This window comes from Crocodylus siamensis, chromosome 1 (genome assembly GCF_052110815.1).
Source record: "Crocodylus siamensis isolate JL-2025a chromosome 1, ASM5211081v1, whole genome shotgun sequence".
NCBI lineage: Eukaryota > Metazoa > Chordata > Crocodylia > Crocodylidae > Crocodylus > Crocodylus siamensis.
In genome coordinates, this window is record NC_143395.1 from 174,479,077 (window position 1) to 174,727,321 (window position 248,245).

The 248,245-nt window shown below is 43.5% G+C and overlaps 5 protein-coding genes across 9 annotated transcripts; 3 read left to right on the plus strand and 2 right to left on the minus strand.

The window, feature by feature from the left end:
- Window positions 1-45,942: 45,942 nt before the first annotated feature.
- On the minus strand, window positions 45,943-164,163 carry ASB3 (ankyrin repeat and SOCS box containing 3). Of its 4 annotated transcripts, XM_090049340.1 has the most exons (12): window positions 164,084-164,142; window positions 149,145-149,314; window positions 115,475-115,557; window positions 112,882-113,095; window positions 109,305-109,463; window positions 77,506-77,618; window positions 76,529-76,664; window positions 72,523-72,700; window positions 69,686-69,883; window positions 63,299-63,550; window positions 60,750-60,883; window positions 45,943-47,351 (listed from the first exon to the last, which is right to left on the minus strand). In XM_090049340.1, the coding sequence occupies exons 4-12, from the start codon at window positions 113,075-113,077 to the stop codon at window positions 47,071-47,073; spliced, it is 1,647 nt and encodes a 548-aa protein (XP_089905466.1). In that variant the 5' UTR covers window positions 113,078-113,095; window positions 115,475-115,557; window positions 149,145-149,314; window positions 164,084-164,142; the 3' UTR covers window positions 45,943-47,070. The 4 variants fall into 4 exon arrangements, with proteins under 4 accessions (XP_089905466.1, XP_089905457.1, XP_089905483.1 ...); XM_090049331.1 differs by lacking the exon at window positions 149,145-149,314 and having other exon boundaries at window positions 164,084-164,163; XM_090049357.1 differs by lacking the exons at window positions 115,475-115,557; window positions 149,145-149,314; window positions 164,084-164,142 and adding an exon at window positions 114,607-114,747.
- Window positions 114,842-147,522, plus strand: CHAC2 (ChaC glutathione specific gamma-glutamylcyclotransferase 2). Its single transcript, XM_090049386.1, has 3 exons — window positions 114,842-115,102; window positions 130,983-131,018; window positions 143,659-147,522. Exons 1-3 carry the CDS (start codon window positions 114,968-114,970, stop codon window positions 144,040-144,042), a joined length of 555 nt encoding a protein of 184 aa, XP_089905512.1. The 5' UTR covers window positions 114,842-114,967; the 3' UTR covers window positions 144,043-147,522.
- Window positions 164,164-164,178: 15 nt separating the features above from the next.
- ERLEC1 (endoplasmic reticulum lectin 1) lies at window positions 164,179-188,814 on the plus strand. Of its 2 annotated transcripts, XM_090049369.1 has the most exons (14): window positions 164,179-164,422; window positions 165,115-165,219; window positions 168,861-168,941; window positions 170,136-170,213; window positions 170,382-170,445; window positions 173,956-173,996; window positions 176,698-176,921; window positions 179,604-179,733; window positions 180,210-180,371; window positions 181,599-181,658; window positions 182,438-182,562; window positions 183,560-183,637; window positions 184,160-184,235; window positions 188,524-188,814. In XM_090049369.1, exons 1-14 carry the CDS (start codon window positions 164,270-164,272, stop codon window positions 188,593-188,595), a joined length of 1,449 nt encoding a protein of 482 aa, XP_089905495.1. In that variant the 5' UTR covers window positions 164,179-164,269; the 3' UTR covers window positions 188,596-188,814. The 2 variants fall into 2 exon arrangements, with proteins under 2 accessions (XP_089905495.1, XP_089905503.1); XM_090049377.1 differs by lacking the exon at window positions 165,115-165,219.
- Window positions 188,815-211,631: 22,817 nt separating this feature from the next.
- LOC149873681 (toll-like receptor 2) lies at window positions 211,632-217,180 on the plus strand. Its single transcript, XM_090049395.1, has one exon. The coding sequence runs from the start codon at window positions 211,632-211,634 to the stop codon at window positions 214,263-214,265; it is 2,634 nt and encodes an 877-aa protein (XP_089905521.1). The 3' UTR covers window positions 214,266-217,180.
- A 10,678-nt stretch (window positions 217,181-227,858) lies between these two features.
- On the minus strand, window positions 227,859-231,380 carry GPR75 (G protein-coupled receptor 75). Its single transcript, XM_090049406.1, has one exon. The coding sequence runs from the start codon at window positions 231,238-231,240 to the stop codon at window positions 229,633-229,635; it is 1,608 nt and encodes a 535-aa protein (XP_089905532.1). The 5' UTR covers window positions 231,241-231,380; the 3' UTR covers window positions 227,859-229,632.
- Window positions 231,381-248,245: the final 16,865 nt, after the last annotated feature.

The window sequence follows — 248,245 nt, forward strand, 5'->3', positions numbered from 1 at the left end:
TGATACACATGACGCAGGAGGCTGCTGCAGCAGGCCCCCCCCCCGCAAAAAAATGGTTTATTTATGTCAGTCATTTTAAGCAAGGCATTTTAAAGTAAATTTGTTATTGGATTGGCATTGGCCGATATGGATGGTTAATAATCAGCTAATCGGTATCGGCCAAGAAAGTTTTTATCAGCATGCCCCTCAAATTCAGGAATGCTGTTCAAAAATGTACAACCGTGTAAACTGAGACTCCTCCTGAGAATGGCTGAGCATCTACAGGGTGCATGGAAGTCTTCTCATATACGTCGCCCTCAGTAAGATGACAACTTATCTCCTGGTTGGAGAATTAAGCGATACAAACATGCAGACAGTAAAAGAAGCCTCTCACTCTTTAAAAAGATCCAAATGACTTGCATGGCATTGACTAAAAAGATAGTAGAAGGCATTAGAAACAGGATGTTTGGTTCCAATCTCAGCTCTGCCACCGATTTGGTTTGTGACCTTAGGCAATTCACTTTTTACCCCATTATCCCCTGTGTCACCATGCAGTTCAGGCACAGTGTTTTCTGCTATGCGTTGTAAGTTGTTCCATAATATCATCATTATTACATACGATTTAAGTATGTTATCATTCACATGTTAATATCTAGAGGCCTCAGCCTTCACACAGTACAGCCATATAGAGCAGTGGTCTCCAACCTTTTTAAGCATTGACATTTCAAAGCAACCCAAGATCTACTGTGTGCCGCTGCCACCCCATTTCCACACCCTCGCCCCCCCGGTCCAGCAGGTAAGGGAAGGAAGGGGAGGCAGATCAAAGCAGAGGGTGAAAAAATTATTTGGGGGCATGCCTCCCCAGCAGGTAAGTCCCACCCAGCTAGGGCCCCACTCAACTTACCCCTCCTCCTGCCTCTGCAGCACTCTCCCTCACCGCGGGGGCCTCCATCTAGTCTCCAACCCTTCTCTCCCCCATGGGCTGACCTGCTGGGCTCGGGCACAAGTGTGCATGCATGCAGGCACTCAGCCCCGACCCCAGCCTTGGATTGATTCCAAACGGCTCTGAGATCTACAGGTGGATCGAGATCCACTGGGTGGTGGCCACTGATATCGAGAATGACAGTCCTTGTTCCAAAGGGCTTATAGTCAATGAGGCAAGGAAAAAAAAGGAGGAAGGAGGGACAGGGAATAATGGGGTAAAAAGTGAATTGCCCAAGGTCACAAACCAAATCAGTGGCAGAGCTGAGATTGGAACCAAACATCCTGTTTCTAATGCCTTCTACTATCATTTTAGTCAATGACATGCAAGTCATTTGAAGCTTTTTAAAGAGCGAGAGGCTTCTTTCAATGTCTGCATGTTTGCATCAAGAATTCTCATTACATATTTTCCTATAATTCACCTGTACAGTCCTGAGTGCGGCCCTTGAAGAGTGCTGTTCTTGTTATTCATGATGATTTTTGTATCAGAGTTGAAGGACTATATTTTAAGGGTCTGATACCCAACTATCAATTACCACTTTTTTGTAGTTAACTGAATCCTTCTTCAAGCACAGCCTTGTGGTTGTAATAAATAATTTAAAGAATACTTTAGCCTGTCAGGTATCCCAAAGCACTGAGAGAAATCATTTACTGCCTGGCATGTACTCTGTCATTGCTTTCTACACTAGAAGGGAAACAGTAGGAAGGGCTGGAGGATCAAAACTGTATTTCCAATTAGTTGCACATTAAATAACATTAGCCTAATTCTTTGAACAAAAGGTAAAAATTAGTTCAGATAAAAATATCATGTCATCAGTTAGCACAATCTTATGCTGTGGTCACGTCAGCTGAAAGAATTTAAAGCCTCAAAGAATTTCTCCTTTGCATTATCCTAAGCTTTTAAATGAGTAGAAACGCACTACAAATGAGCACGCAGGCAGGGGATGTCATTTTAGCTTCCTCCTGGAGAGCAGCATTGTATTTTTCTCTTTTATATAAAAAAAGCTCAGTCAAGGGAAAAGAAAGATCTCTGTATAAAGAAACCCCCCCAAAACAACCAAATCGCATCCCTAGGGAGTTTGATGATTATGGGCCAGGCTGGAAAACCATAGAAGCTTCCACAAACAAACTTTTTAGCTGCAAAAAAAGTAGTAGACTACACCTCAGTTTAACTTTTCAATTAATGCATCTGAAAATCATGTCACAACTACTGTTCTTCCTGAGGAGTTTTTGCCAGTAAAGAATATTAAGGTTGAAAAACCAAGTCCACAAACGTTAGGAAGTGCTGGAATTCAAGTTGCTTGTGCAACCTCAGTTGGACCCCTTTGGTCATGTGCATGATGACCCACTCTGCTACTGGGCACACACTAGTACAAGACCTTTGTCTCATCATTTAGTGAGCAGCTAGTTATGCGAAGTATCTTTTTATCCTCCTCATTCAGTCACTGATTCCAAGCTTGTTCTATTATGTGTTTCAATTTCTTCACCGAGTCCAAAACTATTAACTTCTTCAGGGGCATTTCTGTGGGGCTCACAGCATAATAACCAAGTATTCCATAAACATCAATACATTTTTCATGTTCCTCTGAAAGCAGGTGGTGGCATTTATTCCTATTTTATGTCTAAAAAACTAGGGCACAGAGATTCAAGTCAAAATTGTCCACTAATTTTGCATTTTCATTCAAAGTATAGGTCCATTCAACTTTCACTGCAATTGTGATCACTCTACAAATCTAGATTTAGGAGCTGCATACTGGACATCATGAAAGTGAGGAACACCTTTAGGGACCACCTATGAAAAGCTGGATGCAAGCAACTTGCTCAGCATCATATATGAACTCCATGGCAGAAGCAGTTCTTTTTGCTGGCATTCAGTTTTCTTAACCACAGAACCATCCTCCGTTTTCCAGCAGTCCTGTACCCCATCCATTACACACCTTACAGCTTCTGTAAAATACCTTGGACTTGCTCCCCCAAGCAGGTCCAGCCTATGAACCAAGTGAGACAGGGGGTCCTATAGAAAGCAGTGTTTTATGCTGCAAGCAAGACCATCATAACACACACACACACACACACACACACACACACAGAGGCTAAATTAAGATTGTATGGGTTTATGGAATCTCCTAACTTTTCAGTGCTAGACTTTCAACCTCACAATATTTTGTTAATATAATTTTTTTATTTCAGTGCAATTTCCTAAACTTTAAAAAAAAAAAGTGGCTCTCCCCCACAGCACTTCCATCACAAGGAACCATATAGACCCTTCCCCACCCCCCCAACTTGGATCATCATCAGTGTTCATACTTGTAGGTCAGCACTTCTCAACCAGGGTGCTGAGGCAATGTCAACGCTGTTAAGAGTGTAATCCTAATTCATTAGAGATTTCAACAGGAATCTCTAATGTCAAAAACATTCTGACCTGTTATGGTTTTTCTGAGTTCTTTGCAACAAAAAAATTGCTCTATTATTTTTCCATAGTGAAAACTAAGCTGGCATTTTCCAAGGAGTGCCTTGAGTCTGACAAGGTCTAGAAACACTGGTCTACAACCACAACATAACGCTCTGCCTTTTGAGCAGCAGGTGGCAGTAATAGATGTTAGCTTACGTAGTCCAGGGATCCTCAGGCCCCAGCCTGTACAACCATGTCCTCTGGCCCCCGGGCTCCCCACAGGTTCAAAAATTTGGTGGCAGGGAGGTGGTGGTAGTGTTAATTGCTACTCTCCTGCTGCCAAATTTCCAGACTCAAGGGAAGCTGGATAGCATGGTCCCCACCTGCTAGATTGGACATGCCAGAAAGGGTAGCATGAGGCCAGATCCTGGTAGTAGGGCCCGGTCCAAGCAGTGGGGCCTGGTCCATTTTGTAGGACCCAAACCAGACATGTGGAACCTGATTCAGGCAACAACCCTATGGACTGGCACATGCCACTCATCTGGCCTGCAAGGCCCACGTTAAGCAGCACTAGTATAGTCTATCCACAAAAGACAAGCATAGAACCATAGAGAAGTTGGGCTGGAAGAGACTTCCAGAGGCCATCTAAGACCCGTCTAGATCCTGAGGCAGGATCATCCCCATCCAAACCATTCTATAATCTAACTCTCATAAGACTACTATCAACCCTGACAACACAGAAACAACAGCCTAATCTGCCACAGGTAAAAGAGGGGAACCATGGCAGCCAATTTCCTGCTTCTATAAAAGGTTGTTAATATAAGATTGAGAGATCCCAGGGAGAGGGTCATGCCCTCCCCCTGCTCCCCCTTACTATGCAAGATGGCAAACAGTGAAGAATGTTTTCCTGATATCCAATCTAAACCTACTTTGCTGCAACTTGAAGTCATTGATCCATGTCCTCCTCTCTGCAGCCAGATAGAAAAGGTGCTCTCTCTCTTCTTTGTGGCAGCCCTTCAAGTATCTACAGACTACAATCATGTCCCCTTTTAAGGGCCTTTTCTGCAAGTTGAACATGCTTAGCTCCCTCAGTCTCCTCATATGAATTGCTTTCCAAACCTTTAGTGTCTTTCTTACCTGCCTCTGGACCCTCTCTAACTTCTCCACATCCTTTTTAAAATGTGAAGCCCAGAATTGCACACAGTACTTCAGGTGAGGTCTAATCAGAGTCGAGTAGAGATGCACTATCACCTCCTGGGTCTTGCACCTAATCCTTCTTTTGATGCACCCCAAAATCACATTTGCCTTTTGTGTGGCTGCATCACATTGCAGACTTGTATCAAGTCTGTGGTCTACCAAGACTCCCAAATCCTTTTCCATAATACTGCCATCCAGCCAAGTGTCACCCATTTTATATTTGTATTTTTGATTATTCTTCTAAAGGTTTTGCACTTTGCATTTGTCTGCGCTGAATTTCATGCTGTTCGCTCTAGCCCAACTTTCCAATTTGTCAAGGTCCTTCTGAATTGTGCTCACATCCTCCAGTGTGTTCACAATCCTTCCCAGTTCCATGTCATCTGCAAATTTGCTCAAGCAGCCTTCTGTGCCAGCATCCAAATCATTAATAAACACACTGAAGAGCACTGGGCCCAGGACAGACTCCTGTGTAATTCCACTCAAAACCTCCTGCCATTCTGACATGGGCCCATTAATAATTATCCTTCACTTGTGGGTATTGAGCCAGTTATTGATCCACTTTATAGTAGTTTTGTCCAGCACACATTTCTCCAATGACACATTGCCAGAGGGATGCACAGCTATTTGCTCACACCACTCAAATGGTGACACATAAGGATTCTAAGATCAGTTCTAGGCCAGCAAGTGGAGGGAGGAGCGTGAAGTGTTCACCCAATGGTTAGACTCATACAGAGAGATCAAGCCTCTGCAACCCTTATTCCTGTTCTCTGAATTCTAGTCAGGACTTTAGCTCATACTCATGTGTTGGCTGACCTATGCAAAGGTCCTGGGCTTGTTCATTCTGCCACCTTGTGGCCCAGCCAACTGCACCTGAGCTGTCCCTTAAACTGTGCTCTGTACCATAAGTCCCAGTATCTTTTACCCTTTCCCTCTGCCTTGCCTCCAGCAACTCTTATCTCAGGAGTTGCACCATGACATTGCCAATAGCACCAGTAGTAGTTGCCAACCAAGCCAGCTGTTCAGACTCTCCAATCCTGCTGTGTTTCATAGATTCATGTCCCTTGCAGCTCTAAGGTCTCTCATGAGACCATCAGGTCCAGCCCCCTGCCCAAGAGGCAGGAAGTCAGATCAGCCCAGCAACCCTGGAGAACTTTAGCCCCAGGTGTGCCTAAAGCAGGTTGTGTGCACTACAACTTGCACTATATTCACATGCAAGTTAGCTGCATAAGGTGCATAAAATGTCTCACACCACACTTGGCAGCTACAGAGAAACTGCAATACAGTGATTAAGCACGAGGAAGAGAGTGGTTTTTTGCCCAAAGAGACTTGGGAGAGTCCAGAAAAAAAGAGAGGACACAGAATTACCTTAAAGCCTGAGTTGAAAGCCTGGAGTATGAAGGCACAGCAAATACTTCTGAAGGAATAATGATTCAAAAAGCCATTTTGCCAGGTTGTGTTGGAACTAAAACATGGTGTGTAGAAAGGTCTTTTCTACATCTTCTGGTGCGTCTCCTCAAGGGGAACAAGTAGACAAACGAAAGCACGGGTTGGTTACAGTGCTAGAGAGAAAATGAAGAAGCCCTTGAACTAAGGAAAAAGGCAGCATCAACAGCTGCAGAAGTAGTTAAGAATGAGGACTGGAGGAAAATTTGAATCCAATGAAGAGCTCCGAGCACTACTGAGCCCTAAAAGAGAAACAGTGTCCTGGCAACAAGGGAGACCTTACATTAAAGAGCCAAAGGTCACCCTCCCCCTCTACCCCCACATCAACAGGGAGATGACTTGAAGCCTAGAGGACCAGAAAAATCAAAGTTTTAACAGGGTAACAGAAGTAGTGTTCATGTCCTGTGTGGACTTTTTGCTCATTCCTCAGTGGAAATAACAGGGATGGCATCTAGGACTCATCTAGAGGGACAAGTCACCTCCGCAGTACCATGACCCAACAGACCCAGGATCATCTGCCAACATTGTCTCTATAATTTTATGAGGTATGCTTTACCACATGATATTGCCCTGATCACTAACTACCCTGTCCTCATTTTTACTTACCTGATTTTTATGGATCTCTAGCTAGAGGGTCTCCATGAGCTGTCTTTGTGGGTTTGCCTGCCTTGCATATGATGTTTTTAGATTGAGCCATCCAGATTTTACCATGTATGTAATCCCAGATGTCACTTTATTGAGTGACATTGGGATGCAGTATAAAAGTGTCCACTAGTTATATAGTATTGTATCTTTGCTTACAATTTTTGCTATTCTTCCCTATTCCTTGTGGGAATTCTGAAAATCATATAGTTGTTTTAAAAGGCCCCTTAGCCATCTTTAAAGTTCCATTTGAAACTGTTAAAAAAAAAAAAGCTCATCAGACATCATGCAAAGTCAGAATTTTAATTTCCTACATTAGGAAGCAAATCCAAATACTCTGATCCAAACCAGCATCAGTAGCTTATTTTGGGGCTGAAATAAAATGGGAAAAGGATGGTTTTCAGTTTTGATGCAGCTGGAATTTCTATTCAGTCCAAGGGACAATAGAAACTTCGGGAGATCAGCAACTCCTGTGAACTTTGTGCTAGGTGAGGTCAGAATGTAAGAAATTTTAAAGCAGACTTAGTGAAACAAGATTGATTTTAAAGTGATTTAGGTACTTTTGAAAGTTTTACCAGTCTCATGAAAACAGCTTGCAAATATTAGAGCATGCTTAAACCCAAATTCTAAAACTTTAGATGAAACCTCACTGTGTCTGAGCATCTTAAGCAATCACCTCATTTCCTGAGACTGTTCCCTTCCTATACTATGACCAACTCTAAACTTTTAAAACTGTTTTAGGGGTACTAGTAATGGTTGTATCTCTGCAGGAAGTGCAGTCATGTTTCAGGTTTCTGCTGTATCAAAGCTGTGATGAAAGAAAGAGGGGACGATTACCAGTGGGGCCAAACTACTTATCCCATTCAACCAATATGACTTTTTAGCTCAGGCTGCTGTAGACTGTTTGGGCTTCCTCCACTAGTTTCCCAAGATAATCCTAGTACAACTCAATACATATAGATCTAGATCTATATATAGATATACATCTTTTGGAGTTTAGGTGTGTTATATATGATATACAACATTTATATGTGAGAATGTATTCAGGTCCCCATATCTAACCCATTGGGGAAAGAAAGAAGATGGTTCAAATACAAGAGATTCTAATAGCATTATAGTGAACACACGAACAAAGCATAAATATATATAAAGTTTTAGGACCCTTTGATGTGAATGTAATATTTTCCATAGTTTCCTTGTATCACCTTTTATATGTCTGAGTGTCTGTTGGGAAAAATATTTTCTATGCAAAATGTCATCCTGCTGTTATTCTTATGGTTTATTAGTAACTTGCTATTATAGCAGAAATGGCTTTAACTTTCCTTTTTCATACTTGGAATTTGATTTTGAGACAGTTGTGCGGTGGTTCTGCAGGACTGTGATAACAGATGACTTAGTCAATCAGAATACAAATTGCTTTAGTCCATTTTCAGACTGCAATCCTTTTAGCTAATATTACTTTTTTCAACTTAGTAACATCATAGCTAGGAAATAAACCTTTGTTTTTCACTAGTTGATAGATTTTGGCCATAGCTGTGAAATATGTAAGCAATAATACACAGCAAGACATGCTGTTATAGATGACAGAATTTCTCAAGTCATCTGTGATCCAGATAAAGAGCACTGAATGTGTGGTGCCTAACAGGTCCCAGAGCAAGAGAGGCCAAGAAGAACAAAATATTCCCCATGCTATGTCTGGGAAATGCCATTTAACTTCCTCAGAGACCATGAGCATGCTAGTGCCATGAGTGAGGGAGATCAATTGGATCAAAGATAAATTTAACAACAGGGGACAACTAAGAGGTCCAACCAGTGCTCCCCCACCCATACCCTGCCCCTTGCTGAATTGGGCCCCAGCTCTTGCAGGCATCCCTCCCAAGACAGATCCCTGTGGATGCAGCCATTCACCTGCATAGTTCCATTGTAGATTCAGAGCCTTGGGATTTTCCTGTCCTTAGTCCAAATTGTTCTACATGAAGTTTATAGATTATTAAACAGTAACTGTTCACAGCCCCCAGCTGGTCCCATTTAACTTAAATGGCACAATTCCCATTGACCATAGTTGGAGGTCTCAAGTGATTAACAATCATATTAAATTTGAGCAGTTTAATCTTAAAGGCAAGAGCCATCTTAAATTAAGAGCACAAATCCCATGGATTTTTCCAATGGGACTAGCCCCCCTATATCACTTGGTTAATTGCAAAAGGCTTGTACAAGTGTTCCCAAAAAAAAGATTTTTCTTCCTGGAAATATCAATCACATTCAAATTTGTGCTGCATCAATTGCCTACAATGCATTTTGCATCTTTCCAAACAAACTTCAGCCCCGGATGCTTTCTAGAGTAAACAAAGGATCCAATTCTTAAAATGACCATAATGCAATGGCAGGCAGGCAATATGCCAAAGTGAGGATCTGGGCTAAATTCAACTTCCTACTAGAAGGAAGGGGTGGGTAGTTAAACTATTCGATCTGGGACTCGGGTAAGAGCAGCTTGGAACTCTGCCTTAGCCCATATAATTATAGACCCTAGAGAATGATATACTAACTCGGAGATTCCCTAATCTTTCGCCAGCTCACACCTCCTCTTCCCCTCTCCCCCATGCACGCTTTTTATGGCAGGATACAGAGACAATTAGGAGCTGCTACACCCGTTTTATCCCAGATTACCGGATTAGAGCTTCCTCACACTGAGGTGAATTCTCAACTGGCCATCTAGGATGAGAGAATTTGCCCCTTGTTTTAGTCCAGCTGAGAATCTGTGCCTGTAGCACTTGCTGGTGGTTGAAGAAAAAGCCAAAGGAAAGATTGTACAGGGATGGAGGGCTGCTGTACCACCACATGGGGAGAGCTGCTGTAATGAACCATGCGATCTGGCAGCTTCAGAGAAAAGACTGCAATAAAAGGTAGAATAAATGCCAACATTTTGAAAGCATCTGGCTGGTATTTTACTGCACACAGTAAAAACAAATTGACATCAGACCTTGTAACCCTTATGCATAACATGCATATGTGGTGACTGATCAGTGTAATTCCTCTTTAGCTATATGTCAGGTTTCACAAAACCTACAAGGCATCCATTTCTTTTTCCCAATCTTATATATTCCCCACCCCACTCCTTATGTCAGCCTAGGAGTCTGTTATTTTTCACCTTCTTTATTCTTTCATCCTTTTTATTGTTTTGTTTGGGAAGAGAAGAGAGAAGTGTTAAAAGAGATACAAATCTATATGTATATTGGATTAAATAAATACTAGGATGTATTTGACTCCATGTAAAGAAGATGTATACACATTTTGAACCTTTCTGCCCCTTTAATATGGTATCCTAGGCAACCTGCATTTTCATACTGGAGATAGAACCATCTGAGCATTTTTTAATAAAATGCTTAACCTTTGCTCATCATCTGAGAATTTCACAAAGCATGTAACCTGATTATGCCTAAACCCCATGAATTATTCATTTGGCTGCAAGTAGGAGAGATCAGATTTAATTATGTTTGAGGGGCATCTTCTATAGAATTAAATGGTAAAATCCTCATTTGTCTACCTAGCAGTTTTAAGACAATCTACAGTGAGTTTTAAATATATATATTCTTGTTGGGGAAAAAAGGTGGTGGTTCACAAGATTTATGAAGACAAATTATTAAAAATATACAAATATCTACATTCATACAAACAACAGACCCGTCTACCTGCAAGCTACTTACGCATTAAATCCAATGAAAGGTTGCCTTTATTCACACAAAATGAAAACCATAATAAATTAGTAATACCAAAGTAGTATGTGGCCATGGGTTGTATGAAATGTTTATGTATTTCGTTCTTAAGATCAATTTAAAAAAAAACCACTATGGGCTAATACTAGCCAATGAAAAATTTATACTGATAGCAAAGCAACTCTCGTTTGTTGTCACATTTGGCATGCTTGAAATTAGTTTCAAATGCAGGGCTTCTATTCAAATCAATATAAGTTCTCTGTATAGGCACTTTTTGTAAAGTGCTTTGAGATCCACCAATGAAAAGCACTAAAAGCCACAATATAAAATAAATGCTCCTGCAGTTTCAAGGTAACTCAATGCCAAAGAGCCAGACCTTAAAGGTACAGTCTTTCCCTCCCACACAAATTATTTGCATTTTAGGGGCCCATATTAACCAGAAAATTACACAGAGGTGTAACTCAGTAGATTTAATGGAGTTGTTCCCAGGTACATTTGAAATTACTCAGCGGTGAATCATTCCACATCTTTTTAGGCACTCTCCATCCAATTTCAGAGAATGGAAGGTTTGCTCTTTTAGAAGTAGGTTGTCTACTGATGCAAAGATAACATAACAGGTAAGAGAAATTTACAAAACCCGATGGCTCCTGTGTTTATAAGGGTTCAAAGTTGTTTGCGTGACGGAACAAAGCTTACATCAACATGAGTCAAAGAGTCAACTCAAGATAAATGACTGGTATCAAGAGTGCTCCAGTCTGGCACAATCTGCTTCTACTGACACTAATAATATTAGGTCAAATCCCCACGTATTCTTGCAGTGGAAATACATGATTGGACCCGAGAGAGCTCTTCACAAGTTCAAGAACTTACCTGTGCGGTTCTAGAGCAAGGTCTATGCATGGGATGGAGCCATCCTTGAAATCTTCAGTGTTCAGTAGAGAGGAAAATAAACCCCTCTCCTCCCAACATACATCGATGACAGTTATTCCATAATTATGCAGATTTTATTTATTTCCCCACCTAACATTGCCACTGTAGGAGCAGTTTAATCCAAACAAGCATTAAATGAAGCCTTAAAGTCTGATTTTCAAACACCCAGGTAAATAACTGTCCCTGCAAAAATATTAGATCAATTGAACATTTAGGACCCAATCTTGCCACTTGCAGAGATTTACAATAAAACTGGGAGCCATTTCATGAACAGAGAACTTCCAGGATCAGACCACTGACTTGCTGGCTAAGTTGCCACAACTGCACATACAGGTTCAGTATTTGAACACACCAGTTTTCCCTGTACAGCATTTCTGGCCCTTTACACGTTCAAAATTTATTGTGTGTGTAGAATTATGCAATCATTTTGCTAATTTTCACATCAGTTTCTCCATCTGCAGGATGAGGATAATGTTACTGAACTCTTTTATGAAGCTTAGGCCAGATACAGACATTACACTTCTACTGGTATAAGTGATTGGAAACTGGTCTACCCCATAACAGAACAGATGTTTGGCACACCAACTGGTTTAAAAGTGGCAGAACATGGTCTAAGATTTGTGTCTCCCTCTTCCCCCCCCACCAAAGGGCAAATACATGTTCTGTTCACTCCCGATGTAAAACTATGCCGCTTACAGAAAACCTCGTAACTTAGATCAATTCTGCCTCTGGCTTTCTGAATGTCTGTACTTAGCCATGGGGATCTACTGATGAAAAGCATTCTATAAAGGGCTTTGTTTTACTAATTGCTTGTAGAGCTGATTTTCAAAGGCACATAGGCACCTAATTCCCATTTGTTTGTCCTTGAAAATACAGCTTCTTTTTTTTTTTAAATGGCTGTACATGGGAGTTTGTAGACTAAATCCTATTAAAATTCAGACAGAACAAGACCCATGATTCCTTTAAAAACTATCACTGTATTAATCCAAAATACAATTTCACTTAATAAAATGTACCTGACCCCAAGAAATAAATTCTATTCTGAATTTGCTGATGAACATAACTCTTGGTAAAACTGCATAAAACACAGACATTTGGTGTACTGGAATGAAACAAAAATGATAGGTTTCATTTGCAGGTTTCTTCTTGCTTTTTAAGTGGCATCAGGTATTGGAAAGTAGAGCAGTTGTTTGTGTGTAAAGCTCACACAAGCATGCCTATAAATAGGACTTAACTGGTATTCCCTAATGATTTTGAGCCAGATCAATGCACAGGAAGAAAGACACACTAAAACACCTGGAAAAAAAAAAAAAGTATTTAATATTCCCCCCACCACAACTGGGGGGAAAAAAAAGGAAAAAAATGTAAGTGACATGAATTGATATTAGATTTGAGCCAAAGCTGGAACATTCAGATCTAGGTTTTGAAACTCCTGGGATTGAGGAATGGTGTCCAATGTTTAATAGATATACAATGCAAAGAGCCTTTTTCTATTTATAGAGCTGGGATTGTGCAAAACCTTCAGAAATCCTGGTCCAAGGTTTGGCTACTAACCCTTAAAAATCCAGGAGGGTGAATTTCCAAAAGTGCCAAATGCAAGAGATCCCAAACAAGGTTTGAATTTCTGTAGTCACTCTGCGTGAAAGAACTCAGCCTTTTTTTTATTCAGCAAACTAATTTTAGGCATCCAGCTTATGTTATGGCCCCTATAAAGAGACATAAAACAGTCCCCCGCAAAAAAGGAAAGAAAGAAAAAAAAATGTAAAATTCCACAGACTGGAATAGCCTAACTCTCTTCTTACTCGTCCCACTAACTCCACTGAGGTGGCTCAATTTATAGCAACATAAAATCTGCGTGGGGAGGAGAGAGGTGAAGGAATGAGATTTAGGGCAGATTGAATTAATGAAGGAAGCATGATTTGCCAAACAAACTCTTGAGTTTTGCTTTCTGACCTGCAGTCCCATTTTTAGAGCTGGTGCGGAAGCGGGGGCGTAGCGGTAGTACATTTGGCTTGTGGGACTGAGGCAAGTTCTCCCTGCTCCTGTCCATCCCCTTGCTGCATAAAACAAGGAGGATGTTTTCTCCAGAGATGCAAAAAGCTTGTGTGTGTATATGTGATGTAAGTGTGGATATACGTGCATAACATGAGCATGCATGACAAATATACTGAACATTGTTTTTAAAAGAAAGAAAAAGAAGGAAATAATAATAGGATTGTATTCTCCTCTTGCACAATTGCCTGACAATTTGTCCCCCCTTATAAAGTAGAGCATAGAAACAATTTATTTCCATCAGGAGCTGGAAGCAGTGAGGTGGTTTCGACTCAGGGGTGAGCTGGCAAGGAGGAACTCTGAAACATTTCTTTTTGCCATCAGGGCCTTGGCCTCAGTTTTTTTCTTGGCTGCTTGGAGGTTGCTGTTTCAGCCATCTGTTAACCAATGTCCCTTTTTGCCTTCCTCAGTAGCTGACTGACAGAGGTCAGGATCTGAGCTGGAGGGGGAAGTCAGTGGGTTGTAGCTGGACTTTATCTGCCCTAACTAGCTCTATCACAAAGTTTGACCTTTAATGCAGCAGAGCCTGCTCAGCCTTGAGGGTACGCTTCTCGCCATTCTCTCTTAACAAGACGCCTCTGCTCCGCAGCTGGAGCCCTGTGACAGCATCCCATGTCCCAAGCTTCTCGACCCCTTGAACGAGTTCAGCAGGGTCAAGGAAAGGTTCGTGCTGCACTGCCCTCAGTTCTGTCCTGTTCACTGAGCCTACGATGTATTTTATTATTCTGGGTATTCTTGTGGCCATTAGAGAAAGCTTCCTCTAGATTTGGTCTTGCTGTCCCTTGGAGTTTTTCCTGGCCAGTGCAAGTGATATCCCAGCTCCACACAAGTCCATGACAAAACTCCCATTAACTTCAGCAGAGCCAGAACTTCACCCCACAACTCATCTTTTGCTGTTCAAGGAGTGGGGTACTCAGGGTGATGGGCAAGAGCTGGCACCTAGCATTTATAAGTGAAGTAGTTGGTGATGCATAGGGGGTGCACGTGCACCCCCTGGGTGGCAGTGCACCCCCCATGAAATGGCACTTTTTTCCAGTGACTACACAAGGTTTGTGAAATCTGTCCATGGCCCTGATGTTCAAAATATGTTGGAGCTAGAAGGCTCTTGGTTTAGCTGAGCCTGTGAGCTACTCAAAGGGATTTCCTCGTTAGAAAGCACGTCCCCAAAAGGAGAGCAGAGAGAAAGCCAGCAGCTGAACAGGAACTGGAAGTGCCCCACAGGACAGTCCTCCTGGTGAGGGAAGCAGCAGTCCAAGGAGCCTGGGATAGTTCTCTTGTGCGCATACTTTTAAGAGTGCTATGTATAAGTTGTTACATTGGCCCCAGGCCTGCAGGAGAGAACAGCAGATCGGTAGGGTAAGAAGGCTCTCCGAATATACAAGCTTTATTGTTTTATAAAAATGTAAGTCCTTGGTCTTTTGAAAATAACACGCTCTAACTCCACTGCTCAGTTTTTTATTCACCACAGAATCCGTGTTTTTCCAGGACCTACTGAAAGCGCAGCAAGCGGCACCGTTTCTCTTATTTCTGCTATAGTATTTTCCTCTGCTGGCTGCTGACTTACCCAGAGAGGGGGGATGGAGATTGCTGCCGATTTGCCCAGGGGCAAAAGATATGGAAAGAGTGAGAGCGCGCAGAAATGGCACCGCTGGCCACAAGATGCTTTTACACTTTTGGTAGGTGGTGGAAAAAATGCAGGTGTGTGTTTAAAACAATTTTCCACTTTTTCCCCTCATGGAAAACTAGGTTCCCTATTCATTACCAAGAGCAACAGCAGAAAGGCTTTGGCTGCCTTTGACAGAGCTGAGGTAACTGCAAGGAGAGGTGGTAGGAGTTTCTCTACATACTGTTCCCCCCCCGCAAAAATCAGCAAGTGACAGCTTGACAAATATGGAGCTTTCTGCACAGACAAGCCCGGCTGATAACACTTCCCTCGGGAATGGTTTCAGCAGGAGGTGAGAAACAGACAGACCATCTCACAACTCACCCCACGACAGCCAGGTTCCAGTTCTCCTATTTCAAACCAGGGACTTGAACATCAATTGGCACATCCCAGAGGAGTGCCTTGACCTAAAAGGCCTTGGATTCATCCTAAAAGGGAATCAGAAAACTTCATGGGTCAGGAAAACCATTCCCTACCCAGAGCTAACAGCAAATACGATGAGAAGTAACTGGTGATCAGCCTTTTACCAAATCCCAGACAAAGAATAAATTCAGGAGCATGGAGTTCCTTTTCCTTGTGTTCAAGGAAATCAATGAGGCAGGCCTGAGGGAAACAGCTAATACAGTCAGAAAAAGGGAAGCATGAGGGGACCCTGAATCCAACAAGAACAGGAAAAGCAGTCAATAGCCCAGGCCCTATTAGCAGTCTGAGCAATTGGTGAAGCAGTGTGATAAAGTGATTCAGGCAGTCACCTACACCTCAAAAAAATCCAAATTCCTATTCTAGTTGTGCCACTTAGCTGCTCTGTGGCTCTGGGTATGGAATCACACCTCTTTCCCTTCCTGTTTTCAGATTGCAATTTCCCAGGTATAAGTTAATAATGATGCCTAGGCTCTCAGGTATCCCATCTTCATCACTAGGTTACAAAGCAGTTTACAAGACAGCAGTTTTACTATGCCCATTTCCTAGATGGTAAAACTGTGGGACAGAAGGGTATGCAACTTGCCTGCATGGGAACTTGGACAAGTCACCACCTATGTACTAGATCACACTTCACAAATTCTGCCCTATTGTGCAGTGCCTGATACAATAGGGAACCCAAGTTGAATGAGGTTTTACTTACAGTAAAACAATTTTTCTTGTAAGTACTTGCTTTGCTTTATCACACCTTGGCCACCTCCCCATGAGTAGGAATGTGTGCTTTGAAGCACCTCAAAGGCTTTTGAGGCACTGCAAAATACACATGGTGTATGTGAATCAGTTCACCACACAGCATATGGTTCACCACACAGCAACACAGCAGCAAAATTACATACTGGGAAACCCCAGTATCTAAAAAAAGCGGTGCAGCGCATGTGGCAGCAGCATGCGCCAACCAAAACCCGAGCCTGGCTGGCCAAAGTCACACTCCAGCTGCCAGCCAGGCTCTGCATGCCTGGATCACTGCCGCCGCAGCCCCAGGAGGCTCCCAGGTAAAACTGCTGGGACCAGCCCAGGTGCTGGCCCCAGCCTCCCCTGCCCAGGGTAATTTATCAAATGCCAGAGCACGCATGTAGAAGCATTCCCCAGGGATAACTAGCAACTGCACAAATATGAGCCAGAGACAAGGGAGCCAGTGAACTGAGGCTACAAACAGGGTAAGCACTTTGCTAACCAGTTGCTAAGCCATTTCATGCCCCCCTACCCCCTTTTGAGGGGAAAGCCTTTCAGCTTGGCATTAGGAAACAGGGGGGAGGGGAGGGGGAAAAAAAAAAAAAAAAAGGAACCCTTTGGGGCCAATGAGCAATAAACAAGCCAGCTTGCTAGGGAAGGTCTGTGTAGCCTGCGTGTACACGGGTATGTACTCCCTCCTCTAACTGAAGGGGATTGTTAGCTAGCTGGTGTGCTGTGGATGAAACTGCAGACTACTCAGTTTCCCTCTGTCCCAAAGGAGCCAAGCCAGGACAATCTGGAACTTAACCATGTACAGATGTATTGATGTACACATATATCAATGTCCAGGGTCTAGGGAAGGTGATATTCACATGTATGTGCGCATGCGCACTCACACTCTGTATATGATGCTACATTCCAAGGATCGCACCACCTCTAAAGGTACCGAGCCCTGCACAGGTAAGCAGCTGATCTGGGCCAGGTGGCCCACAGGCAAGTACAGGTGAGCAACAGGTAAATACAAGAAAGCAACCAATAAATATAAATAATCCCAAAAATATTCAACAAATAATTCAGAAACCCCCCCAAAATGGGGTTCAAGTAGACATAGGTAAAAGATAATACAGGGCTGGCAGAGTTCCAGTAAGAATCATTCTAATATTATAATAGCCTAAGTCTGTCCATCTGTAATGCTTTATTCATGCTCCGATTGGCTGACAAAAAAAAAGTTGAGAGAAGGCAGCCTACTGCCATGATGGTGGGGACACGGGGGTCAGTAGGGCCCCCCCCTGAAAAGGGTACAAGGCTGGCCTTGTGCCCCGCCCCCCCCTCCACCCCACCACATTCCTCGCAGGTCATGCGAGCAGGGAGACCCAGGCCCCAAGCAGTAAGAGTTAAGGGGACCAGGCCTGGACAGGGGGGTGGGGGGCCTGCAGCTCTGTCCCCATCCCCGTCCACTCTCCATCCTCCCCGCCGTTCTTGACAGGCTACTGGCTAGTATACTATAACTGCTAATTTACAAATATAATAAAATACACAGAATATAAAGAGGCATGCTATACCAAAATGCAAGACGCATCAACATCAGGCTAGGTTTATCTCCTTAAGCTCCCCGCAAGGCCCCTCAAGGGGCTTACTGAGACACTGGCTGCATTCCAGCAACCAGCAGGAAGATAAATCCTTAGTGCTCTCCAGGTCCCACTGTGACTTTATGGGACATGGCCCAAAGAGGGACTTTAAACCTGGGGAGCCTTCCTTTACTTGAGGCTTCCTCTGCAGCCTCACCACCCAGAGCAGCTCCCCCCTCCTGTGGTAAACCCCTTCCTGGGTAACTCACAACTCCATTGTCCCAGGTGGGAGGTCTCTGTCTCCTTGTGGATGAGCTAGCGCCCCTCCTGCGGAAGCCCAGCTCCCTCTGCTACTTCAGGCCCACCAGCCAGCATGGGGCCCTGTGCACCACTGCATGCACCGAGAGCTCTACCTTCTACTAAGGGTTGGAGGCCCGGGCTGCAGTCTCAGGGCTTGGTCTGCTCCGGGACCCTCTGTGCAGTGATGTCTGCCCCAAGCCACCGGCTCCACACCAGCAGCTGCAGACCCAAGCCACCTCGAGCAACTCCCAGGGTCTGGGCTCCGTGCACCGATCTGTGCACCAGGTCCCTCGCCGCCTGCCAGGGGTTGCAAGCCCAAGCTGCCTCAAGCAGTTTCCAAGGTCTGAGCCCTGTGAGCTGCACTGAGCACCAACTGGGGCTGGAGCATCAGACTGGCACGTGGAGTTCTTCAGGGCTTTTCTGGGTGCTGCCTCCACTCACTGGATTGGTCATTTCCAGCTCCTCTGCTGCCCCACTCTCTTCTTTGTCCCCCAACGCATCTGCTGCGTGCTGGGCATGCAGCTCCTTTTATTCTCTTTGGAGACTCTGCCCCCTGAAGTCCTGCCGGACCTGCAGAGTGCAGGCTTAAACCAGGTCTTGGGGGTAGGGGTGAGGCAAGCCCTTCCCTGTCGTTACCAGATTGGTGGACAGGCTTCACCAGTCACAGTGGAAATTCTCCAAGCCTGGATGTGCTGGGCTGTATTGGTAAGTCTGCCATATCTGCTTGGAAGAAGAGCAGTAAGAGAGAGAAGGCAGATTAAAAAGACCCAGGAAAATTGCAGGAGGATGTCACCATGCTAAAGCCACTGCCATGGCCTGTCTGCACCTGAGAGGTTTCTGTCCAGGCAGAACCACTCACCGATTGACACTTCCACCCAGGTCCAGGTTTGGGGCTGTGGCAAATGAAGCTTGCAGGTTCTTTCCATTACTGCAGGTCAGGGAGTGCCTGTGGTATGAGCAGTGCCTTCTGGTAGCATCTCTCAAGGAACAGGCAAGAGAGCTACAGGAGGAGGTGAGGCTCCAAAAGGATCCTCTACCCTAAGGACTTCATCAGTTTGTTGCTTGACGAATTCTCCAACATGGTAAGCCCCATGTGGGGCAACACTGTGGAGGAAGAAATGCCAGACAGCACTAGAGAAGAGAGGACATGGACACCCAAGAAGGTGAAAGCTGGAGGCTTGTGACTTCTGGCAGCAAGCAGAGATCTCACTGTAGCCGTTTCATCTGGAGAACAGATATGCAGCCCTAACAATAGAGAGGGAGGAGCACCTTCCATTCGTGGAAGAGGACAGGCCAGGCCTCAAAGTGGGAAGCATCAAGACAATCATCACCAAAAAGAACTGATGAGTGGTGGTGGCTGGAGACTCCCTTCTGTGCAGGGGCAGAGGGAGCCATCTGCAAACCTGGCCTGTTGTCTCAGGAGGTCTGCTGCTTGTCTGGAGCCCAGTTCTGAGATATCATAGAGGGACTATTGAGGCTCATCTAGCCCTTGGACTACTACCGCAGGTTGTTCATCCATGTGGGTACCAGTGATACTGCCAGGGGAGACCCTGAGCATAACAAAAGTGACTGCAGGGCTCTGGGTGCAAGGGTGAAGAGGGTCTGGGGTCAGGTTGTGTTCTTATTGATCCTTCTGGTCAAGGGAAATGTCCCCGGGCAGGAACAGGAGCATCCTTCAGATCAACTCCTGGCTATGCAGGTGGTGTTACCAGCAGGCCTTTGGCTTCTTTGACCATGGGATGTTGTTCCAAGAAGAAGGATTTCTGTGAAGAAATGGGATCTACCTGATGAAGAGAGAGAGAGAAGACCTCTCTTTTTGCAGACAGGCTCACTAACCTAGGGAGGAGGGCTTTAAACTAGGTTTGCCAGGGGATGGACACCAAAGCCCTGAGGTAAATGAGGAAATGGGAGACCTGGAGGAAAAGCAAGCAGGAGGGGGCAACAGGGGAGGTGCTTTCATACTTCCTGAGAAATCAGGGTAATCAACTAGTTACCTCAGGTGCCTGTACACAAATGCAAAGAGCCTGGGAAACAAGCAGGAAAAATTGGAAGTCCTTGCACAGTCACAGCACTATGACATGATTGGAATAACAGAGACTTGGTGGGATAGCTGTCATGACTGAAGCACCGTCATGGATGGGTACAAACTGTTCAAGAAGGAGAATAAGGGGAGGAGAGAAGGAAGAGTTGTACTTAATGTAAAAGCCATATGATTGCTCAGAGCTCCAGTAGGAAAGTGGACATAGGCTGTTGAGTGTCTTTGGATTAGTGTCAGAGGAGAGCAACAAGGGTGATGTTGTAGTGGGCATGTGCTATAGTCCACCAGACCAGGAGGCAGTAGTGGAAGAGGCTTTCTTCAAACGGTTAGCAGAAGTTTCCTGATCATAGGCCCTAGCTCTCATGAGGGACTTCAGTCACCCTGACATCTGCTGGGAGGGCAATACAGCAGTGCACAGGCAGCCCAGGAAGTTTGTGGAGTGTTAGGGACAGCTTCCTGGTGCAAGTGCTGGAACAGCCAACTAGAGGCCATGTTCTTCTAGACCTGCTACTCACAAACAGGGGAGAATTGGTGGGCAACTTGGGCAGCAGTGACCATGAGATGATTGAGTTCAGGATCCTGAGGACAGGAAGAAAGGAGAGCAGCAAAGTAAGGACCTTGGACTTCAAAAAAGCAGGCTTAGACTTGCCCAGGGAACTGATGGGCAAAATCTCATGGGAAGCCAGTCTGAGGGGGAAAAAGAGCCCCTGAGAACTGGCTGTATTTTAAAGAAACTTTACTGAGAGTGCAGGAACAAATCATCTCAATACACAGGAAAACTAGCAAGTGTGGCAGAAGACCAGCTTGGCTTAGCAGGAAACTCTTCAGTAAACTAAATCACAAAAAGGAAGCTTATAAGTAGAAACCTTGGACAAATAACTAAGGAAAAATATAAGAGAATTGCTCAGGCTTGCAGGGATGAAGTCAAGAAGGCCAAAGCACAACTGGAGTTGCATCTAGCAAGGGATGTGAAGGGTAACAAGAACGGTTTCTACAAGTATGTTGGTAGCAAGAGGAGGATCAGGGAAAGTGTGGGTCCCTTATTGAATGGGGGAGGCAACCTTGTGAGAGAGGATGCAGAAAAAGGTGAAGGACTCAATACCGTCTTTGTCTCAGCCTTCACAGGCAAGGTCAGCTTCCAGACTACTGCACCAGGCAGCATGGTTTGGCGAGGAGGTGAGCAGCCCTCAGCAGTAAAAGAACAGGTTAGGGGCTATTTAGAAAAGCTGGACATGTACAAGTCCATGGGGCCAGATGGGATGCACCTGATGGTGCTGAGGGATTTGGCTGAAGAGATTGCAGAGCCATTGACCATCATCTTTGAAAACTCTTGTGGATTGGGAGACATCCTAGATTATTGGAAAAGGGCAAACACCACCCATATTTAAGAAATGGGGAAATGGAGGATCCAGAGAACTATAGACCAGTCAACCTCACCTCAGTCCCTGGAAAAATCATGGAGCAGATCCTCAAGGAATCCATTTGTAAGCACTTGGAGGAGAAAAAGGTGACCAGGAACAGTCAGCATGGATTCAGCAAGCTCAAGTCATGCCTGACAACCTGACTGCCTTTTATGATGATATGACCAGCTCTGTGGATGTGGGGAGACCAGTGAATGTGGCATACCTTGATTTTAGCAAGGCTTTTGTTATGGTCTCCCACAACCTTCTCACAGGCAAGCTAAGGAAGTACAGGTTGGATGAACAGACTGTCCAGATAACTGGCTGGAGCACTGGGGTCAGAGAATAGTAATCAATGGCTGGATGTCTAGTTGGCAATCGGTATCAAGTGGAGTGCCCCAGGGGTCGGTCCTGGGGCTCGTTTTGTTCAATGACTTCATCAATGACCTGGAAGATGGCATGGAGTGCACCCTCAGCAAGTTTGCAGATTATACTAAGCTGGGGGGAGTAATAGATACACCGGGGGGTAGGGCTAGGATTCAGAGTGACCCAGACAAATTGGGAGATAGGGCCAAAAAGAATCTCATGAGGTTCAACAAGGAGAAGTGCAAAGTCCTGCACTTAGGATGGAACAATGCCATGCACCAGTACAGGCTGGGGCTGACTGGCTGGGTAGCAGCTCTGCAGAACAGGACCTGAGGGTTACAGTAGACTACAATGGATTTGAGTCAGCAGTAAGCCCTCATTGCCAAGAAAGCTGACAACATACTGGGCTGCATTGGTAGGCGTGTTGCCAGTAGGTCAAGGGAAGTGATTATTCCCCTCTGTTCAGCACTGGCCACATCTGAAGTACTGTATTCAGTTTTGGAGCCCCCCCCCCCTCCAACTACAGAAAGTATGTGGACAAATTGGAGAGAGTCTAGCAGAGGACAAGGAAAATGGTGAAGGGGCTGGGGAACATGGCTTCTGAGGAGAGGCTGAGGGAACTGGCTTGTATAGTCTAGAGAAGAGGGGACTTAATAGCAGACTTCAACTACCTGAAGGGAGGTTCAAAAGAAGATGGAGCTGGACTGTTCTCAGTGGTGGCAGATGACAGAACAAGGAGCGATGGTCTCAAGTTGCAGCAAGGGAAGTTTAGATTAGCAAGAATTTTACCACCAGGAGGGTAGTAAAACACTAAAACAGGTTACCCAAAGAGGTGGTGAAAGCTCCATCCTCGGAGATTTTCTAAACCCGGCTAGACAAAGCTTTGTCTGGGATGATCTAGATGGGGATGGTCCTGCTTTGAGCAGGGATTTGGACTAGATGACCTCCTGAGGTCCCTTCCAAATCTAACTTTCCATGATTCTGTGTGCCACTGCTAGTTGTCCCTGAGGAAACGCCCATGCACGTGTCCTACAAAATGCTAGAGACAAAATTTTCAGTCTTCAGTACCTAAAGTTACTGTGGGCACCCAAGCACATGGTGAGAGACTGACTGCAACTTTATTCTGTCTGTCTGTCTGATTGCCAAAAAGAGTCCCACTGATTTTAATTACTGATCACCAGTTAAGGCACTCCTTCCTTTCTCAGCAAGGCACTTTAATTTTCAGAGTTGCTGAGCACCAAGAAAGCCAGTTGCTCTGAAAACCTGGCTCTCTTTATTCTGGGTTTCTAATTACAGGTTTATGAGCGTGCCTGTGACGCCCAAATCTGACAATGTCAGCTGAGCGAATAGACAGAAATAAATTGTATGGCTTCATTCGACAGAATATAAAGCAGTTTGAAACACGAGTACAGCTGTTAAAACTAGGAAAAGAACCTGAAAATTGTCTTCCTTTTTTCTATTTAGTCTCTTTTTTTCACTAACAAAGACTCACATTTTATTTCAAATTAAAGCTGGCACTAATACTTTTCCATAGAATGCCTTATTACAGTTTGTTTTCCATAGCAAAGCACATTAAAAGGCTGGCATAATGCTTTAATATTTCATTGTGAAATATTAATGAGACCTTGATGCATTCTTATGGAACTGCAGTGTGTGGTTACATGGTCTGCTTACAGTTATAGCTATTTCAAAATGTTAAGTTACATGGGTTTTGTTTTTTTAAAATGAATAATTTTTTACATTGAACTACCTCACCAGCATGAACAGGAAAGATCATACAGGAGGATGTATTTTTGAGCTGAAATACAGTCTAGAAATCTGACTACAGATGTCTTTGATAGATTAAAGTAGCCTGGCCCTTTTGCATTATACTTATTATTTCATAAGGCTCAATATTCTAACATGGACTTAAATTACTGCTGGCACTTAAGCAGGTGTTTTAACTTACCCAAGTGTACATCACAAATGTAAGTCCTGTTGCAATTAGAAAGCATGTTTAAATATAAGCCTGTGGATAAGGGTTTTGCTGAATGATGGCCAGGGATCCTGGTTTTCTCTGTTTAAAAATTGCAAATTCTCTGATTAAGAACCCTAAAAATCCGTATTTTTCCATGATTAAAATGAAATACCATATATACATTTATAATCTCAAAGCAAGTTTGGAAGCCTACCAGTGCCTCAGTCACAATAATAAAATACATTCTAAACGCCTATAGATTTTGGCATTTGATTTGGGGGGGGGGGGTTATTATGGGGGAAAAAAATCATAGCTCTCCCTTCCCCCACAAGGATGTCAGTCCAGCTGTGGCTGCCCCCCACCCACTGCCTTGTGGTGCTGAGCAGCCCCGATATGCTGCTCAGCACCTACCCATGCTATTGCCCCTCATTCCCCACCCACAGGCCCCCTGTCCCTGCCAGAGGGGGCCCCAGCTACCAGGGCTACAGAGCCAGGGACCTGGGTCTGCAGCCCCCCCCAGCAGCGCCCAAGGCCCAGCTGCCACCCACAGGAGGCAGTGCCTGCTGTGGCCGAGCAGAACATGGAGCCTGGCTCCTCCTCCACCATGGATGGGCATGGAGCCCATCAGGTGACGGGTGCAGGCTGCCTGCTGCAGGCTTGGGCTCCCCATCCTGCTGCCCTCCCCCTGGGACCCAGCAGGTGGGACCCAGCATGGCAAGGCAGAGTGGGACCCAGTGAAGAAGCTTGGTGCCACTGCTGCAAGTCCTGCCCTGCCATGACAAGGCATGCTGTGCCCACCCAACAAGAGTGAGGTGCACAACTTTGTGCCACTGCCCCCAGTGCTGCCTAGTGGGCAGGGGGTGCCTTGCCATGGCAGTATGGGGCTCCCAGCAGTGGCAATGAACTTCCCCATCCTGCTCTGCCCTGCTATGCCAGGTCCCACCTGCTGGGCTGCACGGACCCCAGAGGGGAATGCAGCAGGGCAGGGAGCCCCAAGCCCATACTGGGCAGCCCACCCCTGCCCGACACAAAAATCTGGGGGACATATGTCCCCCATGTTCCCCAAGGAGAGTGCATAGTAGTGGGGAGCTCATTTCCCCACCCCACAGATGAACTGCCTGCAGCCCTATCCCACTCTCCACCCAGGCCCTATGGCCATGCATTCTGGCCCTGGGCCCCAGGCCCTACGCACTGTCCAAACTGGGCAGCCCCACACCCTACAAACTCCCTCCCCTCACTATTGGGGCCTCAATTTCCCTACCACCAGCTGCTCTCCAGGCTTCCTCGCAGCTCTGTGCATGTGTACATGCGCACATGCACATGGTGCCGCCTGCTGATCGCACTCCTCCTGCTCCCCCAGCTCCTTGCAGGCTGGAACTCTGCCAGCCTGCAAGGGGAAACCCACTGTTTCCTATTTTTCTCCTGTAAAGGAGAAAATCTGGGTTCTTCTCCTTAAAACGAGAACATCTGGATTTTACTGCATTTTTCCATGGTGAACAGAAAACCCAGATCCCTGATGATTACTTGATCGTGTCAGTAAATGCTTTTCTAAGAAGAGCCGTGGTAGCCAGAGCTGCAGGCTTTGTCCTCGTGCCTTTGTTACTCAGAAGCCCATGCTCCAGTTCATAGGGGCTTGCCTGACTGGGCCCTAGTAATAAAGAGCCCTTGTGCAGGTGATTAGATTTGAATACTTCCAAAGGAAAAAAGGCAAGTTGCCCCATATATTGCAGGTTCAGAGTTTTCAGTGTCAAATTTAAGGTAAATCTGGTAAATTTGATTTAAAATAACCTATTATGGAGAACCCACAGACAAGATCATTCCCTATAATCTGTTCAAACATCTTTTGCATCCAATATAAGACATTATTTTTATACCGCTCATTTCCATTTCTAATTAAGGCCATATTTACCTGGAAGGTAACCCACATGCCACTAAGGTGAAGCAAGTGAAATAAAATTAGAAGTACAAATAAAGATAAAAAATTCACCCTTGTGCAGAGGGGTCAGCTTGAGGCCTCTGCACCACTTCCAGAGACTTCTGGAGTAGGTGACTACTGTCTCAAAATGGAAAGGCGAAGCACATGCTTGTCTCTCCCAGCCCTCTCCACCAGTGGCATGGCTGGATCAGAGCCAAGCAGAGCACAGGTAGATGCGAGCTGCCTGCTGTGGGCCCAGGGCTTCCCATGCCGCTGCCTTTCCCCCATGAGCCCAGTGCCAGCTGCACACCCCCTGCCCACCCAGCAGCAACAGGGGGCACAACTCCATGCCACCTCTGGCCCTGCTGCTGCCAGGCAAGGAGGGGGTGCCTCATCATATTGGTATGGCTAGTGTGGGGGTCCCAGGAGGAGGGCAGCAGAGTGGGGCACCCTAAGGGCACAGTGGGCAGCCCTCCCCACACACAAATCTGGGAGGGCCACATGCTCCATTTCCCCTCCTGCGGGGTGCACACAGCAGCAGGGAGCTGCCATCCCACCCACAAAGCCACCCATGGCTCCATCCTGCACCATCCTGGCTGGACATCACCCCAGTTCTAGCTCCTACCTGGGTGTATTCCCAGCCACATGCATGTGGGTTGGCATGCACATGCCCATGGTGCCCCCTCCATCCCATTCCCAGTAGCCCCAAGCATCCCCTTGCAGGCTGGAATAATGCCATTTTCTGCACTAAATGGAAAGCCTGGATCCCTGTATAATATTGTGAACCTGGGACAAATGCTGTCCTGAAGTCATGCAGCCTGGGACTCGATGTTCCCATTCCAGGACTGTCCTGCCCAATTAGGGACAGGTGGTCACCCTATTTCAGAGCCCAAAAACATTCATCTTTACAGCAGGAGTGAAAACTCAATTCAACAGCTATAGTTAAACCTCCAACTGCCCTGCGTGGATTGGAGACCTACAGCATGCAGCCACCCTAAGCACCAGGACAAAGGTAGAAAAAAAAAGTGGGGCTTCCCCTCCCCACAGCATCTCTTTATCCCCTTTTCCTGGCAAATGCCAAGTATTTCATTCTGGCTCCCTGCACAAATTTTTGCTTATAGCTACATCTTAAAGTATGGTATAATTTGTGTGGCTGCTGCACATAGATTCCCTTCATTAGGCAGCATTTTAAGTCACCAGGTTGCCGGAAAGATTTCATTTGGATCTGTATCACAGAAGTGTAAATTGAAAAGTGACCTCCCTCTCGCATCTTAGTATGACAGTTGGTAGCTTAATAAAAGTCTGCTGACGGCACTTATAATTGACAAATTCTTCTAAACAGGACAAAAATAAATAAATAAATAAATAAGAATGTGCAGGAATTCTCCCATTTATCACACCAGAGTTGCCAAAATACACTCATGTTCTGGAATGGATTTTGTTACAGTTTTTATATACAAGAAAAAAATTAAAAGCAGGGAGCTGTACAAATGTGGAAGGTACAAAAAGATGCCATAGGGATCACACCACAGGTCCAAATGGCCACACGTCTCAGTGGCACAGACCAGATGCTAAATCAAAGAGGCCTATCCAGGCTGATCTGTTCCCTGTCCCTCTTACCTTACAGCTTCCCACATTCAGAGGCCTAGAGAGTCCAGACGTGGAAGCTGTAGACCTACTATTGTCTCTATTACCACTGACAAGCATGAAATATTCACAAGGGGCTTCTCCTGGGTGGCACAGCAGTTTGTTGCTTAAGTGTCAGCTGCACCTCCTTCAGGTCATGACCCAGACGAGTTTAAGTGCATCAGCAGTCCAAAGAAGTCAGTAGGACCAGTCCACTGCTTAATATGGAGTACGTGGCTTAAGAGGATCATTTTAAGAGTTGTAAGTAAGTCATTGTTACTCAAAAGCCTCCTGTCCTTCCCCCTTCACTTGCAAGAAGTCCTGCATGTAATGAGTGCTATGCAATTCAACTGTACGGAAAAGGAAGCAAGCTTTCAAGACTTCCAGGAGTTCTGTCCCTTGTGCGCAGCTGCTTCTTGATCTAACCTCATCAAAAACTTTACCAGCGAGTTCAATGGACCAGGGTTGAGTAGCTCAAGATCTTGGTGCACCCCATTGGGCTCTACAGAGAGAAATGTACTGCCTGAAGACAGCACAGCAAACCTGAGTACCCAGGAGTTGTTTCACAGGCAGCTCCACAGCTTGGCAGAGGGTGGGGAGGGAAGGGAAGGGGTTGAAATCTACTCTATGCTAACAGATACTATCATTCCTGCACCAAGCCTAGTTACCTGGCCTAGTGTCCTCAAATTGAGGAAGGATTATTCACAAGATTATACATCTTAAATGCCATTCTATACATCTTTTCAATGCCACTACCCTCACGTGTGTGGCAGAGTTGTAGCAGCAGAAGCTAGAAAGCTGTTCTCAGGCAAGAACCTAGTTAGTTATTTAATTTGTAAAATAACACAAAATTAAGTCCCTCAAACTCCCTTTGACAGCAACATAGACCATGTGAAATAAGCTAAGATGCATACACTTACAGGACTTCCTTAGGAAATGAAGGATAATTTTCTGCTTCCAGCAGCAAGCACTTGCTTCACTCTGCTTCATTATATATGCTTTTTGACAATTAGGTACAGCTGTCCTGCCTCCATCCTGTGAGCTCCAGGGGGGAAGGGATCTTATGGAAGTCTGAGCTTCCAAACAGCGTTGCTTCTCTTCATTAAGAACCCTGGGACATGAGGATACCATGGCTCTGAGGCTCTCCTTTGTGTTTCAAAGGTTTGGTACTGCCCAGGCCCACACCATGAAAATATCCTCTTCTTTTCTGTGTAGTAACCCATCCTATAATTAAAGTACACCACTAGTGACACAGCCCATATGGAATTCTATGTCTCATAGGGCAATGGGGGACAAACTTTCAAAAGTAAAATTAAGAGCTCTCACAAAGCAATTTATCTTTACACTCTATGCAGAGTGCATAGAAATGTTATAGATATTTAGGAAGATGAGTAGAAACACAGGTGCAGGCAGGCGCAAAGGGTTCCCTTCTGCAAGGTCCTACTAACTGCAAAAGAGCTCTACATTTGCACAGTTTTATATCAACACAGAGACTGTCTGACAAGCCCCTAAGCCCCCTTTCAAGCTTTCAGCTGTTCTAATTAATACTGTGACTTCTAGTACTGGTATTCCTGCTTCCCCACTCCTCCAGCTGGTTACAACATCTCCTCTTCTGCTTAGTTCTTGAGTAGTCTCAAATCATCAGCATTGCTCACCTCTGCACACATGACAGAACTGTGCAATGATCCCAAGCTCCTAAGAGGAGGTCTGGGTTGGCTAGCTGGTGTTTATATCTATTTTTCTGTCAGCAGGATCTCTTTCTTATTACTATGCTCTTTGAATGGCAGCAGTAAGGTAGCAGGCAATGGCAGAAGGATCCAAGAAGGAAAAATTGAGAGAGAATCTCAGAAGCTGCAAATGTCAGTCTTCTGTTGATTCATGCAACATAAGGAGGGGTTTACACAACAGACAGACAGAAAAAGAGATTGCGTGGAGGGATTTTTGCACAACCACACAATTACATTACACACAGGCCTATGTGGAGGAAGATACTTCAACTGGGGGGGAATGAAAGAAATGTGTTCAAGGTAAGTTTACCAACAGAGAGCCCTTTCTTGACTATTGCATGGAAGACAGTTCTCCCTGCTCAGGGCACAAGGCCTTAGTGATACTACCCAGAGGATGGCAAGCATTACCAATAGCCAGCCAAATAAAAAAGGTGGTTGTAGGAAGGATACATGAGCCAAGCCGTACAAATGTGAAGGGAAATGCTGTTTGTTACAGAGAGTTTGACCCTAACTCATATTCTCTCTGTTTGTGAAAGACGGAGCTGCTTGCAGTTGGTGTAAGTGAAGATCTGACTTCAGAATTACTAAAGGCTCCTAACTCTAGCAGGCCCAATTCAGAAAAGCATCCCTAGTACAGAGGACATCTCTTAAGACTGTGCTTAAATGTTGAAGGGGCTTAAGCAAGGTAAACCTGTTCTTTTTAAGTACTGCCCTGAATAGGGTTAAATTAAAATGTGATTGAATGGTTTGCTGAACAGGGCCCTAGATCTCTCTGGAAAAGGGAACACTCGGCATCTCTCAAGAGATATTCAGCATCTTGCAGTACAAAGATCTAATTGCCAACAATGCTTCACTTTAAATTCCTAATCAACTCTCCTTATTATGTCAGCTTGTAACTAATGAAAAGATATCTGGCTCCCTCTGCTGCTTAAAGCTTCTGGAGATTTGGCTGCTTTCATTCATATTTTATAAAGTTTTATTTCAGTTTAGAACATACTTTTATTAGTATTCTGCTGGTCAGATGGTACCAAATATGGCCTTGAGCAGCTTGGATACTATTGTATATTTATTGACTGAGAATTTTCTTTTCAGCAGCAATACCTGCTCCGTTAAAACAAAGAAGCAAAGGGTCCCAGAAATATAGTGCCAGCAAACTAATGCACTGTTTGACAATCACAACCTCCCCTAAATTCAGATCTTAAAGCCAGCCCAAAAAAAAGGTCAAGGTCTCAAACCTATTACAAATCTCAGTATTTTGTTTCTTAACTACTACTATGTGGCAGAAAACACCAGAGGAGAGATGTCAATTTGCAATTCTCTTCTTGAGGACCTCGAAATCTTTTGTTTGCACAAAAGCTTTGTTCCCACAACAACAGAAAATCTGCAGAATTCATTTCCTCGCTACAAATTGAGTATAACTGATTAATTGCACCATAGCCCTGGAATCAGACAGCATGTTAGAGCAGCATTCGCAGCAGCCCAGGGCATAGTGCAAGTGGCCAGTGCCACTTCACTGGGCACACAGCCGGGCAGATCCAATGTGGTAGCTGGACTCAGCTTCCTGGCAGCCCCCACAATGGCAGATCACTCTGCCCAACTGCTCCTAACAGGCCACCCACTGCTGGGGTGCCAGATGGGGCAGGCAGCCGAGCAGTGTCTCTATGGGGACCGACCCAGGACCCCCCCAGTCAGAGCATGCCTGGGAATGGGGCTGTGGGCCGGCAGGGAGCAACATCTGACAGTTGGATGGGCAGGCAGGGGCTGGGACTGCAAGGCAGTGAAGCCCAGGGCTGGGGCAGAGCCTCGATCTGCTCCCTACATGGCCCTGCCTGTGGAACAGACATGCAGAGAGTGGACCATGGCTCCAGCCCCATCTTTTCACTGCCCTGCAATCACAGTCCCACCCACCTGTCCCACTCCAGGACACTGCTCTGTGTCCACCCGCAGCTTCAGCTTTGACCTCCTGAGGTCCCTTCCAACCTTAACTTTCTAGGATTCATCCCATCTGCCTGGGATAGGCTCAGTTCTCCCCCCCCACCCACTATGCTAGATCTACCCCCATCCAGCCCACAACAGCTCACTGAAACTCCTTAAGTGGCTCTCCAGCCCAAATAATTTCCCACCCTGCTGTAGCACATGGACCAGCATGTACACCTGCAGCTCATTCAGGCACAGCCAAAATTAAAGACACCCTCAGGCATCTATTTGTACAATAAGGGCTGAGGCACTGCAGTGAGGGGTGGAAGTATCACCTCACTTTTCAGCTAAAACTGAAGTGCAGATTTTTGTAAGAAGGTATCACACACACACACAAAATTCCTCTGTTTTCATAGAATACAATACACGACAGCCCATTATTATCAGAAACATGTTCAGTAACAATCAGTTTGATATCTGGGGAACTTTTTCTGAAATTAAAACCAAATATCAATAATCTTTATTTTAAAAAAGGGAGTTCCCACAAAATACTCCATACTAAATCACCCCAAACACCTCAGCAGTGTTATTGTAAGATAGTATCTGAGCAGATTAGTGAATCCCTTATTATTAATTTGAACTGACGTTTCACTTAGATGTCGCTGAGGAGGATCTCAGCCCCATGTTTCTTAGAACTATGTGAACACACATTCAAAGGCAGCCCATACCCTGAAAAAGATTACTTACTAAATAGAGGACAGAAAATAACAACTGGATGCAAACAAGATGATGGGAATACGTGGTAACATAAACACACTATGATCAGTTTAATAAGGAGCATTGTCACCAGCTCCCTAGCCATTATACAGTGTGTTGTGGGTATTAAGGCAGAGCTGAATGTTAAGGAGATTTTTGAGTGTAATAGTTTTGCAAGCTTTCATAAGGTGCTCCTTCCTTTCATGGCTACACCATGGGAGCAAGTAAATGCAAGTGTGGGAAAACTTGACAAATGGGAACTAAGCCTGGTATCGGTGGTGGAGCAGAAGCCGAGGGCAGAAGCTCGAGGCTGCATAGCAGTTGATTGGAATAAGCTGTGGCAGGTCCTAAATGGGAAGACAAACCATTTGGGTTTGATATTGCAGGAAAGGGAATCAGGTGAGAGATGTAAATGGAGGAGGTATGTTTGGGGCAAAAAACCAAAATGATCTTTACAGCAATATTTTGAGTTAATATGGGGGGGTGGGAACTAAACATTGGTCCAACTGTGCCATTAAACTGAACTGCATGACTATTTTAGAGCCAGAACTTACCAAGAAAGCTAGGGGGCTGAGACTGTCACCAATTCTGTGTTGGAAAACATGGCATGAAGATATTAACTATATTATATAGTTGCATACCTCCTCAAAATACGTCTTAACTAGACATTGTGACAAAAGGACAATTTGTGGCCCTATTTGAAACTATGATGAATATCTGGAGGTCTTTATACAAAATTCTTCTCTATTCAAAAGATGGAGTTTTGTTTTATTAAAGACCATCCCAACATGATTAAAAGATGTATGCTAGAAAACTTTCCAAGAAGAAACAAACAAGTTCATTACAAAATATATATTTTTTTTAAATAAATTATATAGAGTTGCTTCTATTTGATTGCAAATCAAACATCCTTCCCTTCTTTATCACTCTCCAGGTTACCCATCAAAGCAAACTTTTTATATGTTTAACTTGTATGCCATTAAAACTCCCATTAGAGTTTATACAGGGTGAAGGGTGTTATGTGGGTCTTTGGACTCCGGTGGATGCCATTCAGAGACATTAGGACAAACATTTTTAAGCACAGGTACCTAAAGTCAAACTGTTCATTTTCACGGAGTATCTGATTTGGGTAACCTGAATGCAGGATGTGAAAAAAAAGTGTTTGGGCTTATGGAATTTGTCTGAGGTCACACAAAATGTAGTCATTGAGATGAGAACAGAGCCTAGGGTCCCTTGTCAAGACCTTTTTTTCTCTTAGATAACCTTGTGGGGAAAAAATAATTTTGATCTAAAGTTGTAAGTATTTAAAACCAGGGTAATGATCAAGCACAGTGGCACATTAAGTCTGCAGAAAATCACTTATGGTCCAAAGCAGATCCCAGGGATACCAATAAAGGGTCTGTCTCTTGCTTGATCAGACCCTTGCACCAGATCTTTTGCACAGCAAACAAGCACAGAAGCTGGAGGTGGGGAATATCTTCCCTCTTACTACTACCTCTCCATCCTGGCTTCAGAGATGCATAGGAAATCCTACAGCATTTAAGAGTTTTAAGATGCGGCTAGTTCTTCAGAAATGAAATGGGCTTCTTCAAAAACTATAAACTTACACAATCCTTAACATTGCTATAGATTACTTGGACCCCCTTACAGAATTTTATGGAGAAAGGATAACCACGCTAGAGTGCTCTCTATTAATTTCCATAGACGGTCCTATAGAAAAGGTGTCAGTTTCCAATACAGCCGCTTCTATAGGGTATTTCCATGAGGGGAAATCATGGCTACCATATGATTTTCTGGACATCCTTTCCCAAAGGAGTGTAGACTTCAGTAGGTGTTTTTTCCCTTTTATTTTAGTCTGATATTTATTCTATTCTGTGCATATTTAGTTCTTGAAGGCCCTGCATTACATTCACTTCTTTGTTGTCAAATCAAACCCTCAATGAGCAAGAAAATAGTGAATTATTAAAAAAAAAAAAGAAAAAGATTACAATACAATTTATTTCTTTTAAAGAAAAAGTGATTTTTAGACTAATTATATCATTCATTTTCAGTCATTTTTCCAGTGGGCTCTGAATTGTGTTATAAGTCAATAGCTGTTTTCAGCAAACAGCAGCCTTTCTTTTTCTATGATTAAATTACAAGGAGTTGCATTTTTTCCATTAGAGTACAGTAGTAGTATGGGGTTGTAGGCACAGAACAAGACATGAACTGATTTCAAATAAACAATTTATGGAGTTTATTCTCAGGCCAAGTGCAGTGAGCATCTTTTTAATATAATAACTTTGTCTGGCTGCCCCATGCTTTTCCAACTGCTGCATTTTAAGTGACCTTGTTGTCATTTAGTCAATCCTATGCACAGTTTCCATCATGAGATATAAAATACGTATTCTCCCATCAGCAAATAATTAGTCCAAATGTAATATATTTTGGGAGTGGGAGAAGGCAAGGACAGAAAGGTATTACAGCAACTTTTACGAATATGGGTTAAAACACAGTGCTCTTATGCCTTGCACCAAGTTCTAAGTAGGCAGATTCTACTGAGCGAGCAGACACAGAAGGGGAAGAAAGGTTTTATTTCACGCTCCTCCTATCTCCCTGGTTATTCTGGCAATGTTGCATTCAACTTTATTCAGTTAAAGCAATGTAAAAATTACGGAACAAGTCAGGAGAGAGAGAGAGAAAACAAGAAAGCTGCTATTCTGCACTGGTGTGATCCCGTTATGACAGGGTGCATCTACACATGCAATTAATGTTATTTGATTATACTTCACAGTAAGTTTACTGCCTGCATACTACTGCACAGTAGACTTATTTACCATGCAGTAAGAGCCTGCACGTGTACATGGTGATGCTTTAGTGCGCAGTAAATTACTCTACTGCACAGTAAAACATCTCGTGTTTTAATACAGCCACTGGGTAGGAAGAAGCAGTTTTTCTGTCTTAGATATTGACATCATCCATGTAGAATCAGCATTATCTGAGCTAACAGGGTCATCAAGAGTTGATTTTCTCTCTCTCTTTGATTATCACTGCTCATGTGACGCTATAGCAAGAGAGGAATCCTGCAACTGTATTCAAAAGACTGTAAAGGTCACATTCAATCTGATCTTCTGTAGATGGGTGCTGAACCAGCCCTTGAGAAGCCCAGGGTGGCATGCTGGCCCCAGTGAAGTCAGTGGTAAAACTTTCCTGGCCTTCTATAGGACCAGTGTCAACCTTTATATCTTTAATAGGTGCTGGCCAGAACCTTCTAAAGAATTGGGAGTCCTGGGTTCAGGTAAGACCTCATCATATCCTATTCCATTGTATTATCTCCTCCATGCTTCTCATAGTATGGATTACTCCTGGCATGTTTCCCAGTGTATTGTACTTTCTGGTATAAATGTCTCAGGGGAAGAAGCTGTTACCGCTTCTCAGTCTACAGTCATTACCAGATTTGCCTGGTATCATATTACTTTCTGCTGCCCCTTGCCCCTAAAAGTCCTTTGTACCCTTACTGTTTACTACCAACTAGTTCCCATAGACAAACACCAAGAGTGCTGCAACTCTGAAGATGCACGTGCACAAATTAAGCCTTATGAGATGGGTCACATGCCATTTCTCAGTAATATGCGACTTAGCTAGCCCTGTGAACATGGCAACATTCATAGACATGTAATAACCAGCTGCCCAGGCATTTCACATAGCACACTGGGACCAAATCTTGCACACTTTCCTGGGCACAACTCACACTGAAAGCAATGAGTAAGGATTGAAGATCAGTTCCGATGGACTGATCTGCCCGTCTGGGCCAGCTGAAGTTGATAGAAAGACTCTCATTGAATTCAGTGAAGTTGGATCAAGGCCTACGGATACAAGAAGGAATTACATATGTAACAGCCCTTGCATTCTAATAAGACCCCAACTGTGTAGCTTACGATGAATCTCATAATGTGCAATTTTAATGGCTAACAAGCCATTTCATTTTTATTACTGAAATAGTAATAGCACCTTTATTAGTTTTTAAATGCTCTGCTGACTGTCTAAGGACTTTTCCTTTTCCAAAGCAGCTCTTAAAAGAAAAGCAGATTCTCTATGATACCTAGGTCATAGATGCCTGGAGTCTGAATGGTCAGTTATGGCCTACAATGAGGCTTCAAGAAATAATGAATAAGACAATATATAGAAACCCGACCCTTTAGGACTTGATTAAGGTAATTCAGGAACCGAGGCATATTACAAAACCCTAAGTGTCCTAAGTGACTTATCCCCCAGTGGCCACACAAGAGGGAATTGCTTCTAGTTAGAGTGATGGCAGCTGGAGTCCTCCACATGAGCTACACCAGCCATCCACTTCCCTCAAGAGGGAGGCAGAGCAAAGGAGCATCCTCCATCCAAAGCAATTGGAGGGTGTGAACCCCTCCACTCTGAACCAGCACAGGTGGTAGCAAGGACCCACCTGCCCTTCAGACAGGCAGTGAGATCAGCAGGGGAACTGCACATTATTTATCTACTTGAAAGGACTTCCAAGCTTAAGGCACTCTTCTCCTTCTACAAGCAAACCTCTACTGGGGCAGTATTAATGGGTATACCCTTGAAGTAAATGCCTCCATAAACAGCTCCCCTGTTCCAGTCCCTCTGTGGACTCAGACCAACACTGATGCATTGGTTATACTCTGGTCACATCATCAAGATCTGATTTACAAAATGAGGGCTAGCAATTTTGTATGAAAAATAAAAAGTAAGTTCTGGTTCTGATGTGTTGGCAGGAGCTATGGTCTTGGGTGTGGGTATAATGCCTGCAAACCATGGACTAGTAATAATAAAAAAAAAATTCTCCACTGTTATGTAACACTTTCATCCTTAGTTTCAAAGCACTTTTCAAAGAAGATCAGTATTATTATTCCTGTTATACAGATGGAAAACCTGAGATGCAAAGAAATGAACTGATTTGCCCAGTGTTATTCACCTGGCTGGTGGCAGAACCAAGAACAGAACTCACAAGTCCCAGTTTTGCAGTTTGACCACTAGGCCTCTCTGCCTCCATTAGTCTATTACTTTGGTCCCGAACATGTTGCTGGCATATTCCCAAACTGTAGCATAAACTGAAGTTATTTTAATGTTTATATTTGGTCTTTTTTCCCCAGGCACAAATAGCAGTCAGAGCTTCAAGCTTTGCTTCAGAACATAATGCAACTGCTACACGAAACACATTCAGAGGGCAAAATTCCTTCTATATAAAGCCTCCTTTCATCCAACTCCCTCCCTGCTAAAGTCTGAATCACATATAAAATATTTATGGTTAGTCTTGTTATAATAAAACTGCTCTCATTGCAATTTCTCCCCAGAGTAAAATCTCGTTGTAAGGACTCCTCTGTAATTTGGAAGTTTCTGACCGTTTGTGATGCAAATCATATTTTGTGACTAAAGATCTATAGACTGAGAGAATAAAAGCTTAAGACATTTGTGAAGAGCATAATAATCTCAAGTGGCGCTCTTGTAGGAGAAATCAGTGGAAACAGATTTGGTTTTTGTTGGTTCCATAGTGAGTGTTTCTTGCAAGGGTGGCAGTTTGGGGCGGGGGGGGGAGGGCGTGTAGTCTAGACCAGTGGTTCTCAAACTCTTTTTTTTCCATGGACCACTTGAAAATTGCTGAGGGTCTTGGCCAACCACTTAATAAACCTTTTTTGTTCTACAAATCAAAGCATGCAACTCATCTTTTAATAGCAGCAGTCTTACAAGTACAGATATTCTTGATTGTTCTGCAACCCTTCTGTGGACCGCCCAAATGGAGCTTGCGGACCAGTCATGGTCCACGGACCAGTTTGAGAACTTCTGGTATATACAATACAGAGACTTTAACTGCCATGTTTCTGCTGCCTGTTAAGGCTTCCTTGCTCTTTTAATAATTGGGGAAGATGTCACATACAGGCATAGAGTAACTGTACAGAAAGGGAAAAGAAAATGGCTGAAAGCAGAAGAGTGTGAAGTGGAAGGGATACTCTGCCCTCTGCGGCATACATGCAAAATGAACACAGATGACATGCACAATCAGTGGTGTGATAAAAGGAGGAATGAGCTATAAAGTTATTCCACAAAATAAGTGTAATAGTTTTGAAGATACTGCCTACCCACCATTAATTCCCTGCACCCAAATTGCATCCAGAGAGGTCTCAGATAACATGGGGTTGCTGGGGGCATACGAGTACCTGGAGGAATAGACAGATTAATCACACCTGAAGTGGAAAGTGTAGATGGGACCTAATGATTTGAGATGAGACAGAGAATCCTATTGCTTAGGTGCTTCATTCCTCTTATTTACATACTCAGGATCAAAGGAACATCAGATTTGGAGTCAAAGAGGAATTTCCCCAGGATTAGATGGACAAGAGTTCAGTGAGGATTTTCATTTCCTGCTGTAGCATGGATTCTGGGGCACCTGTTGAGATTATCTGCACATAACTCACTCTCTCAGTTCCCTGCCATTGCAGGGATCTTGGACAGTTGGTGGTGTCACATCCTTTTCTGTTCTCCGCCTTTGGCGCACAACAGTTTAGTCTCCTGAGAACTGCAATGCTTCAGTGTAATGTCATAGGGCTCAATATAGGGATATCTGTGTGAAATTAAGTGGCTGATGATGGTCAGACCAGATGATCTAATAGTTTCATCTGGCCTTACACTCTTAGGAAATCTAAGACATTCCTTCTCTTTATTCTATTTTCAGTTGCCCAATACATCCAAATCATCCTAAGTTATGGTGCTATTTGTCTGAAGTATGTAAATATATTGCCCAATAATCTACCATTTCCATTCCCTTCTTCAGGCAAACTGTAATTTAATTATCATTTCTCCCCATCTATCTCCCCTGCGCACATCTCCACAGCCTGTTATTTGAATGTGGCTTAGAAGCAGATCCACATCTCACTTGTAGGAAGCAGCACAAAGCATTAAAAATGAGTGGTCTCGCACCTGTAAAAATTCCCACATGCATTAGAAGAGAGGATAAATGTAAGTCTTTGCAATAGTGCACACTAGTACTTCTCATATTAATACAAGGTTGTGAGATAGTGCTTATGCTAAGCAAGGCCTAGCATTAAGAACAATGCACTAAAACTCCCAGAATGCTTCAAGGAGGTTGAGGAGTCAGCGATTGACATTGTGGTAATCACCTTCTGACCCTTAGATAAAAATGCTGACAATGATAAAAATTGCAAGCAAGCAGCTTATATTGTTAAAACAGGAAACTACATGGCTAAACCGCAATGACGAAAAATAACCGCATATTATGTAAGCCTTGACCTTTTAACCCTGCTAAAGACAGCAAAACATATAGATGAATAATGTATTTAGATTATTAAGAATTAACATAAGAAACATAAAGGTCATTAAGAATTAACATAAGCAGCATAAAAATTATAATACAGAGCGTATCACCTGATATTATGATATAGATAAGTTAACTAATAACCAATAGAAGTAAGAATTAGAAATACATATGTATATGTGTTATCATATATAAGTAATAGTAAAGTTATGTTAGATGCCTCACTGTCAGAGTGGGGACAGTTTTGTATCTTTTGTCTAAAAAAAGATAAGGGACTCCTTTTAAATGAACTGTTGACCAGTTCTGAGACTACTGAATCAGGCAGCCGCACCTAGCCTCCGGGTTAGAAAGCAAGGGCTTGATTTGGGAACCTCGTGAACCAACAGACCTCCTTAGTTTATGACTTCGTGAAACAATAAAAGTTTTAAATTGAACTTCCAGGTCTGAGCCTGTGCTTAATTCAGTCCTTATACAATTCGGCACGAACTCACACAAAGGTGGCCTGCTGCGCAATCGGTTCAGACTTCTGTAAGCATTATCATTGTCATCCAGGGCTTTTCAGCTTCACTCTCTATTCTGTTGTTATATACCCCCTACCCCACAACTGTAACCACAGATTAAACAGAATCCGAGAGACAGCCTAGCTCTTCACACACCTATTACTTACACAATATGTCTTATACAGCAACTTGTATATCATTAGTAACACTGGCAGAAGCAACTTTAGTTTGCCCTGTTTGTCTGACACCATATCATCTTGCAAGATCTGTGGGTGAAAGAGTAGGCCTTTCTATGACAAATAAGTCTTGTACAGCATCTCAAATTTATGGTGCAAAGGCTGTCTCCAGCTTGCAGAGCTGTGCAGTCTGGCCTTCAGGGCTAGGGATTTGAGTGGGGCAAGGCCTGCTGCCAAAACCCAAGGCAAGGCCTGCTATCTATGACATGTGCTGAGGGGACAGAGGGAGGTAAGCAATGGCTATGTTAACCCCCACAGCTGCCACTGCCACCTAGGGCTGTGCAAAGCTTTGGTCCTCAATTCAGTTCAGCAAACATTCAGCCCAATTCGGTGGCCAAATCCGAATAGAATCAGATGACCCTTTAGTCTCTCCGAATTGAACTGGAATCCTCCGAATGGATTCAGAGAGATCTGGAAAGATTTGGACATACAGACAGCTTTAAATGTTTTTTCTACATACCTCTAGGTATCAGGGACTCATGAATGCTGCAATGCTGAGGCACATGGAGTGTCCCACAGAAGCGCAAGGGGCTCCCCAGCATGCTTGGCAGCAGACCTGGAAGTGGACCAGAAGGACTTCAGGGTCCGCCGGGGAGCACGCAGGGCAGGGGGGAGGGTGGGCCTGCACTCCCCCGGCTCAGCAACTGGTGTCTCCTGGGTCTGAAGGGGTACCCGGGGTCCCCCCCACAGCCAACCACTGAGCCAGGAGGCCCTCCAGTGTGCTCCTCGGCAGACCCAGAAGTGGACCAGAAATGCTTCCAGTCCACTTCTGGATTCACTGCCAAGCATGTGGAGGGCTGCCCCGCACTCCATGTGCCCCACCATCACAGCAATCATGAGCTATGCTGGTACCTCAAAGTTTGTAGAAAAACATTTTTAAAGCTGTGTCTATGTCCAAATTGCTGATTCTCCAAATCAGCATTGAATCTTCAGATTTGGGTTCAGCTAAAATCAAATCAGGAACAAGTGATCCAAATCAACAAATTGAATCACTGTCCCTGATTTAGGCCGAATCTGAATTAAATAGGGCCCATTTCGCACACCTCTACGTGCCACCTGCAACCTCTGCTCAGTCCACCACTGCATCTGGCCCAGGGGACAGGGTGAGTTTGATTCCCCCACGTCTAATTCACTGCTGTCTTGCTTGACTAGGTTGACTGGTTGCCTGGAAAAAGGAGATTCCTTCCTTTCCTCTGTTGTGAGCTAGGGCTAGCTGGCCTCCAGCTTACTCCCCTGACCAGGTCAGTCCTGAGGGTGCTCTGCCAGCACCTTGCTCTCAATAACATGTGCTGCTGCTCTGTTCAATTGGACTATACCAACTCCTGTCTCTCTGAGAAGGGAGCAACAGGAAACAGATCCTTTCATTAAACTCACCATAAAGAATCAGCAAGGGGGACAGTTTGGTTCTTGCTTTCAACTGACCTCTCCAGTTATTTAATCCAACCATGAATATTAACCTCAGAATGTTATTTACTTAAAGCTCAAATGCCAGGCCCATCTGCTCACTATCTTCAGATACACTCTCTTCCCCACTAGTTTGCCATGTCAGAAATGGCATGAGAACACTGCACTTTATAACAAGGTATGCTAGGTATTATCATCTACTTGGTGAACCAGGAAGTAAAAGGTTCTGGTCACTACTAGCTGCTAAGAGAGACAGAGTTTATTCACGAGCCTCGCTGGTCCAACTGACATGTCCACCTGTTCCACTTCAATTATTAGTGGCACTGAAGCTACAAAAGCATAAACAGGAAGATTCTAACTAGTTAAATTTGCCAAGCAAGGCATGTGTGTTAACACTGTCATACTATTTTATCAAGTGTACACAGATGCTATGCATTCTTAAAAATACACATTTTGGTATGTGGTAGATATCAATACAAGCTTCAATAAGCACACCACCTGCAAAGAATTGTACTTACAATCAGCAACTCACTTTCCATTTGGCCTCTTGAGTTTTTGATTTTTACTTCAAATTTATCGGCTTTTTGAGTATCAAACCAAAGCTGTTCTCTCTTTTGAGGCAAAGTTTTTTCTAGCTATACAGCACTGGTTGGTCCATAGAATACTGCTGGGAACTCAAGGTTGGCTGGTCACAAGAAGGCACTGATCTGCACTCTTTTCCTATTTTCAGCTGTTATATTTCATTGGAACAAAAGTAAGGATCTTTGTGAATGATATCTTTTATTGGACTAAGTGCACAGTTGGGATAAATTCAGGCAAGCTTTCAAATGCAGGGCATTCTTCATGTCTTGCATATGAAAGATTGCCTTATTTTAGTCTAACAATGCAGTTGATCCAAGGAAAGAAATCACCCACAAAAACTCTTGCTCTCACATCATTCCTGGACCATCCTGGTTACATCACTACAACACTACCACTGAAGAGCAGATGCACACATGTTAAATGCTTTATTAATATAACTTTTTCATATAAGTGGTTGCTGTAGTTGACACTTGAGCTTTTATGGGCTCTCACAGGTGGAAAACATGGTCCATGTTATCAAGAAAAGGAACTGAACTGACCCACAAAATGTTTCCAGTCAGATGTCATGCACACCAAATTTAAGAATGTCTACTTCCTAAAGAGTCGCAGGGAAACTACATGAAGCCAACCATAAAATATGAATATTGAAATTTGATGCAAACTCTCCAGCATAGGAATTTTCTTCTTAAATTTACTGGCCAAGAAAAGAAAATAGTTGCCAATACAAAGAAAATAGAGGTGACACCAAAGATAGCAATTCCTACATCCTTACAACAAACACAAGTGTTTTGGTATAGCGTAGTACGAAAGTAAAAATGGGAACAGTGTTATCAAATTCCTCTCCATTCAAACTTCATGTCAACCAGCAACAGTTCACAAGGTCAGCATTTCTTGAGCTCACATTTTTGTTTTTGATGGATGTAACATTTCTACTCCAGTAGCAATTTTTAAAAAATAAAGCTACAAGAGTCACCATTCTTGGTATTGCTCAAGGCAAGGAATTAATTAAGCTTCTCAATAATAAATATGGCAAGATCCCTACATGCTTTCATTCTAGGACAAACTTGGAACAAAAGAAACAGGCTTTGGGCATCCCTGCAGCCTGGCAATAAAGGGATATATTTATGTTGGTTTAATTTCCAAGCTCTCTCTGACATTCCCAATTCCTGATGCTGCCATGCACTTTGATATCCCAAGTATAAGCAAAAGTATTTGATCCAGTACAGAGAGAAGGTGCAGTTCTGGATTCCAATCGTATGAGTTACTCTGGCATGTTGTCCCTGCTATCCCTACATGGCTCTGGCAGGGTTAGACCTGTTAGGGTTTATTTCATGTTCTTTTGAGGGGATATGGGGGGGTGTTGACCATTAAAAACTATTTAGAGTTCTTTGATCCAATTCCATTTTATACTTGTTTAGTTTACAGTTGCCCCACACTTTATAAGATAAGACGACATTATATGGGCATGAACTATGGCTTCCAGTCTGAATAATGTAGGGACAGATTAACAAAAAAGTTACACCTAGTCCACTATTAATTACAATGTAGTCAAATGTCCCTAAAATCTATACTTTGGACTTAAAAATTTGCCAGAACCACCTTGCCCAGCTGGTAGCTATAGCAAACTGTCAAATTTGTAAAAACAAAATACTACATAATAGACAGCATGTATGATTGAATACCTTTTTTATTTTCAATGAGATTTTAGGGTGTAATTAGGAGGCCATCCTTGAGGGACTGGCCCAGGCTAACATTCTAAGGGACAGCCAGCAAGGGTTTGTTGTGGGTAGGTCTTGTTTGACCAATCTCATTTCCTTCTATGACCAGGTGACCTATCACCTGGACAAGGGAGAAGAGATTGATGTCATATATCCTGACTTCAAAAAAGCTTTTCATCTGGTATCCCATGATCACCTCTTGGCCAAACTGGCCGGTTGTGGCCTTGGCTCCACCACTATCCGCTGGCTGGGAAATTGGCTTCGTGGTCGGACCCAGAGGGTTGTGATTGATGGCAGTCACTCATCATGGTGCCCTGTAACCAGTGGGGTCCCTCAAGGCTCTGTCCTGGGACCCATCCTGTTCAACATCTTCATTAACGATGTGGACATTGGAGTCAGGAGTGGACTGGCCAAGTTCGCCGATGACACCAAACTTTGGGGCAAAGCATCCACGCCAGAAGATAGGCAGGTGATCCAGGCTGACCTGGACAAGCTCAGCAAATGGGCAGACGAGAACCTCATGGTGTTTAACACCGATAAATGCAAGGTTATCCACCTTGGGAGGAAAAACCTGCAGCACCCTTATAGGCTCGGCAATGCTACGTTGGTTAGCACTACAGAAGAAAAAGACTTGGGGGTCATCATTGACCACAAGATGAACATGAGCCTCCAATGCGATGCCGCAGCTAGTAAAGCGACCAAAATGCTGGCGTGCATCCATAGATGCTTCTCAAGCAAATCCCGGGACGTCATTCTCCCCTGTACTCTGAGGCCGCAGCTGGAGTACTGCGTCCAGTTTTGGGCTCCACAATTCAAAAAGGACGTGGAGAAGCTTGAGAGAGTCCAGAGGAGAGCCACGCGCATGATCAGAGGTCAGGAAAACAGACCTTACGATGACAGGCTGAGAGCCAGGGGACTCTTTAGCCTGGAAAAGTGCAGGCTCAGGGGTGATCTGATGGCCACCTGTAAGTTTATCAGGGGTGACCACCAGGATCTGGGGGAACGTCTGTTCACCAGAGCGCCCCAAGGGATGACGAGGTCGAACGGTCACAAACTCCTGCAAGACTGTTTCAGGCTGGACATAAGGAAGAATTTCTTTACTGTCCGAGCCCCCAAGGTCTGGAACAGTCTGCCAGCGGAGGTGGTTCAAGCACCTACATTGAACACCTTCAAGAGTAAACTGGATGCTTATCTTGCTGGGATCCTATGACCCCAGCTGACTTCCTGCCCTTTGGGCAGGGGGCTGGACTCAATGATCTCCCGAGGTCCCTTCCAGCCCTAATGTCTATGAAATCTATGAAATTCTCCCTCTCAGATACATGAATGCAAGGTACATAAGCTTCAGTTAGAGCTGTATCCATGTATAAGGGACAAAACGTATCAGATCACAATTGCAGATGGCTTCAAGAAATGAAAACATTAACGTATCAGTCAGTGATAAAGGTGGTAGTGTTAAAGCAGCGGTTTTCAAGCTTTTTAAGCTGAGCCCCCTTTGAGCTACAATTTTGTGCATGGCATGCCCCTCACCCCAGAGGAGCAGCACAGCCAGGCAAAGGGTGCCCCTCATCTTAGCAGCCACCGTGGCTTGGATCAGCTAGGTGAGGTGGGCTCCACCCGTTGCAGCCCCAGTACCTCCTGCCTTGGCCCTGCTTTGGCTCTAAGCTGCGCGACTGCCACACTGGGCTCCCAGAGAGATAGCAGCCCATTGGCAGAGCCTGCCCATGTCTCCTTACCCCCATACCCTGCTACGAGGCTGCAGCAGTGCCAGCTCCTTGCAAACTTTGTGCCTGCACCCCCACAATGTACCTTCATGCCCCTACCCCCAGGAATGTACACCCCAGTTTGAAAACCCCTGTGTTACAGTGATGTTGTAGCCGTGATGGTCCAGGAATTAAGTGAGAGGCAAGTATTTCCCCTGAAGGAGAATGTCTTGAATTAAAAAACTTGTCTAACTCTATCCCAAATATGCAGTTGCTTCAATAAAAATAAATACCACCTTAAGAAATTCTTGTCTCACTGAGAAAAAGAGACATGCTGATCACAGTCCACTTTGGGAATATATAACCATTAGCATTTTGGTGACAGAAGCTATAAAAGGTATAGAAATCAGGAGTGGGGATAGGCAGCAAGAATTCACATTCCTTTTCCAGAAGCACCCAAACAGGTTCAGTTCTCAAGGTGTTGCCAGTCAGGACAAAAACTGACTGCAAAATAATGAAAGGAAAAAAAAAATGGAAACTAAACTCCTCTGTGTAACTAGTATATATGGGATTGCTTAAAATGCAGGTACTTCAATTTGAGTGCGTCAAAAATCAGTCTAATGTTTTCTAGAGTAATTTACAGGAATCATTTCACTTGACTCTCTCTTGTACTCTGATTATTAAGAAATCAAAGCAAGTATTCCATACATTTGAACATGAAATCTGAGACTTTTCTTACATAAGTTAAAGTCCACTGCATCATCAGTCTGAATATTAATACAATATATGTATATTTGCACTTTATTTTCCACTGTATGAAGTATGTACATACAAAACTGATCCACATATCTTCTTTAGCAACAAGATTTCATTTTCATATAACTGAAGGTGTGAGACTGACATTACTGTTTCTGTGAACAAGTAATTATGCATTTTTTTACATTAAAATGAATAGCCTAAAAACATTTTTCATAGAAAGCAACAGAGAAGCAACTAATTATTGATAGATAATTATAACAATAAGTGACAAATGAATGCACTTGATCCAGTTTGTTTCCCGATACTTTTCTTGTTTTTATACTTCTGCCTCACCTACACCATCCTTCAATTTAAATACACAATACCAACACAATTTGCTTCTTGGCCATCAAGCATGTATTGCTTGGTATAAGCAAGATTTGAAGTAAGATTACTATGAACATAGTGATTAAGTGAGACAGATTGCAAAAGGGACATCTAGAAGCTATTCACTGAATATAGCGATAGTGCCCCTATGGGTCCTGGCAGATGTCATGCCATAAATTGTAACATGCCAAACATTCAGCCAACTCATGATGTGATAAAATGACAAATAAGGTATAAGTGGATCCACGTTTAATGCTTCCATTTAATGTGGAACATTTGTGTATATGGTTTGTATTCTACCTTAAACTAAACATGTGGCATGTGTCCCAGACCCCGGCTAGCCCCATGCCCCTTCCCAACCATCTGAACAGGTATGGTGCAATCCCAGGGTCTTCAATCATAGTCCTCTCCTAGGGCAGTCCCATATTTGAATCAGAGGAATTTTGTGTTCCCTTCCAAACACTGCACATCTTGCCATGCTCATTGGTATGGCGCATAACATTCCTCATGTCCCAATCATGCCATTATTTAAACATCCACTATGGGGCCTGGAAGAAGTTGAATACTTATTATCTTTATTAAAAAAAAAGGAAAAAAAAAGAGCATAATGAGCTTTCTAAAAGTTTTAAATGGGTACAAGATATAACCAGCAACACACCTTTAGCTGCAGAGTACAATGGTGCAACAGGGAAATGCCCACTACTACAGTACCACATATGCGTCAAATATTAGTTTTCCTATGGAATCTGCTGAGTAACACTTGTGAAATGTACAGTCCAAGAGGCCAGTCATGAGCAATGTGAACATCTAGCACGATTGTCTCCTTGTTTCCTTTCTGCATCTTCTGAACTGGATTGAGTTGAATAAGGCATTCCTTCAGCCATTTCACCCTGTGCATCCACTGCTTCTGGAAGGGCATTCATTCGCAGTATGTCGAAACAGAGCAGATAGTCCTGGAGACAAGTGGGCAATGGCAACTTACGGATAAATTTGTCAGATCGTAGGTGTTTGCTTTGTAAAAGGGACCGGATCTCAAGGCGACAAAGGTGGGACAGGGAAGGGATAAAGGCTGTAAAATGAAAAATAAAAAAACCAAACTGAGAAACAGAACTGCGGGACTCAGTGCCTAATGTTTTCTCCTCACTTTGACTTCTCCCCTTTGCTAAGTGAATACCAAATAAAGTCTACACTGTTAGAAGACTAATAGAATTGTAGCAATTTATAAAGAAGTCTAGAACTAGAGAACCAGCATTTTAGAATGCCTATGCATCAGCAAGAGATAAAATGTACTTAATTCTGTTCATACGTAGTTGTCAATGGAAACAAACAACTTTACTCTCTACATTTCACTACACTTGTCTAAACAGCCAGCTAGATGGAAATCAGAAAAAGTCATGGGACATGGTGACTGAAAATTTAATCCAAAGAATGCCAGGCTAATAACAGAAAAAATAATTTAGTGTGGAGGGAGGGGAAAAAAAAAGAAAAAAGAAAACATTGTCTATGTAAAAAATGGTTAATGATAATGAGATTCCATCATCTTTTCTTATTATTGTTCAGGTTATTGCTAGCCCGTTTTTCCTTTAATGAACTAAAATTCTCAATCACATCTTTGTACAGTACACCTAGGAATTGCATTAATCTGTGCTGTTAGCCTATTTATTGTACTGTGCAATGAGAAAATTATAAACCAGAGGTGTCAAATAAATGGCCCACTGGCTGAAGCCCTGCAATTCAGCCCCCAGTACTGCCTCTGGGTCTAATCAGATCCACATAGGGCACAGCACAGGGCCAGTCTGTGGGCTGGATCTGGCGTGTGAACCCCTCCTCCCCCGGCATACCCTGATCTAGTGGCTGCTCCAGCTGGTCTGGAACCCATGCTGCATGTGGCACAGATCCCAGAGCGACCGCAAAAGGTACTGTGTGGCACAGTCTGCCTGGAGTGACGTGCACTGCTTGCAGCAACTGCCCCGACCCAAATGCACTGCACACGGTACCCAGTCAGTCTAGGACCTGGGCTGCATGCAGCGCCTCAAACACCACATGCAGCACAGGTCCTGGACTGGTCATAGTGAGCGCTGTGTGCAATATGCATCCCAGAGTGGGCACTGGGTACTGCCTGTTCCAACCACTCATGGATCTGCACTGCATGCAGTACGGATCCCAGACTAGCTGAAGCAGACACCAGAGATCAGACATGCTGAGAAAGTAAAAGAGGCAAGAGGTCTGCGGGCACCCCTGCTGTAAACCATCCCTTTGGGAATTTCTCTTCTTTCTACATTTCTCTCTCTCTCATCTCAAGTCAAGGACCAAAGGTCAAGTGACTAACAACATATAACTAACAGACACAAGAGAACCTTGTGCTCTTACTGTTTAATACAAACTCTAGAATGCAACTTTAATCCTTTTATTTTTGTTCTTTTATAGCACATTCTGAAAAGGCATGTAACATTAGATTTTTGTTGCACCTAAAATATGGCTATAAAATCTGTTTAATTAAGGATGATCAGAAGATGCTGAATGGTAAATAAGAATACCAGACATTTTTCTTCAAAAATACCCTGTCATATTAAAGAACAACTCGGCTTGGTAAGAACTTTTTTTTTTTCCTTTTCAGTCTCAGACAGAAAACAGAAGAAATAACAAAATATGTCTGGGTAAATAAGAGAAAGAAGGAAATGGCAATGAAACTTAATTAGCTTAAGTCATCATAAAGGAATTGTCTTCTTTCACTCCCTTCTCTTTTTCAATCTTATGTAAAAGAAAAAAAAAATCACCTTTTAACCACACATTTCTCACCAGCAGTGCTGGTAGCATCTTTATTAAAAACCTATTACTTTATTAAACAATCAAGGTCCTGATGCTTATTTATACCATCGCAGCAGTGCAAAGCAACCAGAAGTCTGTAGATGTTCCTAGACTGAGCATTTTCAACCAGATGTAAAATATCTAAGCCAAGCTGTTTTTTTTTCCCAGTTGTCAGGAAAAAATGGTAAAAAAAAAACCCCAAGAAATTACTTCCCATCTTGCTACACCATCAAGTCTCAGATATGTCTCAAAACACATGAGAAAATTTCTGCCCTGGCTTATGAACAAAGCTTCAAAACATCTAAGCAGATTGAAGTAGTTGGGGTATGGCAAGAAGAAAGGTGAAACCTGGCCTAAAAGGCATAGCTTGCACAAATCTTAGCTATAAAGTTACTATGGCCTCATACACGCAATCAGTTTCTCCTCGGAGAGTCACTGCTTCCTCAGGAGAAACCATGAATGTACACAGATGTTCAGGCTTTTTCTCCCAGAGTAAAAATAGCAGCTGCAGGAAAAAAACAACCTGGGAACAACAAGAGGTTAAATCACTCCTAAGAGAGCTTCTCCTGGGAGAGCAAGTCTATGCAAGCTGTGGCTTGTGTCCTCCATCATCCTCCTCCTCCCACAGAGACAGCATGTTGCTCGCTGGACTCTGCTGACCCACTAGGGAACAGAATATACCCCTTTCCAATCCTCACATTGCGCTGCAGAGAAATGCAGGCTGCCCATGGGCTGCCGAACCAATTAGAACTGCCCTACACACTACTGCCATCTATCACCAGGCAGACAAAGGAAGCCTGCAGAACATGCTGAGGTGTGCGTACAGGGCCCCGCTCCCTGGCTAGAGATTGCAGCATTGCAAACTCTCTACTTTTCAGGGCCTCATCATTCAAATGTCTGTACATGTGGCTCTGGGTAAATTTTCCACCAGGAGAACAAACTTGCGTGAATTTGAGATTATTTTAATGTACATGCACAGCCAATTGACTTCTCTTAAATAACAAAAAACAAAAAATACAGCTTGAATTGAAGTTAAGACAGATTTTAAAAGCAAAAAAAGGTGTCAGTCAGCACACCAGACTTTTTTCTTTTTTTTAAACAACATTTGGGGGCTGAAGGAAGATGTGGAACAATGGAGTCAGTAAAAGGTAGCACAGCTGAATGTCAGGGAAATGGAATCATAACATGAAAGAAATTCAAATAGGAAGGGCAAAATGGAGGAAAGGAATCATAAATACAAGAGGAACGCTTCTACCAGTTGGATAAAGTGAAAGAGAGAGGGCAAGTTATGGAGAGAAGTGTAAAGGTTAATTTAATTAACTAAATATCTGAGCGCAAGCATTACTGTACATCTCCTGGCCCACAGAGAAAGAAAGGAAAAACCCTGCAGTTTCAGATTCGAATTTAATATAACCTTTTCATTATTAAAAAGGTGGTATTTCATTCCCCTGTTTGTCTATTTAGCAACTGACGATCTCATACTGTATCTTCTCTCCTGCTCCCATGAGTGGTCTGTGGCTACGTGGTTTCCATGAGTAATTGGATGACCTTTATCTCAAGAACAGGAGTGTGGCAGAGCAACAAGAACATTTATAAAATATAAGAGTGCACGTACATCACTGCTTTAATTGGAAAACTAAACTATCTGCACGGCTGTCCCCTACTCCTAAGCTATGGTCTGCCTGAAGTCCCTTTCCTCTTAGGCTATAGCCAATCTGTAACATCTTCCCTGGTGTTACAAATTGGATCTCCTGACTTTCAAATTCTCTTTTTGCTAGGAAAAATATGGAATGAAATACAGTAACATGAATAACTAAAATAAAGTCTTAACTTTGAAGACGTTTTTGTTTACTGTGCTATTTGTCCGGTCTCTTCTCTCAGGTCAGGATGAATAAAGCACATTTTTCAAGCCTTGCTGATAGCAACAATCCTTTGGTCCTTCCTACAAAACAGGAAGGAAAGGTCTCTCCCTGTTCTACTTAGTGTGGGAGGAGGGAATAACATATCCTTTTCTTCTTTCCTCGACAGTCCATTGGCCCATGTAACTGAATATACTAGTAGGAGGCATCTCTTCTGGTGTCCATGAGAAAAGTTTGGTTTTTGGGGGGTTTTTTGTTTTACATATCCCAGGCCAAACTGGCCAAACTAATTTCAAATCCAAGAGTCCAGAACCATAAAGTGGCCCTACTACTGGCAAACATCCTCCACACCCATCTGGAGCTTCAGATGTTTCCAAAACCTTTGGCAGGCATCCTACCTGCAGCCCCACGCCCCAGAGGCTTGGGGTTCAGATGCACCTGAGTTTTGCTCGTCTTTAGCCCTAAGGCCCTCAAAGCAAGCTAGGGAGAAGACTCCCAAACAGTCAAGAACTAGGTGGTCAAAGAGCAGAAGAGGAGTAGTTGCTGGAGGTTATTTAACCTAGTCTCCAAGGGAATATGCTGGCCCTACAGGGCAGGCTCCAGTACTGTTGGAGCAGCACTGGTTTGGCAATAACCTATCATGCAAGACCTAGATGACATACAATACATTAGTGTTCAAACACCTACACCTAAAATCAACAAAGACAAAGAAATTCAGAGTTAAGGTTTTGTTTCTGAAGTATTGCTGCAAGTAAAGAATAAAGAAACCAGGAGATCTTGGCAAAATTTAGCCCATTAAGGACAAAATGACAACCTTAAATAATTCTCGCAAATCAGTAGCCCAATGCAGATTCATACTTTCACAATACACAATACCTTGTCATTACATGACAGGCACAGTTTAGGAGACCAGTAATCCCAGAAGCCAGTCTTGTGCCTCTGAACAATTTGACCAAGATTGCTTAGCCTATTAGATCAAGAGATCCACAGCGCCAAATTCCCTCATTTCTTATTTTATGGAAGAGTCCTAGTTCTGGTTAATGCTTTTTTAAAAAAGGTTAAGCTATATAGGAGTTTTATCACAATCTAGTTGGCATTCCGTCAGGTTGCAAATCTCATGCAACTGAATCAACCTACAACTTCAATGGCATATTTTCATAATATACCTTGGCTTGGCATCATGAAATTGCCAGCTATGTATTACTTACTCAGTGAAGAATCATATTCACTTCAGAAGGCAATTCTGCAATTTTACTTGATTAGTTCTTCCAAGGGTTTCTTTTTGGGTGGTTACTGGAATTTTCTCCAGGACTGAGAAATACTCATCTAGGACAGTGGAGCTCAACCTCTGGCCCACAGGCTCAATCCAACCCATGGGGCTGTGTCATTTAGCCTGCAGGGCTCTCCACTGGTCCAGATATTTGGTGGAGAGGGAGTGGTGGCATGTTAATTGCTGTGGCAGAGCCCTTCAAGTAAGCATCATTCTTTACTGAATCCTAACCCTTCACAGGCCACTTGGCAAAGTAAAAGAAACCCATTTTTTAAAATTATATGAGTTTTAAAACCAATCTCGTGACTAGGGAAGAGGAGAAGGCACCAGGAATCCGAGACAGTTTTTAAATGCTTGTTTGGCAACACTTGCCCACTTGAGTACTGTTCTATCAGAGCTTTCCAAGTTCAAAATACTGTGCGCCTGCACAGGGGGTGTTGAAAAACAAACAGCTCTACACTCAAACAATTAGCAGCAAGTAACCTTTCTTTTCTTCCCTTAGCACTGAGGTTGAACTACTGCAATTAATTTTTATGTGGTACTGAATACAAGTCTCTCTCAGTCTTCCCATGCTGAGCTCAAAAGGGCTGGATGGCACTGTTACAGTTGCAAGTGGAATGCAAAACACCACTGAAACTGCATCTGGCCTGATTTCAATAGGATCATTTTGGTATTACTGTGGAGACTAACGCATCATTAAACTGACAAACTAACAGCTCAGGATCACGCTCACAAGAATTAAGGGGCTGCCTACTTTTATGAACTAACATAAAATACCTTGACCATTATATAAACATGTACTATAACATTTAAACTGACATTTTTTACTGAACAAAATTACTTTTATTCCCCTGCGAAGTAATCGTACAGATATTTGGTAGTCTCCTTTCTTGGTTAAATCAAGATAGTAATGCTGGAATTCTACAACACAAGGTCAATACAGCCCTGTAAGTAAAATGGAAAGTTCTCCGCAAGCAGCCCACCATAACATATCTTTCAGCGGGATATTATAAAATAATACTTTGGGTATTTTTAGCACATAAAAAACACTTCTCTTTGGGACAGTCTCCAATGTGCAATGATGCCTACTTTGCTTTTATATTTTTATCATGGTTTTCAAACAGAGGCAATACTTTTCCCAACAAACTTTAGCTTCACTCTATAGTGCATAGTTTAGAGTATTTAACTTTATTCCCTTCATTACCACAACCTATTTCAGGGGTTACCCACCTGTGGCACATGTATCACAAGTGGCACAGGGCAGACCGGAGAGGGACAAACAACACAGCAGCATACAGAAAGCAGAGCAACAGAGCAGACAGGAAACACAAGGCAGAAAGCAGAGCAGGAGACTGGGTAGAGAGCACAGAGCAGGGCAGCAGGGTAACAGGTCCAATAGGGGAAGGGGCTAAGAGTGGCACTCTGGGATGGTGCAGGGCTAATTTGAAGTTTGCCCCCTGCCTCCCGACCTACTCTATTTACTCATATATTCAGCCAAGTATGCAACACTTTGTGGTTCTGCAATCCAATGCTTGCTTTGGGTATTTCCAATCATATTTACCATATTCACTCAAATATAAAACAAGGTTTTTTCCCCCTCAATCAGCATGGGGGAAAAGGGAACTTATTTTACATTCCCATATAAGGAAACTTCATTAAATACACTTGTCTATCATTAAACTACTGCCAAAACCATGTGCTAAATAATGGAAATCAACTAAAGCTGATTAAATGCAGCCAACACTGAGCATGACTATGAAACACACGGCCCATTTCAGGCAAACATACTGATGGCAACCTACCACAACAATAGTTTAATGCAGCTCATCTATTTAATAAGACATTTGGTAATTCCCATTGTACTCTGTCCTCCTCAGCACCAACTCTTTTTCAAGTCATATTGAACTGCTACACTAAATACATTTCGGCTTCCCCTTTACTCCCACAGCTGAGCTGTGCCTTTCTTTCCCATTTCCAACAATTCCTGTTTCTTCGCCGGCCTTAAATGCCTAGCAAACATCACTAAACAGGGGCCCCCCAACAGTTCACCCAGAAACCTTCTGTCACCCCCTCTCTCAGCCTGTTGCAAATGATTAACATGGCCCCAACCTCCATGAGGGAGAGCCCTGTGCTTCATCTGCATATACATTTTTGGAGGATCCCAGTACTTGTGACAGCATCTGGTTCCAGTTATGAATGATGGGAGAGCTTAGTAGCACACGGATCCTTTGTGGGGGTTATCTGGACCGTACACACATACTGAGTAGTGCTAAGCTGTGGGGTCATTACAGCTTGAAATGCTGTTGATTCTGCTGAGACCCAGCCCAATGAACTGTAGGGTAAATCATGTGCCTTTAGGCTTTGGCCTAATATTATGTATAGTTTATATCATATACAAGTAGGTACAAAAGTGGTACTTAAAAATATGTCCAGGGAATACCTGTGCCGAAACTTGCAGCAGTTTCAGAAATGATAAAACACATCTATTCTGGATGAACTAAGTCGATCGGTAGCCATAGTAATTTTCCTACACGCAAATTACTATAGGCATGTTTATTTCAGTCAGTCTGTTCAGATTCATTCCTCACTTCCATATCCTTAGGGAGAGCAGGGTTTCACAGTAAGGGGAGAGGGGGGCAGAGAGCAAGGGCACCACCTGACCTCTCAGATTCCTTTTCCCTGCTGTAGCAGTGGGAAGGGGACAAATTCAAGGCAAACCTCCAATAAATAAATTATATATGTTGAGCATTATAACAAATGTATTAATTTTTCATATCCAGAATCTAATTATTAGGGGGTCGTCTTTATATTAGAGTCAATATGGTATTTCAATCACAGTGCTCACATGTTCTACAATATGTATTTAAGTTGAAAATGCAACATCTATTTTGGCATAAAGCACAGTTCTACTCCTTGGAAAGCTTTACCAGGCCATGCTTTTATACTTCATATCATACTACGAAGGTCACTATGCAAATAAGTAGGCACCAAGGACAGATTTTTCTAACAACAAGAAGTTGCAGGTTGCACAAAAGTTTTCTATGTTTTCCATCATCTATAAAGCAGATCAAAAGTTATACTGAACAGAAAGAGAAGAGCTGCATTTTACTTCTTCCTCTTTTTCATTTGATTTGAGAACATAGTGCCCACCCGCACCCCTGCTGCCTAAAAAGTTGCATTCAAGAGTAAGGTGAACTTATTCTTGTGGCCATAACAGTGGATTGAAGTTTAATAACAGCAAGAAATCAATATTTGTAAAGTAAAACCTTTTTTCTAAAATGTAACAATGTCAAAGCTGAAAAGTTTTAGGGTTTTCATTTTGGTTTTTTTTAAGTGTTAGTTATATAACCTTTAACCTACTACCACACTGAACGAACTTTGCAGCCGCTTTCCTAACATTGTCACAACACTCTGATCTAAAGGGCAACACAGAATACAGCATGCAATAAATGGTGTTTTCGAAAAATATTGGGACTAAAGGGTCACTCTCCAGCCACCTTGATGATAAGCAAAAACCAAATTAAATTTAGAAACAATACAGATTCTTTAGTAATTAGACTGTATTGCTGCATATGGATTTGGTCGCTACATATTGATTTGGCTTCCTGTAAAGAATACATTCAATGTTCAAAAACTAAAAAAAAAATGTCAAAAAGCAGCGATCATACTAAAACAGACAGCTACTGCAAAAACTCTAAATCATGCTTCTGAATAATTCACTGCGAACTGTTTTCATAACTTGAGTTAACTACTTTTGAAACAACAAATAACCATTCAGACTTTTAAATTGTACAAGATTTAGATACAACTGACAGTCCCTGTCAACAAACAGCACTGTTATTCGTCATTAACATGCTCTTAACAGGTTATATGGAATGGAATAGTAGCTATTTTCCAGGCAAAGTTATTCTTGACATGGAGGCATCCAAATTCAAGAATACCACATTTCGCTAGATAATAAGCACAAGTCTATAGAAGGAAATCAGCGCTTTGGAAGAACAAGGGAGCAATAGAAGGAAAAAAGAACCCAGAAATTGTTTTAAGACTGGTTCATCCTCCACACACACCAAGAAAGAAAGTCTCTCTCTCTGCACTATGCTGTCCTTCCCCATGCCCAATAAGAACAGTGTTGTGATCTGCTTTGAGATCCTGTCTAGAAAGGAACTGTACACATGGACAACCATGTCACTGTGCACCCTGACATAACCTAGAGGCAGCACCTAGTGGCACCAACACCAGAGTAAGTCTGGCCAATCTAGTGCCCCGTGCCCAAATCACCCATTGCCAAATGATCTCCAGTGGCAGCTGCTACACAGGCACTTTTGTCCACCACTTAAACCCAGCAATGTCAGTGGCCTGCCCTTTCTGTGAGGAAGGAGTGGAGACTTTTTCAAGCCTCCCTAGACTGCCTCCAGCTGAAGCAACTCTTTGCTGTCCCCAGCACCCTCTTTGGCATGCTGGACTTGGACTTCTCCAAGACTATGTACATCTTCTCTATCCTGCATCAAGTGACCAAAGCCAACTTCCTCCTGGGCAAGGCCAAGATGACTCCTCTGAAAAAGCTGAAAAAACCAGGTTGTAGGGACTGACGCTAATGACACCCTCCAACTCTTCCCCTTCCTGGTCTAGGTGCATGTCCCACTTAAATCTGAACACTTCACCTTGCAACAAAATGTGGACCAGTTTGTGTCATGCTGGGCCAGCAAAGGGGACCTCTGCAAAGTGGAAGCTGGACAGCTAGTTCTACATGTGGAATCCCATCAGGGGTACAGGGGAAACTGTTTCAGTCTCTAGTGACATGGTGCTTTCTGGTATTAATAACAAGTGTTTCATGCTCTGAGAGGGCCACACACCTTTTCACTTACACCATTTGTTTGTATAATAAAGTTTTAAAAAAGTTAAAAAAATATTTTTTTAAGTCTGTCCCTCACTTTCGCCTCCTCTCCCCACACACACACACACACACCATATGCAGGAGAAGAGTCAGGGATGGCCAACCTGTGGCATATTGGCATATGTGGCACGGGTAGCCTTTGTGCATGGCATACAGCAGATCAGCAAGGAGACAGGGAGCATAGTGGTGAGCAAGGTAGGAAGCAGAAAGCAGAGCAGCAGACTGGCAAGGGGAAGTGGATTCAAGTGGCACTTGGGGAGGGTGCATGGCTAGAAAGGTTAGTCCCCACTGCAGAAGAGCCCGAATTATCCAGAAGTCAATTATCTAAAACATCAATTAACCAGAAGGTTCCCTGACCTTTCCCTTCATTCTCTAACTCATGCAGAGTGGCTGGCTCCTTGACAGTGCCTGACCTATGATGCTCTGTTTTAGAGCCCTGTGGGGACCCTGCTGCCACAGCTGTTTGGGTAGCCTCTTCACATATTCCCACCAGCATCTAGGCAGCCCCGAGATTCTCCAGGGCTGCTCAAGCCATGGCACAGATTCCCAGAAAAGCTAGTATCCGAGATGATGGTACCACTAATTATTTCAGATAAGTGTATTCATTTATCCATAGTAGAATATTACTTAAGATACAGGGATATGAATTTCCACCCTTGACATGTATGCACCCAAAATCAAGCTTTCAGCCAGCAGCATCCATTGGGTCTGCACATTTGCCCTGAGTGCTCTCATGCTCCCATAACAACATAAGAACCAATACATGACTAACCACCACTGAGCACCCCTTTCTAACTAAAGGATCCAATAGCATAAGAGGACTCTAAATGAAAAGAACATCCCAAAGTACTTCAGTTACTGCATAGATAAGTATTCTGTCTTTCTTCTTTGAGTACTTATTCATATTACACACACATACACACAGTCCCAATAAGCTCAAAGAGGTACTCCTTGCTACCACCAGCGTATGTCCGTGTGTGCTTATGCCCCAGACAAACCTGAGACTGTCTTAATAAAGCAGTCAAACAAATATTAACCCCCAATTAACTATCATTTTTCCCCATAAATGATCTGCACATGGCAAATCTACTGCAAATATGAGATCCTCCAAAAGACACACACTTCACGTACCCATCATTAACTATAACTGCTGCCTCCCAAGAGGGGTAATGTTTAATTCAGTGTTGCAATTCTGAATACAATGTCCTAAAGTCTGATACTGGAAAGAATTCTCAGGAATATGTGAACAGTGAGGGGGCAGGGAATTAAATTAAATTAACAATAAAAGCTTCTTCATATATGCAAGAGGTCGTTCAGTTCAGAGCAGAGACTCCAAACTACAGGCAGCAAGAAATAGCCAAGTACCTGGTGGTCGGTCCCTAGGTATTAGAGAGCTAGGGCATTCAGAGTACATGTGGGGACACAACCAGCACTTCAGACCAAAACTTTGACTTCAAGCACATGACTTGTATATACTGACAGCGAGCTTTACACAACACATGTACTCAAAGAAGATTTTAGGTGTCATCACAGGATCCTGTTTCTAATGCACATACTTGACTTTTAATTTCTTGTGTTAAATCGCCTAGGATCTGCATCACAATTCAAGACCAAGTAACACTGAAGTGCCCAATGCAGAATACTGCACACACACACAGGATGTGCCTAACTGCAACATGCCTGCCTTTCCTCCTCTGACTACAGCTGGTTAAAAGTAAGTGTGTGTGTGTGTGTGTGTGTGCGTGCGCGCGCACACACACACACGCACGCGCACGCACACACACACACACGCACGCGCACGGGGAGGAGCAATGGGGATGACAACCTTTTTTTTGATTATTTGTACACACACTTTCTTTAGAATCTGAAAGCATACTGGCCCTGGGAAACTAACCTTATTTACCAGGGTGAGTCTGCATCCATCATCTAGAATATGCCTAAGAATCCCAAAGAAGTTTTTTTTGTTGGGTTTTTTTTTTTTTTTTGGATAAAAAGAAAGAGGAGTTACTAATTTTCTTCCACACTTAAGTTTGTTAGCTGTAGTATCACTCATGTCACTAGCTGCTAAAAGATTCCCATAAGGAAAGGAAAGGAAAACTTAAGATGGACAAAAAACACCTTTCTTTTTTTAAACGGTTTGCTAATTACCAGCAATAACTTCTCTTCCTTTTTGTTGTTCATACAATTAATTCCTAATGTTAAACTTAGAACACTAAACATTTTTCACAACAGAATGATATCCCAAGAAAAGCACAGGAATAAAACTTCACTGAAGGATTAAGCAAATGAATGAAGTGGACTCCAAAAAAAAATTAAAATAATAATAATAATAATAATAATAATAAAAAATAAATAGATAAAAAAAATCAGAACTTATTACAACATATATATTTAACAAAAACAAGTCAACCAGAAAAACTTTCAAGTTTTCCACCACCCCAAAATGATATATTGATTAGTATTAAAAAATGATATATTGATATATTAAATACAATACTCCAAAGAAAATCTTATAAAATAAACAAAAATTAAATTTACAAATATTACAGCAGCACTTTAAAGAAGAATTAGTTCTATAATCGATCAATAGAAAAGGGCTTTGCAAATATTTTTAAAATAGCAAATGTTTTTTAGATAACATAATAAATATGTCAAAATACAGAAAACTACTTCTGTTTTGACTGCCTTTTTTGGAAGGTGCATTTGGCAAGCATCAGTGTTTGTAGACATATATTTATCGATTTTTATTTTTGGCTGACTACATTTTGATTGTAGGAATGAAAATAGGCTGCTAGATTTGTAGATATTTATTATGATATTTATATGCTTTATATTTTATTTACTGTCAAGCCACTAACAGCAGTGGATGGGTACTTTTTAATTGGGTATATAAATCAATAAATGACAGAAGTCCGCAGAAAATTATCTAGGAAAAAAATGTAATCAAGACATATCCATCATCTGCCCTTATATTTTCAAAAAGGCTAAACAAATCATTTTGGTATGTCCTGGCCACATTTTACATTTGATACCTATATAGCTTATTTCATATTCACAATTCTAAGAGCAATCCTGAATTTTTAATCTCTTCAACTCTTTCCTAGAACTTTTCCATAACTGTTTTAAAGCCAACTGACTTGCAAAGATGACTAAATAAGAACAAAGTTGGATAAAATAGAAGTACCCAATTTCCTTCCCAAAAACCCTTCTAAACTTCACTTTTATTCACTGTGTATTTAATTTTCTCTTTTGTGCATCCGCGCACGCGCGCGCACACACACAGTTTTAACAATGGAATATGGCTGCCTTTTTATGTTTAAGGGCTCTTAAAAGAGTACCTAATATTTATTTTGGACACAATTAAATTGAATCCATATATCAGTAATGAAGTAGAGAGTATGCAAAATATCAGCTTGAAACCTCTAAACTATTTCACTTACTATATTGTTTAATTTATGAATTCAAGTATGATCTTAGGATAGGGTAATTACTATTTTCCCGAGGTATGAAAATACAATTACTATTCAATTTATTTTATATTCTGCAGACTTCACATACCGGCCCAAAGAGCAATTTTCCACTTCAGTCCTGGAAATTGGTATGTGCAGAGATTATCTGGCTGGTTGTTTTGCTTACCAAAATGACTGTGTGGAACCCAGGTAGAGTTTTCTTTGTAGTCAGAGAGGTTTTGTTCTATATCTGAAGGAAGCCTCTTCCAGTTAGTGAACTCCAGAGTGAAATTAAGGGCATTGTTATTCACAGAATAAATCCTACACAATACAAAATACCACATAAATTATCAACTGCTATATACAATATCATTAAAAACAATCTGGAGGAAAAATACATTGAAAGTTTTATGTCTTTGTAACAAGTTTCCAGCAATTTGCATGTTAGGCATTAAAAAACATCAAAGAGAATTCTAAAATAACCCTGACAGCATAACCCTTTACTAATGCAATTATATTGTCCTCCATTACTTTTGAAAAATCAAGCTAGACTGAAAGAAAAAATATCTGCTGTAAAATATATCTGCCTCAGTAACAGACAGTATTTTTCTTAGAACTAATTGCTTATTCTATCTCTACCTAAGTTTTAATAAGGTCTCCTGTCACCAGGGCATTATTACCCAGTCTTTCAAACACATCTGACACAGAAAATTATACTAAAATACATTTACCAACTTATTTATAGAAAAAAGTTAGAAAGCAAAATGTTTTAAAAACTCAAAAACTGTGTATTTTAGAGTTATTTATATCTGCAATATGACATGTGAAAAATGCTTAGCAAATACCCGTATTAAGATACAAAGGCTAGAGAGCAAGATTAAATGAGCTATTTTTAAAAATCTGTTTATAGTATGTACAAGGGAACTACCGCTATTTTCACGAAACAGTTTTATGGTACATACATGCAGACGTAAACACCTGTACTTTTGTTTGAATCGACAATATGAAACAAGATACTGTGAAAATCTCAAATACAACAAATTAAAAAAAAAAAGTAATGCTTTTCTATATGGCTTGTATCAAAAGGTTATTTTATGCCCTTTATATTATTTCATTAATAAGAATTAATGTACCTCAAGTTTGACTGTGACCAGCAAAGTGTCATTTTTCTGCATTTATCTAAACAATACACTTGAGAGGAAATCTGAGTGCTTAGCTGTCTTTAGTGGAATGGTGAGTTTGCCTCACCATTGCTAATACTGCCACTAACATTTATTGTTACTGAACTACATTGACCATTATATCATACAAAACAGATGTACAATGATGAGCTGGTGACAGCTGATCAGCCATAAGCCTAGATGACATTCATTTTCTATTACTCTCCTATTATTTTCTAGGAAGGGGGATGGGGTTAAAGCTAACATTGCATTTGAAGTTGCACAAATATATCAAATCTGTAGATTACATTCTGACAAGCAGTTGTTTTAAATTGTTTAAAAATAGGCTTGTTAAGTTAAGCATCATGTAAAACAATCCTTGTAGCTTACATGACAATATAAAACACTGTCAAATACAAAAGTGTTATGTATGATACAAATGGACAATATTGCTTCCACGATAAACTAGGATTTTTTCACAGTATGTTTACTCTTGAAATAATACCTTGCCTTTTTATGTACATGTGATTTAGAGAATAACAAATATCATTTGTCATGTCAGGCTTGAAATATGAGCCTTTAACTATTACCTAGAAAACTACTGAATATACAATTTCACTGAATCACTAAAATTATACTAATGGTGAAGTTAACATTGAAAACAGTATGACAGTTCAGCCATAATATTTGCCTATCATTTAACACAGAAATTAATGTTTAAAAATGAGTGGTTGTTAAAATTCAAATTTTTTCTATACAGTTAAGGAATATATGCAACTGGAATGACTAAACCAATGTGCAACTTTCCAAGGCTACCAAAGTTAATAGATTTTATTTGTATCATGAACTTCTAGAGTCTCAAATTATTTTGTTTAATGCTCATAAATACAGAAGGCTAGAGTTAAAACAGCTAACTTGCCTAACAAAGATAAAAAGGAAAAAAAGTGAACAGGATAGAAGAAAATATAAATATCTGATATATTTTAAATACCAGCATCACTTCCATAGTGCCTAATTAAACATAAACAAGCAGTCAAAAGCTAGTTATATATATTTGAAATGCATTAAATTAAACTTTGTATATAAAGTAACATTATATTCATGGTACTATAGCAAAGAATAGAGTGCCATGGGCACTTGAATTTTACCCACCCAACTTTGATTTCATGCTGGAGAGATTCAGCCTCACTGACTGTTGAACTAAGCAGTATTTGTGTATTTGAGATTTGTCTCATACATTACTTTATCACACCTTCTCATACTTTTTATTAAAACTTGAGAACCAATAAGGAAGAAAACCTTTCAATTAGACATGTAGAAACACCCTTCTCTGGAGTCACAAAAGATTGAGTCTTACTCAAGCTTTTTTTTTTTTTTTTTTTTTAAAAGGCTGCAGGGGGGAGGGGAGGGAGAGTTGTATTGTTTGACTGCACTTTTTTGTGAATCTCTTACTCCAGTCATTTGAAATCTCTGGGAGGTCATGATCTCGAACTAGGTAACTGAATTATGATGTGTTGCTATGTTAAATGATATAATACATAAAATCTAAGATACAAGATAGTATTCTCTTTCTTACCACACTCTGCACAATAAATTCAATGGACTGAATCCAGACAGCAGTAGGTATGGTAGCCACTCCTTATACTGTTCTTGTGCTTTAATGGCATAATTTATAAACTCTGGTAAGTGTTCCTCAGAAGGCAGCGGGCAGTCCAGCTTCAAGAAATGCCGAAACAAAGAAAATTTTTCATGGTGCAGGCAATATTTTAAATTAATCCCAAGTAAATGGATCCTGTGTTTCAGAAGAATAGGAATTAAACCAAAAAACCTACAACACAACACAAAAAACAAATTAGAAGAATACAAAGAACATTCAACACAAAAGCTCTGTTAAAAGGCACAAAAAAAATCAAACTAAAAAATCTATTACTGAAGGAACATATTAAATAGATGTGTAACAACTGTTTTTACAAAGCACTGCTATAAAACATCAAGTAGTCTGTAGGTTCCCCCCCAAAAAATCAGTACATGAATTTAAAAAAAAAAAAATGTTATTTTATATTCTAAAAATAACTGTAAAATAAACATTAAAAGTTATCATTGACTTATTAAGAGAAATTAAGTAAAAGTAGATTTTGTGAAAGATGCTAAAGTAATATATCATTGGGAAATGAAGACATGGAATTATGCACAGGACTTGTATAGCCAAAGTGGTACCACTACAATTTTCCAACAGGCTCTGTATAGATCATCTTGGAGCATCAAGCTGTTTCCTCAATCCCTTCTTTTTCTACTGTGACTGCCAAAAACTAAGCCAATTTATCTGCTGAGAGATAAATAAGTAGGAACAGGACAGACTACCAAGTCATTTCACAAATACAATACAACATGTTTACAGATAACATGGTAATGGGTTATATATGAATCCTTTACCATCTAATTTGCATTTTAATTGATAACTTAGAAGTAAAAGATGCTTTATTGTAATATTAGCCCACTATAATCCAGACCACTTACTTGCATTGGAAGCAGAAGACAAGATAACTTTCTTTTTAATTTTCTCCTTGATGCTGAAACAACGTTGTCCAAATCATCCGGCCCAGTGGGCCAGATGAGTGGAACAAGGTTGATGCATAGGCCAGATACAGACCACAGAGTCATGTCATTTGGCAGTGGCATAAATTGTGAAAGCTTCTGGAGCAGCACCATCAAATTTAATGCTACTTCTGCAGCTCAAGCTGCCAAATTTCCAGACCTCTACGGAGTCCCATGAGTTAGATGACATTGCTAAATGGGTCAGATCTGGGTCAGCCCTACACTAAATTGCATTTATACATATGGAAAACATACACGAAGCTTTGATCAAACTTCTATTTCTGTGAATCTCGAGAACACCCTTAAATAGATGGCAATATTATATCAGCAATTTTTCCCTTCAGAAATGGTTCTCAATACAGGTGCACCAATAGAGATTTTGGGGGCTGACACCAATATCTAATTTTTAAGGAGGCATACTGGTCGATACTGATCTGATTTCTGATACAGTATGGAGAGGTGCCACCAGCTGATAAGCTCATTGTGGTGGAAGGGGAGGGGGGAGAAAAGGGGTGTGAGGTGGGGTGGGGCAGATCAACCCCCTCCCCACCCCATGGTGAAGGAGGGGACAAAGGCGCTGCCCAGCCAGGGCAGGCTGTGGGACAGCCCACGGCTCGTCAGGAAGGGGGCGCTGCTTCCTCCGCTATGCATACTCTGGAGGGACAATGGGGGTGTGCCCCTGGATCTGCATGGGGCAGGGTGGGGTAGGCAGGATGCAGCTGCGGGCTGAAGTCAGGGCTGCACCGGGTGTTTCTCCCTGGGGACTGGACTCAGGACAGAGGCTAAGGAGGGGCTGCAGCCACCCCAAATTTCACCCTAGCTCTCTCCCAGTGCCACTGCATGCCCAACGCAGCCCTGGCTCTTCCCAGCTCAACCTCCGCCTTCCCCCACGTGCTGGGAAGAGCCGGGAATGCATCAGGCATGCAGCACTGCTATAGCTCCCTCCCAGCGAAATTTGGGGTGACTACAGCTCCCTCTGTAGCCCCCACCCCAAGCCCAGGCCCCAGCAAGAAAGCCCAGCACAGCCCCAGCCCGCCTGCCCTGCCCCACACAGATCCAGGGCCACACCCCAGGGGCTTCGGGCCCTGCCAGGGTGTATGCAGCAACAGGAGCCACCCTCCCCCAGTAAGCCCCAGGTCCGTCCTGTGCCCTGCCCCACCCACCCTGGCTGAATAGTGCCTGCCCCTGCCCCCTCCCTCACTGGGGAGATGGTTGATATGCGCCCCCCACACACCCCTTCCCCTCCCCCTTCCACCAAAATGGACTTACCAGCTGGAAGAAGCTCTCCAAGCTGCTGGGCTGTGCTCTTTGCTGCCTGAGTGCTGCACTGTGGCTGCACACACGCATGGGCATTTATTGGTTAAATTACTGGCCCCATCGGGCCAATTTTCAATACAGCCAATTTTCTTTATATAGGTGCCAATCCGATACTGAACCAATATATCACTGCATCTCTGGTTCTCAATATTTTCAACTCAAGGCACCCTTAGAAAATGCTAGCTCTTGACTTTCACTCATTTTTTGACTACAGAAAAATACTAGAACATTTGTTCTGTTGCACAGAACTCAAAAAAATTGCAACAGGTCAGAAAGTTTTCAACACTATGGATTCCTATTTGAAATCTCTAGGTTTATCTTGTGAATCACATGTAAGTTTGCAAATCTAACGATACTGATATTGCATAACACCCTTAAAAGGATCTCACAGCTCCTCAGTGTGCCACACCACCATGATCATGAATCACTGCTTTAATGAGCCTTAAATCACATTTTATGTGAGGCACTAGGAATATGGGCAATAATACATTTTAACCACTTTAAAAGAGGAAGTTGCTGCTTGGGAGCATGCTTCAGTTGCTACACTACAACTGTTATATCTGCATAATCCTGTAGAGATAAAAGTTAACTAAACCACCCCAACTTTGACCTTATTAAGGAGGGTTAAAATTGCTTTTGCTACACTTCTATCACTAGAGAATTATGCAGATGTCACAGTTGCATGGAAATAACAAATAAGTCATATCTGAAAGCTTTAGTATTGATGCAATTGTTACATCTGTCTATACCCGAAGACAGGTTGTGACTCCATTAGAGACATTTTAAAAATATCTTGCCTTTAATTTAAATATTCCCATGCAAATTAGTTTTGTAGGATGCAGTAAAAGGGGAGAGTTGGTACTAAATTACTTAAATTCTACAACCCCAAATCACATAAGAGCTACTTCTTTATATGGTAAGCTTAAATCACAGTTTTTACAAGCTAGGCGACATGTACACACATTCCAAGGTCACCTAATCTGTTTAGCTTACTTCCTCTTGCACAGCAATCTAGATTCTTTTGTCTTCATTAAAAGATAAAAAGGTACTGTCAAAATCATTTGGTTTTCTCTGCCCTTGTTGCAATTAGCAAATAAGTCACATTACCAAATCACTGTTAATTAGTGTGATTTAATGATGCTGTGATAATTGGTCATAATATTATGAATTAAGTACATGTTAGCTATATGCAGTTTTCAGTTATAAACCAAATTACAGACCTCTTTTTTGAGGCAGTTCAACAACAGTGCCAAATCTGCTACCTGCCACTTCTTTATCAACATATTTTAGTACAATTATCAGGCGTGATTCAGTTTCTAAACTGTTTTTATTACATGTTAAGGATAGGACAGAACAACATGATGCTTGTGGATTTTTAAAGGCATGTTCTATGAGTATGCAGTACAAATCAGCACAAAAACCTTAGGCATTGTTATAAACCTGCAGACCTTATACATAATTTATACAAGATATGGCAGAGCAGATTTTGGTTTTAATCCAGATGCATGATTTCACATGCACAATTCAAGAACTGGATGAGTGCCTGCCTCAAGCAATTCAAAATCATTTTCAGCCTGACCAGGGAAACATTAGGCTATAATATGCAGAGTCTTAGGGACATGCTTTCACTATTAAAAAAAAAAAAAAAAAAAAAAAAGAAGTATCTGTACTGATTCCCTCCCTTGCAATAAGCACTTTCAGCTGAAGAGGAATAAATCTAAGCCAAACATTGCTGCAGCATTTTCTCTTTAGGAAAATTACCAAATATGCAGGTTATTTATTATCATTTTGGCACTACTCCTAGATAGAGCAACTCCAGTGAAGAAGTTTCAAGAGCTTCTCTAGTCTTATTGTAAGAGATTGCTATCCTATTAACATTGTACATGCAACTCTGCAGAGTTAATGAGAGAAATGCATTCACATAACTTCCATGCATACAAAATCCACACTACTACATATGCTCAATATGCCTTTTAAAAGATTTGAAACAAACTAGTTTAAGATCAATGCTCATTCCAGTTACAGCAAAGAAAAGTTTTACTAATGCTGCTAATTCTTTCAAAAATTCCATAAGATGTCTTGAGTATAACCAACATGCTTACAACAGAATCTTCAAGGCAGTGCAGTCACCCAAATATCCCTTTTGTATTCCAAGAAAACAATTCTCTCTCTACAAAAGCTTGTGCTACATATGTGTGTGTGTGCATGTGCACACACTTTGGTTAGTTTTTAAGGTGCAAATCTACTCTGCTTTCTACTTGCCTTAGCACGAGCAAGGCTCAATTAATATTTGGAATCAGGAAATGATTACAGATAGCCATGCGCTTACTTGCTAGTAATTTACTGAGATTTGCATGCTATTGAGTAAGTTCTTACTAATGTAAGACTGTTCAAATATCTTGGTTAATTTGATTCTATCTTGCTTAAATCAAAGAAAACAGAGCAGGTCAGGATTGGGACAAGAAATGGGAATGAAGACCTAAAAAACTGGAATACACAAATCCAAACCAGCATAACAAGGCTTTTTTTAAAAAATCAACTGAGTAGGGCTGATTTTTAAATTAGAAATAAACCAAACTCTCTATTTGCATAACTTCACGTACTTTAAGGGTATCGTGTCAGCAAGTAAATTTTCTCTGTCAGTCATGCCTCTGTTAGTATGTGATCTAAATTAAAAGCCTAAACAGACAATTTCCCTTTAAAAAGCACTTTAGCTACAAGGTATTAGTATACATAACATTCTTGCGATGTACAATACACAGCGAATAGGTTAAGATGCATCCTGTCAAAATACTAAACTAAACATAACACCCAACAGAAAACCAAAATGTATCCTGCACAATGGACAAGTACTGAATATCTCTTTCGTTCTTAACACCCAATCCAGTACTAGGTCCATTACATATAACTAAGCTCATTACTCTAAATTCAATCTGATGTATATTTATCTTTTATAAAATATATGTCTCCAAATAATATGCACAGTTTTGAGCTACCCAGGAGTGTCTAGGGGCCTTATCCTATACCACTGATTTCAATAGTATCACGATTCAGTCCTTAGTGTTGATGCACTATGTACTGAATAAATTTGGAGAGAAGAGAAATGCTGACATAAAACAAAATGGTAGTAACATATAGGGGCTTTTTCCTCCTCAAAGATTCAATAAATTTATTTCTATGCAGAATTAGGTAGAAGAGATTTAACAAATTTTACCACTGAAGTTAATAACCGAAATACTGCACTGACGGGCAAGCAGGTTGACCTCCCTCATAAATCTGAAAATACAGAAATGTACTTCCAATATAAAACAAGTTAAAACACGTAACAGAATTGCTACATCTTATATATATAAAACCACCAAGAGATGATGATTGTATTATCTTTGCATGTATATGTCCACATCCTAGAGACATAAATAACCTCAAAGAATTTTTAATCCAAATGTGAACTGAAAGCTATGCTCTCAAGGCATGAGTCAGCCTTATTTTGGGAACACTCTAAGACTGGGGGAGGATGTGGTTTGCAGGGAACCACGTAACTACAGCATTCATCTCAAACTTAGATAATGCCTTTTTTTTTTTTTTTTTTTTTTTTAAATACACAAGCCTAGCATACAGAGAAAGTAAAACAGTATTTTCCAAGAACTCATCCCTATTGAAGAAGAACCCAGCTAATTAAGAATCTGTTTGACTCAATTACAGCATCATGTCAAGCTCCCAAAAGACAGAGATACATTGATAAGGCCTTTTGAAAGTGAGGAAACTAGACTGCAATTATGTTCTACAAGACTCCTCTTCAAAGAGCAGAGCTTCCCAAAGGAGATTTCAGCAAGGTTCTCAGCTCATGTATGTGACCCAGAACCAGAGCACATCATATAAGCACTTACGGTTTAACTCTCTAATCTCACAACTTGAAACAGAAGGGGAAGAAAAGTGCGGGGGGGGGGGCACAGGGGCGGTGTGTGGAATATCTCATTAATAAAAGCTAGCCAGACAAATCCCAGGAGAGGTAACCTATGGTAAATTTAAAAAGCAAAAGACGTATACCTACTCCTTTTGGAAAACCATACACATGGGTGATCTGCAGTCAAAGATCAAGCACGTCTGAGCATCTGGGCTGTAGCCTTCTTTAAGTAACATTTCCAAGCACTTGTCATTACCACCATAAACTGCTGAATAGACAGGGCTCACTTTGTCTTTTCCCGTGTCACAGATCTGACCAGTAACTGGTATCAGCAATCCCAATATGCTAAAAATATTTAAAATGATATTTTAGTGTGAAGTTTTCTCATACATATAAATAAAATAGATGTTCTTTTTTGCTGATAATTTCTCCTATGGATGTAAAAACAAAGTCAAAAGTGACATGATCACAAACCACCTTTTCAATATTTTATTTAAAAGGATAGCATTTAAAAATGATAATCTGATTATAAAAAGCTATTGAACTTTGACCTTTTGGAATTGTTAACATGTTTGGTACAAGACTAGTTAACTGTCACATTTAAACTGAAAACATTTTCAGATTTATGATTTGTTGTTCTAAATACACTTCAAATCCGTATTTGAAATTATCCCTCCAGTTTAAATTACCACATTTTCTTGAAGTTAACACACCCTAGAATATAACACACACCTTGTTTTTGAAAGGCAGAATAAAGAAAAAAATCTTTCCTTGTAATTGATGTGCTAGAGAGCTCAGCCTGCTCACTGTTCTGCTCTTTGTGGATCAAAGCAGATTCTACTTCTAGTTTCACCCAGTAGGCATCAAACCTGTTCTTGTCCTATTTCTTGCATATAACATGCACTCCAATTTGCAGCAGCTATTTGAGAAAAAGGTGTGCTGTTTGCAAGAAAATATGGTAGTTTTAGCCAACCAGCTATCTAGGCTGGAAAGTTTGGATTTAGCCTTTTACAAGGCAAGTGACAAAATGACAGTTTGATTGAGAGTAGATGTCTTCTCCGTTAGAATTCTGCTCTTGGCTCCTCATTAAGATACTGAAGTGGTGGGAGAACTTCATTTTACAACCTGTGCCTATAACTCATGTCCTTCCTGACCAGCTAAAACCAGTCCTTTACTAGCTCAGATTATTAAATACCTCTCTTAGAAAGGACAAGCAGCCTACCACTTTGGAAAATGTTAATAGTCATCTCTTGATACTGATAACATTGCCAACTGGCTTTTGGTTTTTAGGAAGGCTGAGGAGATGGCTGTGTTAAGACAAGACTCACATTATTTTCAATTTCCTTAAACCTTTTGAGTTTGAGCACAGACCTGAACTTCGCACAAAAACTTCAGTAGTAGCCATGCCTAATAATCTCCTCCTAGTAATGGTCAAAGATTAAGTGTTCATACTGGTAATATTAGAGTTGCAGCCCGTCTTTGATACCCTTGATTAGTAGGGGCCCACCTCTTTGAAAGGGGTGCCACAAGTGAATCCCATGCCCTCCCTGAGTGCCACTCTGATCTTCTTTCTCTGCCTGATTTGCTGCTGTGCTTTCTGCTCTTTATCCTGTGCCCTCTACCTGATCTGCTGCTCTGGTTTGTGCTTCCCGCCCTGTGTTTCCTGCCTGATCCACTACTCAGATTTCTGTTCTTTGCCTAATCTGCTAGTGCTGCCTATTCCCTCCCTGAACTGCTGTATGCCACACATAACAGATATCTGTGCCACTTGTGGCACACATGCCACAGGTTGGCTACTGCTGCCCTTGATCTTAAAGACTGGTTTTGCCTGGTTGCATTGGTGGGAAAGGAAAGAACAGCTCTTCAGCGGCTTTGTTTTCTACCCAGAAGAATGGAGACTACAGGCAGAAGGATCTTTGTATGGACTCTAAATTTTCTTCTTATTCTTCGACTCTTGCAGGTACCATTCACTTGATAGAGCTTTCAGGGAGGAATGAGTATATATTCCTGTAGAGGTGAAACTAGCAATTTCAGCACTGTCAATAGAGATGTTGCACATCAGAGAGCTGCAGGGGGAGGGCAGAGGGAAGGTGCTGAAGGAGAGGGGTGAGTGCTGCAGGTGCCCCATCAAAATCAGTACCTGGGGCTGGTACCTGCCTCATCCCACCCTCATTACCCAACTTTGTTCCAAAGAAGCTTCACATAGCTTTGATTTACTGGCTGGTTCAATTAGTTCACTGTTTGTGTATGATTACTTTTCCTTCCCAATCATCAAGTCTGACTGTTATTCTAATTAGAGAGACTCCTAAAGCATTCTGTACAACCATAGCTTTTTATTTTCAATGCAAATAATAATAAAGCATTCATATAGTGATATGCTTATGATACAAGTTGAAGTCTGAACCTGAAGCTCCTCTCTTTGAGAAACCCTGCTGACTGAGAAGTTAGATCAGGCCTGCATCAGACCTTACATGCTCACTTCACCGGGAACTCCACAAGGGAAACATGTCTTAAACTATGAAATGAACAGAATCAGAAATGTTAAACTGAAAACCAGAATCCACAGCTTACTGAAACACAGACTACATCATCCTTATTCAGGTAGTTTGCAACCTGCTTCATTTGGATACCTGATGCAAACTGAACTTGAGCTGTGCAGCTGTTTGTTGAGTCTTCTTCTTCAAAGGGTGCTGCTTCTACTCTCAGCTGAAGTTCATAAGTGGTCCTAAGCAGGGGATGAGAGAACCACTTCCCGTTGAAATAAAAGCCACAGCAAACAGCTGAAGCACAGCAGGAGTCCCGCACAACTGCTTGCTGAGGTTCTCTAAGCCGCCAATTATTTAGCAAACCTTCATCATTGCAGGGGGTAGTAAGGAACCTAACCCTGAGAAGTATTTGTGTAGGACTACTGTATTGTACCTTCCTTGACTGTGGAAAACTCACTTAATTACCAGAATCTTACTTCAAATTTTTATATCACCTACTTGCTATGGCCCATTTGTGCTGCTGCATGAATAGGTAATTGCCATTCCTCCTCATTGCAGTAGAGATTTGGATCAGCCCCTTTTGATAACAGTAGTTCCACACACTCAGTATGGCCTTCCTGTGCAGCAATGAATAATGGAGTGGCTTTGTCCTTGGCTTGACAATTGACATTTGCACCTGACACAAGACACCACACTTAATATGAGAGATCATAATCATAATATAGCATATAAAATGCAAAAAGAGTACAGCAGAGATTACACCGCCAACTGGACCTTGGCGTTTCCATGATTAAACAGTTTTGCCACATTATTAAAAAACTTCTTTTTAAACCAATTTCCTGGGTATCTTCTAAAATTGCCTATATTTTACCGTGTTACTTTGATAATTGAAGTGTAGTATCATTCTGAATTTTCCTTTTTAGAAAAACTTGTTGCCAAAGCTCCCCCCCCTAAAATTCCACTTGGGATCCTGAGGAGAACAATGATTTGTCGGGGTGTCAAAGATATGTTTCGTAGGCCATATTTGGCCTACAAAGCCCTGTCATATAGCCCAGTGTTCCCCCTGGGTTGTGGACCAGACCCACCCACAGCATGCAGTGCATGGGGCAAGTCCAGTGCATGTGCACACAGCACACAGGACCAGTCTAGGATGCACACTGCATGTGACACCCACCAGTGTGCAGGGCCAGTCTGTGGGCCCAATCTGGCATGGAGACCAGTCCCACACCACTCATCCAGCCCACAGATTAGCCTTACACTAGGCATCTGGTCCACAGGGCCTGGTGAATTCAACAGCACTGTTTTACATCATTCATTCTTTCTAACCGTTTAAAGATAATCAAAAAGCACAGCAAAATACAGCACTGCAAAAGTCTTCAACCTTCAGTTATCAGTTATTTATAGACTACTGAAAAAAATCAAACTAAAACAACATTGTGCGTGGCAGAATTTTAAACTGCTTTCAGTTAAAGAAGGACAGTCCTATTATTCGATAAACCAAGAATCTTACCGTAACTATAGATTGTTAAGCTAATACTCTGGTAAACTACTATTAGAGTTTTAGCCTCTGATAATAAGAGACATTCAATAAACTAAACTATAAACCATAGCTATCTCTTTCATTCACACGTTTAAACTGGTTATAGGGTTGATATGTAAATTTGGATTTTGTCATTCCCAATGTTAAACAAAAGAAAAGTTTTTGAATAAGACTGGGAACCCTCACTTGCATGCTGTGGAAGAATGAGTCAAAGTAAGATAGATGACAGCTATCCTGAAGGAAAGACAAAGGCTTCATTGACATTTTGTTTGAAGTTACTTCCTCTAAATATTACCCCACAAGTATTGACATGCTAGAGCAGTTATAGTTTCATAGCTTCTAGGGTCAGAAGGGACCTGAGTAGATCATCTAGTCCAACCCCCTGCCATGGCAGGAAAGAGTACTGGGGTCACAAGACCCCAGCAAGGTGTACATCTAACCTCCTCTTAAACACCCCCAGGGTAGGAGCCAGCACCACTTCTCTTGGAAGCTGGTTCCAGATCCTAGCCGCCCTGACCATGAAGTAGCGCCTCCTGATATCCAGCCTAAATCTACCCTCCGCCAGCTTGTGACTGTTATTCTTGGTCACTCCTGGCGGTGCTCGGGGGAACAGGGACTCCCCCAATACCTGCTGATCCCCCCTGACTAGTTTATAACAGGCCACAAGATCCCCCCTCAGCCTTCTCTTATGGAGGCTGAACAGGTTCAGGTCCCGTAGCCTCTCCTCACATGCCTGCCCTGCTGTCCCCTGATCATGCAAGTGGCCCTCCTCTGGACCCTCTCCATGCTGTCGACATCCCTCTTGAAGTGCGGCGCCCAGAACTGGACACAGTACTCTAACTGCGGCCTGACCAGTGCCGCATAGAGGGGGAGAATCACCTCCTTGGACCTGCCTGAGATGCATCTGTGGATGCATGCCAAGGTGCGGTTGGCCTTCCTGACTGCCTCCTCACGCTGCCGGTCCATGTTCATCTTGGAGTCAATGATGACTTCAAGATCCTTCTCCGCCTCTGTGCTGACAAAAGGGGAGTTCCCCAACCTGTAGGTATGGTGCTAGTTGTTCCTCCCCAGGAGGATTACTTTGCACTTGTCTGTGCTGAATCCCATCCTATTCTCGTCTGCCCACCCTTGTAGCCTGTCTAGGTCTGATTGTAGTCTGTTGCTTCCTTCTAGCGTGCCCACATCCCCCGACACCTTAGTGTCATCAGCAAATTTGAACAGGGTGCTTTTTACCCCCTCGTCCAAATCACTGATGAAGATGTTGAACAGTGCGGGCCCGAGGACCGAGCCCTGAGGAACCCCACTGCCCATGTCCTTCCAGGCTGAGAAGGACCCGTCCACTACCACCCTTTGGGTGCGGCCCTCCAGCCAGTTGGCGACCCATTTGACTGCGTGGGTGTCAACACCGCAGTCCCCCAGTTTCTTGATGAGAATGGGGTGAGAGACAGTGTTGAAAGCCTTCCGGAAGTCCAGGAAGATTATGTCCACTGCTACCCCTGCATCTAATGATTTGGTGATCTGATTGTAAAAGGCCACCAGGTTGGTCTGACAGGACCTGCCACTGATGAACCCATGTTGGTTGCCCCTAAGCATGCAGTCCCCAGCTGGTCCCTCATGGATGTGTGCCAGAATAATTTTCTCAAACAGCTTGCCCAGGATTGAGGTAAGACTAACTGGCCTATAGTTTCCCGGGTCCTCCTCCTTCCCCTTTTTGAAGATGGGAACCACATTGGCCCTCTTCCAGTCCTCCAGCACCACACCAGAGCACCACGAGTGCTCATAAACCCATGCCAGGGGTCCTGCAATGACCTCGGCCAATTCCTTTAGAACTCTAGGGTGGAGATCATCTGGACCGGCTGACTTGAATACGTCCAGTCCCTCCAGAAGTTCCCTAACTAGTTCCTCACTAACCCTTGGCCCAGGTGTGCCTCTCCTGGGGCCCACCACGAAGGTGACTGTTCTGGTCCCTACTTAGGAAAACGGAGGCAAAGAAATCATTAAACATGTTAGCTTTGTCGTCTGGTGTGACGACCAAATTTCCCAATGTGTCCTGCAGGGGCCCCACATTACCCAGAACCTTCTTTTTGCCCCCTATGTATTTAAAGAAGGACTTCTTATTGTCCTTAATCTGAGAAGCTAGCCCTAATTCCATCTCTGCCTTGGTGTTCCTGACTGCCCCCCTACATCCCCGAGCGACTGCAGTATAGTCGTCCCTGGTGATGTCCCCTTCTTTCCATTGGGTGTATGCCACCCTTTTAGCAAGGAGACATTCCTGGGTGCTTTTGGTGAGCCATGGAGGCTTGTGTGCCCTCCTGCTCCCTTTGATCCTCGTTGGGATTACCTTCCTTTGGGCTTGGAGGATCGTCTCCTTAAGGAGCGACCACTCTCCTTGGACACCTGGCTCCCCTCCCCTCTGGGACCTCAGCGCTTCCCCAACTATGTTAATCTATGTGTGCTGTTTTAACCATGCTTAGAGTACACATGAATTAAACAGTCATGATATTTAATTTTCATTTACCCACACAGGAGGGCATATACCTCAGCTGTTTCAAAGATACTAAAGGAAGCTTTTTGTAACTTTAGGGTTGGAGTGCAAAACCCTTACTCATGCTAGCAGTCTCTTATTCCAGGAGCAATGTCATAGACATCAGTGAACTAATTATGTGGTACAGGACTGTTCAGTGTGATTAAGGGCATCATACAAATCTGGCCCTTAGCCCTTCCCTAGTTGTTCTTTTCTGTTTCTTACTCTGACCTAAGGAAAGCATGGAAAGGTACCAGCCTGACGAGACTGAAGCATTCAGTGATAGTTTCGTATACTTGTTCACAAATGGCTTCACAGTAAATTTTAAAAAAATGTATTAGGCATCATAAAATTGAAAGCTAGAGTTCAAATCAATTTTCTCAGTTTGCACATAGAGTCAAGTTTAACAACAGTAATGCTAAATGAAAGATGAAAATTACCATGTGTTATAAGTATCCTTAAACTCTCCAGCTTCCCATACTGAGCCGCGATGAACAAGGGTGTGATTCCAAAGTCATCCTCACATTCTTTGTTTGCTCCTTTCTCAAGGAGCAATTTGATTATTTCAGTATATCCCTGAAATAAATATTTTGTTGTTAGAAAAAAGAAGTAGTGGAATTTGAGTAACCATAATTTTTCATTGTAACTCTATATAGTGAGCTGAAATATACAACACATTCACTTTCCTAAAGCAGGAGTTGGCAACCTATGGCTCATAGACCAGATCCAGCTTGCAGAGTCACTGGATCTGGTCCACAGAGCTGGGGCTTTGACAGCATTCTCTCATACCAGAGAGGAGAAGCAACAGCAGCAGGGAGGTTCCCTGTGCTGTGGCAGCAGCTGTGGGGGCCAGATCCTAGCACCCATCTGACTGCCTCTGACTCAACCTGGGTCTTTCTGGCCCACAGCCAAGAATGACTGCCAACTGCTATTCTAAAGGGATACTGAAAATTGTACAAAAGAATCACCAGACAGATTCATTTTCTGTATTCATTCAGCTCAATAAGTACAAACAGGAATTAAAACAGCATGTTGGAACCATAAATCTTATAAGTTGTTAAACTGATTTAAAAAAGAAAAACAAAGGCCATGCCTGTCTCACCTGTGATATAATGAGTCTTTTCCAAAAAATGAATGCATCTTACAATAGATTTACTTCCCAAATGTTACATCTGATCACCTACCTACATGCAATACTTATCATTATTTAAATAATCATTGCTGCCCAACTCCCACTGTAACTGATGTAGCATACTTTAGCATATTCAGAATAATCATTAGCATTTAGAATGCCTTTTCTGCCCAAGCCTAACAACCATAAATCACTAGGGAAGATGACAAAACTGCACAAACTATAATTTTAAAAAGGTAAAACACACTATTTACATGGAAATGAAATAATACATTAATAAGTTACCTGAAAAGAAGCTTGGTGCAAAGAATTCCACCCAGACCACGAATGGGGTCCATTAATATTTGCTCCATATTGGAGAAGCAGCTTTACTGCCTCAGAATGTCCATTTTCAACAGCTTCAAAGAGAAGAAAAATAAGAAAACTCTTTTATGAGACAGGCACACCTATAAGAGCTGGACAACCATGGCTTTATCACCATTTTTTCACATCTGTAACCATAATTCTTTAACAGGCCTTTTAAGGGCTAATCAAAACTTGTATGCGATTGTGCAGCACTGATTACAATGATTGTTGTGGCCTGATCTGAACCTGAACACAAATACCCTTCTAATAATGTGCTACATATGTGAACTTTTCTAATGTGAAACAAATTATATCCAGTGTTAATCACCTTTGAGGAAAAATATTTAAGATCCAAGCAGGAGATACAGGTCATTATGATGCAAGAGTATGATAATCAGTGTGTGGATAACAGAGTAAAAATATTATTAATCTGATAAACATGCTCTCACAAGGAATACAAGTGTAAATACAAAACAAAACTAAAATTGCTTTTTCTTAGAGCAGGGGAGGGTGTCTATAGAAAACACAGTTAAGGGAACTTTCTGCTGGAATCTCAGTCCTATTTAGCCAGAGATAAGAATTTCACAAGTCAACTATAAACAATCATTTTTTTAAACTATATTACCCTACATAGATATTCTCTCTTATACCACTGAAAAGGTTAGGCCTGAAAATTGTCATTTTGATATTTGACTGCAAAACTCTAAAACACCATATAAAGTAAGAATTTTGCCTTGGCAACATCATATCAGTCAGTTTTCTGAAATACAGTGGATCAGGTTCTAATCACTGACCAAGGTAAATTTCAGCTATTTCTACTAATGCCAATAACAGTGTTACATTCTATTAACATGGTGGATTTACTCCCAATTTACACTGTGTGATGAGCAATCAATCAGTCAGCTATACTGACCTACTTACCCTGGCATTAAACATGGAAAAAGTAATATTAAGAGTATGTAATTAAATTTAACTATGTACCAATGTAAGCTAAAATATACCAGCAAACCCTGAAAATGAAAGCCATGGAAATAAAAAGATTATTGTTTACAGCAAAAGTACCAAGTCAGACAATTTAAATATAGATACTAGAACGAACTTTCTAACCATGAGTTTAGTTAAGCATTGGAATAGATTACTTAAAACAGCTGTGGTCTTCATCACTGGAAGTTTTTAAGTACAGGTTAGACAAAATTTTGTATGGAATCATTCACCCAAGGATAATCCTGCTTTGGGTAGGAGGTTAAACTAGATGTCTGGAGGTCCCTTTCAGCCCTTCTTCCCATACTTATGGTTCTAAGAGAATCCTGATTGAATCCCTAGCTGTGCTACTGCTATGCTGCACAACTTCAGGTTACATGAAACAAAAGGTGAAATGAGCCATCCATCTATAAAACGGTATACCACCAACCTTGGTTGATAGTTTACTAGTGAATTGCAAGGCTTCGTAAGTATCTCTAAAGCATCATCAAAAATGTAAAAAACATCATCGCTTGCTGGAATGCACCATCCAGTGCAGGGTGTCAAGGGCCTGCAACAAGACAGTAGCCCTAGACTTTAGGAGGGCCAACTTCAACAAGTTGAGGAAACTAGCGAGTGAGGCGCTGGGGTCCTTGAGAGCAGGGGAACTCAGTGTCCAGGATGAGTGGTTGTTCCATAAGGAAATGACACTCGGGGCCCAAGGGGAGTCCATCCCAACAAGCAGCAAGGGGGGCAAGAGTGCCCGAAAGTCCCCCTGGCTCACCAAGGGCATCCGGGAATGTCTGCTTGCCAAAAAGGCGGCGTACACCCAGTGGAAGGGGGGGTGCTATCTCCAAAGAGGAGTATACCTCCTCTGCTCGGGCCTGTAGGGAGGCTGTCAGGAAAGCTAAGGTGCACATAGAGCTAGGACTAGCATCAAAGATCAAGGATAATAAAAAGTCCTTTTTCAAATACATAGGGAGGATGAAGAAGGCACCGGGTAATGTGGGGCCCCCGCAAAGTACGCTGGGCAATCTAGTGGTTGCGCCAGAGGAGAAAGCAGACCACTTTAACCAATTCTTCACCTCCGTTTTCTTGTGCAGGGACCGGAACTTCCCCACTGTGATGCCAGATGGACTCGAGGGGAACACCTCCACACCTCAGGCTGGGGAGGACCGGGTTAGAGAGCTTCTGGAGGGGCTGGACATGTTCAAGTCAGCAGGTCCAGATGCTCTCCACCCCAGGGTGTTGAGGGAGCTAGCTGGGGTTATTGCAGGGCCCTTGGCATGGCTTTACGAGCGCTCGTGGTGCTCAGGCCAGGTACCAGATGATTGGAAGATACTTACGTGGTCCCCATCTTCAAAAAAGGGAAGAGAGAGGACCCAGGCAACTATAGGCCCATCAGTCTTACCCCTATCCTCGGGAAACTCTTTGAGAAGATCCTCAAGGAGCACATCTGTGATGGGCTGGCTTCAGGCATGATGCTCAAGGGCAACCAGCACGGTTTCATTAGGGGCAGGTCATGTCAGACCAACCTGATTGCCTTTTATGATCAGGTCACAAAGGGAATGGATGAAGGTGTTGCCGTGGACGTAGTCTTTCTAGACTTCAGCAAGGCCTTTGACACCATCTCCCACCCCACCCTCATTAAAAAACTAGGCGATTGATGCCTACACAGTCAGATGGATTGCAGATTGGCTCAAGGGTCATACTCAGAGGGTGGTGGTGGATGGGTCATATTTGACTTGGGGGAAGTGGGCAGCAGAGTCCCCTAGGGCTCAGTCCTTGTGTCCACGCTGTTCAATTTCTTCATCAGCGATTTGGATGACAGGGTGAAAAGCAACCTGTTTAAATTTGCTGATGATACCGAAATTTGGGGTGAGGTGAGCACGCTAGTAGGGAGGGAAAGACTGCAACAAGACCTGGATAAGTTACAGGAGTGGGCTAACATAAACAGGATGGGTTTCAACACTGACAAGTGCAGGGTGCTGCACTTAGGCAGTAGAAACCAGCAGCACACTTACAAAATGGGAAACTCCCTTCTTGAGAGCATGGAGGCAGAAAGGGATCTTGGAGTCATTGCTGACTCCAAGATGAACATGGGCCAACAATGCGAGGTCACAGTTGGCAGGGCTAACTGGACCTTGTCGTGCATCCACAGGTGCATCTCAAGTAGAGCCAGGGAGGTGATCATCCCCCTTTATGCGATGCTGGTCAGGCCACAGCTGGAGTACTGCGTCCAGTTCTGTGCGCCCCCATTTCAGGAGGGATGTGGACAACATTGAAAGGGTCCAGAGGAGGACCACCCGCATGATCCAGGGACTACAGGGCAAACCCTACATTGAAAGACTGCGGGACCTGAACCCGTTCAGCCTTCACACGATAAGGCTGAGGGGGGACCTGGTGACTGTCTATAAACTCACTAGGGAGGACCAGAAGGGTTTAGGGGAAACACTGTTTCCCCTAGCATGACAAGGAACAATGGACACAAATTATTAGAGAGTAGATTTAGATTAGACATCTGCAAGAACTACGTCATGGTTAGGGCAGCTAGGAGCTGGAACCAACTTCCTAGGGAAGTGGTGCTGGCTCCCACCCTGGGGATCTTTAAGAAGAGGCTTGATGACTACCTGGCTGGACTCATTTGAATCCAGTCTTTTCTCCCGCCTGGAGTTTTTTCTCCCACCCAGGCAGGGGGTCAGACTTGAAGATCTACAAGGTCCCTTCCGACCCTACTTCTATGATTCTATGGTAAACAGTGCAAGACAATTATTTACAAAATTCCACTGAGGACTTCACAAAATCAGGCTGGAAAAAAAGAATCTGGAGAATGAATCTCAGTGTTAGGATCTGTTCCTGGTATCCAACTTGTAGCCATATTGGTCTAGAGGAAAAAGCAAACAGGGCTCATAGACAGAGGTGAAGTCTTATATCTTTGTTGATCTAACAGAAGATATCACCTCTGTCCATGAGGCCTGATTGCTAGGTTCTGTTCCCTACATTTTCAATCCAAACTAGATTTTTCTCATCTCAATCAACAGTGAATTAATTCACTTATAAAAATCAGATCCTTAGTATCTGCTTTAGACATGCATTACTGCATTTACTAACAGAAAACATTACGTGGTCAAAACCTGTATTCTAGTTCTCAGGTTGTTAGTGGTGCCTACAACTAGTATGCAGCTTGCTTCCCTGAAGTTGGGCTGACTTTAAAAGACTAAAAGTGGAAAAAAACTTGCTTCAGCTGTTAAATGTGATACAAGAATGAAGAAGACAAGAGAAATATGTTTTGTATATATAGCATGACCTCTCCAAAAACAAGGATTTGGTGATTTAAAAGAAATAAAGGTTGTGATGATAATAAGTTATAAGAAATATGTCTGGAAATGAATCCCAGGATCCATTCAGGGGAATATCCAAGATATGCATGTAAATACTGTTAACAAAATTTTCTGTTTAACCTCCTCTAATTATATTGGTTAAACAGTTAACTGATAATAATACAGCAGCTTGGACACAGCTACTGCTAGAAGCCACTCCCAGGGTTTTTGATGGAAAGGGGCGAGGGAAGAGGAGGAGGAGGAGGTAGTGAGAAACACAGCCCATGTGAAGCGAAGCCACAGGTGGCAGTAGCAGGCAAGAGGCTTTCCCAGACCACTACAACTGGGAGGGAGCACCTGTAAAACACCAGACTCATCTTAATGATGAGATGATGAGTGCTGCTTTCCTCTTTATGGGTACTAGTCCTCTCCTTGCTCCTCCCCATCCCCTCTTCCTTCCTCCCTCCCTCCTGCATGCCCTGCCACCTTCTTGTTCCTGAGGCACCACTGCTTCCCTTGCCCTTCAGACCACGCCCTGCACTGAACGTTAACTGGTAATGCCTTGCCAGTACAAATATACATATTAGCTTAAACATTTAAAATTTTAACCTTTCATGTACCTAGCCCAAGATGATTTCAAAAGGAAGACAAATTTACTGTAGAATCAATAAAGAAAAGAATTACACTAGAGCTTTTGTTATTCAGATATTTCTGTTTTGCATTAGTCGCCCAAGCAAATTTCTTTTGGTATAATATTTCCCTCTTTTCAAGTTTGTTCCAACGTGGAGCTCCTTTTCAATATAAAATGTCACTTAGAGTTCCACTTCTTAAGCTTTGTTGTTAAAGCTCTCATCATTTGCAATATCATGATACCCTACAGAAAAAAAAAAGCATCAATAAACAAGAAAAAAAAGGACACACAGATTCCTTTCTTTATAACAAAGGCTTTGGGAAAGAGACAAGTCTTACACTGTACAACAACATTTAGCAAATTTGGGCTGCAACAAAGATGTCAGAGTTTCATAACATTAATCAAAAAAATTCTAGTCCAGAATGCATATAAAAGCTAATTTAAGCCTCACCTGATCTTACCTGGTGCAGAGAAAAAAATGGCAAGCTAAAATAGATATCTAAGTGGCCAGCCTCAAAGGACATTCAGAATATGGGGCATTTTCTATATTAGTTTTATGAAAGTATGTATTTTTTCCCCATTGGCCACCTTTGTATTGCAACCTCCCAGAACTGAAGGGGTCAGTTATTTAGAACAGGAGAATGGTTTATATACAGCTGTCTGTCATGTCTGCATTAGTATGAATGAACTATCATAAATTGTCAATGTATGAATGAAATCACCTCAGACACGCTACAAAAGACCAATGAAAGGACTTGTCAAGCTGCAGGCAGTACAAACAGTGGCAGGCCAAAAAGTCTGCAGAGCAAGTGGGGCTGTGTCATACTGCCCTCACTCACCCCCCTGCCAGCAATGAGGATGCCCAGCAGGGTCCCAGACTTTGTAACAAGTTATACCCACTACTAGCCACACTCCTAATTCTCCGGTCCACTAGTAGCCCAGCAGGCCAGATGGAGCAGCTTCACAGGCTTCACAGCTTTGACATGCATGTAGACAAGCTTCTGACTGGTCAAACCCTGTCTTTGTATAAAGAAAAAAACACTTCAAATTGAAAATAACTGCTTGCTTGCTCATCCAGCCATAAACCTGTACCATTAAAAGGACCTGAACTTAGCCCTCACAATTCAGCTTCTACTGAGAAGTTAATAAATTACCTTTACATTACGATCTAATGCTCTCTGCAATCAGGAGGACACCACCTAAACCCCTTCCTAAGGCTGGTTCTAGCACCTGGAATTGACTGTTGCCAGACAAGTGAAGGACAGTGAACACTACTGTTAATGAAGATTAAAAAAAAAAAAAAAGCACACAGAGCAAGGGCCTCTCTTCTGTTTTGCTGATACTCACATCTTTCAACTCTTCATTAGCCCCTGAGAAATAATTTATCAATTTTAATCATGAAAACCTGGGATTCTGATTCCTTGAATGTACTGCACATTTCAACATTTTGCCAAGATTGTGAGGTTATACATTTCCAATTAATAGAAGTACAAAAGAGGAAAGAACCTGGCCTAAGGAACAAGCTATTGATATCATCTTGTCTAAACTGTGTTTAAATCTATGAAAAATTGAGTAGCTGTTAGAGTTAAAGCAGCCCTGTGTATAGCAACTGGCTGGCCAGGCTATCACCATAAGTACTGCTGTCTCCAGCTGCATAACAGGAGTTGCATTCAGAGAGAAGAATGGCTTTTGAACATTTTTTCCTGTACATAGTATTTCTCAGTCATTCTTTTTTTACCCTCTTGTCTACAGATTTTCTTGGACACCTCTGGGAGCTGAAAACTTTCCCTTACTCACACAAGTAATCTATTTCAAACAAAATGAGATATCTACTGTGCACCTTTGACAACCACTCCAGTATGTACAGAGAACAGACCAATATATTAGTTACCATACAGTGTCCATTTACCATATGAATCTGCTTTTCTCCACAAGCCAAAAATAGCTCCTCTGCTCTCAATTATGGGCTCTTCAGAGTTCTTTAGACCACAACAGACACTTATTATACCTCACTTGCAGAAACAAATTACAGAAACATCTTAAATTGAAAACTGAATTTCTCTCCAATAGTATTTACATGAAGAAAGTTACAAATATGGAATTAAAAGTTAAGTTTAATGCCTGGTCACCTGTATATTTGCATATGGAAATTCCCAAAAGCCTGTATAAGTGCACTCTTGCCCCAGTTAGTTCCGACACAGTTACAACAGCTGGCGTCTCTTCCATTACCAACACTACATGCATGATTGAGAATAAAAGCTTGAAGAAGTGGGCTGATGCATGGAATGGACTCAGGATAACTCAGATAAGTGGTTTTTCCCCTCATTATATAGCGTAGTTTTAGTGTCTTTCAAATTATTTGTATGTCTTTTGAAATAACACACACACAGAAAAAAAGCAAACAAGAAAAGAATTAACAAAAAACACTCTGCAAACCATGCTATATAATTAAAAAAAATCCACCTACCTGACAAGCCCCTATGGGTAGCTCCATTTACAGCAGGGCATCATAAGAGATGCAATGTAACAGTGGAGCAGGAGCTGACCAGCTTGATTTGGGGGGTGCTGAAATGAAAGGCAAAATTTGTTTGAGAGCAGTTCTAAACCAAAGGTCTGCCCTGTGGCAGAAAGCCACCTTGTTTCTCCCCAAAATCTCTGCCCTGTGACACTGTGACTAAAATCTCTGAGCAGCAACCATTTGATTAGGGTGGGTCAGCACGGAGGGGACCATACCCTGACCGGTCTCTTTAGGTAACTTGAACTGGCTGCATTCCTGAGGGAGGAGGGAAACCTGGTCCCTCTGCCTACCTGACTTGCATCAATTACCTGGGTGGGGGGTTTCTACCTGGGGAGCTGGAATCTGCCCGGTAACAGGTGATGCATTTCAAATTGGTTGGCTGACAGCCAACTGGGGCTGACCTCCACTGGACCAGGTGAATGAGGTCACAGGGGCTATATAGGTTGGGAGGGGGAGGAGGCTAGTTCTTCTCTCTTCGGCCATGAGATGAAGCAGCAGCAAAGCAGGGGAGACAGAGGAGCCTTGCCATCAGGACCTAGCTCTCTCTCTCTCACCCCAAGACTCCAGAGGGGAAACGGAAGAACTCTGGAAGATGCTTGTGAGTAAGCTACTCAATCTGATTAGATATCTAGCTGGCAGTAACGCAGATGCGTAATCAAAAGGCTACCACAGCCACACTGTTTGCTCTTTAGGATTTCTAAGATATTACTCAACCCTGTACCCTAGTTTCCCCTACCCCCTGTAATCAATAAAGTTCTCCTTTTTGACCGGTGTGGGAGACTTATTGAGGGGTGGGTCTAAATTACGCCAGAGAGACCCCTTAGGTCTGCGGACTAAGGGAGACTTTGCTTTTTGCCCCCTTGACTTGGGGAAGTGCCCCAAGTGCCTGTACCGGGTCGAGTACCCGTCGGACTATTAGGCCTGTGCTTTCTGGAGGACACAGGGCCGAGGCAGTCCCTTCTCGGGGTGGTGGCGGCACATTACCCCCAGACTAGCGAGTGTGCTCCGGGAGAGGGGTCGGCCAAGCATAAGGCGCCCCTAGGGAGGCATTCAGAGTCTGAAAGGTGGTCGGGCGCAGGGAGGTGGGCGGCTCAACGCAGGAGCGCCACCTACGGGCCCGCCACATGCCCTACCCCAGGAGGCAATCAGCACCTATAATTTTATTTAGCTCTTTTTCATTATGCGCTTGTGAAGGTAGGCATTTTAAAAATAGACTATAGCGAAGAATAAGTTTATTTTCTGCCCACCAGCATAAAGACACATAAAACATATATATAAAACATCTTCCTATCTTCTTGACCAGAGGTCCATAGGGTATTTATCACTGACTGTTGCATCATAACAGTAGCATTGCTTTTAGCCTGAGATCCAATCCATGCTTGCTGACAGTTGCTATCCACAAATGAAACTGGTGCTGATCATATTTTAAACCCAAATACAGACAAGTACAATCCATATTTAATACTAATGTCAGAAAGTTAAGCTAAGGAGATTTTAGCCATAATTCTGAGCTGCCTCTAAACTCTCTCATTGGCTCCAATCACAACTAGATCATGTTCAGCACAATAACAAGCTCTCTCACCCAAATCTGATTGTCATGGGTTTTACACTCATAAAAACTTGCTTTTGACCTTCTACTGGGCTCCTGTTCCAGAAATACATTTGCTTACCCATATACCACAACATTATCAAAAGCAGTGGAATTAGTGGTGCATGGTTTCATACAAAGCCTCCAAGCAACAATTCATTTTACAATCATGCTCATTTGGAAGTGAAGTACCCTGACTACTTATGGATCTTTATAAACATATTGCATATCCCAATTACTACATCTTTGACTACATTAAATACTTTTGGCAAAAGTAATTATAAATCAAAAATATTTCATTTCTCTACAGTATTGATATAATTTCTAACCAATGCTTGTACTAAAGTAACTGGACACAGAGCCAAACTTTTTTTTTAAAATTGCTCACCATTTTTAACCTTTCTAAAACTTGATCTTACACTAGGCTAAAACAGGGTAAAAACGCCTTAAGCAAACTTTTAGTAATAATGTATAGGAATTCCTGTAGTAACAGGAGGATGGGCTGCAGGCCACCTCTTTACAAGTAAACTTTTTTCTGCCTTGTGGAACTGTAATGGTTTCCTGAACATAAGAAGCATGTGCCCTCTGTTCCAGCTTGTACTCCAAAAGCTGCAATGCTTTTCTGGGGGAAAAGGAAGGAAAACCACGCAAAAACTTGTTTCCTATCTATTGTCCCGCTCAAAGGGGAAAAACTTGAGCTTCATGTAACGAAGGAGAACAAAGCCACTGAACTATACTGATCTCATGGATCCCTTTCTGCATGTCCCTTCTGCTTGCGCATAGGGCAAAATTCTGGCCCTATTCCATTCACTGGGAGTTTTGCCATTGTTATCAATCATGGCACCAGGATCTCATTCTTCTTCTTCACCTCCACCACTTATTTTCTTACCACTTAATTCCCCCTCCCCATCTCCCCACATAAGCTCTGTTCCTTTTTTCCTTCATAGGAAACCTCTTCTCCTTGATATCTCTGTCTTGTTTTCTATTCTTGTTCCTTCTCCCCTCATTTGGTTCTTATCCCTGTGCACATCCTCCAGCTCCTTGGCCTGCCCCTCATTGCCTGTTTTTGTCCTTCTGTGAATCTCCTTTACCCTTTCTTTCCCTTCCTTTCTCCTCCATGCTTCTTACATTTCCTCCATGTTAGTTTTTGGCATTTCTACCTTCTGATCCTCTTACTGACCTTTTTTCTGCTTCCCACTCCCACTGTTTTGTCCCAGTTATCTGCCTCTATCTTCTTACCTCCCATAGTCCCATTCTCTTTCTCCTGTTTTTGAGTACCAGCTTATATGCCTCCTCTCCATTTTTACTTCCTCCCCTTTCATTCACATCTGCCCTAACTAGTCTCATGGGGGTGCTACTCACAGCTTCACACTGATCTTCTGTAAGTTAGCTGAAATTGAAACTACCATGCGTTTCTTGTCCCCAGGGAATGCCCATGCCACATGCACTTTGGCACGCAGCAAGTACCCGAGTGGTGTAGGGGAGTCTGGGGCCAGCACTGTGCTAGCCCCAGCAGCTGTACCTGGGGTCCTGGGGGTCTCCTGGAGCTGCAGCAATGGCAATCCTACCGGGCAGATATGCAGGGGTAAAAAATAAAAATAAAAAAATATATAAAATAATTAAAAAACAACAACACAGAAAAAACCCCAGAGCAGCACCATTCCCTTGCAGTGTAGAGAACTCCAGACTGTGCGGTATGTTGTGCCACATACTGCACAACCATCTCAACTGGACACACACACTGTGTCAATGCCAGCATCTTCATACCTCAGAGAACCACAGAGAGCCTAGTTCTTCCCTCAAATATGAGTCAACTACACCAATGATCTCCTCCTCTACTGATAGGCTTTGTGACTGTCCAGACGAACAGATAGGCAATGTATTAAAAAGAAAAATAAGTGTATGTATAGAACCTAACAACTTCTTGCAAAGAAAGCAACAACAACAAAAAGAAGAAGAAAAAGATCCCTATCAGAAGGAAATCCTATTCCACGGTAATTCTTCATGACCAAGTCCTTTTAAAATAATATGTTACAGCATTTTCTAACTCCAAGGACAAAAGTAAGTTCTTACTGGGAATGTCTGAGCCCATTCTGTTACATGGAGATAAGTTCATATCTGAACTATTACTCTCTGTACATCAAATCAAGGTGATGTTCTTAACTATAAAAGAATGCAGCAATGATTTTGGGAAAAATCCTCCTTCAAGATGACAGGTTCAAAAATCCTCTTGCAGATGGTTCTAAATCAATTAATTCACCAAATGTAAGACTAGCTGTCTGCAAGCATGGGGAAGTGAAAGTAGAAATCAAAACAAATGAGCCATGTAATGAAGATAGTAAATTATGGGAATATGATTTTTTCTGTAGCTTTCACTACTGGATAAAACAAACTATTCTGTCATCCTATTCTAAGCTATGAACACCCCAATCTACAATACGCAGACTAATAAAAGTCACCAAAGGCTTTTCTACTTTTTGAGATATCAGTCAAAGATAAAATGTTGATTTAACTATGCTTGTTTTGTCTTCAGGTTGAGCATATCTGATTTTGGATTTTGTCTCTATTCTTTAGCTCCTTTAGCTAATTATTACCTGGATTAATAAAAATCTCCTGAGTAAATCATAGCTAAATTAGAGATTTGATATGCAAACATTTGGAGAAATACATAGACAATTCATACACAAAAATAAGTTTTGAATTCTATAGCATCACAAACGTGAGGAAGTCTTTGCACAAGATGAAAACATTACTGAATGTAGTATGTTTTCCTACATTTAGCAAGGGGAGAAAAATGCAATAATTATATGCTGTAAGAATGGTTTTCACCACCACTGACAGCTATTTTCGGCTATTTTGTGTATTCTTTTTGCAAATAGGGCATGTGTATAAAAGATGACCCCTATTAAGCCATTGAACAAAGGAATGCTAAAGGCCATCACTGCTAGAGTACCTGTGACCCAGTTTGCTTACTTATTAAACAGTGTAATATTGACCTGTTGTTTTTTGTTCTATATTTTAGAAAGCCTATAAAATACATAGGCACCATCAGGTAAAACCACTCCTGGAATCATAGAAAATTAGGACTGGAAAGGACCTTGGGTCATCTAGTCTAACCCCCTACTATATCATCACAGCCACGATTTTTTCTAGCTAGGTCTTAAAAACCTCCAAGGATGGAGAGTCCAACCCCTCTCTGAGTAACATGTTCCAGTGCTTTAGTAAATTAGTGAGAAAGGTTTTCCTTATATCTAACCTAAATTTTCCTTGCTGTAACTTGAGACCATCGCTCCTTGTTCTGTCATCTGCCACCACTGAGCACAGTCTAGCTCCATCCTCTTTTGAACCTCCCCTTCAGGTAATTGAGGCTGCTACTAAATCCCCCTCAGTCTTCTCTTCTTTAGACTAAATAAACCTAGTTCCCTCAGCCTCTCCTCAGAAGTCATGTGCTCTAGCCCCCAGCCATCTACATTGCCTCCACTGGCCTCTCTCCAATTTGTCCACACTCTTTCTATAGTAGGGCCAGTATTCCAGGTGTGACCTCAACAGTTCCAAATACAGGAGAATGATCATTTCCCTCGATATGCTGGCAACACTCCTAATGCAACCCAGTATCCTGTTAACCTTCTTCACAAGGTCACGCTGTTGGCTCATAATATCCACCGTAAACCCCAAGTCCTTTTCTGGAGAGCTGCTGCTTAACTAGTCAATCCACAGCCTGTACTGGTGCACGTGATTGTTCCCTCTTAAGTACAGGACTTTTTATTTCTTCTTATAGAACCTCATGATATTTCTTTTGGGCTAATCCTACAATTTCTCTAGGTCTTTCTAAATCCTAGCCCAAGCCTCCAGTGTATCTACTACTCCCCGCAGGTTGGTGTCATCCACAAACTTAGTAAGGGTGCACTCCATCCCATCTTCCAGATCACTGATGAAGGTATTAAAAAAACTGGTCCCCAGACTGACCCCTGGGGCACTCCCCTTGATACCGGCTGCCAGCTAGACATAGATTTTATAGATATTAGGGCTGGAACGGACCTCGGAAGATCGAGTCCAGGCCCACGCCCAAAGGGCAGGAAGTCAGCTGCAGTCATAGGATCCCAGCAAGATAAGCATCCAATTTAGTCTTGAAGGTGTTCAACGTAGGTGCTTGAACCACCTCCAATGGCAGGCTGTTCCAGACCTTGGGGGCTTGGACAGTAAAGAAATTCTTCCTTATGTCCAGCCTGAAGATGGTCTTGCAGTAATTTATGACCATTGGACCTCGTCATCTCTTGGGGCGCTCTGGTGAACAAGCATTCCCCCAGATCCTGGTGGTCACCCCTGATAAACTTACAGGTGGCCATCAGATCACCCCTGAGCCTGCACTTTTCCAGGCTAAAGAGTCCCCTGGCTCTCAGCCTGTCACCATAAGGTCTGTTTTCCTGACCTCTGATCATGAGCATGGCTCTTCTCTGGACTCTCACATTTCTCCACTTTTTGAATTGTGGAGCCCAAAACTGGACGCAGTACTCCAGCCATTGATTCTACCCTCTGAGCCTGATGATCCACCCAGTTTTCCATTCATCTTACAATCCCTTTATCCACCCCATACTTCCTTAGTTTGCTTGTGAGAATGTTGTGGGATACCATATCAAAAGCCTTGCTAAAGTCAAGATATATCATGCCCACTGCTCTCCCCACATCCAAAGAGCCAGTTATCTAATCACAGAAGGCAAATCAGGTTGGTCAGGCATGACTTGCTTTGATGAATCCATGTTAACCATTCTGAATAACCTTCCCCAAGTGCTTAACAACGGTTCCTTGAGGACCTGCTCCATGATTTTTCCAGGGACTAAAGTGAAGCTGACTGGTCTGTAGTTCCCTAGATCCTCCTTCTTCCTTTTCTTAAAGATGGGCACTATATTTGCCCTTTTCCAATTGTCTGGGACCTCTCCCGATTGCCACAAATTTTCAAAAGATAATGTTCAGTGGCCTGCAATGATATCAGCCAACTCCCTCAGCACCTTTGGGTGCATCCCATCCAGTTCCATGGGCTTGTACACATCCAGATTTTCTAAACAGTCCCTAACCTGTTCTTTTGCCACTGTTGGCTGCTTACCTCCTCCCCAAACTGTGCTGCCAGGTGCAGTAGTCTGGGAACTGACCTTGCCTATGAAGACTAAGGTGAAAAAGATATTGAATACTTCATCCTTTTCCTCATCATCTGTCATTAGGTTGCCTCCCCTATTTAGTAAGGGACCCATGCTTTACCTGATATTCTTATTTATAACATAAGGTTGGAGACTACTGCTCTACAAGTAAGCACCAGATCACTTTTTGAATTTAAGTGCAATTCAGGATCTCCCACATGCCACCCCACACACCCTGCCGCCCAGGTCAGTCTGTGGGGGAGGGAAGAGGTGGGGAAGGAGGACAGATCAAGGCCCCTGCAGTGAGATCGGAAGTGGTGCAGAGGCAAGTGGGGCCCCGGTGGCTCGTCCAGGAATGCAGGGGTGCTCCCGCTGCTGCATGCACCCCAGTGGAGGCCCAGGGGGCATGTGCCCCCCCCATCTGCGTGCAGGACAGAGGCAGCTGCCACTGCAGACTGGGCTTTGCACCCCAAGCCCTGCTGCAGCTGCCCTGGGAGCAGCTGCAGCTCTGTATCTCAGTCTTGGCTCAGACTTCCTGGAGCACATGACTGAGATCCCAGACTGAAATCAACTGGTGTCTAGTACCAGGCTCCTCTCCCCCTTCCTCCTCTTGCTCTCAGTGAACTGCTTGCAAATTGCTTTCCCTGTTTGCTGCCCCTGTTCATTCACAATTGTTCCATCTTAAGTGCAGGATTTTTCACTTCTTATAGAACTTCATGGGATTTCTTTTGGTACAATCCTCCAATTTCTCTAGGTCTCTCTGAATCCTAGTCATATGCACCAGCGTATCTACAACTTGGTATCATTTGCAAACTTGCTGAGTGTGCACTCCATCCCATATTCTCAGTCTTTGATGAAGATATTGAACAAAACCAACCCCTGGGGCACTCCACTTGAGAGCTGCTGCCAACTAGACATTGAGCCATTGATTACTCTTCTCTAATTTTGATGATCCACCCAGTTTTCTATCCATCTTACTGTCCATTCATGTGACACATACTTCCTTAGTTTGGTTGTTAGAATGAGAGACCACATCAAAAGCATTGCTAAGTCAAGATATATCATGTTCACTGCTCTCCCCACATGCACAGTCAGTCATCTCGTCAGAGAAGGCAATCAGGTTGCTCAGGCATCACTTCCCCTTGGTGAATCCATACTGACTGTTCCTCCTTCTCCAAGTGTTTAGAAATGGATTCCTTCACAACTTGCTCCATGCTCAAGATCCTGCTCCAGTACAGAAATACAAATTATTATAGCTAGTCCATCATCAGTTTTTTGGAATAGGTATTGAGTGGTCATTAAGAGAAGATATCATTTACAAAAATAATTTTAAAAGATCACAGAATCACAGAAAATGAGGACTGGAAGGAACCTCAGGAGGTCATCTAGTTCAACTCACTGCTCAAGACAGGATCATCCTTATCTAACATATCCTATGCAAGCCTCTATCTAACCAGGGAGTCAAACTCAACCTGAACCAAAAACCGGAACAGACCTTATTTGTTTCCTGAACTTGAACAGAACCTGAACCATTATCTGAAAGTCTCAGTTGAGCCTGAACCAGAACAGAACCACAAAAAAATGAGGTTACCGGTTCAGAATAAAGGGTTCAACCGAACAAAACACACCTGATGAGGTACACTCACTGGCTTCACCAGATCAGAAGGAGCACATAAATAAAACCAATATCTGGAAGGGTTAAGGATTTATATATTTTGGGTTTGTACAGGCTTCTATACTCTGCCCTCTTCAAGGGCTGGGCCTGGGAAGCATTAGGCAGGGATTGGACTGGAGGCCTGCTTGCTACTTTCCCTTTGTGACAGGGATTTGGGTCAAAATAGAGTTAAAACAAGGAAGGGATGAACATACAACATGTATGTGAGGTGATGCAACAATACAAGACAGAAGACAAAGGACAAATTTGTTGTCTATCAAATGGTCTTTACATGTACACTACAATGAGAACATATGTGTAAATGTAAAATGAAGTAGGAATTTGTTTAGAAAAACAGGGATTAATCTGTGAACCCAAAACTGGGGCAGGAAAACAGGAAATAAGAAGATTACAGAAAGATTGGAAAAACAGAGTGCTCATCTAGCCTCTTCTGCAACCATGTTATGGTGCTCAGCCAGCTTCTGTAGGTGGTAGGTGTTAATGCATCTGTGGTGGCTACACCTTCAAGGCCCCAGACAGACCAGGGTGCACAGTGCAGCAATCTACTAGCCCAGTCCAGGCCCTGAGAATCAGAGAGGTGAGTGAACAGGCTCTCCAAAGCCCAGGAAGGAGTCCTCAGTCCATGTAATGGACAGCATGGTGTATGTGGGGGGGAAGGTTCATTGGAGAAGGTGTTCCACTTCTGGGCTGGCTCTGGGGGTTCCTGCTTCCCAAGGGATTAAAAATGTTTGAACAGCCTTAATGTTAATGCCAGGTAGACAATCATATATATTACTCTAAGTGCACTCCCTATTCCATATGGTAATTCTCCTGATTTTATATATTTTATATATATAAAATCAGGAGAATTACCATATGGAATAGGGAGCACTTAGGGTAATGGGCAGGGAGTACCACCAGTGAGTGCTGCTAAGTCACTGGGACTTAGGCTGACAGGTAGCAGCCTCCCACAGACTAGAGATGAATGTCAGGCATGGGGATGGGTGGTGAATGCGACTGAGCAAGAGATTAGTGGGGGAGACCCTGGTCCCATGAAGTTACTAGTAACTGATGTTAGAGAGACTGTGGTGGAGTGATCTGTGTGATAGGAGAGAGCAAGGTCATGTTGGACTGGGATGGACTCATGATGATGAAGTTACATGAGACCTCTTGTAGTTTATTACAGATCAGCATCACATTCCATTTTCAACATGGGCAGGGAACAAGTCAACCCTGTAAACAGATATTTCAAGTTTGATTCCACCAAAAAATGAATCAATATGTGAAATTCAAGGCTGTTATGAAAGGCAATCATGCATCCAACTTGGAAAGGCACATACAGAGGCATCACCCAAAACAATACACTCAACTTTTGCTTTCAAAAAGGAAGAGAAGAAGAATCTGGTAGTGAATCAGAATTACAGAATTAAAAGAAAAAAACAAAAAAAAAAACCCCAACCCTCTCATTGCAAAGTACTTTATATTCAGTTTTTCATAGGAAAAGAGTTCAAGTAAATATTGATGAATCAAAACTTGTAGATGCCTGTGTGGAAAGTGTAACATGCAATGGAAAGCCATTCACCTTAATGGAAGATTCAGGATTTAGGAAGATAATTGATCCCATAATTGAAGGTCTTGGAGGGAAGATAGCAATCAATGCCCAAAACCTGAGATGCAAAGTTGCAGAAGCAGCAGCCAATATGTGCGATGTAATCAGGGATGAAATAAAATAGGCTCATTTGTTTGAAGTTGGATTGTGCAACAAGAATTGATAGATCGATACCTGGAATAAACATCCAGTTCATTGCTGGTGGCCAAATTGTTCTGAGGACTCTTGCAATGAGGGAAATTAAAAGGAGGCATACCTCTGAATACCTGAAAACTTTGGTCATGGGCACTATCACTAGTTATGGTATTAAGTCCATGCAGCTGTATTCTGTAACAACAGATAATGGATCAAATTTGGTAAAAATGGTGCAGCTTATGATTGAAGATCAGGAAGAAGATTGCTCAAGTGAGTCCAGTTCATCTACTGAAGAAGAGCAGGATGGAATGAAGGATGAGGAAGATGGATGCACAGGAGAAGAAGACAGACTCATAAAAGAGCTTGAGGACTCTGGAAATTCTTTTTCTGAAACAAGATCACCACTTCTTATTGTTAAAGGTGCTTGCTGTTCTGCACACACACTGCAACTAGCAGTTGATCTATTGAAAGAACAGTCAGCAGCTCAACTTATTGCAAAATCACTCCATGTAACCAAAAAACTAAGAAAGCAAACAATAATGGTAGTTCTAAAAAAAAGTTAAAATTGAAGTAACCCACCTTGGATTGCCCTGCAAATGGCACTCAACCTGTGACATGCTGGAAAAATTGTTGGAACTGCGGGAGTTGTGTCAAGACATGGCAATATCAAACCATGACCTTCACATCAGTGACAAGGACTGGATATCAAATTCAGGAACTGACAGCTGCTCTGAAACCTGCCAAAGTGGCAACTGAAACACTGCAATCTGAACAGCTTACCACAGGGGATTTCTATGGGACACAGCTGAAGTGTCAGCTGGAAATCTCAAAAGTAGCAACACAGTTTTCTAGCAAGTTAGTGGGCAGCATGAAAAAATGTGAAAAATCTTTTTAAAAATGAAGTGGTACTTGCAGCTATATACCTAGATCCTAGATATCAATTGCTGTTGTCTGACATGGACAGGACTAAAGCCAAGTTTCATCTCATGTCAACATGGCAGAGGATGGCAACTGTCGTTTATGGCAATGGCATGAATGTAGAATCATCAGTTGACTCTAATCTACTTACTAGACACACAGAAAAGGATGATGATGACTTGGAATCATTCCTTCGGTCAAGACACAACTTGAAGCAGCAAGAGTCATGGTCTTTTGGCACCCAGTCAAACTGGACTCAACTGTGTACTCATAAGCCATGACTGAATAAAGATGTAAATATTTTGAATTACTGGGAGATTCAGAAAATATCTAGATGTAAGCTGTGCCAATTGGCTCAGGTTGCCTTGTCAAAGCCATCAACTCAAGTAAGCGCTAAACGGGCATTTTCGAGTTTAAAATTCATATGGTCACCAGAAAGATCCAATATGAAGACGGCAATCTTGGAGGATGTTCTGTTAGTGAGACTGAATAGAAATTACAGAAAGCTGTAATACTGAGTACAAAACAATGCAAGTCAAGCATGTTGGAAATACGACAGGTCTAAGATCCATCTGTTTAAGGCTGACAATTCTTTGTTTCCCTAGTTTTATTAAATCAGTTGAAAAATACATAATCTTGAGAAATTAACTAATCACAGTGACAGTTCCGTGATTATTTACTAAGTCCTTTCCTTTCCTTCCTCTATAAATTAATTTGGTTGCTTCTTCGCCTATTATATGTCTCTGATTATACAATTAAAATTAAACAGTACAAATAAAATAACCATCTATTTAAGTACTTATAATTTGTTTTTTGTTTCATGCATGCTTCATAGTACTTATTGCTGACACTTAGTTGCAACAGTTTTAGACCTATTGGCTTGCTCCACCCCACTGTGCAAATGATCGTCATTATAAATAATGTGCCCTATTTAATTTTTCTCTTATGAACCAGAACTGAACTGGTTGCTTATATGTGCCAAACTGGTTACTGAACCTTTACTGGCCAGAACTGGAACAACTTCAGTTGCAGCTAAACCAAAACTGGAACCAAACCAAAAAATTTAATGTCTTGACACCCTGCACCTAACCTAAGAGTGGGCAAAATACAACCTGTGGCCCATACCTGGCCTGCCCGCTGCCACCAGGAGCTTGAAGGAGGGACGGCTGAGCCCTAAGCCACTCTACTCTCCTGCAGTTAGTACCGGGTTGGGCCATGCAGACAGCATCCCACTTGCCCACCTGCCATGACAACCCACTGCCAGCACTAATCTGTGTCAGCTGTGGGAAGGGAGGGGCTAGGCCCGAGGCAGCCTCCTCCAACTTTCCAGGCATTGCAGGGTGTGGCAGCAGATCATCATGGCAGGCAGGCACAACAGCTACTGGGACACTATCATACCTTGTCCTGCAAAAGCCAGGCAGCCAGCGACCACTGTGCCAGAACTACACAGCCACAGCTCCAACAGGAAGCTGAGCAGGAGGGGATGAATACAGGGCGGCAGGAGAGCAGGGTGCAGGAGTCTGTGTGCGCCACCGGCAGGGTGGAGCAGCATGGGGAGCTGCCCTCTCCTCAGGCTGCCAGGCCAAACAGGATCAATAGGCATCTCTCCCACCCCCTCCCCCCAACTCTCAACAGCTCACTAAAACTCCTGAAGTGGCCCTCCAGCCCAAATAATTGCCCACCCCTGCTGCTACAGGAACAAGCAGCAATTTATTAAAATATAGTAGAGAAATCCAAGAAAGACAACCACACCCTTGCTACAGAGGAAGGCAAAAAACACCCATCTGATCATGGGATTAAATTCTTTCCTGATCCCAAATAGGGCAATGAGTTTGACCCTGAGCAAGACCAATTAACTAGGAACTCCAGGTGTTTTAGTCCCAGCCAGAGCACCGACACACACCCCCTGCAGTTCTGTACAATGCAAAGAACACTGAAAGCTGATTGTTAAGTAACTTAACTAGCTAATCTTGACACAGACATAGGAGTTGGGAAAAATAAATCACTGGAGAATTTGCCCAGACTGGCTGAAACTTTATCCGTATCAAACTATCCACAAGAGAAGTGTCAGGTTAAGAGTTCTTTCAAAGTAAATCACTGGAGGGATGGAAACTTCCATGTGCTGAAACTTCAGGTCTTCGTGTACATACCCCTGTTTCTGGTAGGCCCTACTCGCTAGCTCTTTGGAGAGACTGAGAAAGAGCAAATCATCATGTGCTCTCAAAGCGTAGCAAGTTAGTAAGGCTACATGGCAAATCCTCCAGTGATACTCAGACTTCTAGCTTATTCAGATGTAAGCTATAAACTTGCATTCAGCTATGGAAATGAAAAACCTGACCGCAACTCAAGACTGAACTAAGTAAACCAGCACAAAAAAGACTATACACAAGAGACAGAACACCAAGCTTAATGCAGCTTTATCTACCCTTTCTTCCATAATGCAAACAGATGCAAATAAGTGCTTCACTTGATCATGTAAAGGTTTGAAACCTTCTGTCCTGGGATGTGCTGTAAGAACGAATACCAGCAGCAGCTCGGAGTGCCACACACAAGCGGCGGAAGGCAGAGCCCACGCAGCTCATCAGCCACCTGCTTATCCAGCTGCGGCCAGCCAGTGACATCAGCGCTGAACACCGGCTAGCAAAGATAAAAATGGTGGCGCATGCTGCGGAGCCAGCAGGGAGTCAGGGGATGGAGCCGCGTGTAACCCCACAGGACCAGGAGCAGCTGGGATGAAGGCAAGGAGGAAGACAAGGATCATCTCGACGGTCTCAGACGGAACGACAGAGGGACGCCAGGAACACCTCTTGAAGACGGCGGTGGAACATCCTGGGAGGATGGAGCAAAACTGCAGGTGGGAGTGCAGAGACAGCAGGACCCTGGAAGAAGTCCGCCCCAGAAGAGGAGGGCCATGGGGAAACCCCAGAAAGGTTGCCATCGGGACGAATATTGCCGCTGGACCCGGAGGTGCCCTGGAGTAGGCAGGGAACCTGACTGCCTGAGGGATAAGGCAGGCAGTGTCCCCTTTGAGACCTAGGAAGGGTAGAAGGGAAGGTAGGGGGCAGGGAGCCCAGATGTTGTGTTGGAGCATTTTCCTTTTGTTTCTTTGATTTGTTTCCCGGGCTCCAGGGGAATCTGAGGGAAGTGGGCCCATGAGGGAGGCAAATAGTGCCGGAGCTCTGGGGTGGCCCCATCTTAAGGGCTCCAAGGAGTAAGGCGTCAACCATTTTGGACACCACTCCACAGGAGGCGTGAGGCCAGGGTGTAGGGGTGGCGGAACCCTGTGAGTAATGACCGGGACGAACCGCAGGTCTACAAGCACGCCCGATGAACAGCCCCGGACACTGAGGTCCAACAAGTCATGGTATGTGAGCATGGGGTTGAAGACTTTGGTGGAAGACATCAGCTCGGGCGGAGGTGCAAGACCATGAGGCATATAACATCAATTACCCGAGCGAGAGCTGCACGTGAGCGACTGGTCGAGACCCGGCGTCTACACCTTCTTTGAAGCAGAAATCATCTGTGGCTCTTCTTATACTAGTGAAACACTTTTATTTACGAGCGAAATCATACAATGGGATTTTGAAAGAGTACTTAAGCAACTACAATATGCATTTCCCATAGACAGTTAATGAAAATTTTGCAGCTAGCTCCCCACCCAACGCTACTAAAATTTCATCTTTATTAAGGAAAGTAACAATGCAAAAAGCCTCTATGAGGATTAATTTCCAAATTACATATTCTCATGATGGACTGATTTAAATCAAGCTGAAGCCAAAAGCCTCATTTAAGTAACTAATTTTATCAGCTTTCCCATTCTATATTTTTTGTTGTTTTTTTTAAAGAAAATTGTTATATCAATCAGTGAAAATACACCTAATTAACATGTTGATTTACAGCTAAATAGTTTTTAAGGTAGTTTTGGTATCTGTTTCCTAGGTACAAACTAAACATGTATCTATATTTAAATACATCTCTGTCTCCGTCTCTCTCTATACACACACGCATACAATTTTGTTCCTTCAGTTGAAAACCACCTTTCTTAGAGAACTGATATTTATCAGGCTCAAGTAGTTTAATATGCTTAAACATTATATCAAATGCAGCACAAGAAAATTAACTAATGATACCTACAGAGATTTTGATCACCTCAGACATGAAAGATGCTCTCTCTAATTTCCATCTCACCAGTTATCTTAATATTATAACTCATTAATGTCTGCAAAGCTTCCCCTTTCTAAACCATACATATCTGTGCTGTATCTATAGTATGCTATCCCTACACAAGTCTGTCATTATGTCTAATTTTTTTCCATGACAAATGAAAAAAAAAAAATTAAAAACCTTAAGAAACTATGCCACAAAGCAAACAAAGCATGTCCTGCAGGAAAAAAATAATTATATATAAATTATATAATTTTTTTTTCCTGCAGGACATGCTTTGTTTGCTTTGCAGCCTCTCTTAAGCCTCAGATATGCACTCTCCCTTAAGTGTCACATGTAAACAGACACATCTATAGTGTTTGTTTATTTATACATATATATTTTATTTATATATATAAATAAAATTCTCAGTGAGAAAACTCCAAAGAATACAAAATGTTAATCAGATGCATCATATTCCACATTTAAACCACAGGGAACAAAGCTTTAAGTCAATATATCATAAACCTTGTTTCATCTGAGCTTTGGGTTTTGATAAAACATTGAAAAAATAAAGGGCTAGCAAAGCTATGGTATGAAATGCTATAATATTTTACAATAATATTCATAGCAGATCTATGACTTGAAAGGTATATACGACTTCTGATTTCACCTACAAACCATTTACTAGGCTCAGGTTTAATACATATATGTAACGCACACAAAAATATGTCAATACATAGAAGTCTATATATCTGTAGACTTTGAATAAAGCAAGATATCCAGAGTGCATTACATCACACACACTGACAAATACATCACTTTTCTAAAGAAAACATTACACTTCATTATCATTAAGATGCTTTATTTTGTTCTTTACAAGATCATGCCTTAACACAAGCTATTTTAATCCATTGCAGTATTTTCCTGCTGCTTTGGATACACTGACATCTGGTGGCAAATTAGAAAAAAAAAAATCTCAAAACTACAGACTGCTATACATTTTACTATTTTGTTCAACTTATACTAGATGACTATCTTCAGATGTCTTATTAAGAATCAAAATTTCTAGCATCACAAACTCTTCTACTCGAAGTCCATACCTTCTGGGAAAATCTGCTCTTAGTTGAACCATAAAATTTTAACACTTGCCTTTGAAATAGCTCTCCGTTCACAATTTTTCTTTCAAATCTTTGGCCATAGTCATATTAAGGAAAAGTAACACAACACAGACATTGGCGTCTCTGTACCAGATGTTCAACAGCCTGTAGGCAATATGTGGAAATAATAAAAAGTCTGACAGAAAAAAAACATGGCCATCACATCACATGGGCACTGGTTATCTTCCTTCTGGTAACATAAGCAGCAAAGGAGAGCACCAATTCATATGGAGTGAAGGACTCTCAACCATAAAATAGGTCCCCCTGTGTATTGCTCATTCCTGCTACATGTGCTTTACTTACTCATTACAGAAACACAGAACCTCTAGTGTCCAAAGCAAGAGATAATGGCATCTCTGCAGGTCATTGCATGCGTAGTTAAACAGTAAATAAAACCTCCAAACTGTTTAAAAATCTTTAAAGCATAATAATAAAATATAATCTTTGAAAGGTAATTGCTCTCATATGAAGTAATATATTACTTGGATATTTTGAAAAAAGGAGATAATTTTTAGTATAAAAGGTTTTAATTAACAGGCACAATAATTTAATTCAAAGAACAGTTCACAGGCATTTTGATTTGACATTTTGTTTGAACCTCAGCTGTGCAATCAATCTGGTCCACATGAACTAATAGTTGAGCCTCAATGACTATAACTGGATTTCAGCAAACCTAAATGTTTGGGAAGGACTCCTGTATCTCTCTCAAAATCTGCTCTAATTTCCAATTCACGATTTGGCTTTTTTCATACAAGTGGCATTATTAGGTGATTAACCCATGCTCCTTTGATGCTCTAATACACAGCTGTCCAAAAGAAGACAGTCAAAACATGGCCACCACAAGGTGTTAAATTGCAGCCCCTCGGCTCCTGCTCCCTGCCACTCCCCTCAAAAGCTCCCAGATGCTGCTGACAACAGCTTGCATTACAAGAGTGTCTACCCTAATTCTTTGTCATCCAGCTTTTAATGACAGAAGTTACCAAATTTGTTTGGAATGATGGCACAGCCAGCTCTGGATTCCACCTCCCTCATCCAGCTTCTGGTGCCTGTTCCTTACCCCAACAGACAGGGCAGGGCAGGGCAGGGCTGAATGGCTGGAGGAGCGGAGGTTAAGCCTGGGGCCAGACAGGTACTCAATGCAGGGGAGGGAAGTTGAAGCTGGATGGCCCTGCTCAAATACACTGAGCACTTTATAGTATTTTGAGAATATCTTTCAAGTCAGTGGTTCTCAAACTTTTCTTTTACTAGGACCCATTTGTAAACATCAATGGCCACTCCCAATCCAGTGCCTCTCATTCCCAACCTGCAGCACCCTGCTCCCAGGCCCCAGCTCCCCAGTTTGTGGGGCAGGGAGTGTGTGTGGGGCATGGAGAGGCCCCAAGCAGCCCCTTTCAGGCTGGAACTCTGCCAGCCTGCAAAGGAAAACCACAATTTCCCAAGTTTTTCTCTCTTAAAGGAGAATCAATTTTTAAAAGTTTTTTGATCCATTTTTAAAGTTTGCTTGTAACCCTTTTATATATTCTTGTGACCCACTTTTGGATTGTGACACGCTATCCAGTTAGACCAAAAAACCTGGTATAGTGAATGACTTGCGACCCACTTTTTTTAGAATGACAATGCACTAATTTCCTACACTGAGGCAGCCTCAGAATAAAATGCTTGAAGTTTCTAGCATCCTGACCATCTCTAAAACATGACCACTGCACAGTTCCACTTTGTAATTGTGCACATAAACCTTGGGACAATTTGAACCGTATACATTCTAATGTCATTTTTTTAAATCTAGCTCCTGTGTAAAACTCTAGCCCCAGCTATACACCTTGATCCAATTTGGACCTCCTAGGCATTTATATATGTGTTCATCACTGTTGTCACAGTGCCTCATTAATGATTTCTTCCACAAATTTACTTCAATTGAAAAAAAAGGATTTAGCTGTGAAAAATAAGAGTGTGTTGGTAAATAGTTACAAACTACTGATATACACCGAGTTGTGTCTTATTTTCAAAAGGAAGAATCCTGAGATGCCTGTCTGCACTGAGAACAGGCCTTTTGCATAATGTGCCCTAATGGTACATACCATTTAAGACCTCATTTTCTTTAAGATCAATTAAGTTTAATGGCAATTTTAAAACAGTGTTCCCATAATCCTTTGATTCAAGTCTGCTTCATTAGGAATTTTCCACACACAGGTGGAGCCAAATTAACACAAATAACCATTATGACTCCTCCCAGCTAAAATAGCTACTTCAAAAGCAGACTAATTATGTAATGGCATGCTCTGTAGGGTAAATGCTCATTTTCCAACCAGAACTTAATGGCTCTTTTGCAGCTATTATGCTTGGGTGGGTAAAGAGTATGCACAACAATACACATATTTAAATCAGGTAGGTAACAGTCCTTAGGAGGATTCACCATATCTAAATCTTTAACACCTTTATTTCAATAAAGGTGTTAAAGATCATTAAAGATGAATCACAATGAAATTAATTTTAAAAACAAATTTGGTAACCAGCCAATAAGTGTTGAACAATGCAAAATTAAGGCAGACATTCACACTACTGCCGACCTTTGCCCTTTGTATTTTTAAAAGCAAATGATACTGTTTTCAAGCATATCAGCACGAGACAAAGTTTACAGTTATTTCAACGTCTTCTATCACTATGTTTTCCTTAGCTAACTGTAAGCAAATACTATCTAAGCAATAACGCGTAATAAGCTAATGATGTTGCGTAACCACCTTTGAATTTGCATTTTCCTAAGAAATGTGCCAGAGAGCTATTATTCTTTCTAAGTTTCATGCTAATCAAATGTACACAAGTTGCAATAGGGACAAAAAAACCTTAGCTTCTTATAGTTTTAAAAATCTGTTAATCAAGTAACAACCAGCAATAAGCTTTTAACTTACTGAAATCTAATCACTAGCTATAACACAAATTAGGCTCTACAGGTACATAATTTTTTAAGAAGTAGGTTCTTCTCTAGTCTGTCATTTTATAGCAAAAGATTATTTTAGGATAGCAATAATTAATGATAATTTATAATGGATATAACAAATGTAAATAAAAACAATAAAACCCTTCATGCATTAATTTATGTATGACAAAACGAATATGTCAGGGGGTCAGGGCAAGATGGATGCTGCATAGTTTCCAATTGGCCCTGAATATCTGAATGGGCCTGGCTGCCAGCAGCCTAATTCCTTCCAGCTGGCCCAGTTACTTGCATGGGCATGGTTGACTGCATGGCTGTGGCAGCCCTTTCAGCTATCAGGCAGATGCTCACCAAAAATGCTTCTCTAGGTAGCTCCTCTGCACCTAGCATTCTCTAGTATGGATGACTGCTGGTTCCAGTCCTGATTTCTATTTCTTGCCTAGCATCTCCTAATTCCTGGTTCCTACCTGCTGGCTCCCAGTTCTTGGCTTATGGCTAGATCTTCATTTCTTGCTCCTGACCCCACGGCTCGTGACTCAAATTTGGACCTTTGTTACCAACTCCCTGGTTCATGGCTTCAAAGGTAAGGTACAGTCAAAAAGTCTGCGGCTGAATCAATTCACTCTTCACAAGTTAGTCTAAGCTATACAGATTGAACTGATAAACACGTGAATAGGCATTCACTTTTGATTCTGGAAACGCAGCCACATGCCTGCAGTGGCCCAAGTCTAGAAACTGGGGAGTACTAGAACATACCTCCCTGCTTGGCTGGAGCAGACAGCTTGGGCCAAAACTAGCCCGCCTACCCTGCAAGGAGGAAATGCAAAGCATCCTTGGATGCTGGGGGGGGACTGAGTTAACTTGAATCTGGAAGGGATCTTTTCAGAAGTTCAGTAAACCAATTTAACCTAAATCTGTTAAGTCTGATCCTATATGCATCTAGGTTTAACTTAAATGGTCTTTGGCCATTTTGAAAGTGATTTACGAACACTGAACTTCTGTTGTGTTACAGATTTGAACCAGTTTCCAATCTGTTATACTGGTTTGTGTGTAATTTCTGTCCCTAGCCAAAGTGTCTTGACCACCCACATCACAATAGTACTCTGTCATATGAAAAATAATCAGCCTCCCAATTAAATGAAAATTTGCTACTATATACACTGGTAATGATTGCCATAAAAGGCGACTAAAACGTCCAAGTGGTTTACAAGCTCAAAACTAATCTTTAACTTTTGAACACGGAAACTAACCCCTCATTTAACAAGAATGATCTTTATTTATTTTCTGTAGTGATGATGCTACAATCATTAGTTATGAAGTCCTAACCCACTTTAGAATATTCACCTTTCATCAAGTGCCAATTTAAAAAAATAAGAATTACTTCCCTCAACATGTCAATGACATGGTTTTTTTTTAAAAAATGGGGAGTTTATATACATGACTACTTTCAAGAGAGAATGAGACTTCTCTACAAATGTGCCACTGAAGAAAAATGAACTCCTGAATCTATACAAGCAAAAGAAACCAATGACATAGTTAATTAAATAAAAGAAGATTAAAGGACAAATATAAATAGTTAAGTCTGCTAAATGTCAAATGCAAACCAAATAATAGTTTGTTAAATGTCAGATGCAACGGTTTTTCACAATTCTGAATACCAATAAAAAGAAGCAAAAAAAAAAAAAAAAGTGTTGTTTCAGTGTAAGACCTCTTGCAGACTGATGACTGTTTAGGAACAAATGACTGAAAGAGGCCTCCTAAGCCCTCAAATCCAGTCACCTGTATCTTCCAGGACTCCTTAACCAAGAAAATCCCAAAATCACCACTCCAAACACTTGCCCACAAATATATGGAACAATTAATGAAACCCCAGGAACACTGTATTACATGCGATGGGCAAAAGCAGGGAAGATGAAGCCACTTCCAGTGTCAGGTCACAGAGAAGTAATTGGTTAATACTTGCTAATATGTGATCCACAGTTTATGCCAAATCTGAACTCAGGGAAAAATTCCTTCCTGATGCTGAATTTGGCAGTCGGTACGACCTTAAGCAGTAGACCATCTTGCTAGATTTCTAATACTGGCACGAACATCAGAACACCTCAGTCAATCGCCACAAATCCCACTAAACTTAGCTGTGGCCAACAAACACATGCCCAGGAGATGGCAAATAACCTGCAAAGGCATAAGCATTCACCGTGAGGGGGGAAGGAGAGGAGGCAGTTCCTTCCTGATTCTAACTAATGCCTAGCAAAAATCCAGGGGCATTGTTAAATTCCTTCCATACTGAAGAGTCACCTCCAACCTGGGAACTGCAAATAGCCAACTCCACATCCCACACAGGCCGATGAGCCAGAACCTCTTGTCCTATCACACTATCCCTTCCGTAAACTTATTCAGTTTGATCATAAAGATGCAGATTCCTTGAGCCTAATACACAGAAGGACTGTTCCAAAATTTCACTCATCTGATAGCTAGAAAACACCTTCAAAATTTCAAACTCCCAATTTAAAGTTAATCTACAACCATTTAGTAGCCATTTGACCATGCAGCACTCATTGTTTTTAGCCTAAGAATACCTTTACCTTCCCTGTTATACATATTTATTCCCACATACATATTTGTAGAGTAATCATATCCCCTCCAGTCTTTCTAAACCAAACAAACTTGTTTTATCTTCTTTCACAAAAAAGGTCTCCATTACCTTAACTGTCTTGATGACCATTTTTTGAATTCCTCCTATTTTAAGTTCATCTTTTTTTCTTTTTTCTTTTTTTTAATGCTGATGACCAGAAAGCACGGATATTATGAATTGTATTCCTCCTCAAAAAACTTCATTAGAAATAGCACAAGTCAATCTACCAACACAAACAAGCAAGCCAGGAAATCTGTTGTTAAAGGTTTGGTTCTGATTCCATGCAACTCAATCGCAAGACTCCCACTGATTTCAAAAGGTACAGACAGAAGTGACATTTTTTGTTCAATTTGGCCTCTGTAAGTGCTCTACAGCCGAGACCAAACAGAAGTGCATGACTGCAGATCACTTTAAAGGCCCAACCCTGCAAAAATCTGAACCCTCATTGCCTGAAGGTTCAAATTGAGATGCTCCAAAACAGAATGTATTCTGTAACTTTTGTCTGCGTGCAGGGTGGGGCTCCCTAAAGCTCAAACCTGCTCTGGCACTGTCTTCAGAACGGGAGGCAGGAAAGGGAGTGGGAGGAGCTCAGTCTTGGGTTTTTTCAGCTTGTTCTGGAGGGTGAGACAGGTGGATTGGAGCTCCCTCACCCCCCAAGGTTACAGAGCTCCAATCCACCCCACCCTCCACTGTTAGCTGGGGAACCCCTAAAACAAGCTCTCTCCGCTAGCATTCCCCCCTCCCAATCTGAAAATAGTACCAGGGCAGGGGGGAGAGCAACTGCAGGCTAGCAGCTGCTATAAACAATAGCTGGATTCCCCAAACCCTGAGACCCAACAGCTAACTTCTGTTGGGTCCAGGGGATGGTTGTAACTCATGACCCTTCCTATGAAGCACCGTAAGTTATAATGATGAGCTGCTCTTCTCTCTGCACCTTCAGTAGTGCAGCACTGTATCCTAAACTACAACCACTTGTTGTAATCTCTAGCTGTGATTTCATTTTCTTTACATTGTCTTGCTAATATCATGGCATAAATTATATTAGCAAGGACATTTCTGCTTTTAATGCCAATTTTGGTTAATGGGCTGAAATGGATATTTTATTACTGGCCAGAATGCAGAGCTGATGCTCATTAAAATAAAGTTACAGGTTATAGTATGGATTTCATGTTTTCTTAAGTTAAAAATGATGCTGAATTGTGCTAGAGGTCTGTAAGTAGAGGAAACAGTCTAGTTTTGGTAGAAACCATCTGAAATTTTGTTTATCCTCTCTGAAAGTAACTGTAGAATTTCTAATTAAGTGAAGTAGTACAATATAGATTTTTTAAATCATGTAATACCCTGATTGGAGCCAAGATGGTACAGTCCATGTGAAGATGGGGAAGTCACAAATGTAATCCACAGAAACTCAAGTCAGAGTTCTAGATCGCAAAGGATGCCCAGGGAGTTCCTGCTTGGAATGTTCCTTGTTCTAGTCTTATAAGTAAAGCAAATTAAGCTTTTTCCATTCTCTTTTTGGTGAAGGGCTCCCTGACAAATTTCAATAAGAACTTTACCAGTCTCAACTGAAGAAGTGCAGGATGTTTCACAAAAACAAATATCACTTTCCAACTGACTGTCATGTATTTGAGCTAGATGGTGTTAATAAACAAACACACTTAAATAGTCCAACTAAAAATACTAAATATTCATTCTCCTTCAGGGGCTCAGATTACTCTCTCCTTACCTGTAATGTAATCTTACTAGTACTCCAGCCATTTGGCTACATCCATGTTCCTTTTTTCTTTTCCTGTGCAAAGAATGTCCTGCTATCAGTAACTCTAAATGGAGCTCCTCCACTAATATCAACAGTTAGGCTAGATTCTGACAGCCACTGACACTTCAACACCATACTGTCCAACTCAGCTTGTGGAAGATCTATTGACAGATAGTTTAAAAAATTAACAACTACAAGGGGCTTGCCTTACGGCTGCACTGAAGCTAGCAATGTAAATAGCAGGACATTTTTGTCCAGAATCCCTATGACAGGCAACAAAAGGCCAAAGAGTCCAGGAATAAGAAAGTAGACAGACATGAAGTTTTAACACTAGCAAGAACAAAATAAAACAAAAAACTTAAATTTCTATGTTGTTTTTTCCTATATAAACCAAAGGAACCAAAAAATTCTATTTTGCTTTGCAGGTCCCCATTCAAATGCTTCATCCATACAATAAAAGAAAGAAAAAAATCAAATAAGTTTGCAGCACTGTGTCTGTCCCAGAGTCAAATGTATATCATTGTATAGAAGCTACAAAAGTACATAAAATATGCTGGAAAGTGACAGAATTGTGGGTAATGCTGTGACTTGCCACATCCTACCAAGCATCATCAGAATAAAAAAAAAAAAAAAAAAAATGTACTTCACCTAGAAAAAGTGGAGTAGTTGCTTCGTAAGTAACTTCATTAGGATCAGCTCCTGCTTCCAAGAGGGTACTGATGCTTTCCAAACACCCACGATTTGCAGAAAGATGTAATGCACAAGTACCCTCAAATGTCTTTGATTTTACGTAGTCATCAGATGGAGCTATGGATCAGAAAACGAAAAAGTAATAATTAAATATGACCTTCTAAAAAGAACCATAACTTACCATATTGCATGCTTCTTTAAGACATGTTGCATAGATTGCATTTTTGGTGTGCACGTACCCCATAAAAGTGAGATCAGATTTTTTTTTAGCTAGTGGCATCTTCTGGGGCTGCACATGTGCCCTACTGGTTCCTCCCACACACCCAAAAGGCATAAAAGGATAGAGTGGTCTCAACTGTCCCTCAACTTCTTCACCAGTCCTGAATCCAGAAAGTTTAGGATTCTATATTAGCTGGCAAGGAGGGCAAATCAAACAATCCATGTGGACAACACATTTAAGAAACAGCTGCTATAAAATAATAGCTTTTGTGTGATCAGCCACAGGTACCATGCTTTGGGAGACCAAATAGCAATGTTTTCATAGTTGAACTTGCATGACCTCACTGCTAAAATGAACATCATATAATAAAGGTACAGCCAAGGAAGACCTTAAGCTGGGTGAAAGTGTGGGCTTTCACGTACCATAGTTTGTCACACACAACACACCATTTTCCCAAAAAGCAGCTTCTGAAAATGGGACTGCGTGTTATATGCAAGAAATCCAGTAAGAGCAGGTTCTCAGCTTATGAATAGAACCAGAAGTAAAATCTGCAGCAATTCATATGGAGCGAAAAAAACATGCAGGCTCAGCTCCCTTGCTACTACTACTCACTCACTCCAAGAAAGTATTTTTTTCTTTATTCTGCTTTTTCAAAAATAAAAGTTGTGTATTATATTCCAGAGCATACTGTATGCAACAGAATATGTTATTTGCACTGCAAATATCAGAAAGAGGGATTCTTGTTAAGGCAGCAACAGAAGCTAACTCAGCCTTTGTGGAATGGCTGGCACTAATTTCCATGAGTAATAGTTGAGTGAATCTAATTTAGTTGTATCATAGTATGATTTAATACAATTACATGCTCATTTAGACAATCTATGTGAATACTGCCTAAGCACCAACTCTATTTGCAAACCTTCACCACAGCCTGGGAAAATCTTAAAAGGTTTTATTCTGTGAAGGTTGTATGAGAAGTGTCCAAGCCACATCAGAATTATATAGGTTGGCTTCCTCCTCTTTTGAATTGGAGCTAGGAAAAGAAAAGTACTAGATCAATCAGCTAAGTTAAGTTATATGAAAGTTAGAGACAGCTTCTGGTTAAAACTTAGGATGGGGCTTAAAAGTCCCATTTGTCTTTATTAACCTGCATAAAGTGGGATAACATGGCAGGGGTTTGGACTTGATGATCTGCTCAGGTCCCTTCCCACCCTACCAACTATGAAACTATGAAACGTGAGAGCCTGAGCTGATGTTATAATAAAATAGATACAAGGCATTAATAGTCCAGGGCCAAAAGGGGATCCTCTATTAACCCAGCACAAATTATATAGATGGATCACAAAGAAGAGGGATCCTGAACTGCAGGAAACCCATGGAGACTTCTTGGGAATCTAGGAACTACAGAGTGGAAGACATAGTGGTCTTAAGAACACGCTGATGAACAAACACTGCTGCTACAAGTGTATATGCTAAATGTAAAAGTGGAATAAAAAAATTGTGTTGCCACAGGATTGGAGGGAAGGTTATTCGGTGGACTGAAAGATGATTAAAAGATAAAAAGCAAATGGTAGAGCCAAATGGTGACTTTTTAGGATGGAGGGACATCAAAAGTGAAGCCCTGTAGGGATCTGTGCTGGACCCTATTTTGTTCAAGTTTCATAAAATGACCTGGAAATTGAAGTACATAGTGAAATCTCCCAGTTGGCAGATGATACCAAGTTATTCCAGGTAATCCAGTTCCAAGCTGATGGAGAGGAGCTGAAGAAAGATCTGACCAAGCTAAGTTAGCAGGCAAAAAAATAGCAGATGAACTTCAATATAAACAAGTGCAAGGTAATGCACCTGGGGAAAAGTTAACTTCAACTACTGTACACATACACATCTGGGTTCTGAACTAGCTGTGTCATCATGATTCAGGAAAGAGACCACAAAGACACTGTAGATAGTATTTTAAAAACATCAGCTCACTATGCAGTGGAAACCAAAAAAAGCCAATAAAACGTTAGGCATTATTAAGGAAGGAATTTAAAACAAAATGGAGATCATCATCATGGCATTATACAAATCCATGGTGCACCCACATTTTGAATGCTACGTATAATTCTGCTCACCACATCTCACAAAGAATGTCACCGAATTAGAAAAGATGCAGAGAAAGGCAACCAAAATGATCAGGGGCTTGGTCCAGTTGCCATACCAGGAGAGACTAAGAAGGCTAGGACTCTTCAGTTTGGAAAAGAGAAGCCAGAGAGCGGAACACAACAGAGGTCTACAAAATCATAACGGGTGTGGACAAAGTGAACAGGGAAGTGTTGTTTACCAAGTCCCAAAATATTAAAACTAGGGAGGCACCCACTGAAAATAGCAGGTCTCAGGTTTAAAACACGAGAAAGTTCTTTTTTACAGCAACACAATTAACTTGTCTGCCAGCAGGAAGTGGTAGAGGCGGGCAGTACAGTCAGGTTCAAAGAAGGACTGGATACGTTCATGGGTGACAAATCTATTAATGGCTATTGAACAGATTAGTCGGAGATCTTCCTCTAGCACCTCTAACTCGATAAATGGTGGATGCCAGGGAAAATAATGAATAGGGGACAGATCACTCTGGATATACCTGGTTCAGTGCTCTCCCTCTATAGCATCCACTCCTGTCATGGTGGGATACTGGGCTAGAGGGACCATTGGTCTGACCTAGTAAGACCCTTGTTATGTTCTCTGTAAGCTTTAAAGAGAGTAGGGCTAGGGCTTACATTATTATAACCAAGCACTACTAGCATTAACTTGATCAGTAGGCAGACATACATTATCCCTAAACTTCATCAGATAAGGAAGGAGCCCAGCAGGGAAACTGTCAGATAGACAAACATATACTGAGCAAAATGTTTGGCATGTCTTGCTTTCAGAGTCACACGAGCCTTTTGTTTCATTGGCAACCTTAGATCTGGCCATTCCTCAGAACTGAGTACTTCACTTAGCCTAAACATCCTTTTGAATAGTAAGAAAAAAAAATAGTAATTGTGTCAGCACTGCAAACCCCACCAAGAATCTCTGAATGTTCTCAGCATAGCTAACAATAAAGAATACTCCCCCCCACCCAGCAAAATAAGGAAATATATACCCAAAGCACACGAGCTATTATTCCTGAGTAGGCCAGTGCAATTTTTACAGTCGTTTTTATAACTGCAACCACATTCAAATTTACAAAAGAAATCACAAAATAAATAAGATCGTGCATCTCTTACACTATAATATTACACTACTTTATAGGGGAAATTTAAAACAAAATTGCCCCAGCCTGAATGAAGTGTTCCATACCTGAATGAATTAATAGCTTCAGGCATTCACTTGAGTTGTGGACCGCTGCTTCGTGGATTGGCATCCACCCCCTGTTATCAGCAACATCAACACTGTATCCCTGCCTAATTAGTTTCCTCAAAATCTTGATGTTTCCTTCTCTAGCTGCAAGTCCAACAGTAGAGCATCTATCCGAGTAGGCTTCTGTGAAATCCATCTTTTCGTGGAGCTCACTCTGTGAAGGGGAAGGAAAGGGGGGTTGAAATTTGCTATTAGTATAATAAATCCATGGTACATAATTGCTATACAAAATACATCCCTAAACTCTGGGCTGACATCATCAAGCCTGTTTAATTTAACCTGTTTAATTGGGACCCTATTTTTGGATTAATTTTAAGGTAGTATCTGTAAGACTTCCACCTTGCGAGGAAAGATTTTGCTTCGTATTTAAATAAAATTTAAAGTCTGACCACAAACTGTTTTGCAGCCCCCAACTCAGGCATTTTCGGCTCCCTCTTGACAACAATGTCGTATGATATTTCACAGGGTTCAGCTCCTAATCCCTTTAGGGAAATGAGAGTCTGCAAGGTATCCAGGGGTCCTCGGAGCCGTGGTGCACAGCTGCTAGGTTGGCTGGGCTGCACCAGCTGCTTGCTGCAGCTTTTAATCGCCAAGAAGGCTACTTCTCTGATCAGTGGCATAAGACTGCTGAAGAACTTCAGCTGACAGGTGTTGCACCCTTTGAAGGCAAAGCAGCAGCCAACAGCTGAGCACTGCCTTCTCCTTTCAGCACCCCACCGCCAGCGAAGTGGGCTGGGAACAGGCAGACGTGCATGACCTGCTGTATATCCTTGGCCCTGAGCCTCGAGTGAAAAGATGCTGCTGGTCAAATGCTTTGCAGCCTCCTCTTTTCCAGCACTGCGGGGAGGAGAGGAGCTTGCCCTCATGCCCTTGAGCTAGGGGCTCCCTTCAGGGTTGCCAGGTCTTAAATATGAAATTATTGCCTTGGAAGCTCAAAATTGTTGTATTTGCTGAAAAACTATTGTACACTGACAAAAATTGTAAGTATGCAAATAAGTTCTTATTTACTTTGTATTTATTGTTCATTGTAAGGCACCAGTGAGTTAGAACTGGGTCATGGAAGTTGAAGCACTTATTTCATTTTGAGGTAAGCTTTCAGAAGAAAGTGCTAATAGCAAGCCCAAAAAACAGTGAAGACTCCCTGGCAGTGACTTGGCTTTTGTATATGGTGCATCAATTAAGTGCCTCAGAAATGCTCTACCTCCTGCTCACCACCAAACAACTTTGAGGTAAACAGACTATTCCAACTTGACTCCTAGCCTAATCTGCACAGAAAATGAACTGTTCCAAACACGAGATTTTACCACACCTTCAACTCTCCTATGAAATACGAACTTTCATTTCTACCCGGGAGAACTTGTACAGTCCTTTTCCCCTATGCCTGAAGGGTGCCTGTGCCTGAAAGCTTGCAAATAGACGACAAGGGTCTTTGAGTGGATGTGGTATCTTTTATCAGACCACCCGAGCGGCTGGAAAAAAGCTCTTGGGAAGCTTTCAGGTGAAGTCACCCTTCTTCAGGCATGGGGAGTAAAAGATTTTTTTTTTTTGCAAAAAGATATCACCTCTACCACGACTTCTGATTCAGAAATGCTGGTGCATTTTGAACACTTTTACTGGTCGCACAAGGGTGGAAATGCTGGTACAAACAGGATCCTTCTCGTGCACCTGGCAGCGCTGGCTCGCCTCTACCGCAGCATGCAGCTTGTCCTGTCACTTCCCCTCCCGAGAAGGACGGCCCCGGGGCCCGCGGGGAGGAGCTGCAGTGCTACTGCAGAGGCCGGATAACTCCGAGGGCCGTCCGCCAGAGCCGCAGGCCCGCTCCTTCCCGCCCCGCCCAGCCCGGCGACACAATGCCTTCCGCGCTGCAGCCGGCTCTTCCCGCCCCTCGGCTGAAGGGCGGTGCAGGGGCAAGGGCAGGCTGGGAGTTGGAGTCCATCCCGGCGCACGCCCGCCGCAGCCGCCGGGGGCGACCGTGTGCCTCAAGGGGTCGAGCCGAGCCGAGCCGGGCGGCGGCGGCGGCGGCGACATGTGGGTGTTCGGCTACGGCTCGCTCATCTGGAAGGTGGACTTCCCCTACGAGGCCAAGCTGGTGGGCTGCATCGCGGGCTACAGCCGCCGCTTCTGGCAGGGCAGCACCGACCACCGCGGGGTGCCGGGCAAGGTGAGGGGACCTAGCGGGGCGGCCCCCAGGTGCGCACTCCGGCTCCCGCACAGCTCGCCGCTGCGCCCAGCGGGGCCTGCGCCTTGCCCCTCCCCAGCCGGCTCTCCAGGCCCGGGGCCGCCCGCCCGCCCGCGGCAGCGCAGTGACAGGGACATGGTGCCGGGCGGAGGCTTCCGTGCCGGCGGCTGGATCCAGGCCACGGCTGACGGGCTCCCTCCCCTGCTCGCCTTATTTAACCTTCCCCCCGCTGGGCTCGCTGCACGGGGCTGTGGGGTGCAGCCGGGGGGGGGGCCTGCAGGGGGACAGCGTCTGCGGTTTGGCGTGCCCCGGCAGACGGCTGCTCCCCCGCCACCTGCCCCGAGCCTTACTTACATGGCTCGAGTCACTCGGTCCAGGTTTTCATCTTCGGCCCCTTTGTCTACTACAGCCTTGCTAAGAAAGATCCGTTTAGGCATCTGAAAAGGAGAAGCAGGAAAACACATTTGTTCCTTATATACGTGTATACACACGTAGTAGGGTATTAAAAATACACACACAATAAATATATATACATAACATACATAATACGTGTGTGTGTATATATTAGTGTGTACACACACATACACACACCCATATATAGCATATATATGCGCATGTGTATATTACACACATGCACATGCCATATACCATATATTGTGCACCTACATTATGCACATACAGATATACACACACATTAAAATGTCCATTATGCATGTATATGAATACAAAAATATCCATTTATATGCATAAATACAGTTTACCATTATATGTGGATAATAATTTTTGTTTTCATATATGTATAATCTATGTTTTAATGTGTGTATATAATGTATAATTAGTATGTGTGTGTGCACACATTCCATTATAGACACAATAATGCCATGCTTTTTTTTTTTTAATAAACATCTAACATGGTATTGTTTTTAGATGGAGAGTGTGGCATTGGTCAAAAAAAGTAAAATGTCCTTTATTTAGACAGCTAGTCATTGCTAAAAACAGCTCAAGTTTTCATCTGATTAGAACTGCAATCAGTCTTCTGCTTTGCTAAATACTTTACATTGTTAGCCTCACATTTTTAAAAAAATAAGCGTTACAAAAACCTTGTGCTATAATAAGATATAATCTTGTCAATCCAAATGCCATCTCTGAGAACATAATTTACTTCCAAATAAGTCAGCACACAGAAATATCTAAAAAAAACAAGAGTATGCTACATTTTTAATACCCTACTTACATCTTGTTCCGCTAATATTGTGACCTCTCAGACTACATCCTTTCTATGACCATCTGTAATTGCTTTTAACTGGAGTCTGTGTCTCGCCTCAAGCATAGATTAAATTATCAGTGGAATTATGACTTCAAAATACTGATGCAGTTTTCCCATTTGGCACAAAATAGGTAGACTGATCCTTTTTGAACCACTTGTAAATTTTTATGCTATTAGAGAAGCTGAAGTGTTTCCCAAAAGGGAAAACAAAAGGTTTTGAAGGATGCTATCAGTGCCAAATTAGTATTTCTCTGCTGCATATGCATTCATTAAATGCATAATGGGTTGCTCTGCAAATTATCACACTGTTGTCAACACTGTCATTAATAAGGAATTTAAGTTCTACTTAATGAGAAATTTAAATTCTGCAGGAGGAAGCTAAATTCCACTTAATTCCAACAACATGCTGAAATTCAGTCCATTTGTTAAAACCTTGTTAAGTAAGTGCTAATGCCCACAGGTTTCAGTCAGGACCAGGATCTGTGTGCTAGCATTGAAGAAAAGGTGCCACAGAAGGACAGTTCCCCAGGAACCTGCAGTGCAAAAGTCCCAGTTTTGCAAATATAGTAGCACAGGTAGAGCCCTCTGCCTACACAGAACCCACCGACTTTGGGGCTCTGTACTCTGGGCTTCTATCCATTCTGCATCAATTATTCAAATTGCAGGATCAAGGTAAAAACCAGGAAAAGATGCATCAAGAACACAATAAGAAGGCAGAGAAAGACAGATAAAAAGGTGGCACTTTCCCATGTGTTACAAATAAAATCTATTTGCTCTGTTTAACTACTGAATTTGTCTTAAGCAAACACAAAAAGAATCACTGATTCTTTTTATACTGTAGTAACACTCAAAGAGAACAGAAAAGAATGGGGTCCTATTGGGCTGAGTATTTAACAACTGTGTAAAAAAATATTTTACTTTGAAGAAAACCTACCATACAGTGTGGGGGGAAACTATTAACCAGTCACTAACAGGGGATTGCCTAGTGGTGGCTGATATTACAGTTTATACTATACTTATATTGATCCTGTAACTAAGCACTTGTTCAAAAGTTAAACCATTGTATACCAGGAGCTCAAAATAAAAAGAGCATAAAAGCCAGTCATACTTTCTGCTTGAAGTTATGCTAGTTTTCCTCCACATAATACTGAGAAATGATCATTTCAGAACCGACTTCCAACCTATCTTGGGTCAACAATGTCCTGAGTCCTTACAATTCAGGAGACTAAATCTTAAGTTTCACTGTATAAAACTATCTGGTAAGCAACACACTATTCTTGCTGCTGTTGTTTCCTCTTAGACATGATGATGAGCAAATTTTAGTACATGAAACACACCAAGCTAGTATGGACAGCCAATAAAATAATTATAAGAAAAACATCACTTCTCCTTTGAGAAAACACAAAGTAAAGGCCTGTAAGCAAAACCATGAGAACTGGGAGAGCTACTTCATTTTTTTAACCAAAGCAATCCTCCACTAAATACACACACAGACAAAGTAGGCAGAAGGTCTGTGTTTTACTCCTGAAGAGCTGTGCCTAACCAGTTTGCAGTTTTGTAATACAAATAAAGACCTATAATCAGATCTGCAGGAAACCTCAAACAGAATCTTCCCCAGTCTACTGGAAGGTCTTCTAGGCTCAGCCTCTACACAATTTTTACAGAAAAACTTTTCATTACAGGAATAACTATTTACTGTAATACCTATTAATACCAGTCCACCCTGCTAATAAACTGGAATAAAGCCAATTAGCATTATTCTTCCTGATAGAAATAAGCTACATCTTACTGTACCATACCTTGTAGTATTATAGTTATGGCACCCAAATACTCTTAATACCTAAACTGAATGGGTGAGATGATCAGTTCTTAGACCAGGATGTTTTGAGCATGGGAGACTAATTAACATGTTAACAGTTTTATAAAGTAAGGATTTTTTGCTGGTATATTTTATTGGACCAACTTTATAACTTGGAGAGGTGCTGGGCAGCCTCTCAGACTGAAAGTACCCTTTTTCAGATATGAGAAATAAGCAGACACAAGTTAAACAACAGGAAAATACTGGTTTGTGTTTAACTCAGCTGGACAAAAATTTACTTCCGTTTCAGTTGCTTGATTTTTGCTTTATGTTGATGACATCATCTTAGGACTAGTCATACTGCAACCGGAAGATGCAAGTATGACACAGGTAGATGATACTTGAACCAGCTTTAATTTGGCAGGGTAGCAAGGATAGTGAACACAGGGCAGCATGGACCTCAACACATTGTACAAGCTCACTGAGAAAGGACCTTAATTACTAAAGCTACTAGCCAATACTGATAGCTGTTGCTACCTGTGTTAGATAGATTAAAGATAGCTTAGCTGCCTTGCCTGTACTGCAGTCAGACCTTCCAATTGTAACGCAGATCTACACTTTCAAGGGTATGCCAGTATTTCAATATCTGTAAAGCGGTACCAACTGTAAAGTGCTACATAGAGGACAGCTTATACAGTCAAAAGTCTTCAGTTATATAATTTAAGAGTAATGCCACAGATGGAATAAGCTGTAACAGCAAAAGTATGCTTGCCTGCATAGCTGCATTAATCTATATTTCCAACATAGGTACATTAGGGATATCATACTCTTACTACAAGCTTCATCTGCTTGAAATATAGTCTATTAAAAATAGCAGAATTGCTAAACCTGGTTCAGTCACTTTGGTATGCATAAAGCTGGAAAGTGCGATACAGATGGCTCTGCCAGTCAAGTTGTACATTTCAGAGATGCTCCTGCCAGGCTAGGCTCAGCTGAGAGAGGCAATAGTAGTGATGAGGATGGTTCCCCCTCGCTACGCCTGCTTCTGGGTAGACTGTGCAGGGTGTGGGAACCCACCTCTCACGCAACCCACTGCTACTGCTGCTGTCCTGTCACATTCAGAACTGATCCCAGACCCTGCACAGCCCAGTTGGAGCAGGCAGGAGCAGCTCTAGAGCAGGAGTTGGCAACCCCTGGCACACATGCCAGTGCACAGCACATGAAGCCATTTTGCTCAGTATACCACAGCTCTGGGTAAGGCAGCAGGGAGCCTGCAAGCCCTACAGTGAACCAAGCCAGGGCTCTGGACCCTTTGCAGCCACTTGTAGCCTTGCAAGAAGCCTGGGCCCCTGTCCCATGCCCCTGCCTCCTGCCACAAAACCAAAGCTATTTGCAGCAGGTGGCAAGCCCTGCCATCAGCAGCTCAGGCTCCATGGTGGAAGTCAGGGGCCTGCCCAGCGGATTGCTTGCAGCAGGCAGCAAAAAGGCTACAAGCCCTGCTGTGAGCAGCTTGGACTCTGTGGCAGGCAACAGAAGCCTGCCCAGAGCCTGGCCTGCTTGCAGCAGGCAGCCACAAGGCTGCAAACAGCTGCACCATGGTCCAAACCCCTAGCTCAGCTTGTTATTGGCAGTGGCTGGGTGCATGTCTCAAGGAGCACAGCAGTGCAGGAGCCAGGGCTGTGTTGCCCCAACAAGGATCAGGCCCCTCACAGCTCTCCCACAATCTGCCCCTAGCATGCCAATATCTTATAAGTGGAGGGTGCAGGGGTTTTGGCACTGAGCCCACAAACGTTGTCAACCCCTGCTTTAGAGCTTCCCCCAGCCTGGGAAACTAGTGAGGAAACAAGTAGGAGCAGATGGGCGAAGAGGGAGAAGGGATTGTGAGGGGACATGACTCAGACAATACAGACGAAAGGAGTGGGATTCTTGCCTTTAAAAAGTTCCAAGAGGCTCCCCCTGCTTCATCTGTCCACACATTGGGGGGGGGGGAAGGGGGTGGAAGCAGAGATGATGTAAAGAAGCTGGGAGCCAACCCATCAGCCTAAGTAGCTGTTCCTGCACCCCGCTTTGCCAAATACTGGCTCCACCCCTGTAAGCAGTCTATCATTAGACAGGAAGCTGCAAGAAACAAATAAACAGGTTCCATGACTTGTACTTTGGGGACACACTGTCCTGTCCTAGTAACATAATTATGGCTGTAAATAGCTTTAGCAGACCTGGTGGGAAAAAGGACTACCAAGGCCAGCTGTACCAGGCTAATAAAAAAAAAAAAAAAATATTGCCCTGCTCCAACAAAATCTGGTTTCAAATCAGTTTAACTGGCACAGCCTCCTATCTTGCAACCTGTAATGGTTTTCAGCAAACTTATTTTAGTTTAAGTGGAACTAATATAAGTAGATTTAAGCCTGACAAATTTGATTCCATAGCTTTCAGAGACAGTGTTGCAACAGTTCAATTAAACCAATTTTAGTTAAACCAGAGTAACTTTTATGTTCAGAAAAAGCCTAGCACTTCTAGCCTTGAAGATAAATAGTGCAGCACAGATAGGATCTGAATTGTTAATAGAAAAGCTACCAGAGAAAAAGCCCATTTAGACCATTTTTTTTAAGCAACGAAGCAGCAAAACCAGCACAGTCACGGATCTGGGGGGTTTTTGTTAGGCATTTTGTTTGTTTTGCTTTTTTTGCAGGTCACTATTAAAGATCTCATAACTTTAGATTCTTATGGATTAGCTCTGCTCATATATGCACACTCTTCAGTCTGTAAAGGGAGTATGCAAAGTGGATGGATACGTGTGGAGAGTCCTCCAAAAATACCGTAGCACTTCTCTCTTCCACTTGCTCTACCTGCACAAGACAGAAGCACCAGTGGAGCGGTCTCTGAGGAGTCTGATACACATAACTTCTAGGGACACTGTAGTTAGTTAATACATGGATTGCTTCCCAGTTATGCCCAGAAATACAATTTTTCTTAAAGGCTTATTGTATTTTCTTAAAAGCTAGAAAAAGCAAGTTAAGTGCAGTCAGTCCAAATATTCCATTTTAATTCTGAATTTCATTTTCATAATTGATGAAAAATGTAGCATAGTTTTTACTGTCAGTATAACTGAACTAATCAACCTTATTGAGACGTTTTAAGTAGTTTCTGAAATGTTATTGCTTACCACTAACAATCTAACATACAAATGTATCATAGCATATTATTATTGCATTATTATTACCCTTAAAGCCAAAAGGCTTTTGGCCAGTACAAGATGTTCTTACTTCCTAACTTGTGCTAAGCAAATTCCGTGCTTAGCAGTGTCAATTATACAGAGCTAAATCATCCCTAGTATAAAGCCATTAAAATCCAGGGAATTACACCAGGATATAGGCCATTGTGCATAATTTGGATGTGAAACTGGTCCTTCAGTGATACCACAGCTTAAAAAACAGGAAGATAATACTAGCCGACAAGCTGAAAAAAACCTTGGGACAAACACACCATTGCATAGTCAGTGCAAAGAAAACATAGAATCTTTGCGTATAGGGTTTTGCAGAAGACCAGGCTAAGGTAACACCTTGCGCATACTGTTAACAGTTCATTTTACACATTGTCATAACATAGTTACAAATGTGATGTCTGCCATTAGAGCTACATTTCCTAACATTTACGATAAATTAGAAAAATATTCTTTGTTGCTACTGGGCATGAAGGAAAAACTAAAAATAATAACAGCTTCTTGCAAAAACACAAGTATATTATTAGCACGATCACATTTTAATATTTGGACTGGGTTAGCCTGAATATTACATGCAACACAGCCGGTACTTAAGCAGGAAATGATATTATATTCACTGACATTTGGTAGCATACTTTTCTGGTAGGGGTGGAAAAAATAAAGTCTGTGACTTACTGCATTAATTCTCTCCACAGGAACTGCTGAATGTATAACAGAAATTCAAAAGTGGTGTCAATTTCAAAAAACAGTCAAATTTATGAAAAACTATCTGGGACCAATTTGCATAGAATTTTCCAAACAGAACAAAATAATTAAAAACATGATCCCTGTAACTGAATAATGGTTTGATAAGTCTTGTATGGGGATTGCTGATTAAGTGATTGTTTGAAAAAGTGGGTTTAGAGAAGGAAATGAGGAAAAGAGCAGGAGATAAGAACAGTAGTAGGATGAAATATTCATGGACCACACCCAAATGAGTGCAGTTTGCATCTGCAGTGCCGCATACCACATGTACAGCACAGAGAACAGCTGAACGGGGGGCGGGGGGGGCACTGACTCCTGGATATCCAGGGATCAAAAAACCTGTGCATAAAAAAAACAAAACAAAAACAACCCAGAGCGGCGCACACAGCCAGAACTGGAACCTGGAAAGCTGGAGCCATACTCCAGCTACCAGCCAGGGTCCGAGCAGGATCACTACTGCTGCAGCCCCAGGAAGCCCCCAGGGCCAACACGGTGCTGGTCCCAGCCTCCCCTACCTCACCCAGGGTGACCAGCTGCACAGCTGGCGCCAGAGGGGACAGACATTCCCTGGGGACAGCTAGCAGCCGCACAAAGTGTTCCACTGCTAGTCATCCCCAGGGAACCAGGTATCCACACTTGCGTGGACGCAGCCATGGAGTCTAAAGCTAGAAGCTGCTGCAGTCATCTAGTCTGACTTACTGTACAGGCAAACATGCATGTCATTCTCAATACTGGCTGCATTTAATCAGCTTCATAGTTGGTTTCTATTACTGAGCACACAATACTTTTAGCAGCAGTTTAAAAATAGAAAATACATTTAATGCTGTTTCCTTGTATGAGAATGCAAGATAAAGGTCCCCACTCCCATGCGGGCTGGGAGGAGCCGGGGGACTTTTTATTGTATTCAAGTAAATACAGTACTTTAAGATTTAGGAAAAATTTTCAAGTATACATGTTACTACTTGGTGCTATATTCTGTTTCTCAAAACAAATACTATATAACCATATTACAGTCACTAGTATGTAGGCATTTTTTATGTCTACAGTTAAGTCTTGGTACATTAGAAAAGGTCCAGATTCACCACCTCCTAATAAGAAAGCTTTTCCTCACATCTAACTTAATCTGAGAACAGTCTAGCTCCATCCTCTTCAGGTAGTTGATGGCTGCTATTAAGTCCCCCTTCAGTCTTTTCTTCCAACTAAATAAGCCCAGTTCTCTAGCCTTTCAAGTCATGTGCCCCAGCACCCTAACTGCTTTCATTACTTTCTGTTGGACTCTCTTCAACTGGTCTACATGCTTTAGAGTGGAGGGACAAAACTGAACACAGTACTCCAGATGTGGCCTCATCGGTGGCAAAAAGAGGGAAACAATCAGTTTCTTAGATCTGCTGGCAATGGTTTTACTAATGCAGGCCAGCATGCTGTTAGCCTTCTTGGCAACAAGGGCACAGTTGACTCATATTCAGCTAACTGTCCACTGTAACCCCCCAGGTCCTTTTCTGAAAAGCTCCTCCTTAGCCAGTCAGTCCCCAGCCTGTACAAGTCCATGCGACTGTTCCATCCAAAGTGCAGGACTTTGCACTTCTCCTTACTGAACTTCATGAGATTTCTTTTGGTCCAATCCTCCAATTTGTCAAGGTCTCTCTCAATCCTAGCCCCCCTACCTTTCAGCATATCTACTATTCTAGCATCTGATCTGACTGTCTTCACAAAAAGACAGTAGCATTACTTTACAAATATAGGAGTTCAACATGCCAAATAAGGATATGGCACTCACAGGTGTGCATTGAAAAAACTTCTATTGATCAATCAGTCTTTTGCTCTATAAATGTCACACAGCAATTATGCATTTGCATGGCACTATTGTGGAAATGCAGGAATTGCAAAAACGAAGAGATTATTTGCTATTTGTGCATTTTGGGACTAGCCCACCAACTGCTGAACAATCATTTGTTTGTCAATAGCCTGTTTCATTGTGGATTAGCAGTGACCAAGCAGCCATCTCTTGGTCTGCACGCACATACATAATGGAGGGTTGTGGCAAAATTCAGACGTAGGTTAAATGCTTTTTAAAAAGAGAGTGAAATTTGAATATGAAGTGGAGAAAAGCCTAATGCACCCTAAGAAAGTCATCTAGGTTAAATCTGGTGCCTTAACTTTCAATTGTTTTAATATGCTACCCACATCCAACTGGCTTCTGCATACCTCCATAATATTATCATATTAATACTTTAACAATACTGCTCACTATATCTGAAATGTTTTTTGCCTGCTTTGAAGACAGCTGCAGTTTTAATGTTTATTAAAAGCTAGTATATTAATGTTTTATTAACTATGGAAGTAAAAATATTCACATATTAACTATTAGGTAGTTTTTAGCCATTAACTAGGGCAGTAGTTTCAAGCCATTTAGCCTCTACACCCCCAACCCCCCTAGAAACTATGGGAATGTTTTAGAGAGCAGAACATTCCAGGGTCTAACACAGGGATGTCCAATTTATGAGCATTTGGGGGCTGAACACCCCACAGGCTGTACCACCAGGGGCCACACAACAAGCCATGTGTCCCCTGGGCTGCACATCATTTGGACACCACCCCACCTGCACTGCATGCCCAGATTGATGCTCATCCATTGCATCTTATGCCATGCCTGTACAGCCCCAGCCTCACCCTACACTTCACACACTGCACTGTGTGCAGTGGGGTGGAAATGGTGAGTGGAAGCAGGTGAGGGTGAGCCTGGGCAATGCATCTTAACCCTTCATGAGTCACACATGGCCTGCAGGCCACCAGTTGGACAGCCCTTGCCTAACAGGTTGAACAAACAGATCTAATCCAGAGCATGCATAACACAGTTGTACAGATGCACTGGCACTTGCTTCAGAAGTCAGCCAGCCAGATTGGTGCTAAGAACAGCCAGGGTAATACAATGGGATTTGGATATCGATCCATAAGAGGTAGTTGTAATGGATCTGGGGAAACTGAGCTCATAAGTTTCTTGCTGCTCTGTAATTCTTTCCCTTTCCACAAAGAATTTACAGAAACTATTGCTAGGAGAATCCATAATTATCATGGAAAAGCTACATATCATATTTCATATTGACTATTTAGAAAGACTGTCAACTTTAGTCTGTTTTAATAATGCATCTGCAGAAAAACCTTATGTTGACAGACATTAAAAAAAACTAGCCAAAAAAACACCAAAAACCCCTCAACAACCCAGCGCTTTACTGAAAAAGGAAACACATCAGTCTGACTCAGCTCTCCAATGTCTGTATAGATTGAATGCTTCACCAGGGTTTTTGATGCTTTTATCTAATAGCAGACTAAATCGCCATTAGATAAAGTGCCACAATGCCCCACTGAAGCATGCGAACTACACAGGCAAGCCAGGTCAAATCAATACAGTACCTCTTCTGGACATGCGCTGCGCTCAGCATGGGGGCGCGCCAAGCTGAAAGTAAAGTGCTGTTTTGTTTTTTCTTCTGTGTCTGTAAGCAGCCTTATACTACCCCAACTAAAATAGCTGAGAACAAATTTCTTAGTTTTTCAGTTTATTTTGAACCTGAAATACTGTCAAATATACAACACAGTACTTCCCTTGAGATATGTAGTTTCGTCTGTTTGCTTGCTGTTACAGAGAAAGAATCATGACTGTTAAGCCATAAACACGCATAAGGTAGTTACAAAAATGTAGTGCTTGGAATTATTATTTTTATGTCTGGCAACAAACAATACCTTAATTGGGTTTACTAAGTACTCTCGCTGCAACAGGAATGCTGCTAGTCCCCACATATAGCATTCTCCAGGGATCAGTCCTGTCACCTGTCCCCAACGTGCATGCAAAAATCACTATAAAAGATGAGGCAGTTGTAGGTTCCAAAGTCATCATCATGCTATTACTGCGTTCATCTCATTTTTCTTTTAACACAGGTTATACTGTCTCCTTACTCCTCAAGAACAGTATCTGAATGAAAGCAAGTGTGTGCAACTCATATAAGGCAGAAATATTTGACTACAGACAGTACTTGGTGGAATGGGCTGAGGAATAGGTACCTGTTGTCAGAATGGTTTGCAGCCCCGGGTCACATTTATCTTCTCAGGTTTTCATGCAACAGTGGTAGGCTGTAGTACCATCATCTCAGACTAGGCCATAGGTAACTCACCCTCCAGCCTGCAGGCCAGATGCAGTCCACACAGCCATCTCATTTGGCCTGTGGAGATCCCCAAGGATCCAGAAATTTGGCAGCAGGGAAGCGATGGCTAGTAATAATCCCACTCTCCCCACTGCCAAATTCCCAAGTCCGATGTATGCCTGCTTTCCCTGCGACACCAGTCCATGCCCCCTCCCCACCTCTTCTAAATTGGCCACGCCACCTTCCCCCAGATGACCTGGGCCATGACTCCTTCCCCTGTGGGGCCATGTTGGGGCTGGCCTGCTCCCTGCACCCCTCCATATGGATGGATGGTGCCCACTGCACCTGGATCAGAACCACCAATGATCCAGCCCACAGAGGGACTGCCCACCTAGCCCACCAGACAAAAAAGGTTGGGCACCACTGGACTAGGCCATTGGACTGCAGCTATATACCTCAGAGACAACAGTAATGCCTTAATGTCTCCAGGCTACAATTACTGCATGATGTTACCCTTGACGTTCACCTGGAAACTCTACCAAGCCAAGTGCCTGGTATAAAAAGAGTCAAAATTAAAATATATGTTATTTGATTTTCTGTAGGAACTTACTTTTTCACTTCCAAAAGAAATTCAAGCGATAATCTTTACACATCCAAACAGTTTAGAATAGTGGTGCCTGACCTTTTTGCCTGGTGGCCAGTGCCTGGTCCCTCTATGGGCCAGATCCAGTCAGTGGTCCCAATGTGGCACCCAGCGGTCCCAGTCTGGCAAGTAAACTAGGCACCATCGAGCCATGCAGAGGAGTGCAGCAGGGAGCCCAGTCCCAACATGGCCCTGCAGGGGAAAGGAGCTTGACCTGGCCTCACACAGGGTAAGGGGCATGGCCCAATCCCAACAAGGCCCCGTGGACTAGGGATAAGGGGATGTGGACTGGCTGCTGTCCAGGGAAGGGGCAGGGGGCATGAACCAGCCCACAGAGGAAGGAGGCGTACGTGGGGCTTGGGATTTGGGAACTTGGCAGTGGGGGAGGGTAGCTGTATTAATGGCCAAATTTCTAGACCCATGGGCCAGATGAAATGGCTTTGCAGGCTGCATTTTGCCCACAGGGCAGAGGTTGGGTACCCCTGGTTTAGAATGTGGGTGAGAGAGGTCATTTTCCAAACTATACTCTGCTGCACAGGTATAATAAGCTGCAAGGTTCTTGGTTTCTTCCTGGAGTTGATTACAGGACTTCTGCCAGAACTCTATATTTGTAACCCAACTCAAATTCAGCCTAAATTTGCCCTCTAGTAAATTCCAAGACACAATAATAAAATGACATGGTTTGTGGGGTCCCCCCCTCAATTTTCTTATTTCAGACTGACATAGTGGTTGTTTACATCACTGTATATAGCATGAGTAATTCCTTCATTTTGTTCACCAAGGTATTTCTATGTAAAACTAGAACTCTCCAGAACAATTAAAATATTTTCCTCATTTAGATAGAATATGCAACACCTTAGCAATTAGTTTATCTGAAGAATATTCATCATGTACTTTAATACTTCAGTTTCCTTTTATGCTGCTCTGAGGACTGACCAAGATGCTTCAGAAGCTTAAACTGACAGACTCAAAGCATCACTACATGGATTAAAAAGAAAATGACTAGCAAACCAGCAGCTAACAAACAACATAAGTTGAAACTGAAGTATTTAAACATACAAACTTTCAGGTATACACAAAACAAAGGAAATTGGGGTGCACTGATAGAGATTTTGGGGGGTCAATACCAATAGCCGATCTTTAAAAGAGGCATATCAGCCAATACCAATCCAATTTCCAATACAGCTGCCTCCAGCCGGTAAGTTAGGTGTAGTGGAAAGGCTATGTGGGGGGGCAAATGAACACCCCCACTGTGATGAGGGAACGGGCAGGCGCTGCCCAGGCGGGGGCAGGCAGAGCCACATCTTTTTTTGGCGGGGAGGGCGCTCTTGCCACTGCTCGCACCCCACCCCCTCAAGGAGGGCACGGAGTAGCACGCATCTCCTGGATCTGCACAAGGCAGGCTACAGCCAGGGCTCAGAGCAGGTGCCAGTGGTGCTGGGAGGATGCTGCATCCACCCCAAATTTCACTGCCACTGCACTCTCAGCGCCACTACCACCAGCCACCCAATGCAGTCCTGGCTCAATGGCCCACCTCCACCCACATACCCGGAAGATCTGGGGCTGTTAGCAGCAGTGAAATTTGGGACGGATGCAACATTCTCCCAGTGCCACTGGTGCCCGCTCCAAGCCCAGCCCCCACCAAGAAGAGCCCCATACAGATCCGGGGGGGGGGGGGGGGGCACATGACCCCCTATGTCCTCCCAGGTTGCAAGCAGCAGCAGGAGGCCTCCCCCCCACTTCCGCCCTACCTAGGCAGTGCCTGCCCCCTCCCTCACCACAGGCTGGGGGGTGATCTCCCCCACCCTTCCACCACACTGGACTTAACAGCTGGAGGCAGCTCACCACGCTGCTGGCTGTGCTCCTCTCTGCCTGAGTGCCGCACTGTGGCTGCACACAGCATGGGCTTTTATCAGGCCAATATCCGATACAGCCAATTTTCTTTATATCAGCACCCATCTAATATTGGACCGATGTATTGGTGCACCTCAAAGGAAAATAAGGGATAAACTCCTGTTTAAAAAAAAAAAAAGGATGGCATGCTAACTAGAGTTAGGAATACAGAAGAACAAATTGTTTCCTGTAGAAAAGAAAAAGGGCTTTAAAAATTGTAGGATGCCTGTTTAATACACATACAAAGAAAGCAAAAGATTCAAAAGTCCATTCATTATATGAATGAACAATCCCTTAGAAGGGTGAAACCTCATTAACCAGAACTGTATGGAAAATGGACACCCTGACCCTTAAGGATTATAAACAAAAATGTTCAGGTCCAGCAGAGATAGAGGGTGTCTTTTCCCATTTTTCAATATTGCATTTTTTTCATGTGTGCATACGTTCCTACATCGCTGCAGGGTATTGTGTGGGATGACCCCTGAGGTCCATACTATGTCCTGTGATTATGTGTTTTGCTTTTCTTTTCTAAATCTGGAAAGGAATTTGCAGCATGCAAGTCAGGCAGAAGGTTGGGCAGGGTACCTTAGACGCTAACTGGTTCAGAGAAGCATGAGTTTTCATACACTGTAACAGAGGCGGTCCAGCTGATCAACATATTCCAGAGTGCCAAGGCCCAGCACATGGCTGCCTGGACAGTGGCCCACTTGAGCAACAAGCTGGACCTGGCATGGATAGGGGCCATTCGCATCTTGTCCTCATTGTTGGTGACCTGCTGCCAGAGTAGCTGGGACAGGTGGTGGTCATTCAAACTAACAGATCAAACCTCATTCCTGTTTAGCTAAACTTTACTTCTGCAGCTTAAAACAGAGAGAGACTCTCTCACTGGCCCTTACCTCCCCACCCATGGACATGCAATTCCCAAGCGACTTCAGTATCATAAGGGAAGTATATCAGTCTAGAACTTCCACTCTCCACAGATAGTCAGATAAAACACCAGCCTTTAAGAACTATATTTTACATCAAAAAGCTCCAGTACGGACAGGGTATTATAACCATATCCTCTCTCTAGATAAGAACTGTGGCACAATTTAAACCAGAATTATGGCAAAACTGTTTTCAGATGCATTTCCAGAGCTTGCATGAAAATCAGCAAGAACTATAAACCATTTGGGTGAAGACAAGAGTTGTACCTAATAACTCGTATCTGTTGGGAATATCAGACAAATCAAATCCCTTCAGCTTCCCTTAGTACTGGAACGCTAGACGTAGCTATTTAATAAGCCAAAAAAACCAACAACAACAAAACAAACATTTCCCTATGTACCAGTTGGTAATTAGAAGGTAAATCATTCATTAGTAATAAAAAACAGTAGCTTGAAGTATTACAGAACATTAACTCTACTGCAGGTTCTTTTGTCACAAAAAGTATATGCATCTCATTGTGAACCAAGATGCCTATAATGCATCACCAAGACATACTTAATTTTTGTCCTCCCCTGAAAAACTGTCATCTATAAAATAAAGACTAGCAACAGAAAGTCAATTAATAAGTCAATTAGTTTTCTTCTTCATACTGTAAGTAAAGATATAATATACTATGCTGTCAGTTAAATAGTGGTACAAATACGTCTTGAAAGTGAAAGCAAGGAAAAGGAATTAAATTGTCTTTATATAAAATAGACATGAGCTGGAAATGTACACAAAATGTAGATTAAAAATTAAAATTTGTTTGTAGAAGTCTGAAGTTTTTTGAGAGTCATAAAGAACACAATACTGTATAGCCAAGTCATAAAACTACCACACAAAATGGCAACAGGGATGGTTCTAAACGGTATACTTGAAAATAAAGATAATTCAAACACTTTATTTTACAGACTAATCTTAGCCTCATATTTCCCTGCACTCTCCCCCTAAAAAAAATCTCAAATTTCATTTCTTAAAACATACTCCCCTATCCTCTTCCAAAACTGATTTAAAAAAAAAAAAACTCTTTACCACAAAAAATAAACTTGCTAGGCCTCAATCATTTAAAGAGCTCCTTAGTTTTAGTTCTACATCTTTAAGGGAAAAAAAAATATGCTTTTTCACTGTCCACTTTTGCTAATGATTTGACAAAGAATGCTTCTCACTGAACTACAATATTTCTTTTAATTTTTAGCCTGGAAGAGTTGTGACTCTTGTTGAAGATCCGGAGGTACAGTACACTGCCTTATAAACAGTCTTTATAGCACATAGAATATTTTACTGGTTTCCACTTGTTTGATACATCATTATGAAACAGCATGTTCTTGTCTTTAAAATGTAAATAAATAATTATTTTTTTTGCTGTCAAATCATGTTCTCAGATTCCCCATCAGTCTCAACATTGAAACTATGGATTTCAGCAGATACATTTTATGCAGTCTGTAACTAAGCAATTAGAAAGTATATTAGCTTTATTATTTCAATAAAGGAAGAGTTCTAAGCATGCTTTTGAACAGTCAACTGTAAATTAAGTAAATTTGTAGCACCTGCCAGCTATTACTAATATTGGCTGTTTTGATAAAACTTCTTCCACAAAATAAAACTTGGCATGTATCAAGACTAAATCCTAATAAAACAGGACATACCCTTGCTTAATTTTTTATACCAATCTGAAATGTAATCCCTCAACTATAATTCTTATTTTGTTTTCTACTGAACCTTGAATGTGAATGAAAATTCTTCAGAAAAAGGTGCAAGGACCTGATTCTGTTACTCTTACTCATCTCGAGTAAGAGTATTTGCAGATGGAAGTACTACTCAAGGCATGGATAGAGTGACAAAAACAGAATGAAGCCTTACATTTGTGACTATGTAAGTTAGAAAAGTTACAGGTTTTGTACATAACAATGGGGGGGTGGCAGAGGGGGAAGAGAAACACTTTTTAAAATTTTACCCTCATGTCCAGCTTTGCCAGATGGTGACAATACAGCATAGATCTCTATCACAGCCTGGTCCTACAGCTCTTTCCTACATTAATTGTTCCATTGTTAGATTCCCAGCTGAAGACCTCAAGCAAGCTAAGGCAAAGCTTTTAAAAATGTATATTGTATGTGGTCCTAAGGGATTCAGTCCATACATCAATTAGTATGCAGTTCCTACAAATAACTGATAAGGAATACTATGCTGTGTTAACCACTGTGACCCTTGGTAGAAAATGACTGCGAAGACCGCATGCTACTTGATAATGAGACGTTCTGAAATTAATCTCAAGAGTCTTGCAGACATTATGTTTTCCCCACACTTCTTTTAGAGCAGTAGCATTGCTTGATTACAAGGCAGTGTACTAGGCCAGACTTATGGAAACAAGACAAAACTAAAATTTATTACAATTAGTACAACTCTTTAGTCATGTGACTGTTTTTAAACTGTATTGTGTGTTGAATTTTGCCTTTCTTGCTGAATTTTTAACTTCTTAGTACCCAGCCTCCCACCTGACTAGTTCCCGCCACTCCAGTTCAGCAAGATCACTTTAAATTGTAGTTCTAGTCTCCTAAGCATTTGCTGCACCAACTTTAATTCAACCAGAAATTTGATTATAGTTAAATTTACACCAGAGTAGCTTGCAAATAATACTACAAGATAAAGTGGTAGATTCTGTCAATATTGCCTTAAAAACAAACCAAAAAACCCCTGAAAAACACTAGAGGTCCCATTTTCTAGTGCAGTGGTCACCAGGTGGATCCCAGAGCCTCTTCAAGTTGATCTTGGGGGGGAAGAAGCTAAATATATGCGTGCATGCACATGTGCATGTCCCACCCCCAGCCCAGCAGGTCACTCAGTGGGGGAGGAGAGGGGTGGAGGTCTGGGAAGCACATGCAGTGGGGCTCATGGTGCAAAGCCCAGCCTGCAGCTGCAGCCACCTCCACTACACAGATCAGGGGGGAATGTGCCCCCTTCCCCCAAATGCAGGGAGCCCCAGCAAGGAGTGTGGGCAAGCCCTGCACAGCCCAGGTGGGGTGGGGAACGGAACTACAAGTGGCTCAGCCAGGGGGGGCACCTGCCCCCAGATCTGCACATGGGTGCAGGGACAACCCTGGGCTCTTCCTGGCCAGGCTGCACTCAGGCCAGGTGGCTGCAGGGCCATGCCCTTCAGGAACAGTCAAGCACAACCTTCCTCTCCCCCACTGAGGACATGGGGGCTGGTGGGCTGCTGCTGTTGGCTGTAAGACTGCCTGTGGGCAGGCCTGGGTGTTCCTGCCAGACCTGGCCCGTACTGCACTGGGAGTGGGGATGCCCCATGGCCCTGCAGCCACCCACCCTGAGCGCAGCCCAGCTGGGAGGAGCCCAGCACTGCCCTGGCCCCAGATGCAGATCAAGGGGCATGCACCCCCTTGACCTCCTGGGCTGCATGCCCCTCCCTTCTCACACCCCCCAAATAAGCCACTCATCTCTCTGTCACCTGCCTCACCCCAACTGTGTGGGCCTTGTCATTCCCTCACTGCTGTTGGGGTGAGGGGGGAAAATCAAGGCCCCAGCAGTGAGGGAGTGGGGTAGGGCTGGGGCCTCGATCTGCCCCCCATGGGCCTTTCCTCTCCCTACCTTCCCTCCCCACAGACTTACCTGTGGGGGGGGGGCGGGGAAGAAGGTATAGATCTTCAGTTCCTCTTAAATTCCAAAAGTGATCTCTAACCTCAAAAGGTTGGAAACCACTGTTCTACAGGGTTCCAAAACCCTTAAAAAACAAGCAGGATCCCATGTTATAATTAGTCTGAAGGAACACTGTTTGAAGACTGACAGGTATTTCATTACCAAGGCCAAAGCCATTTTCTATAAATCATCTAGAACTGCTCCACAAATTGTCAGGGGTCTGTAGACCAGTTTTAGAGCCATTTTTAGTCTATCAAAAGATATGTGAATAATCCATGTTCTTATATTTGAGTTGAACAGGAAAGAGTTCTCCAAAAGTATTTTAAGTTTTCCCATTCACTTCAGGAGGAAAGAGAGACGATTTGAAATTAAATTAAAGAGATACTTGTTCAAATTCCACTAGACCTTTCCTCACAGTAACCAATAGGTTAGTGGTTAGGGTGCTCTCCTGGGACGCAGGAAAGCACAATTTAAGTTCCTTCTCTGTCCAATTCAGGCTAAGGTCTCAGCTCTTGCTTTCATACTTCTGGAGAATGCCCTAGCCACTGAGCCATTTGGAGGGGGGGAGGGGATGTCTGCTCTCTCCGTCTGGTTTTGATGAGAATATTTCTCTCACAAGAACTGTTGTGAACAGTTTTGATAGATCTGCATTTTATGACAAAAAGGTATCAGAAAATTCCTGACCAGCTATTGCTTAGATTTTTCTGCATCAGCTACATAAACATTCTGATTTATTTCAGCAGAAGCAGATCAGAAGACCTTCCTTAATTTAGAAGGGAGAAAAAAAAATATTTCAATATAGTTTGCAAACATTCCCCTAACCTAATAGCCTTACCCAACCTAAATTTGCTTATGGTTGTGAAACCATCAAAGATTTGTGAACCTCATAAACTGAGATTGCAAAGGAGAATGTCCCTTTTGGCTCCCAACTACCACAGTAAAAATATTAGGGTCTGCACAACTGCCACAAACCATTTGGCTCCAGGGGAGGACATACAGAATTTTCCAGATATCTGGACAGAGAGGAATAAAAACAGAAATTATTATTGACATAAAATCTGTGGTATGATCACATTTTGAATGCTGCAGTTCTGGTGCCCCAACCTCAAAAAGGATATATAGAATTAGGAAAGGTACAAAGATAAAGGCAACAAGAATGATCAGGGGCATGATGAGAATATGGGGAATATGAGGAGCGACTAAACAGGCTAAGACTTTTTAGCTTACAAAGATTACTTGGGGCAAATATGATGGAGGTATATTCAGCAGGGATTTGCTATCTCTCGCAATACTAGAGTTGGGGGACATAATTATGAAATCAGTAGGTAGCAGATTTAACAAGCAAGGACATCCTTTTTCATAGAATATATAAGTAAATTGTGACACCACTGTCACACGATGTAGGGTCAAAAGAGGACTATACAGATTTACCCAGGGATAAATCAGTTAGGCTCCGGAGCGGTGAGAGACGCGCAGGTGAAGGCCGCTGTGCCCCCGCTCCCCCGAAGCCCCCCAGACACCCCCTTATCAGCCGCAGAGCCTCCTGCCAACCCCCAGCACAGCCAGAGGTAAGCGGGCTCGTGGTGGGAAGGGGTTAACTCCTCGCTTCCTGGGACCAGGCGGCTGCCTGGTGCCAGGCCAGGTCAACCCCCACCCAGGCCCCTACTTGGCCCAGCCCCCCAGGGAGCCACGCAAACAGGCTGCGTAAACAGGTGCTTGAGTTAGCGCGGAGTTCGCGCAGGGGAGGGCGCGGGAGGGCACGAGACCCTGCCTGCGACCCCCTCCAGCCATAGCCAGCCCCAGCCGTAGCCAGCCTACCAGAGGCATGACACGGATGGGCACGTGCCGCACCCCGAGGGTCCCCTCGGGCTCTGCGGCCCCTCCACTGGGCACCTCAGAGACGGCCACCCAGACGGAGCCCATGGTTCCGGGCTCCACGCAGACGGAGCCCCTGGCTCTTGGCTGCGGGGGCTGCCTGTCCCTTTTTCAGGCTCTGGGGCCCGGGAGCATGGCCACCTCCCCTTGCGGGGTCTGCTCCCTACTGGGGTCTCTGGCGCGCCAGCTGGAGGAGCTCCAGGCCACAGTCCAGAGACTGCGTGCCATCAGGGACTGTGAGCAGGAGACAGACTCCTACTGCCAGGCCCTTCTCCCCTGGGAGCCGCAGGGTAGAGCACCGTCTCCCTCCAGGACTAAGGAGGACTCTGGGACCTCCCGCTCTGCCCAGTCAGGGGCATGGACCAAGGTGGTCAAGGGCCCCAAGGCCCGCCGCACCAAGGCCCCTCCCTCGCCAGAGCTTAGCAACAGGTTCACACCTCTTGCAGCCCCAGCAGAGCCTGCTCAGTTGCCAGCTCCTGCAGGCAACACAGGCTCAACCACAGCCACTGCCCCCACTCTCCCCAAGACAAAGCAAAAGCTGTTTGTTGTGGGAGACTCCATCCTACGGGGCACTGAGGGGGCAATCTGCCACCCCGACCCCTCAGCCCGGGAAGTCTGCTGCTTCCCGGGGGCCGCATCCGAGACTTTGCGGAGAGGATCCCGCAGCTCCTCCGGCCCACAAACCACTACCCCCCATGCTCCTTATTCACGTGGGCACCAATGACACGGCTCTGAGCACCCCAGCCAGGTCATGAGGCGCTACAGGGAGTTGGGAGCGGGGCTTAGGGATCTGGGAGCTCAAGTGGTGTTTTCGTCGATCCTCCCAGTCTCGGGGTATGGGCTGAGGAGGGAAAGGAGGATCCAAGCAGTGAACCAAAGACTGCGGAGCTGGTGTCATCGGGAAGGCTTTGGCTTCCATGACCACAGCCCGCTCATTGACGAGAGAGGCAGCGAGCTGCTGGGAAGAGATGGCCTCCACCTCTCCCCCCTGGCGAGGAGGCTCTTCTCAGCCAGGCTGACTGACCTGCTCCACCGGGCTTTAAACTAAGCCCGCTGGGGGATGGGGGGAACTACTGCCACTGCTGGCCCGCTGAGCGACCCTTGCAAAGCGAGCAGACCAAGGCACTTAAGGGAGCCCACCCCTGCCCCAGCCCTGGCACAATCTGTGGGCAAGGCAAGAGCCCCCAAGGGCACACTTGCCTGCCTGTACACTAATGCCAGGAGCCTGGGCAACAAGCAGGAGGAGCTCATCCTCCTGCTCAGTGCAAAGAATTATGACGTCATTGGGATAACGGAGACCTGGTGGGACTCCACCCACAACTGGACCACGGGTATAGAGGGCTATACCCTGTACAGGAGGGATCGTGTTGACAAAAGGGGCGGGGGTGTAGCTCTCTATGTGAAGGAAAGCTACATGTCCCTGCAAGCTGATGTTGGCGACCGGCATGGATAGCTAGAGACCCTCTGGGTAAAAATTCTTGGGGAATACAGCACAGGGGACACAACGGTGGGAGTCTGCTACAGACCTCCCACTCAAAGTCCCGAGCTTGACCAGGAGTTCGCCCGGGAACCAACTGAGGCCGCTTGCTCCAGGACCTTGGTTGTCATGGGTGACTTCAATTACCCGGACATCTCCTGGGAAGATCACTCAGCAAAATCCGAGCGGTCACAAAGCTTTCTCTCGTGCGTGGATAATCTCTACCTGACTCAAGAAGTCTGTGGGCCAACAAGAGGCAAAGCGCTGCTCGACCTGGTACTGGCTACGGGGGACGACCTAATCGGCAACCTAGTGATCGATGGGAAGCTGGGTGACAGCGACCACGAGCCGATCACCTTCACCATCTGCCGTAAAGCTGGCAAGTCAGTCAGCAACGCAGAAGTCCTTGACTTCAGAAAAGCCGACTTTGACAAGCTCAAGAGGCTTGTCAGTCAGGCCCTCAGGGACCATGACCCCAGGGAGATGGGAGTTCGAGAAGAGCAGTTGCTTCTCAAGGAAGCGATCCTCAATGCACAAGCTAAATCTATTCCAACACGGAGGAAAGGCAGCAAGAAGGCACAGCAGCCCTCCTGGCTCTCCAGGGACCTAGTGGACCTCCTGCGGCTAAAAAGGAAAGCCTACAAAGGATGGAGGACGGGATTCACCTCCAAGGAGGATTACTCCGCGCTGGTCCGGTCCTGCAGGGAGCAAACCAGGAAAGCCAAGGCTGCAACTGAACTCCAACTAGCTTCAAGCATCAAGGACAACAAAAAGTCCTTTTTCAGATATGTAGGGAGCTGGAGGAAAAGCAAAGGCAATGTTGGACCCCTGCTAAACCACATGGGGCAACTGACAACTGACGCCCAGGAAAAAGCCAACCTATTGAATAGGTACTTTGCGTCAGTCTTTCATCAGTCCCATGGGACGCCCATGCCTGCTATGGGACAGGGAGATCTGGGTGATGGGGATGCCCTACCCTCCATAAATGCTGACCTCGTGAAGGAACATCTTGAGAAGCTGGATACCTTCAAGTGAGCCGGCCCTGACAATCTGCACCCCAGGGTACTCAAGGAGCTGGTGAGTGTCATAGCCCAGCCCCTGGCACGGATCTTTGAAAACTCCTGGCACTCTGGTGTAGTGCCCAAAGACTGGAAGAAGGCCAATGTGGTGCCGATCTTCAAGAAAGGGAGGAGAGTGGATCCGGCTAACTACAGGCCCATTAGCCTGACTTCTATCCTGGGGAAGATCTTAGAAAAGTTTATTAAGGAGGCCATCCTTGAGGGACTGGCCCAGGCTAACATTCTAAGGGACAGCCAGCACGGGTTTGTTGTGGGTAGGTCTTGTTTGACCAATCTCATTTCCTTCTATGACTGGGTGACCCATCACCTGGACGAGGGAGAAGAGATTGATGTCATATATCTTGACTTCAAAAAAGCTTTTGATCTGGTATCCCACGATCACCTCTTGGCCAAACTGGCCAGTTGCGGCCTTGGCTCCACCACGATCCGCTGGCTGGGAAATTGGCTCCGTGGTCGGACCCAGAGGGTTGTAATCGATGGAAGTCACTCATCATGGTGCCCTGACCAGTGGGGTCCCTCAAGGTTCTGTCCTTGGACCCATACTGTTCAACATCTTCATTAATGATGTGGACATTGGAGTCAGGAGTGGACTGGCCAGGTTCGCTGATGACACCAAACTTTGGGGCAAAGCATCCACGCCAGGAGATAGGTGGGTGATCCAGGCTGACCTGGACAAGCTCAGCAAATGGGCGGACGAGAACTTGATGGTGTTTAACACCGAAAAATGCAAGGTTCTCCACCTTGGGAGGAAAAACCTGCAGCACCCTTATAGGCTCGGCAGTGCTACGTTGGTTAGCACTACAGAAGAAAAAGACTTGGGGGTTATCATTGACCACAAGATGAACATGAGCCTCCAATGCGATGCTGCGGCTAGTAAAGCGACCAAAATGCTGGCGTGCATCCATAGATACTTCTCGAGCAAATCCCGGGACGTCATTCTCCCCTTGTACTCGGCCTTAGTGAGGCCGCAGCTGGAGTACTGCGTCCAGTTTTGGGATCCACAATTCAAAAAGGATGTGGAGAAGCTTGAGAGAGTCCAGAGGAGAGCCATGCGCATGATCAGAGGTCAGGGAAACAGATCTTACGATGATAGGCTGAGAGACATGGGACTCTTTAGCCTGGAAAAGCGTAGGCTCAGGGGTGATCTGATGGCCACCTATAAGTTTATCAGGGGTGACCACCAGGATCTGGGGGAACGTTTGTTCACCAGAGCGCCCCAAGGGATGACTAGGTCGAATGGTCACAAACTCCTGCAAGACCGTTTCAGGCTGGACATAAGGAAGAATTTCTTTACTGTCCGAGCCCCCAAGGTCTAGAACAGTCTGCCAGCAGAGGTGGTTCAAGAACCTACACTGAACACCTTCAAGAGTAAATTGGATGCTTGTCTTGCTGGGATCCTATGACCCCAGCTGACTTCCTGCCCTTTGGGCAGGGGGCTGGACTCGATCTCCCGAGGTCCCTTCCAGCCCTGATGTCTATGAAATAAGTTCAGCAGTGAATGGTTTGGTTAGATGTGAACCCTCCAATTTGAAATTCCTAGGTTTCCTTCCTGAACAGTGTATGTAGGGGAATGGACAGAGGAAGAGAGAGAAGTCTGGAGATGCCCTACAGAAACAATCTTTCCCTTAGCATCTGCATTCCACCACTGCAAGATACAGGATCCTGGACTACATGGACCTGTTGTCTCACGCAGCATGGTGTCTCTTATCCTCACATTTGAGGGAGGAAAGATATTTAATCAAGATGTGCAATAGATTGGTTAATTGTGGGGGAAAAAAGCTATGACAAGCAAAATACCTCTGCACCAAAATCACTCTAAGTCCCAGAGCAGTGCTCAGCTCAGTGAACAGATGGGGTACATCAGACAAAATGTTTCACAAAAATTAAAGTGAGGTAACGTGCAAAGGGAGAAAAAAGTAGAATTCAGTTTTAAGTCCCATTATATCAGACAAGCAGTCTGTAATCCACTGGTGAAGGATATTGTGGGGGGGAAGGATCATTTTTAAATTTTGCACATTAGCAATTGCTACCGGCAAAAGTTAACTTTGTGTGTATTTGGGTTCAAATGTACAGAACCCTGGCACTCCAGAAACAGTTCATCAAAACAGACCCTCATGCTTGGTATAACAGTGCACAGTCACCCTAGTTTGAATGACTCTTTAATAGGCCTGTGGCAAATAGGGAAGTATTCTATTTGGATTCAGCCGATTCAGAGGACAGTGATTCAGTTCGGTGATTTGAATCACTCTCCCCACTCGATCTGGCCAAATCAGAATCGGAGATTCAGCTCCAATTTGGAGATTCAGATCGGTCAGGGGCAGCCAGGCACAGCTAGGCATCTGCAGGTTCTCCCATGGCTCCTCCAGCAATGGTTGGGGGGGAGCTGTGGGAGATCCCCATGGCCATCCTGCCCAGCCCCATCCCTTGCCCAAACCCAGCCTCCCAGCACTTGAAATAAAAAAGTCCTGCATTCACAGCTGCAGCAGCAGCTGCACAGGGCTCTGGAGTCTCCTGGCAGTGCCCCCCCCCCCACGCAGTCCCTGCTCCCCAGTCAACACAGTGTGGGGCAGTGGGAATCACCCTCCCCACCTGGTACCCATGCGGCAGCTGCCACATGGTGCAGGCACAGCTTGGCAGGGTGCCATGCACTGCCTGGGAGCTGGGGTCACTGGAGCTGGGCTCCAGCTAATACATGGAGCTGCCCCAGCTCCCAGACAGTGCGTGGTGCCCTGCAGAGCCATGCTGCAACTGCACCATGGGGCAGCTGCCGCACAGATGCCAGGTAGAGGGGAGGGCGATCCCCACTGCCCCTCCCACTGCACAGTGGGGCTCTACCATGAGCACCCAGAGGCCCCAATCCCTGCTGCCAGAGCTGATGAGTACAAGACTTTAAGTGCTGGGAGGCTGTGGCTGGGCAGGGGATGGGGCTGGGCAAGGCAGCCATGGGGGCTTCTCCCACAGCTCCCCCCACCCAGGGATAAGCAGGCACAGCCGGAGGAGCCACAGGAAAACTTGCAGCCACTCGGCTGTGCCTGCCTCTCCCTGATCAATCCGAATCTCTCCAAATCTTTCCCAAATCAATTCGGAGGCTTTGGATTCAATTTGAATCTTGTAATAGGTCTCCTGATTCAATTCGGATTCAGAGATTTGGCCCCAAATCTCCTCCTAATTGAGTCAGCTACCAAAGCTTTGCACAGCCCTACTATTTAATCAGGGCACAATACCTGTAAAGCTGATGCTTCCCTAGAATGGTAGCCACAGATAAAGGTAAATGTAACAGTAATCATAAACTTAACTGTTTTGTAGTTGGCAAAATAAGAGAACTGCAGTACAGGGACTGTCATGACTTTCTGTATCTTTCTGGTGTTTTCCACACCATAGTACTACTATTGGACACCATTATATTACAGGGAGACCCATATGAGCAAAGACTGGTTATGCATTTTCACTTTAATTGTATTGATAGACAAACTTCTTTGTTACTCCAGCAGTCTCTTTCCCCAGAGGAAATAATCAATTTATATTTTTAATTGCGACTCCAGGGCTATCCATCTTAACATATTATAGACAAACCATCAGCTGATGTAATATAATTGATCTGTTTCTATTAAAATTCTGCACAAGGTGCTTTGAAACAAGAATAAATTCATAAAAGTAACATTCATTTGAAAGTATCTTAGAATTAATTTAAGTTTCTCCTTTTTAAAATTTCCACTTCATGACAAAAGGAAGCAAGGAAAGGAAGAGAGAAATTTTTCTTTGAAACCTTGCCATTGTCAGATATAATCCTCTCTCTTTTGATGCATCTGATGCATGGCTTTCCTAGATACAAAACCAAATAAATACACTTTGGTTAAGACAGCATTAAGTGCTGTTGCAACAAGAATATATACATTATGCTTTATGCACACTCACACATTCTAATTGTGTCTACATCAGAGCATGAATAATCAGCATAGTTAGTTCAAGAGCTCTGTGAATAGCAGCAGACTTGAGCTTAGAAATGAGCAAGCTTCCTGCATCTGAACCCTTAGAGCTTATTCACATAACAAAGTTGAAGCTTGGGAAGGTAAGTTAGGTTGGGAATGTGTAATTTGGTATGCCTCATCTTGAAGGGCCAAGACAAAGTTACAATTAACTAAAAGGGAAATAAAATAGAAAAGTTTCTTTGACCCCCTAAAAAAAGGTAAGGAAATAACATAGAATTCAAGACAGGATAAGTAACTGTTACAATGCAATAGTTTCTTTTTCTAACTGAAATATAAATTGCATTTGTTTTGTTTTAACTTCTTTCATCATAAAAGATTACTTTGGCTAAAATATGGTCTGTTAGCTGTAAAATTCAAAAACTTCTACAACTGATTTCCCCAAGAGCAGCTAAAGTACAACATTAGTTGAAGACGGTCTAATGTAAAAATCACACATCTGTTTCTATCACCTTGTTGCATAAGTGCCAACAATTTGCGCACCAGTTTAGTGCCAGAGAAAATGATTATTCCTGTGCTCTTCTGCAAAGCATTATGACTTTTCTTCACCTACTGAAAAGCTGCAGGGGACCAAACAGATAGAGAATATACTGGAAAAAGGTGCAAAACAATTTAAGTCTGCATCGGGGATGGAGACAAACAGACACTGACTCCCTACAAGTGCCACAGCATAGCACTGATGTCACTGTACTCTATGCAGAACTCCCCTGATTATGTCAGTAGGGTTTGTCTATGTGAAAACAGGTAAAGGAAGGCAAGTGCCTTCCTTAAACTATAATTAAATAAAACTCTGGGAATCATGGCTTTGAAGACATCAAAATTGTTAAACTTCAAAACTGTTAATGTCAATTCTGATAACAACACTGTTGGATGCTCCATAATAGAAGGTTTAGATGGAAAATTAAGTCTGAAGTGTAATCTGGTGGTCTCATTGGGTGTTTATGCACGTGCTCCAGGAGTGGGGGGCGCTTTAATTAGAGTGGCTCTTGTAAATCCTCCATCCAATAGCCACTCTAATTAAAGTGCCCAGAGCATCTTGTGTATCAGCATCCCTGCGCTTCAAAATGGTGGTTGGGGGCACTTTAATACTCACTGAATGAGCTTTAGATAAAGCACCCCCACCATTTTGAAGCTCAGGGACACCAATAGAGACAGAGGAGGTTGCTGGAGTGTGGTAATTGCCATACTCCAGCAGACTCAGTTAACTGACTCTGCTCCAAAGCACTGGAATAGGCACCCTTCTTTTTTAATCCTATACACTTGTAGCACCTATAATACACACATCCTGTAGAATATTTATTTCAGAATAAAGTACTCTAAAGTAAGAAACACCTAAAAACTTTCAATCTACCAGTCCAAGAAACTTATCTTTAAATCTGTTATTTTGGTGCAGTTGGGAAACTTTAATTTTGTACTTGAATGAACTGTTTAGCTGCCATTCACTAAGTGGTATTAGCCTCAGTCTTTACTGCATTAAATGAGTTGCAATTCCTGGAGGACCTGTCTCTGCAAGTAGAAATAACTGTGTTAAGTTCTTCAGTTCCTAAGCTGGGTCCATCATCGGCAACAGAATGCACAAAGAATTCTGTAAAATTATTATATTTCAATTAAAAGCTGCTAAGCAAAACGCAACCATTTGATTTAGGAAAACACAGCACAAAGTAGTAACTGGTTGCAGGAAGCAACTGCAACCTAGGAGGATTTTAATTCTAAGTTTCTTAAAGAGTTTTATTGACAAAAATGGTGATTTGCTAGAGCCTTTTTAACGTTACTTCAGTTTACCCCTATGGTTATGTTCTTCAACAGGGCTGCGTATGGGGTGTTGCTTACAGACTGCCCTCAGGACAAGAATGTCAAGTAAAGGCATACCTTGACTTCAGGGAGAAAGGAGGCTACAGAACAACAGCTGTCACTTTCTATCCAAAAGATCCCTCAATAAAACCATTTAATGTATTATTATATATTGGAACTTATGATAATCCTAACTACCTTGGTCCAGCACCTCTGGAAGAAATTGCTGAACAAATTCTTAATGCAGTTGGTCCTAGTGGAAGAAACACAGAATACCTGTTTGAACTTGCCAGTTCCATGAGAAGTCTTGTACCAGAAGATGCAGATGAACATCTCTTCTCTTTAGAGAAATTAGTAAAGGAGCTTTTGAAAAAACACCAAAACTTCAATTGTACATAAAAAATAATTTCAGTGTCAAATGGCCTCTATCCATCTTCAGAACAATTGCTTCATTGCACAACGGGTATATGATTTGGGCAGGGGTGGGCAAAATTCGGCCCGCCGGCCAAATCTGGCCCACAAGGCCATTCTATCCAGCCTGCAGGGCCCCTAAAAAAATTTAGAAAATAAATATTTATCTGCCCTTGGTTCCTGTAAAAAAAAAAAAAAAATGACAGGAACCAAGGGCAGTAGGACCCAGGGAAAACCCAGCAGGATCCCACAACAGCACGGCCCACCCAGCCCCGCAGCCCCCCCAACCCAGAAGCCCCAGCAGGGGCTTCTGGCCTGGGACCACATAGCTGCCCCGCACCAGAAACTCAGGTAAGGGAGGGTGGGGGGGAAGGGTGGGGGAGGACCCCAGGCAGGGCCTTGGGAAAAGGCTGGGGGGGGGCAGGACATGCAGCCCCATGGCTGGCAGCCTGCACTGTACCCACTCGCAGCCCAACTGGGGCTGCCTGTGCCTGCTCTGGACAGCCCTACATGGGCTGCGAGCGGCTGCAGTGCGGGGTGCCAGCCACGGGGCAAGCAACAGGCTGCTTTTCCCCACGCTCAGCACCACCTTGTAACCCACCCCCACTGCCAGCCTGGGCCCCACACTGTCCCCAGCCTCACCTGTCGGGGCTGCACATGGTGACAGCAACTGCGGTCCCCCTGCTTGCCGCACGCACCAGGCAGTGTTTGCCATGGCTGCCTGTGGGCTGCCTAGCACGTGAGTTTCGGGCAGGCAGCAGCAGCCAACACTACCCAGTGCAGCAAGTGGGGTGGGGGGAGCGCAGCTGCTGCAGCTGTGCTCAACACCAATGGGCAAGCCCGGAGCTGGCAGGGCCCAGGCTGGCAACAGGGCAGGTTACAAGCTGGTGCTGAGCACAAGGAAAAGCGGCCCCTCACCCACCCTGTGGCTAGCACCCCGCACTGTAGCTGCTTGCAGCCTGCTTGGGGCTGCCTGTGCCTGCTCCCCCATGTGGGCTGCAAGCACCTGCAGCAGGGGGCACTCGCCATGGGGCGTGGGAGGGACGACTTTTCCCCACACTCAGGACCAGCTTCTTAGCTGCTGGCGAGCAGAGGGTCAGGGCTGTGCACTGACTCCCACCTGTACCGCAGAGCTGGGGGGCACTGGGAGTGAGCTGGCAGGGAGTCAGCAGGAGCACAGGGCATGCACCAGTGTCCTGGGACCAGTGCCAGCAGGGCCCAGAGCAGGGTGTCAGGAGCACAGGGTCCTGGCCAGCAGGGGCTCTATGGAGCCAGGCCAGCTCCCCCCTCTCCCTGCTGGTGAAACCCAGCCTGGCTCCACAGACCCTTGCCAGCCTGTGCTCCACTTTGGGCCCCACCAGTGCTGGTCCTGGGACATTGGTCCCAAGATGGTGCCCAGGGGGCAGGGCACTTGTCAAAGGGCGGGGCTACCCATGCAGCCCTTGACAACCTGCCAAAACCAGGTAAGCGACCCTCAACCGGAAATAATTGCCCGCCCCCGATTTGGAGGCATGCCATCTTACTCATTTTTAATGATGCATCCAGGACAACATAGGTATCAGTCACTGGAAGATTCCACTGTAAAATCACCATTTTGGGAATTTCTAAAAATGTGAAGAGGAACGTTTCAGATTTTAATTGATGTATGAGCTGTTACCTAAATAAAACTTTTTTTTTTCTTTTTTGAAATCTGAAGGAGGGCACTGGCTACTTTTTTTTTTCTTTTCTGGTTGAAGGGGGGCTTTTTGTGATTTCAGGTTTAGGTTGTTTTAAATATGAAATTTATCTTTAACAATTGTGATAGCTCTTTCCCTCATTTTCTCTTTTAAGGGTCCTGTAAAAAAGGTACCTAAAAACTACTGAAGTAATAGGAGGCCAGGACTTGAATCCTCTACATAGCAGAAAATACCCATTCTCGTTCATTCTCTCTCTTCATATGCCAGCATAACTCCTATTGAAAACTCAGTGGGAATTGTGCAAATTTCTGAAGGCAAAAGTTGGCCTTAATGGTTCTTAATTATTACAATTCACAGGTTTATGGAGTTTCCGTCCCACCTAAGACTGTCTTGTTTGTCAGAATTTATTTTCTTCAAACATCTGAAAAGCATATTTTTGTATTTTGATGTCCAAAAAGTTCCTTTCAAAATATCATATTGTATCATGTTTTCTCACACAGCAAAAATTTTGTTCAACAGTCTGTATTTTGCATCAGGAGAAGCACAAATATGATTTATGTTTGTACACACCGTTGGCCTTTTTGATTTGTATATCTGCAGTTGGCTGAAAGAGCATTATGGTCATGAAAACGACCAGCTGCTATAATATTTATTTGGCCACTTACATAAATTATTTAACCTAATGCTGCAAAATGACATTCAAGGCAAGTACCTACAGAAGTACTGTAGGTACATAAAAGTGGCTTTAAACTGATTCAAAACAGAAATCAAAAAGCTCTATTCTAAAAGCACATTTGTAATTCTAGTCACTGTATTTCTGGTATCTTTCAAATGGACACAGATCTAAGTAATGACAGAGTACCTATTAAGCTTTCAAAGCTACTGAGGATATGAGAACTCAAGTAAAGGTTAATGCTGCAATTATAGTGTTTTAGGACTACATAACAGGCCATCATACTAGATGGACTATTTTGATCTGGTGAGGAAAATCCCTTGTTCATATCAAATCAAACACTGAGGACCCATTCTCCCATTATACTCAGGTTGTTACAAACTGGTGGGAAATGGATCCTTTTTGGCTCAAAAGTCCTGTTCTCCACTTGAATTAGGGTGAAAATTAAGTCAGAATAACCAGACATATGCACCTAATGTTAGGTAACTAAATGTGTACCCTGATTTTAAGGAGCTGGGAAAAGTTTCCCAAAATATGTTAAAAAAAAAAAAAAAAAGGTCATATGGGAATGTCTATTCTATGCAGTTTTAGTTGCTCCTTTGCTGAAAGGTTTAATCTTGTTTCCCTTAAGATGGTGGGGGGAAGTTGTATAAGCCTCCACTATCAGTTCAAGAATTCCCCAGCAACAATGATGATGCTCTACCAAAATTAAGTTTATGAAAGCATTATTCCTAGGGGATTTGGCTTCTGTATGACTCCGTCTTCGGTAACTTAATTGTATCTTAAACACTGTTGATTCAGTCTCTTTTTCCAGATTCATAGAAGTTGCAATAATATCTGTAATAATACATTCCATTTTTGCATACACCATCAATAAAATGTATCAAATTTAACCATGTTGGAGGGAAATTTTTCAGGTATTTTATCTTAATATTTAGAAAAGAATCATAGAATCAATGAGTCGCCAGGGACTTAGACAGATCATCTAGTCCGACCCCCTGCCATGGGCAGGAAGGAGCACTGGGGGTGGCAAGGGTCATAAGACCCCAGCCAGGTGCCTATCCAGTCTCCTCTTGAAGATCTTCAGGGAAGGTGAAAGCACCACCTATCTAGGAAGCCTATTCCAGGCTCTGGCCACCCTTACAGTGAAGTAGTTCTTCCTACTATCCAACCTAAACCTATCCTCCCTCAGCTTGTGGCCATTGTTTCTGGCGACCCCAAGGGGGGCCCTGGTGAACAGACTTTCCCCGAGTCCCTGCTGCTGGCCCCTGATAAGGTTGTAGACAGCCACAAGATCCCCCTTCAGTCTCCTCTGGAGACTGAAGAGATTCAGGCCCCTCAGCCTCTCCTCATAGGGCTGGCCACGGAGACCCTCAACCATACAAGTGGCCCTCCTCTGGACCCTCTCCAGGTTCTCCACATCCCTCTTGAAGTGCACCGCCCAGAACCGGACACAGTACTCCAGCTGCGGCCTGACCAGTGCCGCATAGAGGGGGAGCAAAACATCTCTGGACCTGCTAGTGATGCATGACAGGGTGCGGTTGGCTCTGCCTATTGCTTTGTCGCATTGGCGACTCATATTCATCCTGGAGTCAATCATGCCTCCAAGATCCCTCTCTGCCAATCCAAAATCACAACATTTTCAATTACCTGAACTTTAGGACAATAAATCCTTTGCTATAATATCAACACCCCTTTGGGATTTACTAGTGAAAAATAGCATACAACAGCTATGTGTATTAATGACGATAATCACATACCTCCTCAGAGTAAACCGTCATATAAATATAACATACAGGTGAAGCACTGCAATTACGGCTCTGTTTCCCTTTGCTGCACAGAAGTTAAAAACCATTAAATTTAGAAAATATTGATGTCAAACATGTTATGAAAGACATCAGTGAAAGTCTATTAAATAGATCTGAATAGCCCTCCAGATCAGTTCCACAGAAGTAACTAATTGAAGTATGCCTACTCTACATTTTTTGCTTAGTATTTTCCCCCTTGTTGTTAGCACCGTACCTAATCTTAGTGGAAAAATTAGAGGGTTTCTATTCCCATCTAATCGTATCTAAATATGCTTGCATGAAAGAAATGGAAAGTAAACTACCTCCAAACTTGTTTCCTTAGACAGTATTTGGAAACAAAACAGCCATTTAACTAAATATCAATTTTCTCAGTTTTATCCCAGGAAAAAGAAGAAATGCTTGTCTGATGGGATTAAAAATTACACATTAAAAATCCAAGATGCGTTTCCAAAAGGAACTTTCTCTGCTGTTGGTAAAGATGTAACCACCGTATGATGCTGTGAGCTAGCTGTTTGTAGCTGCCTGCCCTCAAAGGAGCTATTTTCCAGCAATATGTAGCCACATGCATAGTCTGTAAACTCATCTGGGATCCTAAAGTGAAGGGTGTTTTATCAAGCTAAATTATTCCATAAAACTTCAAATTAGCACATGGACTACATTGCCAGCAGAATTTGCCTTTATTTGTCCTGCAAAGTAAATTTAAGTTATGCATTATAAGGATAAACTTTTTCTATGCCCAATGTTCTCTACTATAAATCACTTGAAATGCTCCACTGGATATAGAAACAATTACTAAAATATAATTACAGAACAAGATATTTAAGTAATAATATAAATCTTTTGCCTGAAAAGAAAGCATTATGCTGTACATTCTCTTAGACTCTTACTCTTTACTTCATGCTAACAGAAAATTGTTTTCATAACTAGTCATACCTTAAACTGAGTGTTTAGGAAGAGTTGGGGGGGGGGTGTTGTTACAGCTAGTTCAGTCCAAGGAATATGTGAGAAGCAAGGTTTCTGTGGTGGTATCCATTACTGAATCAGTTGTATATTTGGGAGAGATGTTCAACAGATTTTTAGACCTGAAGTGCCTTTCCTCAGGTCTGGGGAAAAAAAGAACAGAAACAACTGAAGCTAAATACCAGAAAAAAGGATGGCTTGTGTTTAATTTCCAGCACAGATGAAATCAGTCATTTAGAGGGACCACCCTGCACAACTTCCAGCTTTCAAACCACCACCAAACCTCATGCAACTCATCTGTCAGAAGCACACTTCAATAATAAGTGGAACCCAAAGCTCTCTAAACACGCCAATGAATACATCTCTATTGCTATCAAAATCTATAGTGCCCCACAATGAAACCATGCACCCAATGCCCTCATTGAAGTTATATAGGTGACACTAAACAACGACTACATTCCAGAATGAACTCATGGGAAAAAAAATGATAGAGGGGAGAAACACCCAATAACCTGGAGAACATTTTTCACAGAAGAAAATCACTCTATTTCTGATCTTATAGTCCCTGTCAGTTTTCCTTGACTACAAAACACCTTTCAAAGTTGGGCCTGGGAACAAAAAAAATAGTAACTTTACTAGACATTAAATCCCGTAGACTAAACTCATATCCATAGCTCATAATCTAACTGATGTCTCTTCCATCTTCTTTGTTCTCCATGGGAAATAATGACTCTTCCATTTTGGATGGTCTTATTCTTGAACTAGATTGTCTAATTCAACTGCACACCTCTTGTTTCAAAGTTATTTTTGCTAACATCTCTTTGCAGTTTACAGCATGACTGTTTTTATTTATACATGGAGGTAATACAAGCCACTGTTTTATCTAGTACTTAGTTAGGATCTTCCTACTCTATTCCCAGACCTAAAAAAAGATACTTCATGCCTGAAAGAATTTCTAATCACTCCCCCAGCTATGCAGTTGGTTCATTTAAGGTTATTACTAGAAAACCCTGCTTCTCACTATGACCAAGACAGCCGGAAAACACTTACAAGCATCACTTGTATAAAAAAAATTAAGTATGAAAAAAGTCAGAAGAATTCTACAGATATAGGATTCTTTATATTTCTTTTTATAATTCCATTTTGTCATTCATTTTTCAATTCCTTTCCTGCCTCATATTTCGAGAAATCAATAGGAAGAATGAAAAAAAAAAACCCCAACTACCCAATAAGTAGCAAAGACACAATAGCAGAATTGGAAAAACTCTGAAATCATTAGAATCTTCTATTAACTCATTTAGATTTATTTTGCCTTTACCCTACAGATACAAACATCCCTTTTAGGTCAGTGATAAAAATTTTTACCTGCATTATTTATGCTTTAAGACCATATTGCAGGATGCAATTACTGAAGTTGGGAGAATCAAACTTTTAGGCCTAGATCAAAGAAAACTTGGAAAGTAAAAGTGGCTTATTTCGTAAAACTGAAGAAGAATTGTATATGGGTTCAATACTCAACCTCAGCTACCTTTCTTTTTGTTCTCTCCGTTTTTGCATTATGATAGGCATTTATTAAAGGTCTTGCGAAGCAAAAACCAATTTTTGATTTATGCAGGGCTGACTAAAAAAAATCAGTTTGACTGGGGAAAAGAATGGTCCAGTGGTAAACTGTTCCTTTAAGAACACAGATAATGAAAAATAAGCACTTTGTATTCAAATTTATTTTCTCCACTATTAAAAGAACAAAACCATGTAGTGCTGCATCTCAAAGCACCCAGAATGCCACTAGTTTGGGATTATTGGTGAGAGTCCTAAATCTCTTACTGCTATGCCAGTCCTTGAAACATACAGTCCTTTTATATGTCAAATCTAAGCAGAATAGTCTGAAATAGGAAGGAACTAATAGGTATGAAAAGTATGCATCTTCACTTAAAACAATGCCACCAAATTTTTGATTTTCGGCAGTCTGGGATACTGGCTTAGAAACAGTATTTAAAGGCCTGGTTTTTGGGAATTGGCTTACAGATATAGAGATATACATTATAAGAGGTCAAGATGGGCAGCAGGGGTTAACTGGATTTCTAAAGAGGTTGGGAGACACACACACAGAGTTTCTGATGGCCCTGAAAGTAGACGGGCTGTCTAGCACAACAAGACAAACAAGGACAGAGTCTAGGAAACAGCCTGGGAACCAAACAAGTATGTACCATACTGTCCGATAACACAAGACAAGTAACACCAGCAACAAGACCTCAGAGAGCAGGGGGACCTAAGTCCTGGTTTGCAGGGAACAGACTAAATTAGGAGAAGGCCTGGAAGGCTACGTGAACATGTGACCACAGAGAGACAACCAACCAGAGATAGCCAAGGATGAAGAGTCATCAGGAGTCATCAAGGGGGAAAGGAGAATACAAAAGCAGAGACTTGAGAGTAACAAAGGGTCCCTCCCTTTGTCCTGTCCATCCCTCCCTGTTTTGCTGCCTGAGAGGGGTCCCCATTCCTGTCCCCCAGGTAGGGTCCCTGGGTCCACCATGAACAGAGGGCACATACTAGCAGCCCATGTCACTGAAGCAGGGCTGTGGGTCTTGGCATCCCACTTCCAGACTACTAACACCTAGGAGAGAGAGCCTCAGAGCGGAGCCTGCATCCTGACCAGATGTACTTTGACTCTGATGACAGCCCTAGAATTGGTAACTATAGAATGGTTTGTTTGTTTGTTTTGTTGCTTTTTTGTTCTTCCTCTATCAATAAATTCGCCTATTATCAACTGGCCGGTGTTGTGTTCAGTCTAAGGGTTGTACTCACCCGGAACAAAGGTATTGGTGCTGGGTCCAAATCCAGCGTCAACATGAGATACTTTAAATCATGGTTACTGGGCCTTATATCCTGGAGTATCACAGCTGTAAAACAGGCCACAGTATCTTTCAGCTGCATCTTCTTACAGTATTTGATAACACTACATCATTTGGTTGTCATCAAGTTCAATGAAATAAAGTCTGTATCCCTTCCCATTTTCTCCACCCCTTCTGAGTTTCTGGCAATGAGCTGATATGGCTAGATCCAATTATAGTTTCTACTCATAAGCAAGAGAAGGGTTGAGAAACTGTGGAAGAACTCCCTCGTGAGGCTGATTCATGTAGTGCATGTTGTATAATGTATGCAAAAACCTCACACAACTGGGCATTCCAGGCTTAAAGTAGAGCGAGCAGAGTATAAATGGACTTCACAACACTGTGTCACACATGGAAGGTTCTGCAGTTGTAGAACCACAAGACAGAACTGTCACAATTCAGCACAGCCAGATCTTGGACTCTAGGGGTGCATCCAGACAAGCACGCACATACAGTATGCAGCACTGAACACCTGTCTGTGGCACCCCAAACCACACTTGCCATACATACAGGTGTTTACCATACTGCAAATTTGCAATACAGTGGGGGGGGGGAGGTGTTACACCAAGATCCAGATCCAGAAAACCCGCAGCAGAAAAACGTGGGGCAGTGCACATGGTGGCAGCGTGCACCACCCAAAGCCAGAGCCTGGCGGGCCAGAGCCAGACTCCAATGGCCATCCAGGCTCCATGCGCCCAGATAACCACCACTGGAGCCTCAGGAGGCACCCAGAATCCCAGGTAAAGCTGCTTGGGCCAGCCCAGGTGCTGATCCCAGCCTCCCCTGCCCCACCCAGGGCAAGTTGCCGCTCAGAGTGCACATGCACAGGCGCTCCCCAGTGACAAGTAACAGCAGTGCAACTCCATGGCACTGCTATTAGTCTCTGGGGAAATGCACGTGTGTGCTTATCTGGATGGCACCCTAGGTGTCTTGAGTCCCAAAATTGTGACAGTTATTATTTCCTTGACTTATTTTTAAACTGTTGGTAAATTCTGATAATCCAAAACAGAACAGGACTTTTATTTTTGTAATGTAAATAAAAGTAAGTGAGAGACACATTTAAAAAGAGTTGTAAGTTCTAATGCAAAATGCACATAGAAATATAATTCTGTCTATATTTTGCTATTTAAGTTGCCCTATGTACCAAGCAGAGAATTTAAAGAATGCTTTACTCCACTAAATGCAACCTTTTTTAAAAAATACAGCCCTTAAAAATTAGTCACTATAAATACTTTTCAGTAAGGTTCTAGATATTATTAGACTTTATATTTAGCTTGTACCAAGCTGAAGTGAATGAGTCTCTTCCTCAAAGACTAAATTATACACCTGATTATGCTAGTAAAATTCCTTTAATGCAAATGGAGTTACTCTGGTATAGCTTATTGCCATATGTTCTACATCAGCATAACTGGGTTCATATTAGCACTTTTACTAATGCAACTACCTTCACACCTATAACCATGTTATACCAGTAAAATCTAAATTGTAGACTCAGACCTAAATAATTAAAAAGAGTTGTAAAACACTAACATTTAAGCTTGGTAACAATTTACTTCCACTTTTCACTTGTGCAAGTTATTACTCAAGGTATAAGGCAATGTAAATCAGGCACTGAGATGGTAAATGAAAAAAGAGTCGCGTCACAGGAGATGGTGCACAATGACCACTGTAAACCAGCCCCACATTTGCAGGTTCAGTTTGAGGAAAAACAGTTTTTCCCTGAAATATAAGTGGATACCTACAGATAAAGTCCTTAAACTGCTACTGCCCTTACAATATCCCATAGGAGAAGCGAATTACTTAAGGACCCAAGGACCAAAAGGTTAAATGCACTAAATATACTAAAATTAAAAAAGATACTCTCTTTACCAAAAACTTTTGCACATGGCTTACCATACTGTATTGTCTTCACCTCAAATTCTACACCAATACATATTAAAAGAAGTATTTTTAGTTACCTGAAAACTCTTCACAGGTTTAAACAAACACAGGCCTTGTTAAAAACTGAACGGCAGTTCTCAATTCAAACTTTGTGGCATATAAACCCCAAACCTCTAAACCAAACAGCCCTGCTTTTAAAAAAAAAAATAGAACCAGTAATTATTGAGGGATGCGGCAGAAGAAAGCAGGTATTTCTATAGGTATTTTCCCCGATTTTTTTTTTTTTTTTGCTCTTGTTTTTATACCCAAAAACTGTTGGTTTTGACCAGCTTCCAATAAAACATATGCAAGGGTCTTTCAGAATTTGTCATGGTTTCCTACCAGCCCACCTGTTTCCTGGCTATGAGGTACTAGTGGTGGCCTGCCATATGGGCTGCTCAATAGTCGGTGCCCCAGGGCTTCCCAACTCCCTGCAGGCCCTGGAAGCTTCAACATAACACCAGGATCTTAAGTCTTCTGCACTCCAAGTTTCAGAATGCCTGCCTAATAATGGAACAGACTAAGGTGAGCCCAGAGAATTATGGGATGATAATGATCTGGATCTCCCAGCCATTGTTACTCTCTCATGTGAGCTGAGCCCCTCACCAGGATGGAGGAGATGTCCCTGCCTGGACTTCTTAAGAGCCACCTAGTATCCTTGAAGGCAGTGGAACAGATGTCCCAGTGAAGCACCCTTAATGAGCAGCCAACTGTGTATATTATTTCTACAATACACCCATCTAATAAAGACTTTCATGCTTCTCACCACGTAAGTCTGGTCTACACTGGAACACCATGCTGGTTCAGCTACAGAGGCACAGATAAAGAGGAACTCCAGTCTCAGTACAAATACAGTTACACCAAAATGAAACTGATTTCTACTGGGTATAGCTAAGGACCTACTTAAATCACGGTTTCACAATTTTTTTGGAAACTGTGAAAAATGGTGATTGGTGCAAAAAAAATGGTGTTGGCCATGATTTCCCACAGAATCAATGCCCGCAAAAAATGCTTACTGGAATACAAAGAAAGCACAGCAATCACCACAGCCTTAGAGCACATGATCTGAATGAGAACTACTGAGAGGCTAAGCTAGTGACAGACTAAGCAAAGGTGCCAGTCAGGAAAGCAAAAAAGTGTTTCAGTGCCATCTTTTAAGAAGATGGATGCACTGCAGCAATGCTACAGTCCAAAAATAAGTACAAAAAAAAAAAAAATCAAAACACTTTCAGCTAGGACCATGTAATGCAGTTCCGTGGTGGTAAAGTGGTATTCATCTTGCAGTGTGACTCTGGATGCATCACGAAAAAACAGCATTCATTGATCAGTAGTTAGAGTCTGAATCTTATAGAAAGCAAAAGCCTTCTGCAGAGGGTGAAGGTCAGAGCAAGAAACAAGCAACAATGTCCTCAATGCTTAAAAGAACCACTGAAAGCAGTTTAACAAGAAGAGAAGCTACACTCAAGCTAGGGACATATTCACAGATACCAACGTACCTCTGGAGAAAATTAATAACCCGACACTAAAGGACTACTTGAATAAGCACACCCCAAATACTGGCAGTTTCCCCATGCACAAACAAGCTCTGCCAGGGTTATCTACAAGCTTTGCCAGATAATAGATTCACATGTTCAGTCTGCAAAATCTGAATTGTTAGAATTAGAGCCGTCAAATTATTTAAAAATTTAATTGCGATTAGTTGTATGATTAAAAAAAAATTAGTTGCCAATTAATTGCAATTTTAATTGCACAGCTAAAAACTCAAAATTATCCACAGAAAAACTCACATTTATGCAAAATTATGCAGGTATTTTGTCTGGTTGAAGGGGGGGGGGATTTGTGAAGGTGTGGGGGGCTGTGGGTTTGGAGCCTGGGGCTCCCACATACCCAGGCAGCACGTGGGGTACTATAGGCCAAGGGTGAAAGGCAGCAGCAGGGCTGGGTGGGGGGCGACTGTGGCTTTGAAGTGAGGGGCACACACACAGACAGATGCACCGCAGACAGACGGACACCACCCAGCAGGTAAATGTGTGTGCGAGGGAAGCTGGGGGGGGCGGGGATTGAGGTCCCCATGGTGTGGGAGTGGGGCAGGGGTTGGAGTAAATGGAATCTGAGGCCAGGGCAAGTAGTGAGACAGAGCCACGTCTTGTCCAGGCAGGGCATGGGCCCCCCAGATTTGTGCACAAGGCAGAAGCAAGCTGCCGCTGCGTGCTGGGTTCTGTGCTCCACTACCAAGCCATCCCCTGCCCGCCCTGCAGTGAGAGGCACATGGAATATTAAGTACTACCAGCAATTTTTGTGTAACAAGCTTTAAGTCACACCCAGAACAAAGTGTATGCTTAAACTACACAATCTCTTAAAACCGGGCAACACTGAAGATCAAGTTAAACTTGTGGCTGAAAATGTGGTCTGGTTCACGGGGTTTCTAACATGGTTTGAAAGTCAGCAGGCTTTGATTCACCAAAAACACAACAAATTGATGGATTTGATAAATTGGGTTAAAGACATGGCATCACAACAATTGTCAAACTGAAAACCAGTGGAGACAAGAACTATTCCTGACAACAGCTGCATAGTTGAATTAGTACTACAAGTACAATCAGTCACTACCACAGGCAAGTATTTCAGCTGGAAGGCTGTTTAAGCAGTTTTGGTCAGCTGTTAAGTCCTTTCACAAGCGCCCAACCCCCCAATCACCATTTTGGGACCCGAAATCCCTTAACCCCTGACCTTTGCCACCAGAAGTCCCTCCTCTTGCCCCTGAAAGTACAGCTTTTGGGAAGGAGGCTTGCCATCTTGCAACCAGAAAAAAAATAAATAAAAATAAAAAAAATATACACACACACAAAAAATCAAACATCTACAATAACATATTTTAATTTAATTAAAAATATATATTTTTGTCCCGATTTGTGTGTGTTTGCATTGTGTGTATAGAGGCGATTGCATAACAGCTCAAAATGAAATCTTACTCTTGTATATTGTGGGGGGTATAGGAGCAGTGTGGGATTGGGTAGGGGGAGAAGTGGGCAGCAGAGTCCCCCACGGCTCAGTCCTTGTGTCCGCGCTGTTCAATTTCTTTATCAGCTATTTGGACGGGGTAAAAAGCAACCTGTTTAAATTTGCTGATGATACCGAAATTTGGGGTGGGGTGAGGTTAGCATGCTAGAAGGGAGGGAAAGACCGCAGCAAAACCTGGATAGGTTACAGGGGTGGGCTAACAAAAACAGGATGCATTTCAATACTGACAAGTGCAGGGTGCTGTACTTGGGCAGTAGTAACCAGCAGCACACTTATAAGATGGGAAACTCCCTTCTTGAGAGCACGGAGGCAGAAGGGGACCTTGGAGTCATTACTGACTCCAAGATGAACATGGGCCAACAATGCAAGGTCACGGTTGGCAGGGCTAACCGGATCTTGTCATGCATCCACAGGTGCATCTCAAGCAGGGCCAAGGAGGTGATCCTTCCCCCTCTACGCAACACTGGTCAGGCCACAGCTGGAGTACTGTGTCCAGTTCTGTGCGCCCCCACTTCAGGAGGGATGTGGACAACATGGAGAGGGGCCAGAGGAGGGCTACCCGCATGATCCGGGGACAACAGGGCAGACCCTACAATGAGAGACTGCGGGACCTGAACCTGTTCAGCCTTCACAAGAGAAGGCTGAGGGGGGACCTGGTGACTGTCTACAAACTCACTAGGGGGGACCAGAAGGATTTGGGAGAGACCTTGTTTCCCCTAGCGCCCCCTGACATAACAAGGAATAATGGCCACAAGTTATTGGAGAGTAGGTTTAGATTAGACATCTGTAAGAACTACTGCACAGTCAGGGCAGCTAGGATCTGGAACCCACTTACATGAGAAGTGGTGCTGGCTCTTACCCTGGGAGTCTTTAAGAGGAGGCTTGATGCCTACTTAGCTGGGATCATTTGAGTCCAGTTTTTTCTCCTGCTCAGGCGGGGTGTCGGACTTGAAGATCTACAAGGTCCCTTCCGACCCTACTTCCATGATTCTACGATTGTGGAGAGCTATGTGCGTGGGGGGGGGGGGGGAAGGTGTTGAAGGTATGTGGGGATGTATATGGGTGGGTGGGTATGGAGGTTGTGGGGTATGTGGGGGAAATGGTTAGGGGTTGTATGTGGGTGCATGTCTGGCAAGGTGTGTGCATGCAGCAGTGAGCACCCCCCCTCCCACCAAGGTGCACAGGTGTATGTGCTGGGCTTGTGGGTGGATGTGAGAGAGGGTATAGGTGGATGCAGTGTTTGTGGGGTGTGTGATTGTGTGGGGGGTAGTTTGAAAGTATGATGGGGTGTGCATGGGAACCCCCTGCCTGGGCCCCCATGAGCTGGTCAGCACCTGCCCGTCCTGCAGCACCTCCCTGCCATCATCAACAGCGCACAGCCCCAACCTGCCCTGGATCTGCTCCGCACCACCTGGCCATGGGACGTCCTGCTGCCCCCTAGGCTTGCGGCAGGGCTGAGGAAACTCCCTCTGGCTGCCACCACGGCTGGCCTCAGCCCTGCAGTACTGACAGGGAACCTTGCACACAGCCCCAACTTACAGTGCCCTACACCTGCTCCGGACTCACCTGCCCAGGCTCAGCAGTGGCAGCAGCAGTAGTGCCGGGCAGAAACTGTTGCTCGGCGCAGGAGAAGAGGTCCCTCCCCCTCACTGCTGCCAAGCAGTTGTTTGTGCACCCACCTGGAGCCCGCATTATGCTGGGCTGCCCTACAGCTCCACTGCTATCACCACCACCCCTGGGCTGCCCAACGTGGCAGTGGTGACAGTTCAGGGCAGCCCAGTGGGACGCAGGCTCCTGGCAGCTGCACCAAGAACTACCCAGCAGCAGCAAGGGGGAAGAGTTGCTTTTCCTCCCATCCCAAGCAACAGTTTCTGCCCGGCAGCTGTCACCACTGCTAAGCCTGGACTCGAGAGTCTGGAGCAGGCACGGGGCGTGCCGGGTTAGGGCTGCGTGAGCGTGTCCCCACCAGTACTGCAGGGCTGGGGCCAGTAACGGTGGCAGCTGGAAGGAGCCACGGCTAGTTAGGTTGCCTAGAAAGGCAGTCCAGCTGCTGAGTCACCTCAGCCCCACTGGGTGCCCAGGGGGGCAGTAAGATGCTCCACAGCCTGGCAGTGCCTGGGCCAGGCAAGACCAAGAAACCTGATGCTGGCTGTGCAAAGCCCCTCTGTGGGGCAGATCTGGTCCACGGGACATATTTTGCCCACCCCTGCATTACCACCACAGTTTTAAAAAAAAACAGCTCACTCTTTAAAAAAAAAAAAAAAGAAAAAGAAAAAAGAGCTGTTTGCATTTTTTACCCAAATCAGGTATCTTTTTTGAGTTTTGACACTCAGCTTCTTAAATCAATCCCTGGATGGCAGAAAGAGCATAACAACAAATGTGCTGCTTACACAAACTTTATCACAGAATTCCAGATGCCTCTGACTATCACTGCGTTTTGGGAGTCTGTTTCTGGTTTCTGACCAGTTTCCATAACTCTACAACTTTTCTAAACACTGCCTTATAATTCCAAGCAATTCAGCAGATGCACAACATGGAATCTCAGTGTATGGATAAGCGTTCACACTGCAAAGACAGAATGTCTTCTGCAACTGCTGGTGGATGCTGCATACTAGCAGTTAACGACACGAATGGTTTCTATCAAGGTTAGCATCATTTAGTATTTCTGAACTTTTTGTAGAACACTACAAATGATATGGTACTGTTCATATTGTATATAATTTATATTCACAATATATTTAAATTTAGATGTAAATGTAATATTTACATTTATAATAATGTGGAAATTTATACGATATTTCTGCAGAATGTGCCATTTAATTATGCAGGTTTTGTGCCTCAGCCAATCAGCAGCAAGGAATGGAGCCACCAGAACTCCTCTGCCAATCTGCAGCACAGAGTGGGGGCGCTGTTAAATGCCCACAAAATCAGCTCTGCGTGCCACAAGCAGGGCGTGAAAATCCCTTTGTCATGCCACAATTTAAGTAGGTCCCTAGGTAAAACTACCGTACTCCTATCTGGAAAGAAAAATAACTGTACTGGTATAGGCCAGCATCTTCATCAGAAAGTACTTGCCAATACAACTATACCAACAAAATCAACCTAGTATAGCAGAGCTGGCAAAAGTATTGTTTTTTTTTGAATTCCAGGTAAAATGAGCTGGACACTACAGTACTGACAAGAGGACTTATTTGTAGTTGATTCTTTAACACTTCTTCTGAGAGTGCTTATCATATTTTAGGGTGTCAAATACAATGATGAACGGAATCTAGGTACAGCTTTTTTATACAATTATCCATCTAACAACAAAATCCATTTGGAATGCAGTGTTTGTTTGCCTTCTCTATTATCCTTTTGCCACCATTTCTGACAGGAATTCATAGAGCTATTAGTACAGAGATAACAAAAAGAATAACTGAAGTGCCTCCCAACTGAAACAGAACCACCCTAAATATCAGGCTCCTGCTAAGGAGAACCAGCTTATCAAGAGAAAAATTTTCCCACAACAAACTCACCTGGTAGAAATCCAACTAACCAGGCTAATCTGGAGATTTTATGACAAAGGAAACTAGAAGATTGTATAAAATAGGAGCTCAGGCAGATGGGAGTTGTAGCACAAGCCTGATCTTGGAGGCATAAAACCGGTCTACCTGGACATAGATGAGCCTTAAAAAAAAGTAAATTTTAGGCCAAAACTTTCACTCCACTGCATCAGCCCCTCCCCATGCGGCAGCATGACAGGGCTCATGGACACGGCTAGAGCTGGCAACAGCAATGGTCAGGCCCAACTCCAGCCAAATCAAGATACCAACAGCTTCTATTCCCTCTCAGGGCAATTCCTGAGAATATGCAAAAGGTGTTGATGAATCTTTGTAAAAATTATGCTAGTTTTAGCACCTGGGCATTTGGACCAGGATAACAAAGGGGTTTTGGACATCAAGTATTTATACAAAGAAGCCCATAATTCAGGACTAGGGTTACCATATTTCCAGGATCAAAAAAAAAAGGACACGCACACACACACACTTGCCAGGGCTCACACAAAGTGTACGAGACTCCCAACAGCCAATCGGCTTACTGCTCCCAGATCCAAGCTGTTCATACCTGGGAAAAGTGGAGGCAAAGCTAAAACCTGGACATTTGCTCACATTTTAAAAACTCACCAGGACATAAGAACAGGCGGTCAGAAAAAAAAAAAAAAAAAAAAGAACATGTCTGGGAAAACTGGGACGTGTGGTAACCCTAATGTTACCTTAATTCTGCACAGCTCCAGTAAGCCCTGGACCTAGAATTAATGTTTCAATTCCCCCCCAGCAGTCTGGCAAGTTTCAGGTACAGCAAGCTCAATCAAGTCTGCAGCAACAAATAAATATCATACCAATCATTTTAAAAGGAATACATTCTGCTGAACACATCTGTAAAAAGTCACCTGGGGCCACAATTTCATTAAAACAGCAAAACTCTCAAGACATTCCCTTTATTGTTTACATCTAAAAATATCAATCAGTAATTAATTTTACTATGCAAGAGCTATACACTAAAAATAACCTAAGAAGAATTTTTTAAACATTGCAATCCTGAAAACTTACCTCCCCCTGTAAAACAAGGATATTTATGTATTTGTCCATCATCCAAACATTTGGCTTTGTTTTTTGATCCCAGATCAGCATACTTGACCCAAATTCAGTATTATAACAACACTGGCATGTGAACAGAGTAAGTCCCACTAACAGGGCATCAAACAGGTGTCATTAATGTAATAATTATCACTAAGCATTACAGGGGTGAACAACCTATGGCCTGTGGGCCGGACCCAGCCTATGAAGCAGTCTGATTCAGCCCACAGATGTGGGGCTCCAGCAGTAGGTGCTCTCTCTCTCTGCACTGCTGCTGGGACAAGCAGCTGTGGCAGCTGGGTCCTAGACACCTCTGACCTGCCCACCTCTGACCCGAAGTGGTTCAGTAAAGCCCACAAACAAAAAGGTTGCACTACTTTTGAGTATTCAAATAAGGAAGAATACTGAACTAAATGCATTATTCAGTGTTGGTGACCCAGTTCTCACTCACTCACCGGGATATATAGTGAGCAACAGAAAGTAAATAACACTTATTTGCATGTTTTTCACTGTATGATAGTTTTTAAGCAAATACAATAACTTTGAGCTTCCAATATGATAATTTCATATTTAAGACCTGGCAGTGCGGTCCATTTGAAGCTCCTGCACTGGGCTGAGCCTAGGCCTCGAAAGTGACTCCCCTAGGCATGGCCATTCCCTGCATTTCACCGTCTGCTTGCTAGTCATTATGGAACATGATTAATAGGAACTCTGCCATTAAAACTTCCAGCCTGAAAAAGGCATTTAGAAAAACTAATACAAAAAAAACCCAAAACAATAACACCACACACAACTGGTCCCATTCACTGCATCTTGTACAGTCATCGACATGCAAGCCAAGCTGGTATAAAATACTACTAGTCTGTTTGGTAGACTGCTATTCTAAATGACTGGACAGGGCAGAATAACACTGATTCAATTCAAACGAATAGAAGAAGTGTTAAATCAGGACTCCCAATTCAAGGGGAAGGAAGGCAAGCGAAGCTGGAAATAAACTGACTAGATGTCTATTTGATGGCATTACTACAAGTACACTTCAAATAAGCATATGAGAAGCAACAAAGCCACACAAGCACAAAGCTCCAGGCAGGCATTTAATTAACCTGCTTCCCAGTTTTTGTTTAGACCAGGAGTGGGCAATTATTTCGGGCGGTGAGCTGCATACTGAGTTTTGGCAAGCCAACAAGGCAGGCTGCCAGGGGCAGCTAAATATTAATTTTCTAAATATTTTAGGGGCCCTGCGGGCCGGATAGAATGGCCTGGTGGACCGCATCTGGCCTATGGGCTGCATTTTGTCTACCCCTGGTTTAGACAGAAATTTGTAGCACAGATAGCTCTTAAGTTAGCATTAATTTGGACACAAAGCACATGGCATATATGGTACACATGGCAAATTATAATACATAAGATTAAAATGAAGGAAAAAAAATACACGCCTAGGCATCCTGACTGAATTAAGAGCACAGGAGCAACTTAACTTTGGGGGCCTATCTTTCAAACTCCTGATTTCACTCTCAAACCTGGCTCTTAATCACTCTGGTGTAACCTGGGAATAACTCAGCTGATGTCCCGAGAACCCAAGTACCCGCCTATGTAAAGTTACAATGGCTTCACTAGTTCTTAAAACAAATCTATTTAAACGGCATGTTTCCCTGTGTCACCGCTTATACACTCGCTCTCAACTAACCTTGAACTGGTTACATTTATTTCAAACAGCTCCCATAAAGACTGGTTTCTTTCTCTCTCCCTCTCCCACACACAGGGTTGGTTTCACACACACACACATGCATGAACACACACACACGCACGAGTGGCCATTACTGTCTGGGACAGGAACAGCTAAAGGCAACCAACTCCATTTCAGAGCCCAGCCTTGGCCCTGAAGAGTGCTTCTTAAAGGTTCAGTGCCACAGTACAGGTACTCCTCACTTAATGTCAACCCGGTTAGCATAGTTTTGCTATTGCGCTGCCAATCTAGTTGAGAACATACCCAAGCCGCACAATGTTCTGTTAGCTACCACATACTAGTAGGCAACTACTATGACGCAACTGGAATTGCTTAAAGTCACATTTTTCAAGAACGTAACTATGACGTTAAGGGAGGGACAGCTGCATTAGCAGCCCACTGAACTTGGTCTTGTACAACCCTTCCCCAGGGAAGTTTTAGGGCCAGTACGATATAGGAGAAAACAAGCAGGACCAGGGCCTCGCACCTGTCCCTTGGGGAATGTGGGAAAGGAGCCAGCACCAGTCAGTTCCAGGCCCGAGTTTCCATACGCCCCGCCCCGCTACGCATGCGCCGCCCGTCGCGCCAGGCTGCAACGGCCGCGGCCTGTTCCTCGCCCCACCCCCCCCCCCAGCTTTCGGGCACTAGGGCGGACAGGTCAAGCCGCCGGCCAGCACGGCAGAGCCAACCCCAACCTCTCCACCCCGCAATCAACTGCTCCCCTTCCCCACCCCTTACCAGGCTCAACCAGCATCCCTCGAAGAAGCCGCTAACAGCCTGCGTGACCCGGATGTTGATGCCCCCCCCATTATCACCACAGGCCCGGAAGTGACGTGGCGGTGCCGCCGGAAGCAGACGTGGCTGGCCGGGCCGGTTTGCGGTGGTTGGGTCGGTGCTGCGTGGCTCGCGGCCCCCGCCGGCGGCATGACGGGGGGCCGGCGACTCGCGCCCCCCGCGCGCCTGGCGCTGCTGTGCGGGCTGCTGGAGGCGGCGGCGGGGGCCGGCAGCCGGGCGCTGTCGCAGCTCAGCGACGACGTCCCTTTCAGGGTGAACTGGCCTGGCACCGAGTTCAGTCTGGTCAGTGCCGGGGGTGGGAGCGGGTCGCTTTCAGTTTTGCCAGGTGCAGTGTGGCCGACTCATGATTTTGGGCATTCTTAAAAGACTACGCTTCTGGCATGTGAAAAAGCATCTCTCTTTCTTTTATCTAGATTTATATTTATAACTCTAGACAAGAGCAAGAGTTTATTTTTCATGTGGCCAAAGCATAGACTTTAAGAACAATGCCCAAAATCCTGAGAGTTAGTAATACTGCAGGTCACGATTGTATTTCTGTCATGGTTTCCAGCCTTGTGTGATCAGTAATAGTGAAAGTGTTCAGGATGCACACTCGTTTTTGAGGCAGCTAATTGATGCAGTATATGCAAAACCTAAGTCACTCTCAGAGAGTCTTAACTGACTTTTGGGCTTGCTGTTGGCACTTCCTTATGATGGCTGGCCTCAAAATAACGATATGTTGAAACTTTGACCCAGTTCTCGCTCCCTCACTGGGACTTACAGTAAGCAATACAAAGTAAATAAGAAGACTTGTTGCATATTTTTTCAGTGCACAATAGTTTTTCAGCAAATCATTTTGAGCTTCCAATACGATAATTTCATATTTAAAACCTGGCAGTTTGAAGCTCCTGCACTGGGCTGAGCCCAGGGGTGGCTCCCCTGAGCCCAGCTGTTCCCTGCAAGGGGCCACCTGACTCCGGGTTGTGCCGTTTCAGCCCACTGCTGGCGTGCTGTACAAAGAGGACAATTACGTCATCATGACAACGGTGGATAAGGAGAAGTACAAGTGCCTGCTCCCGTTGATAGCAAGCGGGGATGAGGTGAGCTTCCTGGGGCCGTTTCATAGTTGTTAGGAGCTGGAAAGGACCTTTCAGATCATCGGGTCCAGGCCCCCTGTGCTTGGGCAAGAAAGACTGCTGGGATCAAATAACATTGGGTTGGGGGGGGTAGGCAGAAAAGGGAAGGAGAGGGGAGCAAGGGAAGGGGTCTGGCACTTTGATCCCTACTAGTGAGGCTTTCCCGACTCCAGTGGGGGGGGGGGGGGCTGAAATTTAAGACCCATCGCTGGAATGGCCAGTGCTGCACCTGCAGCCTGTTCATGACACTCCTGTCAAACAGAGTGCAGCTCCCTTCCCTTCGGGCCGGGCTCCCCTGGCAGGGTGCATTGCGCTTGGGCCTTGATGTAATGGGCTGCGTGCAGCATGGATAGCACGCAACCAGGCAGCCTTCCAGAACCGGTGCTGAGATCCTGCCTGGGCCAAAAGGGTCATTCCAGGCTCCTGCTGGGTTTGCTGCTGTTACAAGCTGTGTCTCCAGGACATAAAAACTCCTTTAAAAGAAATGAGTGGCCAACTTCTCAAGCAGAGTGTCAGCGTTATTCATATTCTCTGAACACAGTGGTCATGAATAACAGTTCTCTGTAGGGCCATACCCCACTTATCACCCTGGTTTCTGAGTGCCTGCAAGCAGGGCGTTAAGTGATGCAAGTTATGGCTGGTGCATGAGCTTTGTTCTTTCCCTGTTCCCCTCTGTAGGGAGAGAACTAAGTGCATGCAGTGCAGGGTACAGATTTGTAAATGAACGTGATGTGTTTCTGGTAGATGGCCTATTAGAAAGCACGTCTTGTAGTTGTAGTGGAAATTAGCGAAGTATGCAACATTCTTGTTCTTGTGAGAGTTAGGTTCATGATCAAAGACAGCTCTTGAGAAAAATGCTCTTTCCTGCAGAGACGAGCTTTCCCACCGTGCTTCTTCCTGAGATTTCAAGTGATTTCATAGATCAGTGGGGGTCAAGTATGCCACAAATTTGCCCCACATCCTCCCTGCATGCCATTTTGATCCCTTTTCCTTATCTGATCTTCTGCTTCACCTTCTGCTCCCTGCCTGATCTGCCACTGTGCTGCTCATCCTGCCCCAGTCTGCTCTCTCGCTTTCTCTCTCTCTCTCACACCCACCCACCCACCCACCCATGAAAGTTCTGGCACCTGTACTGCAGGTAGGCCGTTCAATGTCATAGATATTCTGGGCTCCAGAGTATTGAGTGTCTTGAAGGTGAAGATTGAGACCTTGAATTGAGTTTGTATTGTTTAAGAAGTCGACTTGGTGTGTCTGCAGGACCTGGAAAAATTCACAGTAGTGTTCTGCACTATTTGGAGCTCGCAGAGGGACTGGTGGCTTCTTATGTAGGTCTGCTGCACTGTACTGCAGTTGAGAGATGAAAATATATAATTACGGTCAGGTCCTTGTCTGCCAAGATGGAATAGTGTGTCTTTGGTATTCAAAGGTTATAAAAATGTCAGTGACTAGCTGTTTGGGAGATTTTGGAGGCAGTCAGGTTCAGAAACATGCTTTAACTACTGGCTGCATTAACTGATTGTGGGTCAGGTTTCAACTTTCGAATCTGCATCATACAATCTAAGGGCACCTATGCACAAGCACAGAGGCTGCTCTGATGTGCTGGATTTCCAGGGCATCAGAGCAGACTCGATTAATCAAGTCCATTGGAGCATGGCACTCCAGCAGCCTGTTGCATCTCATGTATCAGCATCCCCACATTTCAAGTACCCCCACCACCATTTTTAACTAAAGCTTTAGTTCAAGCACTTCCACTGCAATTTTTAAGCATGGGGACACTGATACACAAGACGTGGTGTTTTAGAGCTGCTCTAATTAAAGCATCCCCCCCACCCCTGGAGCATGTAAAAGTGCCCCAAGAGTTTTGCTGTACCCACCAGCATAACCTCTCTCTTGCTGTAGTAACTAAAAACATTTGATTTAATTAGTAAATTGAAATAGGAAGGGGGGGGGCAATTGCCAAGGGGGGTGGATTTGGAGGCAAAGTAGAACTTTGCATAACCTAAGAGGAAGATGGGGAGGTCATTCTCCTTTTAGCACTAATACTTGACTATAGCTCTACAGGTTGATTTTATTTCATTGCTTTTCCACTACTGGGTTTTTCCTGAACAGAGTGGAATGATTTGGCAGGAATAAAGCGGTCTGAGAATTTTCTGCATAATAAGTAGAGGAAAATGTATTTTCTTCCCGACAGAGGATGTGTGTAGCTTTGGAAACAGACTTTTATGTTAGTGGTAGTGGAACGGCTAGCTTAGAGTTCCTTTGTAGGGGAGGTTCTGGTAACAGAGTAAGCCGATGGGGGAGGTGTAGAATAGAAGCAGCAGTCGAGGCTAGTAAGATATGAAATTTCATATCTTCTGCAGCTCCTATTGAAGCAAGGCTGCTTGTGGGAACAGCTCATGTGTACTAGATCACATGTACATTTGTCACCGAGTCACCTCACTTCTGTAGCTGTTGGCTCACTTACAAAATGGTGCAGTCTAGCCCTAGGGCTTGAACCTAGGCAGCTGGTGGCCTTCCCATCTGTAAAGAAACTCAGCAAAATTTGAAAGAACAACAATAAAAAAAAAAAAAAGCAAGGCAGTGCTAAAATAGGAAAGGCAAGCCAAGTAGAGGCTGAGGGAGAGAGAATGAGGACCTGGCCCCAACTATTCTAGAAACCCTGTGTGTGCACAGTGAGATCACCAGGCTATTACAGCAGGTGGGGTGTGGTTAGTGATGACAGAATAGGCTGGAGCCACACAGTCCTAGAGCTCATTAATGTACTGCCTTAGTTGTCAGTGATCTTTGAATTATCGATAGAATGAGGCTGGTTGCAGTTGTTTCTTGTTTACTTCATATCTCTGCACAACAGTACTCAAATTAAGAAAAAATCAGTTAACTTACTAATATATTAATTCTAAAGAACAACATAATGGATCTCTCTACCCTAGCACTGGGAAGGTGTTCATGGCTGTTTGTCAGCCAATCAGAGCGTGGAATAAAGTGTTATGGACAGACAGACGGACAGACTTAGGCTTTTATAATAGAATACTGTGGAAAGAAATCAGTTTTCATAGATTTTTCACTCCTACGTCTTCTAAATTATAACTTCAAACGTCTTTGTCCTGTGAAAATGTGGTGACAAACACTTTCTACTATATACACATACCATAAAGAAAGAACTAATGAGACAGGTTATAGAAGTTACTTATATACTATAGAAATTATGTTCTCCTCAGCTTGAATGCTTTTTTGCCTTGTATTCTCTCATCTAATTTGCAGCTGTCACTTCTGAGTTAAAACACAAAAAGCAAACAAATTTCTGTACTGTATTTTATTTGCATAATCCCTGAATACATCTATTTTGTCTAGTTTGTTTTTGACTTACAATCATTGTCCCATCCCAATTAAAAATACTTATAGATTTTAATTGGGCAAGTTCTTGGGGACCATAATTGGTTACTGCCTTATATCCTTACAAATCAGCTTTTTTTCTTATTTGGATAAATATAATCTGACCATTGTACATTTAATTTTATCTATAGATGTGTGTGTGTGTGTGTGTGTGTGTGTGTGTACTGAATAATGTATACTGAATAAACGTGGAATAATTTTATTTCTTCTAGGAAGAAGAGAAGGATTACAAAGGTCCTAGTCCAAGAGAACTGTTGGAGCCTCTCTTTAAACAAAGTAGCTGTTCATATAGAGTATGTTTCCTGTTTTAGTTCTTTGGTATGCAAGTTAGCAAATGCCTATATCCCACCCCCTGTTAATGTTTACTGTAAAAAAAATAAATGTGTACCTAAGATTCCAACTGGTAATTTAAGCAGAAATACATTCTCCAAATCTTCACTGGATTTAATATTTAAATTGTTATTGTTGAAAACAGTTGTTCTAAATAGGTCTCCGAGAATTTGAGTAGTTTGTGTGGTTACAGCAGCAATTTGTAAATGGGGAATAGAAGAGTACACTTCCAGCATTCGAGCCAAAATATGTAACAGCTGGTGGTTAAAAGATATGCTGTGGATTTATTGCAAGACCAAAAGATATGTTCTTATAGATACCCTAGAATTGCTTGCTTATCATGCGTAACTTTATTTCCCAGTACATTATTACTCTTTTTAAATATGTTGGTTTTTTTCTCTCTTTTTTTTTTTTTTTTTTAACTGGCCTTTGATATTTTGGGAGTGAACTAGATCCTAGCTCCAAACAGGGTGGCACTGAGAACCAGGGACAGTGAATCCAGAATTATGCTGATCTGGTAGTCCTAATATAACGTCCATGCCATGGATGACTAGTGCTTAATGATACTAAGGGGGCACCAGCGGCCAATCGCCAACTGGGGGTGAGGCAAGGGGTGTCCCCCAGCAGCCAATCACTGACCGGGGGGCAGTGCCAGAAGTGCCACTGGCGCTTCTCTCAGCGCCCCCACAATCTCAAGGAGGGCACCAGCTGTTGCCCCATACTCCCTGGCCAGTGAGGGCCAATCTCAGGGGGGGCATGTGCCCCCACTATGCACCGCCTATGTTCCATGCCAACAAAGAGGGGCAGGTCACCTCAACTAGTAGTTCAAGTACTGTCTGGAGCAGTAACCATAGCTGATCTGTCCTATAACCCTATGATCAGACTGTTCCATGAAGAATTACTTGGCTCTAATATGATTCACCTAAAATAAATCCTGGCCTACAATCTCAACTGAAGACCAGTGTAATTTTACCAATTAGATATACACGGAAAATGATCAATATCTTTAGAATCATGAGAGGATTGCAATTTTTGTTAATTCATGTTTCTGTCTTCGTGTGGCCCAGACTGAAAGCTGAGCAGCAAAATCCAAAGTGAAGCCTTACATTTGTTAAAAATTATGATTGTCATTAACTAGAGTGTAAATCTCTTTTTAGATTGAATCTTATTGGACATACGAAGTCTGTCATGGTAAACACATTCGTCAATATCATGAGGAAAAAGAAACTGGCCAGGTATGTTTCTCAAAGCTTTTGAGTACCAAATGGGAGTAGGCCTTAAAACTGACACTTGGTTTCTGATGCCACAGCAAACAGTCTTACAGGAATGAACATATCTTTTCTCAAATATTCTGAGAGCATTTTACCTGCACTATATTACATAACTATGTATTTTGATTGTAGAAAATAAACATCCAAGAATACTTCCTTGGAAACATGATGATAAAGAATCCCTTAGCAGACCCAGGTTTGTCTGTTTATTTTTTGCTCTCTTTGTTTCATTTTATATTTTTTGGCATTATTTTGTTGTTACCGCAGGAGTGTGCTAGAAATTTTGTGTGGAAACATGAAAGTAGCCAATTAATTCTTTCTAGTAGAGGGGCATTAGAGAGAGAACATATATACAGTCTGGAGAATAGAATGTATGTTGATCTTTTTGCATCTCTAGCTATTTGTCTGTCAGACCATAAGCCGTATAGGGCAGAGACTTCCTTGTGTTAGGACATTACATATCTGATTGTGGACACTGCTACACAATGGTAAAGCAGAGTCAACAATGGTAAACCTTGCATTGCTCTGGAAGGCCTTAAAAATTTCTGTACCACCTTAACAAAACCACTTAGGGGCCTACATCCCAGACTGTTATCCACAGAATTCCTGTCCAGCCTCTGGGCAACCTAAGTTTTCACCAGTAAAGTATTCCAGATTCTTTGAATGCTGCTTCTGCAACTGCCCAGAACGGCTACTGTTTTGGCATATCTGAGCATCTCAGTTCCTGTCTGACACCTAAGCATGTCTGAGAACCACACTTGGGTATCCCTGCACTGCAGTCCATTGAAGAGCTTGATCTGGCACGTATGCTCTGAACGCATCTAATTTATTGGCTGCATTGAACTCAGCACAAAGAATAACAGCCACAGTCACTTTTGGTGAAAACCTTGGCTAGGAGAAGAAGTTTTCTCTTTATTACATAATATCCTAGGTAGTAAAGCACTTGCCTCAATTCTTTTACCCTCTCTTCCTCTCAACTCAGGTGAGAGGGAGTTCAATCTGCGTCTCCCTGGAAAGTGTCATAACCACCAGGCTGTAATTGTTGGCTCCAATTGTGCTCCCTTTATCTCTGACTTGTTAATCATGAATTCTTTGTTATATTCTGGTATCAATTCAAAGATAGCAGTAGAAAGAGAGCCCTTGCACTGGCTCCCCTAGGAGGTGGGAGTTGTGGGTGTGAATCTCTCAGTTTGAGGAGGGCCTAGAACTCCACTTTGCCATGTCCTGGGCAAGTGCACTGCCAGCTGTTTTGTGAAAGGCATGTATACCAAAACTATCATGTCTTTCCTTTCTTGAAAAAGAGCTGAAGTCAGTGTTTAGTCCGTGATCCAGCCCATGGAAATGAGGCTTTGGCGGCATTTGGCAGGGGGGTGGGGTTAGCGGCAGTAGTTTCCCCTTGCCACTGTGGGGAAAAGTGCCAGCAGAGACAACTGGGTCCTTGTACCTGCCTCCCATTTCTAACACTGGGGGGCGAGGAGGGAAGCAAAATATGGCCTGTGGACCAGATCCAGGGTGCCAAGGGATTCTGTGGCCTATGGCAGGTCCCTTAGACCCATGATCCAGGCATGGGGGGCATCTCAGGCCATGGCATGTGCAGCTTATTCTGCCACCCCAGGGCACACAGGACAGTGGGGGTAGCACAGCAGCTGGACTCAGCTCAGGAGCCTCCGTGGCAGTGGCTTCTTCTGACTACTGCTGCCTGTGTTGCTTGCAGACCCAGCCCCATTTCCCAGGCACTCCAGCCCCTCTGCCTCACACCCATTGCTAGAGGCACTAGACAGAGCAGGCAGAGTCTCCACGGAGACTGGCTGGGACCCCTGGAGGCAGGGGGCACTCAGCTAGGCAGATGGCATGGGGCTGCAGGCCAATGGGGAGTGGCAGTCCCTGTCCATGGAACTGACCCCCATCGTGGGGACATGCAGGGAATGGATGGTGGCTTGGCCCTGAACCCCAGGCCCACACTGTCCATAGCCAGCAATCATGGCCTCACCTACCTGCCCTGCTTTCCACTGCTGCTCCCTGCCCACCTGTGGCCCCATCACATCCACTCAGATGAGTGCACCCTGTCCATGGGGTTCCCAGACAGTCTCCATGGAGACCTTACCCATCCAGGACCTCCAGCGGTGGGTGCAGGGCAGATGGGCCTGGGGCCAGATAGGATCAAATGCCGCCCCTTCCTCAGCATGCCAGGGTGGGTCAGCACTCCTACCCCTCACTCCAGCCTCCAACAGCTCACCAAAACTGCTTAAGTTGTTTTTAAGCCCAGATAATTGTCCACCCCTGCTCTACACTGGGTCACTCTGGCCTGCAGCCCAAAAAAAGGATGCTAACCACTGCCCTAAAGGCATGACTTTGGCACTTAAATCGAAGGGTGGTTTGTGTTGTGAAACTTATTCTCGCACTGATGGCTAACTCAGACCTACAAGAAGTCATCTAAAACGGCAAAAGCAAGATTTCAGCCATAACCCTCTCTGGCACTTCCTTTAGCTAGATAAGGCTTCTTCTCTTCGGGTACTTATTATTTTGAATCCCATTCTGGGGTGCCTAACCTTTCTTGGATTCTGTACATGGAATTTAAGTACCTCCTAAGTTGAGAATGTGATCTCACAGTGCTACAAATTTTGTAGAAAGTGAAGTCTTACAAATGGCTATAAGATAACCCCCTCCTTTTACTCTGTCTGGAGTATAGCAAAGACACACTTTCCAACCAGGCCACAATAAAGGGCCGCTCCTTGGCTCCCCCTGTCCCCAGGACTTTAAAGGGTGTGCTGGCAACCTGAGTAGTTTAAGGGGTAGGAAAGCAGCCTGGGACTAGGGCTACTTGCAAGATACCCACAAGTTGCAAGGGCTGGCAGGGGGTATTGGATGTTGCCTCTGGTGAGTCATTGGCGGAAGCAGCAGCAGCATTTCCTTTGCTGCCTGGAAGCAGTTGGAACAAGGCTGTGTGCAAGCCTCCCTGACGGTTCAACATCCGTCAAGTTAACAGCAAGCCAGATGCTCCCCCTGCCCCCATTACTCTTGGAGGTGGAAGACAAAGAGCAGAGCACTGCAGGATAGTGGGAGGTCTAAGTAATGTACCAGGTGTTAAAATTAATGTAGGATACGTGGGTTCCACAAAGAAGTTCCATGTCCAACAATTAACTTCTTTGAGGCAGGTTCACCATGTTTATTGCAGGATACATTTCTTGAACATCTGACAAGTTATGAGTGAAAATATGAAACTCACATTAATTACACAACAAGGGTAATGTCTCTCTTGTGATCCTGCCACATATCAGAGCACTCTTAAGAGTTACTGTAACATATGCTAAAGCCTAATGCCCCTCTACAGACTACATCTTCAGTGATGATCACTGGTGCACAGTATACTTCTTGTGCTCCCTCAGTCTAGGGAGTGAGGAGAGGCAGGAGCTCCTGGTATGCAGCCTTTTAAACTCACCAGTTGTTAAACGTAAATAGCTTCTCCTCTTCGCTCCAGCCGCACCCCAGTTCCTTTGCCCCCCCTTCAGTTTATTATTTTAAAAGTGAATTTTCTCCTCTCTTGCTCTTACAAGCTGGTGAAAATAAATGGCATACCCTACTGTATGCAAAGCGCTATATCATACACAAAACAAAATATTTAGCTTAGAATGTTGCATGTAGGATAAAACTTTAACTGAGTTTTGAAAAGAACTTTACACTTAACTCATTCTTAATTATTCCCTAGATCAAGAAGAAAATGAAAATACAAAAGAAAGTACAAAAGAGGCAAGTGAAAAACATTACTTTAAATTCTGCCATGGAAGCAATTTAAACCTAGATTAGATTACATACTCAGTTCACTAACCAACATGTATGTGGAGAATTAAGTTCCTCGGAGTAGGGTTTTTTCCCCCCATTTTGATCGTTGGTCCAGTATTAAAGAAGGTTACTTGTTCTTCTTCATCTACTGTTTTGTGTTTTTTTTCTTTCTAGTCACAAGTTACTGGACATTAAGGCTAAGGTCATGCCAATTTTTTATAAGTAAATCACTTTCAGTCTTGGTAAAATATTTAGTTGTACAACGCCCTTAATATTGCTACACAACTTAAATATACGTGATATATAAAAACCTAGGAACTTTTCCTTATAGAGGCACATGCAGTCATGTTCTGGCCTGGCAACACTTGTTTCTGTGCTTGTCCAGAAACTCTCCTACCACAAATTCATCTATCTGTTCATTAACAAAGATTGCTTGGGCTTTGGCTACACAAAGGTATGTAAGAGATAGGTGTCCTAGGGAAAGAGAGAGCCTGGTATCCCTTGCTAAATCCTTGACACGGCTCCACCAACCTTCTGTCAATAGCTCTCCTTTGTGTTTCTCTTCTCCACTGGAAGCCTTTCCTTTTGGAGAAGAAATTTAGGCCTTAAAACTCAGTGTAATATTACCTAGTTTTAAAACGGAACAAGATAAATGCCTGAAGCATATTAAGTTTGGGGGTTAGCCAGAGCAGAATTGTTCTGTGGTCAGACATCCAAGTCATGCCTTATTTTAACTTGTAGACTCATACTCTGTATGGACATGCTCTTTTCTTGCTATACCTTATTTTGTAAATTGGAGCACATTTGATTAATACTTCTTGGGAAACATTCATTTCAGCCACAAAAGCAGATGAAGTCAAAATTTGTGTATTATATCCTGCTTAGCTACTTTATACCCAGATGCAGGCAGAAAACTTTCTTTACTTGGGATTCATAGATCTGAGCCTAAAGGTCAGATGCAGTTAGCTGCATATGTCTTTTCTTTCAAGCACTGAAGAATAAGCAGTCCTGTCAAGTGAAAGCTGTTGAGGAAATGTTGTAGTGCCCACTGTATCCAACAGCACAGGGGTTAGAGCACTTGTCCAGGATGTAGCTTCAGTTTCCTCCTCTCCCTGAATATTCAAGTATTCAGTGGGCAGGGACTAGAACCTAAGTCTTCTCTGCTCCCAGTAAGTGTCCTGCCCCCTTACACTATAGTCATGCCCAATGACTATTTCATTATTCCACGCAGAGGAACAGGTTTTGTAGAAAATAGAGCACCTGTACCCTACCTTAGCATGTAGCAATTACTAAGGCACTCTTTTGAGGTGGCTTTCCATTTGAATCCCTCAGGCTGGGGAGAAAATGAGCCTAGCCTACATCTTTCATGTCCTGTATGAGTGTCTACCTAGTGAGCTATTGGACGAAAAGCTGAAGCTGCTGCTCTGAAAATAGTGACCAAACTGCATACCTGAGGACAAAGAATGCCTAGCTTGGGGATGCCAACAGGGCTTTGGCATACAAGAGGTGCTGCGCTGCAAAGCACTGTCAGGACTGAAGCATTCCTCAGTGGCTATGTCTACACGAGATGCTAAGTGCGCAGCAGTTGGAGTTACTGTGCAGTAGTGTTGCCAAACAGCTTTTTCGTGACATTGACTGTGCTAGTAGCTCGTTACTGCTGTGTAGTAGTGTCATGTCACGCTTACTGCCACACACTGCTACTGCTCAGTAGTAACAAGCTACAGCATAGTCAGCATCTCGTGTAGACATTGCCAGTATCTTCAAAAGCTTAATTCAAGTGCCTAAAGATCTTTATTATAGGTTCCAGCTGGCAACTTAACAGGGGCATTTGAGGATTTGGATTTTTGATTTAGGTGCCTAAATCCTTCTGTGGATCTAACCTTCATGGGTCAATGCTCACTTCTATACCTGCAGAACAGTACATTTGTAATGGTCACTTAACTTGCTTACAAAAAAAATGTAATCCATAGTTTTAAAAAAAATAGTTACTAGACTAGAAACTGGCAGATTACAAATTTTCCCAACAAAATAAATACAAAATTGGTAAGGATTTAATTAACAAACCTTAAAAGGGTATTATTTAAATAAAGGAGAAGAATTCAGAATTTTGACTTGTTTTTAAGCCAGGGTTTAAAAGTTTATAAAGTAAACTTTTGATTTTGTCTTTAAAAGTCTTTAATCATTTTTACAGATTGGCTGACATGGGCAGATGTGCCCTCACACACACACAACTGATTCTGTGCTTGCGTTATTTAAAAAGCATCCAAAAATGTATTTGGACTCTTCACATAAGTCCCTTAATAGGCCAGACACAAGAAAGGAGAGAGGGGGGAATTTTGCTTCCATGGCATATTTGTGCATTTTAATCTGTTCCCATTTAATTTTCCTGATCTTCAGTCCTCTATAATAGCTCTTAAATCTATTCTTGGGTGTTACCCTACTTGTACTACTTAGCCATTGCTTTAACTTTGTTGAATATTCACGATTCTTCTACCTATGTAAAAGAAGGCTTCACCCACTGACAACTCCATCCTACTACTTGTGAAGAGAAAAAGAATCAATAAAAGGAAATTTGTAATGTGATAGACTTCACAGTCCGATGATGTTTCAGAAAAGATGAAACAGCTCTGTTGCAGTTTCTAATTATCTCTTGATCTCTCTTCTCTAGATTCCTTCAAAAAACATAGAGGGTCAAATGACTCCATACTATCCAGTAGAAATGGGAAATGGTACGCCTTGTAGTTTGAGACAAAACCTGCCCAGATCAAGTACAGTGATGTACGTCTGTCATCCAGAAGCTAAACATGAGATCCTTTCAGTAGCAGAAGTTACTACCTGTGAATATGAAGTGGTCATATTGACTCCTCTGTTATGCAGTCATCCTAAATATAGGTATGGTGTCCAAATTTCAGCTGATATAATGGTTCTTTTACACATGGGACCAAATGTGTAGTTCATTTTCATTTGCATGTATGAGACCCATGTCCAGGGTAAGGTGCAGTCCTAATCATGCTCTAGAACCTTGCTGAAAATGGGTCTTGGGTTCCTTGTCAGTGAGGATCATATATTATCTTTTGAAAAACGATCTATGAATATCAGTGCAACATTTACTTAATACTACTAGTGGAGACTTACTTCAGGATTTCGCTTCCCCTACAAATTTAATATACAGAAAGGTAGAAAAAGTTGCAGTATTTTTATTTTTAAAAATGACATTTTAATTTACCTTTCCACCTTCTGAGATGCATGTAAGTAGAGATAATAATTGCTGTCAACCTAGATAATAAAAAAAATAATCAGAGGCACTAAAAACTTCCCGCATTCATTTCACAAATGTTTGCAAAGTAGAATGAATAAGTGGCAACTCACTCAAGTATTTCATACTGATATCCACTTTTATGATTTAAAATTGATCACTGAGGATTAGTATGTACGGTAAGCATGGTTTCAGTTTTAATTTGAACTCCCATCTTTTATTTTAAACACAGTAGACCTCTTCAGTTACTTTTAACTTCCTTTGTAGTAAAAGCTTTCCAGACTTGGTCTTTCTCTAAATGTGTATTTCAGATTTTTCTTGAAGAGTGAGTAAAGTCAGTTCATACCACTGAACTATTCAGTGTTCTATTCTAACAAAAATAACACTCTAACTCACATAATTAAGGTAGAAATGAACCAAGTTAAAGATGTGCTCAGAAGGAGGGAATTTAAAGATTTAAAGTCTGTCTTTTTTGCCCAGCAGTGTTGGATATGCTAGTTCTGTCTCTAAACAAACTTAGCCGTAGGTGAAAATGTACTATAGCATACACGTAGCAACCCAGTTAATTGGTACTTTCACTGGCTGTTGAGCAGGAAGATTCAGCGATTCAGATAGAGACACAGCTTTAAATATTTTTTCTGCATACCTCAAGGTACCAGGTGGCTCGTGAATGCTGTGATGGTGGAGTGGATGGAGCATCCCACAGGAGCGCAGAGGGGGCTCCCCAGCGTGCTTAACAGCAGACTCAGAAGTGGATCAGAAGCACTTATGGTCCACCTCCGGGTCCACCAGGGAGCGCACTGGGGGCAACCCTGCACCAGCCCCCTCGGCTTGGCAGCTGGTGCCTTCTGGGTCTGGAGGGGCACCCAGGGTCCCCCTCGGCCAGTCATTGAGCTGTGGGGGCATGTGGGGCCCCTCCACGTGCTCGGCAGCAGACCCAGAAGTGGACCAGAAATACACCCAGTCCACTTCTGGGTTCACTGCTGAGCACGTAGGGGGGCTCCCACACTCCTGTGGGATGCTTCATCCGCCCCAGCATCACAGCGTTCACAGGCTGCACCTGGTACCTTATGATACGTAGAAAAAACATGTAAAGCTGTCCAAATCACTAATTCTCCAAATTGGCATCAAATCTTCAGATTCGAATTTGGTTGAATCAAATTGGGGACAGTGATCTGAATCAACGAATCAAATCACTGTCCCCGATTCAGGCGGAATCCAAATCGAATACAGCCCATTTTGCACACCCCTACTGCTTAGTCTCTGCTAAAGGTAGCTTATGGGCAAGTGTCTGATATACATTTTTTCCTGTAGCAGTAGGCAAGTTACTCCTTAAAGTGGCTTCAGGCATGATTCCTTTCCTTCCCCATTTATTTCATCTTAATGATTAGTAGTTCAACTCAGTTGGAAGAGTAAGATGCTCAGTTCTGTACTGAGTATTTTAATACATTGTTTTTATGCTTATACTGATATTGGGAAAAATGAAAAATACCTAAGTGCATATGGTGATTTTTTTTTTGGCAATACTTAATTGCATAAAACTACATTCCAGTAAACTCCAGCTTTCTGGTGCAGAGTTTTCCTTTTGAACAAAGTTATTAATTTGAAAGTACTTCTTGATTAATAATCTTAAATGCAAAGTGGAATTTTATACTTCCATACATATACTGCCCAGGCCACTGTGCAACAGAGACTTTATAGCACCCATAAGAGAGACTCTTTCAAAAGTACCCATAAGCCTAGAAAATTGCTGGGGAAAGTGTTTTTATAGCACAGAGTCAAGAAGACCTAACTGGTAATGGTAATAATGTTTATGCATATGATGAAAACTTGTAACATGTGCCTAGTATAAGTGAAAATATTACGGTAGATTGTTTAAACTTAAACTTCTGATACCTCCTGATTTTGATTGCTTGCTTCCATAATTTAAAATTGCATTAACAGTGGATGGTCCATAAAAATTGCCTTTTTGCATGGAACATTATGTATGTAATTTGAGAAAACATGAGCGAGATTGCATTCACTTAACTGCTTGGTAGATTTGTTAATACATTTTTTTATGGTACAGGAGAGTTTTATGTTTAAACTCAGTGAGTTTCTCACTCCTGAAGTTCAGTCAAAATGTGTTTATAGTTACTGCCAAAAAAGGGCTCATCTGATAACTTGTATACAAAGCTTAACCCTGAAGTAATTAATATGTTCTAGCTAATTTTTTTACTACTATGCAGAAATGAATGAGTGTGCTGACATAACATTTATGTACAGTGTTAACCAACTTACAAGAATACGAGTGATGTATCCATAACTTATTTGGACAGGTTCAGGGCTTCCCCTGTGAATGACATATTTTGCCAGTCACTGCCAGGATCCCCACTTAAACCCCATAATCTGGAACAGCTGGAGAAACAGCAAGAAATGATGAAGATGCCTTTTAGAAGGGTTAAGGAGGTAGGAATCTTGTAATTTTAAACTGGAAGGTGTCTATTTTCCATATTTTATCTACTTTACAATACATGTAACCTTAAGTTTAGTGCAGCTAGTTCCCTCCCTAAGTCACTTTACAAGATTATATTTTAAGTGGTCTGTAAACAACCAACAGGTATTATTAATAGCAGCAATTTTATTTGAAAAATGTCTCTACATCAAAGTTTGAGCTACTGATCTGTGAAATTTGTTGCAGCCCTCTTTTCCCCCAGCTGCCATTCTTGAGTTGCTTCCCTGAAATTCCATTGCTTTTCTGCCTTTTTTTTGTCCCTTAGCTATTCTGAAGATTCAAGTGTTTTACCTTAAAAGAATGGAAATAATTCTTAGGCATTTGTCAACTGCTTGCTTCACTTGATATCTATTCTAATGTTAATTAACTGCACATTAAAAGTTCATCAGGAGACATACACAATCTAAAAGGTTGTATGTATTAATTTCAGGAAGAAAGTCATTCAACAAAGGAAGAAAAATTCTCCTCTATCCATAAACCAGTCACTGTTGGAACCCATCAGTTGTTAACTGTTGGAACAACCCACATCTCCAAATTAACTGATGACCAGCTCATAAAGGAATTTCTTAGTGGTTCATACTGCTTCCATGGGGTGAGAAGAATAGATTGGCTAAATGTGCATGTTTGTTTTGCATGAATCAGTTCCTAAGAGAGTCTGAAGTTCTTCATTTAACTATGATATGCTGTATTTCTCATAGCAGTGGTGGAGGTATCTTTCCTCTCTGTAATTTTGCCAATGACCAGAAAGTGACCTTGATGTTTCTCTTTAGCCAAGTTCAGGAGCTTATTTGATGTTTTTGTTGTCTACCCTCTGGAACTCTACTCTGTCAAGCATATGATATTTGTGTCCTTCTAAGTAAAGGATTATTGTCTTTGAAAGATGAGCCTATTTTTTGGCACAAGAAATTACATGAAAGAGGTAGAGAGCCAGTATTTAGTCATCATAATTGACCCCTTCTCTCTCTGAGCCTCAGATATTTCTGAACTGATTTTAGCTTTGTCTTGCATATCAATTCTGGTCAAAATACAAAGCTAAAAGCTGAATTTGAAGTGTTCCACATCCTTAAATACCGCAAGAAAGCATACGTAACACTAGCTACATATTGGCCAGAGCACCCTTGGTATCATGCGGACCTTTTAAGGATATCACAGGGTATCAGGCAATACTTACAATGTTATGTATATAAAAACCTATACACAATTCACATGATATGAGCCCAGAGATTTCAAATAGAAAAATCGCAGCAAGTCAGGATGGTTTTGACACTTTGTATCCCTGAATTCTCTGCAACAGAAAAATTGCTCTGTTATTTCTCCATAGTCAAAAAATGAAAAGTGAAAGCTAAGAGCTGACATTTTCCATGAGGTGCCTTGTTCTAACATGGTTGGGAACCACTGTTGTAGACTGAAACATGTTGGGTTTTGGAAAGGAAGACAGAATTTATAAGACAACTTACTAAGGCACAAAAGAGCAAGTAACAGGAAATACTGTAATGGGAACAGGGATTGGAAAAGAGGGTAAAATGACTTACTAGAAAAATTAGGGTGGTTGAAAGGAATGTGGATTATGTGGCTACTCCTGCCTCTAAAACGGAGGGAGAGGGGAATGGTTTTAAATAGATGGATTTGGGACAAAGAAACACACTGCCTTATTCAGCTATAAATAGATGAATTGTAAGTGTTATGCTCACGAGCAGTTAGCCAATAAAATGGGATAAGGCAAAAAATACTTCTAAGTATTCTCAGCGTTATAGACATGCTGTTCTGAATCTACAGTAGTGCTAAATGAGTATCAGGAAAAATGTATTTCTTTTTCTAGGGTGTTGGTTGGTGGAAGTATGAATTCTGCTATGGCAAATACGTACATCAGTATCATGAGGTATGTTTAAACAGTATTTTCAGTGTTCTACCACTGGGTGGCTACCAGGTGCTTTTAATGTATGACAGCTACTACAACTGATCCTGTAACTCAGGGCAGTAAGAAGGGCTGGTTGTATTTTATCCAGTTAGAACCCCTGACTTATGGGAGAAATTGACAGCATGGCATAATTTCAATCTATGCAGTGAAATGCAGACACTCATGTTATATCAGAGTTGAAAAAATTTTAATATAGTTTTCAGGCATGCTCTTCCGGTTATCAAGGCATATAATCTATTGAAAGTAAGTTTGCTATCCAGAAAAAGCCTTCCATTTAGCATATGAGTGGCCTCAGTTATTTTCCTGAATGCAGTAAAAATGTATGGTAATTAACAGCTAAGAGAGACAATCTGATTTTTATTTTTATTTTTTTTATGTTATTTTTTTTTTAAAGAATGTGACCTAATCCTTATCATGTTTGTGATATGGTCACCCTGATGGTCCAGAGTCTCAAACCAATCTTCTGGAACAAGTCAGGGCACTTTGAAGGTTAAGGTGACTATCCTAAGCCTTCTCTAACATCTCTAAATTAAGCTATTGAGGACTCTGAAAACCTACTTCCCCTTGTTCTTGGGGAAGGATGAAGAAAGACCTGGAATGTAAGCCCTTTTCTCTGCTTTGGAAAAAACGTCTTTACCACCAAGAAATAGCAGAGAAGTCACTGTGTCTCATGCCCTCAATAGCAAAATCATTTCAACTTCATGATACAAGATAATAAATATGGGTTGTCCTTATTGTAGGATAAAGAAAGTGGTAAAACATCTGTAGTTGTTGGCACCTGGAATAAGGAAGAACATACTGAATGGTCCAGGAAGAATCCAGCTAGAACCTATCATATCAAAGAAGATGGTAGTCAGACAGTTAGGTAAGGTTAATGGTTATTTTTGTCCCTTTTGGTTAAATATTAGATAACATGTTGAGAACATGAGTTTATTTCCCTGCAGCACTTCTAAATTGCTCTTTAAAATAACCATTTGACTGAGAAACTATTCTAAGCCCACCAACATAACACTTCACTTTCCATTCTAAAATGCAGACTGTTGCATTTAAAAATCAAAAAATAGAATCCTTCTCCATGCCATTTGAAATGCTTGATTAAAAATGAAGCATATGAACTTTTAACTACTTGTCTGAAAATAGTTTTCTTCAGTATTACATTTATCTTGAATACCATTTTCAAAAGTGTGTGTGCACCTTAGGTGCTCAAGTCTCACTGAAAATAAGTGCAACCTAGGCAGATTGAACAGAAAATATTTAATTTATTTTCAGTGAGATTTAAGTACCCAAGGAAAACAGATGCTTATTGGAAATTTTCCAACTTTGACTAATGTTCATGCCTGAAAGTTTTACATTGAGGTTGTCTTCTTTAATGCATATTGTCTTAGTTTCTTGAAAAAACTTCCTTGGAATGAACCGTCTGGTTTTTATTTATTTAACAGTTAAATTCACTGTATCTGGTTACCTTATTTGAGTGCTGAAATTGGCTTCATACTTAATACTGCAGAGGAAGGGACATAGAGGGAAATTATCTAACGGGGTGATCTAGTAGTAGAAATAACAGGCCTTCAAAATATTTTGTAGAGGATTTTTCAAGTCACAAAAGCAGCTGTAATTGAATATTTGTTATCTCTTGGGCCTTAGAGAAAACAGAATATCCTTAAGCATTGGCACAGGTGGTAGGCAACTGAAATATAGCTTGTCAGATTTTTTTTTCTCTTCCTTCTTTCCTTTTTAGTGCATGTTATGTTTATGTTTTGGAGTTGGAAAGTGATGTCTTACACATACTGAAAGCAAGCTGTGAATTTTAAATTGTTAATACCTGATTTTTCAAATTGATGTCTAATTCCAAAATTTTCTGGCAGAATGGTCTCTCATTTCTATGGAAATGGAGATGTGTGTGACTTAACTGACAAGCCAAGGCAGGTGACTGTGAAATTGAAGTAAGTTACATTCTTAAGTAATTTTGTCGATATTCTGTCGTTTCATTAATAGGGAATATTATAAAATTTAGAAGCTAATAACTGAATTCTGCCAGACACAGTAAAAGCTGTGCTATCTGGCACTTTACTACCTGGCATGCTCTATTAACTTGCTGATCCACACAGCAAAAGCAAAACAGCAAGTCCCACCATGGCACTTCCGGTTTTGCTGAGCTCCACAGCAAAGAAGCCTGTGCGGGGCCCCCCTCTCTGTTCCCCGGCACTGACGCACTGGACGTGGTGGGATAGGCGGCAGCCCAAACAGGCAGCAGCCTGAACAGACGCCTCTCAGATAATCAGCAATTTTGATTAACCAGCACTCCCCGTTCCCCCTGGATGCTGGATAACACAGCTTTTGCTGTATATAAAAAAACTGTAAACATCAAGGAAGTTTATCCTTTACTTTTGCGCTTTTTTACTTTATAATGAAATATGTAGTTTTACAGTTTTTACAGCATGTACTAAAAGCCTTTCTTTCTTTAGGTGTAAAGAATCAGATTCCCCTCATGCTGTAACTGTGTATATGCTGGAACCTCAATCCTGTCAGTATATCCTTGGGGTATGTAAACTTGAATTTACTCAGATCAGAATGGAAATAAAGCATATCTGATTGTTTGTCTTGGGCTATAATCTGTAGCGACCAGAGATATAAAACTGAACTAGAAAGTTAGTTTGACAAAATGGGGAGGATTTTCTATCCTGGTTTTGCAGGATCAATGATGCTGTAAGCTACCAAAGAAAAATGCAAAAACCCAGAATTTAAGATAAGCAGTAAACTGAATTTTCAAATGCATTGTTTTCCAAGTGTATTTTAAGGAGATGTGTGTATGCAGTGCTCGAACCCTTAAACTGCTTTTATTTCAACACACTCTAGGTAGCCTCAAAGGTATTTAGAAGCAATTCTAAAATAGTTCACTTTCCAAATGATTTAGAACTCTCAGACTTGGAGGCTTTTTCATTTGTGATGTGAAGCTTTCAAGATATTTAAACCTATGTAATTTTCCTTCAAACTTCTAAATAAAATCTAGACCTCTTGAGTCAGGCCTCTGAAGAACAAAATTGGATTTCTTTTTCAAATAGTTTCAGAACTGTTTGATAGATAGCTTTGATTCGCCTCTGAGTTGTCTGGCTCAGAACTGTTCTGAAAATGTCAGTTTAGCACCATCACCTTTTCCTGTTCTGGTGCACTGAGAGCAGTCTTTGGTATAAGGGGAGGTAACCTAAAATTAAATGTTTTAAAGGTTGTAATTAAAGGTGTTGAATGCTAGAATGTTAACAGTATAAAGTACAAGAATTAGTGCTGTATCGTAAGAGTTAGTTTTCATTACAGAAGCTTAGTCATCTAGAATTCTTTAAAGTAATCTGTTCCTCTGACCAATCATAACAAATATCATTGCACAGACTAGTTCTTTATCTTCCTCCATTTTCCATCCTATGAGCTCTGTCTGCCACCCTTCCATCCCCCTTTATTTCTGGGACTTCCTGCAACTTCCTCTAGTCTTTGACCTTCTTGAAGTTCTGCCTCCGATTCTCACCTTCCTCTTATGGCGGTGGCCTCTACTTTCCCCCATATCAGGGGCCTGTGTGGTGCCATACTGAGATTCCATCCATTCTCCTCCTGCCACCATCATTATCTGTCTGAAAGAGAAGTCATTCAGGGTATTAATGTATTAAACTTCTTTGGGAAGGTGGCCAGAGATATGGTGAGTATTAGCTGGAAGGCAATAATTGTTTGACTTGGTTGCATGAGGGCTTGAATATGAAGCCATGAACAACGCGTACCCCCAGAGGCTGTGGGGGGCAGGCATGGTGACCACCTGCAGGCAGTAGTGTCAGTGGTGGTGAGCAGGGAGGTCCCATATATGGGAAGGGGAATGGGGCACGAATGCCAACCAGCAGTCAGCAACGGCCCACAGACGTTGCCTGGGGGTGGGCAAGCAGCGACCTCCTGCAGGCACCACCGGCAGTGTCGGCAGCGCTTCTTTCAGGGGGTGCACCACCAATCTCGTGCACCCCCTGCATGTCAAAAATATATGTAGCTGTGCTAAAGCAATGGCAGAGGTGCCAGTGATACTAGGACTAGGGGACGCACTAGGAAATTATTGGAAGGCAGGTTTAAAACTAACAAAAAGGTTTGTTTGTTTTTTTCACATGCTGTGCAGCTGAATTATAGAACTCACTGCTACAAGTAGAGACCAACAACTTAACCGGGTACAAAAGGGAACTGGAAAAATTCAGGCTTCATAGGCCAGTCTGTCATTAGGTATTAAACATAATAGTTATGGGAGCAAGTTCCAAATTAGGACTTCCTAGGCTTCTAAATGCTGGCAGCTATAAGGTTTTATCTTTTATTGAGCCAGTTGTATAGTTAGGATAAAGTTAGACAAGCTTTTGAATGAAATACATTCAAAAACTGATGATGAGTGCCCTGCATTCAAAAGTTTGTCTGACTATTCTGGCTACATAGTTGATCCTGTAAAAGAGATTGCCCTAAGAAATCCTTGCTTCTCACATAATTTCTGGACCATCACAGCTACAGCATCACTCTTATGCTATTGGCATCTATAAGGAAAGAGGAGCAGGGGATGTATCAGCCTGGGTAGGCCCTGCATACTTTTTTCCTTATCTTCCACATTTTGCCAGCATGACCCAGGGAATACTGGGACAGATAGACTTGTGGTCTTGTCCCAGTATGGCATGGGTGATTGGTGCTACCTTAGTCTGGGGCCAATAAATGGTAGCAGCTTCCCTGAGGCAGCAAGCAGCAGGGACGAGTCCAGTGTTAAACTTCTAACAGGAACTCAAGGTTCTTTGGGTAAATCAAATATCTTTCATTAGACCAACTAAAATAGTTGGAAAAACTCTTTTTTGCAAGCTTTTGGATACACAGTTTTTCAGGCAGGAAAAGCATCTGATATAAAGAACTATTTACATTAAAGAACTAACAGTTTTGCCGCTCCCCTTCCAAGGGCCTGGGGACTAGCCTTGTTGCTGTCCTGCCAAACCAAGTCACTCCTGCTTCCTGGACATGCTGGGTGCTTGCAGACTTTAAAAAAAAAGAAGTGCTTTACTTTAAATTCAACGTTCCTGTGCCAAGCCTCGCACATGCCCAGAAGAGGCAGTGCATTACTTCAGTCCAGCTTGCCCAGTGTCTGTAAACATTGGCACTTTAGTGGGACTCTTTTGGCAGTTTTATCTAATAGCTGATTGAATCAGCTTTAACTAAAAGTGCCAAAAAGCCCTGCTGAAATGCCAAATCTTTACAGAGGCTGCAAAGCCGGGCTGAAGTGCTACTTCTTCCGGTAAAGTGTTTTTGTTTTTTTTAAACATCTGCAAGCAGCCTCTGTGTTTCCAGGAGGACTTGCCCTGTCACATGGTTGGCTATGACTCTAAAACAATTCTTTATTTCTACATTCTGTCTTCTAAAAACAAGGTGTGTGTTTCATTTCAAGGGACATGGTACGTGAAAAAAATACAGTAGGTAATACAGGCAGTCCTCGGACTTGCAACACAATTGGTTCCTGAAAACCGTGTCTTAAATTGAAACGTTGTAACTTGGAACCAATTTTCTCATAAGAAACAATGTTATAAATGGGGGATTGGTCCCTGAACAAAGGCCTGATGCCCTATTTTCACCAAAAATACCCCAGAATTTTGTACTCGATCAATTATAGGTGAGTAAAATAGCTACATTAATGTATTTATATTGTAAATAGCAATCACTGATTTGGAAGACTTCTTTGAGATGACTTTGCTGGACTTTTTGAAGGGCTCTTGGCTGGAGTCTTCTCAGGAGTCTTGACTGCAAATTTTTCTTGAGTCTTATCTGCTTTCTTAAAGGAAGTGTCCAAGCAAGTTTGGACAGATGTTTTCCAGGGAGATGAGTGATGCAGCGAACTTGTTCGCTGGTGTGGCCTCACATTGGATCAAGCATTGTAAGTCGAAACTGACGTCATAAAGTTGAAACAGGGTGTCAATTATAAACGTTGTAAGTGAGAAACATTGTAAGTCAAGGACTGCCTGTACTGAAGCTTTTTCAGAACCTTTTGACCTTAATTTAAGCCTACCTTGGACAGGCATTGTGGTAGAGACGCCCACATTAGCTTGCATACCAGAAGCAGTACAGGAACATATGCTCAGTCCACATAGCCTAATTTACACTTGAGAAACAGGACATATTAGAATGGGGCTCACTGTGTTTATTCAGCTATATTGCTTTTGGTACTTAAACTAGGTCAGGTATCTGTTCACAGTACTAGATTCCAATGTGTAGACACCTTTATTCTAGCTATACAGAATATGTACCTGTTCAGAAGAAACACTGAATTAATGTTTGCTATTACCAGATCTTGTCTTACCAAGCCACCACTCTGTGTGTACAGAACCCTCTGGACCCATTCCACTAATAGTGACCAGGTTTTAACTACAAAAAAAAATTCCCCTGTGGCTTCCACACTACAAGTTCTTCAGGCTGAAGTACATAAGGAATCTGTGTTAAAATACACAATTTCCTTCTTTCCCCACCTCCCCTACTTTTTTCCCCTGCTCCTTTCTCTGCTTTACCTTTGTGTTTTCCTAATTTCTACTTATTTACGTTCACAGTGACATCCTGTCACACTTTTAGCTTCTCTTTTTCCTTGGCGTCTCAGAACAGGAGAGACTTCCTTCACCTGAAGAAGGGTGACTGGGCCCGTAAGTTTGCCAGGAATTCTTTTCCAAATACTCAGTTGGTCTAATAAACGATATCACATCTACTCAAAGAACTTTGCCTACCACTTGCTCAGCAAATATTTATTCTCTTATGCACCCTATTCGTGGTCATTAACATTTTGTTTTGTTTTGTTCAGGTCGAGTCACCAGTGATCTGTAAAATTTTGGATACAGCAGATGAATATGGACTCCTGTCAGTGCCCAGCTAAATGGATAGTGTTGTTTAAGAAGAACCAAGTTCACAGAAAGCCATAACTACTGGAACCACAGTTGGTATTTCCTGTATTCAAGTTGTTTCTGTAGGATGCTAAAAAGAGAGGTATCCAGCCAGTCAACTTCACCAGCACAAAACAAGGAGAGGAACTCATGAACCACTTTGTGTATATCTGTGTATATAGGAGGTTATTGATAAACTTTTAAAGATTAAATTTTGTCTTGAACCTTTCATTTGAACTGTACAGAAAATCCTGCAAACATATAGGCCATGTTTAAGTGTAAGCAGCTTCAATAAACACTCAAATGAACAAGATCCAACTCCAAGTAGGGAGTTCAACTGCTGGCCTTGAAAAGGAAAAGACATTGAAAACCAAAGCAACTTGCTTCATGTCTTTCAACAGCCTCAAGTAAATGACATTATTTTTATCTTGTTAATAGGACAAATGTAATCCAACACCTATATTTCCTCAAATTTAAAAAAAAACAAGCAACTCCGACTGTCATTTGCATTCAAGCCATCTTTACCTGTATCCCTCCCTCTTTCCTCACCCCAAACAAAACGGGTCATATAAAAGTGCAACTGTAAAAAACATACATGTTAGAATAGTTTTAGGTGTTTGATGTTCAAATAGTTGCTAAATATAACGAAATAATAAGAATAAGTAGTTAACTGTGTTGGTTTGAAGTCAGGCAGAAGGCCGGGTAGAGGTACATCTTTATAGACTGAATCAAGGTACAACTCTACCTGGCCTTCTGCATGATGTAAGACCAATTAACACAACTGTACTAAGTCTAGGCAATCCTACCAAAGGTCTTAATAATGTGTTAAAAATTAGAAGGAAAATGACCTTTTGTTTATATTCTTTAATAAGAGGTAAGCAGATAATGATTATTCTCAAAATTCCATGTGCGTACCTGAATGACAGTAACACTGTCCATACCTTAACTCTCAACTGGTAGCCCTGAAGCCTTTGTAGTTGAGAGCTTTGCTATAGATTTGTTAAGGCTGTAAAGAACTCTCAACTATTGTATTTTAGTTTTTCCATACGTAAGATGAAAACTGACTTACCTTCATTGCTGGGAATGCTGGGGAAAGTAAACATTTCAGTGGAAAGCTTAATGAATAAGTAGCCATAAAAGTAGAAATGTACCCTGGACAGCAATCCATGCTAAAGGAAGGCAGACAACATAAATACATATATTTTGTTTGGGGTGGAGAGAGGGGGAAGGCCACATGTACCCAGGATTCTGTCTAAGGCGCACACATGCACGGCTGCACACGAGTAAAAATCGGACCGTGCACAAGCTTTTTTAGACTGCGCACCTGCCAGAATAGGAGCTAGGCTGCAGCATACGACATTTACAGAAGGTAAGCTCCTCCCCAAGGTGAGGCAGAGGCAGGGGCGGGAGCCTGGGGCAGGCTCCACCAGCCCCAGGAAACTGCTCTGCTCCCCCACTTTGCCTCGGGAAGCAAGGAGGCTGGGGAGTGGAGTACTTTCCCGGAGCTGGCGGAGTGTGCACCAGCCTCAGCCTCCATCCCTGCCTTCCCTCACCTCAAGGAGGAGCCACTGTCTGCCCCGAATGCCTACCCCAGAGCCACCACTGCCGGCTCTGGGGAACTGCTCCGTGGGCTCCACCCGCTCCGGGGAAGTGCTCCACTCCCCAGCCCTGACCCCATGTACCATCTCGCAAAAATGGGGAGCAGAGCAGTATCCGGACCTGGCGGAGCCCACACCAGCCTCCAGCCCTGAAGCCCCTCAGGTCCCAGCTCCTGTTGCCTGCCCTGGGTGAGGAGCGAGGAGCTTACCTTCAGTAGGTGTCCCACACCACACCAAAGCAGCATGCTCACAGACCGCTACTCTTTAGAGGGAACATTGTACGTACCCCTAGTTGACAGCCAATGGTCTAATGCATAAACTATCTTACCCAGGAAAAATCAAGACACGTACTCCTAGGGGTACTTAAAAAGGTTGTAGCAGGTACGCAACTGATGTGGCCAATAATGTGGCTGATAAATGTTGCATGCGTGCACACAGCCACAGCACAGCCCAGCTGTGTAGAGCCAAGCCGGTTCTGAATAGTAAGTTTGTACTGAGGGAAGGAGTGTGGGGGCTGCAAAATGAGGCCCCAGCAGTGGGGGAGAGAGTGTGGCTGGAGTAGGGGCTGCCCAGCTGGGGTAGGGTGCAGGACTGAGCCACATGCAGGGAATGGGGGGCTTCCACTGCTGTGTATGCTGTGGGAGGACATGTGCCCCCAGATCTGCCTACAGGGCAAGGTGGGCTGGCACTGTGGGCTGGGGCAAGGCAGTGCTGGGCTCTTCCCAGCAAGGGGCTGGACTGGGCTGCGCTCAGGGTAGGTGGTGGCAGTGTTGGGAGGCGGGGTTGGGGGAGGTTATGGCAAGTTCTGGAGTGGCTGCAGCCCCTCCTGTAGCCCCCCTCCCAGCACCACCAATGCCTGCCCCGAGCACAGCCCAGTCCAGCCCCTGCTGGAAAAAGCCTGCCCCATCCCACACAGATCCAGGAGCACACCCCACCCCACGCCCTCTTGGGGATATACCTAGCAGCGGTAGCCAGCTCCATGCAGCTCAGTCCTGTGTCACACCCCAGCTAGGCAGCCCCTACCCCAGCCCCACTCCCTCCCCCACCACTGGGGAAGCCTACCCTTTCCCTGCATGCAGATCCAGGGGCACGTGCCCTCCTAGGGTGCGTACAGTGGCGGGAGCCACCCCCTGTGCCTACCAATTCTGGGCCCCCAGGAAGCAAAAGCTGGGGTTTTAAACTTGGCACCCTTTTTGTGCCTCTTCCCACCCCCTGCCATAGCCCAGCTCCCATGGGGGGGAGTGGGCTTCCAATTTCGTATTTGCCCAGGGCCCCAATACACCTTAATCTGCCTCTGCTTGCGGCTCCATCCCATGCTCTGCCCTGGCTGTGCAGTGCCTGCCCCTGCCCCAGCTCTACTCCCTCCCCCACTACAGGGGCCTTGATCTGCCCTCCTGCCCACCACCCCTTAAAGACAAGAAAAAAAGATAAAGGGGTACATGAGCTGAAACTCTGAGACAGAAGGGGTACACTTATTAAAAAAGGTTGAAAACCCCCACATTAAACTAAAAAAAATTCCCACTTTGGGAAGCATTAATTTTAACATATGATTGTTGGTTTACTATGCCAATTTAATTCCTCTAATTTAAATTAAGACCATGGAACACCTTTTAAGTAGCCACCCCTGCTACTAGTCTCCTACACTCAAACCTAATTTAGCTAAAACTGTATACAGTACCTTCAAATGTAACTCAAAATCAGTCTATTGAGATGAGAGACTATACATTCTTTCCAGGTGGACTTACTAAAGTACACTGATTGGATACAATTTGTAGACTTGTAAGGCTGTTCTATAAAGACCTTCCTATTTATTTTAGGCAATAGGAGGAGATAAAACGTTTCCTCACCCAGTCTTCTTAGAAGTGTACCTACCTCATCTTAAAGTTTAGCTTTTCATCTTTTGCCAAGAGAGTAAAAACAAACCAAAAAATGTAAAGCCCCTTTACTCATCCAGAGACCCTCCCTCCCCTGTAGCACAGCAGAGTTTTGCAGACTTGAATGAAAATTAAAGTAGTGCCTGGGGGATGTCACTGAACAGAAGTTGTTACTGCACACTTTTTAAGACTGATCCAGCTACTTCTCTCACCTTTGACAGAGACCAGCACTATGCTTAAATTGATAATTTTGTGTTGCCATCTAGGCCAGGTACAGACATTACGTTTTTACTGGTATAAGTGATCGGAAACTGGTCTATACCAATAACAGAACAGAAACTTGGCGCACAGAGACTGGTTTAAAATGGCAGATCCCAGCCTAAGATTTGTTCCCTCCACAAAGGGTGAATGTGTGTTCTGTTTGCTACTGAACTAAACTACACCGCTTACAGAAAACTGCATAGCTCAGATTGATTCCACCTTGGGAGTTTTGAATGTTTGTACCTAGCCGTAGCAAAACTGCAGTTAAGTCTGCCCCGACTAACTAAATGCAAGATGATGTGGAAGAGGTGCAAAGTCACAGCTATCCAACTTGTGAGTGGCTAGGAGCTGCAGGTCCTTTGACCACACACTGGGCTACAGGTCACGTGAGCCCACTACTACACTGCACCAGTACCTCCATATCACACTGGTGTTCCTGCATTGCACCACACATGCCCCCCACACACATACACCATGCTGCACGGGGTAGACACAGGCTCTCTCACCCCACAATCACTGCACAGTTGTTAGAGAATAATGATTTTGGGTCAGTACTGATCAGAACCAAAAGGAAAACAGTGACATAAATGATAAAATTGTACCTGTAATAATTCCAAGGTATTGAAGTTCTTTTGGTGAAAATACAATAATTAGTAAGAATTATTCTAGCATTCATGACTGACTTGGCCCCATTCTTAAGTGTTTGTTGACATTTTTATATTCTAAGTGGGGCAGGAAGCAGAAGCTGTAGAAGGGAGGGGGAACAGATTTTGGTGGTAGAAACAGGAGAGCAATGGAGGGTAGTCGTGCCTGGACTGGGGCCACAAGGTAACCTCAAGAGGGCCACCTGCACCACCAGGCCACCAGTTAGATAGCCCTGGCATATGTGACAGGCATTAGAGCAGCGGCAAGCAATTATTTTGAGAGGAGGGCCACTTACCCAGTTTTGGCAGGCTGTCGAGGGCCACATGGGTAGCCCCGCCCCTTGACAGGTGCCCCACCCCTTGACAGGTGCCCCACCCCCTGGTCACCATCTTAGGATCAACGTTCCAATGTCTTGGGACCAATGTCCCAGGGCCAGCACTGGTGGGGCCCAAAGTGGGGCATAGGCTGGCAGGGGTCCGTGGAGCTGGCCTGGGCTGCACCAGCAGGGAGAGGGGGGAGCTGGCCCAGCTCCATAGAGCCCCTGCCAGCTGGGACCCTGCCACCCTGCTCTGGGCCCCACCGGCACTGACCCCAGGGCGCCAGTGCGGGCCCCGTGCTCCTACTGGCTACCCACTTGCTCACACCAAGTGCCTCCCAGCCCCACGGTACAGGCTGGGGGCAGCGCACAGCCCCGACCGCCTGCTCACTGGCAGGGAAGAAGATGGTGCTGAGCATGGGGAAAAGTGGCCCCTCACCTGCCCCGTGGCCAGAGCCCTGCATTGCAGGCAGTCGCAGCCCACACGGGGCTGTCCAGAGCAGGCACAGGCAGCCCCAGGCAGGTCTGCAAGCAGCTGCGGTGCAAGGCGCTGGCCATAAGATGGGCGAAGGGCCACTTTTCCCTGTGCTTAGCACCAGCTTGTAACCCACCCCCACTGTCAGCCTGTCGGGGGGTGGGTTACAAGCTGGTGCTGAGTGCAGGGTGGGGAGAAAGCAGCCCCTCCCCTCCTCATGCCCGGTGCTGCACACTGCAGCCGCTCTCAGCCTAATTCTAACATACTCTAGTGGGTGGACTTTGCTAATTTCTATCTACATTGGGTGTGTAGTGCCCAGTAATTGTCATTTATTACAAGCCAGACATGTTTCCTGTTTCCAGTATAGTTGTGCAAAGTGAATTTATTCTAAGCAAGGCTGAACTGAAACTTTTCATTTAACACGTGAGCAGTCCCTGTTAGAGTCACAGCAGAACTAACAGGCTGTTTTAACAGGAAAGCACATATTTTGCTGCATGCTATGTTTACAGTTTTCTAAAGGAAATGGAAATGCAAGCCAGCTGACATTGTCAGTTGTGTCAGTCCTCAGTCTTTGTACCTTGCTGCATCTTAATTTTAAGAAGCTGTCTGTCTTATCCACTGTTAACTTCATATAAATATCTGCACTAAGAAACTTTCTTAAATGCTAATTTGTGTGAGAATCAAAGAAAGAAAGGGCATACCTTTTTTAATTCTAGATTAAGTTAATCTCATAGGTTACTGCATTATCTCCCCCTATAGTTTCTACTAGTGACTTCTATCTCCCTTATGTAGACCCTTACTTTTTTATTCTGTTGCTACACAGTTCCATTTATATCCACTCAAATCTTTTATTTTCTGCAAACTACATTAATGGCTACATTCAATAAAGGAATTAAGCACCTACATGTTAGGCACTATAGTGCACTTAATCTTCAAGCAGCCGACCCACAGAGTGGACTTCAAAGTCCAGAATGAGATCCCTAGGTTCTCTGTACAGTGCCTGGGAAGGGTTAGTAGTAAGCCTAGCATGCCTGGGGAAAGTAAGCAAATGCTACATGCTGAGCAGGAGCAGCATAGAGCTGCCAACTAGAAAATGCTAAGCAGAAAAGTGTGTCTGAATCCCCTACCCTTCTCTAGAGCATATGTGATTATGAATCAGGTCTGCAGCCAACTGCTTCCATCTGCTTGGACCCCAAAATCAGGAATCCTTTGAGGTTTGGTGCTTATATCTGTTCCTTTATAACAGACAGTGTAGTTCATTCTTCTCTTGCACAACCTTTAGTATAATAGCCTAAGGTTTAGAGGCTCTTTGAATTCTGCCATAGCTTGACGAGATTCATATCTACATTTCCCACCTCCCAGCAGCATTCAATCATCAAGTCACAGGCTTGGATGGGTTAAATATGCATTGCTATGCAGAAAGAAACACAAGTTTTTAGCTAATGACTGTCTAAAGTAAAATAAAGATACAGTTCCTGGTACAGGGACGAGACGGTGTCTCCTACCCTCAACTAGGCTTCTAGAAAGGTATGGTGTCCCAACCAGCCTTGTTTTAAAGGGACATAAACAACACTGCATTTTGTGAGCGATCTGAGAGCAGCTTTCTCAAAGTAAGTCTCCAGATTGGATCCTTCTGGGGGCAAGGTAGAGCATTATCAACTTTTCCTTTCCCAGTCCACAAAAGATAAGATGTGCAGGCTAGGGCAGTGCTAGACATGTCCACAAACAGATTGTTAGGCATCTGAGAAATTTCAGGTCAGGGAAGGGTCTGGTGAGTTCAGATGCTTCCAGGGTGAGGCAGTTGGAAGTAGGATTTTGGGACTGCAGCTTTGGAGTCAGACACCTCAAATCAAAGGTGTCTATTGCTAATTAGACATCTAAAATAAGGGTAGCCCAGTTTTTCAGGAGGGCTGAGCACCAATGTGCTGCTGATGTCAATGGCAGATGCACAGCAAGCCACTTATACACCTGAGATTGGGAGCCTAAGAACTCTGGTATGAAAGCTCTGGTCACTAATAAATGCAACAACAGTGCCATAATCAACTCTCAATTTTATCTGCAGACTTGTACCTAACCAATGTACTATAAGGGATAATATTACACCAGGGGTTGGCAACCCTCAGCACATGTGCCAGAATGTGGCATGTGACAAGGCCAGAGCATGGCAAGACATTTTGCTTGTCTTCAGGACAGATGGCAGGGGAGCTGCAAGGGACCCAATCCTTGCTGTGGCAATGCAGGCCCAGCTCATTGCTGGCGGTGGGTGCATACACACCTTGGGGCAGACAGTAGGGAAGGGGCCCTGGCACCCGCCATGGAGCCCAGGCTGCTTGAAGAAAGCAGAGGAGAGGCTGCAAGCAGCTGCACCAGGTCCATGGAGCCCTGGCCTGGCACTGGCTCACTGCCAGTGGCAGGTGCTCATGTACCTAGGGGTGGACAACAGGGAAGGAGCCACCAGGCCTGCAACAACAAGGATTGGGCCCCTTATGGCTCCCCCACCATACTAAGTACTAGTTCCCCCTCTACTTCCTCTACCTCCTGCCTGCCCTGCCACCTTCGAGGGCCACTGTACTTCTTCCCATCCCCACCAAACTGCTCCCCACCGTGCGCTAAACAATAGCTGTTAAGTATCACCCTCCCTCCCCCCATTTTGTTTCCCTGGATGTTTGCCCATCTTACAAGTAGACATTGTGGGTTTTTTGGTATTCTGTCTGAAAACATTGCCAACTCCTGTGTTACACCCTTCCTCTTAAACTGCAGGTACACATTTCCTTAAAGAACTGTCATTTTCTACACTGTAAGAGATATGTTGATTTCCAATTTGACCATCTTCAGATAATGAGTTTTAGATAACAAAATCATAATTAAAATACAACAAAAGCATTTGGGGAGAGCAGATTCAGACATACTCGGTGCATCTACACAAGGTGCTTTACTGCACATCAGACTAATTTAATCTGTGGTCAGCTTCCACATGTGTGCAGCAACTACTGAGCATTAGATTAGTCTAATGATTGCTAGCACTGATGGATATGGGTTCGAGAAAGTGACACATTCAACTAATGTGCCAAAGTGCACATGTAGACGCTGACCAGGGAGCAAATTGCTCCCAGTTAGCCCAGGCAGCAGGGGGCCACAACTGCCTGGCTAAGCTCCAAGAGGCGGGGAGAGCCATCCCTGGCTCCAGGAGCAACTCCCAGCCATGTTGGCTGCACCCTGGGAGAAGCACGTGCAGGTCTGAGCCACCAGCTGGGGAGGCAGGGCCCATGAAGCCCATACTGTACTTGTCCTTCTTTCCCCTGGAGCTGCAATCGCAGTGGGGCCCAGAGCTTCCCCACAGTGTGTGTCCTTCAGTTGAGGGGGAAGCGCTGGTGTGCAGAGCAGCAGGGACCACACAGGAGCCACAGGGCTGGGAACTGCCCTCATGCTGCTAAGTGCCTAATCCCATCCTCAGCTGGGCTGTCCACATACCTGTTCCCCTGCAATACCTGGTATAATGGCAGAGCAGCTGCAACTTATACTCCCAAATGGCTGTGAACTGGTTTAGCCTGTACAGGCTGCAGTCACACCTCTGCTGCAGCAGGGGCATAACCTAAGCAATTTAGAAACAGTGATATACATCCTTTAAAATACTGGAGAAATCCATTGTCAACATTGCTAAATCTGTTGGCAGGAAGGCTTTCTAACAGTTGTATTCAGAGGAACACATTGCAACCTGCAGTCATAACTGCATAAGTTTTCACTCCAATTCTGCCTATTTTCATAGATTTCATAGACATTAGGGCTGGAAGGGACCTCGGGAGATCATTGAGTCCAGCCCCCTGCCCAAAGGGCAGGAAGTCAGCTGGGGTCATAGGATCCCAGCAAGATAAGCATCCAATTTACTCTTGAAGGTGTTCAATGTAGGTGCTTGAACCACCTCCGCTGGCAGACTGTTCCAGACCTTGGGGGCTCGGACAGTAAAGAAATTCTTCCTTATGTCCAGCCTGAAACGGTCTTGCAGGAGTTTGTGACCGTTCGACCTCATCATCCCTTGGGGTGCTCTGGTGAACAAACGTTCCCCCAGATCCTGGTGGTCACCCCTGATAAACTTACAGGTGGCCATCAGATCACCCCTGAGCCTACGCTTTTCCAGGCTAAAGAGCCCCATGGCGCTCAGCTTGTCATCGTAAGATCTGTTTTCCTGACCTCTGATCATGCGCGTGGCTCTCCTCTGGACTCTGCATAAAGCAAATGTGCATGGTTCTATCAAATATTAATTTGTAACAGAGTGTAATATGCACTCAGTTAACCGGGAAAGGAATATATATACTTATATGTAGAGTATTAATAGCTTTCCTTGACAAGTTTGTTTGCATCTATATATATTTAAGAATAAGTGAGGAAGAAAAGAATCTGAACAGCTGAAGTCTACTGCTGTCTACTGCAGCAAGTCTACTCATGTCATGTACAAGCACTATATGCACCCTCAATCACTCAAAAGAACATTATTAGATTAAAGAGGAGACTTGTTAAGGAACTGAAATGTAGTTTATCTAAGACGTTGTAATGAGAATGTTGTTTGAAAAATTATTTAAATATTTTTGCTCCCAAATGGTAAGACTAACTCACCTAGGGGTTGCAGTTACTATCAGTACATAGAAGCAACTAATCAAAGCAGACCAACAAGGACATTTTTAAACATATGATTCTGAGTAAATGGAGGATGGAATCTTCTTGTGCAATATTAAAGAGTTTAGTTGCAACATATCTGCCCTTGCCAAAACCTGCTCACTGAATGACAGGAACTAAAATTGGAATTTCTACTAGAAGTTGAAGGATTCATGCTTGTCATGTCTGCACTTGTGTATCCCCTCACAATTGCTTTGTCATAGCAGTGATCTTACAAATAACAGAAGAAAAAGGTTGCTGATGTAGAAACCTATGTAAATCATTGTGACATGAACAGGAAAACCCATGGAAAAAATCAGTGTCCTAAAAACAGACCAACAAGCCCCTCCCTTCCCACCCCCCACCCCCAAAATATGTAATGAGGACTATCAAGGAGATGAAATCTTGTCCCAGTGGCAAGGTCACCCCCTCACAGACCTTGGGAGCAATTTTCTCAAGCTTTCCATCATCTACCTTTAAATACACAGACTACTCCTTTTCTCACACTTTCAAATATGCAGTCACCATAAAGAAATTTGCTTTGAATTTCTTCTTTCAGTTCACATGCCTTAGATGGGAACATTTATCACCAGCTGTCAATTAAATTTACTGCAAAGGACCAGAAAGTGAATCAAATGTTTATGCATAAAGCAAGCTCACAACCTATTTGCCAGAGCAAAATTGACACTGGTATCAAAACCTGGCTTGTTCCACTTAGTCAGGCAAAGGAGGTAAGTAGAAATGTGAGTCACAGTAGATTTTATTTGGACAAGGAAATTCATTTCCCATATTTCTGAGGGTCCAGAGTGGCATTTCCTGCATCTGCTCAGCCCATTTCAGGATTGAACAAGGAGATACACTAGCACTAGTAAACCTTGATCTCAGCCCATTTTTTTATAAAAGAAAATCCTGCTGAGATCTGAATTTTGAGTTTCTGAAGTGTAAGCTGAACCTATCCACAGAAGACACTGTACAGGTCCACACATGCTATCTTTGATTCTACAAACCCCAGCAATTCCTCCTGTATCTTACCCAGAATTTTTAAAATAGTATTTTAAAATAGCTTTCCATACAGAAAAGTAGAGATTTCTCCCCTTCTGCAATTTTTAAAAAGGATAAACAAGATTAAAGGCTCCCCACAAAGGGCCTGACCTAAACTAGAAGCTGAGACCTAATCTCAGATGTTATGGCCCATGTCTCCAGCAGTCTGGATGTGAATCAAACAGTCACCTGAAAGAGGACTGCCCTTAGGCCCCTACCATCTTCTCTACTAGCACAGAGACAGTATTAAACCAGCTGCCTCCTATGTCCCTGCATCCTATATAATGAAGGCTTGTGGCCAGTGGAATGAAGGCATGCCCAGAAACTCACTCCCCTGCCTGCTATATCAGCTGTACAGCAAAACCAGTCCAAGGAGTATAAATACCACATCTGCACCTTTCCTCTAGAGCAGGGTTCAGCAAACCCTGGCGCACATGCTGAGCATGGCACGCAAGGCTATTTTGCTCAGCACATCACCGCCAGCCTGAGCTCTAAGCAGCTGCTGCAAGCCACCGAGCCCACGCTGCTCCCAGCAAGCAGCTGGAAGGCTGCAAGCCCTGCTGCAAGCAGACCAGGCTCCACAAGCTGGCTGCAGCAGTGAGACTGCAAACAGCTGCTCCGGGCTCCGGCATGTTGGCACTCCGGCACCTTCCAAGGTAAACATTATGTTTTTTTTGGCACTCCAGCCAAAAATCATTGCCTACCCCTGCTCTAGAGCTACACTGTGCACTTCTCTACCTTAGCTAAGCATCTTGGCCTCTAGGTTTTCCACTCTTCAAAGGTTTTACTGCACAGAAGAATGTCCCCCCTACAGAACACAGAAGAGCTGCTCTAGAAGCAATACAAGTTACTGGCTCTGTGCTCTGATGCTCTCAGTAATGCTATGTATACTTCCATGATTCACTTAAGGATTCCTGTCTAGGATACTGGAGTTCATGCACCGTGTGAGAAATATGGGGGGCATAGTATAATAAATACACTTAAACATGACTGCACTGCATGCAAGGCCAGACAAGCACTCCAGATTGCATCTGCAGACACCCCACATGGATCTGGCCCATGGACTGACCCTGCACCACAGGATCCAGCTCCCAGACTGGCCCTGCGCTACTCCTCTAGCCCACGAGGCCGGGGCCAGAAGGCTTGAGTACCACTGTGGTAGAAGAAGGACAGCTGGATTGGGATTGCTTGAATAGAAATGGCAGAAAAATCCAAGCACGATAAAACTTGTCACGTGGAAGGACAACTCAAACTCAAGGAAAGTAAGATGCAAGTAGAAAGGAAGCAAGTGAAACTCTTGGGGTTGCATTCTCCCAGGACAGGCCACGACTAACTCCTATGGGCTTCGCTGGGAATTTCTAATCTCCTGTAGCTACAAATGAGGGCCACTGAGTTACAAGGTGGATCAAATTACCAGTACTGCCCTTCCATCTTTATGTCATTTGTCCTACCACTTGATTCTTGAGTGGGTGGGATTGGTCACAAACAGAACAGACATCTTGCAAAACAGAGGATAAGACTTTATTCATGGCTGAGGATGAACTAGGTTGCCAGGGTCTATTTCTAACACATACACTATTATCATTTGCATTACAGCTAAACAACAGCTCAGCTGTGAAATACCCTGGCATACAGACACATTTTCTAAAACTACCTAAAATGAAAGTTTCCAACATCTTTCCTACCTCCTGAAACCTTTATTCAATTATTAGAATGATTTGTATTAATATCATTCATATATCTTGGGGGGTCTATAAGAAAGTTAAAAAACAGCAGAGACTCACCCCCTGGAAGAGAGGACAACGCCAACAGGTCTTTTTCAAAATGGTCAACTTCTATGGCAAACAATGTGCCCTTGTTGCAAAGAAGACTAACAGCATACTGAGCTTCATTAGTAGGAGCATTGCCAGCAGATTGAGGGAAGTGATTGTTCCCCTTTATTCAGCACCGGTGAGGCCACATCTGGACTACTGTGTCTAGTTTTGAGTTCCCCACAACAGAAAGCCAGGGTCTAGGGCAGAGCCATGATTCACTCCCCACATGCCTCTGCCCACAGGACTGGTGCCTGTCATAAGGACATGTGAGCAGCTGATTGTGGCATAGTCTCAGGCCCCAGTCCCATGATGGAACCACCTTGCAATCCCAATCTGGATCCCAGCTCTGGCCCTGCTCACCGTTCCCACTCCCAGATGCCACTCCCTGCCCACCCACAGCCCCATCCTATCCACCAGGCCAGACACCCTGCCCGCGTAGATTCCAGGCCGGTCTCCATGGAAATCCTCCCCACCTTTTCTGTCTGGTGTCCCCAGCAATGAGTGTAAGACAGATGTGTCAGGGTGCCTGGGCAGTGGGGCTGGGGCTGGTGGCAGTGGAGGAGACTGGCAGGTGGCAGTGGTTAGAAGCAAGTCCCCATAAGTGCACGGCCCCCCAGCCCCACTGAACACCCACCCTAGGTGCTACAGCCTGGGCTGTCCCTCCTCACCTGGACTGGGCTGAAGGACCCGCCATGGGCAGGACAAAATCCCTTGGTGCCCAGATCCAGCCCACAGCCTGTATTTTTCCACCCCTGAGCTAGACTGTTCTCAGCGGTAGCAGCTGACAGGACAAAGAGCAATGGTTTCAAGTTGCAGCACAGGAAGTTTAGGTTTGATTGTGGGAAAAACCCTCTCAGAAGGAGGGTAGTAAAGCACTAGGAAAGGCTACCCAGAGAGGCTGACAAATCTCCATCCTTAGAGGTTTTTAAGACCTGGGTAGACAAAGCCTTGGCTGGGGTGATCTAGTTGGGACCCAGCCTGCTTTGAGCAGGGGGTTGGACTAGATGACCTCCTGAGGTCCCTCCCAGACCTCATTTGCTATGATTCTAACTTTAGGGCAGTGGCTGGTTGACTGGCCTCACTTTATTTAAGGGGCCGGGGCCAGGAAGGCATGCTCGAAAAGCGTTTCTCTATCAGTGAGACCACCTTCACCCCCTCTGGCACCGTACTGGGCTCATAATAATAGTAGAGATGGCTCAAGGAATAGGCCTCTCTCACACTCAAGGGTCCCCACTTCTGGTAGAGTTAGCCGGATTACTGTCAAGCCACCTGAGTACAGAAATAAGGAGAACTGACCAGAATTTCTATGTTTTGGTTGTTCCCTTTCTCCTGTGGGCTCAGGTGGGCCATGGGAAGCAGATTACAGCTTAGAGCAACCTGGAGATTGCCCAAGAACCTGGGACCCCAGAATATGGGAGAACAGAGGTGGCCTGAGACCAGCTTTATCCCTCTCTCCCGGTCCCACTCCCTCTGAAGTGGGACCAAAAGGGATCAAAAGGGATCAGCCATGGCCAGTCTAGCTGGGATGATCTAGTTGGGGCTGGCCCTGCTTGGAGGAGGGGGTTGGCCTGGACCAGTGACTCCCAAATGCAGTTTGAAAACGGTGCTAGCTTAAGTACCACTGTGGGACAAGCTGGGGCTAGAACTGCTTACTCGTATGCTTCATGCTTTCACAAGAATGTACCAAAGAAGCACCTGCAACTTGATTTTCCGTTTTGTTGCGAGAGACTGCAAACCACAAGCTAATGGCTAGAAAGTCCCAAACTTTGCAACCAATTTCACAACTATGTAACCTGAAGTACGCCTGCGCTAATGGAATTTTCCAATACCTTGTAATCAAGTATATAAGCAATGGAGAATAGGCATTCGGGGTCGGCTTTGATCTGAGTCTCATGACTGCAGGCCGACCTGCTTGCAAGCAATAAAGGCTTTGTCTCTGTGGTTTGTGGTGTGACTCACTTCTGGGGACCAAATTGGAACTTAGCCTCCAGGAGCTCAAATGGCCCCTTGTGCAACAATTCTGGCAAGCCAGGCAGGAGAGCTCTTGGACCACCCCGGGGCCGGACGACAAGACCACCGTACGTTCTCGTGGAGTGCGCACCAAGCCATAATTTGGGCTTGCCATGAGGCCGAAAGCGTGAGTCGGGGCACCCGGGAGGTTAAAGGCACTCCATCTCCTTTTGAGTCACCCCACCTGCGGACTCCGAGGACGAGGTACCTAGGCGTGTTTGGAGTGAGTATACTAATTCCCTGTCTCATTTTGTTAGTATTGTTATTTGTTGGTCCGTCAGGACGTTGGTCTGGGAATACCTTTTCCCAGGAATCAGAAAGAGACGTTATGGGTACAGGTCGCTCCCGAGTAGAAAACTCCTCCACCTCGTTGGGTTGTATACTAAGAAACTTCGATAAATTCATTAAATATGGGGAATATGGGGATTATGGAGTAAAAATAACTAAGGATGAGCTCACGAAGTTCAGCCAATTAGAGTGGCCGACCTTTGGAGTAGACTGGCCAGGAATGGGATCTTTTGATATTGACCGGGTCACAAGGGTATATGATATAGTAGTTCATGTGTACTGCCTTGCTTAAACAAATGTGCTAATGGGTGAAAAGAAGCAAAGACCCTCAAGGCTCTTTATGTAACTTAAAGGAAAATGCTGAGGCAAAAGAGAGACTTGAGAGTCTGATAACTTCATACACTGTGGAATCAGTGACATGTGATACTTTCAGCTTGTAATTTTAGGGAGTTCATTAAAGCACCTTTGGCACATGTTTGAACACTTAGCTGCCCAAGCACAAAATCTGCTTTCCAGCTTTGGCAAAATGTAATAGTGGAAAAACATAGCTGCTTTACTTCCCATACTCCAGCCAGTCATCTGGTGAGCTGGCCATTGGAATTGTTTGAGGTTACTTGAATTATTTTACAGTTGTACCATTTTTAAACACATATGGGTTGCCAGCTTCTCCCCTTTTACTCATTTAGGAAATGATAAAAATAAGCCATCACTCTGAGTTGTGCAAAACTATGCTTCTGTGTTAATGCTTTCTGGGTCCTGGCTCTTCTGGTGAACTTCAAGGGTAGACTCTGCCCCCTTTCTCCCAGCTCTCTTTTTTTTTCACCAGTGAGCAAGGTAATATCAGCTTGAGCAGTCGTACTGGTATTGTGAAGCCTGCTTTTGTATATACTATACTTTTGTCCTTTGTAGACTAAGATGACTGCATGCAGAAGGGGAAGGGGGTGGAGGTTAGGTCACATGAGTACATAGGTGACATAAGTCTGATCTTTGCTTTGAACAGTTCGCAGCAGAGGCAGGAGAGCGATGAAGACTGGATACTAGAGGGGGAGAAGGGGATTGGACCCTCCGAGAAATATGTCCAGCTGAAGAACCAGGGTGGAATAGTCGCACTGCCGCACTGCCGCAGGAAGGGACAGAGACAGATGGCAATGTTAGCGGCAGCAATTGCAGGGAAACGTGAGGTGAGAGAAGAAAAAGGAAGGGAGCGGGACGTGTCGAGGCGGATACATGTGCCTATTGTAAAGAAAAGGGACATTGGAAGCGAGAGTGCCCCCGGCTGAGGGAGAAGAGGGGGGGAACACTCTAAGTCCCACCAAATGAGAGCTGAACTCTCCGGAGAGGAATCGAATTGATGGGAACCGGGATCCAAGGCCACCACTCTGCAGGCAGAGTCCCGCAAGGATCCCATGGTAAAAATAAGGGTTGGTGGCAAAAATTATGAAGCATTAGTAGATACTGGGGCCACATTTTCAATGCTCCCCGAAAAACCCCCGCTTGGAGGGGAAAGTGGAAAGTATGTAACCGTAGAAGGAATTGAGGGTAAGCAGAGTAAGCTACCCATGTGCGGACCCCTCCTCACCAAAATTGGCGACAATTTGCTTGAGCATGCCTTTGTTTATTCTCCTGCCTGCCCGGTTGCCCTGCTGGGACGAGATCTCCTTACCAAACTCCAAGCCGAGATTTTTTTCCGAGGAGACCAGATGGTGGTCCAGCTGCCAATGAAACAAGGATCCAACTACCAGATGGCACTCTTGGGGGGCGAAAGCTCAGCAGTGGGAATTGAAAGTTTAGAAAACGTACATCCACAGGTATAGGCCGACGGAACCCCCGCAAGGGGCAAGTTCGTGACGCCGGTAAGAGTGCGCCTCAAAGAAGGGGAGGGGCCCATTCGTGTAAAACAAAATGCCCTCAATAGACAGACTAGGATGGGACTGAAGCCCTTGATAGAGAAGTTTAAAGGATATGGCTGGCTAGTGGAGAGTTCGTCTCCGTTTAATACCCCCATACTCGGGGTACCCAAAGCTGATGGGACCTCGTATCGACTGGTACAAGATCTACGGGCTGTAAACCAAAAGGCCCTAGCAGATCACCCAGTAGTCCCAAATCCCCACACCATCTTAACCCAGGTCCCGCCAAACGCAAAGATCTTCTCAGTGCTTGATTTGAAAGATGCCTTCTTCTCCATTCCTCTCCACGAGGATAGCCAAAGGCTCTTTGCTTTTGAATGGGAAGATCCGGACACTCACCATAAATCTCAACTTATGTGGACTGTTTTGCCTCAAGGATTTGTATCTGCCCCACACAATTTTTGGCATCTCCCTCCAAAAGGACTTAGAGGAGTGGAAGCAACTACACTCGGATGTTACCTTAATTCGATATGTTGACGACTTGTTGATAGCCAGCCCTAACCTAACTCAGGGAAGGGAAGCAACTGAGTCATTATTGAACACACTGGGAAAGAGGGGATACAAGGTGTCTCAAGAGAAGGCCCAGATATGCCAATCTGGAGTAACCTTTCTGGGTTATGAAATATCAAAGGGGACTCGAGCACTCAGCCGGGACCGGATCTTAGCTATCCAAAACATGCCAGCCCCCGCATCTCCTAAAGAACTTCGAGCCTTCCTGGGGCTCACCGGGTTCTGCCGATTATGGATACCTGATTACAGGGGAAAAGCTAAAGCCCTATACGACTCCTTAACCAAGGAGGGCCTAGCAAATTGGAAATGGACGAGGGAAGAAAACAATGGGCTCACTAACCGGGACAAGCTTGGCAAATTCACTTTGCTGAACTCCCCAAGTCTGGACGACATCGATACATCCTGGTGATGGTAGACCAGTTAACAGGATGGATAGAAGCTTTCCCAACTCGGACAGCGACGGCATCAGTGGTGGCATGCACTTTGCTGAATGAAATCGTGCCCCGATACTCCCTTCCAGAATCCATAGAGTCCGATCAGGGGGAACGCTTTGTTGGGAAAGTAACACAGGAGGTAGCTAAAGCTCTAGGAATTCGATGGAAGCTCCACACTCCATGGAGACCTCAGAGTTCAGGCCAGGTGGAGCGCATGAACAGGACCCTAAAAGCAATGTTAACAAAAATTTGTATAGAAACACGCTTAAAATGGCCTCAGGCGCTCCCACTAGCCTTAACTCGTATCCGTAATACACCACGAAGAGGTATTAAATTGTCCCCCTACGAGATAATGTTTGGAATGCCACCCTGAGTCTTGCCACCAGGAACTCGAGAAGCAGTCACCTTTGAGTTAGGTATTACTGAACTTAGAGCATATGTTATTGCCTTGCAGTCTGTTCTAATCTCTCTCCACAGATACACCGCCTCCTTTCAGCGACTTCCCCTAGACGCCCCAGTCCATAACTTCCAACCAGGAGACCAGGTGCTGTGCAGCAGTGGAAGCGCGAGCCACTCTCGGAGAAGTGGGAAGGCCCATACCAGGTGTTGTTAACCACCCACTCCGCAGTGAAGCTCAAAAATCACGATCAGTGGATTCATCATACAAGAGTTAAGCGATACTCGGGTAAGGAGGTGAACAGCAGCTCCCTGGGTGAGCCCGCACCGGAAGCCAGGCCACCCTCGGAACAAGACCAGTGAGCAAGCAGGGGACCTCACACTCCGACTTAAGCGATCGTCTAAGACCTAGTAGTATGGCAAAACAGTTGCTTTGCTTGCTTTTTCTCTCATTCCTCCCAACTACCCCATTCCCCTTTTCTGAAGGAGTGTTAACCTCCTCCTATCAGCTTGCTAACCGCACCACTCATAGTCTAAATCTTTCTGCCTATTGGCTTTGTGTATCCCAGCGAAGCTGGGGAAGCGCTATCCCAGCCCCACCATCCCTGTGGGGTTCTCTACAGGCTAGTAATTCTCAATGGATGAGAACACACCCTAAATCAGACAGAGGTCAGTCTCTGAGAGGAGGGGAACAAGCGCTTAAGTCGGCGTGGAAATTCAGAGATCAGCCTTTTACAGCAAAAAGCCCAGCATCCGGGTCCATATTTGGATATATTACTAATCATGCTGAGAATTTATACCCAATTTGCTTGCAGAGCAATTATACCAGTCATCAAGGCTCTGTTTACCTCGGCAGCATAAGGCCCTGGCAATGTAATATTACCTTTTCGATCCAACCCCCAGAATTTACTACAGGAGGTTTCAATTATTCTGTATTCTCCCCCTTGCAACTTGAAAACTCTTCAAGACGCAGGCAGTACTCAAACTACTCCTGGGGTAGACCCACAAACTCACACTCAGCTTTGACAAAGGGAGGGCCAAATGCGATCCTATTGTATCAATCATTGCAGCCTCAAGGACAGGTCCTTTTCGATAGCAGCCAAGGGTTGATCTTCTTTGCCCCCACAAACGACACCTCCTACAAAGATCCTTCCCTAGATCCCTTGCTCTCAGCTGCTATGGCTGCTCAAACGTTGCAGGCCTTTGTCGTAAAGGAAACTAGGAATGGAAGGGAGGTCAACCTCAACCCTCAGCACTTATATGTATCCGTCGTCTTTAGCAGTGTCCTGTCCCCCGCATCAGGATTCTACTGGATATGTGGCAATCGGGCCTACTGGGTCTTACCCCCGGTTGGCAAGGGACTTGCTCCCTAGGATTCGTATTGCCGCAGATCGAAGTAGCCCCCTCTGGAACACCACTCCCCTTCCAACTGCAAGCAGTAAATAGACTGGCTAAAAGGGCGGTCCCTTTGCTACCCCTGATGGCAGTAATAGCTGCTGCAGCCGGGACGGCTGGAGTAGCCGCCGGGGGAACTGCACTGGGGTTGCGGCAGGAACTATCCCAAGAAACAGCTAAGGCACTCGAAAAGACAGGTGAAACCCTAACTCTGCTTCAACAACAACTTGACTCACTCGCGGGGGTAGTACTCCAGAACAGAAGAGCTCTTGACCTCCTGACATCAGGATAAGGGGGGACGTGTCTATTTCTCCAAGAAGAGTGCTGCTTTTATGTAAATCAATCAGGACAGGTACAAGAAAACATAAACGGGATATTACAGCACGCTAGCAATATCAAGTCATTAGGATGGGGAGGTTGGACAGGAGGACCAATGCAATGGCTACTATCGCTGCTTCTACCCCTTATACCAGTTTCGATGATAGGATTAGTCATCCTGATGTGCGCACCCCACATAATACAAGCACTGAACCGGTTTATAGCCGGCAGGATAAAAGCAGCCACCCACCTACAACTTATAATGCTTCACAGAGGTCAAACAAGGGAGTAAAAGAAGGCATCTTGAGGGGGGATAATTGTGGGACAAGCTGGGGCTAGAACTGCTTACTCTTATGCTTCATGCTTTCACAAGAATGTACCAAAGAAGCACCTGCAACTTGATTTTCCGTTTTGTTGCGAGAGACTGCAAACCACAAGCTAATGGCTAGAAAGTCCCAAACTTTGCAACCAATTTCACAACTATGTAACCTGAAGTACGCCTGCGCTAATGGAATTTTCCAATACCTTGTAATCGAGTATATAAGCAATGGAGAATAGGCACTCGGGGTCGGCTTTGATCTGAGTCTCATGACTCCAGGCCCACCCGCTTGCAAGCAATAAAGGCTTTGTCTCTGTGGCCTGTGGTGTGACTCACTTCTGGGGACCAAATTGGAACTTAGCCTCCAGGAGCTCGAACGGCCCCTTGTGCAACACCACTAACAAATGTTTCCGTTCAACCTTGAGTACCGCCATCAAATCTGTGTCATAAAAAGTAAAGGTAATAAATCCATTAGCGCGTACCGCCATCAGGTTGCCTGCGTGCCACTGGTGGTACCCATACCAAAGGTTGGTCGGGATCGGCTGGCCTGAGGGCCCTCGTTTTCTCCACTTCCCTGATCTGACATCAGCCTGACGGGGGTGGCTTCCGTCAGCAATGGGGACCGACTTTCCCCTGGCATCCTGCTGAGGCAGGCCGCTCCTCCGCCTTTCTGCCCGCAGAGTTCACCTCTTTGCCGGGGCCTGGGTGCTGGAGCGGGGCGGGGCGCGGCCTGGCATGCGGGTGGCAGGAGGCGGCCTGACGAGCCTGTCAGCGGCGGCTGAGCACGGGGCAGGGAGGTGCGGGCCCGCCCCGCCCCGCCCCGCCCGAGCTGCCATTCCCCGCGCCGGGCCGGCGCTACACGAGCGGGCGCGGCGGGGAGCAGCAGCGGCGGCACCACAGGCAAGTCCGGGCCGGGCCGGGAGGGCGGCTCCGCTGGGGGCCACAGCGCGGCCGGCCGAGCCCGCGGGCGCGGGGAGGCGACGGGCGGTGCGGGAGCCCAGTCCCACGGGCAGCGCGGCGGCTCCAGCCCCGCTCCGGCAAGTGCCCGTAAAGAGGAGGGCTGCGGAGGGACCCAGTCCCACCCCCGGCTCAGAGCAGGACCCTCCCCACCTAAATCATCCCACCCACGACTTTGTCTACCTGAGTCTTCAACGCCTCCAAGGATGGAGATCCCACCCCCTCTGTAGGGGACCTGTCCCAGGGCTTCACCGCCCTCCTAGGGAGAGGGTTCTTCCTCAGATCCAGCCAACACCTGCCTCGCTGCAGCTTGAGACCACTGTTGTCCTGCCCTCCGCCACCACTGACAACAGCCCGGCTCCATCCTCTTTCCAGCCCCCCTTCAGGGAGCGAAGGCTGCAATCAAATCCCCTCTCCGCTTTCTCTGGTCCAGACTCAGTAAGCCCACTTTCCTCTGCTTCTCCTCCAGGGGCATGTGCGCCAGCTCCCAAACCATGCTTGCTGGAGTTAGGATGGGGGTCATTCAAAAGATACTTGGCAATACTCTGCAACTGCAGAGGATCCAATTATTCAGACAGGGTTCAGATGGAGAGAGGATTGCTGGGTGCTGCTCCCGAAGGTAGAGGTACATGGCCATGGTCCAAGTTAAGGTTGCAAAGTTTAGGTCAAGGTTGATAGCCCTGGTAGCAGGGAATGGGTTGGTGCTTCTATCTTTTGTTTTAAACAAATTCATTTCCTTTATAAATAATTTGGACCAAAGGGCTATTTTTTATATACCAGACATGGGGAGGTCATGCACAAATATGCTTCAATCATGATGAAAAGGCAGAGGCACAAATGAAGATTTCAGTAGAGGTGCATTGTCACTGAAAAGGTTTGTAAGAAAGGCAATATGAAGCAGCAAGGGAGAGGTAGATTTGAGAATGGCAGAGGGGAAAGGAATTAACAAAGTTACAAGCAAGGTGAAGCTCTAACAGCTGATCTGTAAAATAGACTTGAACTCCCATGTGCCTCAAAATATAATCCTAGATATCACACACACACTGCCTGAAGGTGAAAATTGACAAATTTCACTTACATCAATTAAGACTAAAGTAAGTCACATGCCAGTGGTAAAGTTCTGACAAAACATTTGTCAGTCTGAGAAACCTGCTGCTCTGAAACACTAGGTTTGTGTATCATGATTTATCACATTGTGAATTGTGATGAAGCATGAGACAGAAAGCTGGGTTTCAGAGCACAAGGTTTCTCAAACGGACAAATGTTTTGTAAGAACTTTATCTCTGGCTGTTCTCTAAGACACGGGACCACTGTTAGCCTGTGGCTTATTTGACACTTACATGAAGTGCCCATTCACATTGTTCTTAAATTACTTAATGGCTCCGTTGCTATCAGACGATTACCAGCAAAATGGTTCTTGGATGTACAAATAAAAAATATGACACCAAACCCATATATGGCAAGGCTGAATGTATTCTTGCTTCTGTAATGGAAAGAAGGCAATATAAAAAACACTCAGAGCTTGACTATACCACGCTGGCATTAATAACAACTTCAATTTTTTTTCTTTAAAGTGCTATGCAGTGAGTAGCATGGTCCCTTGAATCAAAGCATCTGAAAATTGCTTTCAGATTTGCCTCTTGAAAACAAGAATAAAACTGTAGACTTTTTTTTAATATTAAAAATCATGGGACCAGGCATATAAAGAACAAGACAGTTTCTATATTAATAAGCCAAGAGTTAAATTGCTTTAAGGTTATTAATTTATAGGTAATGTAGGGAGGATTATACTGATGGTTTCTACATTTTTTTCTGTGTAGGATGGGTATCCTCATCAGAGTTCTTCGTTTCTACCTCATTGCTTTTTTATTTAATGGAGCAAATGGATTCCAAACTCAAAGAACGTCTTATATGTATGGCTTCAAATTTTCTAACTACTCTTACTTAAACCTTTCATCTATACATGAGGCACAAGCTCCAAAAACTTCAAGAGTCCTCAATTTCTCACATAACATTATTGAAAAAATAACCAGAAGAGACTTTGAAGGGTTTGTTGCTCTGGAAGTTTTAGATCTTTCCTACAATCAGATTCAGGACATTGAACCTGGTTCCTTTGAGAACCTACTCAGCCTTGTTTCTGTAAATCTTTCATTTAATGACCAGTTGCACAGAATTCCTTATCTTGCACCTCATTTAACATTCTTACAAACAGGTGAAGCTTCTGGGATTCCACAACATAATATATATTTTGAAAGGTCATCAGAAGCTGCTTTGGAGTCTTTTGTGTCAGCAGAAGAGCAGCGATATCCTGAAGGTTTATATGGCCTGGTAAACGGTCATTCCAAGTTTAGTCGAACTGCACGGGACCTTCAGGAAGTAGATGAAAACAGAACGGTGTTGCCCTCACCTACGTTAAGGCACAAGATCTGTGGCAAGCCAATAAATGGAGTGCTTGATCTATCAAAGAGTAATCTATCTGAGGAAGAACTGACAGAAAAAATGGATGCCAGTCATTGCAAAGATCACCTGGACAATATTGTAGAACTGAATATAAGTCACAATAATCTGGAAATTGATCTCTTATCACTATTTATCCTCCTTCTTCCAATGGAAAATGCACAGTCAATTGATGCTAGTTACAACAAAATAACAATCAGCAATATAGAGCTTGGAAAAATTTGTGACTTTCCAATCCGCAGGCTTATGTTTGTAAATATCAGTAACAATCCCCTAAACAGTTTAGATACAGTGTGTCTCCCTTCAACTATTAAAATAATTGATTTATCATACACAAATATAAATCATATACCCAAAAATTTTCATGAAAAATTATTTAACTTGGAAAGAATATATGTTCAAGGAAATCAGTTCATCTATACTGTAAATTCAGATGACTCTGGGAAAAATGTAAGCAAGCCCAAGCCTGGAACTGTACGTATAACTGCACTCTCATTTGTTAATACCAGAGAAGGTACACCTATCGAAAGCCTGCCAGAAAAAGTAAAGTACTTAAAAATGTCTAACTGTTCTATTGTGGAACTCCCCGAATGGTTTGCTCGTACAATGAAAAGACTGCTATTTTTAGACCTCAGCAATAACCCCATCTCTAAACTCCCTGACTTACCAAGCTCTCTGCAGCATCTGGACTTAAGCAACAGTGACATTAAAATAATACCACCAAGTTTTAAATCTCTAGCCAATTTAACAGTGTTTAAAATTCAAAGCAATAAAATTACAGACTTCTCTCCTGAATATTTTCTGTTAACTTTAACAGAATATGATGTTAGCAAAAATAAGCTAAAGGTGCTAAATTTAAATGAAAACCTGAGGAAAGCTGAATATCTCAACATTTCTGGAAATGTAATAACCCAAATTGATACCACCAGCCCACTTTCTGCACTCACTAATCTAGACAGCAGTCACAATTTAATTTCAGAGCTCCCAGATCACTTTGCAAAATTTCTTCCAGTACTGAAATATTTTAACTTATCAGGAAATAAGATCTCATTTTTACAGCCTGGATCTCTCCCAGAATCTTTGGTTGAGTTAGACATTAGCAACAATGCCATTACCACAATAGTAGAAGAGACTTTCGGACATTTGACAAAACTAAATGTTTTAACTGTTCAAGGAAAGCATTTTTTCTGTAACTGTGACTTGTACTGGTTTGTGAATACATATATCCATAGCCCACAGTTGCTGATAAATGGAAGAGAAAATCTTAGCTGTAGCTTTCCAACAGATAAAAGGGGTGCATTAGTTGAGAAAAGCAATCTAACGCTTGTGCATTGTTCCTTTGGCATTCAAATGGCTATCACGGCTTGTGCAGCCATATTGATCATGTCAGTAATAACAAGCTTATGCTGGCATTTTGATGGACCCTGGTACATAAGGATGGGCTGGTACTGGTGCATGGCAAAACGGAGGCAATATGAGAAGAGACCCGAAAACAAGACCTATGATGCTTTCATTTCATACAGTGAAAATGATGCAAGTTGGACTAAAGAGAATTTGTTGGAAAAACTGGAAATAAAGGGGTTTAAAATATGTTACCACGAAAGAGATTTCAAACCCGGGCATCCAGTTCTTGGGAACATTTTTTATTGTATAGAGAACAGCCATAAAGTCCTATTTGTTCTCTCTCCCAGCTTTGTAAACAGCTGCTGGTGTCAGTATGAGCTGTATTTTGCTGAACACCGGGTTCTGAATGAAAATCAAGATTCCCTCATTATGGTTGTGTTGGAAGACCTCCCACCCAACAGTGTGCCACAGAAATTCAGCAAACTTAGAAAACTCTTGAAAAGGAAAACCTACTTAAAATGGAGCCCTGAAGAACAGAAACAAAAAATATTCTGGCACCAGCTAACAGCTGTCCTGAAAACATCCAATGACCCAATTGTATTAAAATCCAAAAATGGACTGAATCAAGATACATATGAGATGGAATTTCACTAGAACAGGGGTTTGGTGAATGGGATGCAGCCCACCAAGTGAATTAATTTAGGCTGTGAAGCCCAGATATCAGTGACTGGCCAACACACATGTCAGCAGGAAGAAGCAGTGGCTGGACTGGAAGCACCAGCCCAACTCAGACCAAGTTACGTTATTGCAGCCCATCTCTTCAGAAAGGTTGCTGACCCCTGGAGTAGAAGAATACATTAAGCTTGTAATCGGAAATTGTGCAGCCAAATAAAAGCATATTGCAATGTTTTTAATTTCTGCAAATTTTTTAAATTTGGAAGTAGCTCTACGAATTGATTAATCCAATGAGAGGTTAATTATTAAAATACATTCTCCCATGTGTCTTCCTTACTTACTTAAAAAGAACCTATCATCCAGCCAAATTTGAACATTTATAAGATAAAGTCATCACTTTTTAGGTATGATTTTTTTTTCTATAGCAGTTTTAAATTTCTTCATGGTTTCATGAAATGTAGTAGAAGCTCGGGTCATATTACGTAACCTAAATATCTTCTCAGACCATAGAAAAGGGTAACCTTTGTTGCCAGCACAAGGTGCCCGAGGGAGGCAACAATTGGGTTCGTTGCCCGGTGTGCGTCGCGCCAAATAAACACACTGGGGGGAAAAGTAGACAGAGTTTATTTGAGCTCAAGTAAAAGGCGCAGGGAGACTGTATTGTCTCAAATCCTGCGCGCCTACCCCTGCAACAGTGTATATTTATACCCTGGTCATTTTCTGCAGTAGTTTTCCACTAGCTGGCCCCTCCCTCCCCTTTCTCTCTGAGTGGTGCCCTTGCATTCCACAGATAACAGTTTCAGCTTGCTACTCATCCTGTTTTCCAGTATTACAGGAGATTACAAAAGTCAAAGAAAGGGTTACAAAGGTTGGGGAAGGGGGGGGGGGGCCCTGGCTCACCTGGGCCTAGAGCAGAGGGGCTTCATCGACACTCGTGGTCTTCCATCCCTCTGAGTTACCTAGGGTTATGCCCAGTGACACCAACACCTTCTTCAAAGGCACAGATGCAGCTAACATACTGAGATCCAACATTGCTGGAATGGTGGTGAACCACGAGATAGAAAACTAGGGTTTCAGAGCACAAGTTTGTCAGACTGGCAAATGTTTTACTGTCCAGGAAACCAACGCACTAATGTATCTTGGAATGTCCTCAGACTTCTTTTATAGACAAAAAAAATTACAATAAATAAACATATAGAGTATTTAAATAGCTTTTTTCACCTATGGTTTATGAAATCCTATATAATGAGGAGGGGAAAAAAAAATCTAGTCATACACACAATCTGAAATTGTGTTCCAAGCTATTTCAAGGACATACTGAGAGACCTTATCCAGTAGCTAAAGTACTGGAAGTAGAACAAATTGCAAACAGTACAATGAGGGGTACTACCAAACAGAACACAGACTCATAGATTTGATTGTAAGGGGCTGGAAGGGACCTCACAAGATCATTGGGTCCAGCCTCCCTGCACTAGGCAAGAAAGACAACTGGGGTCAGGTGACCATCCAGTCTCCTCTTGAAGATTTCTAGGGTAGGTGATTGCACCACCTGTGGAGGGAAGCTTATTCCACAGTCTGGACACCTTGACTGTGAAGTTTTTCCTAGTGTTAAGCCTGAAATGGTCTTCCAGCAGTTTGTGGCCATTACTCTTGGTGTTCCCCAATGGTGCCTGGTGAACAGTTGTTCACCAAGCCCCTGATGTATTCCCCTGATATAACGGTAAGCTGCTACCAAGTCTCTAGTATTGCAGTGACTATAACTGCTTTGATTGCTTATCTTGTTATTGACTATAATTGCTTTGACTGTCTATTTTGTTATTTCTCTTTTTATATAAGGAAAAGATTTAACCATTAAGATAAAGTTAATCTTGTTATGATTTACTTTTTACTATATATTTTGATCAAGTCATTATTAGTGCTTGGAATTAGCCATCTGTTTTAAATTTCCTATTTCTTAGCATAAATGTATTTGACCTATTGGTCTCATGACTTCAGAACTTAAATTTAGTATAAGGGAAATGCGTGTGTTAGGGTTTGTGGTATATTTGGCATACGTGGAAAGAAGTAATGAAAGAACGAATGATGGACATACATGACAGCGTGGAGGAAGACAGTCCTCTTGCAGCAAGTGAAAATAGCCTTCTGTGGTTTAATGGTTAAGACCTGCAGCCATGTCGAGCCAGCAGTGAAGGATTACCAAACACTAAATCATGCTCCATTCTGATGGCTGAAGACTGCAAGTGACAGCCCCTGAAGATTGCAGACCACAAAGCCAGAAGATCATGACCTACGAATCCCAGCCTGCCAACAGGACAAGAAGGATGGCCTTCATGTCTGACTCAACAGAATCCGTAGGCTTGTATGGACAGCTATTACTATAAAGAATGAACACAAAGACAAGGTTTTGGGTCTTTCCACCTGCAAGAAGGAGTTTTGGGCGCATCCAACAAGACCTGACTCCACCTCTCTTGGTCATCCTGGCCTGCCACCAGACTGACTTTGAGCAACTTTAAAAACTTGGTAACACCTTAACCTTTGCAGGACTGTCTAGTTATCTGTGTGTGTTTGTTTCTTTGTATGAATGAATGAATATGCATGGGAATGAGTGAAGCAAATAACCTTACTGTTCTTTATCCTTTTCATGTTGCATGTTTTATGTTCCAATAAATGCGGCATTGTGCCTTATCCCTTGATAAGGTTCTGTCTTGCTTTTAATTCACACTGTACGCCCTGTGCGCACAATTAATGCTGGTTGCTTGGTAGTATTCCAAATCAAATTTCTTAATTCCACAGGTATATGCCAGTTTGCTCCTTGTTCAGTTAGACTGCGAACTACACCCAGAGACCATAACTGTGTTTGTACACACATTAAAGCAACAGATATATTTCCCTCAAAATTTATTAAAGCATCAGCCAATACCTGAGTATCAGTTCTGTGTTCCCTTTCCACTGTTTTCACTACATCAGCCAGTGACATCTGGAATAACGTGATTAGAGCTTAACTTTCATCAATAGGACCACCAAAGTGAAACAGTGTGGTTCCAAAAGCATTTAATTTATTAAGTACTTCCTGATCAATGGAATTCAAAAGACCCATTTCAGTGCCAGCTGAATGGTTTAGCCCTGTGATTCTGATTGATTTTCCCAGTGCTATTTGCCCATTTATTCCATCCCTGTGTGGATAAATTTTTACTTTGCTTGATTTTCATGAGCAGGCTTTTCTTTGAACCATAGAGCTATTATGGGTTCATATTTTTGCTACTACCAAGATTGTGTGCGACATTTCCCATAGAACCTGTGTGTTTTTTAGATGGGGTCTGTACTATTAATGGGTTTCTTTCCCAGGTACTTGCCAATTTATAGTCGATAAATCTGGTAATAATTTAAATTACAAAAAACAGGCCTACCTTCCAGTCTGTTGCAGCTGCCCAAATGGCAGTACACCATCGTTGAGCCAAATTTAATGTTGTTTTTAACCATCGTTCTGGCATATCTCCGTATATTCCTGTTTTCTTTAAAACAATTGGTTAATGATATTTTTTACGTTACCTGGTATGTTAACATTATGTATATTGCATGCAAAAGCTAATGAGATTTTCTGGAAAATAACAAAAATAAAACATAAATTACCACAATTATAAAGAATACACATATTACCATAGTGCCTTTAACCTTGAATTTCTATATAAACTGTTACGTTTTACTTTAAGGAGCAGGACATCCTTCCAGTGCAAGTTGGACAGAAGTGTCCCGGTCTGACATCCACAGATGAATTTAATTTTTAGATGGTGTATTTCCCAATATTTTTTATTACACCTCTATGATATTTATATGTATTTAAACTTCTAGCAACTAAATTAATTAAACAACAAAATGAACAACACAAATCAGACAAGACAATCTTCATTCTTGTAGAAAAACCATGGCTTATGTGAAGAAGAGGCTGTTGATGGTATTGAGGCCTCATAGTTTATCAGTCATCTTTGTTACTAGGTTGAGTACATCATGCTTCTGGAAAAGAAAACACACAAACTCTGCCAAAGAAAATTGCCTGCAGCAAAATATTATTTATATTTGTAAATTTACACTGCTGACATGCAGTGGAATGCACACATTATTGTAATTTGGTGGGGGGGGCACATATACACACACACACACACACACACACACACACATACATTTACATATTAAATGAGGATAAAACAATACTGTTTTTTTTTTAATATACATTTAAAATTACACTAGCATTTTTGTGCCGTGAAAATAACAAAAAAACCCTATATTCATCAAATTTAATACTAAAAATTATTTTACCTCTTTTGCTATAGCTGCTGGAATTTTAGGGTATTTTGCTATACCAGGAGTTGTAACAGTTCCATCAGGCTTAATCTGAAACCACACTGACGATGGATGAGTAAATTGTACCACCTGATTGTAGGGCTGAGATACAGAACAATCATACTTGGCATCAATGATCAGCAGGGAACCTGGTTTTCAGTTTAAAAATCTAACATTGTCTGATTTAAAAAATCCAGTCTGCATTTTTCCACACTTAAAATTAAATGCCACTAATATATATAGGTATCAGCTGAACACAGGCAATGCATCGGGGGGGGGGGGGCACATGCTCCCCCAGATTTCTGCACCCACAGCAGGGTGCAGGGCTGCAGCCTGGCCAGACCAGCTCTGGACAGGAACTGCCTCTGTAGCCCAGCAGGCAGGACCCAGCACAGGAGGGAGCACTGTACCACCATGGCCACCAGGTGAGGTGTGGTGGCATTGAGTTGTGCCTCCTGCTGCTGCTGGGCGAGCAGGGGACACCTCACCTTGGTGGCCATAGTGGCGCGGCACTTCCATGCTGGGTCCCATCTGCTGTGCCACAGAGGTGTCTCCTGCCTGAGCTGTTTTGGCTAGGCTGCAGCCCCATGCCCCACTGTGGGTGCAGAAATCTGGGGGCATGTGCCCCCCCTCAGACATCTCCTGTGCCCCTCCCTACCACTATAGACTTACCTGGAGGGAGCTGTAGGAGCTGTTCTCCACCACACTGCCTGGCTACCACGTGCATATGTGCATGTGGCATCCCCTGCCCGCTGTATCCTTCTCTGCCCAGCTCCAAGCAGTCATTACAGGCTGGAACTCCCCAAATGCCACTTTGATCTCCTTCCCCTGCCCAATCTGCTGCTTTGTTCTGCTCCAAGCCCTGTGCTCCATGCCTGATCTGGGGTGTTTTGCTTGCTGCTTCCTCACTTATTTGCTACTGTGCCTCCTGTCCCCTCCCTGATCTGCCACATGCCACACACACAGGCTGCCCATGGTGCTCTGCCATCCCTGGTCTGAAACGTTAAGTAAATCGCTTTGTGGAAGAAAACTCTTTGGTTTGGTATGAAAAATGATTATTTTGTAACAGGAAGAAAAGAAGCTAGGCACAAAACTTCACCTCATCCACATAAATATGTATAAATAAGCTTATTCTGTTTTTATAAGTTATTTTTATTTGTATTGTAAGCTGCCTTGAACCATTTTTGAGAGCAGTGACGTGTAAATCTAATATGTAAATAAAACCTGAAAGGAAGAGTTTATTGTATTCAGAGACTGAAAAAATGATTTTTTAAAAAGCTAATAACAGTATACCTATGCTTAAATGCAATTTCTGTGAAATCCTAAGGAATAAAAATAGGGCATGACATGATTCCAATTTAAAAAATGGTAACAATATCAGTTTTCAAGGGGATTGTATGTTACCTAACTGATAGATCTCAAAACATCACTGTTAACAGAGAATCAAAGAGTGGGGGCCTTTTCAATGGTCTCTAATTCAGAAATAATAAGAAAGTGCCACTAGGTCATTTTATCAATGGTCTGGAAGAAAATTTAAAAATTACTGGAAGTAAAATTTGTGTGGGAAACAGATATGGTTGTATTATCAGAGAAAAATAAGAAAAATCCATTGTTTCATGAACTGCAAAAAAAAAAAAATCAACTAACATGCATTTTAATACAGCTAAATTAAGGTTGTACATTTAGGAACAATGAATGTCAAAATACAAGAGGTAGAACTGCATCCTAGAACGATTAGCTCTAGAAGGAACTTAAGTGACACTGTACATGACTAACCAAAGGGCATTTCCAATGCTATGTTGTGGGGGAGAAAGTGCTACAGCAGCTAACAGGGAAAACTAATAATAGAGAAGTGATGTTTTCTCTGCACACTAAACAGTACTTCCCCAATATATTGTACAAAGAACAACGTCCGGCTGGAGCAATATGCTTTTTGCTCCTTCTACACTACTTTGCAGTATATATGGAGCAAAAAGTGATTTTGCACTGTTAAATGCCTGTGTGAGCAAAGCCTGCTGTGACCAAGTCTGAATAATACTTTCTGCTACAGAGAAAAATATTTTTGTTTAAGCAAAAGTAACTGCTTTCTACATGACCTCACTGTAAGCAACTGTTGTCAACTTTGAATCAATTTGCTAGTGTGGGCACGACTTGCACGTCCATTGATTGAGTACATTAGGAAAACCTGCTCATTTAGTTTTCCCAGGGTGACAGACCAATCTCAGGCAGCCCATATACAAAAAGACTGAAGTTGACTGCAAAAGTGAACTATGAAAGTAGTTTACACCTGTATTAATTATTAAGACACTATCAGATGATGTCAGGAGTTATTCTGGAGTAGAAATACTTACCTTTTATCACCTAGTGAATACAATGAGCTAAAAAAATATAACTGACATAAGCTCACACACTGAAGCCAGTGGGAGTCACTCCCTCTTACCCCTTATTTGAATTTGACTGAATTCATTTATAGTTCTGAGTCTGCAAAAGGAGATGTTGGTGTGTACACAAGTAATTACACAATTTCTACTGTTTCACAACCATAATTATATTCTAGCAGGAAGCAGTAACCTGAAAAAGGCTACCACACTGACATACAATTTAGGAAAGGAAATTACACAAAAATGAAGTTAGAAGTTTAAAAGAGCACTGAAGAATATAAAAAGTCTGCAAGCAGCTTGGAAGCTGTTAACAAGTACCATATTAGGGGCTCAGGGAAAGTGTATACCACAAATCAGAAAGGGTACCAAGCAAACCAGTAAAACCCCTCCGTGGTTCAACAGCAGAGTTAAAGAGGCTGTTCAAGGCAAAAAGGCATCCTTCAAAAAATAGAAGACATGCCCAAAGATGGAACACAGGAAATGTCACAAGCTCTGCTAGGTCAAGCATAAAAGCAAAATAAGGAAGACCAAAAAAGAATTTGAGGATCATCTAGCAAACAATGCAAAGTTAATAATAAACACTTTTAAAATACATCAGAAGCAGGAAGCCAGCTAGAGAAGCAGAAAGCCATTAGATGACCAAGGTGTAAAAGGTGCATTCAGGGATGGTAAAGCCATAGCAGAAAAGCTAAACAAATTATTTGCATCCGTGTTTACTACAGAAGGTACTGGGGAAATTCTCATGCTAGATCAAACCTTCCTGGTAGATGGGTCTGAGGAGTTGGACCACTTGGAAATGACAAAGGATGTTTTAGAATACATTGATAAACTGTATACTAATAAGACACCAGGACTGGATGGAAAAATAAAATCAAAGGATGAAATTGCAGAACTACTGGCAATAGTACATAACCTATCATTACAAATGTGCCATGGACTGACTAGTTGCCAACATAACACCTTTCTTCAAAAAGGCCACCAGAAGTAATCCTGGGAACTACAGATCGGTAAGCATCACTCCCATTCCTGGCTACTTAGTAGAATCTATAAGAAAGAAGAAAATCAGCAGTTACATAGACTAATATGATCTGCTGGGGAAGCACCAACTTGGTTTCTATAACAAGAAATCTGCCTCACCAATCTACTGGAGTTTTCTGAGGGTGTCAGCCAGCATGTGAACAAGGGAGATCTAATTGACATAATACACCTGGACTTTCAAAAAGCATTTGGCAAGGTCCCCTACCAAAGGCTTTTAAAAAACTTGGGTTGCCATGGGATTGGAGAGAAGGTTCTTTTGTGGACTGAGAGCTGGTTAAATGTTGGGGAGCAAAGGCTAGAGTTAAATGGTCATTTTTCAGGATGGAGAGATGTCAAAAGTGAGGTCCCACAAGGATCTGTGCTGGTCCCTGTTTTGTTCAACATTTTCATCAGTGACATGGACATGGGGATGCAATCTCTGAGTGAAATCTCTGTTTGCAGTTGATAACAAATTATTTTGAGTAGTCAGGTCCCAAGCTGATGGAGAGGAGCTACAAAAATATCTTAGCAAGCTAAAAGAAATGGCAAAAAATGGCAGATGAAGTTCAGTGTCAAGAAATGTAAGGTAATGCACCTGAGGAAAAGTAACCGCAACTATTCATATACAATGCTGGGTTCTGAACTAGCTGTTACAATTCAGAAAATAAACCTTTGGAGTTATTGTAGAGAGATTTAAAAAATGTTAGCTCAGTGTATAGTGGTGACCAAAAAAGCCAATAAAATGTTGAGCATCATTAAGAAGGGAATTGAAAACAAAATGGAGAACATCATGCAGTATTCCAATCCACGGTGCATCTATATCTTGACTGCTGTGTGCAGATCTGTTCCCCGTAGGACACAAAGGATGTAGAATTAGAAAAGGTATAGCCAAGGTGATTAGAGGCATGAAGCAGTTGCCATACCAAGAAACACTAAAAAGGCTAGGAATCTTCAGTTTAGGAGAAAGTAAAAAGGTTAGGACAGGTCAGTCTAGAAAAAAGAAGGCTAAGAAAAACATAGTATAGGTCCATAAAGTTGTGAGGGATGTAGACCAAGTAAACAGGGAACTATTGTTCACCAAGTCACAGAACACTAGAACTAGGGGGCACCCACTGAAATTAGTAGGTTTCAGGTTTAACATTAACAAGAGAAGTATTTTTTATGCAATGTATAGTTAACTTGTGGAATTCAATATGTACTTAACTTGTGCCATAGGAGGTGGCAGAGGTTCAAATAGTGACTAGATACATTCATGAATGATTGACCTATTAATAGCTATTGAACAGATCAGTTGGAGATGTTTCCTTTGGCATCTCTAAATCTGAAATGGTGTAGAGAATACTGAAGAAGGGATAGATCACTCTAGAATATCCAGTTCAATGCTTTCCCTCCATAGGAAGGGTTGGCAATGTGTTTGGGCAGAGTGCCAAAAACACCTGCAACCTTGATTTGTAAGATGTTGGCATGGCAGGGGTAGACAAAGGAAGAGCTGCAAGGGGGCTGATCCTTGTTGTGGCAGCACAACCCTGGCCCCTTCTCTGCTGTCTGCCCTAAGGTGTGTGCGCCAAGCAAAATGCCTTCACGTGCCACACTCCAGCACCTGTGCCAGGAGTTGACTACCCCTGCTCTGTAGTATCCACTTCTGCCACTGTTGGAGACAGGACTATCTGCTGTGCCGTGGGAACCACGGTCTTACACCCACAAGGAAAACACTCTTAAGCCTCCCTTTATTTAGGGAAGCCACTGAAGACATGGCAACTGTCCCTCTAGGGACAGGCCTATCCAATGGGCCAAAGGGATCGTGGGTCTCGGCCCACCAAATTATAAACCTTCCCTTAAAAAGGCAGGATACTGGGTTATGTGGACTACCAGTCTGACTCAGTATGGCACTTCTTACATTCTTATTACCATATGCACATTTCAACCTCTTGGAATGCTCCAAAATCCAATACTTGTACAGTGTTTTCCAAAAATGTAATCCACAACTGAGGATTTCAACCAAATATTCTTTGGGCAAAAGGATTAAGTAACTTATTTTCACTTTCACTTGCTAGTAAAGTTACAGCTAAATAACTCAGCTTCAATCAAAATCTATTTGATTAATCAAGAACATTCTTGGATTCAGATTTTACTGAAACAAAGCTTCCAGGTATCACATCTTTGTTTCCTCAGCTTCCTACCTTAGCCCTTTTCGTTTACACACACCTCATTTGTGCTGTTTCAACCCCACATTCTCTTTGTCCAAGAAAGGAAGCTAAAACACTGAAGTCATAGCAAATAACTAAGTGGACATCAGTACTATAACTACTTTCCTTCCTGTTGCTATAGTTACTTTCCTAATGGAGTCTGTATGTCATTGTACTTAAACTACTGGGCTATGTCAGTCTTTATTGGCTCAAGATTTGAATTTTAGGTTTGCTTTTCAGTCAACTGCTTCCAAGCTATGGTGTTAGATCAAACCTTCTATATTGCAACAACTGATGCTTAGTTTGCAGCTCTAACTGCAGCTTTGCAGGAACCTGTGGATTTTCTCACAGCGTCTCTTTCTCCACTTCTGCAAAAAAAAATCCACCTGAACACAGCGAAACTGCAGTCAGTGTTACAGATCCAGTACCTTATTATGTATAAAAAACACAAGGTGCCCTCTCAAGTTAAAGCTGTACTGAGTAGTTGGCTCTTATTATCTACATACCAACCACTATGAAAGAGACACAAACACACAGCTATCCTACCCAAATCCATTCACTTGGCATGTCTGTGTTTTAACTCCTAGCTTAATAACATGATCAAAGCAAGTCACAACCTAATGATATGATTTATAAAACATAAAACAATTTATACTGATCGACTTGAAACAGCAACATTCTTATTACCATATGCACATTTCAACCGCTGGGAATGATCCAAAAATCTAATATTTATTATAGCGGTGTCCAAAAATGTAATCCACAACTGAGGATTTAACTCATAACTTAATAACATGATATTACTAGTATGATGTTGTTATCATGTTATTAAGTTATGAGTTAAATTAATATACAGACATACACAAGAAATTTAAAGTTTTCTTTGGCTACCTTTTCAGTTGAAATCCCACTCATCCTTAGTAGACAGTTATTCCATTGGAAGAAGAAAATCATGGATGCATTCAACTGAAGGGTTCCGTCCTATGGATTATAGAGGGCCCATTCACAGCAATCCCTGATATACTCATGTGAACAAGTACAGGTCAACTGCTAATGACAGCAGCTACCAGTGATCAACTGTCACAGAAATAGACAACTGGTAAGTCACATCAGTGCTCAAAACTCAACTTCACTATCTGTAAAATGAAGACAATTAACTTTCCTTCCTTTGTACAGTACTTTGGGTTCCACAAATGGAAAACCTCAAGGACCAAACACTGTAATGATTGTTAGAATAATATGGAAATTAAAAAACTTCAGTGGGTATAAAGGAGAATCAGCACTGCAGAAATGAGCCCTATTGCACATATAAAAAAAAAATAAGCAGCACTTGTGAACCCACTTATACATAGTACAAACTATGTGTATTAGGCCAAAGCCAAAAGGCTCATGATTTACCACATCGTTCATTGGGCTGGGCCCCAGCAGTCAACAGCATTTCAAGACATGGGGACCCCACAGCTCAGCACTGTTTGGTATGTGTGTATACTCTGGATACCCCTCACAAAGGAGCCATGTGCTAACCATTTGCTAATTTTCCCCCCACTCGTGACCGGTGTCAAGTCCTGGGATGCTCCAAAAATTTACATGCAAATGTGGCACAGAGCAACCTGGTCTGGCTCCACCTTATGGAGGGTGGGGTCACACTAATCATATGCAACAAGCTGAGAGAGGGGGCTAGAGAGAGGTTCTGGGTGAAATGTATGGGGCACATTTTGTGATGTTTGCCAGACACTTAAGGCTGGTGAAGAAACAAGAATAACTGGAAATGGGAAAGAAAGGCACAGCTCAGCTGCGCAAGTGAAATCCCTCGCTACTCATGGGTTTGGCATTTGCAGTTTCAAATACTCGTGAATGCTGAACCTGCATCTTAAATACACTTACAGGAGCTCCTCAGGAGCGCCATGCTTACCGCTGCTGGGTTCCTGCCATTGCCACTGTGCCCCCCCACCCCCCTGCAGCTGCCAGTGGCACTGAGTTCATGACATTCATGAATGCAATGCCATATTCACGGATTTTGCCATTTGCGGGATCTCAAGAATGTATCCTCCGTGAATGGCGAGGGTCACCTGTAGTCAAAATGTACTCACAGTGGCTCAATACGACTTGAAAAAAGATAGGTGTTGAGGGGGACTACATGCAATAGACTCTACATACATTGAATTAGATGGGCTTTACTAACCTAGCCTTGTGATAGGTTCCTATCAGCATATCAAATGTAGCATTTTGGGCAATCATATAATTTAATATAGCAAGCCAGATTATGTATGTACAATTTTCACTAGAATGTTTAAAATATATTTTTCTTCATTATAAATATCAAAAATCATTCTTAACTGTGTCTCAGTATGGCATACAAAGTACACTGCATGAACAGCTGAAAATGGATAAGAACTGATTATTAGTCACTCATAGATAATTAGTTATGTGCTGCCTTCTGCCTGACTTCAAATTAACATGGCTAACTGTCTCTCAATCCCCTTGGAGAAAGATTTGACTGTATTGTCTGCTCCTTCAAGATGTGCAGGCTTATTAGTCTACTTTCATTTCAACTTATCTTCATACAAGTTTTCCATCTATCCCATCAATATTCACACATTGTTTCTTGTTTCAATTAGTTTTCAGCTTGAGGTAGCAACCATGCTCTATTCTCTGTTGGTACCATGCCTAGCATAAAAGGATTCAAATCTGACAGGGGCAAAATAAGTGATTTTATCCCAGGTTCCCTGATATTCAGTGAAATACAGGTAGACTATAATACAGGTAGAATACAATCTATATTTATTTGCCCATACCAACCACACCACTCTTTGAAGAGCTATGTTGTTTAATATGATAGGCAACTCAAGTCAGACAGTGTTTTTCTTGCAATTAAGAAAAGAGGTGTTTATCCTTTTATAGACAGTTCTGTAAACACTTTAAATAGTTCGTTGGCAGGAAGACTGAGAATTTTCATCAACAGTGAATTTAAAGAAAAAATACTTAAAAAAAGGAAGATTAAGGAGACTTTTGTCTCTTTGGAAAATCTCTCTAGAAGGCAGCAAAGCACCCTACTATCAGAAGGCTAAATCACATGCACGCGACTCAGCACACAGATATTCAATACAAACAATCTTTATGGCTAAGACAGGTAAGATTTAATATTTGGTCACTTTATGAAGCTTATGAATTCAACAAATGCACAGTCTGAGAAACATAAAAGGACTTTACAAACTTTACAGATTTAAAAGAAACCTACCATAAGTTTTTGCACACTTAAAATTCCCACCGACTTCCTTGATACTGCAAAACAGGAGCTCTGCATGTTAAGTCTAGATAAGACCCATTCCTGCAGTCATTCCTTAGAACCAGAGTGTCCTGTGATATGCCCCTATCCAAACCATCTTCTACAATCAGTGTTTAGTCTGAGTTAAAAGACCCATGCTGAGTTAAAAGACCTATGATCAAGCTCATAGCACCATTCTTTCCCCCAAATTATGGAGCTTTGTGTTAAAAAGCAACCCAAGATAAAAAAAACAACAACAAGAGTCATGAACCTTTGAGTTATCTCTTATAGTCACTTTAGTGAGAACCATGTGATTCTATCACAGAGAAAAGTATCTGGGCAGAGAGAAAAGACTCACTGAAATTATCTCAGCTTTACATCTGTGTTAGAAACTTGTCAAGTTCACTTATTGCAATAACATTATGCCTTTTGTAAATTATTCAAAATTAAAGAAAACAACAAACCTGTAAATGCAACATTTTTCAACGGGAACACTGTAAAATAGTTTAGTTTCTAAAAATAAAAAACTACAACTGTAATAATTTACATTACAATGATCTGAATACTTTCCTGTTCTAATATAATACGTTGTTTGCAAGGAAACCACCAATGTATTCTGTGAATTGAATACTGTATACCAACATTTTCCAAATGGATTCTTTAAAGGAGGCATCTCAACTCCTATTTAGGCACCAAAGTAAGTGGCTTGATTATTTTGGAGGTACCGAGCTTCTGTTGAAGTAAACTGCCATTCAAAACGATGGGCAGTTTTCCAAATCAGGCCATTTAAGTGAAAATTCTTAAACTGCCAAATTCTTAAGCTGCCAAAAAATCATTTTGATACACGTTAGACAACAAAACTAACGATCAGAATTATAAAAATATGTCACTTCTATTATATGCTCCTTGCGTAGGTCTACAGATAAAGTGTAGTAGACAAAAAAAAATATTTACCTTGATATCAGTTTATCATTAGAACGATTGTAAATGTTTTAGTATATAAGATCATTTGAAAAAGAGAGCAGTAGTAATATCGTTGCTTGATCATTTTATATTATAGGTATTAATAAGGAACATCTGTATTCAATGACAAAAAAATTTCAGATTCTAATCCCCCACATTTGCATATTTATAGACATAGACAAAAAAACACTGTTCCTCATGTATTAGTTTGTAAATTGGAACATTACAGAAGGAACTGTGCTAGCAAGAAGTGCCAGCATATCAACACTTCCTAAATTGTTTGTACTTTCAAATACCACCCCTCAGTAGGCATCACAGCAATTCATTTGAGTAGCTAAAAACCATTTCTTAAAGTATCTATTTCATGGTATATGATGTCACTGCCTACAATAAAGGAAATCAAGTGTTACATATGTAGATTTTAATAAGTTCTTCTTATCATATAATAAGAAAGAAAATGGCTTTGTGCAAGGATTTTTCCTAACAGGTATCAATATACCATTATTTTTATAACTATCTAATTTTGTCTGAAACAACTCAAGGTGGAATCACAGTTTTACTGAAGTCAATGAAAATTCTGCCACTGACTTAAATAGTCATGATTTCACTCAGATACCATATGCCAGCCTTTAGTAGGACTGGCACCTGCTAAAAGAAAACATTATTTCTTCTTTCAACCCCTGCAACAGGAAATGCCTTTAACTTAGGTCACTCTAGAACAGGTCTCAAGCCCCTACCCAGTACCATGCAAACTGTTTTCTGCATTCTTGAAAATACAGTAAAATATGTAATTTAGCAAACCATAATGCTAGCAAAATTTCAAGCCATTTTCTTAGATGCTTTCCCACATGATGTACTTAATCACTTATTTCCAGTGCCCTGCAGGGTTCAGCATAAGATTTAGTAACAAAAATATCCTACTATAACAATTTCAAGGTACAAATCTAAAAGGCGCCTTTTTTTGTTCTTTTATTAATGACAAGCCCTACAATTTCAAGAAAATATCGAGGAAACAGTTAGTTCAAGTGCAAATCACTGAATATTAACACTAATCATAACTTTTAATTTGCTGCTGTCTAGCAAAATCAGATTCAATACTGTAATTTTGAATGGAAAGTAATCATTCATAAACCGAACAAGGGGGGAGAGAAAACCAAACGAAGTTTGGACAAGCTTTTCTGGCACCATGCTCCCAGTTAAACTGAAGGGACTGGGATCTGCTTAGCTGAAGTACTGTCGTAATCCCTGACCAGGTCGTTAGTGGTATGATAGTGCGTGGCAATATAGGATTTGGCAAACCCAAAGGAAGAGTTTAGAGGCTGTAAGCCAGTTGGGGTGCTCACTTCCTGGGAAGGGCTGCTGTTATAGATGCTGTAATAGGGTTCGATACGGGTATTCATTGGAGTGGAGGTGCTCTGCGCATAGTGCTGATGTCCGACAGAAGCCTTGGGGCTCAACACGCTTTCCTTGGAGTGACTCGGACCACAAGCCTGGTCCACAAATCTTTTCTGAGGTTTTGGAGACAACATGTAGGCCGAATTGGTTTCGTGATGGGATGACTTGTTCCTGTTAACCTCCAGGCTCCCTTTGCCCATGGCTCGAAGCCTCGTCTTCTGCTTGCAGCATAAAAAAACAAGGGCAACGTACTGTAGGCACCAAAGGACTCTCCTCCTCAGTCCGGCGCTGTTCCGGGAATATATAAAAGGATTTAATCCAGACTTGAAAAAAATAAGGGTAAATCCACAGAGCTCAAACTGGTAGAGGAGGAACCCACTGTTACTAGACACCACATCCTGCACTAAGGAGATGCCCAGGGGCAGGCAGCAGACTAAGACCGACAGAACAATGACCACACAGGTCACCACAGCTTTGGAGTCTTTGGCAGCTGACAAGTTCATGGCGGACACCAACTGGAGCCTGCCGGCCGCAGGGCCTGGCAACTGGCCTAGGCTCTTGGCGTAGCCGTGGGCCTGGACATGCTGCAGCTTGTTGTAGCTCTGGTTCCTGTACAGGGCTGGCACGGCACACTGGATGCCATCCCCGCCTCCGGCAAACGGCTGCAGGCGGGAGATGTCCCCCGCCATGACAGGAGGGCACTTCCTCACCTGGGCGTTCCTCCGCAGGGCCTGGGCTATCATGATGTAGGAGACAGAGACCACGGCCACACAGCAGATGAAATCTATGACATACAGGTACAAGATGAGCTTCCCTTCACCCACGGCCGGGTGGGACACGGGGAGGCAGAGGCGGGAGCGGCGGGTCCGCCAGGTGGCCAGGGCAGCCAGGGTGAAGCTGGTGGCCCAGAGCAGCAAGGCAAGCAGCAGGGTGCCGGGGAACGAGGCTGCACGGTCGGGCTGCTTGCCCAGCACCATGCGCAGGCGGTGCAGGGCGATGACTGCCACCGTCTTGAGGGACATGATGACGAAGCCGGAGCTGGTGAGGTGGAAGGTGAAGCAGAAGGCAGGCGGCAGGCGCGGGGCGGCCGAGGCCGAGAAGAGCAGGGCAGCCAGCATGGGCGCCGCGGCGCCGCACACGCACAGGTCGCACAGGGACAGGTTGAGCACCAGCACGTCGAAGCTGGTGCGGAACTTGCGCAGCGCGGGGTCGAAGAAGGACAGGAAGACGATGAGGTTGCCGTACGAGCCCAGGCAGAAGACCACAGCCAGCAGGCAGGCGCACGGCACCAGCGTGCCCGCCGGCACGAGCGCGCCCAGCGCCACCCCCGCTCCCGCCCCGCTGCCGTTGCCTGCCGGCAGCACCGACCCGTTAGCCGGGGCCGGCCGTGCCGACAGGTTCACGCTCATCGCCCCTGCGCCCCGCCGCGGGGCCCCGCCCCAACGGCCCCGGCTCGGTCAGCCGGCGGCCGCGACACGCGGCCCAGGGACAGGTGCGTTCATGGCCGCCAACAGCCCGCCGCGCCGCGCCCCGGCCCGCTGCCCCTGCGCCGCCGCCACCGCCCCCTCGCGCCCGCGGCTGCGCACACGGGACCCCGGCCCCGGCCCCGCCCCCCGCGCGCGCCGCAGCGCCCCCCCTCCGCCCCCACGCGGGACCGGCGCCCCCGCGCGCCTTCCACTCGCGACGGCCGCGCGCGCCCCCCTTCCCCTCGGTGACCCTCCCCCAGGCACAGGTCCCCCACTAACTCACCCCCAGTGACCCACCTTACTGCCCACCCCCATTGTCACCCCCCTCAATGATCCTCCCAGTAATCCACCTCTCTGTGCCCACCCCTCAGTATCTCATCCTCCGGCGACACCCCAGTAACCCACCTGTGACCCGCCCCAGTAACTCACCCCCTAAGTGCCCACCTCCATGGCCCTGCCCCACAGAGCGGGGCTCTGGGTGCCTGAAGCTGGGAGCTGTCCCCTGCTGAGCACAAGCCCCATCTTGTTGGGACCCAGTCGGACCCTCCTCCCACCAACGGTGGCCTCCTTGTCCCTCTCGGACTTGCCCGCAGAGGGAGGGACGGTGTTTCATGAAGTCAAACGGAGCGTGGGTTTCCCATAAGGGGGAAAACCCGGCAGGGCCGGAGCTGCCAGTGCAGCCGCCACAACAGCCACCCCCTTGGGAGTAAGCAGAGAGCTTGCAGGGGATGCAGAAAGGACCGGGGAGGTAAAGCGAGCTGCCCCGTAGCCGCGCGGGGGGGGTCAGATGTGCCCAACTGAGGGAGCGAAAGTTCCCTCAACCAGGCGGGAGGCCACGGAAAGAAGTAGCGGTGCCACGTGGAAAGAAGATGATAAAAATATAAGCTAGTCTATGTATGGCCCCAAAACATGATTAAATATTTCATTGCAGCGTTCAATAAAGATGGGGATAAGGTTGGGAACTGAGGGCACCAACGTGGAAAGTGCCACCCCCAAGGCGGGAATAAAGTTCAGATGTGACTGCAGGTCACGATTACTCTCTCACACAAGGCTAGAGCCAGGAGAGGACACGGAGTGAAAGTATTGGGAGGCAGATTTAAACGAGCCAAAGGCTTTTTTCCCTGCCTGTAATTAGCTCATGGGACTCGCTACTCCAAGGAGGTTAAACAGACTAATAATTAACCAGGTTCAAAGAGGATTGGACCAAGTTGCAGAGAGTGGAACTTGCAGGAGTATTAAACCTGGTAGCTATGGGAGCATATTTCAAATTCCTAGGCCAGGAGAGTATCAATATGCAGAGTCTCTGTCTAAACACTCTTTCCTTTCGCAGCCATGCTTAGGAGCACGATCAGCACACAGCTGCATCACCTGAGTGTGCGGTCGGGGCATGCATCAACTCATAAAGGTAAGTAGGAGAAGCTCAGTATTAGGCAAAAAAAACCCACCCTTCTCAATTTTAAACCAGGCCAAGTAAAAATAACTGAGCACACCTGGCTCCACTCTCTTTCCCTTTTTATTTCCTCAGATCCTTCCTCAAGGAACTATTTTTCATAATGGAATAGATATTACATCCATCTTTATACATTTCTGCTCTCTTTATAAACATTACTCCCCTCTCTCCTCAATTTACAGAGGCCAAGGCACAGGAGTCAGTACTGCGAGCCGGCCATGGAAAAGGCATCGATTTGACTTCCAAGATGTTAAAAGGCTTCAGGCTTTTACTCCCACGCATGAGATACCTTTCAGTACTTTTAAAAGGTAATGAGTGCAAAGCAGGCACTAATTCTGCTCTAGGTTAGTGCTTCAGTCAAACGCGGCTTATTTGGTGTTGCAGGAGCATTTGCTTTCGTTTATTCTTTCACTCCTAGCTCAAGTATTGCTTTGCTGTTGTCCTTGTCTATAGCATATATTTACTTTCCAAGTCAAAATAAAATTTTGATCTGCTTCCCCCTACTTATGGAGATCACTTGATTCACTGTACCCACAAAAATACCTGAAGTCTATCATTAGTGCCTTTGATAATATAGAATACTAAGTATGGGGTAGCAATTTTTATTTAAAAAAACAAATCCAGGAATTTTTCAGGGTTTATCTTCCAAATATAAAAAAACAGGTTGAAATCAGGATAAGAGGAAGAAAAGAAAAGAAAAATCGGTTTAAACCAAGGAAAATAATACGGATCCACGGCGCTGAGGGAGGGAGGGAGGGAGGGACTGGAGTAAGGCTCGGGAAGGAGCGGCGCGGCAGGGAGCAAAGCGGGGCGAGCTGTGAGTGGGTGCGCGGGGCGGGGCGGGGGACCCAGGTCTTGCTGCGACATGCCACGCGGGAGGGCTACAGGCTGGGGAGCTGCGCCGGGCTCTTCCCAGGGGGCACGTGCCCCCGGATCTGTGCGCGGGACGCGAGTAAGCTGTCACCCGCCCCGAGCACCAAGAGCCCGGTGCTGCTGCCGGCCCCAGCCAGCAGTGATAGCCTGCTCTCATCCCACAAGCAGATCCGGGGGCACATGCCCTCCCCACCCCCAGGGAAGAGTCTGGTGCAGCCCTCCCGGGGAGCATGTAGAAGCAAGCCTCACACCTACTGCCAGCTCTCCCCGCTTCGCTCCCTGCTGCAGCAGCTTGCTCCCAGGCTGCCCTGGCACTTGGGGGATGTGGGGAGCGGCGCACGGCTGGACATGCGGGGTACCCAACCCCAGCACCAGTCCCTCCCACCCCGCCAGGGGTCAGAGCCGTGAGCTCCCTGCCCCGTGCGGAGCAGCCGGGTGCAGCATGAGCCGGAGGGAGTGGAGCCATGCTCTCCTGCCTGCTCCCTGCCACGGGGCTCGTACCTCCCACGGCAGGGCCGGAGCCGCTCGCTGCAGCTAGGACCCACCCTCCCCGAAAGCGATTCCCGTACCCCCACCCAGCAGGGAGCCCTACGCCCTCAGGGAACTCCAGCCACCCTCCCTCGGCCTCTGCGCGGCCACCGTCACTCCTCTCACCCCCTGCTCCATGTGCAGCTGCCACTACCACTCCCCCCCTCCATCGGCTTTTACTGATTTACACTGAGAAACGGGTATCAATCAGTAAAAACTGAATAACTGCAATAAAAAAAAAAAGCCTATAATTTACCGGTAAAATTCAGTAAAAACTGAAAATGTGGAACACTATCTGTACTATAAGCATGGCATCATGCGAGTTAGCCTGTGTAAACAAGACATCTGGTAGTAGCAAGTCTTTATTCACACTAATGTGAATGCCTAAAAGTGCATTAAGCAGTGCTAGATGGAAAGGAAATGGGATAGTAATTAGAAGTCATCTCCCCCCACTGCAAGCTCCCATAATCCCATACTTAAAAGGTACTAAATGAATAGCAGAGTTTGAAGCCAGAATTATGTGAGGTGTGCTGTTTCCTATATTAATGCCCTAGAGCAGTGATTCTCAACCAGGGTGCCCCAGATCTTTTGAAAAGTGCAGTAAGATGAGAGGACATAAACAGATAAACTTAGCAGGTAAGTGCAAGCTCAGACTTGTCCCTGCCTGGATAGTTCCCCAACCCCACTGCCACAATCCTCTGCAAGGAAGCAAGCACTGTAGTTTTTAAAAAACTGGGTGCCACTGAATTCACTAAAGTTATGGAGGGAAGGGGTGCCAAGTCCAGTGAGGAGTGCCAAACCCAAAAAGATTGAGAAGCACTGCCCTCTAAGTCCTTTTTTTGGGTATGGTCACATGAACATCCAAGTTAGTAATGTTCCATATGGTCACATATCCTTCATTAGCAACTGTTTGGTAAGTCTATGAAACTAATTACCCAGAACATGCTCCATGCACAACTGACTCCTGTTCTCTAAGTTACTCACAGATGACCCTGGGATTTGGGGAAAGAGAAGCAGCGATCCCCAGACTTAAGCTTGGTTTTGCAGGGTGGACTGCAGCTTCTACTTCCTGAAGAAAGGGAGCCTAGCTGCTTGTTCTTTTCAAACCTAATTACCAATTTCCATCCAATGACATTTTCAAAGCCCCTGTGAAGAAAAGAGCTAGAAATACCCTCCCAGAACAATAAAGGCAGAAATACTCCTTCCTGTTTCTAGGTCCCCAGGGTGGCTCTGCAGACACTGCATCCAAATCTTCTGGAGATGTGTCCCCAAAGTACCAGCTCCCATGGTGCACTCTATTGCCAACTGACACTATACATGCTAGTTCCAACAGAACTTCACACTTGGCCCAAGCATTACTAGGACAATCACATCTCTCAATTGCTTTCACCATCCTTACCAAACAGTTTGGAAGGGTGAGTACATTTTAAATGCTTTCATCTCCACAGGTCCACCCATCTTGTTGCTTTGAGGAAGTGCCAATGGCTTTTGAAAGACAACAGGGCTTGTGCTTCATGACACATCTGTGTAATCAGTCCTTGCACTGGCACAACCAAGGAATGCACATATGACACACAGCACTGTGCTGATGCAACTTACTTGGATCCAGTGTAGAATTACCCCAGGGAAAGTCAGGGGTAAAACGACACTGACATAAAGGCTGCCTACCCAGAACTATCCCAGAGTAGCTATTTGTTATAAGCAAACAGGGAGTACCTGCTGGAACACCACCTATTTGCAAGCAGCTATTCTAGAAGAGCTGCTTATCCATCAACTCCAGATCACAGTCACTCAAACATCTCATGATTTCCGATGTAGTGAATTCCATTCTGTCTGCTGTTTAGAACTGACTTGCTTCTGTTTAGATTTGAAACTAGTTTGTGTTATGTACCAATATTGGCAACACTTTATAAGGAGGGAGACAAATTGTTAACTTGTCCCAAAACACTGATTGCAGTAGCTGAAAGCATTCTCTTTTCCTAGTCACCTGTCTGGGGCCTGAAGTGAACACACTGTACATCTTAGCTGAGTCAGTGCCAATTTCAAAAAGTTTTATTAGCAGGAATACATTAAACATCCTACCACACCATGAAAGACAGTTTACAGCCAGGGAAGGTTAAACAAAACTCCTATGTATAGCATCATGGATAATTAATGTCCCTCCCAATACTGAATGCAGTATTTCCTTTATGTTTGGACCCATCAGTTATCCCATCCTATACACACATCTTAAGCTGTTTGGGGCAAGAATACCCTTTGGTTCCATATTTATACAGTACCTAACACAGTGGAGTCTTGGTCTATGATGAGGACTCCTATGTTGTCAATAGGAGTTGTAACTCCTACTATAATTTACTACTAATGCAATTAGATGGATTTACTTGCCAATCACAAATAAGTGATCCACATTTTCAAAAGGACTTGTGCTTCTGGATGCCAATTTGGGAAAGGTAAATAGGATTGATGTTCAGGAAATGCTCTGTATCTCTTCTCTAAGGATCTGCTTTTCAATCTCCCTTCTCTCAGAAATTTAAAATTCAGCACAGAAACTGAAGCACCAAATATCTTAGGTAACCAAAAAAATGCACCAGCATGTGAAACAAAAGCCTGTCTAGGAAGGGATACAAGTGCCAGGAAATTACTGCACAAAGATTCCTAGTACAGTATGGTTTTATGCAAAGTTTATCTATTCCGGCAAAAACCTCAACAGATGCTTAAAAGCACACTACTGCATTGAAAATGCAACCAGAGGGCCATAAAGGATAGCTGGAGTCCTTCTGTGATGCTTATTTTAAAATGTTTCTTTAAATCAAACCAAAAATATGGCAGTATTTTAATTTAATAAACTTACAACTCAGTACCGCAACCTGAGACTTTATGCTAAATACTCTTCCAGCTAGTCACCTTTTAAGACTAATTAGAGTAATAGAAAATTAGGGTTGGAAGGGACCTCAGGATCATCCCAGTCAAGGCTTTGTCCAGCTGGATCTTAAAACCTCCCAAGATTACCTTTCTGGGTAACCTGTTACAGTATTTTCATAGACATTAGAGCTGGAAGGGACCTTGGAAGATCTTCAAGTCCAGCCCCAAGGGCAGAAAGTCAGCAGGGGTCATAGGATCCCAGCAAGATAAACATCCAAAATGTCTCCTGAAGGTGTTCAAAGAAGCTTCTTGAACCACAGCAGTCTGGCGGCAGTCTATTCCAAACCTTGGGGGCTCAGACAGTAAAGAAGTTCTTCCTTATGTCCAAGCTGAAACAGTCATGGAGGAGTTTGTGACCATTTGACCTTGCCATCCCTTGGGGCACTCTGGTGAACAAACATTCCCTCAGATCCCAGTGAGTACCCTTGATAAACTTGTAGGTGGCCACCAGATCACCCCTGAGCCTGCGCTTTTCCAGGCTGAAGAGTCTTATACTTCTCAGCCTCTCATCATAAAGTCTGTTTTCCTGACCTCTGATCATACATGTGGCTCTCTTTTGGACTCTCTCAAGCTTTTCAACATCCTTTTTGAATTGCGGAGTCCAAAACTGGATGCAGTACTCCAGCTGCGGCCTCACCAAGGCCGAGTACAAGGGGAGAGTGACATCCTGGGATTTGCTTGAGAAGTACCTGTGGATGCAAGCCAGCATTTTGCTTGCTTTACTAGCAGCAGCATCACATTGAAAGCTCATGTTCATCTTGTGGTCAATCATGACCCCCAAGTCCCTTTTGTCAGTACTGCTAGCCACCGTAGCACTGCCAAGACTATAAGCATGCTGCAGGTTTTTCTTCCCAAGGTGGAGAACCTTGCATTTTTTGTTGTTAAACACCATCAGGTTCTCGTCCGCCCATTTCTGCTTCTGACACCAATGTCCACATCATTAATGAAGATATTGAATAGCATAGGCCCAAGGACAGGGCCTTGTGGTGTGCTGTGACCAACAGGGTCCCTCGACAATTGACTTCTGTCAGCCACCACCCTCTGGGTCCGACCACGGAGCCTATTCCCCAGCCAGCGGATCGTGGTGAAGCTGGGGCCGCTATTGGCCAGTTTTCCTTAGAGGTGATCGTGGGATACCAGATTGAAGGCTTTTTTAAAGTCAAGATATATGACATCAATCTCCTCTCCTTTGTCCAGGTAATAGGTCAGCTGGTTGTAAAAGGAAATAAGATTGGTCAAGCAAGACCTACCTGCAACAAACCCATGCTGACTATCCCTCAGGATGTTGCCATTGGCGAGCCTGTTAAGAATGGCCTCTTTGATAATCTTTTCTAAGACCTTCCCTGGGATAGAGGTCAGGCTGATGGGCCTGCAGTTTGCCGGATCCACTTTCCTCCCTTTCTTGAAGATATACACCACATTGGCTTTCTTCTAATCTTTGGGCACTTCACCAGAGCGCCAGGAGTTCTTGAAGATCTGTGCCATGGGCTGAGCTATGATGCTTGCCAGCTCCCCGAGTACCTCGTGGTTTAAACTGTCAGGGCCAGCTGATTTGAAGGTGTCCAGCATCTCACGGTGTTCCTTCACAAGGTCAGCACTGATGGAGGATAAGGAATCTCCCTCACCCAGGCCTTCCCATCCCGTAATGGGCAGGGGTGCCCCTTGGGACTGGTGAAAAACTGATGCTAAGTACCCATTTAGCAAGTTGACTTTTTCCTGGGCATCAGTTGCCCTATCTGGTTTAGTAGGCGTTATTACTCTCCTTGTGAGAAAGTTCTTCCTCATATCTAATCATACCTAATCCACACTCCCCTTGCTATAACTTGACACCATTGCTCCTTGTCCTGTCATCTGCCACCGAGAACAGTCTAGTTCAGGAATGGGCAAGATGTGGCCTGTGGGCCAGATGCAGCCTGCCAGGCCATTCTATTTGGCCCACAGGGCCCCTAAAAAATTTAGAAAATGAATATTCATCTGCCCCCGGCTGCCTGTCATGCAGCCCTCAATGGCTTGCCAAAACTCAGTAAGCAGCACCCTGCCCAAAATAATTCCCCACCCCTGGTCTAGCTCCATCTTCTTTAAAACCACCCTTCAGGTAGTTGAAAGTTGTTATTAAATCCCCCCCTTCTCTTCTACAGACTAAATTAACCCTGTTCCCTCAGCTTTTATAAGTCATGTGCCCCAGCACTCTAACCATTTTTGTTGCCCTCTGCTGCTCTCCAATTTGTCCACATCCTTTCAATAGTACAGGGTCCCAAAACTGGACACAGTACTCCAGATGTGGCCTCATAAATGCCAAATAGAGGGGAACAATCATGTTCCTCAATCTGTGGGCAAAACTCCTACTAATATAGGCCAGTATGCCTTTGCAGGAAGGGCCCACTATTGTTTCATGTTCAGCTTATTTCCCACTGTAATCCCCAGGTCCTTTTCTGCAAAGCTGTTGCTTAGCCAGTAGGTCTCCAGCCTGTACCAGCACATGGGACTGGCCAGTAGGTCTCCAGCCTGTACCAGCACATAGGACTGTTCAGTCCCAAGTGCAAGACTTTGCACTTGTCCTTACTGAACCTCAGAAAACTTCTTTTGGTCCAAACCTCTAGTTTAAGTCTTTCTGAATCCTAGTCCTATCCTCCAGCATATCTACTACTCCCCTCAGTTTAGCATCACCTGCAACCTTCCTGAGGGTGCACTCCACCCCATCCCTCCAGGTCATTGATAAAGATATTGAACAAAACCAGCTCCAGAACTAGCCCCTAGGGCACATCACTCGATACCAGTTGCCACCTAGACATTGAGTCATTGATTACGGCCTTTGAACCCCATAACCTAGTTTTCTATCCACCTTACAGTCCATTTAATCCAAGTTGTATTTCCTTAGCCTTCTTACTAAGGAATATTGTAGGGGACCATATCAAAAGCCTTGCTGAAGTCAAGGTATATCACATCCACTGCTCTCCCTGCATCTACAGAGCCAGTCATCTCATCATAGAAGGCAATCAAATTGGGCAAGCATGACTTGCCCTTGGTGAATCCATGCTGACTGTTCCTGATTACCTTCTCTTCCAAGTGCTTAGAAATGGATTCCTTAGGGACCTGCTCCATGATTTTTCTGGGGACTGAGGTGAGGCTGACTTGTTTATAGTTCCCCAGATCCTCCTTCCCTTTCTTAAAGATGGCCACTATACTTGCCCTTCCCCCAGTCACCAAAAGTTTTCAAAGATAATGCCTAGCAGCTCTGCAATCACACTGCACTTCCTTAGCACCCTCAGACTCTATGGACTTGTACACACCAGTTTTTCTAAATAGCCCCTAGCCTATTTTTTTGCCAATGTGGGCTGCGCACATCTTCCCCAAGCTGTGCCGCCAGTTGGATGCTGGCATCACCCTATTAATGGAACTATAGACTCCTGGCCAGGATGCTTCTACCATGTTTTGTGACTTTTTTTTCCCCTCCCAGCTGTTCATCTAAATGTGAGGAAGGGCCAAAAAAGAAACCCAGAGCATCTGTTCTCTTTTTGTTTCATGTTATGTTTTTCTCAGCATGCCCATCTTTGTTGTGTTGATGATTCCCATATTCATCCTCTTAAATCATGATTCATTTGAATTCTTCTAAATTCACGTGTATTCCTTCAGAGAAATCCTGGCTCTGCAGTGGTAAAGCAGTCATTACCTTCAGACAATAGAGCCAGAATTCCACCCATTAAGTGAAAGGAAAAGTTAACCGTTATCCACAGAGCTACTACTGATAGATTTTCAAAAGGAAAATGAGTTTATGCACACAATTTTTTTCTGAAGGTAATCAATTAAAATGGTTTAAAAATCAAACAAAAGGCTGCAGAAAAGAAGAGATTTTCTTTAATGCTGCAACCGCTCAAATGTAGAACTCTTCCTCTTTACATGCTACACAAGTTATGCTTCTAGTATAAGTGGCAGCCTTTAAAAATATTTGGTAGAAGGATCCGTCTCCAATTAGTCCTTTCAATATGAATCACAGAAACAAGCCGGAACACAGGAGTGTTGTACGTAGGTTCTGCCTAGCTCTGAAAAATATTGCAGAATGTGGCAAACAAGATAAAAAGGTCATTAGAACTCAGATCTTGTATTCAAGCAGCAAAGAGATGAATTGAGGCAAAAAGGATTTCCATGGGAACAAGAAACAAAACACAACCATTTGTACATAAGAAACCCAAATTTGTCTCTAGTTCCCACCTTTTAAAAAGAGAGCTGTTGACAGCAAAGTCAATCTAGGTTTTTGACACAGGAAACATAAAAGCAATGATTTTCACAGCATCTTTCATAAGGCATAAAGACATCAGCTCTTATTTATAACATTCATAGATCTTCCCGGGGGGGGGAGGGGGAACAACCCAAAAAATAATTTTTGAAACACAGCCATGTTTTTAGCCCTCACAATTGGGCTAAAAACATGGCCTTCAAATAAGCACCTTGATCTTGTAATGGTTGCTGAACAAGGTTAAGGAACAAGGTTCCAGAGCATCTTTTTGATTCACAGTCCAGTCCTACAACTAGATACACTGCAGTAAAGTGTTAACTTCTATATTTTTTCAAAATTAAAGTTTTTACATGGAAGCATGTGTGTTTTGCCACTTCATTAATGCAAATCCTGGACAATTGCTTAGAAACAGTTTTAAAAAGTTGAAGCAGATGATCGCAGCCCACCACTTAAAAAATGAACAAGAAAAAAGAAAATGGGGTGGGGGGAGGGAATACAAAAAGGATCTAAATTATTTTAACAGCTCAAGCAACACCAAAGTGGGAATCAAGAACACATGGTGAGCACTTCACACAAACTGGGACCCTATGTGGGCAGCACTACAATCAGAGAGTTCATCTGGGACTTGCAGTAATCAGTAACTGTGCTTTATAAAAAGGAGCATGAAAAAAGAATCAATAGCTGAATTATAGATTTGCTGATATTGTCAGGTGGCTTGGAGAAACTGTAGCAAAGAAATATTATCTACAGTAACCTGTTCACCTGCCAGCAATTGATAGAATTTGGCAGCTGAACTTAACAGAACTGGTTTCAAATATAGTTAAACTCAAGGAAGGGTTGACTCACTCCCTGACCCAGGCTTCCTACTAGTTCTCTTTGGCTTGGATCGTCCCCCTAAAGTACAGGGAGTCCCTTCTCTGATACTTTTACTAGGATTAAATCTTACCTTTGCCTGAAGATTTGCAGTCTTTAAGTTTGACTGGAGCAGTTAAATGTCTTGAATTGGATGTAGCTCCTCTCCTAACATTGGATGCAGCTCCTCTCCTAACAGGATTCTATTGGGAGACTGAGGCACAGAGGAGCTGTTTTCAAAGTAATTATCCTATGTAAAATGCATTGGCTAGAGGTAGAGGCTGGTGCTAACAGCATCATGGAATCCATCCAACACAAAAACAATTTTCTACAATCTTGACTTGACTTTTCCATAATTGTGGTGGTCCTTACAACCAGTGCAATATAGTTGAAGGGAAATGTGTTTGGTAGTCGAGGGATTACCAAACAACATTTAGAGTTCTTGTTTCCATCTCCTTGACTACAGAGACTTTGAAGAGGGAAAAAAAAGCTTCTCTTCAGAAACTGACATGCCTGCAAGCAGGAAGCAGTGGTGGCAGCTTGTGTATCCTGCCAAGGAAGGAACTCAGCCCTCTCCTTATTCTGGTTAGCATGCTCCAGTGGGGAAAGTAATTGCAAAAGTTAAGAGTCTCTTTTCCTACAGGTTGGCTGATCTTCTACGTTGGACTTTAAAGTAGGCTCAAAGGGGATGGGGAGGCAGGAAATGGAGAGAATCTAGGACCTACAAACTACAAGACATGCAACAGTACATCCCAGGTAAATACTAAGGGGCCCATTGGGCATCAGAAGAGAGGGGGCACCAAAGGCACAATTTGGAGGTCTCAAGTGCCTTTATACTAATATTAGGAGCATGCAGAACAAGCGGGAAGAACTCACACTCCTGCTTGCAGACAATAACTTTGATTTAGTGGGGCTAACAGAAACCTGGTGGGACCCTCCCCATGACTGGGCAGTATGCATTGAGGGCTGTAGGTTGTACAGATGGAACAAAATAGGGAGGAAAGGGGGGTGGGGGAGGTTGCTCTCTATGTTAAGGAGCATTATACATCTACCCTAATCAAAATGGGATCAGAAGAGGAGAAAGTTGAGGCATTGTGGGTTAGGATACATGGAGTTTGAGAGGAAAGGGACTTGGTGGTGGGGGTCTGTTAAAGACTACCACATGAAGAGGAAGCACCAGACTCGGAATTCTTGAGGCAGCTCTCAGACCATACGGTCTACGGACATGGTTGTCATGGGGGACCTAAACAACCCTGACATCTGCTGGGAGGAGCAGTCAGCCAAATCCAACCATTCATATAGGTTCTTAACCTGTGTACAGGGCCTTCACCTAATGCATGAGGTATACTGTCCCACTAGGGGGAACGCCTTACTGAACTTGGCGTTGGCTACGGGGGATGAACTGGTAGGGGAGCTGCAGATGCATGGTCACCTTGGGGACAGTGACCACCATTCAGTGGAATTCACCATAAGGCATAGGGTGGGTAAGATAACTAGTAGTGTGGAAATGCTCTACTTTAGGAAGGCTAACTTTAGTGCGCTCAGGAGTTTAGTCAATGAAGCACTGCAGGATACGAGTCCAGGAAGGGTGGTTGTTCCTAAAGGAAACATTCCTTTGGGCACAGAGGGAGATGATCCCAGAATGAGGGAAAGGGGAGAAAGGGGCCAAAAAACAGAGAAATCCAGCGGAGCCTAAGGGCAAAAAAGGAGGGCTTATAGGCGGTAGAAGCAGGGGGAAGCTACCAAGGAGAAGTATACTTACTTGGTGAGCACTTGCAGGGAGGCCGTTAGAAAGGCCAAACAAAGCAACTACAGAGCTGAAGCTGGCAACACAAATGAAAGAAAACCAAGTTTTTTTGTATGTAGGGAGTAAAAGGAAGGTGGCACGGCAGTATAGGACCCCTACTGAACAAGCAGGAGCAATTATTGACAGACAGGTGGAACAAGGCTGAGTTCTTCAAAGAGTTTTTTGCCTCAGTGTTCTTGAACAAGGGTGAAGATAAATCTTCTAAAGGGTTCTTAGATGGGCATTGGAGGGACACCAGCCTACCAACTATCAATGCTGACTTGGTGCAGTCACTTGGATAGACTGGATGTGTTCAAGTCAGCAGGCCCAGATGATACTGAAAGAATTGGCCAGTGTCATAGCAGGACCACTGGCATGGCTGGTTGAGCACTCGTGGGGCTCGGGTCAGGTGCTGGAGGACTGGAAAAAGGGCCAGTGTGGTCCCTATTTTCAAGAAGGGGAGCAAGGAGGATCCAAATAATTATAGGCCAGTCAGTCTCACCTCCATCCTTGGAAAAGTCTTTGAAAAGATTAAGGATCATATTTGTGTGAGTCCGGCAGGAAAAATGCAGCAGCAGGGCAACCAGCATGGATTTGTAGCAGGTAGATCATGCCTGACTAATCTGGTTTTGTTTTATAACCAGGTCACAAAACGCTGAGATGCAGGAGTAAAGGTGGATGCTGTTTTCTTGGATTTTAGGAAGGCCTTTGATACAGCATCTCATCCCATTCTCATAAATTAGAAGGCTGTGATGTAGATGTTTATACAGTCTGGTGGGTGGCAAGTTGGTGTGGGGGTCGCACCCAGGGTGGTAGTAGATGGGTCAATATCAACATGCAAGGAGGTGGGTAGTGGGGTCCTGCAGGGCTCGGCCCTTGGACCTGTACTCTTCAATATCTTCATCAGTGACTTGGATGTGGGTGTGAAGTGTACTCTGTCCAAGTCTGCAGATGATACTAAATTGTGGGGTGAAGAACACACCAGACGGTAGGGAACGATTGCAGGCAGACCTGGACAGGTTAGAAAAGTGGGCAGTACACAATAGGATGCAGTACAAGGACAAATGCAGAGTGCTCCACCTGGGGTGTAAAAATATCCAGCACACCTACTGGCTAGGAAATGACCCTCTCACCAGCACAGAAGCAGAAAGGGATCTTGGAGTCATAGTGGACTCCAAAATGAACACAAGTCAGTGTGACAAAATCATCAGCAAAGCTAACCGCACTTTATCATGCATCAGCAGATGCATGAAAAATAGAACCAAAGAGGTGATACTTCCCCTCTACGCAATACTGGTCAGACCACAGTTGGAATACCGCATCCAGTTTTGGGCACTGTACTTTAAGAAGGATGTGGATAGCCTTGAGAAGGTTCAGGGGAGTGCCACTCATATGGTTAAGGGTTTACTGGCTAAGCCCTATGAGGAGAGATTAAGGGACCTGGACCTCTTCAGCCTCTGCAAGAGAAGGCTGAGATGTGATCTTGTAGCCACCTACAAATTCATTAGGAGGGGACAGCAAGAGATCGGAAATGCTCTGTTCACCAGGGGTAACAAAGAACAATGGTCACAAACTGAAAGAGAGCAGATTTAGGCTAGACATCAGGAAAAACTTCTTCACAGTAAGGGTGGCCAAAATTTGGAATGGGCTTCCAAGGGAGGTGGTGCTCTTCCCTTCCTTGGAGGTCTTTAAGAGAAGGCTGGATAGGGATCTGGCTGGGGTCTTCTGACCCCAGCACTCTTTCCTGCCCATGCAGGGGATCAGACTCAATGATCTGTTGTGGTCAATCCTTTCCAGTCCTAGCATCTATGACTTGATGGAGGAATATGGATCACAATGGAAGTGATTACACTGGAACAGCACCCGCATCCCTCCCATTTTTTGTTCCCCAAGCTAGCGTAAAGACCAAGGAAAGAAAGGATGCCTACTGTTTCCCTCAAAAATCAGTTTTACTGTACTGCTAGGATTGCACTACAGTAGAAATACTGAAGTAGCCAATAGTTGCAGGAAGAGAAACAAAATCTACATAATCTCAGAGAGGGGAAATGTTTAGGATCTAAAATATTTTATGGCTTGAGAGAAATGGTGAGAAATGACTGAAGCCAGCTAGTGAATTATGTAGCCTTCCAATAGGATGCTTAAGGAAAGCCACGAAGATGAGCAGATTCATCAGTGAACAAAAAGATACTCCATAAAACATTTCCCATTTTAGGGCTATTAAACACGCATCTCATTTGAAGTGGTCCCAATTGATCCAAACCTGGGACAAGAGAGGAGCAGCACAGCCTTACACACACATACCCTATGTCAAGCTGCATTGATGTCTCTCTGACAGGCTTGTCCTTCTTAACTTGAATGAGCTTTATACATAGCATGGGGAGAGGAGAAGAGGGGCTGAGGAAGTGTTAGGGCACTTTCTCTCTGGTTGTCTTCTTGCCTATGACTTCAGAAAGTTGAATCCTCCAACCACTTAAGTCCTACTTAAGTGTAGATCCATCAGTATTACCGCATTCTCTTTGGTACTTTACAGATACTTGAAGTGGGACTATAGACAGATAACATGCTCGAAGTCTCAGACTTCAAAAACACAAATTTTAATAAGCTCAGGTCACTAGTGGAGAATCCCCTGAGAGACCAAGAACCACAGGTTAAGGGAGTACGAGAAGAATCATTGATCCTTAAGCATACAATCCTTAAGGCTCAGATAGTTTCAGGCTGAACACTGGGAAAAACTTCTTTACAACTAGGGTGTCCAGACTATGAAACAAGCTCCCCGCCACAGAGGTGCTGCAATCATCTACCCTAGAGGTCTTCAAGAGAAGACTTGATGGTCACCTGGCTGGGGTCATCTGACACCAGATGTCTTTCCTGCTTATACAGGGGGATGGACCCAATGATCTCTGATGTCCCTTCCAGCCTTATGATTCTGTGACTTGTATATCTGTAGGATCCTGGAACAATAAGCTTTCTCCAAGAAAAATGAGAAGTTGGCTTACATCATAATGCTTTGAGAAGGTATCCGAGACAAGGACAGATCGAATTAAAAAACCACAACTGCATATTGAAGACTTCAGGGACATTAATTTGCATCAGTTACAGGTATGTTTTATCCCATGGAATAGTTACTCTTTTAATAGGTTTTGTGCTTTACCAGGACAACTGTTTAAGTCAAGTAATTTGCTGTTGCTTTGTAAATTGTCCATCCTGATCAGTGGTATCTGCTTGTTCCCCAGATACTACGAGTGTATATCCTTTGCGGTTGCATTTCTTCACATATTATCAGTTCTATTTCTATTCCAATTCCTTAATCCAGCGGCAGTTGGCCAGCTAAGAATGTAAATTTTCACCTTTATAAAGCTGGCCTGAGGTCAACCCTCCCCTGACCTTGGCTCAAAGAATCACAAAATACCTTTTATTCTATATGGTGCTTGAGAGATCCAAAGCTCTGATTTTAAATGTTTTCTTAGTGTATCCACTGTTGAAGCCTGAGGTACATTCCAAATCTCACAACATAAGCAAGTTCAGACTTCACAACACTTCAAGGGGGAAACAAAGAGGGAAACAGTTGCTCAAAGTTCTAGGGAATCAGTGAGTGGCACAGATAGGGAAGGACCCTTCAAGGTGGTACTGAACCAGTATCTTCATAAGGCTTTCAGTTATAATACCATTGGACCACGGTATTTGAGACATTTTCACTTCTGTAAATAGGGCTTGCGGAAATTTTGCCGCCTGTTTTGTATCAACACTGTTTTGACTCGTTTCGAGCTCAAAGCAGAGAAATCAAAACAAAACGAAGGGCTTTGGAACAGCCTCAAAACAAAATCAGGCTAGTCAAAATGTTTAGAGTTTCGAAGGAGGCAGCAGCCAGGTGGTGGGAGACAGGGGAGAACCAGCACTGCACTCCCAGCAGTTCCAGGCTTAGCCAGGTGGGGAGTGCAGCCCTGGCTCTCCCAACCTCCTGCAACTGGAGTGGGAAGTCAATCACAGCACAGGGGAAGGCAACTGAGCCCTGGCTGGCCCGAGGTCAACTTCCCCACTCCAGTGCTGCAATCTGGCTGGGGAAGGCAACTCAGCCCAGTTCCTTGTCCCAGCCCCATCTAACACTGGGGAGGGGAATGAGCAATTGGGCTCAGTTCCCTTCCCCAGTCCCAGGTGGCAGCACCAGCTTCCCTCCCTCATCTGGCAGGCAGATCAGGGGCAGTCACCCCCAGGGGACTGGCACAGCCCTGGCAGCCCTCCTGGGGGGTTGGGTCCCAATCTGCCTGCCAGATTGGCAAGGCTGTTTTGAGCTTCCCTATTATAG

What these genes read in the sequence shown, in the direction of transcription:
- ASB3 (XM_090049331.1), bottom strand. Translation starts at nt 113,077, where the DNA reads ATGGATTTCACAGAAGCCTACTCGGATAGATGCTCTACTGTTGGACTT. An exon ending in TGTATGGTTTTCCAAAAGGA is followed by an intron (nt 63,551 to 69,685) that starts GTAGGTATACGT and finishes GTTGTGTTGTAG; the next exon opens with GTTTTTTGGTTTAATTCCTA. An exon ending in GGTTCCACACAGTCATTTTG is followed by an intron (nt 47,352 to 60,749) that starts GTAAGCAAAACA and finishes TTCATTTTACAG; the next exon opens with CCTTTATCCCTTCCCTGTCC.
- CHAC2 (XM_090049386.1), top strand. Translation starts at nt 114,968, where the DNA reads ATGTGGGTGTTCGGCTACGGCTCGCTCATCTGGAAGGTGGACTTCCCC. An exon ending in ACCGCGGGGTGCCGGGCAAG is followed by an intron (nt 115,103 to 130,982) that starts GTGAGGGGACCT and finishes TTTAATTTTTAG; the next exon opens with CCTGGAAGAGTTGTGACTCT. An exon ending in CTCTTGTTGAAGATCCGGAG is followed by an intron (nt 131,019 to 143,658) that starts GTACAGTACACT and finishes GTTCTTCAACAG; the next exon opens with GGCTGCGTATGGGGTGTTGC.
- ERLEC1 (XM_090049369.1), top strand. Translation starts at nt 164,270, where the DNA reads ATGACGGGGGGCCGGCGACTCGCGCCCCCCGCGCGCCTGGCGCTGCTG. An exon ending in CTGGCACCGAGTTCAGTCTG is followed by an intron (nt 164,423 to 165,114) that starts GTCAGTGCCGGG and finishes GTGCCGTTTCAG; the next exon opens with CCCACTGCTGGCGTGCTGTA. An exon ending in TGCAGTCATCCTAAATATAG is followed by an intron (nt 176,922 to 179,603) that starts GTATGGTGTCCA and finishes TTATTTGGACAG; the next exon opens with GTTCAGGGCTTCCCCTGTGA.
- LOC149873681 (XM_090049395.1), top strand. Translation starts at nt 211,632, where the DNA reads ATGGGTATCCTCATCAGAGTTCTTCGTTTCTACCTCATTGCTTTTTTA.
- GPR75 (XM_090049406.1), bottom strand. Translation starts at nt 231,240, where the DNA reads ATGAGCGTGAACCTGTCGGCACGGCCGGCCCCGGCTAACGGGTCGGTG.